The sequence below is a fragment of the Ammospiza caudacuta genome, chromosome 3 (genome assembly GCF_027887145.1).
Source record: "Ammospiza caudacuta isolate bAmmCau1 chromosome 3, bAmmCau1.pri, whole genome shotgun sequence".
Classification (NCBI taxonomy): Eukaryota; Metazoa; Chordata; class Aves; order Passeriformes; family Passerellidae; genus Ammospiza; species Ammospiza caudacuta.
In genome coordinates, this window is record NC_080595.1 from 48,092,273 (window position 1) to 48,327,453 (window position 235,181).

The 235,181-nt window shown below is 39.7% G+C and overlaps 6 protein-coding genes across 8 annotated transcripts; 3 read left to right on the top strand and 3 right to left on the bottom strand.

Moving 5' to 3' along the window:
• Nucleotides 1-29,298: 29,298 nt before the first annotated feature.
• NID1 (nidogen 1) lies at nt 29,299-75,924 on the bottom strand. Of its 2 annotated transcripts, XM_058800759.1 has the most exons (22): nt 75,883-75,924; nt 75,671-75,791; nt 74,854-74,994; nt 65,915-66,214; nt 64,567-64,796; nt 63,496-63,923; nt 62,462-62,611; nt 60,976-61,227; nt 59,651-59,851; nt 57,581-57,826; nt 56,468-56,611; nt 55,268-55,396; nt 52,323-52,466; nt 51,446-51,568; nt 43,504-43,728; nt 42,704-42,876; nt 40,606-40,732; nt 36,585-36,756; nt 35,654-35,811; nt 34,238-34,361; nt 32,926-33,038; nt 29,300-31,480 (listed from the first exon to the last, which is right to left on the bottom strand). In XM_058800759.1, the coding sequence occupies exons 4-22, from the start codon at nt 66,116-66,118 to the stop codon at nt 31,359-31,361; spliced, it is 3,465 nt and encodes a 1,154-aa protein (XP_058656742.1). In that variant the 5' UTR covers nt 66,119-66,214; nt 74,854-74,994; nt 75,671-75,791; nt 75,883-75,924; the 3' UTR covers nt 29,300-31,358. The 2 variants fall into 2 exon arrangements, with proteins under 2 accessions (XP_058656741.1, XP_058656742.1); XM_058800758.1 differs by lacking the exons at nt 74,854-74,994; nt 75,671-75,791; nt 75,883-75,924 and adding an exon at nt 72,656-72,870 and having other exon boundaries at nt 29,299-31,480.
• A 20,766-nt stretch (nt 75,925-96,690) lies between these two features.
• GPR137B (G protein-coupled receptor 137B) lies at nt 96,691-121,936 on the top strand. Its single transcript, XM_058800760.1, has 7 exons — nt 96,691-97,129; nt 105,830-105,879; nt 110,670-110,892; nt 114,712-114,865; nt 116,814-116,938; nt 119,758-119,882; nt 121,363-121,936. The coding sequence occupies exons 1-7, from the start codon at nt 96,761-96,763 to the stop codon at nt 121,472-121,474; spliced, it is 1,158 nt and encodes a 385-aa protein (XP_058656743.1). The 5' UTR covers nt 96,691-96,760; the 3' UTR covers nt 121,475-121,936.
• Nucleotides 121,937-124,021: 2,085 nt separating this feature from the next.
• On the bottom strand, nt 124,022-153,012 carry ERO1B (endoplasmic reticulum oxidoreductase 1 beta). The gene is made up of 16 exons (XM_058802897.1): nt 152,795-153,012; nt 148,275-148,394; nt 145,191-145,274; nt 144,732-144,773; nt 140,579-140,661; nt 138,667-138,740; nt 135,981-136,101; nt 135,844-135,890; nt 134,772-134,783; nt 133,912-133,938; nt 132,388-132,480; nt 131,990-132,236; nt 131,125-131,194; nt 129,892-129,978; nt 128,349-128,482; nt 124,022-127,693 (listed from the first exon to the last, which is right to left on the bottom strand). The coding sequence occupies exons 1-16, from the start codon at nt 152,891-152,893 to the stop codon at nt 127,633-127,635; spliced, it is 1,401 nt and encodes a 466-aa protein (XP_058658880.1). The 5' UTR covers nt 152,894-153,012; the 3' UTR covers nt 124,022-127,632.
• An 8,347-nt stretch (nt 153,013-161,359) lies between these two features.
• EDARADD (EDAR associated via death domain) lies at nt 161,360-178,796 on the top strand. Its single transcript, XM_058802057.1, has 6 exons — nt 161,360-161,466; nt 165,652-165,710; nt 166,899-166,938; nt 169,906-169,994; nt 172,760-172,805; nt 175,297-178,796. Exons 1-6 carry the CDS (start codon nt 161,436-161,438, stop codon nt 175,671-175,673), a joined length of 642 nt encoding a protein of 213 aa, XP_058658040.1. The 5' UTR covers nt 161,360-161,435; the 3' UTR covers nt 175,674-178,796.
• Nucleotides 178,797-184,937: 6,141 nt separating this feature from the next.
• LGALS8 (galectin 8) lies at nt 184,938-199,003 on the top strand. 2 transcript variants are annotated; one of them, XM_058801667.1, is made up of 10 exons: nt 184,938-185,024; nt 186,558-186,767; nt 190,130-190,218; nt 190,759-190,969; nt 191,637-191,753; nt 193,412-193,468; nt 193,547-193,573; nt 194,895-194,983; nt 197,295-197,460; nt 197,916-199,003. In XM_058801667.1, the coding sequence occupies exons 2-10, from the start codon at nt 186,654-186,656 to the stop codon at nt 198,063-198,065; spliced, it is 1,020 nt and encodes a 339-aa protein (XP_058657650.1). In that variant the 5' UTR covers nt 184,938-185,024; nt 186,558-186,653; the 3' UTR covers nt 198,066-199,003. The 2 variants fall into 2 exon arrangements, with proteins under 2 accessions (XP_058657650.1, XP_058657649.1); XM_058801666.1 differs by lacking the exon at nt 193,412-193,468.
• A 1,204-nt stretch (nt 199,004-200,207) lies between these two features.
• HEATR1 (HEAT repeat containing 1) lies at nt 200,208-234,649 on the bottom strand. Its single transcript, XM_058801418.1, has 44 exons — nt 234,508-234,649; nt 232,625-232,841; nt 231,600-231,741; nt 230,958-231,059; nt 229,934-230,074; nt 229,144-229,355; nt 227,879-228,012; nt 227,069-227,177; nt 226,597-226,707; nt 226,093-226,210; nt 224,754-224,861; nt 224,251-224,346; nt 223,140-223,228; nt 222,629-222,840; nt 222,245-222,366; nt 221,442-221,639; nt 220,533-220,716; nt 220,119-220,267; nt 219,258-219,450; nt 218,539-218,711; nt 218,035-218,202; nt 216,957-217,199; nt 216,087-216,218; nt 215,596-215,702; nt 214,407-214,550; nt 213,540-213,658; nt 213,152-213,273; nt 211,566-211,694; nt 210,108-210,338; nt 209,304-209,430; nt 208,837-209,000; nt 208,168-208,214; nt 207,377-207,500; nt 206,461-206,601; nt 205,956-206,245; nt 205,081-205,231; nt 204,392-204,550; nt 203,592-203,726; nt 203,234-203,338; nt 202,972-203,140; nt 202,110-202,264; nt 201,609-201,767; nt 200,813-200,921; nt 200,208-200,438 (listed from the first exon to the last, which is right to left on the bottom strand). The coding sequence occupies exons 1-44, from the start codon at nt 234,647-234,649 to the stop codon at nt 200,350-200,352; spliced, it is 6,471 nt and encodes a 2,156-aa protein (XP_058657401.1). The 3' UTR covers nt 200,208-200,349.
• Nucleotides 234,650-235,181: the final 532 nt, after the last annotated feature.

Sequence of the window (235,181 nt, forward strand, 5' to 3'; positions counted from 1 at the left end):
TCTCTACCTACCCTCAGCTGCCAGACTCCAAAGTAGCACACCAATTGCGAAAGAACATTGACTTTCAAGTTGCAGGCTATGTTTCAAGTCCAAGATGACAAACCACCATAAATGTACTTGTAATTTGCCTTCAAGAGAGGAGGATGTTCTGCCACCGAGCGACTGTACCACATATGGTTCCTGACCCTGTCTCTCTCTCTCAGAGGGAAAGCAGGTGCCTTTTCCATACAGTATGTGTTCCTAGCCATAAAACAGGCGAGGCATTTGTCATTCAGAAAAAAATGATGAAGGTTGAAGTCAAGAAAAGAAAACCCAAGTGATAAAGGTCCAGTTTACATCTAGAAGATGCAGGCAATAAAGTCATGAGTCACCCTTAACAAATTCGTCTGCAATTTTGTGACTAATGCATTAAATTATATAATTCACAAATGTCCAGCCCTTTAGGATTTTACTAAAAGCTATTTGCTGATTTAGAGAAAGAGATAGCAAAATGAAGTGAAAAAGCAGGGCCTTCTGGAGAAAGGGAAGCGATCAGCACTAATGGATTTATTGTGCAAAAGCCCACGTGGTTGAAGAACTGTGCACGTATGCACACATCTGGCTGCTTCGGCTGTCAGTAATCATGAATGCAGCTTGCTGATGCCAAACAAAAATCTGCATAATACAGTAAGTTATCTGTTCATTTTTATAATCTAGATCTCAATATATTAGCCACAACTGTAGCAACAACAGAAAACAAACAGTTAAGTTTTCCAGGAGAAAGTTAAATTTGTACAACGTTAATCAAAGTCCACACCAAACAACTCAGGTAATAGGTTGGCAGAGCTTACCTACTGAAGTCACAGAGGCACTGCTCCAACATTTGCAATGAAAACAGCTGGGATATCCCTGCCAAAACAAAGGAAAAGTCGTTCTCTTTCTGATCCACATCAATGGCCCCTGAATACAGATCAGAAGCGTGTGCACCTTTGTTACTGCATATACTCAGCACATTGCAACACCAACAGCACTTAAAGAAAATGTAACCTCAGAGTCAGAGGTGCATAAGGACCAAATTTCTATCTCAAAACACCAATGAAAACTAAAGTTGTGAGGAGGGCACATGTGGTAAGTGGGTAAGAAATCATCAAATAGTTTCACTTTAGGAGAATAAGCTAAATCTCTTCCCTTCTCTCTTGTTCATTAGCACCCAGTACTTTTCATGTTCTAGGGCTGTTGTCTCAGCCATGTCAATTTGGATTGGTTCACCCCTGGTTTCATAATATTTAATTGTCTTTCATAAAACCCGGCTCTTGCATTTATGTGGTCAGTGAAGAAACTCCACTTCCCCTTTAAAAGTTACTCATATCCTCAGAGTTGCAGATTGAAACACAGAAAATGAAAGTGCTAAAGTCTCAGAAAACAGAAGGCTAAAAAATAAATTAATATTCAGCATTTTCAGAAACATTATGAGTTTTAAAGCAATTTTTTTTAATAGGAAGACTGATTCATGGCTTTTGGGTCTCTGGTATGATAAGCATAATTTTACATAGCCTTCTTCCCATGGCAGTGAAGAGGAGCTAAATAATTCTCAGTGTTCTGAGGCTGGTTAATATCACCCACAATACAGCAGAATTTTACACCAGAAAGATAGCTGATTACACGTATCTATTTTATAAAAAATGAGACTTTACCATAAATATATGATTCCTTAAAGTTCCACTTTGAAGATTTTAACCTTTGGTTAGTGATTCTAAAATATAACACTCTGTCTTTAAAAATCACACTCTTAAAATGCAATTTTGGGAAAGCTGTTGGAAAAAAAATAGTATGTTTCAAAAAATTATGTTAAGAAGGCATCCTGTTTAGCAATTATTAAAAATAATGATTTCCAACTAATTTAAAAAAAATTCTTTACATACTGCACTGTTCTTTCTTGATTATAATCTTACTATCAATAAACCAGGAAATGCTACAGAAAAAAAATAAATAACACACTGTCAATTTTAACAGGGAAATTGTATTTTCAGTTGATTATTTGCAAGGAATGGATTAGAAACCTGTTTTTAAAGGAGAAGTGAGATCATTTTACACAATTCTTGTTCTTCTAAGTAGAGGGACTCTGTGGAGGCATGTCTTGCAAGCGTGCAGCGTCTGGTTCTGATAACAACCCTGGGCACCCACAGAATCTGCCAATTTTAGATCACTGTGGTACATTTAACACAACAGGACACATCAAAGGAGAAGCAGGATATATTCATCTCAGCACAGAGTGGGTAGGTTGAGATGAGTTAAATGAAGCTCTGATTCTATACACGATACATTTAAACTACATGTTGTGCTTTGAATATAAACAAAATCTGCTTTACGCAACATTTATGTAACATTTTTCCTCATTAAGAATTTATTAACAATTTCATCAGCACTGACATCACAAGAAGGAGCAGCAAAGAAACACCCAAGTCCATTTAAAACCATTAATTAGTTGGGCAATCTGATTGTTCATTCAGAGCAGCTGTTGCCTCCTTGGGGTTTCAGTGATCAGCTGTGGAAACAAATGCACACTGGAAAATATTAAAATAAGAGAAAACTGGGTTTTGATTTTTTGTTTGTTTTGTTTGTTTGGTTTTGGTTTTGTTTTTTAAGGAAACAATCACAAACAGTCCTCAAAGGTGGAAAAATTCCATGAAGGCATCAGGTACATAAATCTGCACAGTCAAAATTGAGTTTAGTTTTCCTGAGGAGCATTTAGAATGCTGAAGATGTCTCCTGCTGCTGCACTATTTACTTCCCTAATAAAGACCATGGAGTACTTTTCTGAACCACAGCCATGTGGAGCTTTACTGTATACTGCAACTCTTTGTTTGATTCATAATTATCCGATAGGATTTGCAGCTTTGGCCTCTGCTCCCACTGAAAGCAATGGGAGCCATGTTATTGATTCCAAGGAGGTGCAAGTGTCAGCAGCTTTTCCATCCACAGCAACTACATACATGCAAGAACATGCCTCTTTGGGCTCCAGTTACTTAGAAGTTAAATGTACCAGAAAATAGTGCACCTTTATCTTCTCTTTACTTCCTGTTGCCAGTGAGGGCAGGCACTGACAACACTGACTGCAATTCCCCTTTTTGTCTTAAGGCACCAGCTCCTACATGGCTGCTACCTCTACAGAGAACCAGGAGCTGTTATAGGCCCTGTGCTACTGCCTAGGTTGAGGGGACTTTTGAACCAAGGTGGTTTCAAATCTGAAGTCCTTTGAAGGATAATGACCTTCATTTTCCCTTGTACAGAGGCTGACTCACTCAATTCTTTTGCACACCATGACTGAGTTATAGTGGTAATTTCAACCGAAAACCATTAGCCAGCTAGTGTAAATCTCACAATGTCAATGACATATCTTGCTTTTAATGTAATTTTAGAAGTGGTCTGCTCATGCAGTCTTTGCAGTCATGTCTTAGCTGGTGCAGGATGTATTGATGAGAATAGATTTTTTTCATGTCTGTTCCTGAGGGAAGGTGAGTCACTATAATAAAATCTAAGGCTATCCTTCCCTCCCCTCACATGATCACAATTCCAGGAAATCTTTTTTGTCATGCCTCAGTAGTAACTGCAGATCAACCACTGAAAACCTCTGAAATCCCATCTCTTCAGATAAGGCCATATAGCTGGTCAGTCACATTTTCTTCAAGTGCCCCTAATGAGCAAGGTTAGAATACAGTCAACATATTTAAAAATAAATTAAGTTCCAAAATCACAACCCTTACTACTGAACTAATTTCTGTGACAACTTCCACAGGGAAAATGTGTCCACTTGTTCCTCCTTCATCACAGAGTAGACAGAAAGAACTGTTTCAGCCTTCAAAGGACCAATGACTTGTCCCCAGAGTTATGGACTGCAGCTTTTAAAAGCAAGCTTGTGAAAGATGTTTGCTGATATTACCTAATTTTTTATTTACTAAAATCAGAGGCTTAGAGACCTTGTCGGTTGGTGGCTTTTATGAACTCTTAGTTTTAAATTTCCCCTGATCTTACAGGCTGAAAAATTTTCAACTAGTAATTTTTAATATAAAAATGTTCCTAATTATTTTGAGAATTAAAGTATAAGTGCTGAATATACTATTTTGTTTCTTTTTAAGCAGAGAAATACCCATGAGCACGATTATACATCCTCTTCCTGATTTCTGCCTAATAATGTAAATTGGCTTTGATCTCTCCTAGCTTCTATAGGTAGCTCTGCAGGGGAGGATATTGGGTATTTTTACCAATTCTGTATGAAATCTGTGAGTTTGCTTTCTGCAAAAAAGAAATCAGCTAATTATGATTTTACTGCTTTTTATATTTGCATGAGCTTTCAATTCTGAATTTTCAAATTTACTTGGAATGAAACACCTACTGATACACCTACTGTGTACAAGAAAAACCCACCACCTCCCTTGTAGATCCCTGTCCTGATTCGGAGACTGTCTAGAAAAACTGCCTCATCTTTAGTCCCATTATTTTTCTGTATTACAAAGAGAAAGGAGACCTACTTTTCTTTCAAAAGGGAAATTAATCTTAAATGCATAATACACTGTTGCTACTCTGTTGTGAAGAACTGGAGGTTATTACAGTTTTTTCACATGCTCTGATACAACAGCTTATGTTGCTACCACAATTCTGTTACACGCTCATCAGACTTGGGGTTTGTTTTACAAATACATTTGCTTCCAGTTGCCAGCCTAACCCCTGAAATAGGATATTCTACAAGTGCAAGTTGCAAAGAAAGCAAAGAAAGTTAGCATTTTACTCTCAAGCAAACAAATAATATTAGGCATTAACTAGTGTGAGAAATTTTATCTTGTAAAAAACACTTAGTTGTTCAAAGTAAAAAAGAATAACATGTAATCACAAGAGGGGATGCCATTCTTTGGGATATTGAAGAGAAGGAACTAGACCTATAATTTTTCCAAGAATATTTTCTTCTGACAGTTCCCAGTGACCTTGCTAAGATACTGAGAGGAAACCTACTCAGTAAGAGAGACAAACATTCACTTGAATACTTTAAGTATTCAAGACAAACATATGAATACTTTAATATATCCCCTTGCAGGGATAAATACAACCTCTACTATTTCAACGGAGGGGGAAAAAAAGACAACCACAGAACAGTTTTCAATGAAAGATGTCAAAACGAAACATCTACTCCAGGTATGCAACTCTGTAATGGTGCAAACTCCCACTGAGTTTGTTGTTGACTGGATAGAGGGAAAAAGAAAACAAGGAGGAAAGAGTGAGCACAAGATTTTGTCAACCAGATTTCTAGAAAATTGTTGATGAGGTAGGAAGACCTTTGACTGTGAATTGTGCCTTTAAACCCAGCATGAGGATAATTCTGCTCTCTGTGCACCAGTTAAACAGAAAGTCACTCACTTCATTTCATTTGACTGATTTAGACAGCCTCTGCAGAGAGCAGGAGTTGATCAAATGTGACTCAGTGTGTTTGCCTGCTGCCGTCAGCCCCAGAGGAAAAGTCTCACAGCTGCTGAATTTCCTGGAGCTTCTGAAGAGCTGTGGTTGGTAAAAAGTGGCCAGCCCTAGAAATGAACACAAGATGATTTATTCTGGGATTTCACAAAAGACAGTGCAAGAGAGGGAGTGCAGTCCAGAGGAGCCAGTGGTAAGCAGAGATACAGATGTGCTTGGAATGCTCTTCTGAGAGGTGCAGGAACAGCACAGAATACAGCAGCTCATCTTGCAGCTATCTATGAGTTCCCAGGCTTGTCCTCACAGACCTAGCAGGCAGTGGTTCCATCACTAAAAGATCCAGCTGAAGAGGTTTCCTGCACCAGAGAGTCATCCCTTCCTCTCCTGTAAAAGGTGATGCTGTCACTAGTACAGGTTCTCTCAGACACAGTTCAAGAGTCCAATCACACAACCCATTGAATCAGCTGCAGCAGGGAGGGAGAGAGGAAAATTTTAAGGCAGATTTGTCACCACATGTTTGCAACATGAGGGTACAAACTGAGCTGCTCTGCAGTGCAAATCTGTGCAGCTCTGGAGTCTTACTGCATTGACATTCAGATTTGACAAGCTAACTCAAGATGAGTTCTTGTGGACAGCAGTTTATTTGGATTAGTGCTGTGATGGAAGCAGGCTCTGCAGTGCTCTCGCTGAGCTTTCTTTCTTGAGCATGAAGTACATTGTGGGGACAACACCTATTTTAATAAAGCATAAGATTTCTTCTTTCTCTTCCCATATTCAGTGAAAAGTGCTTGCTTTATCCACAGGCTCTGGACTCCATTTTTATGTACTGTGAACTATTAACTCTTCAGGCTTTAGACATTGCACAACAGCTGATCCTATCAAATGTGTTATGCCCAACAGTCTGAGCACTGTTAAATGAAATTATGAAGGTCTCAGACAAAAAATAATATTTAAATACCTGTGTTACATCATGCTGGTGAACTTTTGGACTTGGACTGATCACTACACATGGAGTTACGCAGAACATTTAAGTAGAATAATAACCTGATTCTGCTCATCAGTCAATTTCTGTGATGCATGGAGAGGTTGCAGCTTTATACTCCTACCTTATAAAAGAATCACTTTGCAAGATGTACTGAAATCAAAGATGTCATATATATTGAGGCAAAAGAGGAAAGTATCATGATATATGACCCATGGCACCATGCATAACTTGACATGCATTGGAAAATGAAGAGCTTCTATGCATAACTCCTGTGAACAGCCCTTGAAATCATGACACTGACTGATTCAATGTACATGAAATCCACCACCAGATCCTAAGAGTTGCCTTCTGTCTCTTTTCAAATGTCAAACCATTAGAAATCAGTGTTCTTCTGTTCTAGTGGAAGCACACAGGGGCTGTAGCTCACAAAAAGAGGAAAGCTTCTTCAAGCCCTCAACCATGCATCATAATATAAATGGAAAAAAAAATTAAAAGGCTGAAAAAATATAAACAAAACCTTGAAATGCTCAGAAGACTTTGCTTTCACAGGTGTGACATGTTATACCTGTAAACATAGCCCCCAGTGCTTAGCCAGACTTCTGTGAGAAGGTGCAGTGACAATGGAGAGGAAGTCCAATGGCTCTAGGCAGGTCATAAGGGCTAAAGGTGCCATTATTTATCTGGTCTTAGGGGCGTCCAAGTTGAGAAGTAGTCATCTAGCTCTGTTTAATCTAATTACTGCATCTAAATTACTGCTTAGATGTTGAATAAATCCTTCCCAGCAAAGAAAAAAATATATTTTTGTGGTTTTTTTTCATACAGAGCAACAAGCTCCTCCAGCTCAGTAGAGTTTGACGAGTAATTTTTTTCTGGCCATGGTATTTCTGTGGTGTGCACATCTGCATGTTGACCATGAAATCGTTTTCTGTCATTGAAGAGCAAAAAGGGGGTAACAGCCCTCTCCTTTTTCACATTTTATCTCTAGTAATGGGCACACAGAGTTGGACTATCTGTGAGCCAGCTTGCTCTCAGCCACAAGAGGAAGCAGAAGGAGCAGTCCAATACTCTAAAGAAGGAACAGAGAAGATATAGATAGTCAACTTCTATGTAGATAGTCAACTTCTCACAGCCACTATAAGCATTTTGTGCCTTGATACAGGCACATGTTGCTGAAGAAATCCCCCAAGACCACTTTTTAAATAAAAACGTGTGAGTTCACAGCTAGTAACTCTTTTCTTCATCTCTTTGTTTGCCCCATACCTGGGTATACCATCACTGACATCTCCTCACTACCTGCAAGTAGATTTGCACACACTTTTAAATTGAGGTTTCAGTTTAATATCATAATAAATGTGAATTTTTAGATTTGAGGCAATGTATGAAAAATCCTGAAACTTTAGCTACTGGCAAAGCATGATACTGCTCAGGAAGGAAGTTTTTCCATAAGGTACTGAGCCAAATTTTTAATGGCATTCATAAATGAAGGAAAGAGTCCTGTGATTCAGCACATCATTATTAAATGCATGTCTGATGGCATAAATGCAGACAGACACGTTATATATATTGTTCAAACTCATGTTTTCAGTTCAATATCATAGTTTTCTCCAAGAAAAAATGAACTCTAAAATATGTGATACCTGCTGCAGACACAAATTATGAATAATTTCAGTTAGCAAAAGTCATCCAAAGACAACAAAAGCCATTCACTGTTTTCCTCCCTAAAGATAATAAACATTCTATTAATATTTGGGACAATACAAGGTAAATGTCTGTTTTCTTCTAAATATTAGAAGGCTATCCAAATCTCTGAAGATTTTTCTTTTAAAGAGGGTGATGACTAAATTCCTGAATTTTTTAAATCACTTTAAAGATTTTATTAGAGACAAACATTTTATTTAGAGACAAAGTCTCTTTTCATAAGTGGCATGACAGTGAGCAGCAACATGACCAACCCACACCCCTGGCAGCAGACTGTAAACAGAAGAAGCTGTTGGCAGTGGCTGACCTGACCTGAGGAGGAAACTTGTGAGTCATGGAGCCTTTGTTCATTTGAAGATTAAGTTTGTACTCTCCGTGAGAAGGATTCTCCCCCATCCTTTGCCTCAGGAGGAAAAATAAAACATGAGCCTGTTGGAGCATGAGCTTGAGAGAGGTCCTCGTGCTAATGGCTGTTTTAAGAAGAAATTATACCATGTGAAAGTGGTTGACTGCAACTTTTTTTTTCATTTTTCTAGAAATTGCTTTTTAGTTCTCAGTTTGACACCCCCATATGCTTTTTGAAACATGGAGATTTAAATTTTTACTCTTGCATTCTACATCTTGATCAATGGCTGCTTGGCTATTTTGCACTGAAAGTTCCCCAGTTCCATTCACACTGAAAATTACAAGTTCAAGTAAAGTATCTAAAGTAAATTATCTAAATCACCACTAAGGTTTAGAAGGCAGAACAGAAGAGCTTTCTGATCCCTCCCAGCCTGTGGGAATTTTGTTCTTTTTGAGAGTTTGCTATCACGCTGGCCTGGGGGTCAGTAGCTCTGATAGACAAAGCCAGCACAAGGGAAATGCTGAATTCCCCAGACTAAGAAGTGGTGAAGTTTTTCACCCTTTCCAGAATTTTACTGTTAAATAAAAGCATTCAGAGTAAGACAGCAAAAAGGAAGTGGCCACTGCAAGTCCCTTCAAAGACAGTCAGTGACTGTGTGTGTAGCCTGCCTAGAGACAAGTCTTTACAACGTGTGTCCTTCCCACAGCAGGAGAGAGTGCTGTGGGATTTACCTGCTGTCAGGTCTTAGGATGGAAATTTAGTAACAGGGGTAATCTTGTTTCTATACAGACAGCAAGTACCTGGTGATAATTCCACAACTGTTAAAGGTTTCCCATTACCCCAAAGCATACATTTTTGGCTTTTTCCCTCTATCACTGGATGACTTCAGAAAGGTTGTGTCGTGGGTAAGCAGATTTTTCTGTACTACCTTTGAAGTCAATTTTAACATTTCCATTTTTCTCTGTGTAGAAAGTACAAATAGTAAATTTCTACTGAAGTGTTTCATCCCCTCCATGTTGAATTTTTAAAAAATAATGCGAGAAGGTGGAAAGACCAAAAGCCCCCCATTGCTTTAGGAGCTAAACCAGTCCTAGTTCCTAATGCTTGGGAGAGAAGATTGTAATAGAAATGAGTTACCCCCCATCTATCTATTGCTTCTTCCCACTGTCAGGGATGGAACAATGGAATAAAGGGGCAACAGGGTTGCACTCAGTATGGCAACACTTAGGAGAGGCTTTGTGAATGCCTCTCCATATTGCCATGTGAATTATGGTTTCACTAACTACTGGTGCAAATCAGTGTCAGTGACATCACAGAGCCCTAAACGATGTCCATCAGGCTGCCTGCTCTCCTGCAGACACACCATCTGTTCCAGCCGAGGGTGCTAGAGGCTCGAGTCAAAGCCTATTGAAGCTACTGGAAAGATTCCCGTGAATCTTTGCCTCTGTGACTCATCCAGAGCTTATACAATGCACAAAATGTCAGCCTCACAAACTGCACTGTGCAAACACAACAGCTAAAACCTAAACAAAACACAGTGAGAGCACTCAGCTCTCTCACACCAACGTATGCCAGGATTTGGCCTGCTAAAACCATCCCAGCTGCAGTCCTGTATAGCAGGAGCACACAGGAGGAGGATGAAACTCTGAACTGCTGCCTGTTACTGAGAGGACTTTAGGAGACAAGAAAAGTCTCTTACAGACAGAGCCAGAGGAATCAATTCTGCCTCTTGAGTGATGCTGCCATCAGAGGGGATGATGTGCCTAAAAGGAAAACATGGGTCACAGTGCCTGAGTAGATCAAACACCACAGGAGAGGTGGGAGGAAGGAATCTCTGAAAGAGCAATAAGGCCAGGCAGAATTCAATGGTAGTGGGTAAAATGGGAGGATGACATAAAAATAGTCAGCTGTTCTTATAGATTTAGCTTGTCTTCTCTAAGTAGGAATGACAGTGTTTTTCTTTCTCAAGATTACATAAAGGCACCCACTTCCCTGCCCAGAGCTTCCACTGAAGTCAGTGTGAGTCATTTGTGCAGGCTGCTGAGAAATACATTCCCAGGAGAGCTAATTATTGCATATATCATAATGAGCTTGCAGAAGAGGCTTTATAAACATCTGCCACTGTTTCATTAGCTCCAGTTGAGGAAACAGAACAACTGTCAGCCTAAATGACATGGCTTGGTATTTTCCACAAATTCCAAAAATAGGGCAGTGAAGGGCAATTCCTGATAACACATTGAGTTTTCAAATTTATTTCAAGTAAAATGGATATTTTAAAAAGCATTCTAATTTTATCTCCAGTCCCCCATCGGAACATGCAATTGTTAGGATCTCTTCTATACTTTATGTACAAGAAAAAGAGACAACCAAAAGGCCCCCCCAAGCCCCGATTTACTCTTGGACCTGCACAAAACAAAACACTCTACCTGTGCTAATTGTTCAGTAGAATTCAATGAGGTAAGAAACATAAAATTTGAATGTATAAATCCAGCAAAACAGAAATGAGGTTTTATTAAGGACAATGCTTATGTGGTTATGAAGTCTGTTGGCCTAAAATTTATGGCTAGAACCTGTCCTGTCTGCAAAGACTTACCTTTATTATACTTACAAACCTATAAAGCATGAGTCTGCTTGTGATTTAGTTAAGATCTTTGAGTGATCACATCCTTTTATTGATAAGTACTGAGCATGAGCCTTATGTATTGCAACTGAGATGTCTGTCCCATCATTAGCTACAGTAGAAGTTCTATGGCAATTCCAAGCATTTAGATCATAGAATAGATGCAAAGTTTGTTCTTGCTTTCTGATTCCAGAAGGAAGAATGAGAGACTGCAGGCAGGAAAAAGTAAAAGGACTTCAGAAATCAGAGAGATGAAAAATGAGGTCAAAATCTCAAGCAGAACACCTAATCCTGAAACTAAACTCTGGGATTTGCAGCAGAATCTTTCTGGATTAGTGGTTCTTTATATGCCTCATACTCAAGAAATCCCTTCTCCTGAGGGACTTTCCTTGGTGGGTGAGAAAAGCAGTTCGCAGGACACTTTCTCCATATGGTTTGTGACATACTGAGGCAATAACACCTCTCACTAGGTGCAGCCTAATGAAAAATAGGGTTCTGATAAAACCTTGCACTCATCTTTATTATCTTGTACCAGACAGCGGCAGTTCAATAAAAATAGTAATTAATAATAAATATTTAGCAAAAAATGAGAAAGGGAATGAGGATTATGTGATTTTTCCCAGGCTGACAATGTTTCTCTTAGCTGATCAGTTTACTGATGAAGGCCTTTCTTGTATATACTCTCCTGATAATTTTTCAGAGGAAGATGCAGCTACACACCTGTCCCCTGTACAGCTTGCCTTTTAGGCAGTGTAGCCTAATGAAGGAGCCCTTATTCAGCAGAGCAAGGCAGCAGAACAGATTGACTGGCTCAACAGCTATTAAAAAAAATGATCAAGCTGATCTACTTAGCTGTCATGAGCTTCAGCATCTGGACAGTTTTTTATCTTTTTAACACTTCATTGACTTTTATAAAGTAACAAAACAATTCAAGAAAGAAATGCAACAAATCTGGAACATGATACATAGAAAGAACAGAAAATAGACTCAAGGACTAAAATGGCTCTGGATGCCATATTTTACTGATAATTGCTTTGGACTGAGCCATATTATCTTGAAAAAACATGGAACTGAACAAAATATACTATTTGCTTTTTGTTTTGTAAGAACTCTCCCTGGAGTCTTTTCTATATTCCTGTATTCTGACTGTGTACCAGTGTAAGTGAGAAGTTACTCCAAAGGAGCCAACCAATATTAACTGGAATAGGAAAAATGAGAATTAAGCTCAAAAAAGCTGTATCTATCCCTAGAACATCTCTAACACAAGAACTTATGGTGCCCTTCCAAACACTCTTCATGGGTGAGAATTCCACTCTACTTCCATTTTGTCACAAACTAAGAATCCAGCAAATACAGAAAGGCATTTTCCCAGTTCCAGGAAGATTGCTAAGTTAGAGCAGGTTTGGGCAAAACTCAGATATGGCTTTCTCCTTTAAATAACATTAGTAGGCCTAAAATGTTCTCGTTTAAAAAAATTCTGGAATAAAAAGTATCATATCATGGAATAAATTTTATCTGTAATAAAATGATACCTGCACTGTGCAGCAGGTATCTGGGACCCTTTGCTATATTTTTTTCTGGTTACCAATCAACATGCCTCGAAATTACTTGGGAAAACTTTGTCATCAGACGTTATCTGGCCACACTGGAAGAACTCCAAATCCTATCAAATATAAACCACAGTCTGCACATAGTATTTTACCCCTGTATTTATAGAACTGGGATATGGAAAGATTTAATCAGGGAAAAAAACCACACTCTTATTATGGCTTGACCAATTTAGAAATGACAAAGTCTATACTCACGCTGCTCAAAGGATTGTCTGACGTGTCCTGTTTAAGGGAGGATGCTGCAAGATGAATTTCCCTTTTTGTGCCAGTCCTTTTAATTATTTTGTTCCCTGCAGTTTGCTTTCTCAGCAGAAAGAATGTAAAGACATAGGACACTCAACTGAGCTGGGCATGCCTGTGATGAAGGATGAAGGGACTGGGTGCCAAAATCTTGTACGCAGTGCAGCACTCTTGGAGAAAACCCTGTGTGAGAGTGCCACGCTGTGAGGCACTGCCTGGGTGAGGCTTTTTCAGGACAAGACACAGCACAGTGGGTCCCCATGTTCAGAAAAAACCTAACTCAAGTTGGAGGGAATGCAGAGAAAGATGCTGGGGATTTAAAACTATCTTATAAGAGGAGACTAAACCAGCTAAGCTTGTTTCATTTTAAAAAGTCTATGAAGGCATATAATTGCTTTTTGTAAAATCACTGGAAAGGGACATGAAGAAGGGGAAAGAAAGGCTTAAGAATGGCATAATGTTGGCACAAGGACACATGGCTGTAAACCAGTCACATACAAATTTAGGCCGGAGTTTGGGGATTATTTCTACTCATCAATAAAGTGATTCACTGGAACAGACTTCCTGTCAGGAACAGTAACTGGAAAAGGCCTAATCAGTTTTAAGATGAAGCTTAATAAATCCTTTAAAAGGATAATATGACAAGGCTGCCTACAATGGTAGACAATTGGATTCAGTTTTGGAAGATTTCTCCAAGTACTAAGCTCCCAGACAATTGCTAAATGCTATATCAAATTTGCTAAAGCCTGTGCAATATAAAGCCTAGAAATATGTACTTAATTCAGCTCTTGGCTTAAAAACATGACTATTTCAAAGTATCATATATAAAAATTATTTTGCATAGAGAAGGAAATTTTATGGCACAATAGTGTAGAGACAATCTTAAAAAACTCTCTGATAGTCTCAATTTGTATCATCTCTCATATCCAAATACTTAGATGATTCTATTACTGTAGTGAAACCTTCCGTCATTATTTTTTGCAAGGTACTAGTAACTACCCTCATTATTTTGCGACTATAATAGAAAACACAGAGGGCTCAATTAATTCATTAATTAATAAAGCATGTTGTAATGCCCAGAACTACTCCATGAGAAAGTTCTTTTGAATCACTATGCTCAGAATTTGGAACCTCTCCCTGAAACACTGGAGTAGGAAAACAGCTAAGCCATCTACCTCAGAGTGACTCAAACCCTGGCTTAAGGACCAGGCATGACCCTCTAGAAGATGTTTTCAAATATTTTGGGGGTTTTTAACCACATTGTCATTCAATTGGCTCAGCTACATCAACAGCCTGACAATCCCTCCTTGATAAAGGAAAATCCTGGGAGACTTTAAAGGCAAAGGCTCTCTAAAGATGGGACAGCATTCTTTACAGCAGCTTCCTGAAAGGCACAGTGGTCAGTCCTGAAAAGGTACCACAATTCCTATCCTAAGGAAGATTTTGGTGTTTCCCCCCCCCCCCCCCCCCATGACTGTAAAAAACAAGAGGGTGATAAACACAAGAAAAATACATTTTGCAGAGATTCAGTGATATCAGATGAGTCACAGACCTGAACCTTCTCCCACAGGTTCCAATGCTCCCCTGTGTTCTGGCTGTGGGCAGGTGCTCCATGCTCTGCCAAGGCTGGGGATACATTGGTAACCCAGGACACTGGCGGCCTTACATGGTAGCTGGTCCCAATGGGCAGCCAGGCAGATGGCCTGACTGTCAGGAGAGTGTGCTAGGAGAAAAATCAACATTTTGGAGTTTGTTGAGCATTTACTGGAATCCATTTTCACAAGTTGCTTTGTTGGAATTTTGTTTCCACAGGGAGCTAGTTAATGAGAGGATCACTAACTAGTCCCAATGTTACCGCTGGCAGTTGCTGGTACAGAGCAAAGTTTTTTTCACAGGTCTGAGTTCTTTTCTGCCTGTTTGAGTCTCCCAGATTGTCAATGTTGAGGTTCATTCGTAATGTCTTTGTTCAAGAAAACTAACAGCAATTGCTGTTAGTTTTTATCCATGTATATTGATATATTGCAATGATAGAAAAGAACTAAACTCTAATTCAGTTCAGCTTTTCAGAAGAGCTTTTGTGAAGCACAGTGCTCTTCAGGGACCCATAAACTGAAGACTGTGTAGGGCTGAGATGCCTTAATGCAGAGTCATCTCAGTAGCAAGATAGCTGCTGAGAGCTCTTAGACAGATTGATAAAATGATAGCAGCTTCCTCAGAACAGCTTTTTTCCAATCACCCACAAAGTCTGTTTGAGACAGTGCCATCACAAGGGCTGCCTCATCAGCATCTTTAGCTAGATTATGGCTTGTCTCTTTGTTCTGCTGCTCTTTTATTTGCAATGGGAAGAAAAAAAATTCCCAGCTGGTTGTTAATCTTTCTTTTGTTCCATATTCTACTTACATTTTACTTTCTGAACCCTCTGTACTTCCTGATGTTACCATTCAAACTCACGATCACCACAGGTTCTGCAGGGAACGTGCAAAGTTACATTCCTTGGCCGTCAAGGAATCACAGCAGAAGCTCTGCGGGTCCAAAGCCTGTCCAGCTTCGCCCTGCTCCGAGCTCAGCCTGGCCGGCCCCGCTGCAGGTTTGGCAGGATCCCAGCTGTGGAAGGCATTGTGTGTCCGTACGCTACCACCTAGTGGTACCTACTGCTCCCGCGCAGGGCCGCGGGACAAATCCCAGACAGCCTGCTGGGCTCCCAAACCTCATCTCACGCTTTCTGGGCAAGTCTGGAGCAAAGGCATCGCTGGGCATCTACCCAGGCACGGCTCCTGCAGCACCTTCGGGCTGACAGCGGTGTTTCCCTAGGCCGCTATGAACAGCAGCATCGATTCTCGCCATTGCTCTTTTATTCAAATTGGCTGTCTGTCCACGGAGAGCTCTGCCCAAACCACCCACCCCTCCTGCAGCACACAGGGCTAAATCTGTGTCTGAGCAGAGACCTTGAAGGACTGCCTCAGTAGAACCCGCTGCTCTCTGGAGCTCAGCTGCCCCTCCCCGGGTTAAGCAGCCAGCTGGGATGTTGATCTGTGAGATGGATCCAAATTTCAAAGTGGCTCTGGTCCTTTTGGGCAAACTACAGCTGTGGCCATCAGCTGCCTAGGCAGACACCCTCTGCCTGCTCTCAGGAGCAGGACCCTTCAGCCACTGTACACAACCAACATAAACCAGCTCAGGGAAAGGAAAGAAGGAAGGAAAAAGCAGACACCAGGGCACAGCTTCAGCTGAAGAAGGGCTCCTTGTTTAACACAGCACCATCAAAGTTGTTCTACCTCTACTCTGATTTTCAGGCCCTGCACTAGAAGGTGTGGAAAACGTATTAGGTTAAAGACACTGTAACATTTTAACCAATACACATTTTTGAAGATTTGAGAATGTTATGTTTTACTCTGATGCTATGCTCGCCCTGAGAAACCAGACAACAGGGAGTGCTTAAAAACACCCCTCAAAACACAGCGATGAAGAACATCCCACAAAAAGTGCTGCTGTAAGACAAAATCTTACATCTGATTCTGCTCCCTGATTTATCAGTGTGAATATGTGTTGTCATCATATTATACAAGTCCCATACCTTCTTGGTGATTTCTCGCAGGTAACTCCTCACAGCACAACCAAACTCCAACTCTCTCCTCACCCAGCTAACCCACTCTTTTGTAGCACTCATCTTCTTTTTGGACACAGCTGTGGCCTATTAAGGGCAGGCCTGTTCCTAATCTTTGGTATTAGTACAGCTGCAACTGCTCAGGTGTGAGGCTACTTTCTGCACTATCTTTATTTTCTTACATTCTATCCCACCACAAATATGCCATTGCAGAGCACTCATACTTCATGCTGAGATGAGGCATGTGAGTACTGACCTTAAATATTTCTCTGACTGAAATTCTCCCTTGGCTTTTTGTTTGCTAGTTAGCAGATTTTTACAGTTGAAAATACAAAAGAAATGTAATTATCCCACCATCTTAAATATGTGGTAAAAACTTGCAATAGTGCAGAACTCTATCTAACCTCAACTTTCTTTGGAAGAAAAGTAGACAATTCTTTGCAAAAAACTCTTGATGTTTTGTTTCAGCTGATTTTGCAATTTAGCAGCTTTTCACCAACAAAGGATCACAGCCCACTAGTTGGGGATTGTAGTGAGGTATGGGATGATTACTGTTTAGCAGTTCTTTATGTAATGTATTTCTAAAACTTCCTGTGGCCTCTCCTACCTATTTCTTGTCCTTGCTCCAAAAACATTCACAAGCTAGTTCTATCCTAGAAGAAGGCTGATTTCCTACTTCTCTTCCTGTACTTTCACACTGCCTCCCAGGTTACCTCAGAAAAACCTCCCTCTTGCAAGTCACCAAACTCACCACTGGTACAATTTAAAAGAACACCGTTCCCTAATGCATCCTGCTAACTCCAACCCAATAACAGAGGTAAGCACCAAAGACAAGGGACACAATTTTTACCTGGTTTCTGTTCATCTGGCCCAGCTCCAGCCTGCTGTTCAGGCTCACCGACTTATCACACATCTTGTTTAAGCCTGTAACCCTCCATGGATGGTGCTGTAATTTTTCTGATGTGTTTATCTTACATGCATAATGGCTAGAATTTAAATCAAACCACATCAAAGTTCCTCATTGCCTTAAGTTTGAGAGCCTTTTTCTAGGCAGCAAAGGTATGCTCACAAAGGCGTTTCCCAATCATTAGTTTAGAGAAGGGCTGTGAAGGGTTCAATAAAATGCAGAAGGACCCAAAAATTTCCCATCTCCTGCTCCTCCATCTTCATGAGTCAGGACTTAGCCCCACAACCTGTATGAGAGGTTGTTCATTCAGGAGTCTCTTGTGTCTAAGTGAGGAACAGAAGACTCACTGAGCAGGCAGCAGAGCTGTGGCTCATGACTGTCCCTACCAATGGAGCAGCCATCATGGGCAGGTCTATGCAGCCTTTATTCTCCTCCTGCACCTCCTCACATAAGACCAAGGCTGCATCTGCCCTGTTTCTGACAATTGGCAATTCTGCAGCCCTTCTCATACTCATGGTCTAAATTTGATCCTGGCAACAAACCCATGGGGTGAGGAGCTCTTATTTTCCCAATTTTAGAGCAAAATAAATGAGCAAGTCACATTTTCTTTCTGTCTCAAAACAGAAAAGGTTTGAATGCAGAGCTTTGTGCTTAAGCTTTGAACGTGGCATGCTCAGCACTCTTTCACACTTGACTTGCATAAGAACTAAGACACATAATATTTCTGAAATTGCCAATTATTTCTTTTCAAGCCTGTAAAAGTTTCACCATGCACAGCTTGCAATTCTGCACACCATTCAAGCAGAAAATGCACCCACAGGAGATCACAGAGCAGAGGAATCAGACAGATCCTTATCCAATCCCCAACAAATGCTGCAAAACTTTAACCCACGTGATGACCCCCTGACCTCTAACTCTAACAGGCACTAACCACCAAACCTTTCTCCTTTCTAACAACTTCTGCTCAGTAGGTGCTAATACTCTCAAATTCAGAGTGGCTACTTTTAATCCATAATTGAAGTATGCTACTCATATTTCATACCTGTGCCTTAAAACTGTTTCCCCAGGGCTGTTAGCTCTAACAAATCACAGCTTCCCACAAATCTGAGTTCTTTCAAATAACAGGGAATGCCAGCAATTGAGCTTCTCAGCCAAAAGCAGCATCAAAGACAACTTTGCTAGAGCTGCACAAAACCAGGCAGCTGCCAGTGAGATTATAAAGGGAGGATGGGTTTAGGGCAAGCTTCCTGATGCTGGGCTGAAAAGACAGAGAGATGGTGGTGGCTGGGTGTGTGAAAACTGGCAGCTGTGTAAGACTGCTGGTGTATCAATACTTCCCAAGAATGTAGAAAAGGTCATTCAAAGTGCTGGCAGCAAGTCTGGGCGCAGTGCTGATGTGGTCCCTGCGTGGTCCCACAAGAACTGGCTGAGGATGGGCTTTCACAGGTGCCTCAGGAAAAAGTGAGGGAGAAGAAAATAAAACATTGGTGCTGCAGATATTTTGTTCCTAGTGCTAATGGGATTGATTAAACCATTTGTGTTTCCTGTGTAAAGGAATGTAAAGCTATGTTTTAAGGGTTGGAATTTTTAAAGTTATGCTTGAGCTATGCTTCATAAAGGTTTTAAATTTACTTCATGAGCTACATAGATCTCAATTTTACTTGTGGTTCTTTTGAGACCCTGGATAAAGCAGGGCTACATCTACTGGGATTTCTCATACAGGACTGCTGATGCAAGATCCCTCATTCCTTCTGCTTTTATGTGCATAACCTGCCTAAAACATTTACTTCAAGACAGAGGTTAGTGTCTCAAAGTTTCTGCACAAAGCCTAAAGCTCTGCTAGAAGTTAAGGGTCTTTTCATAAAAGGGAATGAGATCCAGCTGTGAAGTTTCAAATTTCAGCTCCTCTTCAAACATGGTATTTGGACTGGAGTTCACAGTTCCTAAATTGCACTTCCCTGTTTGGATGCTCTGAATTAGCTGGTCTGTTCTTTAGGACAGCTCTTTTTTGTTCTCAGCAGCTTTGCTATTAAATGCCAATTTAAGGCATTTCCAAGCAGTGACCTTGCCTTTCACTTAGGTCTTGAAGAGAAAAGGATTGTCATAGAATGAAGTCAAGGAAATACATTGCTGACAGGCAACATCTATTTCTGTTGGGAGACAGGTCCAGTGAGAAAGGCATAGACTTTGTATCAGCTTCCTGTGCTTGCAAGAAATACATATTTTAGAGAGGAAAGGGAATGAGTTTCAATTTTACTATTCTTCAGTTTTACCTTATTTTGACAAGTATTTATCCCCGAGACCTTGCAGATCTCAAGAGAAGAAAGTACTAAGTTCTCAGCTTCAGTAACTACTAGCAGTACATAACAACTCAATAATGAAGGCTGAGATTTGTTCTCTATTCTTAAATTAGGCTTTATTATGCTACGAACAAACCAAGACAAGGAATCTACACTATCAGCCAAGAACCTCCACAGCTCATCCATCATGCTCTGCTAGCCAACAGAAAATTAGTTACTCAATACCTTATTTGCAGTGTAGAAGAAGAAGAAAAAAGTAGTATTTTGTTTACAAAAAATGGGCAAATGGTACTAAAGCCTTAACAAATGTTTGCTTGCATAAACCATATCCAAAATAAACACTGAATTGCCTTTTGCTGTTTTAAGACACTGCACTATCCAATAACCTCAGAACAACCAATACATGAAGTTTTAAGCAAATATTAGGTTAAACATGTGTTGCAAATACTAAGCAGTACTTTCCTTGCTGAGTTGTTCTACACACTACACTCAAATAGTTCATGCTTTTAAATCAGAGCTGACAAAAGGAAAGAAACCAAAACCCCACACCAAACCCAACACCCAACTCACACTCAAATAAAAATCCTATGCACACTTAGGAACTAACTGGTTTTAAATGCTATACTGAATTCCACACATTGGACTACTCCTAATCAAGATACTGATTGATTACATGCACTAGCAAATAATTTCAAATTGTAAATACCCTCTTGAGGGCTGTAAATTACTAATAGATTATTTGACAAGAAACTGACATTTAATTTCCTGAGGTTTTGAGTCAGTACAACAAGCAAATTTTTTGTCTGTGGACACAAAGATCTTCAGAAAGAACCTTCAGAGCTCTGTGAGCGTTTGAATAAACCCCAGAGGAGGGATCGACATGATTATAATCAGATTATTTTTGATCTTCTGCCACTAGATGGTGTCTGGTTACCCGAGCTGCAACCACAGCTGCATTAATCAAAAAACAAACTTCAGACTCGCTGAATTCTTGTGCTTACAGCTTTTGCTGATGTTTTGGTTAAGGTATTTTCAAAGGAGGTTTGGCTTTTCAAGTCTTACTTTTGATCTCTGTATGGTCTTTTAAATGGGAAAAGATGAAGTCTTTGATGAGGATTCTTGCATAAGCAGAAACAACAAACTACAGAGCACCTTAACTGAACCAGGGGAATGTGAGCCAGGCTTGAGCAATGCAAAACATCTTTCCTAAAAGTAAGGGGGAGAACAAAAAGGAGAGTAATGCAAAGTCCAGAGGGCAAAAACCAGCACCACTGTCCAACTTAGCAAGCATCAGAGGACCATAAAGGTCAGTTTGAAGAAAAATGAAACCCTTCCTGCATGTGCTGGAAGCTTGGTATTTGTGGTGTTTTACCTCTCCTTTGAGAGGAAAGCTGCAAGAAAAAAAAAGGGTATGAGAGCACGGAAGAAATGTGGGGTCCACACTTGAATGTGTAATGGCAAAGAGCATTATCTGGTTTACCCATGTAATTAAACACAAGGACAGAGAACTGCAATGCTTCCCTCTGCTCCCAGATCTGCTAATAAATAAGGCACCAGGGGACCTCAGTCATTCACGAGCAAGGAAACCACTTTAACTCTTTACTTGCTGAATTAATACACTTCAAAGACTTCATTTAAGCACGACAGAAGTAACAGAAAAGGAGCATTAAAATTCAGCTACGTGGAAAATTGCAGTAAAATGGCTGGAAAAGTGACTCGAGCTGGGTCCTTATCTGTGCAATGCAAGTTTCAAAGTATGGCTTCATGGTGGAAAAGTAACAAATCCCCCTTACTGCCATCAAAATGGGGTGAGTGATTTAAAATTGAGTTTTTAAAAGCGTATTTGAGACTCTGTGATCAGCTTAAGTGTTGAGGGTCTTGGGAGCTACCGGTGCTGTGTGTGAAGGAAGTCTAGTCAGTGATGAAACTCATGAGTTCAGGGATGTTTAGCCATAATTTAAGAGAGCCCTCTTTGAGGTTTTCCTCAGTGATACTGCACATACAAGCACAAAGCAGACTCTTATTCTACAAGAATATTACAAGTCAGTGCACCCACCACAATTTCTTTTCACTGATGTCAGTCAGGTTGCATGTAGTCTCTCCCACACATCTGGAGCTTGTAACTTAGCACACTTGAAACCATTCAACAGCTGCCTGGCAATAAGATTAATTCAAACTAACATTTTCTACAGAATTACTTCAATTTTGTTTTCTTTTTTTTTTTTTTTTTCTCTAAAACACAACAATTACAGTCATTTGAGCACAGTAAGGAGACTGCACAGCAAAGTAATAGGGTTGTGGGATCCAATTACAAGCAGCCTAAAAAAAACCCCAAACCTTCTCTGATGTCCAATCTACCTTCCATTTGAGGCAGCTGCAGCTGGATGCATCTTGGGAGTTCAAGGCAGCACACTGATCCAAGATACAAAGAATAAAACGTTCTCTTGCACAACTCTGGGAAGCTTCTCAAGTCATGAAAACAAACAGAAAACTGTACTTGAAGGCTCTCCCTTTGGAATTAGTGACTTGCTTAACCACCTGAAATGCTGATTCAGAAATTAATGTAATTTAAGTGATACTGGGCAGTTTTGCATTAAGAAAATTATACCTGAACCATGTGCAATGTTATAGCTAACTTGAATATGATAAACTGTAGTTAGATGGCTATTTAGCTGGTTACACTAATACAGTACCTAAAGTTTAAAACATTAGTCATGTTTTACAATTGATGGTATGTATTGGCAGTAAGGAATAAATTCTTTTTATTTTTTTTGCCTGAAGGTATACTGCACTCAGAAGTATTTTGCTGCTGAATATTTCAGCATCTCATGACTGGACTCACTGTCTTCTAAACATTCCATGAGACCAATGGCAACCTAGAGCAGAACAAATGCAGAATCTGAAATACAGAGAGATACAGAATATGAGATCTCATCTCCAGCATAGCCTGAGAACTACAGCAGTAGTTCTTCATTTTCCAAACCCATGATTGTACTTCAGATTTCTATATTAAAATCATTGTTTTGTTCATATTATGCCTTGTTAGTAATTGAAATTAATATTTAATCTAAATGTGTTTCATAAGGCTCCCTTTCCTATGAAAACATTAATCCTGACTTCAACATAATATCAATCATTTCGATGAAGGTCCTTCTTGTCCTACTGATTTAGTCCCCATCCTGCATTTGCAGCACATGTATCTTTGCAGCAAATTCTGAGGGCTGTGCTTTTGAACTTCATGATTCAAGACTGCAGCCTGACAGGTGAACTGCTCACTTGATACCTATGTCGATAGCCATGCTTTTAACCACCTAAATTGTGGAAATTTTCACATCCCACCAGTGAGCTTAAAGCTGCTGATATTGCCTTGTGCCAAATATTTATAAGCAGACAGTAATTTGGCACAGAATGTCTCTTGACACTGAATAACGCTGTTAGCCATCAGTGCTCAGTGAATTGCACAAAAGGAATGAGGAGCAGATCCAGAAGGGGTTTTACTCATCAGAGCTGTGGCATTGAGACCCTCATATTCCCTCCTGTACAGTCAGTCACCACAAGGTCCGAATTTCACCTGGTGCATACGCAGCTCAATAGTTTGACCCTGCCTAGGGCCCAGCAGAACTTCAGAACAAACACCTGTTTGTGTGTCTCACAGCATCCGTCCCAGTGAAGCCCCCTCTAAGTACTCCTGCCTTCCTGTATCCAGAAGCCTTTCAGCTGCAGTTTGACAGAGGGAAGACTCCTGTGTTTGTGTCAGTACTTCTAAAGTTGAAGTTTGGTGGATTGATTCCCCTCTCACATGGGGTATGAATACAGCTCTCATTTTTCAAGGCTTCTCTCCTTTCAGGGGACAGGGGTTGTAGTTCTAAGAATTCAGTCAAGGATCAGCAAATGCCCAAATAGCTATTTTGTGTGCTGGAATAGGGCTCATACAAGACAGAAATGCCAACAGCCATGAAGAATAACATACTTTCAGAATGACCAGGAAAATAAAGGACACCAACTCTCCCAGCTTCCAACACACATACTCCCTAAAGGCAAGCTTGGTGTAAAATCTTCTCACCACCTAAAGGAAGGGCCTAGAACCAAACCCTTTTGGGGAAATGACAAGCAATGGCCACTAGTCCCATTATAGGAATTTCCCATTGGACTTGGGCTGAAGTGGTTCAGGGCTGAAATGCTGCCCAGAGAGGCTGCTGCATCTCCATTTTTGGGGATTTCAGCAGCTGACTAGACAAGGTCCTAAGCGATCTGCTCTTACATGGAAGTTGTACCAGCTTTGAGCTGAAGACTTGACATGCTCCTTACAGAGCTGCCTTACAATCAAAATTTCTCCATGAATTTTCTAATAATGCATATAGTTAACAAACTGGAGAAATAGTATCATGTGTGTTGGTAATTTTATTTGCCTTTTGAAGCCAAGGTTATTGAGGGTCATGTGTATAAAAGCTATGGTTCTAGAAGAAAAAAATATTCTGGATAAAAATCTGTGAAAGAAACTCTTCCTGTGTGTTTAACTGTTGTACATTTGTTGCTTATTAAAATAATGTCTGAAGAAGGGTTTTTTATATAAGAACATGCTCATTCTCCTTTTATGATTCTTCATTAAAGTAAAAACCAAGCTCAAAATGAAAGAAATAAGAATTGCATAACTGCAGGAACATAAATTTGTCACAGCACTGGAGAATGAAAATGAAGCTAAATTTTCTTGCTCCACGAGTAATAGAATAATATTTCAGAACAAATGTGCAGTCTACAGAGGTTTTCAGACCCTAATGTCATTTCTCACAGGCAGTCAATCTAACAGACAAAGTAAGAAACAGATAAGTATGAGTACCACCAAGTTATCCTTGAAAAGCTTGAATTCCAGGGAACACCCAGTGAGGACTGAACTTTCACAGGGAGGACACAAATCCCACAAGAGAAGCAATTTCCTCCTCTCTGTCTTAATCAATGGGTAACATTAAAAACATATTTACTGGCAAATTCCAGGCTCCAGGTGCATAAAATTAATCAGCAAAACATACCAGAGAGATGGGTACCACAGGCAGCTAGGGTAAAGCACATGAAAAACACAGACATCTATCATTACTGAAAGTTTGCCTGCCATGACAGAGCACAGACATGTCTGTCTGGAGGAGATACATCAGGCCAAAGGTTTTTGGCCCAGATCTAAATACACTTTATTTAATAGATACAGGAGACCATATCAGAAGTCATCCTCTGACTTATTAGCTGAGTGTAACAGTACAGAATCTAGCAGACATGTCAGGATTTAGGCTGAAACGCCTATAAAGCAAAACCCATGGGTTCTTCAGGTTAAGATCAAATAAAAATGCCAGTGTACAGGCCTATCAGTACAGAAATCTATCTACAGAAGTCATATAAGCACAGCAATTGATTGCAGTATATCAGCCTTGTACTGTTTTCAAGAAATCAGTGCCATGGTCACATTGTTACTTGGGAAGCAAAATCCTGGCAGGATACTCTGCCTAGAAGAGGATGAAATGTGTGGTTTGCCATCTCTCATATGTGTATGCTTGAAATTACAACAGACCACTAAAGATAAATTATCAATTACAGTGCCATCCCTTAAAAATACACGAGATACATTTTCTCAAATGTTAATCACTAATAAGACTGCCTGTAATTCAACATAGGGGGATAAATCTCATGCTTACAAATGCATCAATGGGGACGTCTGGATTCAAGCTGCTGGATAGGTTTACCAGCTTCTTAGCACACTGATTCTTTGCTGCTGTTTGGTATTAAAGGAGGTACCTGTAACACACTTGCTGTACAGTTAATATGCACAGACAGTCATAGCTAGAGGACCTAGTCCGGTGGGTGTTAGTTGGGAGTACCAACTTGAGAGAGCAGCTGCACCATGAAATGCCAGCAGTGGCTCACCAGGGCTGTGTCAGAAATGAGGGAAGTTATGGTCAGTATCCTGCTCTCCCTATGGTTGGGATCTGGATGGACTATTACTGTCTTCTGGCTTATCTGGTTAGGTGTCTTACCTGCAGAGAACAGAGATGTGAAAAACAACACCTCCTGCTCTTGGGTTTTGCCTTCAAACAGAACAGGGTCTAAAATCAACAGTGCCTGAAGTGCCTGGGATAGTATGGTTCTAGTGGGAAAGGAAGAAACTGGAAAGGTTTCTGAAATCCAGTGTAACACTGTTACTCTGCATCTGAGTTTCCCACCCAGCTGAACTGACTGAAAACCCCAAGTACACAGTACAACCATCAACTTGCTAATTGCTTACCCCACCTCCCAGACTTCTGCATCCACTGCCATAAAACCTTCAGTTGCCTTCCACAACATTTTCCCTTTCACTATAACCTGGGGAAGATTTCCCCAATGCTGCTGTGCAAGTTACTGGGTAAGATCCAGAAGCACCACGTGCCACAGCCCACTGACATCTGTACAGCTGACCAGTTTCCTCATGCCAAAGGCCCTGCACTACACTGCTCCTCTGTGTGCTTCCTGTGTGTTCCAGACATCTCATGGAGTAGGAAACACTGCCTGCTTGGAGTGAGCACCACCACCACAAACCAAATGGATTCTGGTGAATACTGAAGACTCAGAAGCCAAAGGCTGAAACACAGCATATCCTGGTTATTTGTGGGAATGGCAGTTTGTCCCCATTCATCAGCTCCAGAATCCTTCTGGTCAAAAACCCCATTTAGTTACTGCAGTCCCAACTGCTTTGCCACAGAGCAGCAGGAAAGCTCGTTCACTGCATTCCACTGCCAGCTGAGCCTTTCATGTGTCATGCAAAACTCCAGATTCATCAGTATTATCACTATGTACATTTGTAGGATACAATACACTGACCTTTCACCAATTTTACTGTCATGCTGTCCTAAACTTATAAATAAGATAAAGGACAGACTTCAATTAGGCTAGAATTTAAGCAAAGAAAGTGATTCAATCAGCTCATAAACAATCTCCTGCCACACCCCAGCTGGGCACTCAGGTTCTGGAGGCAACATTTCATTCTTACAGACAGGGCAAGCACGGGTCTTCTCGCAACTGTATTCCCTACAGCCATACCTGTTTCACATCCTGTTGGCTTTTTGTTGTTGTTGTGTTTTTTTGTTTGTTTTGGGGCTTTTTGTTTTGTTTTTTGGTTTTTTCCTTCCCAGAAAATTCTCCAAGGAATACATTATTAAATACTACACAAAAGCCCCCAGTTTGTATTTAACCATAGGTTAAACTGATGCATTGTGACACCGCCATGGAGGGACCATTATCCTCTAGTAATCATCTGTCATTCTTAATCATATGCATGCAAGTTAAAAATCTAATATGTTGTGACAAAACTGTGCTAGTGGATAACTGCAGAGTAAACTGTTTATCAGCCTGGAACAACACACTGGTCAGGATGCTGAGCTTCAGAAAGCCACACTGAATTTTCACCATGAGGAAGATTATTTGCAAGTTCAAAAGTGAGTAAAGTTGGGGTTTTCAAACACCCTTCAGATGGAAAGGTAGCCAAACCATCCAATTAAGCCATAAGGAAGCCACTCCTACTTTCAGTAGTTTCACTATTTTGCTACTATTATAAGATTGGTAAACATAATTAATAATCCTATTAGTAAGTATTTTCATGTGTGCTGCAAGATCTGAACAGATGCATTTAAGAAAACATTTAACTTACCTCTGGAATAGCTCTAGGAAGTATTTTGTCTTTTCTTTAAACATTGAAGCAATTGCTCTTCATTCCTGGAAAACCTGGGAATCTACAGATTTTTGTAGCAAAAAACCCCCATGAACTGCAGTTACACAGAATCTTTTCTTCAACTAGAGACTGATATGACTACCAGTCCCAGCCAAGAATAATAATAATAATAACATAATTTTCCATTAACATATATAATATGTTATATATAAGATATATAAACTAATGTTATATTATATATAATATGTTATATATAACATCCATTTCCATTATCTCTTTAACCTCAAACAAAATGTAAAAATATATCTGAAATCGACTTGCTCCTGAGGCAAGTCTAGAACAGTTGAACAAGAACAGTTAAAAAAAGGACAGAGTAGGTGAATTAGACCCAGGTCAGTAGGAGAAAACCCTGTCTTATAGAAAGATAGCATTAACTCTCTGGGGTTAGAAGAAGGAAACTAAAACTTCACATATTCAGCATCCAAAATACTTGTGAACTTTGAAGTGGAAAAACATGATAGACACAGGAAGAATATCCTCAAGTGGATAATGCTAAATATGTCATCAAAAGTTGACATTCTTGGCCAGACTGTGATTAAAATAAGGAACTCAACACCACTGATCATTTTTAGAGGCCAAAGATTTAGCAAGATTCACTGAGAAAGCAAACAGATAGAGGAATAGAGAACTCTGGAGTGCCAACACACAGAGACCACCCAAGCACCAGCAGCACAGCTGGCTATTCAAGGCCAGCCAGTTAACAAAAGGTGTGAAGAAAACTTGAGGGAACTTCAGCAGATGCCCATCCTCAAACAGCTCCGTTGGGGGTTCTCAGCAAAGGCAACCCTTTCTCTGCTGTTAAACACTGCTTTAAAGCTGGGGCTCTCACCCTGGTCCTGGCCTGAGCCGTGCCACAGCCAGGGGCTCCATTGGTTCAGGTCCTGGCCAACTTCCCAGTGTGGCTGTGGGCCTGTCTCACCACAGTGCACTTGGCTGGCGATCACGGATCCTGGTCACTATGCCCAAACCTGATTGTGATCTATGATCCTGACTCATTTTCCCAGCTTGACATCAGACCTACTCTTTCCACTGCAGATTTGCTTGGTGTTCTGGCCCCTGGCTGAACCCAGCTACCCTCACTGGCACTGTCAGCCTCACCTGGGGTACAGTGGGACTGGTCCATGACTGGAAAGGCCACAGCTACTACTGGCCTCCCCTCCCTGAGGGAACAGCTTTGCCCTTGCTGCACACTGGTGTTGAGCTACAACCGTTAAATTTAACAGAAGCATTAGCTGAGAAACAAAACATCATGCTAGAGCTTTTTAAAAGTTCCTCATTTCTAGGGACTGGAATGCTGAAGTTGTGCAGACTTTTAAGTTTTGCAAACTGCCACATCTACACCACTGACATGGATCTGCTGAAGCTTCCCCTCGTTTCGTGCTACTCACTCCCAGATATGATACCTGAGGCTAAAAACTCAGTCCACAGTAATACTGTTTCTCTCTTTGTGCTACAGACTACTCAGACTCTCACACATCAACACTAGAAGTTCTGCTGAGGTATATTTTTCTTGACATCTTCGTCATTGCTGATTGATTTGCATAGAATTAGCTGACTAGCGTTTAGGAAGTTAACAACCATCATAATACAAGAAGAAACATAAATTTAAAAAAGCATAAATCAATGCATAAATTCCATGTGCAGCCCCCAGAACAGATCACCAACAATCTCCTGCTCTAACTCCAAATGCCACCCTTTGGATCCCAGTAGTATTCTCCTTGCAAAGCACCCTATCACCCAGAAATCCAGTACCATTTGAGCATAGGGATAAATTCTACCCCATTTTATTCTTGTCCTTGTTCTATATTTTCACTGTTAAAAGTCTGAAGTATGGGATAACTGAATTATGCTTACTTGACAAAGGTTAACAAGAATTTACAAGCAGCAAAAAGATTCAGCCAAAACAATCTGAATTGAAGGCCCTATATTCTTCAAGCACTCTCATATGTATTTGCTTTGAAGTATCCTACTGCTTCCAGAACACAAAGCCCCAAAAGCAGTTTTTTCCCACTGTGATGCTGCATCTTGGAAGAGAAGTACCATATGAGTTAGCTAAAATCCAGAACACAACAAGAAAATATATTTGAGACGCCACATATCACTTCCTTCTGCAGGCATGATATTATTTTTTATAGAAAATAAAAACCGACCATTTTTATTGACTGTACTGCAGATACCTGTACAGAGTGTAAACTTTAATATTTCACCAGATATGTGAATACTTCTGGAGAAAGAGTTATCAAGCACCTTCATTTCAACAAATTTTTGATATTTACAGTAAGACATACCTGATTAAGTGTATGAATAGAATGAATTATGAGTTATAAAAAGTTATACAAAAAGATCTTTAAAATGTTTATATGCTTTGTTATTTTATGATAAATATACAATTAAGAGGAAGAAGTCACACAGTTAAGACTCAGAACTGGCTCTGTTGAAAACTGTCACCATTGTGTGTGAAGAGGGAGTGAGGAAATGGGGATGTTAGCTTACTGCTCTGATCATGACACACAGTGAAATGTGCTCTGGCAGGAGCCTCACAAGCCCTGTTTTGCTCTGCTACAGGTTGGTTTGCAGGCAAGCTTCCTTCCCAACACAGTGGGGAAACCAAACTTCACTTCCAGATTTATTCTGCTAATTTGACATATAAGTATGCATTTAGATTTTCCCTCTCCAAACTTACTGGTGATGATGAAAACATCAACTTCACTTTGATTTTCAGATCACTGTTTTTGCTGTTACCGAACACTGGCACATAATGGGGCATCAGCATCTTTTTTTCTTTAAAGCACCAAACCAAAGGTGAGCTTTTTGAAAAACAGATTTTAACTGCCATGGTTTCTTATGGTCCCTAAAAAGGCATGGTATGGTTTGCTAAAGAAGAAAGATTGCTAAGATAGAATTCAGAGACCACTTTGAAGCTTATAGGATCAAACACAGAAATACTATTTTAAAACCTCTTAGAAAACAAATGTGACTATCTCTTTAAAACCACTTGTGTCCCAATGAATCAACATCCATTCTTTGATGACCTATCAGCAATTGTTCAAAATATCTAAATTTTGTTCAGTGGATTTTAGGGAACTACTCAGGAATCCACCTCAAACAGAAGAAAGATAAATCGCTTAAAATCTAACAAATATTCAAACTTCAAATATATCCACTAAACTGTGTTGATTATCTATAATAAATCATGTGCTGTAGAAAAGGATCACATGAGCCAGGGTGAGAATTATAATCCTTACAGCACATGGATAAAATACTTCTGTTGTACAGAAGTCAAAAGTTGAGATTCAAGTTTTTGAAGTGGAAGGACTGGTAGTGAGACGGAATGCGGTTGGGCAGTAAATATGTGCTATTGCTGGGTATTCCCCCTCATCTGTTCAACCTTGGGACCTTCTGATTATTTCTCAGCTAGAGATAATCCCAGCCACATATATGATGGGCTAACCATATCACTTCTGCAGAAAACTGCTGCTCACTCCAAGGTACAATTCAGTCTCAGGATTTGAGTAGTTCCATTCTCGTTACTCTGTTCTGTGTTTTGTTACTTCAATTTTGCCAAGAGACACATCCTCCTTGTCTGGGGCAGATGCAACTAAGCCCTCCACATTTACGTTTAAAAGCAAAGAGACAATTTTAAAAGAAATAAGGTGAATTTGGATCCAACCTGGGCAGCTCTGTCTTACTTAACAGCTACAAAAACTGCCTCTGTGTGTGTGTGTCTGCATATGTGCATAGTGGCTTGCTGTCAGCAGCATGGAGCACTTATCTTTAGGGCCTGATTGTGTTGATAGGAGTGAATTGTTTACAGCACATTTCCAAAAGGTGTCTGCTGCTCTAAAGCTTGTTTTAATGCTCAGTTTCTTTCTATGCAATCTACTCCAACTGTGTTGTCAGGGCAGCGGCAAGTGCGGCCTCCTGGGGTAGCCAAGCAGAGGTGAGTACAACCACCATTATTCACCGTACAGTAGTTATGTCCTGGAAAAAAACAGAGATGCAAAACCTTAGAGAAAAGCAAATGCACACCCACAATAAAATCTGAAAAAGACATGCTCACGAATGTTAAGATTTACTGCTACACTAGGGAAACAAGCCATAATGAGATTAGGAGTGGAAGAAAACTTTGCTTTGGGGAGATAAGAGTCACCGTATCCCTTGTGTCAACTTGACATTCACATGAAAGAAAGATCAAGATATCAGAGTGAAAGAGGCAGCATGAATCAAGTGGGCTGTTCCTAAAATACCCTTCATAAACTGGCCATGTGGTCACAGATATTAGAATGAAAAGAAGTGAGTAAATAGAGAAGTGCAATGTGGGGACAAAATCCAAAATGCTACAGAACATCATCCTCAGATACCAATCGTACAAAGACAGAGGAATGATCCATGAAAACAAACACAAATGAATTGGGAGGTTGGGAAAGTGTTAACAATAAAGAGCGAAATGAAAGAGAAGCCAGAGCCAGAAGCAGTGCATTAGAGAGGAAAGGCATCCATCCAGAAAATCACTTGAAACAGACATAAGACAGAGAAAGAAATTACACCAAGATTCTGAATATTATAGGTATTAGCATATTCTCAGAGCACACAATAATGTTAAATTTTACACTCCCTACCAAAATGGATCAGTGAATTAACTAGTAATAACAATATAACTGATTTCTTAATTATGACATATGTATCTATTTTTGAGCTCTGAGCCAAAACCTCCACTAAATTGTTTTTTACTGCATATATTGAGTAATTTGAAGAGAAACTACCCAAAGTAAAAATAGCACAACTCCTATAATTCCAGCCATATTGTAATGCAAAACAGCAAATGCTTTCTCTTGTGATTTGCTGAGACTGCACAGTGATACTTCTTCATAAAAGCCAAGTTATATTTCAAGGGTATCAGTTTCCTCTCTTCCTCTTTTCAATAGCATATCTGGAAAACTCCACATTCAACAGAGCAGAAGGGCCAGCTCAGTCCAGCCACTCTACCACCTGCTGTTTTCTGAACATTCCATTTTGAAAAACACTGGATCTTATTAAGGACATCTGCAAGACCATAATATTTCTGTAGTTTAAACTTAATAAGTGAATAAGGTCCTAGCCATGAATATAGCATTCAATTTAGAAGATGATACATTAGCATTTCTGCCAGGTCAAATGCCCACCTTAATTATACACATCCTTTGACAAAGGGTAGAACAGGCCCCTTCTGCCCCTCCAGTCCTGGTTTCATGTGGGAACTACAACAACTGCTTTTATGGAAAAGAAACTAGGGGTCTTTTCATTTCTTACTAAACAGAAATCTAAGCACTAACCTAAATCTTCACTACCCAAATCAGTTCACAGCTTATAAATGGGAGCTGCTACGAAGCTCATTTATACAGTAAAGTGTTACACAGCTGTAAAAACTCAAGAGTCATCTGGATTACCTCCTGGGCACTGAGCAAAGGCTGTGGTGATTCCGTACAGCCGTGAGCGCTTGTGAGGCTGGAAGTTATCATTTTCTAATGAAATGGTGCGATCCACTGCTACAACAGCATCCCTGCCATGTGCAGAAGAAAATATACAGAAGTGAGATGAAAGTCAATGTATAGGGGAAAACAAAACAACACAAAAAAAAGCCCCCCCAAAAACCAACAAAAACCCCAAACAACCAGTCAAAAAAACAAAACAAAACCAAAAGTGGAGAAAAATCTGAAGTTGCTTCTTTTTTACAATTAGGAAGAGATCCAGAAGTAAAATCCCCCAGGACATCACCTTTCCTGGACAAACCTAGTATGTTATGACCTTCATTCTAGGCAGAAATTTATCAGGGAGACACCTTAATAATTTTGAAGGTATTTCCAGTACAGGACAATGTACCTCTACTGGAGGGATGTGTGTGTTAGTAGTTTTGGCACATTTTTCACATTCTGCTTCTCTGACAAGTATTGTGGTATAGCTGACATTGCAGCTATTAAGCATAAAAATTACAGAAAATTATGTGTTTTAGGTGGAGCCTGATCTCCAGAAGGAATATAGCTAGTGATAAGCAATCCTTCCTAAGTATAAAAGGGCAGTCAAATGACAGACCTGTAGCATTCTGTTCCTCAAGCCTGCTCTAGAATAGAAACTAACATCTGGGAAGTGCTAACTTGGAAATTCTCCCACAGTAGTAGCTACTACTTCTGCAATTGATAGAAGCATTTGGGTGAGTTTTCTGATAAAGCCCATAAACCATTGATATCAAGTACAAATATTTATTTTAAAATGCAGGGACTGGATTTTTTTCCAGAAGTTAAAGTAAACCTCTAAGTCTTGTTCATATGGCAACATTTTAGAGCATTTGCAATAAAGAAAGTGTCATCAAGATAGGAACACTTTTTCCCCCTTAGTTTTGATTGAACATTCATATAATAAAGGGCATAGAAAGCTGAGAGTGATGAAATGTCTGCCCTCTACAATGAAGCTGCTGTAAGAGAAACAAGTTACTGCCCACTCCTTTCCCAAGAATGTTCAGTGTTAAAAGCATTTTCTTCAAGGACAAATCACTATGCTAAAAAGTGAAAACTCAGTTAACTGGCAGCATCAATAGGTCAGTTCTACATATCCACTCCACCCTGCATCAGCTATTGCCAGGAAAGGAACAAAACAGGAATGTGTGAGAGGTCAGGCATGAGAAATGCAGTATATACTTCAGTTTCTACCGGGGAGAAAAAAAAAGATAAAAGTACTCCATAATTTCTTTAGCAGATAACATACCTTCTCCAGTCTGTATAATATAAATTCTTCCCATAGCTTGTAACACCAAAAGGATACTGAATCCCTTCAACAATCTTTCGTCTACCAAGCTGATTAGGGTTCATGCATTCCAGCCTCTTGGTACCTGGATGTAGTGAAACAATTAAGCCTTTGAATCAGAACAAGAGAGCTCTCATCAGGGATGAAAGACAAGCACAAATATGCAAGCATGAACAGGGTGGAAAGTCCTGGAAATCTTTCAGTGTGCTGCTTAGTCAAAGCCTTCCTCCGTGTCACATGTGTGCATGTGCCAAAAACTGAATGGATAAATACTCCAGTGCTAATGCTACTCAGCACACCACTGAAGTTAAAGAAACACAGATGTCCCAGGCAGCCATGGCCAATGCTCACAAGCTGAGATTCCTGTCATGGATTCCAGAATCTTTGGGTTGGTGTGGAGGCTGACAGAAGGCTTTCTCCATTCTGGAGGGATACTTCAACCATTTACTTGGTTCTCCTCCTCCGGAAGACATTTCTGAGACGTTTGGTGAGCATGTTCCTGAAATACTTGTTAGGCTGGACCATGAAGGAGAGACTGCAGGAAGAACATCTAACTCATAGATGCAAATAGGGTGCAAAAAGGTCTACCTGCAAAGCCACTGCAGGCTGGGAACACTGCTAATGAATGTAAACAGTAAACACCTGGAGGTTTTTCCTAAGTAAAGTGTTTCAGAATTAGACAAAAAAGGAGAAGATGCAAATGTGAGAACAAGACTGGAATAGAGAGAAAATAACTAGAGATAGCAGAAGGTTGAAGGTTGGGCAAAGTGTTTTATAGTGAGAAAGAGAGCCTGGCTATTTTAATTCATCCAAAATTTGAAAGGTGACCTGAAGTCTAAAAGCACCTCCACAGGAAGACACCCCTGCCAGAGTCTACAGGGCAAAAGTCAGAAAGATCCCAAAAGATAAAAATTAAATGACAATTAAAAGCACACTTCCCCTCTAATCACTGTCACAAAACTAACAATGGGTTTGTGGCAGAACTTTGATCCCTTGATCTTTTGTGTGCATTGCTTTTTCAAGACTTGCTTCAGTCAAATATAAGCCAGACTTGGCTTCAGGTTACAGGCCTTAGAACAATAGTGCCAGGATGACATTCTGGATGGCAGATTAGATAAATCTGTGGTTTTCCCTAGTCTTAAACTAAGAACTTCTACAAAGCCCCAAGCACTACGTAAAAAAAAAAAAAAAATAGCCACATACAAGACATAGATCTGTTGCATTCCTAGAAAGTTTTGTGATCAGATTTTAAATCCTTCAGCTTGCACACACTCTCATGTGAACAGCAATGAATAAATCATTAAAGCCAGAAGCTATGGCTGTGCATAATTTCAGGATTGACTATTATTACAAAGAAATATTTTAGCCCTCCTTTACCTGCATCTACCCAGCACAGCATTGAGGAATAAGGATCAAATGTCAGTCCATTTGGTAACCCAAGATCATCTTTAACAAGAATTCTTCTATTTGTGCCATCCATGTATGAAGTTTCAATTTTAGGAGCTTCTCTGTTCCAGTCAGTCCAGTACAAGTTTCTTAGGAAGAAGAAAAAGGCTGAAATTAAGACAGGGACTTATCTCAAAAGATTGGTGTAATTAAGAAAGTGCTAAGAACACATAAGTAACATACAGCCCCTAAATCATTTTAATAAATAAGAAGGGCCATATTGCACTTTGATATGGAAGTCAAAAAAGTGCAGTAAAAGCGTAGCAAAAATACTTCCATCAAAAACAAAAGGAGCAAGCACTGACATAGGAAGAAATGCTTTCCTTCCATTGTTTAGCTTATGATCAAAATGCTGGCCAAAAAGATTTAAATTGAAACAGTTCTGAGGACCGCTCAAAATGTACATCCACATTTCGAGTTCTTCATCTCACTTCCCATCATGTCTGCTCAGGCTAAAGCAAGAGTATTTGGCATACATTTGGGACCCATTTGAAACAGTATTTTTCTTTTCAGTGTGCCAAGTAAGCAACAATGGAATCAGAATAGTTTATCCTCAGCAGAGATCCCCAGAGAGGGCCACTAACTCTTTGATGTTTTACTATTAATAGCCATTTTTTAATGGTAGGATGTTTTTCCCTTGGATGTACATTCTGTGCCTAAGAATATGCACGGCCCCTCAATGGCATCTTTGTTGTTTACTCCTTAACACACACACAATTTACTATAAGATGGAAGTCCCTGATGATTGATCTGAACCCAGAGCCTTACTCCAACACTGGGGTTCTGCATGGAACACAGGTCATTAAATAACCAGATAAATAAAATCAAGGTTTGCACATGTTTCTTGACAACACATCCATACCCTCTCACAGGATCCACGACAATTGCTCTGGGGTTCACCAAACCAGTGTCAAAAAGGATGCGACGCTGCCGCCCGTCCAGCCTGGCCACTTCTATTCTATCCAGCTGAGAGTCAGTCCAGAAGATGTTGCGACCTAGATGATCTACAGCTATCCCTTCAGGGCTTCCCAAGTCTGCAGGAGAACAGAGAAAAACATTCCTAGGTATTATATTTATTCCCAATACACTCTGTCAGCCTCAATGCTGCATAAGTATAACCTTTAGAAGAAATAAGTTTTCTTCAGCATTCTGGCTGTGGTCCAACAAAAGCTACTTTATATCAATTGGAAGAGGAACATGCATTTTACCTGGAAGTTTAAATACACAAAACTCTCATAAAGACATAAAATGAGAAGTTCCATGCGGAACAAACTTGCCACACAAAGAAATTGTACTTGGAGGGGCAAACATAGGAGTTTATAACAGAGAAAGGAACAGCAGATACTGTCAAAATCTTACTCTACCATACTTAGAAGGCCATAAAATGGATTTTATAACCCTTAATATTTCTCCTTCCTTAGTACCAGCATACATGACACCCCTCTGACAACTGAATTTATGCTAAGTGATGCAACAATTAAACAAATCACACTCTAAACACTAGAGACAATGTTATTAACTAACTGATGCAATCTAGATCCAGTTCTTTGTTTTTGCAGAGCTATTCTTTTTGGAACACGTTTTAGCACAGTATGAGCACAGTTTTTCTTGAACAGTTAGTTGTTCCAAAAGCAACAGGAAATAGCAGATAATGACCTTACTGCTCTAGCATCAGTAATTTCTAACTTGGATGCAGAAAAAAATTATAAAGCTTAATTCAGCCACTATGAGAAACTACTCTGTTTTTTTCAAGGTTCCATTGAAAAGAGCAGGCAGGCTGTGAGAAATTTAAGGAAGCCAAACACAAGTTAAAAAAAAAAAGTCTATTTTCATTCAATTTCAGCTCCAAAAAAAAGCAAAGAATTTTACATGGTCACTCCCCAAAAGCGGCAAAGCGACCCTTTATACCAGCCAGCTGTTTAAAAAAAAAGCACCTTTCAAATGCTGATCCACACACTGAATGGAATGTAGCCCATTAGCTTTCTTTTAATTCTCAGGTTTATTCACTGACAGGCATTAAACAAACATTATGTGACATAAGCAACCTTTCTGGAGAAAAGGCACTTCGCCCAGAACATCGGAGCCTAGGGCTCTCTAGACTTTGCTACTGTGGTGTTGCTGTGAGTAACAGTTGCACAACAGTTCAAGCATCCTCTGCTCTCCCACTCAAGAGGATTGCACTTTATCTGCACACATGACATTTTAAGTTTATATTAATTGCTGAAGAAGTGGAAAGGAACAAACAAGATGTATCTCACTGTTTCTGACTCACAGCTCATGGCTGGAGGGGAGGGTTGATGGGCAAGAAAGTAAATTTTAATCAGGCATTTCTTTACTCCTCCTGAGGGCTCTTGGGTACACTTTGACTCAGTTATACTGACTTCACATTGTTGGTCTTTATTTCTCTAAGTGCCTCTGTGGAGCTAAACCAGTCAGCTGCAAGAAACCACCTCACATATACTTCAGACCCTCAAATGATCCTACTTCTTTCCTTGCTAATGGCAGAGTCTGCTGAGGGTGGCCACATTTTAAGTACAACAGTCCCCAGTGTCTGGGATCAGAAAATTATTGACTACATGGTAATGGAGGAGCTCCCAGACTCTTTTAGGAAACAGAAGACAGTAGCAGGCAAAAGATTTGCTGTCACTGATTCCCAGGAGCCCCTGCTCCCTGACTAGTTTCCTTGTTTCAATTTCCTTATGTCAGCTATATGTGGGAGATTTAGAGAAGTCTTAAATAAATGTCTCTTCTGTTGGTAGATAATGAGCCAGAAAAAAACTATCCCCCATGGAGAGAGGGGTAAGGGAATATTTCAAAGCTTCATTTATCACCAGTCTTTCCAGAGGCACAAATATGTTCCTGCTAATATTGTCATCAAGCCCTCTGTCCCTGAGGGCAGGTTTTTACAGACATGCACAGCTGATAAGACTTTAAGCAATTACTGCAAAGGAAAGCTCTGCTTCCTAACCTGCTGCCACAGCTGCAGAGCTGAGAAAGCCTCCACAGCTGCAGGGATAAAGGAGAACTGGATGGGGCTCCACAATTAAATAGTGTTTCTGCAAAGCAGCACAACTTGGATCGCAAGAGCTTTATAAAAAACCAACCAAAAATGTAGTACATTCCACAGAAATACACATGAACTGAAGAAAGCAGCTGGAGCTCACAGGAGGATGAAGGCAAAGATCAAAACAAAACAAAAAAAATTCTCATAAGTCTTCTGAGGGGGAGGCATTTTCCTATTTCATGAAATTTGAAAGTTTCAGTTTGGGTCTGCATAGAAGATATGCATTTGAATGCTGAATATCAATACTTTTTGATCTGAATCCTTATTGAAATGTCCATTAACATACAAAAACTAAAGTGCAACACCTCTCCTGGTCTCTTCAGGAAAAGTATCCACATCCTATGCAACCAACAGAATTCATGAGAAAGCTTCATACACACAATATTTTTTTATAGCAGATAAAACTCATGAGGTTTCCATGTGGCATTGAAACATCTTGAATTACCTTAAATAATCAATCAAATTTAGCTGAAAGCCTTCACAAATAATTTTCAACATTTTACACAAGAATTTTAATGCCTACACACGCTCTCATTAGAGAGACATTCATATCCATATAAAATTTTTTGCAATAGTACCTTTCCTCATTTTTAAAAGTGCAGATTCTGAAACAAAAATCATTAAAGCAAAAATCTTTTCCCTGCAGAGTTTCTAAGTTGCACAGGCAAGCACAGGACTGCACTGCAGGTTTGAGTCCCCATCATATTAAATACTTTGGGATGGAAAAAGAAGTCTTACAAAATACCTCAGCCATCAAGTGGTATAGAAATATGAAGCTCCATAACTGCTGGAATGGTTAGGGATGGCCTTAAGCTCTCCCTTTTTCCTTCCTAGGACAATGCTAGGATCCAAGCCACCCCCATCTGTCTGCTGTCCCTAAGAGCCTGTCTGGAATCTCACAAACTGACTATTCCAAAGCACAAAGTCTGGATGTGTAGAGAATCACTGTCTAAAGAAAACTAAATCAAATTTATTGCAGACCTTTATAACTGGCTGATCATTTTTCTAAAATAATTTCATAAGTTTTTTAACAATGTCTGCAAAGAATTCAAAGTAAAGGTGACCTCTTCCAGTACCTTGACTTCACAGGTGTTCTAGGATCTTGAGGACATTAGTTTTTAAAATGTGCCTCCAGCTACTTTTGCTGTTGTTTTTTCTTTATTAAAAAACACCTCCCCCAGCCACTCACTTTGTTCTCCAAACTTGTCCTTGCCCTTAGCTCTTTCCACTCAATAACAGGGTTTAACATCCAAGCTGCATGGGCTTGCACTTAACCCTTCTATGAAAATGAACATGGACTGCAGTGAGCAGCGGTCTTGAAGGAAAGAATGCAAGAACAAGATAAAAACTGGATAAGCCCGAACTCCACAATACCCACTAGTCTAATTCTCAAGTCCTTGAACAACTACAAAGGGTAAAGACCAAACAAGGTGGCTTTACTCACTTTCCACGCTCACTTGAGTAGGAGGCATGGGAAAACCACAGCTGAAATTATTTCTAAGAATTCTTCAGCTGTTTGATCCCCAAGCCAAGGAAGAGAGAGCAGGAGTTCTTTTCAGCCTCCATGCTCACCAGTCCTTTCTCAGCAGAGCAGGCAGCTAACAGGTAGAATACAGGAGAGAAAAATAATACTACATGTCATAAAATCTCAGCTATCCAGCACCTACCTAGCTTGCCAGAACAAAAATCAAAGACACCCTCTGCTGATATTCTATGTTAATGAATAAACACAACTCTTAGCTCAGGCAACACCTAGGAAGTACATATTACTAAATTCAAGTCTAATACTGTTCCTAGAGAAAGAATTTTCTGTGGTTACCTGTTTTGATTATGGTTGTTGGCTCCCCACCATGCAGGCTGGCCCTGCTGATCGAGGGGCCGCTGATGTCTGTCCAATAAACCACCTTGTCCACACAGTCATAAGCAACTCCAATAACAACTCTGTCCTGTTGGAAAACAGACAAATTAGATCAGTTTAGGATAAACAACAGTTACTCAGCAGTATTAACTTATGCTTTTAAGTCTCAAGCCTGAAGAAACAAAATTCTTGAGGAAAGGTGGGAAATGGGGAGGAAAGGGCAAGTAAATAATTGGGCAACATCGCCAAATATGTCAGAAAAATAATTCAAGTTCAAGGTCCCTTTTAACTATCAGACATCATTCACCAATATTTCAAAGAAGCATTGATACACTGAAGAGTTTGTCTGACTTCTACAGATTCACCTGCATACCCATCTAAAAAGTTCACATTGACATTTTACTGTGTCACCCCTTCCTGTACCTTTTTCCTCTCATTATTTCCCTTTAAGGGGGAATAATGACTTCCACAAAATCTGGCTTGCACTAACATCAAAGTCATGCCTTATGGCTATGCTCCCTATGTAGCACCATTTGACTCAAAAAGTTCTGCGAAGTAAGAGTTTAAAATAAAATTTAGCTTTAACAAGTACTACATAAATCATTGTGGTGGAAACAATATTCTAAGTAACAAGAAATATTTATACGCAATTTTGCAGGCAGAAGGAAGGTAGGACTAGAGTTTGAGTTGAGAGTTCAAACTCCCTCCCTCAGGCAAATCAAAGGGACTATCAGGGTAAAGCAACAATTGCACATGGATTCCCAAGTCTGTCACTGTTGCTGCTTTTGTAACACAGCTTCTTAGAAAGATGTTCCAAACCGATGAATTAAAACAGATGCACTTATTCATCACTGTACATAAATTCTGTGGGTTGCAAAGCAGTATAAACACCTCTGGTACCACTTTGCAAATACACAACACAGACAATACAAAGTCAACAGTGCTACTACAGACCTAAAGTTTCTTGTCAATTGAAAGTTTCAAGAAAGAATTGCACCTTATCTCTTGGAAGTTTTTTCCTCAAGATAATTCTAAGTAATTAATTTAAGTTAGATAAAGTAACTAATGAGACTAGGTGACAAGTATTCAGAATGATGTCACATTCAGCCTTATTACACCATTTTTTATACTGCTTTTAATTTTTTTTTATGTTATTGCAGCAGAATTTACATAAGGGACAAAACCTTGATTTTGACCTTACCTCACAGCAATTTATGGTACTATTTAATGAAGTGAATCTGTGCAATTTAGCCAGTATTTGATTTATTAACTACTCGGTATAATATATAAGGAAAAAAAAAAAAAGAGATCAGTATGCCACTTTATATTGCCATTTATTATAAACAAAGCAACACTGGAATGAAAAAAAATCCTAGGCCTTGGGCAAAACAAATGAATGTCATGAAACTGCCAGTGAAAAGGGCGTGCATGTGACACAGGTGGTGGAAAAGAGAGCTTCTCAGCATCAGGAATTCATTTTCTAGGAAAAAAGATCTCAAGATGGTAGTAACAAGCATGGGAAAAAGATCTACCACCCACTGGGCTTACACATGGGGAAGGAAGCAAGAAAAAGAAGAAAGAAAAATATATGTGTAGCCAAGAAGTGGAGAAAACTGACTGAAAAAAGCCAGGAATAGATTAAGACTTAGGAAAAAACTTGGAGGGAGTAGGAATCGAAAAAGGAGCCTCTGCACCTACTGATACTGTAGGTCTCCTAAACTTTTATACCAGAGTCAGAAAGTTAATAGAAGTGTGAATAGACAGTAGTTTATATGAAGGCATGTGCTGCTGGAGGTATGTGAGATTAGATTTTTGTCTTGTCATCTATTGTGAGCCATTCTTTAAAAGGAAATTATTTTTTTCTGTACCTTAGGTTTAAGATTTTTAACTAGTCAGATCAGGAAATTTCAGTATCAAATCAGCAGGATACTGAAATTTTAATGAAGAGTAAAAATTGTGTTTTCAACTCATATTATCGAGGTATGCAGACAAACAGTAGCTTTCATCTTTGTCAGGAAATTTTCTAAAAAATATGGACTTAATATAGTAAATTACTTACTGGAATATGCAAGAGTGCTTTTGCACCATTTTTCTTCATACTGTTTCCCTCTAGTGGGACATGTTCAATTTTACCACTTTGGGCAAAAAGCAAGTGCGTTCCTGGCGGCAGAGGTACCGTGTCTGGTCGAACAGAGGGTCCAACAACAACAGGGGGAGCAGCTGTGCTCAGACCTTGTTAGCAGAGAAGGAAACAGATGGGCAAAAAATCAGTCTGTACAGCACAACAAGGTTCCTTATTATTTGCAGAGACACAATTACAGTCAGACTTCTAAGAAGGAAACAGCCTTATAAGCAGACATTAATAACTATAATCAGATGCAGAAAGCTTCTGAAATTTTCCCCTTGGCTGAAAGAGAAGGAGCAATTGACATAATAGGTCTTTTCATGTTTTCCTCTGTAATTGCTCTTTACTTCAAATGTTTAGAAAAATCTATCTTATTTTGCAGCTGAAGTGAGGAAGATGTAGGAAGGAACATCCTTCATTTCCTGAGGCAAGTAAGCCATTACAGTTCCCAGAGGGCAGAGACTATCTGGGCCTCTCACCATTTCAAGGCAAGGAAGAAGCTAGAAAACCACCTTTTTATTCAGAAGCTTACCACAGCTTCCAGATACTCTGGCTGAAGGAAAAGCGTGTGTTGGGGTCACTGAAGGGCATGAGACATACCACAATGGGACAGCAGAAATGTGCATTGCTCCAAGTCAGTGCCGTATCTCGGGGAAGGACTAAGCCCCACATTTGGGAGACAGCGCATTCAGATGGAGAGATACTCTCAAGAACCAACTGCTTCAGCCACTTACATGGTGGTCGGACTCCTGGACCGCTTCTGGTGCCATCAATCTCATTTCCATCCCTATCCACACACCAGCAATATCCACTGCCAGCATGGCACTGTGTGGGTAGGTAATTCCCATGCTCATCACACTGGGGAATGAAGTGACCAACTCTTACATCCCTTGGGAAGAAAGCACCTCCACTGCCAAGAGCTACTTCTCGTTCATGCTGGCATTTGGTCTTTTCTACTTCTGGGGAAAAAACCAAGAGAACAAAACAAACCCCAGTGAATATTTCTGTTTTAGTTAATAATTACAGTCCATTAACAGTTAGCATACACTGACCAACTACACACAAGAATTCTTACCTCTAGTGGAACATGACACTGTTACAAACCTTGAAGGAATGTGACTTCAGAATAGCTTCAACCAGTCTGCCCTACATAAGTGTGACACATTTGCTTTAAACTTATTTTATCTTTCACTGCCTAGTTAGAAAGAGAACAAACAGGTCCCCTGCATCTTCCTTCATTGAAGGGCCATAAACAGAAGCTGGAAAACACCTTGAAGCAGATGAGCAAGAACATTGTCTGACTTTTGACCCTGCTGTCTACTCACTGGCAATTATCCATAGGCCCTAAAATGTGACTAATTAGACAGACCCTACAGTGGCTGAAGGTTTCTTTGTAATGCTAAAAGTTGAGATTCCCTTCAAAGCCACAAGAGAAAACCACAACATGAGGCAGATGCCAAACTCTCTACAGATCTTAGGATCTTAGGAGATGAAACAATTAATTGCTATGATGTATATTAGGTTTTTAAAGTTTGGTTATGAAGTTTGAGCACTCATTTGATTCTTCTGGATCTAAGAAAGAAATTGGAGGGAAAAGTTGTCCACTCTGTGGTGAAGCACAGAGAAACATACCATACACATAGGCTACATCACATGCATATATATTACTGCAGAGACTACAAAGGAAAAAATGTTTTCAGATGTCAAATCAGGACATTCAGGGATCTGGCTCTTAATGTTTCAATTTTAAAAAATAGTCTGAACTAAAATTTACACCTTCTTATTATATTATCTATCATGCAGTAGGGAAAGTCATCTGGATCAATATATCTTCTAGAAGCCAAAGAACATAATGAAATTAAAAGAACACAATAAAAATAGTATATTTCCTTCTCCAGACAAAGAAATCTGGCTTGGTTTTACCACACACTTGAGATCCCTGGGAGAGAAAGATGTAATTATGGGAGAGTATCCTTTCCCTGTCAATGATTTCTACAGACATTTAGAAATACTTAGCCCAAACTGTCTGCTGAAGTGTCTTTAACACTACAATTCCATTTAATCCTTTACTTGTTTTTACACTGCCAGGATTAGGACAGGATTAGTTTTGTGTGGCTCAGACCAGACTGACCCCAGCTGAGCAAAAAGCTAATCTCATGCATCTACAGACTGTTGTGGTGTAAATCTCTGTTCTGTAAAAAAGAAGGGAGGTTTTTATTGATATTTAAAATAGTTATGCAAGCAAAAGCTTTGGACAAGTTTCATGCACCTGGACATAATTAGAGAAATATAAATGACTGGAGAACAGCTCACTGAACAACTGCAATATTTGGCATCAGTTTTAATGTGGGTGGTGGAGAGCCTTGAATCAACTTACAAAACAAGGCCCTGTGGGAAAGCCTCCATTATCTGTCTCAGATTGTTTTCATGTATTCAGTGTCCTATGCAGTATGCAGGTAAAAAAAATGTTGATTCCAGTAAACAGATGGCTTTGCCACAGGTTTTTTTATTCTAAACTTTCATTAAAGGCAGCGTTCACAGAAGAAAACAGGGGGAACACTGAGTATTGGTAAACTACTCCCCATGCATATTTTTGTCCAGTGCAGAAAAAAAAAAAATCCTAATTTCATTCCTATCAGCTTTGAGAAACACAATTAACTCCTCCTCAGTAGGATATATTAAAAAGGTAGAAACCGTTCCTTTTCTTCTTTGCATTAGAAACGCATAAAAATAGATTATATATCAACAGGTTACCATTTTTTACTCAATATTCTATGTGAATTATGGAAAGGAGGGTGTATACAATCCCAGGTAGGACCCAGTGGTTACACAAAATATATTAGTGTTATCAGCAACTTGAAATACCAATATCTGTTCTAATTTCAAGACAACGTTCACATTAATATCTGCAGATTTTACTCAGGAATTCTGATTGTATTTTTTAAGAGAACTTATCTTGCAGTGATCAAAACCAATCTCACAAATGGTCTGCTTATGCACTTAACAACACTAAAGTCAAGACACTTGTCAAACAAAATAATTTTCAATATTAGCATTGAAAGCATATGGTTGGTTCTTCCTAAAAAACAAATCAATGCTGAATTTTTACTTAAATAAAAATATTTGCAAATACCCTGTTGTCACTCACTTTGAGGAATAAATGTGTATTTTACTACTTTTTTGCTCATGAAAATCCCTTATACTAGTGATCACTTTATTAACAGTATCAAGCACAATAAGTAATCGATGTCAAATAGACATTCTGAAAAGAAAGAAAGCCAGGGTTACCATGTTCATCTACGCTGAGTAAATAATTTTAACCTTTCAACACTATGTTTTGACTCCCTAATAAGAATTTAACCAGTATTAAAACTTATAAATCAGACAAGTGACTAAATTAAAGGATAGTTCAACCAAGCACTTGGAATCCATTCTCCATTTATTTCTTCTCATCTCTGGATCACGGCCAGGATTACTATGTTTACAGCTAAGAGGCACCTAAAGAAATGTGAGTTGAAACCCAATCCAGTGTTGTAGCCTGTGCAACAATGAAGGCACAATAATATTGGATACAGATGACAGTGGGTTGGGATAAATAGTCTACTTACACTGCTTATACTGCCATACCTTTTAGTCAGTGACAGTAGGAGAAGATGCTCTGATTTTGCAAGTTTAAATAGCATTAAATAACTTTCTGAAATTAGTCTAGCTATGACAGAGTTTGAAAGATGATATTGACATGACAAATAAAGCACATTTCCTGCCTTGATGAGCTAACAGCAGAAGTTGGACAAAATGAGTAACAAGAAAGGGCACATATTTAGGTAGCACCAGGGCTACTTCTTAAGCCAGCATCCAGACACAAACCTAAGAGAAAGTAAATTTCCTTCACTAGAGCAGCCTAAATGTTCTTTCTTAGCAAGCCTGCCTTTAATGTAAGTACTGTAGTATTGCATCCAGTCAAGACTCTTTAAAGATACAGAACAATTAGGATTAGGAGAGTTCTCTGATCTCGTGATTGGCATGAAGAAAAAGTCCATTAAATACAACTGGCAGTGCCAAGAGCAAATAACACCTACCTGGTGTAATGGTGCTGTTACACCTACTGCACCTGACTGTAGCAAATGGGAAACAAGCCACACCTGTTTCAGGCTCCATATACAGGGATAATTAGCCCTAATTTTCAGGAGGTTCTTACCATTCTTGAAACCCATATTTGAAATGCAAGGCAAATGATCATGTCAGTGATGATAAAAATAGTTACACCAGGACTAGTTCATTCTGCCAGAGAAGAAACAACCAGTAAAAGCAGGACCTAGGTAATTGTTGGTGATGAAAATAAGCAGAGGGAACATCAGCTTTTCATTAACAGCAGGATCAAGTTACAGTATTTTTCAGTGTATGAATTTAAACATTACCAATCAGCATTTGCTGTAAAATTAAGTAAAACCCCATTCTCTCTACATTTTGCTGCAGTGGATGCTTGACTGCTGAAGGTAATACACCAACCTAACAGCTTTGTGTTTTCCTATGGTGCACTATTTATGCCCACAGGACTGTATGATTTTTGAAACAAAGCACTTAATTTGGCAAATAATTAAAAACTGAAAGAAATAATCTGAGTCAGAAGTCAAGAGTCATGAACTAGTGGTATCTTTGGTAAATTCCCATATTGCTTTAGTATTGCTTGCAAATTTCCCTATTAAGAAATTTAATTCCATCATTTGGATTCCAGAGGAAGATCTACAACCATAGCTGGCATCATTTGTAGATGTGAAACAGGCCACATGAGAAGGACAGGATGTAAATGTAGAGTTATGCTTCTTGGAATAAACTGTGTAGACAAGCCTCTAAAGATAGATTAATCTTTGAAATTACAACCCAAAAAAGCTATCAGTAGATCATAGCTCGGTGGTGTAAGGATTGTGAGAGGGTATAAAAAATAATTCAGCATATACACAGGGAATATACAGGCACAGAGAAGAGTATTAGGATGGGGAGGTGATTTAAGAAATGCTGCATCCAGCTCTGGCAACCACAGTTCAAAAGAACAGTGAGAAATTGAATGAGTATACGGAAGAATGCTCCTAAGACAGAAGCTGTAGAGCAGAACAGAGAGAATTAAGGTGCAATGAAGAATTTATGTACTGTGGAACACAGCACAAGTCAGACTAAATACATAGAATGGTGCATCCTGAACCTCAGCTAAATGATCATTCTTCAGAAGAATCAATTTGTATTTTATGAGTATTAAACTTTTTTTTCAGTTGATTAATGAATTACCAGAAGAAACCTGGAATTTAAAAGTCACTGAAATAGATTATGGATAAAAATGAAAATGTAGTAGCATGAATATGGAAAAATGAGATGAAAAACATACATGTACATATTTCTCACATATGTAAAGAAAGAAACAGAATGGAGAAAAAAGCAAATTAAAGCCATATACAAATACTCAAGGAATTTTTTTAGCCATAGATGATTGCTTTTGTAGCAGCCACATATAAAATTATTTATGGACTTCTCTTAAAAAAAGATGGAAGCTGAATAAAAGGATGAGAAACTGAGATGTATGGACTTCTCTTATTCAAAGACTTATACTGACATTTTTAATTGCTGTCCTCAGATACTGGAGAAAAAAAAATTTAAAAACCCAAATGAAAAAGCTTCCCTTTGTCCCTTCATTTTCCTTTGTAATTCCTCACTTACAGTTTTGCCCTGGTAAGTGTGTTTCTCATGTGAAACCAGTTGCACACAGATGATCAGACAACAGCTCTTAACAGTTCCTAGTTCCAAGAATCCAGGCTTGTTTCTGTTTAGTAAACAGTGTCTGGGGTCTGCAGGGGTAGAAACACTCAGACATCTGGTTTTTTTGAAATGGAAAAATGAAGCGTGAGGAAATAATGAAGTACAGGCTTCCTTAATAGCTGGGAGCAGCAGGACATTCCAGCATCATTAACTCTTTCATTTAACACGCCCGTTCACTCCTACAGACATTCCCATGTCTGTGATTCAAATCCATTTTTCTTGTTAGTCTACTTGTTTCAAGAGTTGCCATTGAGACTTAACAGTAGGTTTCATACAATAATAAAGACACTAAACAAGCAAGTAATTGTACACACGGGTTGGAACTGAGAACAGCAAAAAGAACTGAGTATTTGGATGAATGAAACTTTCCATACTATTTACAACCAGGAAAAACTTCGGTTACTACACTGAAGCTTATTAGATCAAAACCTCAAAACCTTAGTGTGTAAAAAGGGGGAGAAAGGGTCTCTAATTACAGCTGAATACAATACAGCCTTCTCTGCAATCTCCATTCTGAAGCAACTCCAATGCTAGAGTAAACTCAACTACTTTTGTGAGGCTTCAGAAAGTATAGTTTGTTTCTGTCCCTGGCAATGATTAACTGATGGATCTATCCATTCTAGAAGCACTAAAACTTTAGCAACAGATGACACCCCAAGGGCAGCTATTGTTCTATTAACTCTAAGAAGGGAGCAGTCACTAAGTTGTAAACATTGCCATTGCTGCAGACTAGCTCAGCAACACAAATACTTTATACTTCAGTCACAATTCAGCAAAAGTGAGACTTCTTATCTACTCTTTTTTTTTTTTTTTTTTACTGCTCAGAACATTTAATGAGCAGAGATAATTGATACTGTGTTTCTAAAAGCCTGTCTTCTACTGGTAATACAAAACTGTATTAAAAAGAATATCAGTGAGGCATATATGAAGACTAACAAAGCCTGGCAGCTTTGTTAGTCTTCATATTTGTTAGTCTTTGTTAGCAGATCTCCACCCACTAAAACAGTAGAGACAAAATTCTTAAAAATATTTTGTTACTGTTATTAAAATTGTGACATGGAAAAATCCCTATTCAAGACAATTATGTTAAGCACAGAATGTGAAAAAGTGTACACGATAAGTAGGAAATAAAGTAACTACAAAATAATACCATGTGCTTAGCAGTTGAGTAGACACACTAACCACTGCATAAGAAAAGGTGTTAAGAATAACAAAACAACCCTCTACTTAAGCAAATCATCACATACACTCAGAAGAAATTAATTGTGTCCCTGTAATAAAGTTAATTGGTAGATTGCAAATATCAGTCTACCAAACCACCTGTTTCATCTACAAAGGGCATGTGGCAGACATGAAAGCAATGTTTTTGCCTCTACATTTCTGCCTGAAGAACTGGAAGCTTTAAGGTTTGATTTGCTTCAAGCTATTCACATCAAGTTTCTTCTCCAGTAGAAATAATTTTATCAGCTTGATAGTTAGCTAAATATTTTGACACAGGTCATAAACACCAGTTAGTTCCTCATTCATCTAGCACTAAAATGAAAACACACATGGGTAATTGTGCATGAAATGTTAGTTAAAAATTATATTAAAAGATGGACAAAGTGGTGAAAGCTATGCCTCAGAATTAAACATCAGAAATCCTCCTGGAATTTACCTATGATATAAAAATCTACAAGCACTGGGTGATTTCACATAACACGTTACTGTGCACATGGTGAACTGTCATGTAAATATGATTTAAAACTAGAATCATCTTTGTGATGTTCTTTTCTCTCCTCCATACAATCCTTTGTCTTTTGATTTCAAAAGCTGAGCATCCAATTGTGGGGAAAAAAAAGGTCAGAAATTCAGAATTAGGGAGTATAGAGGCTAAATAAAAATATTAAGCCTCAGGTAGTAACATCATGCCACACTGACAAGCACGTTGAAGCAAGCACCTCCACTATTAAAAAATAACAAAACAACCCAACCAAGACACCCAAACCCTTTCTCTCCTTCTGGCTCTAGGATATTCTTGTTTCTCTTGACTGCACAGTTTGAGTTTCAGTCTCTTGAGAAATGCCCACCAGCAAGAATCTTAGAGAAGACAAATTTGGTTTGAATATACTGAGAAGTTAGGGTTTATTTCCTGGCTGAAATATTCACCATCTACAAAACCTGAGTGCTGTCCCATAGGTTTGCCATGCTTTTGAATGAAAGTAATATAACAACACTATCTTGTGCTACAATATTCTTTCCTCTTTTTTTTTTTTTTTTGTAGCACACCTTCAAGATGAGTTTTATACCTCAAGCTTCAAAGTACAATGGAGAAACACAAGTGCGAGGGTAAAGAACTTCCTCCTAAATAGAGAATAATCTGGATAAATATAGAAACAAGTAAGTGCCAGCTGGAAACTGTAGTCTTTCTAGACCACAGGCTGTATGTGGCATGTAGGCATCTAGATCTTACTGCAGACAAGAGCCTCGTGACTTTGGTCTAATTTTTCACTTTTCTCCTGTAAATATTGCATTCATTTGCCAACAATTCCAGATATTTTATGGTAAGCGATTACTGAGTATGCAAACCAAATCACCCCCACAGTCAAACCTTTACACAAGGCAACTTCAAAAGATAGTATCAGCTTGGGGCTGAAAACTGCTGGGGATAGAATAAACAAAGCATAAAATGGGACATTGAACAGGACATCATGAAAAAGTGATAGCAGTCAAGATACAGTTTTGACACAAGCTTGGTAAAGTCCTAAACCTGAAAGACTTGGGAAGAACAAAGTCACTCTGTTTCAGAAGGGAACAAAATTAAGATATATATCCTCCAAATCCCAAATTATATTTCTGGTCCAACTTTCAAGAACTATAGAATTTTACCTCCTAACACACATCGGAAACCATCCCCACGATAACCTGCCTTACAGTGGCAGCTGAAGGACCCGGGAGTGTTGTAGCAGAAAGCATCTGGATGACAGTGGCCCTGTTGACATTCATCTACATCTGTAAAAGAAAAGATCAATCTCAGGTGACTGCTCCTTCTGATGGACAAATCAGAGTGATGAAATTAAGTACAAACCTATCGCATTTTCAGGCTCCTATTTTAGGGTAACTGATTAGACATACAGACAGTTCTTGGGAAATACATCTAGTAGAGAAATGCAAGGGAGATAAAAAAAGGGGGCTGAAGAAGGGGAAGGGGTAGCATGCCTGTATTTTAGTACCTCTATCTCAGCAAATCCCAGGATTCCCCTATCCCAAAGGGTAATAGACATTATTAACTCACACAGTATTTTAGACATACATGTCCATATTTCCCGAAGAAATGACTTAACATAGCAAGAGAAGTAGGATTTGGTTAGCCATGTTTCCAACACGCAATTAGGTAAAGCTCCCCCACTGCACTCAGACTGACATGAAACAGAATGCAATTTTTTTTTAATATATAATCAGAGTATTATGTTTCACCACATTTGTAATTTAAACCAATACAGTGCAAACACTTGCAGCAGACAAAGGTCTGCAGCTGCAGATTCCTGCAGTTGTCTCATCTTGGACCTTCTATGAATCAAACATTGAAGAGTAAATTCAAAAGTGAGAGGAGGAAAAGAGAAATGCTTAATAAAAATTTCTGCCTCAGGAACGCAGACTAAGAAATTTCTTACTTGAGATGACAAGTAGATATAGGACACAGCAAAGAGCAGCCCAGCAGTGCAATGCAGAGTATCAAAGCCCCAGAATAAATGGTGCTACCCACCCTGACAGGCTCGCCCATCTCCGGAGAAGCCTGGGAGGCAGGTGCAGATGTAGGCAGACCCTCCGGTGTACACACACTGGGCACGCTGAGGAATGTCACAGTTGTGTGTGCCCCTCTGGCAGTGGTTTACCTCATGCTCCACAGCTGCAGGTTAAATGTGTTAGAGAGGAGATGAAAATCTGAACTTTCCTTCTCAGTCTAAGCCTCATAGTAAGTTCATACAAGAGAACAACATCTGTGAAAGATTACAGGAGAGAAAGGAAACAAGGAACTGAGGGGTTTTTGCTTGGGGATTGGGACTTCTTCCTTTTTTTTTTCCTCTGAAATCTCCCCTTTCAGTGATGTTAAATCTTATTAATGTCTTACAATGAATTGACTGTCCTCAGCACCTCACAGGTGCTTGCTAATATAGAAAGGGGCAGAAAAACTACCATAGTGACAGATCCCAATATCCATATCAGCTTTGGTTGTGAAAAGGAGTCCTGAATGAAGAAATGTAAGGCATCTCACTGAGCTAACTCACATGTTAGCTAAGTGGCCAGTTCACTGCATTGGGAATTATTTAGATGACCTGCTACACTAACCTAGTACTGACCCAGGGCTGCTGTCACTTGGCAACAAATAGGAGCTGTGACTCACTCAATGGAAGATAAAAACATTTGTCAACTACTGGAGAGATCTGGGACCAGACCTGCAGCTTTTCATAACTTTCTCATGTTCACAGCTGTGGCTCTCAAAGCACTGCACTACTTTGCACATAAACTGTTTTAAGAAATTGCTGGAGCTCTGTCTATGCTTACCTATAACATCAGAGAACAGGGAAGGAAATCATGGTACTGGAAACAGGAAGAGGTAAAATACTACAAAAATTTTGAGCCTGAAAAAAAAAGTGTCCAGTGTGCACATCTAGGAATAGAGTTCCAGCTGCTCAAACAGAGGCTGCTAAAACACTGAGGCTGTCTTTACACAGTTATGACAAGGATTTGAAAAGGGGCCAAGACATGAGTCTACAACGTTCATTTCATCACAGCACACAGATGGAAACTACCACAGTGTCAGCAGGGAAATAAAAATCTTCTATCAGAGCCATATCTGAAAACACTCATTTTGTCTGTTTCTCTGGAGAAAATGACATCATTGTTAGAATCATTAATATCTTTATTTGATGAAGTAAGTTTCAGATTAAAAAGAAATTCATTAAAAACAGTATTATAAATAAATAAGGTAAGAGTTGGAGCTCAAAGGGAGTCTCCAAGTCTTTCTGTTTCTGATCCTACAAAGAGGAGGACAAGATTTATTTACAACTCTCTTATAAAGCTACTTAGTGAATCACACAGCTGGTATGAAAAAAAAGGGCTGGTTCCAAAGGAGCTGAGTCAGAGCTGCTATCCCATAGCAAATTGCAAAAGCACAGAGGGTTGCTGTTACCCCTTTTGGGGTTCATATTCTTGGTAGGTTATAAGACCCTCGACCACGAAAAGATTATCATGACATCTATTTTCAATCAGTTGGGAAACTAGAGTTTATCTTCCCTCTCTTTAGCCTTAAAAATGCAATTTGTTTTTAGTTGAAGGAAGGGATCAAACTGAAATCGTTCAAACTGGGCAAGGAATTACTTAGCACTTGCTAAAAGTGGAACATCAGCTTCATGGGAAACTGGTAGAGTGAAGCTGGTGAGGTCATGGCTGGAGGGAAGAATGTTCCCTTTCAGGTCCAAGTCACAAAACTTCAGTGTTGGACATAACGGAAGGAACATAAAGCTGCTCTTCCACATCTCACCCTATCCCTTCCAGTGGCCTTAGTAGAAGGAGCTGCTTTTTCTGACTGTTCTGTGAGAAAGAGAATTAGGGTGCACTGTGACTTAGGGAACAGACATGAATTGTAATTCATACTGGAGCAGAGAAATTTGGCTTGTGAGAGAGTGTAAAGACTTTGCAGCATGCAAAGTCACAAACTCCAGGAAAGTAATGCATCTCTCTGCTGTAAGATGAAGGCTCCTCACTCTTTGCTGAAGAAGAGTCTTTTCTATAATGAGCAATGACCTGGATGCATTAGCTGATCAAAGGGTAGCTAAACTTCCCCCACAAAGCTGTCACAACAGAAGCAAAAAATCCTCAGCTGTTATCACTTCTTTCCAAAAGAAAAAGGAACTTCCAGCCATACTGGTAGAGTGTGAATAGATTTTTTTGGTACAGAATTACAGATTGCAAAGAAAAATTCTAACAAGAAAAAAAAATCTCCATCCTATCCTGACAGTTGCAGCTCTAGAGGTAGAGTCACTATTCCTTTTTTGTTATTTGTCATTATCTCTCTTCCATATACCATTTGTGGATTCCTTTTTCCAAAAGGAATTTCTACAACTTGAGTGAAAAACAGGGCAAAGAGGAAAAAGAAAATATATCCCTTGTTAGGAGAACCTTAGTCTAGCAAATACAGATTAACTCAGGCTTCCTCCAGAAAAAAAGTTGTTAAATTACAGAAAAATAAACTAGTTTAGGCGACAACTACTGAATTTGATATTTAATGGTCCATTAAAAAAGAGCTAAGAGCCAAATTGCAAATATTTTAACAGTGAAGTGATCTGCAGCTACAACTCTTTTCTATCATGATAAATTATCACTTCAGAATAAGCTGCAATAGCCAAGACACATTGGTTTAGAGCTGTACACTATCTTGTCCAAGGGATGAGTTTGTAACTGAAATCTCATCTGTTAAATTGAACTCTGGATTAGACATAAGCAGCAAAACACAAATCCCCAAAAAGTCCAAAGCACAGCACCTAGAAAACGCAGGAAAACCCGGTAATCATGAGCTGCAGTACAAAGTCCTGAACCCCACTCACGCTAAAGATCAGCATAGATCATGAAGCAGTGTTTTCTATCCCTGTGAGATGGATCACAGCCCAAGGGCTTGTGGGCAGTGCTTTTCAGAAATATGAAACTCACCAACACAAGTCCGCCCATCTGCCGCAAACTGGTATCCCCCAACACACTCGCAGCGGTAGGTTCCCGGCTGGTTGTTGCAGTCTGCATTGCTACCACACAGCCCTGGCTGCTCTGAACACTCATCAATATCTAGGGTGTTGAAAGGATCTCAGTTATTACAAAAATGCATTTAATATGGATGCCAGAAAAACAGAAACTGGGGAACTCTAGGTTAATATCAGTCTCCTGTACTTAGGCCATGGCTTGGACAGACCATGCCTCTTAAGAGATATTAATAACCTGAAAATAAGTTTTGAGGTAACTGTGACCTCAGTTACACTGCACCAAAAAGAAGAAAACAAAGCAGGAGAAGTTCTGTCATGGAGTAAGAAGGGGATACCACAGGAAATTGCAGAAGAAAGAGAAGCCAAAGAAAATGCAACCTTAGGTGAGCAGAAGCAACAATAGCTACTAGCATGAACTCTAGGAAAGGCTTCATTATCCATAGACATCTCTAATCCACTGCTGCCCAGCTCACAGCATCAGAGGACTGGAAGGGACAGAGTGATGCTATCATTTTCACTAGCAAGTTGATTAAAAGGTTAGAGTGGGAGGAGAGTTGTGCTTTGGGTTTTAAAAGCCCTCAAAACTTTTTTAGGTAATAGGGATGCCACGTTTCATTAATGCACGTTTTTCTTGAAAACACATGTTAGTGCTGTGCTTTGATTGCAAGGCAAAAACCAAATACACTAGGAATACAGAGTAGAATGAACTGGGAAATATTAGTCTTTTGGAACAGAAATGGATTTTCAAAGTAGATTGTGAAAAAGCTGATTTCAATGAATTGCACATATCTGTGCTCTGTCTGCATGCGCATTTCCTATTTCTCATCTCTCTTGAGAACTTTTAACCCAGTTGACTCATTTTAACCAGAACTTGCATTACAGTAAAGTTCTCACAACTAAGTTCCCACATATTTTATAAAAAGATGAACTGGGTGGAAAAGATGCTTTGCAAGATAGGAAAACATACTCTTCAAGACAGTCAAACCTGCTTACTTTGATTATTGAGATACATAGCCCAGCAAGCTTCTAACCCTAAAATCAGCCTCTCAGGGCAGTTTATTTTGCTGGAATGGCTAGCCCTGAGGGTCAATATGCTCCAAATAATATAAATTGTACACTAGTTTTCATTTTGCAATGTATTGAAGTGTTTTGATACCGTAACAAACGCTTCCATCTCCGCGGAAGCCGATTGAACATTCGCAGAAAAAACGATTCCCAGTTCCTGGATGGCACATGGCGTTGGTGTCACAGTTATGAGTGCCAGTGTAGCAAGGATTCCGGTTAATATCAGCAGAACCATCTGCCAAGAGAGACCATATTTAGCCCTGATGACTCTGTCCAAGTAATAGCACCCAGTTAAGACCAGAAATGAGGTTCCAGGTTTAATGCGTTTCCAGGTTTAATGTGCTCATAATGCACATTAAACAAGGAAACACATTTTTTGCACCAGGAAGAAAGGGCCTTGCAGGTGATATCTCAGATATGTATTTAATAGCACCTGTATTCCTTGTTACTCGTACAGAGGACTAGTGAGTTAAAAAAGAGCCACAAAAACCTCTCTAAAGAATAAGATAGAAAGAAAATGCATTTTCCAGTCACTGACACAAGACTCAAAACACGATTCCTAACAGCTTGGTTTATTCATTTAATTAGCAGAACTTCATTTTGTAACAAACAAAAGTGAACACAGCCTGGTTTTATACTTATCTGGTGTGCATTTTCAAATAATCTCTTTGCTTTCTTTCTGTTATTAGTGGAAGCTTGGACAGCTCATCTAAAAAATACCTTTCAAAAGCAGCCTACAATTCAAAGACAAATGCTATGTTTCAAGATAAATTATAGAAACTCATCCATGGTAAATCTCATTCCCCTCTTTTGCTCTCTTCTCTCTTTTTGGGGAGACAATGTCCCCCCCTAAAAATGAATAAAGGAACTACAAACTAGGTAAAGATGAACAACACACTCCATGCATCCAAGTGTGAATAGATTCAAGGTGGTGTATTGAGAGTATTTCAAGGAATTAGACATAAACCCCAGTGAATTTCAACAACACGGCATCACTTAAATTCTCTTTCTCAAGTAAATATACAAATTTTCAACAATTCCATTTCTCTCTTTCACTGGTGGATCTGGACTGCTACTAAATAATGAAATTAATTCATGTAACTCATTAACACCCATCTAGGGCAGGCTAAAAAAATTGATGACTGCTCTTAATTGCTTACAAAAGAGAAAAAGCAAAATTTGTATACCTATATAAAATACGTACCACTGATGGGGCCGATGGAATTGCTCATGGCGTATCGCAGGATCTGCTCGTCCCTGTTGTACAGGACAAACACACTGTCCACCGAGAGCTGCTGAGTGGCAGGAGCAGAATGGGGGGTGTCATCATGGATGCATTCATCAAAGGAGATAGTCTGGCGCCACTGGTAGGCACCCGTGTAGGTGGCAGCCACTCCATCCCTTTCTGGCTCTGTCACCGTGTACTCCCTCGAGGACGATGAAGTGATCACTGCGACACGACAGCAAACACACTCATCAGAGCAGAGACCAAAAGCGCCCTGTCAAATGCTATCTGTAGACTTGGGATGCAGTCTGTGTAGTGCAAATGGGAATTTCAAAGGCTAGAAGCTGCAAAAGGGGATGTATTTCCATGCAAAGGAACAAACACTGGAGTATACTTACTCTGTTCTCAGGGCTCACAGTTTTTAGAAATGAGTAATTTGATATATTTTGACATATTTAAAAATTTCAACTTTACTTTGTGGATTTCTAAGTAATGAAAGGAAAATTGAACTCAGCAAACTCAGATTGCTTTAGGTTCCTTTTTAGATCTCCAAGCTAAGGACAGTCATCTCACCAGCCTAAACTACATCCACTTTTTAGTTTATTGTAGGCTACTAGCCTTGGATTTTAACAGAGACCTGAAGAAGCTGCATGTCTGAGAGCTCCTGCATGCTTCATAACAGTTTTCTATACTAGGAAAAATTGTGAACAAAACTCTTCAAAAAGATCTGGGCTTGTGGATCTTCCCACTGTAGGAAAGGTCCTCAGAACACCAGTATTCTTTGTTTGGACACCAGAACACACCTATATCAATCCACTTGGAGCAGCTGGCTAAAGCTGGATTTCTGCTAAGTCCATTAGATATGCCATAGGACAGCAGATTTGCAGCTGTTCGAGTCCTGGTAAATCAAATCCAGCCTGAAGGACATCTCCCTCTGGCCCCTGACTTTACCTCCATGGGAACAGCATTTCTGCCAAGTAGACAACTGTTCTGTAAAGCAGATACTGCCCAAACTCTCAAGTTGTTCAGCACAAAGCAGAAGCTTCCTGCTGCTTCCACTTCCTCCTCCTCCCAGTCCAAAACAAAAGGCAAAGCACAAGCAGGTTCATCACTGGCTACCAAACTCGGATATTAGTGAAAATAAGGCAGTGATGATGTAACCACACTATTTTCTAGCTCTAACAACCAAAAGTGCACCCTTGGAGAAAAGTGCAGTATCTCCAGAATTCATGTGCACCACAGGCTGCTTCATCTGTAATATTTATCTCATTGACAGTTGGACTGGTTGACCAACAGCAACGCTCCAACCTCACTTCTCCACTTTCGGTATTGAAACACCCATCATTTTATCCAGGAAGAGGAAAGCAAAATAAGCAAAACAAGATTGCCCTCTAAATAGTGAATGAAGAATGGTTCTCTTAGGAAACTGTGATAAAGGAATAGAGAGAGAGGACTACTGAAGAGACAATGTAGGAAACTGATAAGGGAATTAAGAGGTAATTTCCAATTGGTTGTTAAAATTCAGCTCAAATAACACTGATAAATGCTTGCCAGAGTCATTGTAACAAAGTTCATGAGAGATATAGTGGTAAACAATGGGTTTAGTCTCATCAAAGATCACAGCTAATGTCACAAAGATCACAGGTAATGTCACTTAATGACATTACCACAAAAAGCTATATGCCAGTACAGGGCTAAAGGGCTGTGGACTTAGAGAAAAAACCTTTACCCCAAGTGTACCCCTTGTACACTGCCATCAACAGCATTAATAAAAGGTCAGCAAAAAGGGAAATCAAGAGTGTTTTGCAAACAACAGTTCAGAGAAAATGAAATCTGTATTTTTTTGATGAAAATATTAGAAATATTTGCATTGTCCCACTCAAAATCCACCTTCTTTTGAAACCTTTTCCTAAGGGACAAAATGCAACTTTCTAAAAGTCAAAGGGTCCTAAATACACTTGTTAAAAAGGTAATAAAAGAATGTTCTTCAGATTGTCTTAATCTCTGCTTCGTGCACTTTCTCATCATTTCATTCTTATGGAACCTTACCAGAACTAGAGGTGTGGTAGAGTTCGGTGTAGGGCTCTATATGGACTGATGCCCCAGATGGGATCTCAGGTATTCTGCCCTCCATTTCTGTGCTGATGGTGAGGTGACCATGTTCATCAATGCCACTGAACTTCTGCTTTACAACCAGCTTCTCATTGTTGCCAAGAAAAGTTACTTCTGTTTGCCGTGTAAACTCACCACCTAAAGAAAGAGAATTGGTTTAACACTAAACTTAATAGAGGTTTCCAATTCCTTCTATTCCAAATATTGCTTCTAATAGATAAAATATAAATTACTACTGTCTGCAAATGTTGATGTAGCACAATTGCTAATGTCTTGTTTTTCTAATGAAATAACTTTCAGAGGCATACTGATAATATACTTGGATACTGCAAGCAAATTTTTTTAAGCACTGCACATAATAAATCATAAATCCTTGCCCTGAGGCATTCTTTTTAATAAAACTAAAAAGAAGTTCTGACTAAGCTAATAGCAGTAGGTTTTATCCTACCATTTAAAAGGACATTTTGGAGAAAATTTCCATTAGGAGTACAGAGAGTTAAAAAAAAAAATCAAAATCGAGTACATCTGTTTGAAAATCAAAACCAAGTGGAATGTATGTTGTAAATTCCAGAACAAGCTTCAAACATACCAAATCCAAGAAAATCCCAAACCAAAAAGTTGTGTTCAACTGAATTCATATTACAAGTCTGTAAAGGATCAAGTTTTCAAGAGAAACACATGTTCCGCTAGGACAGATTGAATCTACAGCTTGAATTCACAGCAGCATAACCAACCAGATTTGGCCTTAATCTCTTATGAAAACCTCGAATTGTGAGCAGGGTTTTCCCTCAAACTAGCTAACAAAGTCATTTGCATGTCATGCAGCAGCTGTTTCTGTAAAGTGCTTCAGACCCTCAGGAGGTCAAGTTACTGTTTCTCTTTTGCTCTGTTGGTACAATCAGAGATTTAACCAGTTAAAGCTCTTGAAGATGTAGGAGAAGCTTTTTATAGTAACTATGTACACTCTAGTAACAATTCCCCCAACAGATTTTTTTAAAAATCACTTTCTTGAAGAGAAACTGTGAAGTCAATCTTCTCTCTAACACACTTAGTTGTTGTACACTGACAGTAAATTAAAAGGGCCACTGTCTATATATTGTAAACAAGAAAAAACAGTGAGAAATTTGATTACAAAAAAACCATTTTGCAGCTCAGAATAGATGTGTGTTTTCACCCTATATTGATTGTAAATACAGATTTCTTTTCTATCAAGATAGAGGAAAGCACAGTAATTTTGAACATTATTTTAATTTAGAAGTTACCAGTAATGCTGAATCCATTTTTATATCCTTGCTGTTCCACAGCAAACATCCATCCGATGATACCTCCAATAGAGGCGAGAGGTAGTAAAGAATACCCCAAAGTCTCTGGGATTGTGCTGATAGCAGTGTAGGCACGCCCTTGGTTCATCACAACATAGGAGTGGAGATCAGTGTTCTCAAACACAACTGGGACAGGGTTGTTTCCTACAAAGATTCTTCCTCTGACCTTGCCGTTGACTCTCTGAGGAGAACCTGGCAAATCAATACAACACATCAGAACCAAATAACAGCATTCTCATACTCTCCAAGGAACATGTCCAGAGTGTTTGCAATGTTCAGTGCTTAGTGTTGAAATAAATAGCAAACAAATACTCAGAGTCCCGACAAGAAATTGCCATGTGCTCACTTGCTTACGTAGACACATGCAAGTGTCTTGTCTTATGTGGACGATTAAATGGTCAAATTTGCCTGAAAAGATGCTCTTTATCCTCGTTGAAAATTCTGTCTGCAAAGATAACTTCATAACACTGTTACAGTGTATCTGGCAATAAGTGGCAGACAAACTCCTTAAGATCACACTTCATATCAATACACACTGAACACAAATTTGTTTATGCCCTATTAAGAGACTAATGGCATTAGGCATTAGAATAATTTACCTGTTATTCTAATCTATTACATTTCTTGGCTCTGAACTACTGGTCATTTTGAAGACTGTCAGTGTTATACAGAAGTAGCTATTTTGGATTGCTAATTTTCTCCTGTTTAAAATTTCCTACATGGAAGTTTTAATTTCATTATCACCAGATCCTTCTTTTCTTTCTACGGAAAGCTTTCAATTCATAAAACTGGATTAAGTATTAGGTTTTGCTTTCCTGGTTTATAAAACACAGTCTTGCAGTATTTGAGTTGCTGAAATGCATCTGTGCTCTGAGCCAAATCACTATGAGGATTACAAGTGTATACATAAGAAATTCCTTTATGGGTTTTACACGGGAACAAAGTTTAAATGGGTATTTAACAGAAATCAGGCAGATCACCCTTTAGTAAAGCAGCTTAAGAATCAAAGAGGAGCCATGCTCTTTGGTTCAATGACCAAAGTTAATTTGTTCATCACTTTGAACTGTCCATTTCTAGAGTGAGGACCATATCAGATTATAACACATTGGAACTTCATTACTAATTCTAGGAAATACCACTGGACACTATGTTTTCTTCTAAATTATGTCAGTTACAGAAGTTTATTTTTTCAAAAGTCACATTAAAATGCATAAAGCCTATAACTGACCACTGAAAATAATTTGCTTCACTCAAAAAATCATTTTAAAAAGTAGAGATCACTGATTCAAATGCCTTTCACTATATCCCAGTGATAAGTCTTTCAAAAAGTTTTTATCAGGTCTTTTCTGGAACTGAATACAGGTCACCTCATTCAAGAGCTCCATACGTAATTGTTGCTTATGTTTCTAAATTTCAAAGCAGTTACCTTCTGCTACACACTGTCTGCCATTTCCTTTGTAGCCAGCAATACAACTGCAACAAAACCCATTGGGATAATCCTTGCAAATAGCGTGAACAGAGCACTGGTGACGGTTGTTAGCACAGGTCTCTTGGACATCTGTGTGGTAGCGAAACACTGTGGAAAATAAGACCAGACATTTATATTTCATGCAGTTACTGTGGTATTCACATATCGCTGGACTAGTTTAAAAGTATCTCTGGGTTCACTTGACCAGATTTTTATTTTCTCTTTAAGGAAAGCAAACTACTGCAATTGGTATTGGTTTACCTTGCAATATGCAGAAAACTACCTACTATTTTGTAGTAAACCTCAGGGCATCAGCTGTTGAATTATTTAGTTGGAAAATTGTTTAATTCTGACTTCAGCAGATCTACATTAACACAGATCAGTTAAAATTCCTGTCAAAGCTAAACACATAATTTTATTTTGTCCTTGTTTCTGAATCAAAACAAAAAGGGGACTTTAGAACAAAACATATCAGTACAGTACCCAGGACCATGCAGCAACTGATGCACCCTATAATCCTAACTGTTTTACCCTGTTATTTAGTGAAGATCACAATTCTCACACCTGCTTCAGGAAAAAATTAACATCTGGGCTGTCAGTCACACTCTTCTGAAATTTCTAAAAATGCTTTATTAGAACTCAGAACTGCTAGTTCCACCCTTCTAAGACTTGAGGCCATGAAATCCTAGCCAAAAAAAATTACAACAGCTTCTATTCCCAACCTTTATTAAATCATCTTATTCAGTAACACATCTGAGAAAGGTCTGTGAGCTTGACTAGGGAACTAGTTTACTAGACTGGCAAAAACTGCATCTGAGGTGACATCCAAATTAACCACCTCAATAAATAACCAAACTTATGATGTGTCCAGATTTTCAGATATTAAGCGAATGCAAAGGAAACATTGGTTTTTTGGTAATTCAATTTCCTTCACATGTCTTTTTTGCAGCCTGTCCAGGTTAGAAGAAGCTCAACTGCACAAAAGACCTTACCTATTCCAGTTTCATCAAATTCTTCCACATCTATGACTTGAGGTGGCTGTGGGGGGAACTGCTGGATGCGAAAGTGGCGAGGTGGAGCTTTTGCTGTCGGGAAATTTTGAGGACTGTAAAAAGACTCAGTTGAAGGTGTTCCTGTTACATCTTGGTATGAAGTCAGAAAGTCTTCTGCAGCGAGCTGAGGAACACTGTATGTGACAAGGTGCTGATCCTCTTCAGTGCTGTCCGTGCTACTTGTGATGTACTGCTGTGTTATTTCAGTGGAACCATAGTCAGACATAAAGGGCTTAGAAGTCATCTCCTGGTCTTCTTCGCTGGGCTCTACGCTCTCCAAAATATTGCTGATGTTGGCAGGCACAATACTGTCAGATGAGCTGCCAATCTCAAACACCCAGATGCCCTGCTTCCCAGCATTGCTGCTTCTGTCAAATAGAAGCACAGGCCAAATAAAACAAGCTGTGTGGTATTTCTAGCCTACACACAATGTTATCCTTCACTGAAAAGTGTCAGGACAAAACTGTCTAATGATCTTACCTACATTACATATTTACCTACAGGTACAGTTTATTCAGCTGTGGAAAACCCCTGACAGTTTGGGTAACACTTTTTTTTCTCCTCAACCAGAGCTCTGTTGAGAATTTCTAACTTTCTTGTCTCCAAGGAGGACGAGATCAGAAGGAGATTTTAGGGCCACCAAGATCTTGCTACCACTTACTAAAACTTTCTAGCTCATTCCCTTTCTTGCTAGTTCACTCTTTCTTTCACAAACACCACTCACAAAAACAACCTGCCCTGGATAGATTATGAAGAGTTGAAGTCTAAGTGGTACTACTTACAGAAGAACTAAGTATACTGGAATTCCTACCAGTAACAATGGGAATATGGACTTTTAACAAATTACACCAAAGTCCTCAACAGGGTGGATATTTATCAGTGGCAGATCTTGTGACTTCTCATGCAATGGCTAATGGGATCTTATTAGTTCTCATTGATTCATGCTACAATTAAGAAAACCATGGAACTCTGATGTTTTCTTGAGGAGTTTAAACAAAGAAAAAAACATACTTGACAAGGTTTCTAATGCTGTCTTCATCTTCAGCAATGACATTGTAGGATCCTGGCTTTTCCCAAAAATAGTAGTTTGTAGAGGCTTGACTAAAGCCAACGATAGCAGGAATATTTTCATTGTCATTCTTGGAGTATGTGCTATAGAACTGCAAGCTATCTTCTGGATAAAGGAAAATAGCATAGGAACTGGAATCAGAAGAGGCTAAGACAGCCTGGAATGTGTTTCTCTGTGGAAAAAAAAAATTAACAAACCTTTACTCACATCAAAATAGTTAAGAAAAAGTAATTTTTTCTTTTTAAATGCAAAATGAAAATCAGAATTTTCATTAAAAAGAAAAAGTTATCAAAAGTAAATCAAATCTGTAGGAAATAGTCAGATAGGCTGCCCAAAGCATAACAATTTTAACTTCTGTAGTGCTATAGGATGCGATTTCATTTCCTTAAAATAACAGAAGTGATGTGCTAGACTAAATAAAAAATTCTGTAAACAGAATGTTTGAAGTTCAAGTTTCATGTTGCTCAAGTAATTTCCCACAGGAACACTCCTGCCTGCTGTAGGAACCACTGGGACAGCACCTCAGACATCAGTTGTTCATTGCTATCAGGGTGCAGTATTGTTACTATAAACACAACGCTTGTGCCAAGTTCAGCAAAAAAAATTAGATGTTGACATAAAAAGATGTGCTAAGTAATGTTCCCCTCAACTTTGATAACTGTAATACAAACTTTATAATCAACTTTGATAATGGTATACAAAGTTACATGTCCTTGCAGGATAGTACCTGCATGGTTTAAAAAGGGGAAAATGATTTGTGAATAATAATAAAAATGACCTTTAGCTGTTTCTTAACCCAATACTAGCTACAAAACATGAGCTTTTGCTAAATGCAATATCATCTATTCAAATGGGTTTAAGATCCTACTAGTCCATACAGTTACCTGATTTTACATAGTTTGGTGTCAAAATTACTAAAGTCTTCTGAAAAACACAAGCCAGCAGGATTATATTTCACAGAGAGAGGTCAGGATATTCTGGTTCAGTTATTACCACAACACATTTAACATTCAAAGTAAGAGTCATTAGGAAACACAACTAAATCAGCTATGTAGTTTCAAGCATTACCTTTTGAATTAATAAAACATTATTAAAATAAATCTCAAGTAAAAGTTGTGGAAACTTCTATTTTGCTGCAGCCTTTCTGACGATGATATACATTATTAGGTCTGCAGAATTAATTTAAACACAGAACTTCAAGTCTTCAAAGCAAAAGGTTAGTGTTACAACACTGTAACACTTTAGCTGAGCGTGTGTCCAACATGACTTAAAGCTCTGATTAACATTCACCTTTTCTTCCAAAGCATGATCTTCTCCTGCTGCCTGGAAAGGAGCCACAAGCTTCCAGGTAACAATAACAACACTGCTGGGATCAAAAGCAGCCTCAGGAAAACCTCTTTTGATATAGTCTGATGCGAGTTGCAAGACATCCGAGGATGAATCTTCTCTGTAGTACACATTTCCATGTCCATCTGTTGTGTCCAGGTCAGCCATAAAAGGAGCAATAGCCCCAAAACTCACTGGGAATTGACCAAGGTATTTTTCTTCACTTGAGGGTTCATTCACTGCAATAATCCCATTAGTGGTAATCTAACAAAAAGATGAAAATTATAACACGAATACTGTTCATACAACTGTCTCCCACACATGTGCTCTAGATCACATTATTATAATTTTAATTCCAACAGAAATTGAATCAAAAGTCAGTTTTGTATTTAAAAAGTCACTGTGGTTTTTTAAGCTTGTGTGTTTTTTATCCCATGCCGGGAGTCCTGAGATTTCAGTTGCCCAAAAACAGAGGTCAACTGTACAGATAGAACAGCCTTTTTTACCTAGATAAAGATTTTAGCTATTTAAATTTCAGACACCTATTGTCTCTTCTAACAGGGACATACATAACCCTCCCACCAATGCTTCAGAAGCTGATAGAATTTCTGAGCCAAGAATCAATTCACACATAAATGCCAACCCAAAAAACTGCTCCATGCTTACGTATTGTAATAGCCTGGGTGAAAGACTTTTGGGAAGACACACAGATTTCTCTTTGCCTGGCCAAGGCTACTTTGGTTTTCACTTCACCACAGCCACCCTCCTAGGAACTTCTCTGCTACTCTGCAAGGATTACAAGCTGCTGCTCCCTCTGAAGACATGCTGTGAGCACAGCTCTTATACCAGAGGCTATAGAGCCTAAGAGACAGAATTTCCACAGCAGATATAGGCCACACTCTAAATTCCTTTACAGCTGAGTGCCCTGACACACTCTGATAGGAAAATGGGTCTAATACTTGAAGGGGGTTGGGGGAAGGAATTTACATATGTAAGTGAAACTCTTGGTCTGCACATGCATAGGTACTGACTCAGGGAGATGGAACCCATCATTGAGATGAGGATTCAGTCAGCCACCTCTGACTAAAACAGAGACAAATACATACATACATAGGTGCTAGGGCACATCCAAGTGTGACAGCCAAACTCCACTGGCAAACCAGAGCTGGCTCTCACACACACACACCAGCAGTGAGCAAGACTGCAGGTGTCAGGCCTTGAGGGTCTGCACAAAGCGCTCACACACAGCTTTTTGTGCCTGGCCCTTCCACCAGCTGTGCTTGGCACTGACTCAGCCCCATACAAATCCACCTCCAAGTCTTGGACTGCCTGCTAACAGGACACACCTGCAGGCAGCCAGGTGCTCACTCTAGAGCTGCTGCGACATACACAAGGGACTCAAAATGGGACAGAGGTCCCAGAACTGTCACTATAAGCTATGAAATTAAAACTGCAATCTCCCACAGAAAGGATTCTTGTAAGTCCAAGAAGAACAAACTGTTGCTGGATCTCTTTGTACAGTCAAGATACTGTCAACATGATAAAATCTTTACAAATCCCTAGAAGTGGGTCAGAACGGCTGCTGACTCAAACTCCAAGGCCACCTAGCCCAGTAGCCTGCCACTTAGAGATTCAGCAAAAGAAGACATGCACATATTTCTCCAGCGTGCCTCCAACTGCATCCACATCCAGGGATTCCCTGTGGTTTGACTGTTTTTCCTCAGTGGATGTCTTTCTCATATTTGTTGAGTCTTCCCTTAACACATACAAACTCTGTGCATCCACAAAATCCATAAAAAGGAACTCCACGAATTTGTGACTCAGGTCTCCTACTTTTGTTTGTTTTCAGTCTGGCTTCCACCTTCATTTGATGGCCCTAATTTTTGTATTGGGACATACAAAAATCCTACCCAGTCTCTCCCACTATGTAATTTCTCCTCCAGAATGAAGGCCCCCAATCTACTCATGCACTCCCTGGCTAAGAGCTGCTCTCTGTCTTGAATCACTCTTTATTGTGATCTCCACATATTTCTTCAACCTTTTCCACTTAATTTGGTAAACAAGGAGGCCAGTGGGAGCCCACACATTCTTCACAGAGAAATTGTGGTCTGTGCAAGCCCAACAAGGATGCTGGCTACTTGCGCCTTGGCAACACCTTTAAAATCTGGACGACCACTGCTGTTACACACAGTAAATCAGAAAAAGTGTAGTATGATCATGATACAGAGCACTCCTCCAGACACAAGAAACACCTGTACCTTGAACTCTCCTTTGGCTATCCAGAGGGTCAGAGCATGTCACAGACCATTGGTCAGTCAGCTTGGTGTATAACTGGATAATGCTTATCACAAACCATTAGCTAAACTTGGCAAATAGTTCCCACAGTAGATCAGAATGTATTTTAAAAGTGGCTCGACATATGCTGACTGTATTTTCTGCAGATGTACAATTTCATTTGTAGCTAGAGTGTAAAATATTAAAAAGTTAAGATCATGTAAAAAAATCGGTGAGTTGGCTTTATGCATGAACAGTATATCTAAGGTATATAAGCAGTAAATAATCTATGCAAACATGTTGGGCAAGCAGGTCATGTTAGAAAGGGGGAGAAGAAGCTGAATGTGAAAATTTTTATACTACTCATTCATGACTTGACAGTGGCCACAGACCCTATAGGTGAGCTATAGATCTGAGGAATAAAAAACTAAAAAGACAGCATGGGTTGCCTAATTATAGACCCTACAACTAGAGTTGGATCTATAAGAGAAATCTAGTCCAGAAAAGTTCCCAGAACTCCTACAACATCTGTACACACTAGAAAAGTCTTCATATTCCTGTAAAGCAAAGCTAAAACATGACCTGAACATAAAAACCCATGAATTATACTATACCACTGGAAGACAGAATGGAGAGTGGTGGACATTACAGCCTGCTTGCTAAGAACTTTTAGCAAAGAGATGCACTCCCTCTTTAAAGTCATAAATTTAGTGGGAGTTTAAAGTTTTCCTTCTGCTTTCTTACATTTTTTTTTTTTTTTTACACAAACAGCCCTGCCCTCTCCTAAATCCTCTTGTGAGAGATGACTGGAGTTTGAGGTATTTTAAACAAATTCCATGGTGTTCATCAGATCTGGTGTGTGTAGATTTTGCAGCTTCATGATCCCCCATTTATGGCAAGGATTAAAATAGCATTAAGAGAAAATACAATCAGGAATAGTTAAGACTGCAGAATAAAGAAGAAGCCAGAAGAAATGGCCCTCCTCTTTTCACCTCTTAGTGACATGCATCTAGCTATATCTTTCCTATTTGCTAAAAAATGTAATGTAAAAAGTAAATTTATTAAGGAAATGCAAACCTCATTTTTAAAGGAAGTTTTTAAGTGACACAGTTCAGCTTTAAGGCAATGTTTCTATAACCCAGAAAACATTTGCAAGCCATCACATGAAAATAAATAAACAAGCTGCTCAATTTGTGCAGAGATTTTTAAAGCAAAAAAAGATATTTGTGAATAATGAAAAAATGTTTTTAGCTTTCAGATTCAACAACACATTTATATTGACAAAGACAGTGAATACTCCTTTAACTTAATCCTATGTTTGTGACCTTGAAAGATGCAGGGTGAAGTGTGAATCCCAAAATAAAGAGAAGTAATTTGGGGTAAGTACTGGGTTCCATCAAAGCATCATTCCTGTCAAAAGGGAAAGGGGGAAAAAAGAGGCCTCAGGTGGGCGTTGTCTAAAGACAAGCTTTAGAGTAGTCTTTCCTTTTAGGGTATAACACTATTTAAATTGACAGGAACTAACATAGATATATTTTTAGCATGTTAAACTTCTGGATTACACACATAGTTAACATACATTTGTGGTTTGTAGCAGAACCAATAATGCACACACACGATTATAGGTCCACCTTGAAAACCAAGTGAGAAGAAGAATTCAAAGTAAGGAGTATTTCTGTTAAAAGAAAAATTGTATCTCCATATGTACAACAAAAAATTTAAAGCTTCTAAAAAATGAGGCACTTTTTCCCTGATCAATGACTAGGCATTTTATGGACTTGACTATTTCTGCATAAAAAAAATGTTTAGAAAATTTGAATTTATTTTTATAATAAAGTGAAGTTACTTAAAGCAACAAAGCTTTCCATACAAACATGACCAACTATTAATTTAGGGAGTTAATAAAAGTAAGGATTAAAAAAATTGAACCAAGCTTGCATTAGAGGTTTCTCAATTCTTTTCTAATGGAGGTAACCCCCAATCCTTCAATTTTTCCGCACCAGTGAGTTTTAGTGTAAACTGAAAAAGCCTTAATAGAAGTGTGCTATTAAAACAAATGGAATAGTACGGGTTAGTGATAGAGTTCAACGCTATAAATCCTACAGACAAAAGCACCATATTGAAGATTACAATATGTGAAAGTCTGTTTCCACTTATATGAAATAAAAGTGCTCTCTTCTGTCTGTGAGAGAAGATTTTGTTGCCAGGGATTTTATGACAACTTGGTACTAAACAATCACTTCACAGAATGCCTTGCATTTCTATTCATGTGTGCAGCCACCTTAAACAACTCAGCTTCTCAACTGTTAAAAAAGGTAGAAAGAGAATCCACATAAAATTTCCACATAAAATTATGTGCACTAAATGTCAATTGTATCAGCTTGATAATATTTACTACCAACTAGCAATACATTGGATACTCCAGCCAAGCAAGATTGTAGAGCTTCATAAATACACATTGCAAATATACAATAAAGACGTGTATTGTGAAAATGCATTAAAAACTGCTCAGTACATTTCCTTAACAGGTATGCTTCTCCTCTCCCTATCCCCATGAAGTCTGTACTGTGCTTCTGTTCTGCAAAGCCTGCACAAAGTTCAGCGCAAGAAAAAGCCTCTGCAGAGTGTATAGACTGATACTGAAATGCCATTCATTAAAACTGCCCATTCTTAGTACTGAGAGATGCTGGCAGAGTCCTGGAAGTGATTTGGAAATAGACACTGCATGGCTATTCTTTCAGGCAAAAACTAATTAGAACTGTTCCGGTTTGAGGGCGGGGCAAGTAACAGGGTCATTAAACTAAAGAAACCTAGACTGGTAAGTCAATTTACTGCTCTTAGAAAACTCTGTCCTGTCTCTGTGGCTTACCTGACATGATACTTGTTATCTTTGCTTCTCTGTGGCTGAATATACAGTCCACTATGTTTCAACAATATTTTTGTGCTTTTAAAAGTGTATTTTTTATGTGGTTTGACTAATCAGTGACCAAATTAGAGTATAGAAGGCAAGACAATGAACTAAGGGTCAAACTGAAGTCTGAACTCCGCCTAATATTTTATCTCAGTCAGCTTCAGTGAACAACACCCATTTTCCACACAAATCCCTCAAAATTTTAGATTTCAGATATGATGTCAGGATTTATCTAAGTAGCGGCAGTATGGACAATGAAAAGGAGTGTAACTTAAGTGTCAGCACTAATATACCTCAGCGTAGCACAAGCAAGTTATAGCTTGAGTGAGTACCCATGAAACAGATTCAAGTGCATGGGAACTACATCAAATTTTGAATGACTGCAATCACATGGAGCTCTAGTTTCCCAAGTGTCTCCATGTAGGTTAATCCACTGAGTTGTCTCTTAGATCCATGATACTAAACCACACTGCTTTATCTGGCCAGGGAGGTGAGATGAGATTTACCAGATGAATACACTAAACACATTGTGCCTTCCCTACCAAAACCTTTCTAAACATGCTACTCAGCATGTTCAATTGCTAGCCTAGGTGGGGCTTAAGGGGAAAGAGGCAACGTTAAAGTGTGCAGTACCCTTGCAGTGTTCAGAAGACATGCTGCCATTTTAAACTGTTCTCCTTATGGCTGCTTTTGAGCAGCTCTGCCCCAGACAATCTGTTTTAAATCAATCCCACCTTCAAATACTGAACACCCTCCATCAGCTATACACATGCACACAGCACTCTGGGATGCAGATCCAGCTGTGAGACACGCACACAAGGCTGAAATGTGCTTGCAGCCCAAAGCCTGCAATTACTATGGATATGGACTTCCTCCTCTTTGATCACTCTTATTGTCTCCACATATTTCCTCAACCTTTTCCACTCTATAAATTTGTAAACAAGAAGGCCACACATATTCTTCACAGAGAAATTATGGCCTGTGCAAGACCATCAAGGACGCTTTAAGAGAATCTAAGCAACGAACACCTGAGAGTGCCCAAGACATTGCAGAACAGAAAGGTCTCCCAGCGCTTAGAGGTGTAAGTCTCCAACAGGTTAGGCTGCTGGTTGGACACCCCATTTCAGTTTTGTGACTCTGGCATGCTGAAACACACAAAGCAGACCACAACGAGGATGTTTCTGCGCTGAACACTCTGTATGAGTGCAGAAAACGCCTGGGGATGGCATTCACTCCGGCTAATCGATTGCATTTTCTTTGCGCTCCTACTATCTGTTGCATTGTCTCCCAGCGGAGGCTGTGCACCTAGAAAAATCTGCCCCGGCCATAGTGTGAGAAGGGAATTAACACGGCCCGATATCTGACTGAACACAACTGGAACAATTAAGCTCTTTGGACCGACCTCTGACCTCGGCACTCACGCAACCCACAAGCACCACCGCGCACCCACCCAAAGCTCCCCGAGGAGTGCCCAGGAGCGGTTCCGAGCCGCGGGCAGCCAAAGGGGGCCCCACACTCACATAGAGGGAGCGCACGGCCGCGCCGTAGAAGTGCAGCGCCGTGCTCAGCTCCAGCGCCGCCGAGCGCACATCGTCCCCGGGCTCCAGCGCGGCATCGCCGCGCTCCTCGCCGTGGGGCAGCAGCTGCAGCGGCTCTGCGGGCAGCGCCAGGACGGGCAGCGCCAGGGCCAGCAGCGCCCAGCGCGGGCAGCTCGGCGGGGCGCGCATCCCGGCGGCTCCCGGCGCCCGCGGCAGCTCCGCTATAAGCGCGGGCAGCGGGGCCGGCGGAGCGGGGGGGCCGCGGCCAATGGCAGCGCGGGGCGGGCGGAGCGGCGGCCCCGGCACCCCGCGGCCGCTCCCACAGCCCGAGCGGGGCTCAGCAGCGGGATCCGCCGCGGGGAGCGCTCCCGACCCGGGGCTTGGCCCGCGGAAGCAGAGCGGGGTCCGGCAGCCCGCCGGGACCGACCCTCGGAGCGCTCCGGGGGCGCGGGGACGCTCGGCCGCACTCGGGATCAGTGTCGCCTGTGGGGCGCGAAACTCGCGGCGCTGAGTCGGCGCGGGGTCGTAGGCATCCGGCAGATGCTTTCAAAGCACCGCGGCTCTCCGCCAGAGCCAGTGGGGTTTCTGCGTTAGCTTGGAAAATGTCTGCTCAAAGTGACTCCAGCAGCCGCAGTACTTCCCAACAGCCAAAGCACCGAGACCAAATACGAAAATCAACATGAAATAAAAATATGAATCCCCATGCTTTCTTCTGAAATAATTATGATACCAGGTGCTCATTGTCAGGGTAAATGAATAAATGAATTGGAACGTGTTTCATAAATTTACACCATCCATGTCAGAATTGCATTTGGTTGTAAAACAAAACTAAAAAACAAGTAAAATAAATCTACAAACAAAAAAAAATTGCTGATGATATGAAATACAGAGAAAAAATATGGTATATGTAAATATTTTACTTCTGACTATGTCTTCTTGTTTTATAGTGTAGTCCTGCTTCCTTGGAACACTCAGAAGCAAGTGAAGAATGGTTATATTTCATATATTTTTCCTAAAGCTACCAAGAGAGGACAGCAGTATTTAGAGATTAAATCTTGGCTAGTAAAGAATATGCTGTGATATGTCCATAGAAGGTTTACAGCAGATAACCATCTAAGAAAGGCAGCTGAAATGTTACCCACATGCTTTTTGCATGGCTTTTTACTTTAAATGCTCACACTTCTTATTTTCCTTGTAAGAAAGTGTGGTTTTGCATTTGGCAAATTGCAACAGCACAAGACATTCCTGAGTAGAGCTATAACCATGCCAACCTAAAGGGGAAACACATCTAGTCACCATTATTACTAACATCTATTTACTAGGGTTCTGTATGTCAGTGAAAACAGTCACTGAGACAAAGTAGCATGCAGGTCCAGGAAGAAGATGAGTCTGCTCTCCTTGAGATACTCGCTGTACTTTCACCTGCAACTTCCTTCCATATTTTCAGAGCCTCTAAGACAGTAACTGGTGGATTCATGGAATCCATGGCTTTATATATCCAGGAATATGTGGCTAACCACTGCCGCAAGAGCAGCCTTTTGGCTGGATCACGTCCATATCTGAGCACAGAGGTACAGACAAAGATGACTCAACATCCAGCTAAGGTATCTTTCTCCTCATCTGACAAATCAATGCTCAGCCACAAGACAACTCTAAGTTCTTATGTTGTTTGTGTGCACTGGCATACCACCAGCTGCCTTCACTACAAAATCATCTTCCTATTACAAACCTGCCCCCCATCATAAGCCCATTTCCAAATTTGCAGAACCAGTTCTTGTGCAACACAGTTCCATAGCAAAGAGAAAGCCTTAATTAACCCCCACGGTAACATATACACATTCACAAGAGAATAATTTCTATTTGGCTTAATGTTTTCCACATCCACATTTACTAAAACAGTGAGACTCAACAAAAGGAAAACATAACCAAAACAAGAAGAAAATTCTGAGGGGGTAACATTTTCCTGTCAAATTTATATGATTTCCTAGTATTATATCCAGAAGTTGAAGGGCAGGGACTACTGAGGATCTAGAAGCTTAGTGTAGTAAATGTGAAATAGATTTGAAGGCTCAAGAGTTAAGTATCTTCATCTGCATGTTTAAAACATGGGGTAATAGCCATGTTAGGGTAAACCCTTTGTCCATTAGTCAGCATATTGAGATTGTTTAGTCTATACTTACCTTAAGAGGATTGCAATGTTTCTGTTGTAATTGCAAGTTTACCTTCTATACAGCTTCCACTGTGAGGAGTTTTAAACACTGTTAGTTCTAAGACAAGTAAATAAACTTCCCGTTGTCCTTTCTAGCATCTTCAGTAAGGACCTAAAAAGGGGATGGAAAAGCACGTTTGCTTATATTGTAATTAATTGCGAGATATTGGTTGGTAACGCCAAACAGAGTGGAGAATGCAAAAGACTCCAGCAAGATTTAAAAACAGAGGGAAAGTATTTAAATGCAAACTTGAATGTTCCAATTGAGAAAGACCTTCCAGAAAGTCTTTCATAGCTGGTAAAAACCAAGAACTCCATACTTCCATTGGATATTAAATCAATATGGCAGCAGTTTACAAAGCAACAGTACTCCCTGAGCAGCCACTGAGAACCTGCACAACAAACCTGGGTTCATTTTGTTACAAGGAGGTGACTTTTTCTGAAGGTGTATAATGACACTGCTTTTCCAGAGATTGCTTGTGAGATCAGAGGTGTCGCAGAAAATTCACCACTGGAAAGAATTCAGACTGAAACCAAAAATAAAGATCAGGGGACAAAAGGAAATTGCTAAAGAACTGAACATATGTACTTGATTAAATTATAATGAGGAGATTTGATTGAGATCATGCTTCAAAGATACATATCATCTTCAACTCAAGTATCTGAAGAGGGGTACTAAACAGATGGAGGAATTAAATGGGTGAGTTTGAAGATTAAAGGTGACTAGGACACTGAAATAACTAAAAGAAATAACTAAAGAAACCATCTATCAGCAAATGCTTCCTTACCATGGGGTCTATTTTCAGATAAATCATAGATGAGGCATAGTGGAAGCAGAATGATAGAAATCTTTGAGAAGTCCACACTAGGTTGATCAGATCACTAAGCAATAGACCTTAAGGAATAATTCTGCATTTAACAACAAATTGAGACAGTCCAACAGATCTGACTTGAGGTTCTATGTTCATACAGTGCTAAAATAGCTCACAGATATACACACATGATGTCATCATATTGCAAAAGTTCCATAACTCCCCGGTGATTTCTCACGAGCAACTCCTCACAGCACTGACTCCTTGTTTCTCACAGCACAGCCAACACACTCCAACTCTCCTCACCCAGCTAACCCACTCTTTTGTAGCACTCATCTTCTTACTGGACACAGCTGTGGCCTATTAAGGGCAGGGCTGTTCCTAGTCTTTGGTATTAGTACAGCTGCAACCCCTCAGGTGTGAGGCTACTTTCTGCACTATATTTTCCTACATTCTATCCGTCCACACATGCACATGTATGTTTGAGCACTTCACTGTCTAAATGTGAGGAGATTTGGAAAAGAGGGTAAAGATATGGAGAAGCCTGACCTTCTCAAGCCCCTCCCCAGGTTTCATTAACAGAGAAAACAGAGCTAGCCTTCCATTTGCTGGCATGACTGGAGTAAGGAAAGTAATGCCCTGGGCCTCCCACGATGATATTCTGCTGTCCAATGACAACAAAGCATTTTAGTGGATGGATCAAAGGACAGAGTAACCATGTGGTCATAAACTGGAGACAACTTAGTATTTGGGATACTGGCAGGAAAGAATAGTACTGAGGTCTGCTGAGAAGGAGCATTTTTTAGAGAGACAAGGTCATGGGAATCAGAGAGTCACAAGCAAAGGCAAAGCTCACAGGAAGATCATGGAGTGCACATCATAAATTTAAATCACTCTGTTTTAGAACTTAATGTTCATTGTTCACTAGAGTGGAACACAATGAGACTCCTTCTGTAACTCTACATGAGCCACAATCACCAGGCAGGGCACATAACTCTTGAGCATCTTCAAAAAAATGCATTTTGTAGCAGAAGTCTCTACAGAAAGAAACTAATTCTGAGGCACTCTTAGATGCTTTTGAGAAGAGGTTCACATGAATGGCTATATTAATTCTTGGCCTCTGCATTAGAGCAGAATATAGCAGCTTGTAGAGTCCCTTCTTTTTCTCTCATGCAGAACTATTGCAGGGCAACAAAAGGGCAGCAATTCTGCAGGACAATCTTCTTGGAAACTCATATCCTGTTCTGGAGAAGAGCTGGGCAAGAACGGGAATGTGTTAACCCTTGGCCAGTGACCTGGTCAGCACAGGAGAGCTATGCTGCTGTAACACAATGGTACACGGCAGCAGCAGATTCCTGGAGCAGGGCAAGGAGAAACAGAAGTTCTTAGACCCTTCTTAGGTCTGGTGCAAGGAGACACTTTGTATTTCTGGGGTTCTCTTAATTTATTTCTATCTCTCATTATTAGAGCTGGTAACTATTTTAATAGGGGACAGAAAAAAACCTCAGAGAAGAAGTAATACTTGTACAGAGTTATGAACACTTTTTTCATCCCAATTTAATATCTAGGAAAAATTAGATGGAAAATGGAACAGAAAAATATCAGCACTGTAAAATGGCTAGACAAAAAAAAAAACAGCCTTACAATCCTCCCACCTGACATGTAGTCATATGTAAAATATGACTTTTTAATATATATATTTTCAAAATATCCTTCTTACATCCTAATGTTTGATCTCTTTCAAGAACAGATTCTCTAATTCAGTAAGAATTCCAGAACTTCTCTGTAGTAAGAGAGAATTGTAACAGGGCCAGAGAATATATAATTAGTCTCCTATTTAAATATTCAGCTCAGCAGTAACTACTACATCTACTTCAACTCTTACTGTTTTGTTATTATCTAAAGGTTTTTGCTTTATGCCATTAAAGTCTCCAAACAGACAATAAAAATTACTTCAGAGTTTTAAAAAATGCAGCGAAGACAGGAAGACAAAATGTACAATCATTTTCTCATACACATAAAAACCAGTTACAATATGTAGGAACATTGTTTTTCAAACAATGGGAATGGGATGTGGAAAACCAGTTTGAATGGGACAGGAAGACAGCTATGGAAAAGGTATCATTTACCACCTATCTTCTCCAAGACTAAGGAAATAATCACTCTGACCCACTGATAATTGTGTCAGATTTTGGAACAGAGATATTACACACAGGTAAAATACATATCCTTGTAGTCTGGCAAAGTATTTAGTATTGTACTAGTATTTAGTACATCTCAAGTTAAACCATTGCTTCAGATTGAATGTGCACCCAAACCAAAGGCAATAATAAATGTTGTGTTCTCTTTTATGTGGCATCCAGATTTTTACTGTGAATTTCAGGTGCAGATGTAACACATAAAAAATAAATCCCCATTGAGTATCAACAGCAAAGCTTCTAGATGACAATCAGAAAGTAAAGAGAGGCCAAGCACAGATCTTGTGGAGGCTGAAAATTCTCTAACAAATGGTTACATCCTCAGCTTTTCTACAAACATTCAGAAAGGCTAGTAAAGTCTGAAACACTGACACAGCCTGTGTTTCCTGTGACAGCCAAGCAACTCTCTCACATCAGCTTCTTGTGTCTGCAGAGCAGCCAGCCAGCCTCACAGAGCCTGGCTCTGCCTGGATTCTCTGCCTGCTAGAATAATATATCTTGCAACAATTGTCATTCAGAAAGAGTATATGATTTCTCAGATGGGTCTAAATGTTCACAACAATTCAGACAAGACAACCTGTTTTCCCCCATGATTATTGAATGATGTTTTTTACAAGGAAAACATCTTATATGTGAAACTGATCTTTCTGGAGTGGAAACCATTGCCCAAGTTTGTGAAATTCACTCAGGAGAATCTATCATTACCTTAAGTGACTGTGAGTAAAACACAGAAATTGACTTTCATTCAGGATAGGTGGTGCAGTGGTGCAACAAAGGCCAACAGTTTTAATTACTGCTTTTTACAAAAGGACAAAATTAGGGAAGAAATATTTAATCAATATAACACCTATTCTCATAAACTGCATAGTCTCAAAATTAGGTTGTGGTTTATCCTTACATGTAGATGTATTTGTGAAAGCCCCGCAGAGAGGAAGAACAAAGTTCCCCCTAATTCCATGCTTGGCTAGATGAACACTAGGTATTCATATTTCCTTTAATGAGGATGCTTGTAAATGTTTTCATTTTTTGTTAAGGTCTACTGGAAAAGAATATTCCTTCATCCAAAAAAGAGGATGTAAACATTTCCTGATGCCTCCTGGTCAGCTGCACAAGGCTGGCTACACCAAAGGCTTTTTGCTTTCTAGAATCCAGTCAGCACACCCCAAAGCTTCTTATAAGTTACTGAAATTTAGCTGCGATAATAAATCATAATTTTCTGAGGGGGGGGGGTGGGGTGAGGGGGTGGATGTGTGTGCTTAAAGGCAAAACTTGCCTGAGAATGGCTGAATCATAACCTTCGACTCCAAGAATATTGTCAACAGGCAAAATTTTGGAGTGACAATTCTGCCAATCACTCCACACAAAATGTTAAAAAATTGATGGATATCAATTCAGTAGTTTCATAGTTTATTTTTTAATTATTTTTCTTCTTTTTTTCTTCTTCATAGGTTTTCCAGTGTCTTGAATTGAAATTTTAGCTATGAGGTGACATAAGTATAATAACTTATTCTTAGATTAGACATGTGTGAATTCAAGAACTGACTGTACATTTTCAACCTGAAGACCTAATTTGTGTGCTTGGGGGCAAGTTATGTTTAAAATGTTGGACACAGAACATGTAGATGGTTGTAACACACCAAACATTTCAATGCTGAAAGAAGATTTTTGCTCCTTTTTTAAACTGTGTAAAGACTGTGAACTTTACCCTGACTTGAAACAGTCCAGATTCAAGAAGACCCAGGAGTAATTCCATGAATTACAGCTATTTATCCTTTCTGACCCAAGGATTTATATTGCTGTTCACTTCACTTGGAATCTGCAGACTAATAGAAGCAATGGCCCACTCACTTCTTCCCAGAGTTTAGTGTTTTAGAGTAGGATGTAACGCTATAGTTTTGCCACAAAGCAACAATAAAACACGGGGATCTGCACTAAAGTCACTCAGCACAGAAACAATTGCATTGCCCTAGGGAAAAAAACAGGCTTGATTTGCAAACCCTGGGATTGATGCAATAACTCATTCACTGGAGAAGTGACAGGGTGAGAGCACGAAAAGTCTTTTCTACAAGAGGTTGCTGGAAACAAGTCCTTATGTATCTACATTCCCAGCTGAGAGAGGGACAGAGGGTGCTCCCTAAGGCCAAGTAGCAAGGACTGGATTGTGTCCAAGCTACTAACCCCAGACCCCACTGGAGTGTCCACCCTGCAGAGCATTTAGCCTTCAACCTCTGCTGGGCTACTGCAGCCCTAAGACACGTCTTTTTTCATTCTTCCCCCTCTCACCCACTCGTGTTCAGTGTGTCTGAAATAAAATGAACCATTACAGAGACCAGCAGTGGTTTAGTTAAAGCACAAAACTAAGGGTGTGTCACATACCAAAGCCTGTGACATGAGGGAATGTGCAGGTATCTGAAGTCGCAAAGCCTCTGAGCTAGCTCTGGAGGATGAGAAAGGACAAGAACAAAGTCTGGTTGCGGATTGTGTCTGCCTTTTGAGTGTGATCCTTGGAGCAAACTGTTGCCAGACCACTCTGTGCTTTGTCATGGGAAGAGCCTTTTGGGGTGGGCAGGAGATCAGCTAGCACTTGGGCAGATATTCAGGTGTTCAGTGCATGAGGGAGATCCTTGGCCATCTCTCATTTAGGAGTACAGAGGTACCTGTGTACCTGCGAAAGAGGTGGGTTTCTAACCTTGTCAAGGGGCAGAGACAGCAGACTGTTACAAAAGAAAGGTAACAGATACATCAAACCAGCAAAAAATGTAAAAGCTACACTAGCAAATGAAAAGTTACCAAAGCCTTTTCAGGCAATTACTGGTTCTTGCTCCACAGGCATTATTGGACCTCCAACTAGACGACCTCACCTGTCCCGCCTTCTCTCCCTTGAGCTCTCTGAATCCATTGTTAACTTCCTTCTCCTTTGCCTTTTCCCCACAAGGGCCTTTAACACTGTACTGGTTATCTGTATCTTAGTTTCCTTCTTTATCTTTTTTCAGAAGAGTCTTTTTATTAACCTTATGGGATCTTAAGGCTGACCTTCTTTATGGCTCATTGACCAGTTCTCATTCCTTGAGTTCTTTCTCAGAGAAACTCATGCCCGTTTCCCTTTAGCTGTAAATCTTTTATGATTCCCTCAAACTTCCTGCATGAAAAACATCTGAATGTTTTCCAGCAGCACAGATCTTTCAAAGTTACTCAGTTGCACAGTTCTGCCAGCATGGGTTGTACTTATTTACGAGTAAGGCCGCTAAACTTGAGGAAATAACTTAGGAAAGAAAAGGTATTATCCAAAACAAAACTGTCTGGTCCTTAATTCTCTATTTTTCTTTGAAATAGATAATAATTGTTGATTATGATTTTATGCATTTAATGCATTTGTGCCTTAAAGTGCTCATCCTATCCAGCAACACATCCATCCTTAGAGCCATTAAATACAATACAAAATTCTCATTTAGACACCCGTTATCAACTTGTCACAGCTTGTATAGTCCAAAAATAATTAGAGAATAAATTGTTGAAAACAAATAATTGGGAAAAATATGTACTACATTGAACAGAAGTTTTAACAAAATTATTGATTTTCTGGTGGATATTAACCTTTTTATCATCTGAGGAGGAAGAATAACTTCTGAAGAATGAGCCACAGCATTTGAACAAACAAGAGCATTGTGCTCTTTCTGAGGGAAATCTGCTGTTCTTGTTTCTTCCATTTAGTAAATAAAATTCAGTTTTTTAAGTACTCAGACCAGGATTTTGTCTTATCCAAAATAATTTTTTTTCCTGTGGCTTATTCCCTGCAATAGTGATAAAACATAAAGCAGATTTTCACACAGCAATCACGATACAATATTCTCAAAATCATGATGTAAGAGTTTCAACAGCATTTTCCATTTGTCTCCACCCTTCCAAATTTCAAGACCTTTTTTTATGATTTAAGAAACATTTATTGTTATTCCACTTTCCAAAGAGAAAAATTCAGGTATCAAAGAAATACAGTTTGTCTACCTGGCAAATCAGAAGACACATAGGAAACTCAGTGAAGGTTTCCTAGCAATCAGAAGCAGCTTTCTAAAGTGGAGCAGATCATGTTTCTACCCAAGAAAATCCAATTTCAGCTAGTTATCCTCTCTATGAGTATGCAGAGTGTGAAGTTGTGCAGTTATTCCTAAAGCTCACAAGCCTCAGAAAAAGCTCACCAACTTGAGATTCTCTGTGGGCTACCACATGGCAAAAATTAATGAAAAAAACATCCCAAAGAAAAATTAGGAGTCAAATTTTTTACAGTGAATATGTAACAAAGGATTCTGTTGCTGGCTGCCAAATTCAGCCCCATTGGGGAGGATATGACTGACAAATTACAGCTTAGTAAGCAGGGAAAGATACAAACACTTATGCAACAATTTTCATTCTGTGTGGTAGAGGAATTATCTGCAAGCTGTTTCTGTTCTCTGTAAATTGTGCCATTACTTTGAAAACAGGATGTATGCTTCAGAGTAAAGTAAAACAAACAGATTAATTCAACAGCATAAAGCCACCCCTGACAGTGCAGTATTGTTCCAACAACCGTCTTCTTCAAGGACAGCAAAATACAAAGGTAGGACAATTAGAGAGGAAATTCTGTTTTGTATGATTCTTGTCTGAATAAAACCTTACCTTTGAAGTTTCCAGAGCATCGTGTCCATTTTGCTTGGCAAACTACAACCAAGACTAAATTAGTTTTCTTCCTTGCTGATGCTTCTTTCCAGGTATTCATCAGCATGCCCTGCATGCTTCATGCTTCTAAGTGTTCTCCAAAACTTGGGAACATTTCTGCCTGAGTATTTGCAACCTTGGGGCTTATATTCAACTGCACATAAGTTACATGTACAGAAGAACTTACAAGTGCATTATCCTTATTATTTCACTGCCATTAATGGTAATAACTTTTCTACTTTCTAAGATTTCTGAACATTCCCTACAGTGTAATACAGTTTTCAGACTGACTTAAACAGCAATCCCTCCAGATTGCTCAGCCTTGCCTGAGGTCAGGACATTTTTCATTTCCAAATAGCCGATCTTCTCTGAACATGCTTTTCCCCTCTTGGTACCAGACATAAATATTTGTTGCATGTGCTGCTTCAGCAGAGTAACAACTCAGTTACTGTCCCAGTATCTGAACCAGCTGCTCTCAGCTGCTCCTGCTGTGGCAGAGCCAGACCCAAGACTAAGAGGAAGCCTGTTGGACTCAGTAATCTTATCCCATACTTTCAGGTCTTTTTTCAATTAAGAAGGAACAACCAGGGAGAATAAAACCTGTATGTCAGAAAGGAGTCAAATGAGAGCAGGATGGTGGGAAATCAAGAGAGAATTTGAGTCTTTCAAGTGAGAGGATACAAATATTAGGCCTGTCACAACTAGCATTTGTTTGTGCAAGTTGCCCCAATGACTTAAAGAAGGGGGCTGGTAATGAAGAAAAGCACAACTTGGGCTATCTAGTCCTGCAGGCAAAGAAGCAAGACGTGGACTGCTGCCTAACCATGTGTGCACTCCCAGCCATGCCAAATGAAAGCCAGGGTCTGCTGATCCTGCTGGTCTTGGCACCCTGCAGGATAAAATGGATCTCTCTAATGGATCAAAGATTTCTCTTACCTCCAGCAGTGCTCGGCTAAGACAAGTGAACTCTCTAAATGAGCATCTGCTGGTTTTAAATAAAAGAGAAATTCTGCCACTCAGTAATAACGAAGGACGCTTGAAGAGATGAAAGGAATAGTCAGGCCGGTCTTGGTAAGAACAAGAAGGGCCCTGGTACTGGTGCAAGGAGCAAAAACTGGGTGAAGTTAGTTCCAACCAAAAAGAGAACAGCACAAGAACAGCACAGATGCTAAAAGGATTAAACACTGTGTTTCGAAGTTATCCCTTGTCGAGCTTGACTCCTGCTTCCTATGTCTAGTAGTTTATTTCTGTCTTCAGACTCTATTCAGTGAGGGTTAAAGACTTGGTGTGGCAGACTTTCACAGCTGGTAAACTGCAGCTATAGCAAAGCAGAAGCTGAAGGCTTCAGCAGCTTTTTCCCTGGCAGAGGTCTCCTACTGTAAAGCCAACCAGTAAAGATTCAAGCATATGCTGTTCAACACGAGTGGGATACAGTACAGGACACTTTTCTCACTGTTATACTTTGCAACCTCCAAAAGGTGACTTTGAAAAGTTGGCATCAAGATTGCTTGTGAACAGCCAAGAATCTACAGTATCACAGGGGAAGTGAAAATTCACCACAAAGGATGCACTATGCAGCCAAAGCCTGGAGGAGACTGAGTGGAAATCTCATTGTGGTCTTCAACATTCTCATGAGGGAAAGAGGAGGGGCAGGGACCAATCTCCTCACTCTGGTGATCAGTGACAGCACTCAAGGAAACAGGATGAAGCTGAGTCAGGGAAGGTTAGGTTACATATCAGGAAAAACTTTTTCACCCATAGGGTGTTTGGCACTGGAAAAGGCTCCCCAAGAAAGTGGTCACAGCACCAGCCTCACACAGTCCAAGAAGCATTTGAGCAACATTCTCGGGAGCACGATGTGATTATTGGGATTTCCTGTGCAGGGCCAGGAGTTGGACTTGATGATCCTGATAGGCCCCTTTCAACTCAGCATGTTCTATGGCTCTATGCTAAAGGATGTAAACCTCTGTTGTGCAGTTCCACAAAGATATTTCAAAATAGAAACAAGCAAACTGAACCCCCTGCCATGACAGACTGAGTGCAGTGGCTGTGCCTGCCAGCGTGTCAAGCCTTACACTTCGAAAGTGAGACAACCACAGCCTACCCCAGCCTTTTGGAGCCCTCTGCTGCAGGCTCCTTCTCTAGGGAAGCTGCTCCCCTCACGCTCCCAACCCCCTGCGGTCACAGACGGTGCTCACCGTCACTCATCATTGACCATTTCACAGATTTTCGGGGCTGTAGTGGGTGGCAGCTCGCACAGGCCGTGCTGGGAGGGAGCCACAGGACCCCACGCTGGCACACGGTACTCCCAGCACAACGCTGCCCTCGGCTTTGTGGTTTTTCCATCGTGCTCGGTGCAGAACAGTAACAGCAGCACCCTCCGCTGGCCCTGCCGTGAAGGCACCCGCAGGGAAGGGGCTGATCGGAGCTGCTGCTAGACCTGTTATGGTAAATCTAGAGAAACACACCTTTTTACTAGACTTATTAATAGGTCATGCCCTCTGTAAGCGGCCCCCAGCTCCCTCCAGTCACTAGGCACACACACGACGTAAAAGCAAGGTCAGGGACTGTAAACCTTATGCACAGAAAGAGCGCTTAATTTTAGTGCTAATTACAAGACTCATAAACAGTGTTATAATATATGAAAATATGTATTCCCTAAACAGACTAATCTTAATTAGAACTTTAGTTAAATTACCAATCTTATTTTGGAGCTTGTAATTAAAAGTTAATATCTTTAATTTTTTAAATTTAATTATTAAAATTATTATAAATTATTGCCATTTATTTTCCTCCAAGATTTCTGGACATTGGATATGTGCAAAATTCAATGAAACAAAATAAAGGCACAACCTATGCCAGTGCACTGAGGAAGGCCTGGTGTCGGTGTGCATGGCAGCTTGCAAAAAATGTCTTTAGAAGTAGTGACTGATTAAGCACATTCAAAATATTTTAACTTGTTCTCTTTTTCTTTTAAGATCACCTTGCAATCACATTAGTGATTTAAAAACATTTATTCTGTGTAATTACAGAAACTCTACTTATATTGAGGTGTCCAATAATAAAACCATAACGGTCCAGGTTGAAAATTATGGTCTACCTAAATCAGTTCATAATCAGGTGACATAATTTGAGGGGGCGGGAGGGATATTTGCTTTCTGTTTAGCATATGTGCATTCATGCAGGGTAGCAGTGGTTCCAAGAGCTGGCTGATATGGATATTTGATTCTGATTACTCTTACACAATTGTGTAACCAAAACCACCTTGACTAAAACTGGGAAAGGTCATTAATATTTCCTTACTGTGACTACATGGATGTGGATATTTATATGGAATTTAAATGGATAGACAGCATTTGAAATACCCTATCCAAGTTCATGTGAGTAGCTAGATACTGAATACATCTGCAGTGACTGGAGTAATTCTTAGCACAAATTTCTGGACACTCTAACCATGTGTAAGAATTCTCATTGGATTAGATCTTTAGCCAGTATATCATAGAAAAATGACTGAGATGTGTATATAAAGTGACTTCAACAAAGATAGGAGTCACATTTTCCAAGACAGAAATGTGTATATAAAGTGACTTCAACAAAGATAGGAGTCATATTTTCTCCCCTTAGTGGGGGGAGAAAATCAACATTAAGTGTCTCTGCCCAAAAAGACAAGTGGTGGCACTGTTAGTAAAGTTACTTACTCCAATTCTGGTGATGTTCAAGCTTTTTTTTAACAAATTGTCAGCGTGTGGGTTCCTAGGAGTTTAAAAATGTACTGATCTAGTATTAGCAAGGCAAATTTTTAATAACTCCTCATAAAATTGCTTAAATGTAAAAAATTTTAAAAATTAGGTTGATGGTAATAGGAGCAAAGAATATGTAATGAAAGCTAACACACTCAGACTGCTAAGTTTATATCAGTGAAATCCCTCTGAAAGGTTAGAATTTGTTACTACTGAGTGTTCAGGATTTTCAATTACTTTGCATATATAGCTATCTATCTCAAAATTTCATAGAAACATTTATATGTCCTTTGTAATCTCAGGTTTTATGGTGAATTTTAAAAGGCTGATATTTTTCCATGTTCTCTGTCTTGCAGGAGAAAGCACAGAAAGCACTTTCGGGGTTTTTTTTCAAAATATATATCATGCCTTCTACCATTTAAATAATTTTTTATATACTGCTATAAGGGTTTTGTAAAGAGGATGCAGTGTGAAAACTAGCTTCATGTTTTCATTTTGCTTTAAATAGAAATTACCTTTTTTTATAAAGTTCTGTAAACTTAATAAATAAAAACTATTTAGATTTGGTCTGTCTTCTGAAAATACTTGGAAGACTGAATTTTTCTTGTGTTACTCACTTACAGAGCCCTGTGGGGGAAACTGACCATGCATCTTTCCTACTGTCTTCTGGCTACCAAATTACACTCTTTTTTAATGCAAACTGTCTGTGACATTAGTATTTTGCTACCCTTAGTTAACAATTATTGAGAAATGTAATAAAACAGATTTGGTACGATTGTAACCAAATTATAACCAAAGCTGCCTGCTGAGAGACAGAGGCTTGCATAGGCTACCTTTGAAGATGCAGTCCTGGATATGAACCAACCTTCCTTTCTTTCTTTCCTTCTTTCTTTCTCTCTTTCTTTCTCTTTCTCTCCTTCATGTCTTTAAATTTTTTTTAGCACAGAACAACAGGACACACAGCAATGTAAAATAAATGGCCAAGTGCCATATACCTTGAAGGACTACAATTTTATACCTGTAGTTCTCAAAACCCCCAATACTTAGCAGGATATATGCTGGGACAAGCAGTCCCAAGAACTGCCAATTACTTTTGTCCCAACTTTTGATTTTAGCTGTCACTGACGCTGTTGGCTGAGGCCTCTTTAGTACATCTCTTGCATTTAAAACTATAGATTATGTTATGCAAATCTGAAAACATTTCATACCAGTTAGTAAAACTCAAATTCAGCTGCTCAATTTCTTTCATTGAGGTAGATTGAAATTCTGTATATTTTTTCTATTCATTAATCACACGGCTATACCACCTTTCCTTAGCTGAGATTGTCATTACTTCTTAAAAAAATATGGGGCAGCAAAATGTGGAAAATAGCCCAAAACCCAGCAGTTTCTGATGAAACATTCTCTGCAATGACATAGTTAAGATGAAGCAAATACAGCTGCATGCAGGAACACACCTCTAAGAACATTTTCATAGCAAACACGATTGAAGTCATTTTACTGCAAAGTTGTCCATTCTATAAAAGGATTGGAAATTTGCCATTGTGATATTCTGTATTTTACTTAAAAATAAACCACAGTCAGCACAGCTGGAGGTGATAGAAGTGTGTCCAGGCCAAATACTGCCTGCTCTCCATCCCAGCTGTTAAATCTCTCCTCTCACAGCATGTACCACTGGATAGTTTCTCACCTCTCCTCTCTCCAGAATTTCTCAGCTCTCCCTGTACTTACAAAGAGATTTGATGCAAACCCTCATTTTACCAAACCTCAGCTCACATATATGTTAAACCTTACTGCCAACCATATCACATTTTAATAACTCTGGCTCTACCTAAAACATTCGTTGTGTTACCATTTTGTCCTCCTAAGTAAGGACCCTGCAGGAAAAACTTTCACTAAGGTAAAACTACAAAACACTTGCAAAGGTGTCCAAAACCTCACAGCAACAACCTTAATTCCATCATGCCCTAATATTTAAGTAGTTAATATCTTGTTACTTAATCCTAAGACATTATAAATTATTACCTAATTATAAATTATATTTAGTAATATATCAAGGATAACATTAATATAGCTATATAATGTGTTTTTCTTTTATAATTATCATTTACTATAAATTTATTGTCAAATATTATTATTAAGAAGTTATAATTGTGGTAGTGCTGGTTTTGGCTGTGATGGAGTACATTTTCTTCTCAGCTGATAGAGTGCTATGTTTTGGATTTAGTACAAAAATTATGATCAATTGTTTGCTGGGGTTAAGCCACAATAATGGCCAAGATGCTTATTTAATATAATAAACTTACATAGACGTAGTTTTATGAAAAGAAATGAAAAAGACAGAGTTTTTGCTATCCACATGATGGTATCATCAAACAATTTGCTTGTGAGAATTTTACAAAAAACCCCAAAGGTTACAAAATGTCACTTACTGTCTCCAAGCAGAATTTCTCTTTCATGTCGTTCCTGTAAAAACATCTGCAACTCTGTTTCTTCAAACGTTCTCCTTTCTCTTTTCTTTATTTTTACTTTTCATTATTTTCTCTTTTTTACACTTTTACCGCTCTACTCCACCCACTAAGGCAATTTTTTTCAGCTGGGCCATTTGAAGTCTAACGCACCCAATGTTCTGCATGATAAAACAAACATAAATTGCTGGCATGATTATTGCACTCATGAAAAGATCATCTTTTATTTTACAGTGTTTGAAACAAATGCAGTTCCGTTTATGGACATACAATACAACCTTGGCGTTTTTCCCCCACTAAAACCAACATTTTTTAAAGCCAGATACTATTTTTTTCACATAAATTTTAATGATGTTAAGGACGAGGAGATAAAGCTCAGTCTATTTCTGCCATTGAGGCACAGTCCACAAGCAAGTAAACCCTGCAGGATAAATCAGGACAATGCTGGTTACTGCTTTGCAACAGGGATAAATAAGGAAAAGCTGCCGGTCGGGACAGGAAACCGCCTGGCTAAATGCAGCTGGCTGGGGGACATGAAGCTGTGTGAGAACCTCTATTCCTCTTCCAGGGGAGCTTTATGGAGAAAACAGGCTGGCACTGCGGAAAAGCAGCTGCCCTCAGCACACGCTGAGCTGGAGGGGAAAGCAAGCAGCTGCAATCTCTGTGTCCATCTCAGGTGGACAGAAGAAGAAGAAGGAGAAGGAAAAAGAGAAAGAAAAAAATAAACTAACTAAACAAAACCCCAAACCAGAAAGCCCCACCCTAACAGAGCCGGAATTCAAGCCCATCGCCGAGCAGCCGATGAAGCTGTTCCCGTCTCTCATTGCCCACGAGGGGGCGCGGTGGCGCCGGCGGGCCGGGAGAGGGCCCCGGGCGGGCCCCGGGCGGGCCGGAGGAGGGCCCCGGGAGGGCCTGGGGAGGGCCCCGGGAGGGCCTGGGGAGGGCCCCGGGAGGGCCCCGGGAGGGCAGTGGCTGCGCCTGCCCCGCTGTGAGGGAAGGGGTGCGCAGGAGGCGCCCCATCGCTCCCCGCATTCCTTGTCCCGCTCCTGAGGCAGGGACTGCCCTCCTGCCGCCACCTCTGGCCCTGTCCCCACGGCTCCGGGCCACACGGAGCGGCTCCCAGAGTGGGGGGCTCTGAGCCAGCCCTCCCTGTCCCTTCCTGTTGGCAGACGGGGACAGAGGGACGGTGGCTTGAGGCGAGAGCCTCCTCCGTAGTGTCCTCACCTCCTCTACGCTGACAGAGATGCCCCTCGGAGCGGGTGGGGACACAGCAGACCTGGGGGCAGCAGATGGCAGCCTGTGGCAGATTAGGTGCCAGCTCTGTCTCGCTCCTCTAATCGGAGCTGGAGGTGCTGCCGGAGTGCTCTGCCCTCAGGTGTGCACTGACAGCTCGGACAAGTCACACATGGGATACGGCATCCAAAGGATCCATGTGCAGGGCAAGGAAGGGCACTGTTGGCTCAATCTGACTTGTCGAAAGTTGAAGCAAATTTGCTTGCAAAAGGTTTGTTTACTACTTGGTTTTAGCCCAGGAAACACAAATGTATCTCGGGTCTTCCCAGATGTGTTTAAGTACAGATTCACTAGTGATCAAAGAAAGCTCATCTTGTAGAAATGCATCTCTGAGCTGTGAATTTGACACGTATCTCAGGAATTCTGTTCTTCTGCTCAGTTACATCACCTCACAGTGGCAGACAAGATCCTTTGCTTCCAGCTACAGTAGCTATCCCTCTCCACCCAGTTTTCATATCCCAGAAAGGCTAGAGTGGAGTCCTTCATCAATGCTCCAAGGACAGCCTTTCTGGCTGTCCACAGGCAGGCCATTTCTGCAGCGGCCACATTCAGAGCACAGCCGTGGTAACGCAGTTTCAGAAACTGAGGGAGCACCAAGCTGCTCAGGCCTGTCTGTGAGCACACTTCCCAACATAACCCTCATCTTCCTCTGAGCTAGCCTGGGTGTCAGCACTAACTGGCATAGATTTAGGACACTGGAGTTAAAAACCCTCTTGAGGCTTTAAACTGAGAAGGCGTAATCAAGATTCTGGACTTTTGCTTCCACAGCTGAATTCTAAGCTGCTTGAATGAACAGATAATCAGAGCTGAATCAGGTGATTTCTAACATGGAGGGGTTTGTTAGCTGTGAGCCAGAGGCTTCATATTGTCTAAGTATCAGAAGCCAAGGGAAGAAAATTAATTAACTCACTTTCCTGGATGTGGCTAAAATAATCCCTTTTCAAATGGACTTTTGTTATTTACCTGTCAAGATTCTTGTGAAAAGAAGAAAGAGGACATGTTACCTGCTAGGAAATGTCACAGGTAGTATGAAATGCCCAGCACTGGGCCAAGTAACCTTTAGCACACAAATCTCCCTTCCTCTTTTACCAGTACACATCTAATCCACATCTTTTTCCCAGCCAGCTCATACACAACTGATGGATCTGTCTAAGGGAATCCCCAGTGAAGGGAAATGCCCAACTGCTTTAGTTCCCTTTTGATGGGTTTTTCCACTGGAGGCTGGGAATGGGTGCAAATGAGTAAGTACAGTGTAAACTGTGAGTCGAGGAAAGCAGAAGAAGGCTAGCAAAGGAGAGGATATATTCTGCTTGAGCTAACAAGGATTCAAAGTGTCTTTCTGGGTTATGGAGACATCCAGGAAACTGAAAGCTGCAAAGAATGATTTAAACAGTGAAAAGCAACAAATCATTTTTGATTCTTTTTAATCTTAGATCTCAGTTTGCTGAGTCTTGCTTTAAATCTCAAGGAACAAGCAACACAGACAGAAATTTCAGGGTGTCCAGGACTTTCTTACCAGTCTAGAATCCAAACTACAACTCCAAGCTTCACACTGCTCCTATTGCATATTGCACAATGGAGAAGTCTGCAGGACAGCCTGAAATCAACATTCAATCAGCCTAATAGAGACAAAGCTCAAAAATGAGACACAGGCACTTGTATCCAGATGCTTCTGTTTTCAGAATTTGTCCCTTTCAATCTTCTATTCACTGAGTAACGTATTTTGGAAAACTTTCTTCTGGTCAAGTATGGGCTGAAATTATGAAACCACACTTTTCTTGCTTTAAAGGTATTTGCATTACTCTGATTAGTTTGTGTGGTGAGCTCCTGCCCTCAAAGCGTAAGTATTACTTTATGTGAAGCCAATGGAAGCTTTGGCTGCCCTAAGGATTATGGGTTAAGGCCCTGAATTTGTACTGTTCTACGCCACTGTATGACCTAAATGAGATTAGAATAATAAATCCTGATTTTTTATGAGGGTTTTATTTAGACATGTTTTGAGTATGAGGTCTGTGTCAGGATTAATAGTGAAATGTAACATGCCCAGGCACAGAGAAAGCCCAGCAATGAAAGGACATTTTTTTCCCTTGAGAAAACTGGTTCCCAGCCCTCTGTTTGGCTTTTAACAGTTACTAAATGTTGAATGGCAGAGAGACGCTGGATCCCAAAGATGGTGACGTAGACCATGACTTGGAGATGAGCCCATTCCAAATGAAGGACAGAAGTATCCCATCAGCAGTATTTTGCAAGCCTAACTACGTATGCTCTGCAATGCAGTAGCAGTGAAAAAGCTTCCAACAAGGTTCTCAGAAACGAAAGACAAACGAGAAATTACAGGTTCAGGATTTATTAGCTAATTCATCCGTCATGTTGAGCAGGCACTGGTTTAGGTGCTTGCCCTGTAGTTAAATCAGATTGCTGAACCCGTCCAAAGAAAATGTCCATTTTTTTCAGCATCCTGGCCACCATGTCTCATCAAGAAATGTGACATCTTGTCATGTAATGCACCACATTGCATTGGCCTAGGTATTAGATGCAGAAGGTGTGTGCTTACACCACATAGTTAAAGTTCTCTGTTCTAATGGTCACATTACACAAGGCTTCAGAGGAATTTGTCTATTCAAAAGATTATTTCAAGTGAAATGAGTGGAGTGCACGGAATTGAGCTCATAATTTTGTGGGTCACAAAATGAAAAAAGAGGAGGTGTAAGTGTTGTGACAAACTTGGGAGAATTAAATAATCATGAATTCCATGGTATCTCTACCCTCTAATTAATACTCCCACTCCCCACCAGATACTTGGCAGATCTTGTTCAGCATCAGATTTCTGTCTGTTTTGGGGTTTTTTTGTGTAGAAATAGGAAGAATTATTTGCTTCAAAATGTTGTTGTTGAGTTTTGTAATCATAGGCCTCATGGGGTGCAGAGCAAAAGAAAATGTTGAACAAGAATACCAGTTTATTTTTGTTTGGTTTGGCAAGAGGCCTGTCTATCTGACAACCTCTACTGGTATGTCTCAGCTGGGGTGGAACTGAATAGAAAGGCCTCACAATTTTGCAGATAACTTTTGGAGAAACCAACTTTTGAGGAAGGACAGACTTTAAGGTCCAGCCATGATACTTTCTTTAGTACTTCAGGTTTGAACCATGAGAGCCTGGTAGTTATAAGAAACACAACCCTTCCAAGAAGTCATGAAGCCTCAAAAGAATTTAAAAACTTGCCCATGTAACTAAGGACAAGTTTTCTGGACTACCATAGTATAAAATAAAATATTAAGATGCTTCCATATCTAACAAGATCTTAAATTACTTTATTTTCTTCCCTTCGCAGAAGTGCATTTTTCTGCAAAACCCTTTCTAAAAGATTTTTAGAACTACACACTAATGAGAGTCTATAGTTGTAGAGTGCTAACAGTCTTGCCAGCAAATTCATTAACTGCAAGTGACATCATAGGTGTGAGCTCAGACCTCTGCACAGGAGCAGGGGCAGCAGTTCAACTTGCAGAACCCAGACACTTTATATAAATTACTTTTGTTCATTTCAAGTCAAATAGCAGTGGGACCGCCTAGATAAGCAACTTTTTGAACACTGGCAGTTCAGTGAAGTTTCTTTCTTTGACCAATGGCTCTTAGAAAGAAAGTAATAACACAAACAGATCATTTGGAATTGCCCAACACCCACAGACAGCAGCAGGGCTGCTGAAGACCAAGAAGTGGCTGAACTTCCTAAGCACTGAAGAGCTGCATGGGAAGATGGGTCCATTAAGAAGTTTCTTAAAATGCTGCAATGCAGAGTTGCGCAACCAACCTTTGCTCACCTATGTCAAGGACACTTGTCTGGGGCACAGTCTGTGAGACCACTGTTTTTGCTGTCCCTTGGCAACACCTAACTGAGGCAGCAGCTTCTTCTTTAGCTGTTTACAACACACAAAGCATGAGCTGGCAATCACATCCAAAGGGCACTAAACCAGCAGACTGTTGAGTGGAAATGGATTCCTGCTCCTCTGTACATTTTATAGAATAGTTCAGGCACGTGGCAGTGCTAAAATCCTAGTGGCTCTTGCTGAAGGAATGCAATGGAAGCCTTTACCCCATGCAGCAGGTTAAAGTCCTACAGCACAAGCTGTGAAGAGCTGTTATAGGTCACTGATAAAAAGCAGTAGAGTGCTTCTGGCCACTCTGGGTTAATGATGGCCACAAGCACAGTCAGAAAGCTTGTGCTGAGAGCAGAGACATGGTGTGTAACCCACTTAATTTGTTATTGCTACTCTGGCCTCTCAATAGTGTATGTGTGCACTGGGGTTGTAAGGACTGACAGACATACAAGGCTAGCCTACCTGTGGAACTAGGAAGGCTAGGAAGTTGTTTTCCTTGTCTGCTAGGAGGAAGTATGTTTCAATATATGGGAGATGTTTCTCCTGATCTGGGAGATGGAGCATTCTGTAGTATGTATTGAAATATCATTTATTGTGTCTTATTTGTTATAAATATTTTACATGTTTTCTAAACTCCTGTTCAGGCCTTTTACCTCCCGCCATCTATTCTTAATGACCATTACAGCCTGAGTACAGACAGCTTCTCTGAAAAACTTGCTTCAGCAACTGTCAGTTTTCTGTATCCTACCCTGGTATTGAGTAAATTTTACTCTTTATTTTACTCTTTTTTCCCTTTCCTTTCCTTTCCTTTCCTTTCCTTTCCTTTCCTTTCCTTTCCTTTCCTTTCCTTTCCTTTCCTTTCCTTTCCTTTCCTTTCCTTTCCTTTCCTTTCCTTTCCTTTCCTTTCCTTTCCTTTCCTTTCCTTTCCTTTCCTTTTTATTTTTTTCCCCCCAGGAATTACGCAGGATCTAGGAGCATGTGCTAGTTCAAAATTAAGTCCAAGTTTATTTGCACTGAAGCCATATAATTCTTTTTCTGCAAGCTCTAACATATCTCTGTAGATGTACAAGATTTTTAGTGCCTAGGCATTTCTTATCCTCTCCCATCTCTCCCATATTCACTCTGTGCTCTGTACATTTCTGTATGTAGTCAAATCAACCATCACCCAGTGCTGAGTATCACCCTGCTTCTCTAAGCTGTTTTTCTGGGATTTTCAAGGCTACCTGCTCATGGTAAGAGTCTTAAAATCATATCTAGAAACTTTTATCAATGACCAGATTTACAGGAGCATTGAGAACCCACAAGTCCTTTTGCAGTCAATGGGACCTGAGTTTACTCAGCACCTTGAAAATCAAACTGCTGAAGTTTCAGTACCTAACCTTGGATTTTAGAACAGAGCTTTAAGGGTTGAGGGTGGCTATTTCTGGGGCAGAATGGGGTTCACTTTGAGATATTTTTAAATAGATATGCAAACTTTTATATATTTTATTCTATTAATAAGCACAATTATGATAACTGTCTTTTTCAACAAAATAGTAGTTTTGAACTCCTCTTAGTGCAAGGCATTAATAATGGAAATCCCTATTTTCATTGATAGTGTCAATTTCTGCATATCATGTACACTGTGTTAGTTCATTACATGGACCCTTCCACTACAGAAATCTTTTTTTCATTTCTCACTAGACATGTGGGGTCTTCCCTGGGGATTGGTCCATGTAATAAGCACTTCTTGCAATCAGCTTACAATAAATGATAGAGAAAAATGTGTCAGTGCTCCAGCCGTAACCAAAGTAGCTTTAAAAATCTTGTTCTTGTACCGTACATGGTGCTCTGCATGACCTAGAGATATATGAAGCATTTTGACCACACTTCAAATGTCTAAACCACTCAGTTTCAGTTCTCAGTTCTCACCCCCATGAGTCAAACCCATCAGCCTGCCATAGCACCTATTAATTTATAGATTTCATCCCAAGGGCATATCTGCACACTTGTGAGAAGGTGTGGCCGGTCAGCTGTTTCCAGAGTGATGGCACAAAAGCAACCAAGAAGAAAAGAACCTGTAACTGCATGTATGCTTTGGTGAATTTAGATGTCTAGGAGGTTTTATTTTGTTCCTATATATGCTAGGTTTGGAAGTCCTGATGTACCTTTTCTCCTATTCTAATGAAGCATCTTATAAGAAAAATAACAAACTGAATATATTAGATTTGCTGTGCCAATTGTGTAACTCTTTATAAACACAAAGCTTTCTGCAATGGCAAGCTGAGCTGTTGCAGCTTAATACAGCAGTTTGAGTTTCAGGAGTACTTGAAAGTGTTTAAAATGATTTCTAACAAAATGCAGCTAAATGAAGTACTTCTTAAACAGGAAACGAAAAAAAAAACCTACAAAGATATTATTGTCTGCCACTGGAAAAGTGTCAGGTACTTGTTTCTTGTAAAAAATAGAACATTACTTAACTAATTTAAAATCCATATAATTTTCCTTAGGAAAAAAATTAGCAGCAAACCGTTCAGAGGCTGGTGGATTTCTTTGTTTCTTAAGGATGGCAAAGATTTGTGCAGAGACATCAGCAAAGAGCAGCTTTCTGAGCTGTTCCCTGCCAATTGCTGACAAAGGCAGTCCTAATGAATCATTCTGAATTGTGATCATGTGCTACCAGCCCACAGTGAGCTGCCAAAGAGGAAGTGCAGCTTGTTTTCTTTCATTTTCTTGATTCCTATGCTGTAGGAAGATGAAAGGAGAAGGAGGAGGAGGCAACAGCGGCAGCCAAACTTAAATAATTCTGACGATTGCCGATATCAAATGGAGGCCCCTGAGTGGGACCCACTGAAAAATGACACCCTTCCGCCGACCCTGACGCCAGCTGTCCCTCCGTATGTGAAGCTGGGCCTGACCATTGTATATACTGTTTTTTATTCACTGCTTTTTGTGTTCATCTACGTTCAGCTCTGGCTGGTCCTTCACTACAGGCACAAGAGGTTCAGTTACCAAACTGTCTTTCTGTTTCTGTGCCTGTTTTGGGCCTCTCTTAGGACAGTGCTCTTTTCATTTTACTTCAAAGACTTTGTCACAGCAAATTCTCTCAGCCCCTTCATCTTCTGGCTTCTTTATTGCTTCCCAGTCTGCCTCCAGTTTTTCACCCTGACCCTGATGAATCTTTACTTCACACAGGTAAGCAACAGATATTTAGTTGATTAAATCTAGCTGAATGGTAAAGCCTTATTATGTGAACATCATGAGAAAAATGTAATTTACAAATGTACCTTGGCAATGCAAAAAGCAAATTTCAGTTGTTTATTTGGGTATTTTAACTTCTGGTCTATATGCCAGTGATCAGTGTTACCATGAAACCAGAGCCTGAAGTGATCACTGCAAGAATATCAATTAACACGTCTACTGTCTATAAAAATAATTCAGAGACCGGAGAAAAAATGTATAGGAGAGCTTGGAATTTGGACACCCAAAATGTCTTTTTATTATTATGCCCTATTATTGTTGTTAGACTTTAAAAACCTCCTGTCTTACCAGACTTGATCTCTGTGTGCAGAATTGTACTGTCTGATTTTGCCAGCAACAAACCCCCAGTCCCAGTTTTTTCATAAGTTGGCTGACGTTTCTCAGTGAGGTTTCTATTATGTGTATAACAATCAAAACTGTTGATGGAATCCTACTGTGGGCCTAAATTCCTGTTAGGATCTCTATTACAAACAGCTTTGACTCTTTTCAGTAACTGCTAAGTGTTGTGCACAGATACACCCTCTATTTCAAGGACTCTCTGATGTAAAGGTAAATTCACTGTATATTGGAGTAAAGGAAACAGTGTCTCCATTTCAGGAAGAGGTCTTTAGAGCGTATCTGTGCCATGGACATCTAAGAAGTCAGATAAGTTAAGCTGCACAGGGCTCCAGGTTGCTGCAGCTAGAATTGCTTGGAAATATTTATGGTGAGCGTGGTGATCTTGCACTTGGCTGAAGGACGGGATGTTGGCATGCTGAGACAAAGAAAGGCTGCTGGGCTTGCCTAAGATCTCACAGGAAACTTGCAGGAGGGCAGATACTGAATTCTTTACCTCCTTATTCCCACTGTAGTGCCTGGAGCAGGATACCAAGCCTGCACTCATGTGGCCCTGATCAAAGTCCACTTTCCCAGTGCAGAAGCAGTTAGTCAGGAGAGCATCAGCCAGCCCTGGAGCACACCAGGCAGTGCTCTGGATGCTTTGGGTGTTGCTGTGTGCCCCACTTGGAACCAGCTGTGTGCTTGGGGCTGGTGCTTCTGTAGTCCCCATGGTGTGTAACAGTGCTCTGTAGTGATGACAGCCTTATCAATTCTGAACAGCCTGACTGGAGACATCAGGCTGCATGCAAGGGCTGCTCTCCCAGAGCTGGAAAAGCAGCAATGGTAAGCATGACAGCTGTAAGAAGATCACTTGAGTTGTAGAGGGTATTAAATACTTAGAACCACATATCCAGTTTTGTGCTTAGGTTTGCTTTCATGGATTCAGTGTCTGAAATGTCTGCTAACTCATCCTGCTCCACTCCCTGGTACTTGAGATATATTAAGGGATTACAGGAACCTTTCATCTGCATACTACTCAAATCCAACTCAGGCATGTGGTTACCTATGCTTTATCCCATAGCTATGGTGAGGGTCATTTGATAACTGTGCTGCTTTGCAGGGTCAAATGTCCATCAGCACACAGTCCAGCCCATCACAGTGCTGGGGCTAAGTCACAGCCTGGGGTCAGACTCTTCCCTCAGACATGCATGTGGGGCTGCTGTGGAAGCCTGGAGGCAAAATGCAGCATCCTGGCTCTTGGCCAAGAGAAGCCTGGGCTGGAGCGAGCACAGGGGGGGCACAGCAGTCTGTGCAGTAGTGTCAGCACTCAGGAGGCTTAGTGCTCCAGGTAACATTCCTTTTGTCTGAAAAAGATCTGAAAAGGCAGCACACAGAATGCAGACATTTGTCCTTTTCACTTATTTTTAGCGTTGTTGTCTGATAGCGTGCAGGAAGTACAAGTCAGTGGTTGGAAACAGAAAAAAAGCTAAGGCTGTTGGTTCTGCCTTTGAGACAGAATTCCTGCTTTGTCATCCTGAGTTCTCCTTATCTTCCTCTGAGCCCCTCTGAGAAAGAGTGGAATAGTTACCCCTCTTGAAAAGCTGCTGTGAGGCTTTTGAAACAGTATTTGCAGGGACTTTCAGGGACTTTCAGAGTTTGTGATGTGTGTCATGGTCTTTAAATACCTTGGGCCACTGTAGACAGACTTAAGAATAGTATTGTTGTTTGCTCTAGAGCTAGTTGCAGTCAGTGAAATTTAATCTCAAGTATCTCCCCAGCTGAAACAAAGGTTTAAGAAATACAAGCACAGCCATTCTATGAATGCATGACAAAATAGGTGCATGTATTTTTAATTCACTGTTATTAATTCTTTACTTCTAACCATTAAAAGGTGGTTTGGCTTGAAATTCAGCATCTTGTATATAATGTACATCTAGCTTTCCACAGTAGACAAGCAAGAACTAGTGTGGAAGGGGTGGAGAGAGAAAATTTTGTTTTCAGTAATGGCTTAAACTTCACAGACCTGTTTAGAAACAGCTTTTATCCTTTTATTCTCTAGAAGACAGGCAAGAAGAGTCTGCAGCTGTGTCTCGTTGCATGAAACCCCTGCTATTTCACTGGTGCTTAGCTAGAGGGAAAGAAGTGATCTGTGTATAGTATAGGTACAGAGCACTGGAAGAGATCCCATGGGATCTCTGGAATTTGTAGGGTTTTATTATCTGCTGTCGAGCACCTACCATTCCTAAATGTAGCACTGCTAGGAAAAATCATAAATGTAGATGTGAGAGGGAAAAAAGTGGTTAAAAAATATTGCAAATCCTCCTGGCCAAACAAAAACTCATTTGGGAAGTGCCAGAGGGCATTTTTCAAATAACAAGCACCTTTGAACTTGATGGAAAGTTAGCCACAACTATTCTCTTTTTTAATAGGTATCCCAAAGCCATAGGGAATTTCAGATGTATTTCATGTGTAGCAGGACAGATGAACCCTGATGACATCAGCACAGCAGAGTTTTGTCCCCAGACCTGAGCATCATCAGCTGCAGCAGAAGAACCTCTAGTGTGTTGGAGCAGGTTGCTAAAGGAGGAGAACTATGAACAAAAGAGAAGTTAGAATCAAAATAGTTTTGACTCAAAATGGTATCTTTGGGTTGAGAGCCAAGTTGAGGGTCCTTTGATACAGTTGTAATGCCCTACTTAGGGCATGTTAGAAAGGGTGCTGCAGATAAGGCTTATAGAATATGTGTTACTCTCAGAGATTCCATACTGGAGAAAATGAATATGATTTTTAATGGAATAAGTAAATGTATTAGAATTTATTAATCCTGTGTCTGTATTGATTTCCTTCTAAAGAAAAATAATAGTGTGATCTATGCTCTCAGGAGGGGAGGCCCTCTGCTACTTGGAGATCATTAAAATAAATCTCAAATGAAGATGAGATCCAGTGGCACTTTTGTAAAACAATAGCACAACGCCAGCAAGTAACAGCTCTGTACCAAGATAGCCCCTGATCCTGATCCACCACATGGGGAGCCAAGGTGTATTTCCACCTCCAGACCAAAAATCTCATAGAGATATTTGCCTCACACATGCAGCTTCCTATGTTTTATTTTCTGATAAATGACATATTTTCCATTTTAAAGGGAAAGAAGTGGAGGATCCCACAGTGAGGCATCCCAGGCTAATGAAAAATGTGAGGATTTCAGGACTTGGATACTCCTTTATTTATGTCCTCAAATCTTCCCTGTCCCTGACAAGGGGACACTGAAATGAGTCCTCAGGCTTTACAGTTAGTGCTGTGAGTAAAAGACTAAAGAGGCTCTGGGAAAAAAAAATAAGTTGCCTTTTCTGGTGCATGTCAGGGGTGGACAGAGAAGCACTTGCTTCACTTTGTCCTGTTTGCTCAGGCTTTGCATTTCCCTGGGGAACAGAAAACAAATGCAGCAGGAGAGAGGCTAGGATGGAGGGTTACAGGCTCAAAGAACAAGGTCAGGGCCAAAGACCGTGAGCTATAAATTTCCCTCAAAATCCCAGGCCTCCCTTGTGGCCAGGCACAGAAAACAGTTGGGTGGGCTCTAGGTTTTGTCATCAGGTTGGGAACTTCTCCAGGAGGGAGGGAAAGTAGTGCTGAGCTAAAGAGCTGTCAGACAGTATGGGTGGAGAAGGCTGGTAGGCAGATTTTACCTCTCCTTCCTCCTCCCTAACCATCTTCCCTTTTCTTTGGCATCTGGATTGAGAAACTTACCCTGCCTCCCAGGCAGTGCTGATAAAATCAGGGACTTTCAAATGAAGAGAAGTTGTACAGAGTAAGGCAGTTCTGAGGGGAGCTGGCCATGCCTGGCAGGGTGAGGTAAAAACAGCACAAGGCTTTCAGAAACTTTTCATGGATTTCAGTGGAACCAGAGTAAATGGTAGCTCTGGGAGGAGAATTAAGAAAATTCCTCATTCTCTAATTACTGAGGATAGCATTTCAAAAGTTCTCACCAGTCAGAGAACAGAGAGGGCTTTTTATTTTGGATATCTCTTTTTAGCAGAAATTAATAACTCATATATTATAAAGCTTATTATTAATTTATAACAATATTTAGATGTATATAGAACTACACAGGAGTCTAACTACATATGGTAAAGCATCAGCAAATATGTTTGCTGTAAAATGTTGCCCTTACTATTGTATCTACAGAAGACAAATTGCAATTGCAGATTGGCTGGCTGTCAGCATCTGACATGAAGGATGAGGTCATTTGACTTAGAAAATAATTTGATAGGAAAGCTGCTCTTGGAAGTTTACTGTGGCTGTCAGCCCCCACAATCATCCCTGTCCTTTTAGGACTATTTTTACCAATTTGTGGAAGACTGAGGATGGTAGTGAGTCACATTGCCCATGTCTGTAGGCCTTACAAGCTGTGTAGAATTTAGAGAGTAGAGGGAAAACCTGCCTGTTTTGGGAAATCTGATCCAAATAAAAGAATGAACATGGAAGAAGGAGAAGAAGGGGAAGGTGGGCCTGGGACTGAAAGATACACAGCTGAAGAAAAGGTACATGTGCTGATGATGAGATTGTGGCATTATTTTCAGGTTTCAAAGGGAAGTTTGCATGGAGTGTGACAGAGGAAGAGAGGGACTGTGATGAAAGGAACTGGGAAGGGAAAATGCATGCTATTGTTCTTATAGGGTTTTTGACGTGAGAAGTGGTAAATAAAGCTGAACTTCGTTCCTGTGCCGAGGGCCAGCTTGAGACATACGCAAGCATTTATCACATATCTGAGGCTTTTTGGTGAGCTGAGCTGTAGCTCCTGTAAAAGTGAATTAATCAGCTAGCATAGGGGAGATTTGTGCCAGTCATCACATCAGTTCAGCTAAATCAGAGCGTGGACACGAAAATTGCTCCAGGGAGATTTTATTTTTCTTTTGCTTTGGGAATATCTGTCTTGGCTTTGACAGCTGTTTCACTGATACCTATAGAGCCAAAGTGGCTCCTGATTAGCTGGAACCCCCATCAGCTACAACAGCCTGGCCCTGTCTGCCTGCTCTGCTGCCCAGCAGCTCTCCAGAGCTGTCTGCAGCCAAGCTGCTGATGGATCCCATGCCATCCCCACTCCTGGGGCCTGGTAACATGTCTCTAAGGTCAGCTGTTTACATCAGTTCGTGCAATGGGAATTTTCTCTGGCTGTATGAAGAGATTTTTGGAGTCCTTTTGAACTGCTGCAGTTTTATATGCCAGACATATACCTCAGGGGAGTGGAGGAGGGAGTGTGAGAATCTCATTTGAGGTTTCCAACCCTTTGTCAGAAACAGAGAGTCAAAACAGGATATTTCTCCTTCAAAGAACAAGCAGAAGGGGAAATACTTTTACGTCTAAAAAGTAACCCTTTAGACATAAGAAAATTAGCAAGGACTTTCACTGCGTTTTCCATGCTCATCTTGGGCCACTCTGAAAGATCGTTTTAAAACAGCCTGCTCTCTGTTTGCTCTTTAGTCTATTCTTAGGAATAGTCTGGTTTGCTCTGGTTTGCTGGAAGACTTACTTAGATGACTCAGATATTGACTGGAAGTTTTCTCAACACTGCTGCGAGGAGGGGCCGTTGAGCAACCAGGCTCTTGAGCTAAATGCTAAAAGCAAAAAGCTGCACCCACACATGTGAGGTATATTGAGATCAGCTCCTGACAACCTTACTCCCACTGAACAATCCTTTATTCTGTGACAATCCCATTGATTACAGCAGGGCTACTCATGAGCTAAAGCCCCATCAGTTTTTAGGCAAAAGTGGCAGAATCTGGCTGCCTGTGCTCCTGCCTAGCAGTGAATTGGTAAGAATTCTCCATGCCTTAAAGTGTAGCTTTCATTCTATATAGCATCCTTTCAGTTTGGTGGGTTTTTTCTTTAGTTTTGGTTTGGGTTTTTTTGGTTTTTTTTGTTTGTTTGTTTGGGGTGGTTTTTTTTTTTTTTTTGTTTTGGTTTTTTTGGTTTTTTTTTCTTTCTTTCTTAATGGTCATTTTGCTCTGAAAATTTCAGAACATGTATCACCTAGGACAGGTTCACCAAATGCAGAACCACAGTAACAGCTGCATTGGTGATCTTGAATCTTGAGATCCCGTTGGATCTGCAGCAGAAGCATCACATTTGGTTTTACCTAAGTTATCCATGGAGATTTTGCTGGGCAGTGGTCTTGGATTGGTTTATGTGACAGTACCTTGTGACTTAAGAGGGATGAGTAGAAAATTTTTGGGGAACCACTGGAGATGGTATTTAGGAACTTGATATTTGCTAGGTTTTGTGAAACCAGAACAACTCATTGCCCGCTGGAAATTGTTTGTCATGTGAAGTTCTTTGCAGAGGCTCTGAACTCTTATGTTCAGTGCAGCTCATGAAAGATGTCATAATTAATGGTAGAATGTGTATAAGTGATACAATAGGTGAGGATTGTGGAATGACCCTAGAGACGAGGATTACTCGTTTAGTTTCATTGAGATCAGGAATCTGCTTCCTCCCTCCCTTCCAGAATAAGCAGGGTACAAAATGTATCTGAGAAGTATTTTCAACCTCATCCCTTCTCTGAAAGTGACAGCTACTCTTTATGCACAGCAGAAGTGCAGAACATTTGCAAGCCCCTTGTACCTTTCCTTTCAAAAGCAAGTAAATAAAACAACCTAAAACTTCTTCCTGAACTCCTGTGAGATTTCGTGATCCAGGAATTTGGAGAATGAATCACAAAACTCCTCATTAAGGGATACTATCAGAGATGTTATCTATTTGAAAACAGTATCAATGGTTGCAGAATATTTTTACAGACTTTTTTCTCCCAAGTTTTCAATTTTATTCTCAGTTTGCTGAAAAACTCAGTGCTCTCTGCTGCTTCAGCTAGTGTTAAGCAAGCTGAAGTATCACAAAAATAATTTCCATGTCAAGGCAGCTGTTTATGGTGAATAGGAGTTAAATGACAAGTTGTTCCAGGAGATCTGGAACAAGTTGAGCCTGATTTTCTCCAGATCTATGTCTCATGATTGACTCTCAGTTGTTCCCATAACTGGAGAATTTTTTACAATATTTTGCTATGCAGACTCTCTCCTGTTAGGTGATGTGTAGAATCATTATGTAGGCTTCTCCTCACAGAGGACATATATTAGATACATTGATAGAGTTCCTTTTTCCCTTTAAGTCATTGATTTTTAGAAGGATGATAAAGGATACTTCAAGCATTTTCCCATCAGTTTTCTGAAGTATTTTAAGATTAGTAGAGGCCAGATAAAGAGACTGACAGGTAGACACATTTCTACAGTCACATTGTGATCATTTAAGTCCTGTTTCCTTGGAAAAGCATAATAATCATAGCAAATATTATGCAAACATAACTAAAGGGCATGCAAAACCAAGGTAAATGGATAAGATAGCAGAACCTGAGGAGAAAATGATTGGGAAACTACCCAGAATAAGTCATACATCATGAGGTTTTTATAATACTTGTAACCAGTGTGCTTTGTTGTTGGTTTAAATGAACATTTGTAAACTAAGTTTTTGTTTTGGAGCATTTGTAAACTAAGTTTTTGTTTGGAAACCATGTTAGCTTATAAAAAAGCAGTGGTACTTTCAAGTGATTTTTTAATAAATAAGATACAAAACATGGTAATATATTTTTGTATAATTTCTGATGATGGTTAAACAACTATGACTGATGGCTCCTAGCTACATTATAGAAAACTTTGTCAGTATTTTATCTTTTCTGGTACAGCAAGCCAGCTGCTGGGCATGAGCTATCCCTCTGTAAAAGCACATATTGTTGTACAGAGAAGAGACAGTCAGCAGAAGCCAATTAATACCTCAGAGTCAAATAATGAGTTTGGCTCTCAATGGTATCTCTTTGGCAATGCAACAAGAATGTGAAAGTATCTATCTAATTTCAGGCCTGGTTACTGTGATAGGCTCTTCATGGGAACATTTGGCCTGGTGTGAACTGGTCTGTGTGAGAGACATGTACTGTCAGGTCATGTAAGAGCCTACAATAGTTTCCCTGCATGGTTGTGCTGGCATTGATCCTTTTGTTAATACTGATATAAAGGACCTTATTCCTAAACCAGAGTAAGGGAAAATAATAGTGTAGGCAGTTTGTGTACAAGTGCATCTGATCACCTGCTGAGTGGTTCTAGTACTTTGCTTAGGGTTTGCCTGTCATGGGCAAGCAACCCATGCAAATCTGTTATGTAATGAAACCTGTCGTGGCATATCTTGTGGCCTGAGAGACAGAATTGCTGTGACTCACACTGTCTTTCTTTGCTGACATGTATACTATGTTTGATGCAATATTTTTTTGTTTTGCAGGTAATTTTCAAAGCTAAGTCAAAATATTCCCCAGAGCTACTGAAATACAGGTAAGAACTTTGCAAGCATTCAATGTGGGAGGGAAGAGCCCTACTGCTTGAGAAACATAGTTTCTAATTTGTGATGCTCATATTTCAGCTATTCATATTTGTATACCAATGTTTGATGATGATGGTTCTGAAGCCACCTTCTTCCTATGACCTTTAGGGGACTGTGTCCTTTCTCAACACAGGGATCATTTTTTAGACAGTCACATATTTCAAAAGCAAATATTTCAAATGCAAGTGGAAAACACCTACCCTGGGGATTTGCGTATTGGTTCTTAACATTTGTATTACCAGGTAAATTCAGATCCAGTGCTGAAGAAGCAGAGTGATGTTTTGTTTTTTTGACAGGAATGAGTGGGAGTGGGTATGTTTTAACCTGTGAGGTCAATGTAATAGAAGTCTTAAAAGTTTTGGGAAGATGACGGACAAATTGTGAAGAGAAAGAGCTAGGGAGAATGGGTTCAATTTCATGATGTGTTTGGTAGCTTATAGATAACCTCCCCTGACTCCACAGAGCTGAGGTTATGGTAGATTTACATTTAGGTGGAGAGATTAATTTGGCATCTTGTTGTGGAGGAGAAGCTGTCAGGATGTATTTGAAGGAACCCCAAAGGGCAGTAATATCCAGAAAGCTTAGGAAGAACTCAATAAATTAATGTTTGTTGTGCCAATGCTTAAAAGCCTCAGTTGGGCAATGCTGTTTAGAAGGAGGAGAGAGAGAGTGGTTGTCTCCATTCTAAAGAAAGAATTTACAATATGAATTCAGGATAATTTAAACTGCAATCTGAATTGTCACTTGCTGACTGTTAGGAGAACAGTACTGTATGAACAGGGCAAATATTATCACTGTCCTTCTCTAGAAATTTGTTATCCTACTGGTTTTTCATACAGCTTGTGAGGCAATCATCTGTACCAAGTGTTTTGGGAACTATGTTTGGGATAAGGGCAGTACAGTGAGAGCAGGCTTGAGGTGGGCTGGGGAGAGCATGGGAAATGCAGAGTGTGATGGCTGATTCAGGAATCTGGACTCCAGGCTGAACTGCAGCTTTGTAACCCCCTTTTGCACTCAGGTTCCTGTGAGAAGAAAATCCAGGAGTATGGGCTGGCAGACAGGCAGAGCACACCCCAGGCAGGTCCCCCAGAGCAGACGAGGCTGCCCCTGATGGGCACACGGGCAAGAGAGACAGAGAGGATTGCTGTGCACAGAGCCAGCTCAGGGTGGTGGAGGGCTGGCTGTGTACAGGTTCCTGCATGGCTTTAGAGGTGAGAGCTAGAAGCTTTGAACCTCATCTCTTAGTGATCCTTGTGGCAAGGCTTTATTCCTGAACACTGCTTGAAAATGTCTTTCTTGAAGCACAGGAGCTCGTGATATTTAGTCAATGCCTGTGAAGTAACTGCATTAGCGACCTGCATGTAGCTTTTGGAGCATTTTGTTCCTAAATACAAATGTACTGTGGCTAGAATTACTCATGCACAGCCTACCCTCCTCATGAGAGCTCCATGTCCACCCTGACTCTTGCCCACTGGATTTCTAATACAAATCACTCTTGGATCTGGCCCAGTTTTTTTCTTTCTTGTTCAGCTCTGTTGGTAAGGGATTTCAATTGTATTTTAACATCTCAATTGCAGCAGGAGTGTGGTTAGTTTGTCTAAGAGAGCTATATTAATAAAGCTGACCTAATTTCCTATCTTACACAGGGCAATTGAAATTATGTAATATGTGCACAACCACAGATGACTTAATTGTAACAAGCTAGTGGAAGAGCACAGACTTACATAGTGGCTTGTGCTGGAAAGGACTTTTAAAGATTATCTAGTCCATCCCATGTCCCATGGGCAGGGACATCTTTCATTAGATCAGGTTGCTTAGATCCTGAGGGAGAGATAAATGATGGAAAGATTAAAGGCCTACAGACTGGTCTGGAATCTGCACTTACTGAATCCGATATTTCTTCATTACTGAATGTTCACTTTTTCATTTTTTCCCTCCATTTTCTTTTTTAAGTGTGAGACCCTATTGCCCAGTATTGCCATTTTTGCAACAGATGATGGCAACATAAATGGGGCAACTGAGAGGTACTGACACAGGTCTCAGAAATCTGAATAATTTCAGATGCCAAAAAAAAAATTCCTATAAATCCTATTGGGGATCCAGAATCTTAAGCAAACTTTATTCAGAACAGCTTTTATAATATTAGTAAAAGAGCTCAAGGTGAAGTCTCTGTCCAATTTCATATTTAAACAGTCCTTCTGCCTGTCTCCCTGGACTTGGGCATGTCTTACTGTCACCAGGTTTTTGGATGAGGCTTACTGTGCTGTGTGTGCGTGTCTTGTTACACACAAGCCTCAAGCACTGCATACAAAATACAGTAATTTCAAACAGATTTTCTTGTTAAATGAGGCAAATCTCACTGCATTTATCTGAGGTTTTGTTTTCAGCTCAAAGAAAAACTTATGGGTGCATTCAGCCTGATAGAGAAGGAACAGAACAGCCTGGTGTGTGTCTTCCCCAGCCAAAGCAGATTACACAAGGCTCCTTTAAAGACCGGTCCCAAAGTGGGGATTAGGCACAATACACCTTTGAACTTTCACTTGCACTTTCACTGATGCAATCTGGAAACACCTCTCCTGCCCTGCTTTTCTGTTTTCTATAAAACTCCATGTGCTTCTTCATGCCTTGTAGGTGCACTTGTAGTTGAATTGTAAAGATACTTTCTGCCTTTAATCTGCTGAGACCCTAAAACCCTTCCCCTAGAAAGACAGTCTGCATCTCTATCAGTGCTTTTCCATAAATTCAGCAACAATGCTTCTATTGCATTGCAAATCAGGCAGCCATTTCCCCAGCCACATCATGTTTAGAAGGGGGCTGGAAGATCCTCCTGTGAGGAGCTGCACAGCTGAGTGGCCACGACAGCTCACCCTGGCACATATGGGAGTGTGTGGGCATGGGAGTGTGAAAGCACCGGGATTTTTTTGTTGTTGTTTTTTAGTTTGGAGGTTTTTTTTTTGCTGAAGTCTGCAAAGGAGGAGCCTGGCCTGAAAGCTTCTCAGCCTTGCTGGTTGCAAGCCAGCTTGATGCTGCATGCCAGCATGCAGGCTGTGCTGCAGCAGAAGGTCCTTCTGGCTAAGGTGAGCAAGAGGAGAGCATGTACTTGCCGTCCCACAAGCAAGGCAGATGTAAGAGTGTGCCCTTCCTCACAAGCCCCCACAAGGGGACTAGAGATGGGACTTTGGGAGGGGAAGGAAAGGAAGACATGTGACCACTATTTAAAGACTTCTGAGCTACTAATAAAAGCTATAAATGTACCACCATTACAGAGAAAACCATGTGAGAGGGGAGCTTCAGGAGTGCAGTGCTTCCTGCATTAGACTATGAGGTTTAAAGGAACTACCTCCAGCTGCTTATCCTAAAAACAGAGCCCTGCCCTGGGAAGTTAAGAATGAGCACAATCTTCCTGCTGAGAGGGAATTTCCGTGCCTGGCAAGGAAAAAACAGCATCCTTGCTCGCTGCCAGATATAGCTGGAAAGAAAGGCACTGATTCACAATCTTGTAGGCTTTCAGTTCTCCCTGTAACACAGTTAAACTATCTCAAAGGTGTATCTCCTCCTTTCCTGCCCTCTGAAAGGAAGCCAGCTATGCTTCAGCTTTGTAACTGCATTGATGCTAACCCAAAAGAATATGAATGTGTGAAAGGAAAAGATCCCCATTGGGTAAAGTATTGTTAAACAATTGGAACCGGATTCCTCGGGGACAGTCTGTATGTTTGTTGTATGCCAAATTCAAAGTTCCCAACAGGCATGAAAAGCTGGGGCCAAAACCTCTTGTTCAGTGACTGCAGATTATGCATCTTATCAGTAATTTTCTTGGTCAGCAATGATAATGAACTAAGCAAATGCTTTAAATGGAAGCATGCTCTTTTTTTTTTTCCTAATGGAAAGCCCCACGGGTTTGTGTAGGCATAAGGAGGAATTACAACCAATAATAAATTTAAAAATTACATACTATGTAATACCTTGATTACATGGTATGCTTATATTCTAAGTATCAGTGCTGGGTAGGTTGGAAAAAAAACAGCTGGATAAAAACAGTCCAACTCCTGGGCTTATGTCTGTCACATTTCAGTTCCACGTCTGCTTCTGTGGTGGTGTAAACACACATTTTTCCTGGCCTAGATGGCAAGATGCCAACCCAGAATCAATATGCATAGTTAAATTTCTTGATGTTTCTTTTAAGAGGTTGACCATGACCAAATTGTTTAGAAAAAGAGACAGAGAAGGAAGCTAGGGAACCAATAACCTGGAGATTTTTTCTGCTGTTAGACACTTCCCTAGTTTGATATCTGATGACAAACATTAACAGTCAGTGATGCTTTACATGGCAGTGGTGGTATAGTAAAACCAGGGTCAAAACCAGTCCATTCCAGGCAGAGGTTTTTTTCTAGGAGTGATTAGGCAGAGGGTTTGTGCTGTGTATGAAGCGCACAGTCTAAGAAGGTGCATGTATTTTTTAAGTAGTTTTTGAGAACTGTGCTGTTCAATTTCTGCAGCAGTCCTCTGTGTTTTGCTGCTTGATATTAGTTGCTTTACTTACAGCTTGTTGTGTAACTGTAAAAACAGGTTTGAAATGGGCTAGGTTAATCTCTCCAGCAATCTGGAGCACTTTGATTTTGGCTCAGGCAGCTGGTTACTCTGTCAGCTGTGGCAGATTTCATTTCCCAGAGTGCAACTTCCAGCTCATGATTGACACTTGCTGAACAATGTTGCTAAAACTGTTTTCTTCTCACTCTCCCAGGTTGCCCCTCTACCTGGCTTCTCTTTTCATAAGTCTCCTCTTCCTATTGGTGAATTTAACATGTGCAGTATTGGTGAGGACACAGAATTCAGAGAGAAAAATCATTGTCTCTGTCCGGGTGGCAATTAATGACACATTGTTTGTGCTGTGTGCTGTTTCACTCTCCATCTGCCTGTATAAGATCTCCAAGATGTCTTTAGCCAACATTTACTTGGAGTCCAAGGTAAGGTACATTTTCAGTTCTTTTCAAGTATCTTCTAAGATACAAGGGCAGTGCAAGGCAAAGCCACAAAGCCTGAGAGATGGAGGCCTTAAACTTCACAGTCTGCGCTTGGCTGGCCATCGTGCTCAGTACATGAATTAAATATTAAATGTTAGCAAGGGAGCTTTTGGTTAAAACCAGTGATCCAAAATATGTGGTTTTGAGACAGATTTTGCATAACTTTTTGGCTGGAGTTTCTCACAGCTCTTTTCAAGCAGACAATGCTTTCTCTGGCTCCCTTGTCTGAAGACCACTTAATTTCAGTACTGCAACGTAGAAGTGGCCTGTACTTCAAAATCCTTCAGCTTGTCAAATCATTGACTAAGTTAACTGTTTAAGGTAGCAGCATGCTGAAGATAAGCCAGACAGAGAAATATGAATCTCCCTTTATATACTTGCATATTCTTGTATATATTCCTATAGATAATGAGAATGTGTTTTAAAAGATAATAGATTATAACTTAGCCAGCTGGGGGAAAGGGTTAAAAGGTGTCTCCTATTATTCTACAGGATGTTCTTTAAAGAAATATTGGTAGGTTTATATCTTTGGACGCATTCAGTGGTCAAGGAGCTGGGTGGCATCATGTAAGCACGCTGTGTTGATTATAAAATCAGTGATGATGTTTTCTATCTATAAATAATGAAACAGGGCTTTCAAAAGTCCTTGCACTTGCAGAAGACAGTTAAATCTTGAATTATCAGTTTAACCAATAACATATTGCTGTTACCACACAAAGCCTTTAAAATCTAAGGTTCAACTGCTATTAAGAAAACCTTACCATAGAATTCCTCTCTACATTTACCTAATCAGATGAAATAAGTTCATTTCCTGTTTAATCAAATCCGGCCATGCTGCACAACAATTAAAAGTTCAGGACTGAATAGAAGATTTAAAAACACAGCTCAGTTTTGTTTCTTTCAAGCCTGTCATTTGCTGACCAAAGGGCACTGGCAATGGATTATTTTTATTAGTAAGAAAAGTTTTTCTTGTGCTGCAAATCAGAGAGGCATAAATCTCTGTAACAAAGCAGTGTTAACCTAAAGGAGGCTTTGGGTCTGTTTTAGTTTGGTTTTGGTTTTGTTGTGTTTTCTACTTCTGTGGGAAACCCAACCTTCCTTACTCCAAACTATTTCACAAAGCCCTAAGGTTCTCTAACATTACTGCAGACAGGAAAGGACAGAAGACTCAGCTGATGAAAGTTTGAATGTGGAAATGGGAATTTAAGAGTGATTTGCTCCTCTCTGCTGACCTGAGATGGGAGTTCCTCTGAGGACTTCCAGCAGGGTTTGACTGCACATAATTTAGGGGTACAGATGACTGAAACTAACTGTGACTAAAACATCCTGGTTTTATCTGCTACTGTTTGGCCAAAAAGCTATCTAGAGAAGAAAAATCCATTCTCTATAGTGATATGACAGAATACTGTTGGAGATAATGCAGTCTCTGTGGCGCATGTAGGAAGGCATCAGTACTGGCAGCCTTTTATTTGCATTTCCCATTTGCTGATACATATCTTCCAACCACATGTGAAAACACATTCATCTCCGTGGCCTGGCATGGGGAACCATCGTGGTGCTCTGTGCCAGGGCTGTGCCAGCACCAAGGAGGTCCTCAGCCCTGCCTTTAGGTGCTGACTTGGGCTGGTTCTCTGCTGGGACACACTACCAGCTTGGGGCTCCCCTTCTTTTCTGCAGGGGTCTGTGACAGAAAAACGATTCCTCTGGATTTACTTTCACTGCTTCTTTCTCCCTTCACCAACCCACTAAATTTATCTGAAGCATTTGAAGTGAATGGAAGCAAAACCAGGACACTTTTTTCTGCTTTTTTGTATTTGGGATGGTAATTTGTTAAATCTCTACACATTTAACTATTAACTGTTAAAGAATGACAGCTATGTAGGGAAATTATACAGGGAAATACCAGCCCCGTTCTGCTCTTTGCTTCTGCTATCTGCAATCTGTAAATGCCACCGAGCTGGGACATGGTATGTGCCAGTCAGCAGCTTCTCTCTGCTCTCTCTCCCTCGGTTTCCATGACAGCACCACTGACTTGTTGGTATCGAAGGAGAACAGAGAAGTGCCTAGCAAACATTTCCTCTTCAAAGCATTTCCTGCTTGCTGGTATTGCCACAGCTTTCACCCCTGCCTGCTATGGATCTGGCTTCAGTTCCTGAGTAGCTGCAGTCTCTTGGCTCACTCCTGACATGGCTGCAGGTTATGGCCTGGTGAACGGTGGTGTTTGCAGGCTGTTATCAGCTGGAATTCAGAGACATTGACTGCAGTGGGTATTTTCAGAGCCTGGCTGTTCACTGAACCAATGTTATTTTACTGGGAAGACAGGCAAGCTTGTTTTCCACAGACTTTTTCAAATACTCCCTGAGCTTCTCTTAACTTATGCTCACTGGGGAGGGCAGACTGAGGAGCTGGGTCAATAAAGCTGCAGGGCTAACACTCAACAGCGTGGGTGAGCAGCACTGCAGCCCTGGTAGTCTCCTGAAGTCCAGGAATTCAGGACATGGTGGCTTGATGACTTCCCCTGATACTACTTTAGTCCTTCTGCTGTGTCTGCTCTGCCAACCACAGTGCTTTGAACCTCTGACCCTCAGCTGCAAACCTGGAAGCAGTGTGTGGGCAGAGGGAATAAGATGTAGACTTTCCAGTCTCCTGCACTGATTTAAAAGGTCCTGTGGCAGGGAAAAGCAGCTTCTCTCTCAGCCTGTCTCTCTCACATAGATGAAAGGAAATCATCCTCCTGGTGTGAGTCTCTGTCAGAGAGGGAGAGGGCAGGGCTAGAGAAGCAAATGACTGCAAGGCAACTTACCTCTAAATGGACACAGCACATTTACCCATCTCTCCTCCTTTAGTTGTGCAAAGCACTATTCCAGAGCCATCAACAAAGAATTTACTTGGAGTTTCTTTCAAAGCCAGTCCCATTTTTGTACGTCTGCTTGCCTCTCTGATCAGACTCACACAGGTCCCTGCAGTCATGGCTCCTGGATTCCTTCCTTCCATGCTTCCTTCCTGCTACAACTCCTGTGCTCATGTCTCAGCCCCTCTCAGTGACCCGGTCCACTTGACATAGTGGCAAGTCAGGCACTTAATCCTCCCACTGGATCAAGGTCTTTCCCCTGCTTTGTCCAGTCTTCTCTCTATGGCTTAGGAACTGTTCCAGTTTCACCCTGCAGTCTCATTCCTCTCCTTGTGCTCAAGCTGCCACTCTGACTGCCCTGCCACGGTCACTCAGCTCATAGGCTGTGCTGCCACTTTGTCTCCTCTGTGTTGACATTAGCTGAGGCAGGATGTTCTGTTCCTGTCTGTGCTGTACTTAAGTGCTGACTGTTATGACCTGCTCTGTACTTGTGAAATTGGTGCAAAGCAAGCAGTTGTAAAAAGATGCAAGGTTGCATCATGCTAGCCAGCATCTGATACAGGATGCTCTTTAGCTAGTGCAGAGCTGAAGGCTGAATTCTGTTGCTCCACCGCATGCCAAGTGTGGGTCTTCTGTGTTTTCACTGCTCTGAAAATAGCACTTGTTCAATAAAATGTAAAAATTAGTCACAGCCCATCTTGCTAAGGGCTGGAACTGCTACTGTTGCCTGGAAACCACTGTGCTGATAAAATACAGGAATATACATAAAATAGGATATGTTAGCCAAAGAAGGAAAGACAAGAAGTCAATTGCATGAGACAGACTAGCATGACAACTCTCGAAGTCCATGCAAAGCAAAGTTATTCTCAGCTTCCCTTATGAATAATAACCTGTGCTTAAATCTCTTCCAGGGCTCATCTGTCTGTCAGGTGACAAGCATAGGAGTGACTGTTATACTACTTTATACCTCACGAGCCTGCTACAACTTGTTCATCTTATCGTTTTCCCAAACCAAGAAAGTCAACTCTTTTGATTACGATTGGTACAACGTGTCAGATCAGGCAAGTATGAAAATATTTGCTAATGAGAAAACCTAATTCTCTAGCTGATGATTGACTTCCTAAATGCTATCACAGGAGGAATAAATATATTCAAACCCTATTTTATTTCTTTTATTCGACGCACTAAGATTGTTTTGCTCCAGAAATACAAATATCTGATCATTTTGGCATAAGGATAAAAATTACAGTTCTGTCCTAAAAGAAAAAAAGTAACCACAAGACAAATAAATTTAAAAATCAATCTTTTGTTTACATTGATTTTGCTGTCAAAAGAAAGAGCACCTTTTCTTAAAACATGTATTGTGTCCACTGTAAGGACTGTAATGTACTTAGAGAATCAGAAAAAAAGTACTTGATTCCACTGAAATGCTCAGCTCTAAGACATCATAACACCTCCCACTACCATCCAAGGCTGTGGGGTTATTTACTTTAATTCTGGAATTAGCATGATAATTTCTGTTGTTTGAGGATAAGGCTATGACTCTTCCCAACCTTTAATTGCAAGCGACAATTTACACTGCAAACTAACAGTAATAAAAATTCTAAAGGAAATAGCAGGAGATTCTTTGTTGAATTCTAATAAATTTCAGTATCTAGCTCCTTTCTTTGCTTTGAAGAGTGTATTTAGGTCCCAGTATTTTTCCAGCTCTGGGCCAGGGTCTGGATCATGTGTATCTTTTATTTTGGTCTCAAAATCCCTTGTCTCCCCTGCAACCAGCAAGCACCTGCAGACCCAGAGCAGTGTTCCCAGCCATGCAAGGACCTTGTATTGCCCAGGTGGCCAAGCAAACCTGCAGCCATTAACAAATTTCTGTTGAGCAATAGGTAAAACTCTAATTAAGAAGTAGGTAAAGAGTAGGATAGGATTGCCCTGAGGACCTTGTTATGAGTAAGTTGAGTAGGGTCTGTCAAGGGACCTTTAATCAACCCTGCTGCAGTGCAGAGAAGAGGACTGCAGGTGTTGCCAGTGGAATTAGAGCACAGAGGTTTAGGCAGAAGGGCATTAGGCTCTGACTTTCTCCTAAATCAAACAATTTCCCTCTTGTTAAGCCGTGAGGAGTTGCTGCTGGTCCTGGTGACCCTTTGCAGGGGACAAACAACTTGTTCTGTCAGTCCTATAGTCTGGAGTAACAGGGGCTGGTATGGCCGGACTTAACTTGGTCCTGTTTGCCCTCTGGAGGCAGAGGTTGTTCACTGGGAGCTCACTGGAATGCTTTTCAGCCCTTGAGTTACTACTACATTTTTTGAACATCTATTCTGGCTTGTGACATTAGGGTTGCATGGATTTTGGGGTAAGTTATTTGAACTATATGTAAAGAGCCTGGAATGAAGGAGTGGGTACTCAATCTGGTACCAGACTCAAAAGACACTTTTAGAATTACAGCCCAATAAATGTACTGTAGCATTGCTCAGGTTACTGGTCAGAAGCACCCTTTTCTCTTCTTTACCAAACACATGAAAGGACAAGATTTGCCCTCTGTAGCTATGGGCAGTGCTGGAGGTCTAGAGAGAAGATCACAGCTAATGCTGCAGTGCCAGCAGTTATTCAGCCTGAGAATGTGCACCAATTTGAACAGACCCAAGCCTTTCATTTTTAAAAGCAATGCCCTTGACCGTTGACTGTTCCTTTACAATTATTTCCAGCAGGAAAGGGATTGGAAAACTAGTTTCTCATCACCTGAATTTTATCACTTCATCAAGTGATTGCTTCCCAGGCTTTTAAGCTGGGAAGACCCCTGCATTAAACTGATATTTCTGAAGGAAAGATAGCAGGAGGAGGAAAGGGAAATCATGTCCCCAAGATAGCATATTGATTTTTTACTATGCCTTTTATCATTAGCCAGATTGATCTGGCTCTACAGAATGGAATTTCTGGCATTGCCTCCTGCACCTTCAAATGAGCTGCCATCTTTATTTTTAAACACTTTACTCTTTTACTTTTCAACAGGCAGATCTGAAATGTCAGCTGGGAGATGCAGGTTACATAGTGTTTGGAGTGATCCTTTTCATCTGGGAGCTCCTGCCTACTTCCTTGGTTGTGTATTTCTTCCGTGTCCGAAACCCTACAAAAGACCTAGTAAGTGGAATTTGTCAGTGTGTTTGCTAGTGTAATATCCAGGTAGGTCTGAGTGGCTCAGCTGCTCAGGGATCTTTTGCTTCTTTATGTTCTGACTTCTCTTTTTCAATGTGTCCTTGGCAGAATAAGAGCAACCAAAACTTCCTGCTTCTTTATGCTAACTCCTCTTCAAAGAAACTCATCAGGTTTATCCAGAAAGAAAGGCCAGGTTCTCAGGCAGGTTATCTAAAAAAATCAGGAAATTTCTGAAGTGTAGGGACAACTTCCCTTTGAGATAATGCAGCATTTTACTGGAATCGGTGGAAAAGGAGTTTGTTATCCAAACTTGGCATCTTTCATCACACAGCAGTGAAAATGCTTGTGTGCTAACAGTTCAACAAGGTTATGAAATAATAGTTGAAGTTTTTCCAAGTCAAAGACCAGTGGCCATAATAAGCACTTGCTGACTTGTTGGCTATTTCAGAGGACCAGAAATTAAGGTGTAAGTTGTAAGGATAATTCTCCATAAATGTCCTTGATATCTAAGTAGTTAATAGATGGACAAGCATTTTTTGTAGCTGTAGGCAATGTCTCCAGGTGAGGTGGTTGACAGGCACACAGGCAATACCAGCCCTCACTAGGATTACTGAGGTAATGTCTCTGTTTCTGTAGGCCAAATTATACCAAAGCTAATATTATTCAAAAGGGATGTAAATGGTAAATACACAAGTAAAAGAAACAACAGAATAACCTAGACAAGGGGATGAGTTTTATCCTCATGTGCACATTTCAGAGACAATGATAAAGCCAAGATGAACAAGGAAGCAGTACCTGACATTGCACTAGAAAACCCGATGGATCCCAGTGCCTATGACAAAACCATCTCAGACTCACTCCTGGTTAGGAGTTAACCAGGACAACTGCAAAGAGAAGAAATGTTTTTAAGTATAGGCCAGAGGTCCTGCTCTTCTAAAAAGTGACCACAGAGAGATCTCATTTAATTTAAAGTGGGCTTAATAAGACTAGACCTGGTGGCCAAGTTTGGATAGTGTGGGGAGATTCAGAGAGAATGAAAATAATGGAAGTAATCTAATCGCTCATTTTGAAAACATGAAGGTTTGGAATCCTAAGTAAACAAGAGCTCAAATGGAGTCAAACAGGCAGCATTCTCTCACAAGAGCATGGCAGTAACATGTATAACATATTTTTGCATTGTAATTTGCAGAAAGCCTTAAATCTCCATTAAGATGCAATTCAGAAGAGGCAATCAGTGATACTGCCTCAGTATCTGCAATTGTATACTGCAATCAGTATCACTTCTTTTATGGATATCTTTTTTTAGTGTAAACAGTATTTGTCACATGGTTTAGGTCATATATAGATTTTTTTTTTCACATAGGACAAATATTTATTGGAAGACCAGAAATAAGTAGAACTGAACAAAAAAATGAAGAGATTGTAGCAAAAGAAAGCTGAACTTCAGTGTGAGGTTGCCACAAGAGGGAGACCAAGAGCCGCAGAATTTTAGGCTAATGCATTCAGTAGGCTGCTACTTGGCTAGAAAGCTCGGGGTTAGAATTAAAGCTAACCCTCCTTTAGTTAAAAAAATCATAACAACAAGTCTGATTAGGTAAAAATCAAAATTATTCTTTAATTTTTAATAAACAATCCTGAGAAATAGTTCTTTGGTTTAATGGTTCATTTGGGACTTCAGAAACAAAAAGTTTGAATAGAGGCATCCTGCATTCAGCATTACTCAAATATTAAATAATTCAGTGAATATTAAACAATTCACTGAAATAATAAGTGTTTATAGCCTGGAATGAGCTGTCTGTTGGCTCTGGTGCTGACACAGGTTTACAGCAGCATGTGGCCCTATGCCTTGTTGTACCTTTAACCATACAAATGTTGAAAATGGGGGCATGACAGAGATGCACTTAATCCTCTTTCCATCTTTGTCAAAGTTATTTAACACATAAAATAAAGGGAGAGATCAAACTGCTCTCCTTTTTAAGGCCAGGGAGAAGATGTCATCCTGGCTTATCCACAGGCACCTCTCTTCCCTGGGGATGGGAGCAGTGGATCAGTGGTTGAGGCTCAGTGGGTTCTTAGATGTCCCTCTGTGCTGTTTCTGAAATCAAACTGATTTCTTGCATCTTGTATGTTTTCTGTTCTGAATCACAGGGAAATGCTTTGTAAATGAAAGTGTTATATGTACACTCCTTTCCCTGTTTTGTCAAAGGACCTGACCTCAGGATTTGACCCTCACAGCACATTTGACCCTCACTGTAGATTAGATACTGAAATTGCTTGGTGAGGGCCTAAGGGACTTCTCACATGTGGGTTCACTAAACAGGATGCCAAGCTTCAACATGATCAGTTCCTGTGGTAAGGGAGGTAAGGCACCAGAAGAGAGTGTTAGCAATGTGGGAGGTAAAAATCAAATCTCTTTAGATGTTTCATACCTTTCCTTCAGCTCCTCAGCTGCTTCCTACTGCTCACTTCAAGTCAGCTGCCTGAAAGCATGAAGTATCCTGGATGGACAGGAATTCAGCAGAAAGGTTGAATGCAGACTGGTGGCTTCAGAAGAAGGTCAGGTGTTAGCTGAGAAATAAGGATAAATAAATAGCTGTTGAGATGAATATCACTATGCTGGCAGACATGAACAGTAAATGCAAAACTATTTCAGTTGTCTTCAGCAAATGCAAAACTGCATGTTTTATTTTGGAAACTGTGAGGTAAGTTGGCAGCAACTTCTTCTGGAAGTCAGGCACCAGGCAATTGATAAACAGCTATTTGATAGATGTTGCAAATACTGACTGAGGTTTCCCTTCCCTCAGGCCAATGCAGGAATGGTCCCAAGCCACGGCTTCAGTCCCAGGTCTTACTTCTTTGACAATCCCCGCAGATACGACAGTGACGATGATCTGGCCTGGAATATTGCACCACAGGGGGCACAGGGCAGGTGAGACACAAGAGCAAACTTCTTGCTGCCCAAAACAGAAACTGGAGGAGCAGGAACTCTGACACACCACAGAAGATGGATGTGAATTGTCTAGCTGCAATTGCTGTGTAAATCCCAACAGGGTGAGGGGAAGCAAAAGGGGAAGCTGAAGTGGACAGGCAGCACTGAGTGACTGTGGGGGTCCAAGGGCACTGTAGACACTATAAAGACACAAGAATGAAAATCGTTACATAATTTAAGAATTGTACCAACGTACTGCTCATTGAAAAACTCAGGTCAGAACTTTGTTTCATCCTCTATTTCTTCCAAGAATGGCTTCAGAAATTCCATTTACTCATTCAAATGTGAAAACAAGACTGCCTAGAAAAACAGCTGTCTCCCTGCTCAGGCAGAGCAGAGAAAAGCTGGACAGCGCAGGCAGCATCTTGTGATGGTTGTAGCGAGAGGCCTTTCAACTTAGGTTGCCCTGTAACATAGCTAAATATCTGGAAGGTGACCTGAAATGAAGTGGCCATCAACATTCCCACATGGTGAAAGATTAGAAAAGTCCATCAAACTGCTGAAATCCCACACAACCCAGAACTGGCACAAAAATTCTGTCTTCTCTGCTCAGGTGTGATGTTTGGGAAAGGATTCCAGTCCAGGAAGGAGCAGTTCACATGAAAAATGGTAGCACCCAATTCAGAGAAGGAAAGGCACTGACAGGACTCTATCCTGCCCTGAAAGGAGTCTGAGTTGTGTTATCCCTTTGTTGTTGCTTTAGCTACACAATGATATGAATATATTAATGTAACCCAGATCTAGTTCTTGTCGCTCATTCAGATGAGACAGTGTAGTCACTGTCTGTGAGCCCAGACCATGGCTCAGTGAAGTTGCACACTCACTATTTACAGTTATCAGTCATCCTATTCCTGCATTAATTATTTTTTCACATAGTAACTAAGCCCATGGAGGATGCTAGAGGTGGTTTTGAGCCAGCCTGGTATCACCCTGTCTTCCACACTGAGCCATCAGGGAGCCAGCCACACTGGTAACACATGCATAGCTCCCACTGGAAGGCAAACCAGCCACATGCATTGGGAGAAAAGACAGCATGGCAGAGCTGCAAACCATGTCCTGGGCTCTGGGACCCAGACACAGGAGGTTTAGATCTCTGACAGGCCCTTGCAGTGCCAGGACTTGGCAGGGATGAGCAGCACCATTTCTGGGATTTTCCAACACCTTCCTGAACAGCAAATCAGAAAGGGGGGGGTCTTCAGGGAGTTGAGAGAATCAGGAAATAGATAATGAACATTTGGGCCAAAATAATTGACAGATTGGAAAAATAAATAGCTGCCTGTACCCCTGGTTGGGGGTTTATTTTATTTTTGCACTTCAGCATGAGAACTATCTCTACATAACTGCATTTCCCCCATGTTCTCTAACTAGATGCTTAAAGAACCAATCTGCCAGTCACTAATTCTTCTATTTTCTTTCTCAGTTTCTCTCCAGACTACTATGACTGGAGCCATCAGAACAACAGCTTCATGGCTTACATAGGATCCCTCCAACAAGATCCAGCACTGGACACAGACCGGCCGAGCCCTATTTAACTTCAATCAAGTACAGCAATCTAGGACATTCCAATGTTACAGCCAATGTTCCGAAAAACAAAGCTTAGCAACTTTTCTTCACCTTTTGGTTTTTAGAAATTTTCCTATGCACACATAAATGAAGAACCTTGCCATGAGCTTTTCATAGTTCAAGGAGAAGTATAAGCTAATGATTTAAACTTTGAAGACTGTTCCAATTAATACCTTGTTCTAAGCCATGGTATTTTGGCTTTGAATAGAGTTGTTAGAAGGTATAATTTAATCATTTTTATGCTCATTTTAAAAGAGCAAATTTCATGAAGTGAAATGGCATAATTATTTTCTAAGTATTTTTATTTTTACACTGTGTATAGTTAGAAATACATGATTACGATCAATATACTGTAAACACATGAATAGATTTTTCAAATGCATGACAGTTGCAATTTTTATGTGCACATAAAAGCCTGTAAGAAAACAATATCAACCCAATTAAATACTTCTTTTCAAGTTACTGCTATGTCCTCAGAGCACACTTTACTCTTTGGATGTCACTGCTTACTCAGTGTGGTGTGATAGTTGGAGGCTAAAAGTTATCTGTACCCTATATTCTTCTAAGAAAGTAAGAAAATTTTATCTTCTCAGCAGCTTTAGGGACAGTCTCATAAGAGTGGAGGTGAGCATCTGCTCCAGCTGGAGCACTGTGAACTGCAAAACAAGCTGAAAATTTGTATGCTTGAAAAAGTAAAGCTATGCAATCATGTCCATCAATCAGATCTACATATATTACATGGAAGAGTCAGTCAAATACCCCACCAGGGAGGGATACATAGAACAGTATAAATAAACAGACTTGTTTATTTATTAAGAACCTGGGAATTGCAGTGTGGGAATAGAGCAAGAGCCAGGAGTACATAAAGCAGTAGAACCTCAAAAGTGCCTTTCTGCATAACAAGCAAGCAGAAAAGTTGTGCTTCAGCCTTTCACCTTCAGGGAATAAATGTAGTGAGCTCTGGGGGGGTAATGGTGGATAAATAAGGTTCCAGGATGTGACGTTGCAGACAGTAAGCCCAAAAGTAATTATTACTAATCTAAAGCAAACAGGAACCCTGACTCTACTTCAGGTCTTGGTATTATGCCCAGTTCTCAGCAGTGAAGAACTCTGCATCCCCAGCATCTCTTTCTCCTTATCTATGTGGAACAAATACTGTAACTCAATCCACATTTTCCCAGGAGAAAAATACACTGCTTCCAGTAATCTTTACTTCTATGAAAGTATTCCATTTTGAGGTGTACTAAAGCATGCCCAAATGGTGGACAGGGCTCATATTTCCCTCATGCTTGATTTCAAGAAGTACAATAGTTGAGAATTCTTGTACACATTTCACAGAGAATACACAGGGTAAAAAAAGAAGGGATGGGGAGTATATCTGATCAGATCTGCTTGAAAGCCAAAGGCAGAGCAGTGCCATACTCCCACATCAAGACTTCCACAGCGTCTTTGGGTTTTGGGGTCTTTGTAGGAAAGCCAAAGCGTGAGCCTTGCCTCCAGCAGAAGTAAAGTATTTGCCCTCCAAAACTTACATTGCATTCTTCACGTATATTCATGGAAGAAAAAAGCCTATTAAAGTATCAGTCAGATTAAAAGAAGTAACCCAGGGTTGGGAGAACTGAAATTTTATTAAACCCTTTGGAGTTCTACAATCATGTTTGTACAAAACTGTCTGAAGACCCAGTGCAAGATAAGCCTGCAGGAATTTCATTTTGTTCACAGCAGTAACAGCTGCACAGTAAAAATGTAAGAGAATTCTGCACTTAGAACAAACTTCAGCCCTATGTCCAGTATGCACACAAAAAAATGGAATGGCAAGTGACTGTAACCAACCATAGTAATGAACTAAATATTCTAAAACACAGGAGATTTGAACAACAATGTGAGAGGTAAGATCTTTAATTTATCATCACCCTTGTAACAGGCACTTACCTAAGCTGGGGATGAAATACCTCTACCAAATTTTCAGTAAGATAATTTGTTAAAAATGCATACATGGAAGGAAAAAAGACACTTATTTTCCTTTTAGGGAAATAATTTCAACATGAAGACCCCCATTGGATGAACAAACCAAAAATAATTCACAAAATTGATTTTATAAGATATTCTGAGAAAGGGACAGAACAGACTTAATTTCTAAATAAGCCTTTTTGTATCTTAAAACAATTGGACTTAAGCATGGGCTACATTTGGCACTATCCGTACAGAAACATATTGTAATTCTACAATGGATTCCTGATGTGTACACACACCACAGTGCAATGTCAACAACAAGAAATACACAGGTTACCCTCATCTTTTGAATGAAATTTAAGTGAGAGTGAAAATCTGCTCATAATTTTAATCTTACATGACTATTACAAAAAAATTATGTAATAGCTACCAAGTGTCATTGCAAGGTAAATGAAAAGCAAAAAATATATTTTCAAATGAAACACCAAAAAATTACATCCACAAAAAGAAGGTATAGCAGAAAATACTTTAATTTGCATTTTGTAGATTCAAACATAGCAAAGATTCAGAAGTGTTTAGATCTCAATAAGCAGTTGCAACACTGATTCTGATTTTAATAAATATTACATTTTAATAGGATAGCTATATGGAGAAATTGTAAAGTGATGAATTGCTGATTGCTACTTTATAAACATGAGCATCAAGATTATTTACAACATATTACAGGTCATTTCCCAGAAAAGCACAAAGCAAGGTCAGATAAAGGCAACCCAACCATCAAACACAACTCAAGAAAATGTGGCACAGTGTATTTCATGCACATACAATGACAGCACAGATCATCAGCTGAAAACTAGGAAAACACTTATTATTCCAGCTTACACAAGTCTCTATATTTCATTGTTTAAAATTTATATTCTGATCTACCTTCTCAGGCACTGAAGAAAAAGTTATTCAGCAACAGTGCCATACTTTTTACCTATATAGTTTGCACCAAGTCTTTTTTCACCATTTCACACAAGTCTCCATGACTTGGGAACAACTAAACATTTTTGTCTTTGTCTTCTCACTACCTCTGGGATTACAATCATTGTGTCATTTGTACAAGAAAATGTACTGCTACTCTGAAATGAATGGCAGACAGTGTTGACAAGCTGATCTCCAACAGGGAGCTGGAATTTAAAATAGTTTACAGATCATGGACGGTGTAACTAACCTTATTCTTTAGTATAAAAAAAGAGCTGTAAATTTTTAAAATTTAATTTAACATATAAAGAACTAAGTCATCCAACTCACACAGCAAAACTTCATAGGCAGCATAGTCACAGAATGTACATCAAATACAGTAAAAAAGATGGTGACAGGAAAATTGTTTCAACTAGATTTCTTACAGGAAAAATCTTACGTCCTATCTCTACAATGACAGTGAAGTAAAATGCCTTCCATATTTGATCATCAAGAGATATGTACCTTCAGGTGCAACAGAACTTACACTTAGACACACAATTTGCTGTTCAGTTGCATTCCTGTGTTCCCATGACACAAAGGAAAAGAAGAAAAGCTTCACATCTCTTTATGTCCTTACCCTACAGTATTTGCCTTGTGCCAACGAGGGCTGCAAGGACCAGGTGTCCAGGATCTGCATGACTGAATCTCTCACCTGTCCCATTAGCAAGTGCATGATTCTGCTTCAGTGTCTGTTGATTTTAGCCAGGCACAGGTGGAAAAAGAAAAAAATAGCAAGTTGCATCCCCAGGAGGAGGCTGGAAGCAATTCACTTTCCCCACACAGGAAGGGGAAAAAAGGAAGAAATGTTTCTGAGACTTAAGTCCTTCCTGGGGCAATGCAGTCATACAGTTTTGGTTTTTATTTTAACTAGAAAATCCTGCCTAAAGCTTTAGGCACTATAATATATAACAATACAGATAAATCCCAGTTATAGGGCACTCCTCACACAAGTGAGCCTACAGTTCTAGCCCTTGCAGGTCTATCCAAAAGGCAAAGAATTAACAGCCAATTAAAAATTACACTCTTTCAATATATACAATTACTCAGAAGATTTGGATATTCTGTGTAACTCATCTACCAAACACAGCTGTTCGCATCTGAGCTACTCACCTAGATTCCCACTTCAATTTAATAGAGAACAATAAATTCTGAGGGTGCAAATACAGAGGCTGGAGGAGGCCAGATGAATCCACCGAGAAACCTCCTGCTCCTCTACCTAACTAGAAAACAAAAGCCTGTGATGACTTGCTCAGACACAGGTGCCCACAGGCCAGAGAGGCTACTCCACAGGCCAGAGAGGCTACTAGGAAAAAACATAACATCCCCAAATTGGCATCAGCTTCTCCTAACACCATGTCAAATTACCTATAGAATTAAACAAACTTCCACTGGGATACCAGTTCACTGCCAATTTGTGCAACTCTCACCAAAACTTCGTAAGGGTGGTTTGTATTTTTTTTTGTTTTTTTTATTTCCCTTTCTATTCCTTTAAATTTCATTTAGCATATCCTAGTTTGACACAAAGGGGTTAACTTTCTTAAGCAACAGCATTTTTTATAAAAGCTAAGTGTCAGCAGAATAGTCTATTTCATTTCCAGTCAGGTAGAAATTTGAAGCTAGTCTGGAAACAAAGGACAGAGTGTATTCCAGACTTCAGAAAATTTCACCTGTAAAGGAACACAGTATGGAAACCAATACAATTACAATCAATTATATAAATATGTCACTCAGTATCTAATAGGGTGGAAAATGTTTAAGAGCACTTAATTTTGTGAAGACTCATTTTTAAAAACAAGAGATGTATCTACACTGCACCAGCACTTCCTACATTCATAACACCTAACTTCATTTTTAAACATGCTGGTTTAAAAGAAATTATTCATTTAAAATTTAAACCAATATTTGGTTGCTACTAATGGTAATGCTGTTTCTGAATTCTGGTTTGACACTCGTAAGTTATCACTGACATTTGTGGACAATGATACATGAGTAATTTCTTATTTTATGAAAGTAATGTTATTAACATACCCGTTTTTTTATGGTGAATATCCTTTAAAAGAAGATACAGTATGGGTTTGCATAGATAGAGTATGTGGCATTAAATGTCAGTATGATTATGAATTTTAAAAAGCATCTTTTTTAAAAGTGACTACAAAAGCAAGTTATTTTTACACTGACCTTTTAACATAGCACTCAAACATAACTCATAAAGAGCAAATTTATTTCCATGGCTCAAAGACCAAGTGTGCTATTTCAACATTTAAGACACTAAAAAGACAACTTTTGGAAACTGAACTTGTGATTACAATTTAGAAAAATAATATGGAGTAAACAGAAATTTGATTGACTGAGGTTTTTCAGCTAGCAGCACTCCACTAACCATTTCCCCTGTCCTGACCTCTACCTCCAAGTAAATGCAGGTAAAAAGGCTGCAGCAAGGGGCTACAGAAAAGTCACTTTCAACTCTGCTGCATCAGAGACAAAGTAATAATTAAAAAAAAAAAAAGGGTGCTGAAAAGCACAAGACAAAGGTAAAAAAATTGGTGTCATCATGATGCAAAGAAGCCCAGCATGAAAAAATTTCTGCTCAGTACATTTGCTATTTTTAAGTAAGTTTCATTATTACAGTAAGAAGCTAAAACTCAGCAAGAGCCTTATTTCCTTTTTGTGGTTAGTTTTTTGGTTGTTATTTTTTTCTTTGTTTGTTTGGAGGTTCCCCCTCCTTACTTTTGACAGTCAGAACTAACATACCAAATCCTCAGAATACACTGAAGTTCAGTACATGGGGAGACACAGAAGTGATTTCCCCCCTTTCCAGACAGGCCAAGTCAGGGTGGAAACATATGGAAACATATGTTTTCATATAAAACAGCTGTCTCAGAAAGACAAGGAAATAAGAAAATTCATGAAGTTTCAGTACAACAGAACTGTGAGCAGAAAACTTACAAAATAAACAGATCAGCATAATTTACACATTTAAAAACTATATATTCCATTCATAAATATATTTTCCAATTAATAACCATTCCTAGTTTAAACATAAATATTCAAGTTGGGATTTGATTTTACTTTTTATCAGTTCATGTGAGTCCTGTAAGGATCAGTTCCTTCTGCTTAATGCAGACATGTAAATGATCTTCACTATTGGGCTGTGCAAAGACCTTCATTACCTAGTTTGTTGTAATAAAACTTTAAAATTCTGCAACTCTTTTATACTTGTGGAAAGCCTGTAAAATAAAAACCATCAAAGTGTTACCAATTCAGCAAAAGAGAAGTACAAATTATCACATTCATTTTCCTTTAGATTTTTCCTCAGACACAATTCTGTTCTCAAAAGGTCTATTGACTCTCCATTTTACATTAACATAATATATGACAGGGATTAAAGTTTATATATATGTTTAATCATTCCGGCTTCATTAAACTTCTAAAAATCCCTAACCACAGGTAATAAATTTTATTACATCTTTTATCAGATTGTTTAAATAGATTGTTTAAACAGGAACAGATTGTTGTATTCAAGATCTGAAGAACTAACATAATGAGCAAAGCATGCTCTATGTAAACTACTTTTAAAGCTGTTAAAATGTTTCATCATTTGAAGGAGATAAATTTGATCAATTTTTTTAAAATGTAAGAGATTTAAGTTTCATCTTGCAGAAGGTAGATTTATGAGACTTGAGACAGGATGAATTAGATCCAAACATAGAATGAAGACTAAGGCTAACACTCAGTTTGAAGGCATTAAGTTTATCACTGTTACTGGTAGTAATTCAGCCTTTCAAAACCTACAGCTATGTGTACAATACTTTCTTTCCACAGAAACTGAGTATTGGCACTGAAGTTTTATATTTTTCTACTATTAAAATTATAATATTTTACCTTCCAAAGGCATTTACAAGAGCAACTATTTCTTGTCGTGTGAGCTGAAAACCTTTTGATGGACTGTTCTCAGGAAGGCTCTGTATTTCTTTCTCAGAAAACAAGATCTTCAGAGCAGTTCCTAAGCCTTGAGTCTATAAGAAAAGTCCAATGTTTTAACATCAGTAAAATCATTCCTTCAATTACTCATAAAACCATAAAAAAATAAAAACACAGTAATCTAGGTAAATTTGAGTACGAATTCTTATATACTGACCCTCAAGCCAAATAACTGTACAAAAACCAGGGCACTAATACAATTGCATGACAGCAATTGTGTACCAGGTTTGCATTTGTTTCCTCAAGTATACTTGCTCTTCATCCTTGTCATCTTCATCTCTTCTTTTCTCATCTCTTTTCTTCTTGGTTATGCATATGAAAATATGTCCATTACACAACTTGCAGTTCCTTCCTGTCCCTCACTTATAGATGCCACAGCTCCTGCAGGAGCACATTTCCCCTTTCCCTTTGAAGTCAAACTAAGTTTTTTTATGGGGTATCACAACACATGCACTTTTTCCACCTTCAATTCTAGTGGCAAACAATGCAGCTTCAATTTCAACCTCTCTTTTCTATGCAGGAATAGAACAGGAGTAGCTTTTCTGGTTTTCACTTTTAGTTGGGCTACATAAGCAACCACTGGCTTTGACAAGAAGTGGTTGAAGCTGGCTGCAAGAGAATTTTATGGGTCAGGAAATTTGGCCTTCTTTAGTTCTTAGTGAGGAGGAACAACAACAATAGATCAGAAGTATCAACTAACCCAGGATAAGCAGAACTCCAGAAATTCAGCAGAGACCAACAAATTTTTGATGCTGCAAACTCTTTGAAAATTGCACTCTGATAAGTTTAATGTAATACAGTAGTACAGTACAACAGGCACTCCAAAATAACTTTTCTCAGTCCAGACTTAGAATTAGTCTTGAGGTTTAAAATACTGTTGTCAGTAAAATAAAAACAGTAGGAGCCAAGAAAATGAAACTGGCTTTCAACTTTCAGCTTTACTGGGCAACTTTGCATCAATTTGCTGCCCCCTGCATAAACTGTGAAAATCTGAATTACTTCTTTTTCTTACTTCTCAGTTTGTGGAGTTAAATATCACACTGGATTCCCTAATAAGTAAGTGCTGTGTTTAAACAAAGGTTTCCCACAAGTGATTCTACAAGGCTCCTCTGATCACTGAATACAGGTAAGATATTGACTGTTAGTAATATCTCACCATGAAGCATCTGCTTTAAAAGTAACTCTTTTAGAACACAAACTCTACCTTTTAGTAAACTACACAGCTGTTGACTAAACAAAATAAACAATTTGAAAAACAATTAAAATGCTTAATGATAAATTATACATATATCAATTTCTAATATATAGGTAAGGATACCAAGGACCGGCCATGTGCAGAAAGCCTGTATGCTAAGGTAAGAGGTGTCCTGCCAGAATGAAATAGATGCTTATCTTGAGACCTGCCCCTGCCAGAACACACAGACCTACACAAAATAAACTGTACCTGCAGCTTGCCCCACAGCCTGCATTTGTCACATCCAACACAGTCCATTATGCGGGAGATGTTCTTGAAATGTAACCTGAATTCTTCCTATCGGTTAAAAACAAAATAAAAAAGCTTAAGATAATGTACATGTTAGCTTTGCAAAAACAGAACCTTAATGAATATAGTACCTTTAGAAATCTAGTACCATTAGAATATCAATTCTCTACCCAAAACTGACCAAACCATTGTTTTATGTAGTCAGGCCATAACAAAGATCCAAGAAAATCCAGAATTTGGTTACCAAGCCACTTCTAACAGTTAATTCTTAAAAAAATCCCCCAAAAATACAGAATATGCAGGGTAATGCCTGGGTTCTACACACTGATTTCCTACCAACTTCCTCCAAATTTTCTGAGGTATAAGTACTGTATCCGTGTCCCATTTTTTTTTTCCATTACTCAAATCCCTTTTGAAGAAACCATCTTTTTGACAAACAAGTTACAATTCACAAAAGATATTTTCAAAACTATGGGTAGATTGTTGCTGTGCAACTTCAGACAGAGCAGGAGCAAGCACAGTGCAGAACTAACCAAGCTGATCTCATTTTTTTAAGGTCCAAAAAACACTAGCTGGGCTGATAAAACACTGCCACTTTTCTAATAGCATTTTCTGTAATGCTGATGACAATCCAAACCACTACTGAAATAAGTAAGTGTTAATAAATATTAAAACAGAACTTCATTACCAACTATGGAATTGCAATTTACACCAGTGGCATGTTAACACCAGAAGCCGATGGGTAGGTACAGCATTCCCATTAGGTTCCCATGTCTAGGAACTATGTTTTCTAATGTTGAACATCATATTTGTGAGACTAAACTGTATATTGTGTTCTATTATATAAGTCATCATTTTGTAAAGCAAACATGACTGGGTGGTTCTTTTTATCCAGATAATTATGAAACAGTTACTTCACTTGAAAATAAGCACCACTGCATTTACTGGTAATACTCATGTGCCCCACCACAGTCCAGATGCCAGACTCAAGGCACAAAGCCAGAGATTTCAGTCTTCTTGGATCAGGACAGCACCTTTAAGTTGATTAAAAGGCCTCATATACAGCTCTAGAAAAGGCAGGGATAAAATCTTACTGTCAGCAGCGTGTTTGTGGTAGGCAGAATAGCTTTCCAAAGTAACACAGCCTAACGCCAAAATAGGTATTTTGGATGTCATTCAGAAAACTAGCTTTACCTTTAGTGATTTGGCTCCTTTTTTATCTCCAGCAAACATGGACTTTTCATCGAAGTGCATATGGAAGGACCTAATAAAGACAAAATGCAATCAAAACAAATGCTAACATAAACTACAGTGCTCAATTAAGCTTGGTAAGCATCTGATGCTATCAGTGTAAGACATTTTTCAGAGTTCCTAGTCCTTGCAGATTAGGCCTTAAAAATACTCAGTGGTATTGGTTTTACTGTGCAATCACTGCAACTTGAAATCTGTTATTCAGAGTTTGTTCAAATTAATACTGAAACTGGCCTAATGTTTGCCTTTCAGCTGATCATTGCCTGGCTACATCTCAATTACCGAGCAAGACCACGATAAGGGACAGCAATGAAACCACACAGCATGTTACCAATCACAAAAAGTAGCAAAAAGGAGAGCAAAGAAACTGAACTTAAGAATATTATGGAATAAATAGAAGGAAGAGGGGATGGCCAAACTATCAGAGGTTAAGTCTGCGATAAAAGCTGAATTACTCAGTGGACCATTAAAAGACTGTATGTACTTCTTTCCTTTTCAAAATAAATCATGTGCATCTTATACTGAAGAATCAGAAAAAGCAACATACAGGAAGTAGCTTAGGGTGTTGAGTTGTTTGGGGTGTTTTGAGTGGTTTTTGTTTGTTTTTAAAGATTGGTATATTCAAACCTCAAAACTATTAATCTGTCCTATCAAATGTACAAATTCCCCTTTAATCCCTCCCATTATTTAAATTTTATTTCTTCATTCTACTCTCCTTCCTGTCCTATCCTACCAAGGAGTCACCTAGTCTCACTTCCAAATATAACTAAAAATTTCAAACTGCTGCTAAAACCCCCTCATGCCTTACTTGGTGTCCCTGAAGATATCTAGCAGGAGAGCTTTAGACTCAGCATCCTCGTGGCCGTTGCCGGTGTAAAGGTCGACAACGGCACGCTCAAAGTACGGAGCGACCTTGGACAGGGCGCGCAGCTCTATCAGGTACAGGAAATACAAGTTCTTCAGCCTCCTTGGTCCTTCTCCCTTCGTTTCAGCAGGGTCAAAGCGGCGAGTGAACTCTTTCACATTTGGTCCCCAGCGGGGCTTCCCCCACGTTTCTACACAGAGGAAGAAAAAGGGGGGGCAGGGGTAGTAAAAGAGACATTTAGAACATAAAATAACTAAGCATACCCCAACAATTTTTAGAAAAAACAAAATGCATATTACAGATATTGTAGAATTCCATTCAGCAATTTCACCTAGACGTACCTTCAAGAAGATAATTTGCACACAGATGCAAGTTGATGCTAGCATGGAGTCCAGAAATGAGTTTATAAAACACTCTTTTCTCAAGGCACAGACCTGTCCAGGAAAAATGACAAACAGATACCAGACTAAATACTGGAAAAAATTCATTACAATTAATATATCCTGACATTTTAATGATGCAAGTCTGCATTGTTGGCTTTCAAGAATTATAATCACAGCATTTGAGTATTGTTAATAAGCCCTTATAGCCATCATAGGAAAAGCTTACCTTCTATTTTTTTATATAAGTAATACTAGTAATGACATTTGACATTTTTGCTTGCTATTTTTGTGTTCTAGTAAACACAGTTAAATAAGGATCTGTTCTACTGGCACAGAAATATAATCTGTTCAATTACACAAAAATAAGATGCCTCCACTGTTTGAGCAATAAATTTGAATTGATGTTGAATTTTTACAGTCTGGAAATCAGAAATATATTGTGACCCATCTTAATTACAATTAGTGCTACCACTGAATTAGAGGAGTGGCCCTAAAGAAAAACACCAAAAGGCCCAGAAAATCTTACAGCACTGGAAAACAGCAAAAATATCTATTTATAGCTGTACTGCAAAGTCACTGAAGAGTTTAATGCACAGGACAAAACCTTGGAAAATATGGCTTGATGAACACAGACTTCCACAGCATAAATGGAAATACAGTGGCATTGAGATGTCAGAATATAATTTATATGTAGAAATTACTTATAATTCCAATTAGAACCAAAGTTAGAGACTACACTTGAAATTTAAGAGTTTGTTCCTCTCAAAGACATGTTTGGGCAACTTTCCTGCCACTCCAGTCTCCACAAATGGAAGCAGGAAGAGCTGATGGTGAAGCCTACCTGGGAGGCTGACATGTGTCCTCAGTTAGACATTATATTTTAAAGGCATGTAAATTTATATGTTTTCCTACCATACCACCAGACAAGTAAAGGCTTAGGAAAGGCAGAATGAACTAATTTTAAAAGTAAGTACATTTGACTTACTTAATTTTCTGCACACCTCCGAAATGGGATTTTGATTGCTACTACTGCAATAATAATTTCCATTTCAACATGAATAAAAAGAAAACTGCTTTGCCTTCTAAACACACAGACTTGGATTATAAACTGGGAACAAAGCCACCAAAATCTTTAATGTTCTTTAAAGCTGTTTCCAAATAATGATTCTTACCAATATTACTACTAATAATGCCTCTGCTTAAATGCCTAAAATAGCCAGAAAATTCAAAGTAACTGACAATGAAGTGAATTCTCCCTTTATGAAAGATAAAAGACTTAAATGTTTAAGGAATATGCTGTCTAAGTAAATGAGAAGATTTTTAAAGACCCTCAAGGTAGGAGGTATTTGAACAACACTTGAAAGCTCTGTACAATTTATGAAAAAGCCTACACTATGAAAAATATTTGAGGAGATTAAAAAAGGGCTACAGTGTTCCTTCTAATGAATACAACACTACATTAACTCATCCAAGAGCCTTTACCTTCTAGCCACGTGTAGAAAGATTCTCCTGTAAATACATAGTACATGGTTAAATGAAGAATATTCATTTTCAACATTACAGCATCTTTATATTACTATGCATACAACATCAGCTGCCATCTAATTTACCATGAAGTTAAATAATTTAGCTATTAAAATGAGAATAGGCACTGAAGCAGCTAACTTGGAGGTTGGTTTAAATCTGTTGGGGACAGAATAGGAGAAATACATGAACAAGCATGCTTAAGCTACTGGTCAGGGCATTCAGCAGTGTATGGAAGCACAAGTTTGATTATTTGCACTGCTGGTGAAAGGCATGATGGCAGAGTGCAATTCTAACAGCCTTCACATTAATCTGCCTAAAGGCTTCCTTTAGACTTAGATCTTTTGCCCAATAGCTTTCGGTCGGCTGAAAAATCTTAAAGTCTGCCTCACTGTAGGCAGATCAAATACTTTCTCCCCACTCTCTCTCAGTATTCCCAAAGTCAAGGGCATTCAAGAAAACACACAAGAAATTGTCCCTCTTCTTTTAAGGGATCTGACATCAGTATCAATGGGCTTCTGGAAGAACTAAAAACATTATTACAACACATATTCTGTTACAAGAATAAGAACCAAGAAGAGAATTGTGTTTTGCTCTTCTCCACTCCTTCCCTTACTCCAAAAGAAAGTATGAGTCCATTAAAAACATTTTCTGATCAATAATCTGCATAAAAAAATAACCTTCCTGTTCTCTTATTCAATAACAGAAACATAACATTCCTGCTCTAACTTGATAACTGTAAAGTGAATAAATCCAAAATCCAAAACTCTCTAAATCTTACTTCATTTCTGCAGGTCAAGGAAAATAAGATAACTTACCATCATCTCCTCCTTAGAGGGGAAAAAAAAAAAGCATAAGCATTAAAAAGATAATTTCCACAGCAAGGCAGTAATGAAACACAGACTTTAATACAAACACCCAAGAAGTGCAAGAAATGTTATTTAATTTATAAAAAATAGGCTATTTCCTTCACTCCATTCCTACTTCTCAAGACCACACAAGACTTGACACATTATAATAATGAAAGTCACTAAGAAATTCAAATCTTAGCAGTGGCTGATTCACATATTCTTAAAAGCTGTACTTTAGCTTCAGAAAAATGGTTAAGAAGCCATAGTCTTTAGATTGCATTGGTCAACAATCAGTCCAGTATTCTTTCCTGAAATTCTGATCTCTGCATTAAATAATTCTCACAATGCTTTTTATTTGTGTGTATCAGCTTTTAGTAATTATAAATATTGAGGTATCTTGATTTTCTAGTGGATGGTGATTTTTTAACTGCATCTATTGTCTCATAGTTAATTTTTAAGGGAAATAATACACACTGACAGAGGAAAGCTGGTTCATTTGAAAGATCCTGTTATAGCTTTCAACTTAAATTTGAAAACAAATTCCAAGTTACTAGAATACTTTTTTAAACAATTTTGCACATAACTGATTCTTTGTAAGTGTCCAGTCCTTCAAATAATGCAATTGTTTGTACACTTGCAATACATTGCACACCATGGATGAGAAATGTACAACCATATTACACCAGAGTAAGCATGAACTGAAGCGACTAAACTAAATGCTTTTTGAAAAAAGAAACAAGAATACAAAAGTCCATTTTGAATGGAAAACTAGTGTGACACTCTGCAAACAGTTTGAGACTTACAATTTAGTTTTCATATCAGCTCACCTGACATTAATGAGCCTATTAATAGGGATAAGTATGTAATAAAGTATCACACGCTTTAGTCTAAATATTAAAAATGGACAGCTTCTCTACAGAAGAAATTTAAAAAGCAGAAAGCACACCTACAGACTGAAGATTGTTATCTGTATTCCTTGTACTGCAACAGTCACTATGTTAAAAGAAGTGCATTGGAAAATAAAACAGGCAGGACCCACCCCTACTAGGCGCCAGTGGATTTAAAGGACGATAGACAGATCGAGGCCTAAAAAATAAGTTAAAAAACACAAAGATCAGTTTTTAGCTAAACTGAGGTACAAGTATAAAAAATAGGCTTCCTCTCCCTCCCAATTACTTGAAGCAGTTTTCTTCATAAATGCTGTTCCATACTCTCCAAGCAGAAGGCCCCTTGTATCCAGTGTAACGTTCTGGATTGAGCAGCAAATCCACATACTGTGCATCTGGGGATCTCTCATCTAAATAGGAAACATTTTGTTACATATGCTAAGTGATCAATTGGTAAAGATTTAAAAAGTCTCACAGAACTAAATATAAACAAGAGGTCTCATATAATACTATTCTGTCTTCCAGTTGGATTTTAAATTCCATGTATGTAAAAATGCAGCAATATACACACTGAATACAAAGCTCAAAAGCACGTAGTATATTCCAAAGTCTCCTGTGTGTCTCTAATTTCTAAAATGTCTGATGATCATCTATGTTGCTTCTTTAAATCTACCATAAACACTTGACATGCACTATATTCCCTTACCCTAGGCTAAAGACATAAACAGTGTTTTGTTTTAAATGGCCTCCAAATTTAGGGTTTGTCTGGCAGTATTTGCTTGGGGGTGTTGTTTTTTATGAAATGGATATAACTGCATACAGTAGGTTCTTAATAGAGACAAGCTCAAAGTAGTACATCTTGAAGCTGCTACATACTGTAAATTTATTAGCTAAATCCATTTTTCCTCCAAACACCCTCGTATACTGGCAGAAAAGTCTCAATCACATTGCCTAACTGTACAAAACTTTCAGCATATTGCAGAACATATCTCTTAGTTACAACAGGAAGCATGTTACTTAAGCAGCCTTTCAACAAGCTATACCCTCATCTCAGAAGTTCACCACAAACTTCAGGTAATTTATCCACAGAAAATTGTGAAACAAGGCTCCCTCTGCTTAAAAACATTGTAGAAACAGAAATTGCTTCAAGCTACAACAATTTCTTACAAGTAAAAAGCAGGAGGAATTCACCACTCTGAAATTCTAGGTCAGGATCAACTCATGCTTAAACAAACCCCACATACAATACAAGCTGAAAGTCCAGAGACTTATTCATAGGAATAGGCCAAGAAGTGCCACGTAGTACTTCCTCAGATACCAAAAAACCCCACAGAAACAGAGAGTGAAACTGCTCTAAAAAAAGAGATGATTCTGCATGAGCAGTTAAGCATTGCTTCAGCAGCAGCAGCAAAAACAAAGAAAGGACACTGATACAAGACAGACAACAACGAGTGCCAAATGAGAGAAAGTCAAATTACAATTTTACTTATTTATTTGACAGTGTGGCTAACCTAAGCAGTTCCTACACTCCCTGATCACTTCAGGGTCCATTTTTCTTCTTGTTATCCACATACTGAGTTTATGTTCTCTGCTGAGCCATGCAACAGAAAGATGGAAAGGTGACCCAGGTTGTTAAGTTTTTTCAGCTAGATCAATTCTCTTATCTAGTTTATGATTAAGCCCAACAGGAAGAGAGGAGAAGAGAGCAAGGGTTTCTGCTTCCTCCCCATGACTCCCAGTAGTTATTCTCTCTCACTCTCCCTGCCCCAGATGACAAACTCACCCGACATGCCAGTTCATCACAACAGCGTGGGAGGTGGCAGGGAGATGGCAACTTACTTTCCCGCTATTTAGGTAAGCCTAATCAGCTTACCATGCAGAAAGATGCACACCAGAGCCAGTGCAAAAAAAAAAAAAAACACACAGGAAGAACACAGCTGGGGACAGCCTCCTCCAGCAGGGCATGATATAAGGAGAGATGGAGGTAGAATCAGGAACTACTTAAGTTAGTATTATTTCTAAAAGAAATGCTCCTCAACTATACCTTTCACAGCTCAGTATTACTAAAACATGCATGTAGACAACTTGAAGATAGTAGAGACAAGAGCAGATAATTCCACACAACAGTTCAGATCTACAGTAATGCTCATCAGCTGTTACAGAAACAGCTCATATAGGAAGTGTTCAGATCAGACACAGCAGAAGTACTGAAAGAGAAGTCCACTGCTAAGTCCACTGCAGCTGCTGCTCTCTCCGATGACACCAAACACAAGCCTAAAGGTAGATGAAAACATCTACTATTATGCCCTAAATATTCCTTGCATAGGAAGCTTTCTAAGGTATTTATTAAAAAGGACTTCAGTAGTCAATCCTGAAGATGGCAATTCCCACACTTACCTGAAAAACACTCCTCTGAACTTTGATTGTTACAAGCAAATAAAAAGACTCACAGACGTGAAGGAGAGGAAAGACAAAATCTAGTATCCTAATGTTTTAACAATAAGAAAGTTCTTTCAAATGAGGATGCAGAAATCATTTGGAAATAGCAAGGCTGGAAGAGGAACAAACTCAATCCAAACATAGTAAAATAGCAACAAAACAATATAGTAGTAAGAAACAACCAGCTGCAAGCCATTTGTCTTATATTTGTGCTAGATGCAATTTTTTTGTGAGAAGCTTTTTAAAAAAGTGTTAGCCCTCTCCCATTTACCACCTTTTTTATTTACATAAATATCTCCTGTTCAATATACTAAAAGGAGGTAACAGTAAATGTGCACAGTGTAGGTTACCAAACACTCCTTGTAAAATTGCAAAAATTTGCACTTTGTGTGTATGATATGATGCTATAACCTGTCACTTGGAACAAAATTTAAAAACTTCGTAAAAATGGCTATTTGTACAGAAAATATGATCTTTTGCATTTTTTATGAGACAGCAAATAAAACAAACACTATGAAAAAGCTTCAACATTTTACCATCAAGTTCACAAAAATGATCCTGTGAATCGTCGTATCTTGCCCAGTCAATGAAAGCCTCCTTACTTTGGTTACTGAGGGGAAAAAAAAAAATTGATCTTAAATTTTTAATAAACAATGTCAATAAGAGCTTCTGAAAGAAATATAACCTACACATAGCCTGGAAGTGGATTCTGAGTCAGTATATCTGAAACTTGAGAATATATGGAGCTATTCCTTGTTAACTGCGATGAGATTCAAGCAGGCATCATCTGTAATACTTTCAAAAGTCAATTTGATGTTGAGACAAAGATTTCACCATTATTTGAACAAACTGCAGTGACTTCTCTTCTTCAGTAAGAGCTTCGTAAAATATGTTCATAGTACATTTTAACACATTTCAAAGTACTACTTCAGCAGCTGTCACTTTGAGGGTGGGGGAGGAAGGAATCACCCTATTTTCATAACCTGTACTTTTAATGAAAGCTACAATTGTTAGTGCCTTACTTTTTACTGGGAGACTAGATGTCTAAATGCCTCTTCTAAGCTAAAGTACTCTATGAATATGATTTGTCCTAAGCCATTTCAATAATAATGGCATTCCACTCACTCTAGCATTTTCAAAGGTACGCTGTACTAGAGAGACAAATAGTTTGAAGCTCCCACACTATGAAACACAAACAGTGCCAAAACCTTCCTTCTGTGACTGTGCAGCACAAAACTGCTGATGCCACACTACTGACAGCAAAATGTAAGCAAAGTTAAGATTGGGAACTCTGCTCTGGGGTTCAGGGAAGTGCCTTGAAATAACAAAAACAACCTATTCTGTTTGATCAAATTAGCACCAGCTCAAAGCTACAAACAGAGGCAATTCTACGAGATAAACTTCTGACCTTCTGCCAAATCACAATAAGAGACATACTTGGCATTAGGTGAGGAAACTCTCTGCTAATTACCAAGAGACAAGATTTGATAACCACAACAAATACAACTTATAAAGGAAACCAACTCAAAACCAAGAGGATAATGCAATGCTAGATAGAGAACGTGGAGGTTTTCCTGCAAAGCACAAACTTGTCCTCCACTTGCAGGATCCATTACCTGCTCTCTTCCAACTTTAATTATCTATCCTATTTCCATAAAGGCATTTTCTCTAGCTCTCCATTTACAGTGTCACATTCTTTTGCCTTACAGAAATGGAACAGAATTAATAATTTCTTACTTCCCCTAAAACACCACATACCTGGCAGAAACTGATTTTTTCATGGCACAAGAAAGAGTTTCAAAATCTTTACCAGGTAGAACTGCTGAAATTTGTGGGCAAAGACATCATATCCCTCCATTAACAGTGAAAATTTGATTTTTCTATTTCTGCTTTTCAGAAGTGAGGAATCCAGTAGAGTGCTATGTTTTCTAGATGCTGTTCCACAGACTTCTGGGCCTAAGGGTAGCACCATCCTGAAGAATTCCTCCCATCCAACCTTGACAGTGCCATGCAATAAGCAAGATCACAGAATTGATCCAAGTTAAAAATAACTTTACCAACAACAAAAGTAGCTCAACTCCCTGATCTGGTTCACTGAATGATCACAAATAGGCACATCAGTGCAACAATGGGACAAAGCAGGACCAAACCCCTTAATCCAACACAGTTGCTGAGAAAAAAGAATAGAGAAAAGGTGGTTTTATTTGCAAGTTTCTTCTGGCTCTTGATGCTGTAAAATATTTCTTTTAAGTAATATCAAAGCATACTTTAAACAACAAAAAAAAGTCTACTTATCATTTAATACCTTTACCTTCAGATGTTCTTGCATCATTTCCCATTTACTTTCTAATGGGAAGAATGAAGAACAAAAACCACCACACCAGACAGAGAAAAAAAAAATGTTCCTTTCTTACTATTTTTGTAGTGTTGATGTAAATCACAGCATACCTTAAGGTACTGTTAACCGCTCCCAGCTTGTTAGCTTGCTCACAGTCTTCCAATTCTTTGGAATTATTTGCTGCTTTTGAATACTGTAAAAAAAGTCATATTTAATATGCAAATGAATTACTGAAATCCTCAAGAACAGGTGTTGTGAAAGGTCTTTCTAAGTTTAGCAGTGAGTTCCCTAGTATTAGGGAAAATCCTCTAATTCTAGAAGCAGTTATGGTTCTGGAACATTTCTTACTTTGATTTTTTTTCACTTAAATTCATTTGGCTGATTTCACTCTGAATTTAACTGCTACAGGGAATTCAGCTAAACATGTCAAAATTTTGTTTTGCCTTTTGATTAAATTGAGTTCTTTTGTTATGAAACCCCCTACATGGAATGTTTCAGATACTTACTTACCATCTTTTTTTTGCAAGTATCATTTCATTTTAGTAGGCATATTTATTACTTTTGGCCATTTTCCCTTCATGTTTCCTTTAATCCAATTCATCAGCCCACTTCAGATGTGAATGGTTCTGGAAGACAAGCTTTTTCAGCTGAACTCAAATTTTGCTTATTTTAAAGACAAAATGGAAATGTATATGCTGAACTTTGATTCTGAAGAAGTTTTCAAAAAGTAATCCACTGAAATACTTACTTTTGGAACACGTCTAAAGAAAACATTTGCAGAATTAAAGATTATATTCCACTATTCTATAATAATATGGTTATGTAAGCAGGTAATTTACATCTGCCAGCATAAAGCTCAGGAAGTTCTTCTACATTTAGGAACATAAAAGGTAGTAACAATGCTATCTTAAAAGATAAACTCAATTTCCTCCTTTGGGGGGTTTTTGGATTGGTGGGAGGGGAGGGTATGTGTATTTTTTCCAGACTAAACCTTACGTCAATTATTAAAACAAATAAATTATAAATTTTAAAAGAAAGAGTAATTTTTTTCTGTGGACAGCTTTGTGGTCAAGATGCCAGAGGCAAAGTACCACCATAATATGTATCACTAAAAAAAAAAAGAAATTTTATTAAAATTGTTCAGATGAGTAAGCAGAATTATTTGCTATTTAAAAATGCATTTGCCTGGACCAACACGAGGAAAAACAGCAGAAGACCTAAGACACAAAGGAGACTAGAAATAACAAATAATTTAAATCTTGTTAGGGGCCTTGCCCATATATGCTTACTCCAGAAGAATTTCTCACTCAATTTTCTTGTATTTGGCAGGCATTCCTCAGCATTGTATGGATTTTAAAAGGAAAAATGGGAACAAGGAATGGCCTTAACCTAGACTGAAACAGATACAGCTGATGAAATAACATACGGAGATGCTGAAGCAAACATTCTGCATGCCTAGAGTTGCAAACCAGTCCCTACCCTGAAGTGAAAAAAGGTTACTGCCAAGATTAGAATCCTAAATTAAAAGTTTCTAACAAAATGAACATTCAGGTCTCAAAACATGTTTCCAGGCTTTCCTATTCGCCAGTGTTTAACAGCAACAGTTGCGGGATCAGTGCTCTGTGACCCCTGACAAGATCAGGACAAAATTACTGTTCTTGCCAACCAGGATCTCCTAAAACCAGTTACTGGAAAAAACAACAGAAAAGAAGGGCAGGAAGTAAATTACGAAGTTGAATGTTGTAACCTGCAGTTACTGTATCCTGTCCTTTGCTTTAAAGATTTATACAGCTTTAATGTCTAGCCACAAAATATGCATTCACCACTCAAATGCAACAGAACTATAGAAAAGGAAATTACTGTGTGCCTCTACAGCACTATTTCAAAATGCTTATGGTGGTGTCAAGAATTAAAAAGACATCCTCTATTGCCAACTGCACTCCTGTGGGGAAGCTTTACAAGTGTAACCTTGGTCTTTGCAGCTAGATGAGCATTCAAAAGAACTGTTGTCTTCATTGCTCAGCAAACAAAAAAAAAATCCCCCACAAAAACCCAAATAAAGCTAGAAGTTTACAAGCTCCTTTACACTAGGAAAGAAAGGCAATGGAAAACTGGACAGAAGCCACAGAAAACCTCTCCACAGGATTCTACTGTGAGTGTATCTATTCAAGAGATCGTAAGTGTCATTATTAAAAAGATGCCTTTGGTTATTTTCAGCTTTCCAAGACCAATACTATCAGGATGAAAGACAGAAACTGGAAATGCATGTGTTCTCGGGGAAAAAACCCACCCTTTTTTAAAATCCAGTACTTTACATATAAGCCATACGGTGTAAGACTTCCCCAAATGGGAAATTAGCACAGGCTAATAGCACAGTACTTGCACAGTCCTTGAAACAAAACATTCATACTAAAATGAATTTGGTATTTCCTTAAAAGGGATATTAAACGAGATTGTAAATTTTTGATTGGCTCGAGGAAAGATCACTTAACTGCACCATAAGAAGTAAGAAAATGGCGTAGGTAAGATTCATGTCCATTCTGATGACAAATTTAATCCAGAAAAGCAGCACATATTAATGTCTTCTACTGCAGATTAAAGGTACAGAATTGCCTAACTTTCAGTACTGTAGCTGGTTTCAACAACCTGCAAGGCAACTCAAAGGAAACCACTGTAGCGAACATACAGCAAATGACAACTTCCCAAAGAATCTATCCAACCTTCTTTATTGTTGTGAAAGCAAAAGGCATCCATTTTTTCACTTCCTAAATCAAATTTGGTATGCTCATGTGAAGTATCCAAAGAACAGCATATTCTTTGGTTACTATTTAACACCTTATTTATGGCTCTCAAGATTAATCAATCAGGAAGCTCAAATTCAGAAAAAACCCTTTCTGAAACCATTTTAAAGTTTACAGTCCCTCTCTTTAGGAGGCATTATGGCATTCCAGGAGTCATTTTCTCTACAACCATGCTTGGAAGATAAAAGAGTCAATGAAAAAGAGAACTGGCAACACATTATTCAGCTAAAACACAACATCTGCTGCCCAGAGATAGTGTCAGCTTTTCGGAAAAACAACTGATGCTTGTGCTGGAATGGCAAACAACTGACATTTAGGCCATGTCAGTGAGAAAGATTTTTCTTCACTGATTACCAGGAACCTTTAAATGAAGAGGCAGTCTTTACTTCAAAGTGAGTTAACAATGTATGTGTAAAAGAAACAAGACTTCTTCCTCTTGAGCTAAAGCTTGGACAGATTTGCCTGCCCTTTTCCAGACAGCAGCACACAAGTCATCAATTCTCAATGAAGTATTCATCTCAGCTATCTCTGATAACCTTTCCTGGGATGAGATATAAACCCAATGCCAACACTCCTGTTCATAAGTCCTTTATGATCTGGTGAACTACACCCAGCCTGCCCTGTGAGGTAGAAAGCACTGGGGACGATGGAGATATGATAGTTAATCAAGAGGTAAGTGCTTACAATACAGTCAAGGCACTCAATGGGAAGATCTCTCATTTGGGCACCATTAACCCATTAACTGCTAAAATCCTCATTCTTGGGCACCCTGTTTCAGATGTGTGGGATTTGTGGGTAGTCCTTCTGCTCTGACCTCTTATCCTATGCATATATTGCCTCTTAACATTTTAGCTTTGCTAAGATCACTTGGTGATCTAGAAAGGATGGCTTAGAGAGACGCAAGCAAAAGCCAACAGCACAGACTGACTGCTCCAGTTTGCACTGGCCACTTTGGCCTAAACTGTCTTTAGACTAATGACCAAATCATCTCTGGACTAATGACCTCTTAAAAACAAGGCATAGCAGAACTCCATGCAATCATTTGGGTTCTTTTAATATTAGATGTTGTGATTACTTATGATTGTTAAAAAAGATTGCGCTGCTACTGCCTCTGTGCATCTTAGCCTGTAGCTTTTTAAAAGGTGACCTGTACTAAGAAATGAAGTAACAATTCTGCATCAGGCATTCTGTGGCCATGCACTGCTGTCCCTTGCCATTCATTGATTCAGTCTGCAGCAGCTCTCCAGCAACCACAGGCTCAAAATGACACAACAGTACCAGCTATGACAGAAACACTACTATACATAAAGGCAGAAAGGTTAAGCCACATACAGGAAATGATCACTTAACTACGTCATCAGTGTGAGAACACTGAAGGTTTACACTAAAAAGTCACATAGCTGTTCTAAATTTAAGATTAAAAAAAAATCAGAAAGAACTTTAAAAATTAAGGAGTACTTACTTTATTAGAGCTCCCAGCCTTAATTCCGACAGGTATTTTGCTCTAGAAACAAAAAATAAATCACAGCTTTTACACTGCTCATAGAAATACTTGATTAAAATCTACAAATTAGGTATCATTCCCATAGAGGTCAAAGCAAACTTGTTTTTTGAAAAATTAACTTGCTCCTTTACATTATCAACATGCTATATGCAAAACAGTGCTAGAGGTTAGAAGAGATTTACTCTTGAAGCTCTCCACTTTCTCCATAAAATGACTAAGACTTTAAAATATTTTGGCTGTATTTATACTTTTGGAATAGAAAATAAATTGGTCACTTTTACTTAAATTTAGGTTCCCACTAAAAAGTATTGCTAGTAGTGCCTGTATCATTAGCTAGTACTATAGTACTAGCCACTGCAAATTAGCAAATTTTTAGCCAAAATCCCTTTTTCTATTATATTATTATTCAATCCATACCTCAGGACAAGGCTCTACATGACAATCTTTGATAGAACAATGGCCATCATCAGCCCAAAATGGGCATGGTCTCTTGAGGTTGACCTAAACATATAAAACCAGAAGTTTACAATCCACACTGACATAAGGCAACCGTAGAAAAAAGCTCTCAGTATCAGGAAATCCTTTAAATTCTTTTACTTAGTCTCTCTAACTACATAAGATGAAGCTTTGTGCAGTAAAACTGTTAATGACAATGGTCTCCAGGGAATGAACACAAACACATAATATATTAAAGCAGAAATTAAATATCTCACTACTAAATTGAAATTTACTAATTTAAATAAGATTTTGGATTTCAAAATCAAACTAAAAACAGATTATTATTTTTAAATGTTAAAGATATTCCTCAGTCAAAAAACCCCTGACAAGACATTTAGCAGATGGTACAACTTCTTAGAAGTGATGACAAATATCTTCTCATTACAGCTCAAACCTTGCAAGCTCAGATACAATAAAAGCAGAGATTTTAGGTTGCCTCCCCCCATTTCCTCTACTGAACACACAAACACCATTCCTAGAAAAAAATAATGCAAAATTATTTTTTGTACTTGTTCACTCATATCTTTTCAAATAAAGCAAGAAATAGTTTTACATTCTACATCACCTTCACAGTAAGGCCCATCGTATAAAACTTTCACCTCCCACCAATTTCCATCAAAAAAGATCAGCTAAAATAGTTAAATTACAGCCTTCTTCAAAGCAAACTCTCACATTAAAAAAATGCTTACACACTGAGGAAGATATAAATAACTAGGCAGTCACTGTTTTTGCACAGAGGAATGCTGTAAATAAAATAAAAAATAATCTGCTGCCTAAACTGCAGATTAATTCAGAAAGAACACATGGGAATGAAGATGTACTAGTCCAAGAATGACTGAAGAGCACTGAAAACCACTACACACACAAACTGAGGTTGTACAGCACTTGTACTTTTATCAAACCAATCGTGTACTGTCTACATAGAACATCCAATCATCTTCAGAGTATGAGGTATTAGGTTTCATTGTTATCACTCACAGTATTATTCAGTCCTTTCACAAATTAAAAGGCATTCTTGATTGTGAGGCTTCCACAGTTGGTGTGTTTTGATGTATAAAATTAGAGACATAAATGTTTACTTCTTTCATTGGGAAGTGTTCTACTATTTAGAAACCACCTAGCACAATTTCTGCAAGACTTCAACAAGTTTTTTCTGGCCTTTAAATAAAAACTACCTCATCCATTCAGTATTAAGGTTTGAGTTATTCTATACCACCACACATCATTGCCAGGGGCAGGGAAAACTACTTTCTTCCAGGGAGAAGGGGTTCTTTCCAGTGGAGAAAATGTGGCAGAAGGAGTCGTCTGATATTGTCTATTGCTTTCACCTCTGTGTGAATCACTTCTTTTCTTATGCCCTCTGTCATTAGTACTGTTGCTATTACTGATCATTTTCTTATCTCACTGCTGTTTCCAGAAAACTCTTCTTATCTCAACCCATGATCTTTACCTTTTGTACCTCCAATTCTCACCTCCATCATGGAGAGTGAGTGGTGCGTGGTTTGGTGGGGAGTACCATTCCTAAACCACAACACCTACCTTCACAATTTCCACATCCATTTATGTGCTTAAAAGCACTTCCATCATTCTGCACAGGGAGATCAAATGAGCCGTTGCTTATTGAAACAGGAAAGGGTGAAGAATGTTCTGACTGACTTACTCTGTTTGTTTGCTCAACACAAATTCTTCCCTGCCACCACTGAAGTACTAAGTGAAGTGTGGTGCTGGGTGGGCTGCACGCAGGCTCTTGGAACTGCTCATCTGTTACAAAGATCAGTATAAAAGATGAGGCAGGACTGCAACACAGCTTTAGAGTATGATCTGCAGAACTGCTGTTGAACATTAGCTCTAAATTTGCAAGATGAAGTTACTGTGTTATGAAGTCTCATATACCTGTTGCTCCTCATCTTTGTTTTCTGTCTTTCTGTTACCTCAGGAGAATCTCATTAACACTACTATGTGATATGTTAGTACTGAAGGTGCACATATCCTGTTTCTCCTGAAAAGTGAATTTAGAAGTATATCATGTAGCAGGAGATTCAAGGTGCAGTTGAATGTACATTACACTGCTTGCTCAAGGTAGAAAAGTTAGAGTCTAGTGCTTTCTTCTCCTTCTGCTCACTCATAACCCCATCTTGCCTGAGTTTAATATTACTCTGACTCCAGATCGGCTAGGTGACTTCTTACATCCTGAGGAGAAAAAACCCCAAAACCAACGAAAAAACCCAACAAAATCAACAAAACCTTACCAACAAAACCCCCTACCAAATGACAAATGGAAATACCCTAACTAAATATCTACCAGGTTAAAGATATGCATTCTTCTGAGAGGTAAAAGTAGCAAAGGGGCAGGATGCTGCCCTAGAGGAGTGTGAGCTCCCTTTTCCAGGGGCAGGCAGCCACCTGATTAGCTCAGTCAAAATGCAACTTCACTTTCAGGTTAAGCCTATCTGAAAACAGACATATCAGGCTTCAAATCTTCATTTGCACATCAGATAGTAACACAGACAAAAAATGCTTCAAGTAATAAAAAGTGATATTACATACTACTTGAAAAAGGAACAGTTTTACCTATTTTTCAAAAGAATAACAAACACTAAAATCAGAAATAAGACAGTAACTTATCAGCAAAGTAATTCATGCCAATATTTCCATTTCAAATTACACACGTTTCTTAGAAGATAAGCACTTCATGCTGTCATAAAATTAGTAAAATATGATCCTTTTCCAGTGCCTTTTGCAAAGACACTATCTTTAAAATTACTACTTATCAATTGAATGAAAGCAGTCATAATTTACTGTCACTGACTCCAGGATGAACATAGCAAACAAGACTTATTACCAACATAACTGTCAGGGACTAAAAAACTGCTTCAACCAAATTAAAAAGTTGTGGGCTTCTAATAGGCAGCTTAACACTGGCAAGTTGATTTGATATGCAATCCTTCCTATATTTTCTGCATTTTATTTAAATTATTCAGAAAAATACCATTCTAAGTGTACCTTGTAATATCTGAAGTAATCACGTTCTTGCAGTTTCTGTATTTTGGGAAAGATCTTGAATGTGTTGAAGTCATCGATGCTTTCTATGTCACATAAACAATCATCTAGGACTCCTGTGAGCTATTGAAAAAATACATTAACATTTATTTTAATATAGAAATAGAATATTAACTGCATAAAAATCTTTTAAAGAGAAAAAGATGGTAATTGAAAGAAATACTAGTGAAATGCAGTTCCATAGCAAATATTTCTCATCACAAAAAGTGATGAGAAACATCACAAAATGTGATGAGAAACTCTAACACATCTCATAAAGAAAAACTGTAGCACTTTGAGCTTAAGCCCACTTCCAAATGCATTGCTAAATCAATGTCAGCAAGATTAATTTCACCCCTGAAATTTGTTAACACTTTCAGCATATAGAACTTTTGAAGAATGAGCAACAAGAATTTCCAAATTACAAATACATGGTATATTAGCGAAGTTCCATATCAACTGTTCTCCTACCAAATGCTCACAAGTCAAATTTTCTAAAAAAAAAACCAACAATCACACACTGTCATCTTATTTTCATATTTCTTCTCAAAGTGTGAAAACACTCCATCTAGTTTCTTTAGAGGCATGGGGAAAAGGAGTGTAAGTTCTTCTGTGCCCAAGAAGTTTGCAATTTCACAAATAAATTCAACAAATAAATAAAGAAAAACCAGGCACAGGGATCTATATTTCAATGCTGTGAATCTATCATGAAACTGAGTATGACTTTTCCAGGCCTCACCCCTCTTCTTGTGCCAGGACAGCAAGCTGTACTGCCACTGCACTAGGTTAGGAGCACCTCTAGGAAAAGCAGCACACAGTGCAAGTGCAGAAGTTCTACTGCCAGCACAGAAAGGGAAGGCAGGACTGTGCATGTAGCAGAGAGGGCAGATCCAACTAACACCACAGAGTAGGCTATGGAAACACTCTCACTGAGACCCTGGTGGTGTATTGAAAGGTGGAATACTGAAAGTGTGATTCTATGCAGAGTTATATAATAAATTTCAATAAATCTAAAATAACTCTCTTAGGCATAGCTTCTTAAACTACTACAGACATGTCTGAAGGCTTCAGACATGTTTAAAAGGGAATGGAACCAAACACTGGTGCATACTGCTTCTGTTCTTCATTGACACCCATTATGGCCTAGAAATTATTTAAAATAGAAATGCCCACACATCTTATATCTTGCATGGGATGAGAAGAACTTCTAACTATTGAAATGTTGTGTGGAAAAGGAGACAAAATATATTTTATGCCTTTTTTTTCTTCCACAGATTTCACACAGATGAGATTATGAAATCATCTAATCTGTTTTATGCATGATAAATCACTCCTGTACTTTACAGAACAGATACCCTTATATAACCAAGCTTGATGTAAAAGAGCCACTAGAAAACAAATTGTAGGCTTATGCTCCTTTATAAAGCATAAAGGAGGCCTGGAAAATGGATTTCCCCCAACTCTCTGTGAGAATAAAGAAGTGAGGATATGGCAATAAAGCACTTAAGTGGAAAATTCACCTTATGTAGATCCTACTTTTCCTGAGGCACTAAATAGGCTGTCACAATTCTGTAGAGCGGATATGGCAATGAAGTAAAGCTAATTTAAGGAAAGATACTTTAAACAATTTTTTTTTTCCTGCTGTTATGCTTGCCTTGTTAATCAAACCTGGGCAAACAACTGTCAAAGAGCCCATGTGTAATTACAGTTTTTTCACAGTCCACACAACTGCCAACTTCAAAGTCAGAAGAAAAAGCTTGTTATTAATGATGCTTACAGAGAGGAAACCCCCATGCACTTTAGTCTATAATAATTTCATTTAAAACTTGAAATTTTCTTATTGATCACACACAGGCAAAATCTGTAAAGGCGCAGCCCTTACAGGTAACACTATACCACAAAGAAACAGCCTAACATTTCATTATAATATAAAAAGGCAAAGAGATAACTCTGAACATTTTACTCAAATATTACTCAACTGTATAAACAGGATAATACACGGAAGTTTTTTTGGACTGAGAAGATAAAGAGTAGGAAACTATTTTGATGACCAGCCTGTAAGACTATCCACTGCTTACAAAAATAATTTTACCATCTATGCAAAATGGAAAATGCTCTTCCAGGGGAAAAATGTCCCAGGTAAATGCAATAGTTACATTCAGTGTCTAATCCTCATGGAAGAATAAAAAGCTGCAGCCAATTTGTTTAACTAAGACCTCAATTCTAAGAACAACTTTGAAAATGCAGTATAGTTTACCTAGATCAATGAAGCTTCAGAAATGAATCCTCAAAAACTACAACTGATCTAGGAAATTATGAAGAGAAAAATTAATTCAGAGTACTAGAGCAAGCAAACTAACTTTTCCATTTTTTTTCCTCACAAGTTTTTCAGAACTGGAACAGTTAGCTCCCTGTATACATAAAATAGCAAAATCAATGTTTCCTTGGAAAGCATGCTCTAAAATTAAACTAAGCTGTATCTATACCAAACCACAAATTATAAAATACTTTAACAGCATGCATGAAACACTAATACTGCACAGCAGTGGAGTCAGTTCACAGCACAGTGATGCAACAGCAACACTGGCTTCAAGTACGCCAGTCAGAGGTTTTTTTAATTAGTCTAAGTGCAGGCTTCAGTGCTCTGACTCACAGAGCAACACTCCAAGAACATGCAGAAAATAGTTTCATTTTAGTCAGCATCTAGATCTTCCAATTAATTTATTTTTTCAAATTGGAGATACCAAAATAAGAACAGTGTACTACACAGTTAAAACTACGTATTGCAAGACCTACTTTGTTATTCACACCATTGTTTTTTAATTGAACTACACTAGTTAACTTAGTCTACAAATATAAAGTCAAACTGTACTCTAAGTTAACACACTTTTACTACAATGGACAATGATCATAGTTTCTTTCATCTGTTAATTTCTTTGAGCTCCAAATAAACTCTAAAAGCATTAGCCTACTATCATCTGTGTTCAAGAAATCATCTGAAATGGTGCAGCTGCTATTTTTTCTACCTTTCCAATATGCTTATCAAAGTACTTCCAGGTGTTGTCAAACCTAGTTTAGTTCTTGAACAGGTATCAGAGCTATACTGGAGAAGTGAAACTTTTAACTTATCTTCTCCAAGATAAATCAACCTTTCAGAAGAAAAGGTCAATGTCCAACCTGCATCAACTTCTCCTTATAAAATCTAGAAAGAAAAACACAGTCAGCACCTTAATATTAAGGAAAAAAAGCTGGATAAATGCATAAAATAATAAGCAATCTATTCATATAAACAAACTTATTAGTGTTATCAGGCTGTTGTACTTTAATTGCTTCGACACTTACAAGACCACCTGGGACACCTTGTTTTGTTCCTCAGACATTTCCCTTTGCCATGGCTGCAGAATGAGAGAACAGCCTCAGGTAACACGACTCCAAGAACTATTGGTTAGCTTGTCATTCCCTGCACAATTCTGAACTCAATATGCTAACAATTTTATGAAACAGCAACAACCAATTTCTCTGCCAAGCATCACAAAAAACCCCATGCCACTTTATTAAGTGCTTCTTTAAGAACTCCATTTCAATTAGCTTTTAGTTATGCTAAAATAGTTACTAAAATAATGTCAATTAGAGAAAACTTCAACTTCCAACAAAAAAAGCTGCAATAAAAGCTCTCTATGCTACTGTCATCACCACCTTTGGTGGCCACTTACAGTACAGCATATTATGCAACACGGAAATTTAGAAAATATAAGAGAAATAATAATCTAGAGGACAAGCTTTGCTCCATGTGGACGGTGTATTCCTCAATAAACTCTCTCCAACATCTTTGGCCCAGCTGAAAGCCTCTCCTACTTGACATCAGCGATCATATCAGTCACAGTGTGGATGAACAGCGAGCTCCTAACTACAGACACACGTCCTCCTAAAGCTGGGAAGGCAGCTTACAGAAGGAAGCACTGCGTGTTCCCATCCTTGCCGATAATGTGGGCAAACAGACGCGACCTAAGCACAAGCCAAGCCCGGGCATTGGCATCACCATTGGAACATATGGCTTCCCACAGACTTCATCAGGGCACCGAACTTTCTGCCGGAAGCCACGGGCATGATCCAGTCCGGAGCTCCCCGACGTATGCCACGGACTGGTGCTACCTCTGGTTCCCAGGCCAACCAACTTCTCCCGGCGACACCGGCCCCGGGCTGGATCCCGGCAAGTGCCAGCCGCAGGGTGTGAAAGGGGAAGGACGTGGGCTGCACACTCCAATAAGACATTCCCGACTTCTCCGCGGGGAGCCGACCCATGACACGGCCCAGAGCTGCCCTCTCCCCTATGACTCCCCGAAGTGACCTCGCCTCCCGCCTCTGCCCTGCTGCCGCTCCGGGAGGGCTCCGCAGCCCTGCCCACAGCCGGCGGGCATCCCTGCCCGGCCACGCTCCCAGCCGTGCCACCCCGCCGCACCGTCCCGCCAGCCGCCGGTTCCCACCTGGGCCTCCGCTGTCAGCACGCAGCCGAGCACCGCCAGCAGCCGCGCCGCCGGCCGTGCCCTCGCCGCCGCGTTCCGCCCGCCGCTGCCGCCGCTCATGCTGCTGCCGCCGCGACTGACGGAGGAGGGGGCAGCCCTCGCCCCGCCGCCGCCGGCACAGGAAGGAGAGGGACGCGCCGCGGGTCGGCGGCGGCAGCGTCTCCTCCCGGCGCGGCCGCTCCTGCGGGCGGCGGGACCCGTCGGGCGGGGGCGCCGCGCTCACCGCGACCTGTCCGCGGCACCGCCGCGCGCGGCCGGGATCCTCTCGCGAAGCCGCGGCGCCGCCGCCGCCACCACCCCGCTCCAGCGCCCGCCGCTCCCGGGCCGCCAGCGCGCGGCACGCCGGGAGACGTAGTTCCCCTGGCCGTCCCGGGGCCGGGCCGGGGCGGGGCGGGGCAGCGGCGCCCAATCGGAGAGGACCACGCGCGCCTCCAAAACAAGTGGCGGCGGCGCGCGAGGGGTCGCCTGGGCGCGTGCGCGCGGTGGCGGGAGGGCCGCGTGAGGAGGGGCGCGCGAGGGGCGGCGGCGGAGCGGCGCCGTGGGAGCTGTGCGAGCTGTGCGGCCCGGCCGGACCCGCATGAACCAGCCGGGCCCAGTAGGTCCCAGCCTGAACTCAGCCCAGGTCACTGTATGGCTGTCCAGCCCAGTATAACCCAGTCCAGGCCAGTATCAACCAGTTTAGCTCAGTATCACGGAATCCCCTGAGTTGGAAGGGATCCACAAGGGTCATCAAGTCCAGCTCCCAGCACTGCACAGCACCATTCCCAAGAGTAGCACCACGTGCCCAAAAGTGTTGTCCAAGCACTTCTGGAACTCTGTCAGGCTTGGTGCTGTGACCACTTCCCTGGGGAGCCTGTTCCAGTGCCCAAGCACCCTCTGAGTGAGGAATCTTGTCCTGACATCCAACCTAAACCTCCCCTGACTCAGCCTCAGGCCATTTCCTTGAGTCCTTTCGCTGGTCGTGAGAATGAAGAGAGCGATATTTATCCCTCTGATTCCCTTTGTGAGGATGCTGAAGACCACCATGAGGTCTCCCCTCACTCTCCTCTTCTCTAGACTGACCAAACCAAGCATGTCCCAGCATATCTCCCTATAAGCCCAGTCTAAACCTGGTCCAATCTGTCCAACCCAGTCCAGACCTGTATAAACCAGTTTGGCCCACTATATCCCAGTGCACTCCAGTATAACCCAGCAGGCTGGGACCAGTGCTACACAGGTGAATTGGGCAGGGCCCCAGGACCCCCTGCCCCATTGTTGGGGCAGCTCAGAACCAATCTTTTGCTACCAACAGTTAAATGTTTATCTGTTAAATGTTTCTTTCCAGAATTGCAAAAAAGTAATATTTCTGCAAAAAACTTGAGTGTTGCACTGGTTTAATGTGCAGGGTTGCTGAAATTAGGATTTTATTTTCAATTCAGATGCTAACTCAGGTTCTTCTTATACCCTTTCATTTGGAGAATACCCCTTTACTGGAGTATGGAGACAAGCTTTAAGTCTAGGGTAACTATGTTAGAGGGCTTAAAAGTTTTTAGACTGACTTTTGTTATTCACTTACAAATTAATTCAAATAATTCAAATTTTCCATTACATTGGTCCTTAAGGAGCCAGTGTGTCACAGATTTTTGCATTGCTGAAAATGTCTCAAAGGGATGCTGTCTAGGAATTACAGAGACCATAAGATGAAGTAGGCAGTAGTTAGTCTGGTTCCAGAGAGATGATGTAAGTGCTCCTTTCTTTCCTCTCTGGGGTACAGGCAGTACAACTGTAATTTGGGAACACACGACTAAATGAGAACCTAGTCCTACTTTCAGCACCAGTGAAACAATACATTAGCTAGATACTTGAGAAGAAATTAGCAGAGCAGCTAATGTTAATGTTTACATTGCCATAGTTTGCTCTCAGTATCAGTATTCCATACTTTATCACAAGTGGTTTGTACTTCTCACAAAGAAACTGTTTCTGTTCAGCAGATTAAGGTGAATTCATTGTATCCGTTTACATTTTGTACCTTTGATTCTGGAAAAAAGTTTTCCATCACGAGTATTTAGAAAAGCCCTAAAACCTTGGAAGAATCAAGCACTGTAACACACTTGGGCCACATAAAGGACTAAAAGTTAGAAGTAAATGATCATGTTTTGAAGTCATAGTGTTCACTGAGTTTTCAGTTCAGAACACTTTATGTTAGTTACAGGGGGTACTTTATTTCTTCACCACTGAAATGCTTGTACCAGAAGTCAGTCGTGGTTTAGCTTTTTACTGCCATATTAGAAGAATAAGGAATTGGCTGTAAAAATATATAATGTATCATTTTAAGAGGCAGTAAAAAAAAATTTCTTTTATAGGATTTTTTGATTTTTTTGTGTAAGTGTTGTCTAAGACAGCGGAGCTGAAGGTAGCTTAATGCACGTTTCTAAATTCTAGGGTATTTTCAATCTTATTTATGTTTTAGTGTAGATTTAAATCTATGAATCCTACTTTGCTAGTGGTATAAAAATGTCTAAAAACCCCCAAACATAAAAATCCTAATATAGGATTTCTGTGTGAAATCAGTTTCAGGAAAGATTTGCAGAAGCAGCAGTGTTACAATTGCAATCAAAACCCAACAGCATATTACAAAGCTGTGAATGTCCACTAAGCCTCTTCCTTTTAAAGAAATTTGTCACAATGTTATAACATTTTAGCAAGGGCTGAGGACAAGCTCTTACTGGAGAGAAGGATAATCACAGTTTACAGGTTACTGGGGTCATGAAGAGTCTGGCCTATATATTTAATTTTTCAGGGTGGTTGTCGTAGGAACAAACATCTGTGATTTCATAATATGCACTGCTGTTACACATGTTGGCAGTTTCGTTTACAAGCACTAATGTTTTCTCTGTATGTGCAAGCAAAGAAAGCCTTGAACACAGGAACTAAAACCATTATTCTTTATTAATAAGAATTAACTAAAGAACATCAGAATCACCTCTTCTTCATGTCTCTGTGATGTTCTCTAGCATAGGTACAGATCTGGGTGCACGAGAGAGAGACAGTCTTTTAGTGGATGCAGCAAATCTGCAATTACCAAACTTGCTCCGGCCTGAAACTGATCAAGTCCTGCAAGTTTTACTGTATTACCTCCAGTGGTGCTCTTTAGCCAGCTCTTACTTGCCAGAATTGAGCTTATGGACTCTGGTTGTAGACAGAAATAATGATCTATAAGCATCAACTGTGGAATCCAAAAACGGATCTTAGAGATTATTATGGACTGATTTAAGTGAACACACATGTTAAAAAAGGGTGGCTTCACATTTCCCATTAGGAGAAACTTGATAAATCTCAGCTGCTTTTTCAAGTTCATGAGCTAGATTTCAGTAATCTGAAATGTGGATTTGTAGGGGGATAGAATATAAGAAAATAAAGATAGTGTAGAAAGTAATCTTACCCCTAAGGAGTTGCAGCTGGGCCAATCATCAGAGATTAGGAACAGGCCTGACTTCAACAGGCCACAGCTGTACCCAGTGAGAAGAAGAGTGCTATAAAAGAGTGGGGTGGCTGGGTGAGAAAGGAAATGGAGTCAGTTGGCTGCTTTGTGAAGAGGAGTCAGTGTTCTGAAGAGATACCCATGAGAAAACGCCAAAAAGGCATGAAACTTTTGCAATAGGAGACAACAGTATGGAACCCCTGCAATAAGATGACAACAGGGTTTTTTATTTTGAAACTTTTTGCCCTTGAAATGTTTGCCTTTATTTATTTTTCTGTATTTATTTTTTGCCTTTATTGATTTTTCCAAATTAACTTCTGAATGTGTCCTTCCTAAACTTAGGAGAGTTAACCAGAGGAATCAATATGTCACAGACTTCTGTTTAAGCCTGGCAAACAGCAGCAGTGGGAGGGCAGTGCCTGTTGAGCAGTGGAACATCTTGTGGTAGTCTAGATTTAAATGATACAGCAAGGCACAGCTGTGGGTGAGAACTTTCAGTAAACCACCTGACACAAGTAGAGAAAGCAGCCAAGGGCACAAGTTCTGTGGTCTGTCAGGCCTTCTGCTGTGAAGAGCTTGTACACTCTGTTCTGTCCTACTCTCAATAGGTCTGATACAAGTTATGCTTCCTTGCAAGTCATGCCTCACTGACATCTTGTTCCCCACCTACTGATGTCTGTCTTAAAACCACAACCCATGCTCATGTTTGCTGGGCGCAAATATCTTTTGAAAAATATCTATGGATGTCTAGGGTTATCTCAGGAGCATGGCCTGCAAATGGCAAAACAATATGTCAAATTCAGTATAGTGGTAAAAAGTGTGATGTTTTAATAAGAAAATACAGCAATATTTTCACAGTGACTATGAAGAAAAAAGCAAGAGTGATAGAATGCAGTAAAAAATAAAGAATAGCAAACTACAGGGAGGAAGTGCATTTTTAGGAAGTTTTTGTAGGTGGTGAAAAACTAACTACAAATAGCTGTAGACCTGTATTCTCATTTCCATGTTTCACATGTGTGTGTGTGTGTGTTACAGGTGGATGTTAACAAAGTGCTTTGTGTGGTCTATAACAGCATGATCTGAGTGAAGAGTAGAAGTAATCTATAGAGTTTTATTGTCATTCCTGTAGCACCATACTTTTTTTTTAAGGAGTGCAAACATAGGAATGAGTCTACTAGCTCTGTCAAACTTCTGAGTACAGTGAATGTGTTGAAAATACATAATCTTATTTTAAAAAACCCCAAGATTTGTGCACTTGCTCTTTCAGTGTGCATGATTATCTGTCAGCAAATCTGACCATGAGGTATAGATCTCATCTAAATTGTACATTTATGGAAACAAGCAGCCAGGCAGGGGGACTGGGCTAATGTCCCTGCAGAGGGATAAGCTGCAGCCTGAAATCAATAGTGTTAGGCTCAGTTTCAGCATGTCAATCTAGGGAAAGCAAGATTTCACTGGTTCTGTGGCGTGTGTTTGACTTGGACACTGCACAGCTCCTGGAGTGGAGGGAACATTTCCATATCATGCAGTCCTGTCAGCCAAACAAATTTCCCACAGGGTTACATAAGATGGTCTGGGTATGTGTCATTTTTTATGTTTTCTCCATATAGTGCTGTTTCTGTCAATGAAATGTCAAAATTGTGATGTTCCTGTAAAAGAACTTTAAAAGAGAAGACCAATATCATTATTGACAAAGAAAGCAGTTTTGACTTTTTAGCTGCTGGTTAATTATCCTTTCTCCAAAGCAGTCTCAGAATGTTCCAGAACTTTTCTAGCAGCAGTCTGAAGCTGTTGACAATTAAAAACTGTCTAGAAGATACTGGGAGAGAAAATGCAGGGAGATTTCTTCCCAAATCTCCTGAAATACAGGAGGGGTGAAGAGTTTATGTTGACATAGAGGTATTTTACTCAATGTGGACTTCCTTAAGTGAAGATATTTGAAGTGTGAAAAGCAAACAGATGAGAAAGAATAAACAAGGTTGCCATGTGATTTTGGCAGGCCCACAGTTACCATGACTATGGACAACCTGTGTGGAGGCATGGGGAATACCACTGATCCCCTGTGTTATAGTAGCATTTGTGATCTGGTACAAAAACTCTCCAAGTGGAAAGGCTACAGAAGATCAACTGGAAAAAATTGGTGGCTTTTCAAATTTTATTATTGGTGATTTGGTTTTTTTTGCGGGGGAGTTGTGTGTGTGGTTTTATTTTTCTTCTTGTTGTGGGGATGTATGAGTTATATTTTTCTGCAGAGGAATATATTGTCCCTGGTTTTGTCTGCACTCTAGTGCTCAGGAGGTGGGAAGCCCCTTGAGACTGTGTTAATTGCTATTTCAAACAATAAATTCTCCAGTGTCTATCTTACCAGACTGTTTGTAGATCTTTGAGAAAAGCCTCTGTCATAAAATATGGCTAGGTTTTTTGATGGGGCCAGGAGGAAAGGAGTGAGAAGAGATTTGCATAGACTTGATTTGTGAAAACTATTTGAAATTACTAATTCTGCATTTGAGGGGAAACTTACAAAAATCTGAACTCTTCCCATTATAATTAGCTATGCTGAATTTAGTAACTTATAGGTTTATATCAAGATAAGGTACAGATAGTACTTAGGTTTAGAAATTTGATGAGAAAATTAATCCAGCATTCTATGGAATGCCATTGCTCAAAGTTATCTCATTCTGGACTTGGCTTTTATGATATGGTTGTGTTTAGTTTTGCCAAAATAAGTGCTGGCTTTCTGCACTGGTCAATTGGCTAAGTAACAAAGATTTCAACAACACTCATTAAAGAATGATACAAGAACAGGCATGCAACAGCCAATTTCATCTGTACTGTTATCAGTACTCTAGAGATACTTGTAAGTAATTGCAGTTTCCTCCTTCAGTACTATGGAAAAACTGTTAAACTATTATTACTAACCTAAGTTTTAAAGCACTAATATATTCTAGACTATTCATTTCTATTATTAAATGTCATTATTTTAAAGAGTTCTCTGTAAATAATTTTTTTAAAAATCTGCTTCAAATTAAAAACCCAATCTAATTTATAGGTATCAATATTTCTATTTTTAAAATACACTATTTTGAGCAATATTACCCAGTTTTGGCTGCTGGCACAAGTGTTGTTCCACTAAAAAAATTTTGTTATTGTTTACTGAAATAATTTTTTAATCCTCATATAGGAAGATATCAGGTTGTAAATTATGGGAAGAGTAAATGCCATCTTGATTGTAAAACCTGACTTAGCCCACAGCACCAGTGTTTTGTAGCCTTCTGTTGTTTACAGCCATCTGTGCAACAATAGTACACTAGGGATATTTTGAAGGAAATCAATGGATACATTTTTATGTAGGTTGTAAATATATTTTCCAAAAGTTTTCATAGTCACTGTGTCCAGTAGTTTTTGAACAGCACACAGAGGCAATAAATACATGGAGGTCCTCAGGATAGACATGGCATTAATTTGATTGAAGGAGAAATTTGACAGGTCTGAGTTAAGAATATTCTTAGCTCTAATATGGCTATGTCATTCCTCACAGTTATAAAAGAGACTCCAATAATTAGTATAGTGTTTGTGAGATCTGTGTAGATAAGAATACACTTGTGCTCCCAGCCTAATTATCCATCACCAGAACCTTTGTGCTGCTAAGGAAATCTAGGGAAACACACAGAATCAGCAGTTTTAGTTCTAATTTGATTTGGTGTTACCTTTTTGAAGTAAGCCCTTATTCTTTGAGAATGAGTTTTTATATGAATGTGGAAGGAAGGAGAGGCAACTGACCCCTTGAACAGTTGGACTTCAATGATAGACCTAAAAAAAAAAATCTTTGTTTTCTGCACATCATGAATTGCAGAAATCTTAGTGATCTGTTAGCTGTATCTTGGAGATTAAGATATATAGAGATATACATATGTTTGTGTGTATGACCCAGTGGTGGAGCCTCCATTTATCTCAGATGAAATTCAGTAAGAAAATAATTGTAAAACATCAATATTACTGATGTTAAGCTAAAAAGAATAACGTGTGGTGGTGCATTCCACATCCCCACCCTGCCCTTTCCACGCTGCAGTGTGAGAAATACTTGTTCATGACAACAGGATGACAGCTACTGTCATCAATTTAAATTGTGGAAATAACAGCAATTTAATCTTTATCACTTTAAAAAATTATTTGGAACATGCACAAGAGATGAAAAATAATCCATGGGAAAGCGCTCAATTTTAATGCTTAATGGACCAAAGGCTACTTATAGTTGTGCCAGTGTAAGCCAGTCGGCTGAACTGGAGCTCTCTCAGCGTAACAGAATCTATCTGTAAATTTACCTCTTTAATAAAATGAGCCAGGTGGTTCACAAAACTGAACTTTCTAATGGCAGATTCAGTTGTGCCGGCTTTTTTTGTTTCTATTGTAGCAATACATAATATCTCTTATTTAGAGTTTGATTTCATGCACAGACCCCATTTAAGAATCCTGTATTACTTTACATCGAAACCATAAATGAGAGAATTTGCCAGAGATTACAGTGGCGTTCCAAAACAATTACATACAAAGATTTGACTTCATCATGGTATTAGATGTGCCTGTAACATAAGAGGATAAACTTTAAATATCTGTGAGAAACCAGTGCGGTTTATGATTGTTGCTCTGCAGTACTTGCTTTTGTAAACTCTCTGTACACGTTGAGCCACCTGCAAATGCACCTTCAGCCCTAATGGAGACCGCCTTTCTCTGTCGGAAGGCGCTGATTTAGGCTCGTAAATGTCCGCAAGAGCAGGACAGGGAGCATTGATTTTATACTGCTGAAGCGGCTCACTCTTAAATCTGAAGTAGCACTACTTGACAAGCGGTACGTGCACTCCGTGTCTGTGGTCTCAGTGAAACACGGCGTTTTCGCTCAGGGGAGCACCTGAGTGAGGGAGGATTTAACCCGACGTATCCGCGGTATTTCCCGCTGGGAAATGCGCGCTCCCGGCAGACGCGCTTCCTACCGCTGCTCGGGACGGCCATGGGTGGGACCGACCTACCCGGCCCCGTCCCTGCCGGCGAGCCCTACCTGCGGCGGGGCGGCGCAGGAAGGGGGCGGCGCGGCGGGGCGGCGGTTCCGGGCACGTCGCGTTCCTCGCCGCGGGAGCGCCGCGCCCCATGGCCGCTCCGCAGGACCCGCTGCCCCCAGGTGAGGCCGGGGCGCCGCGGGGAGCCGGGCGGGCGGGGCGGGGATGCCCCGAGGGGCGGCGGCCGCGGCCGGGGCCCGCGGGGGTCCAGGACGGGCGGTGCGCGGGGGGCGGCCCGTGGCGCCCATCCCGGGCCGGGCGCAGCCGGGGCCGCGGCTTCTGGGAGCCAGGTGAGGAGCGTACAGCCGGCCGGGCTGAAAAGAGTTCTTAAGTTGCTCCCTTCCCCCTCCGCACACGCCAGTTAAGTACGGTAGTAATTTATCATGTGCTCTGCTGATGTGATTTAGTGTAACTTGTCTTGTCAAGCCTGCTCCAGTGTTTAGCGTGTAAGTTAGTTTGCGCTAGTTAACAGCATTTTCAAAGTACCTTTTTAAAAGGTGTTTTCTTAGGAGCCCAGAGCTCGGGTGGTTACAAAGTCCACGTGCATTAACTTACATAGTAATGGTGCAAATGAGTTTTAACACCTCACCTGTGGTGTGCCAGCATCACAGACTTTTCCATGAGCTGTCTGCTCAGACAGGGACAAAGTTTTGAGTAATTGACAGTAAACAAAAATGCACAAGTGCTGATGGACTTGGGCTTTTCAGGGTACTGAATATTCTAGTATAACTTGCCTATTCAGATCTAAATTCATGTGCCCCTAGACAAAGCAACATTTTTTTATTTGGGTTTAGTCAAAGAGTTCATCTCTATGAGCAGCATTAGTATTAGAGTGATGCCTTGTTTAAGTTGTGCTAAGTTAAACTATTAATGTGCATGCCCAGCCTTGGTGTGGAAATGTGCATGGTTGAACTATGTAACTACAGCTGATTTCAGGGGCTTCACTCACTACTGGCGGTGTCAAGGCTGTGTTGCAGAGTAAAACTGTAACAGAGGGAATACTGCCTCTACTCCTTGGTGTTTTGTGAACCCCCTCCTGCTTAAAGGTCAAAATCCTGAGGTCTCTAAAACTTGCTTTCAGACTTCCTTCCAATGCAAGGGTGAAAAGCAGAAAAACTGTTTGCACTGGTAAGTGCAGAGCATTGCATCCCAATTATAGCAGAGGTATTGGGCAGAATGAAAAGGTGGGCAGTGGTACAAGTCTGCTGCTCCTCTTGCAGACTGGTCATACCGGGTGGGCCCTGGCAGAGCTGTGGCAGCTGCTGGGCAGCATGCAGGTGCAGAAATGAACCTCAGGAGCAACCACTGAACCTGATTTGTGTCTGTCCGAGTCAATGTGCACATGCTGACTTATGTCCATCTGAGTCAACTCAATTATGGCTCCCTGCAGAAGGGTGGGGAAGTAAATGTGGTCCAGTGTCTGTATCCTGTTGGGGCGAGTATGGTGGTAGTGATTTTGTGAGGGACCCGGGTAATGTTGTTATGAAGCTGTCTGTCAAAGTAACCATGAAATCAGACAGTCAGTCAGGTGATACCTTCAGTTCCTGTTGGCCTTTCAGCATGCAAAAACTGTGGATGGTTTACATCTGAGATAAACACAGAACTTTCCTCTCTGCTGTTTTGTGCACCTGAGTCCAGCTCTATGACATGAGCTGTGGAATGTTGGGGCAGATGCATGTGGGAAAGAGAGAAAGGACATTCAAATTGCCTTATTCACAATAATACACTAGGTCTGTGGTTTTCAGATTATCTGCCTGGTGAAGACCCAGGTGAATCATCTGCAGCCCAATAGGTGAAGTCTTTAATCTTAGGTGCAAATATTCATATACATACATGCCACTTATAAAAAACCTGGAGACTTGGTAGTAGTCTGCAGCCTAAACAAAACAATGGAAGTTACTATTCTTCAGAAAAAACTATTAAATAAAGGGAAGCAATTGAGGTATAGGAAATTAAATACAATTTAAAAATACTTTTCAGGATCGATGCTAAGCAAGAAAGATGCAGATTCTCATAACTGTGTTTATGTGTGAGACCTAGAAAGCAGGAGTGAGAGGTCCCACTGTTGTACCCCATCACCTCTTGTAAAGATACCCTTGGGTCTATCAAGTCCTTGTTTCAAATGCCTGTTTTCTCTGAGCTTCTCCAGTTTTTTCAGTGCTTCCCACTAGGTTGTGGAAAGTGAGTTACCAGTGTCAAAATGTACCTTGGTGGTCATGGAGATGTAGAGAAGATGGGGACAGCGCCCTTATAAAGCTGCAGTAGCCAGTGAGGTTCACCAAGGCTTGGATGTTCTATGGGGTCTGCCTTCACCTGCCTCAAGGCACCTCTTACATGGGAAAAAGAAAGTTCTGGGGGTTGTTTTGTTGGTTTGGCTGTTTTTTTTTTTTTTTTTTTTTTCTTTTTAAATTCATCTAAGAATCTGTAAGGAGGAGCTGAAAGGCCTCCAGAATAAACCAACAATAAGGTGTATGCTTTGCCACTGGCTTTGAGTAGAAAAACAGTGAGACTAGGAATGTCTGGGCTGGCCTTCTTCCCTAGAGCCCTTCTTTGGCTCCCAGTGCTGCCTCCTTTTTCAGCTTTCCTTTACTGGGTGGGCTTCTATTTGCCCAGCTCCTCTGCAACTTTCCACTGCAATTCCCACTAGGAGCCTCTATTTTTGCCCCTGCCCTCAAGCAATGTCTTATGCCAGCATATTGTATTTTCCCATGTCCCAGCGACTCTCAACTTCTCTGCATTTGAGAGTTTGTGCTGACTGTTGCTATCAAGGCAGGCTTTATCCAGAATATTTTAATTCCATGTTTCTGAAGCAGGTATTTATCATATACCAAAAAAGACATATGACAAGAACACGGAGTTTAGATAGTTTGTTTGTTTTCCTCTTTTGCATATAGCTTCCTAATTTGCAGTGTGAACAATGCTCAATGGCATTTTCATAGGCCTCTGCCTTTTTTGTGCCTTTGAATGTTTACATTCAGTGTGCAAAGACTGTGCTCAGCCCTTGTCATTTACACCTCTGATCATGTGCCACCTGCTTGGACAATGCCTGTGGATTTCCCGGGGGCTGTAGCACTGAAAAAGGCTTGACGTGGAATCTCAGGGACACCCAGGAACTGCTGGTGGTGGGGCTGCCTCACAGAAGCAGGAGGGAGAACAACTCTGTCCTACTGCTGCCTCCTTTGTTATTTTCAGTTTCTTGTGCTGTCCTGCACTGGTTATTGCTTCGTTCTGTTGTATTGAGTGGATTGATAGGAGTGGGTCCCCAAATAAGCAGCTATGTTAAATTAGAGCTCTTTAGAGTAGTGTCTGTGTAACTTCTGTTCTGTTTTGGGGCTCAGTGTTTATAATGTGTGCTTTGTACTTAATTTCTGAGACTCTGTTCTAAATCTACTGCTTTTTATATTCCAAAGAAGGTAATCACCAAATACTGATTACAGTCATGTCTTACTTGTTGCTGCTGAAAACTTAATGTGTACTTGCAGTAAGTGACTATTAGAGTAAGAGTGACAAGAATGAAGATCTTACCATATAATTTAAAATGTTTTTCAATTTTTGAAAACATTCTTATCAACAGAAGAGATTTCTGAAAAATATGGCAGGATGTTAAATTATAGGAATAATTTTGTGAATCTTGTCTTCTGTATGAGATTTATTTCAGATTTTCTGTGCACTTTTGGTCAGTATTCCACTAGTATTTGTCAATTTAGCTGTTGATGCAGAGGGGTTAACATTTCATGATTCACCTACAGCTACTTTGAAGATTCATGTTTTGATTTTCTTGATATTAATATAGTAGATTTTTACTGTTCTATTGTATACAAATAATTATTTTGCTCAAATATTTTTAAATTAGTGTTTTCAATTTTCTGTTGTAATCTGATGTTCAGTCTAGTATTAATTTTTGTTGTAGTGGGTATGTTCGTTTCCTGTTTGAATTATTTCTTTGAGGAAAAAACTTCAAGGCTATCAATAGGAGAACAGAACTCAGCTTTTAGAAAATTTACTGAATTTTAGTATTTATTGCTGACATGTTTTGTGATTTTTTTCACTAGATATAGTTTGAGATTTTAGTTGAAGTCTATCTTTTGTTAGGTTAGAGTTGGGTGTCCTTTATTGCATGTAATTTCTAATGTCTGTGCTAGTAGTTCTGACATTTTCCAGTTTGTCATGTTTTCTTGTGGAAATGTGACATAATGCATGTAATGGCTGTATAGTTGTTTTACCTTGGTCAGACAAAGTAGCAAAATGTGAATTGGCAGAAATACTTTTATGACTATGCAGTGATAAAGTTTTCTTTTTTCCAGCAGATCATGCAGCAAAAGAGCCCGTGGAGGATACAGATCCAAGCACTCTTTCCTTAACAATGGTATGTGTTTCTAGTCTAGTGCAGTTGAAATCATTATAACTCTGTATGGTTATGTGATGCCACAGTGAGAGAAAACATTCAAGGATACTAACTCACACTGTCAGTGTATATACAAGATTTGACTCCACAAAAAGCCTTAATAAATTAATCTGTGCAGTCAAAGTGTAAGTAAAAATACCAACATGTATATCAGCTGAACTGGATGGTATTATCCGTGAAGCTGCCCATGGGATAACCTCCAAAGGCTCTGGCAGTGACATCTCTTCAATTTAAAAAAGTCCCAGCAACTGAGAAAAATTAGTGCTGACTTTCTTCTGTCTCATAGTTTGAACGGATAAAATAACCCACCTAGGGCTTAAAGTTTCAGCACTGCGAAGCTGTTACTACTTCCTGTAGCTGATTCTAATCATGGAAATGTAGGACCCAAGAGTAGTGCCTTAGGCAGGCCCGGCTGAGCCTCGGGAGGGACCAAACCGCGCCCTCTGGTGCTCGCTGGCACACGAGCATCGCTTGTGTCGGGATCTCAAACATCCCAGGCTCCTGCCCAGGTGGGAGTAATATGAAATTCCGTGAAAACTTTTTAAAATGCGGCTTTCTGTAAAAGCCAGACCTACTGTCATGTAAGGGCAAGAGCCATAGGGAAGGAGGTAAATGTCAGATATAATAAGTTATGTCATGCTCTGGAATTAGTAGTTGTCTCCTTAAGCTCAGTAACAACTGCTTCCTATTCCCTCTTAATCAGGTAAGTTTAAAGCAGAAGGGAAAAATATTTCTTTTTCTTTCAATGCAGTAACATTTTATTAAAAGCCTAATCTGCTAAAAGAGAGTTTGAAGTCATGTCTGTTCTTTCTGATATGCATTACCTTTTCAAGATTATCTTGCTACTTCAGTACAAAACTTCTTTCCTAAGCTCTGCTTTTTCACTAGAAATAGCTTTAAAGATACTGTAGCAAAGCAGCAATCTCTATTACTTCAAGTGCTAATCAGCATTGTTAGTAACATCTCAGTTTCCACAGAAGAATGTTGCTGTATTTGATGGTGAACAGATCAACCAGTAGCAACTTGAGAGATACAACAATAATTGTGCACTTACAAAAGCACATAAAGAAAGAGTATATAACTACTCTTTCCCCAGCACAATTGCACTCAAAATAACAAACATCTGTGTTTCTTGCCTTTTTGTAACAGACAGAAAAATATCCTGTCCAAGACACAGGAGTACCTAAAGGTAAGTATTGTGAATTCTGTCTATTCAGCTATCATTGATCTGTTGCTATCTGCAATAAAACCAGTGGTGTTACCCAACAGATTAAAATAGTCATGCTTTTTCTACATATTTGTGCTTTAAATGTAATGCCCTCTTTATTTTTGTGGTCAATTTGGTGTGTTTATCTAACTTTTGAAATTTCCTTCCCAAGTTTAGTTTTGATCTTAAAGTCACTCTAAAAATATCATCAGAAGACCTGGGTTCTTGATCTGTAAGGAAAATACTGTGGTGCCATTGAAAGACAAGGTTCAGACCACAGATAATAGAGACATCATAATGTTGGATGGTGACTTTGAAGGGACTACCAGTGCCTTCATGCTGCTAGAGATAATATCAAGAAATACCTTGTAGGTCTTTGCCTCTGACTGCATTCCCAGCCTTATAACCTGTCAACTCTTCATGCTGTCTTTTACCTTCAGCTGGTTTAATACCATCTACTGGGGAGCCTACTATTCGGTCTACTCTGCACAAGTTCCTGCCTCTCCTTGCTGAAAAAGGAGTGAGGGAGTGCAGGTTCTGAAGAAAAATACATGGATTACACAGACTGAATAGCCTCCTTATGTTTCCTTGATGTGTGGGGTGGATTTTTTTTGTTGTCATCCCAGGCTTGGCCATTGACTTTTGTCCAGGGAATGCCCTGGCAGGGGCTTGCTTGAGGAGCACTCTGCAGGTAGTGTGTTCTCCATCCTGTATTGCACAGCAGGTCTGCAGTGGGACAGCCACAGGAAACGAGGATTGTCACAATGGAAACTTGTGCTGAGGAGTGGGAGCAGTACACCACTGGGGTTAAAGAAAAGCTGGGCATTATTCTGGGGCTTGACAAAGCCAGGCAGAGGAAATGAGTGCTCCTCAGAAGTGCTGCTCAGCAGGGAAGGATCGTGTGGGATGAAGTCATAAACTAGTTTCTGTTTGTTTGCAGGCAGGTGGTTTGGTCCTTCGAAATTCTTTATTTGCACCAAAGCAATTACACTAGCACATTCTTTTCCATGTTCTGCTTTTTATTTCACCTGACGTTAGATCTTCCTCAAAATTAATTAGATAAATTAATAAATTTTAAATTTGCCAGGGCTGTTTAAAGTCCAAAATTAAATGCACCTGATTTAAAAAAGAAAGCTAAGACATAAGTAGAAAGGTCAGCATTTTCTGTAATAAGGAAGTGCACTTGGTTTATAATTATCATTTTTGCTTCCTCTTACTAAGTGTAAGAAGATGTAATTACTAATAGAGCTTAACATTTCCCCTTTGAATGTGATGCAAATACCTCTTAGTATTCTCTTCATTTCTGTAAATTCATAATTTCTCTGAGAATGGTATTTCATAGTTATTTCTATTAAAAAACCAAACTTAGAAGTGTGAGTCTGTCAACTGAAAATTGTAACAGATGTGCTGGTCTGATTCTGTATAAGAAACAATTATGTTTGTTTCAGATTTAATGTTTGAACTGACAGTATATTGGTGAGAGGGGCTGTCTGTATCTTTTATTGGTCAATTAATTAATGGGCTGTTTCGGAGCCATAACTTAAAGTTCTTGGCACCCTTTACTGATTATGAGATAAAATGGTGTTGAGGGAACTTCTTATCTTGCAGAGGTCACCTTAGTGTTTATCATGATTTGATAATAACTCTATTTCCACTCAAATATAGAATAAATCTCACAATTTCACACATATTATTTTCACAGGTTTGATGCTCATGCTTTGCATTTTCAGACAGACTTTATTTTGGGTGGGTTTTTTTTTTTGTTTGGTTTTGGGATTTTGGTGTTTTTGTTTTGAGGTTTTTTTTTTGGTTTTGTTTTTGTTGGTTGTTGTTGTCTCTGGACCTAGAGTCATAAAGAATAATGATGATCCTCTACCAAACATTGACATCACTGGGGATGAAATATCTTCCATCAGTCTTATAAAACCAGAAAAAGAGGAGAGCAGTGATTTTTGGTTTTCTTTTTCTTGCAAGTGTAAGGATGAATTCTTTGATCCAGATCAATTTCTTGAGTGAGTTAAGAAAATATTGTTTCTTTCTGTTATGTGATGATTCATAAAGATAATAGGGGCTCTTCAATGAGATCTTGCTGCTTAACAAACAACAAATGGAAACATACCAGTGCTACAAATGTAGTCACCCCCATGCAGTGTTCTTGGGTGTAAAAACATGTAGACTATAACCCTTTTTAAGCTTGTGTTAATGGTTGGTCAGCACCTGATTTGGGGAATTATGCAAATAGTTTGATGAAGAGGACCTTACTAATAATGCAGAGTGCACAAGGTCCACAAAGGGTTTATGTATCCTTTGTATCCCATTTTGAGGGCTGAAGTGATGCTTGAAAAGTAAGTAGAATTTGTGCTGTACTAGGGAATGCTTTGTCTTTCAGTGGACTCCCAGGGCTGTTGATAAACACACTTTGAAATGGATAATCTCAGTGCTTCAGCAAATTCCTGTATAGTAGGAATCACTAGGATGAGTCCAGTTCACAAAGGGGCAGAATAAAAGATAAATATTTATGCAGTACTTATTTTAACTCTCATTTAAGTGTGATGAGAAAAGCAAAACAAAAATCAGAGTGACTTGTGACATCTTCAGCCTACTTTGTTGTGTTGGTGCAGTTATATTCTGTAGTCAGCCTTCTGAAAGAACAACATGACTCTTGCTTTAAAAATAGTGTGATGTTTGTTTAGAAAACAACTGCTACTCTAGTATCTAATCTCTGCAAGGATTATATTTCTTCTCACAGTCATGGTCTGCATTGCTGTTACAGACTCTGCTGACTTAACATTTTGGGCTTTTAATCTAGCAATTCCCAGCATTTGATCGTGATATGGAGTTATATTTTTTATGTTAGACAACTATACTATAATTTATGTTTGATAACATAAATTACTTACTATTTAAATTTGTGAGTGGAAGACCAGTGTTTCACACTCTTTGCCTTAGATGAGGAATACCTAACAGATCAAGTTACTTTGGAAATTGCATCTGTGAACATCAAGACCCTTACATCAGATTCTGGCCTAATACAACAGGTAAGAAAAATGATACTTGAATGTGAACTAAGTTACTGCTGCTAATTCAGTAAGTATGTTAACAAATAAGTATATTTTCAAACTGTATCTGGAGAGCACAAAATTATTCAGTAAAACAGACCGGAGATTTGCTTTCTTTTCAAGAGTTCAACGAAGGGAGCTTTTGTGGAGAAGAGCAAAAAAAAAAACCAAGAGATTATTTTATGATTAACATGTACTTTTTCATTTAAATAGGTTTTGATCAATGTATAGATGTTCTGAAGAAGAGCCAGCAAAGCGTTAAAGTTTTGTCATGCATGCTGTGCCTCTGATGAAAATACTTCCTGGCGAAAATAAAGCCAGGCAGTGAAGAAGTAAGGAAACCTAGATTTTGTCTTTAGGGAGGCATTAGATGGTTTTTGCTTTGATTTTGGGACACTGCTCTTCCCATAGTTGAAACATTGTCCGCTTTTTGTGACATCTTTCATTGCCATAGGAAGGGCAATGCTGAGTGACTCCCACGCCCCATGGTTATCATCTTTCAAGTGAATGTTTTTGCTGAATTTCAAATTGATTCTCTTTGGGTTGAGCAGAAAACTTGGAGAAGAGAAATGAATGAGCATTTTTCAGCAAGATGAAGAATTAAAAGGAGTTCCTAATGCCAGAGTCCCAGCTGAATTCCATCAGAAACAAACATGGGTTTGGTATGCATTTCACAGATGATGGAGGTAACCATTCCTTCCCATCATCAAGAAGAGAGCTTAGAATCACTATAAAGATAATTCAGTGTATTAGGGTGGTAATGGTTCCACAGAGCTGGAAAACTTTCTGCTTACCTGCAGACTGCACATAAGTTTATGGCTTTGATTAGACCTGTAGAGGATGATTGGATCTTCATTTATTGCAATTACATTACAAGAAAGTTATCTTGAATAAACTTGAGTGCATCTGATATGATAATTTGGATAATGACTGGTCAGTAAAAATATGAATTTTGAGAACATGTGTGGCACAGGTAAGTATTGCTGCTTTTCTTTGTACTATTTGCAGTTATTTTTTATGCCTCATAAGGCATGTATAATGACATAAGGGCACTTAGGCATTGGCTTTCACAGTAAGGTTTGAGCTTCAATGAATTGATAAAGTCTGAGAAATGAGGTTCAGTACAGCAGTTAAGTGAACAGTATCTGCTTTTACTTTTTTTGTTTGGTTTTTGTTTGGTGTGGATTTTTTGTTTTGTTTAGTTTGTTTTTGTTTTTTTAAATTTGCTTATTTATTTCTTTTGAAGTAGGTCTCTGGGGAGGCTGAGCTGTCCTGGGAAGTTCCTCATTCTCCCCAATGAGTTACTCTTCTGGGAATTTGCTCCTTGAGGCTCAGTAATAACATTCTGCCTTTTTAAGGCATTTGTTGGAGTGGAGACAATTACTATAATCAGGAACTGCAGATTTAATTTTTTTAAGTTTGTGTGCTCACATGTTGCCATGAAGGCCAACTTTGTGTTTAAAAAGCGTTGTCCAGATAAAGCTGTTGTGGTAGAAAAGTAAACTGCGGGAAGATAATGGCAGGGCTTATTTAGTTGCAATTGGCATGTGCAGTATTAGATCTCTCTTGAGCAGACAGCAGATGGTTTGATGCTGTTGCATGTGTGGTCTTGCAGCTTTCAGGGAATAAAGAAATACTGAAAACACTATGCAAATTTTTCCTTTCTTAACAAAGTCTGTAAATATTTTGGAGAGAGTTCACCTTCTTTATAATTAGATCATGAATGCATGCAAGTTCACCACGGCAACTGAAATTGCCTGTATTCTATTTTTAGTGGGTTTCTTAGTAAAGAAGGTGTAGCAGGTTGGACTAGAGTATCTTATTACACTATGTTGTTACCGATATATTGACTTTTGTTTGTATGCACAACCTGCAAAATTAAGAAGCCTGCTGTTTCAGAAGAATGACACAATACAAAAAGATCAACAATACTTCATTGCAGCTATCTAAGGGGAAAATCCCCTTCTACTTTCATCTTTAAATCCTCAACAGAAGAAAGTTATTTCACCTGGCTCCACACCTGCATAGTTAAAGTAAGGGCAGCTGCAGCTTCCCCACAGTTCTACAATCAAGGGGCTGTCCTTCCAGTTTTTAGAGGTTGCTAACTAGTAGGATTTAAATGCTACAATGTGTGTTACAGTCTCAGGCTGCTAAGTAATTTCATTATGCTTACTTATCAGACAAAACATCATTGAGGGAATGTTAACACCAAATAGGGGGAGGGTTAGATCTGATCTGCAAAAATATTCACCTCCACCTGTTGTCTGTAAAAGTTTCCTATGTACCTGAAGAAGTTCATAAAAAAAAAAATTCTCCCCTTGGCCTAGATCAACAAAACAATCCCTTACTGCTGCTTGTTACAAAATTCTTGGCTTTTACATTGCAAAACATTTTAAAAATCTTTTAAATCAAACTATATGTATTGTTAAATAACTTTTGGGTGTTTAAGAAAGAGTTAGTCAAAAGATCCAATGCTATAGCATATCATTAATAAAAATGCTGTTGTTTAGTGCATACAACCCACAGGGCAGTTTTTTATGTGCCAAAGCATGGAAATGCTGCCTGAAAAGACTCCAGATTGTTAGCAATTCCTCAAAACTATATGTATATTCCCTGTCTGATTTTACAAGTAGCTTGGGATTCTTGTAAGTAATCTCCTGCCAGTTGTAAATTAGTCAAATACTTATTCTGGTGTTCAATTGCATTGTTTTATTTTTACTTTATATTTGTTTTCCGCTTTGTAGCCAGAAGACAAAGACACACAGAGCCATACTGACGAATCGCTTTCAGGTAATATGTCAACTTTATTGTTCTCCATATTTTATTCCTAGGTTTTATTTGAAAGTGCTGTTTTAAAATCTTCTGTTTGTCATAACAAATAAGTGCCTGGATAATTAGTGCTTATGGAGCTCATTTCCTTACCAGTGTCATTTACAGCTTCCTCTTTGTTCTAAGATGATGGTGATCAATAGTGCCAACCATACAAAATATGCAAGTTGGGCTTTCCAAATACATTTAGTACCTCTTCTTTTGGAAGTGATGTGTAAATAGCTGTCAGGAGAGGGCAGAAGCTGGCAGTAGGCTGTGAGTGCTTATCCCATCATTTGTGTGAGTTCTGCTGGGGAGGGGATGTATGATATACAGTTCTCTTAGTCTAACAGTAAGAAACTGAGAGTTTCCTATTAGTAAGGCAGCTTGTCCTATCAGGTAGCATTAGGATCATGCAGTTAGTTGGGTAGTGCTTGTCAGTGTCTAGCACAGGAGCACCTTAGAAAAGCAGGATTCTTTATGATGCTTTTGATAGTCTTCCAGATGGTATAGCACAAGAAGCAGGTTGGTTTAGTTTTGTTTACTTATATCTCTGCCCTTTTACAGAGATGTTTTCTTTACCCCTTCTTCCCTGTTTCTATTGGAGGAAAATCTTTCCCTGGCAACCCTGCCAGAGTAAATTCAGATAGGGTGCTCTCCTGCCCTGTGAGCCCAGCCAGAAATTTGATTGGATTATACTATATTCATTTTGCCTTGTTTGTATAAGTAAAGGTTGGCATGAATGAAGCAAGAAAGTTTTGTCTCACTTCAGCAAGTTTAGGGTGCACAAGAAGAACAGAAGAGTTAACATACATATTCCTGTAGAGAACAGCTGCAAGGCCTGTGGAACACCTGTGAGCTAAGATGTCACCAGAACAGGTTTCCCTTTAACAGGGAAACATACAAAGGCATAACTTCTATGCCTTTGTATGAAGTTATGTGTCTGCAGTGGTGTTGTTCCTGCATGTCCTAACTTGTTGAAAACTTCAGAAGTTGTCCTTGGCCTGCTAAAAAGCCAATCTGATGAGCAATGTTACAAAATAACAATAGCTTGTTCTTTCTTTAAAAATAAATAGAACATGCATGCAGACATTATATTGTGGAATTTTCACACAATCTGACAATAATTACTGAAAATAAATAATTGATGTTAGAAAAGAGCCACAAAATCCCACAAACAAACAGCCTGAACAGATGCTGTTGTCCTTATGAGTAGGTGGCACTAACTACCAGATTTTTCCTTTGCCAGAGATACAGTTCAGGCCTCTGATACAGCACTTGTAAATTGTGTCACGGTTTTCTGTTGTTTTTAATAAATCTTTTGATTACTATCAGCCCCTTTTTCAGAGTTTCATCTGAAGTAGGACTAGCTACTTCCCCATTTCAAGCTGTGCACTGAGGTTGGAGCACAGAAACCTTATGAAAAGCTTCTAGGCTGTGTCCATTATATACTATTTGAAGATATCAGATTCCCCCTGCTTTCAAAAAGGAGCAGGGAGAGTTAAGGTCGTATCGGCTGCCAAAATGCTCAGACCATGTCCTGATGTGTTGCAGTGTTAAAGGTCTTGGATTAGAGTTTGACTAGAGGTATGACTCAAACTGGTTTCTATGTGGTTTAAAGGGTATTAATGTCTACTACAGTCTGATAGCACCACATTGTTCCCAGTTTTGGGGGAGATGCTGACTATGGTGTGTAGGAGATATCTAAATGGCAATTTTCAGTATTTGATGCAGATTTTAGAACATATCACCACCTTTTTCCACCAACTTGGTATTTTTCTTTTTCTCGCACATGGAGGAGTATGCACTTTATTCCTTTTCTGATGTACCTTTAAAATAGGTTTTGTTGGCAAAACAAGGACAGTTTTTATTGCAAGAGCCCTCAAAAGCAAAGGAACATATCTACTTTTTCATTGTGTTAAAGTACTAGATGTTGGTTGTATTTGGATCTGTCAGCAGAGATTCTCCTGGTGCACGTATTTCATGTTGTTTTTAAGGTAGTACCTCAGAATTGCAAAGCCTTTTCCTTCGCTCTACAACGCAGGTACACAAGATGCACAGAATGCACACATAACCCTGTTGTTGATGTAAGTGGGTATTATGGTAGATTCAAGGAAGAGACTTTGTTCCAGAACAAAAAAAGGGAACTATCCTAGCTCATACACTGCATTGAATCCTGTGTCTTTTCTGTACAAGTATAAATAACTTTTCCAAGTGATGTACTGTCTTCAAAAATTACTGTCTTTTTGATTAAAGCCACACTTGATTAGCGTGTAGTGAAGAGAGAAGTTTTAGAAAGTAATTTAATGAGCCCTTCATGAGAAGAAGCATTGCATATTGCTATTCTGACTTTTTCAGAAGCCGTTCAAAGAAATATAATACTCCTCAACCCTATATGCTTTTAGCTTTTTGTTGCTGGTGATACCACAGCAATAGATCATAATTTCTTCCCATGTAATTATTTTCACTGCAGATCTCAAGAAAACCTGCAAGGAAAATGTCACCTGCTCCTTGTGCTTATTCCGTGCGCCAACCATCAGTGACATGCTCAATGATGAGGACTTGTTGTACACAGTGAGGCTAAAGCTGGATCCCTGCCATCCAACAGTGAAAAACTGGAGAAATTTAGCAAGCAAGTGGGGGATGACTTATGATGAATTGTGTTTCCTTGAACAAAAGCCCCAAAGTCCCACCTTGGAATTCTTGCTACGGAATAGCGACCGGACTGTGCAGCAGCTGATTGATCTCTGTAAATTTTATAAGAGAATTGATGTTGTGAAAGTGCTGCTGAAATGGGTGGAGGAGGAATGGCCCAAGAGAGGGAACAGAACTTACCAGAATGATTTCTAGGTCAAAGTTGTTATTCTGTATGTGTTAAATGCTAGCTACCACTGATACATTGGAAGTTTCCCTTGCAAGAGAGAGAAAGCCTGTACTGAGGGTTTGTATACTGTGTAAGCTTTATCTACTGTATACACAATGTAAGCTTTATGCCCTCAGGGTTGCAAAGACAACCTGCCAAAAGTGGATGAAATCATCCAGGTTGAGTTCTTGAGTCTGCAAATACCTTCAGTTTCTTTGCTGCTGTTCACAGCCTTCCTAAATAGAAAAGGAATGAAAAAGCCTGACTGCTTGTTTTCCTGCAGCACTTGTGAACCATATCAGTTGTGTGCTGTTGGTATTGGGGAAAGCCACAGTTAGAAGGCAAGTTTCTTGGCCTTACTGGTAATTTTCTATGTTCTACCTAGTAGAAGATGAGGTGGAATCTTTTTTTCTTCCTTTTTAGTTGTTTTTTAAGCTTTGTGACACTGTTTTTGGCACAGGAACACCTCAGTGTTCCAGGCAGCAGTTTGGATCTGAATGTTGCAATTAACTGAATATTCAACATCACAGTTGAAAAAATTAAGTCTCTTATGAACAAGAGTAGACATTAAACAATAACAGCTGTTAAACAAAATAATTACTCACATGCTACTACATCATAGTGTATATATTTACTCTAAGAGAAATCATGCAATTCAGAGAGACTTTTCAACCCATAACCTTTAGGGGCAAAAAAAACCCAATTAAAAGGCTCTGTGCTTAAAACTACTTTCCAAAGGTTTAAAGGCAGTGTACACTGTGAGTGCAGGTATCAAATCCCTCTCACTTTGCAGTGTGAGATGATGGCACCACAGGGTATTATTAGTATTGACTGTAACTTCCCTTTTCACAGGCTGTGGTTTTCTTTACAGTTCTGTGGGTTGGCCCACTTTCTGTCCCACACCAAGGCAGTTGCAGTCTTGTGTGAAACTAGCACTGTATATTGATTAGAACCACTCTAATGGAAAATGAACAGCTGAATTCACCTACAGCCCAGGTGGATAGCTATTAAAGCACTTACAGTGGTTTAGACTGATTTTTTTTAAAGGATTCTGATTGTGTGAATTACACTGTTTACATTTTAAATGTTTCAGAATTGGCCTTTCTCCTACCATTCTTCTGACATCTCAGACATGTAATATGTACATAGGTGTATATACCCAAGCACTGGCCAAGCTGTAGGGCAAAACTAGAATGGGGGTGCAGGTTGATACACTGTTTACTTTTCTTGAGTAGAAATAATAAGAATTAGTAGTGAAGCTGAGCGAAGTCTAATGCGGTATGCTGAGTTTCTTACTGTAAGAGTTTGAAAAGGGACCTCTAGTAATACTTTACTATAGACACTGAGTGATATGGTTACAGAGGAGCTAGAAGTAAAGACTAACATTTTCAAGTCAGGCACTTGTTCTGGACTGACATAAAATTAGCTTTATTTTAGTGACTTCAAGAAGCTAAAAGTCTTGTTTCAGGGTAAAGAAATTGACCTAAATTTGAGGTTTGAATTTTTAATTTTTTTTTGGAAAAGACTGGAATTTGTGATGAATTTTTTTAACCATTCCTCAAAAAAAAAAAAAAAAAAAAAAAAAAGCTGCTGCTCTTTAGAACTCTAGTTTTCTAACTGTATTTTAAGGAGAAAATTTTACTGCTCTGTCTTCTTGGGGCTGGAGTTTAAGTGCTTAATGGTTCTCTTCTAAGAGTGGGTGTTTCCCAACAGATGTCTGTCAGCTCATAACTTTTGCAAATAATCTGTCTTGAGTTAGATGCTCTAGACTCAGCTTTGGGGACTATTGCTGTGGCTGGGCTGCCTGCTGTTTCAGGTCCTGCACAGGCATCCACTGCTGCTGTGCAAATAGCTCATAATGCAGCTTGTCCAACATAATTCCCATACCTTGAGCTGACTGCATGCAGGATTTAGGTTCATATGTCTGTGTGTTTGTTATTATAGATCACGACACAGTACAAAAATACATGACTCCATCAAAAGGGTGCAAGAGAGAGATTTATTACAGCAGCGTTGCTTTTATACTTCTTCAAGATGTTTACACCCATCCAACATACACATTCAGTGCTCACTGTTGATAAGAGGAACAAAGTTCCCAGTAGGTGACCAGGGAGCCACATCACTCTGTGAGCCAGTCAGAGGCCATATCTCTTAACTTTCTCTCCTTCATCCTGTGTCCATGGTAACAACCTTGGTGTTCCTTCAGGAGAGATATGGGGCTTCTCCTTATCTTCAGGTGGCCCTTGCTAGCTCACAAGGACAGCACAGAATGTCTTTCCTACATGTGTTAAGTTGTTCTTCTGAGTGATGAGTGCACGCAGCTTTTCCCTCCATAACACACCACAGGTATATCTGTGTGGTATTATAATATGCTGTGCTTTGGTAGATCCAGACCAGCTAGGAGCTGGAATCTTCATCTAAGAATCAGAATGGGAATATGAAATGATGCAGTAGCATTCCTGAATCAAGGTGTTCAACTGAAATACACCCACTTTCCTGATTTCTGGGTAAAACCTGTAAAATTTTGAGGAAACACTGTCTTGTGAAGATGACTTTGATCTCTTGAAGCTCTTCAAAAGTCAATGTCAGATGCAAGAGTTCATGTTGGATGGAAATAAAGCTGCTTCTGAGAGTTCATAGGTGGATTCAGTATAAATTCAGCTTGGAAGATTGAAAATGTTAGCCTTAAACTTCACCACACACTGGATTACTCATAGTTATACTTGAAATACTTTTTTTTCCTCCTTGTATGGCATAAATTGAGATGTACACACTTTTTCTAGTTTTATATCTGTTTACAAGATACTGGTTTTGAGTGTTCAATTTTTTCTTATGTCTTCTGTTATAATGTGTATTATTTTTAGAGGAAATATAGTTGTCAATGTTTGACTTTATTGTATTTGTTTTTATTACAGCTTGGAAAACAGCTGTTTTCCTTCTCAGCAGTCACCTTGGGATTACTGAACTATCAATTAGTTGCTCTGTGTAAAAAATACCTTATAGATGAAATTCATGATGCCTTAAATCACTTATGTTTGCAACACATACTGCTTTGAAGACAGGAAGATGTATTTTTTAAATCTTTTCTGTCTGAAAAATGGATTAATTTTGATAAGATGAACAATGTATTTATCTAGAAACTTGTAGCTGAGTTATTAAGAGAGGTAAGAAACCTGTATGGGGTGAACTTTTCCTGAATTAATAACCAATTTGATATTGAACACTAAAAAGGCTCTACTAGGCTATCAGTTTTGTTCCATGACATCCTTCTCCTATTCCTGTGTAAGACCTGCTCTCCCTTCAGGGATTTCCAGTTTTTTGCCTGCTGTCTCTGTGCCTGCAGGATGATCAGTGGCCTTTGCCACCCATTTTGGTTTCTTTGAAGCTGGCCAAACCACTATATTATTTCATTCCTGCAAGCTTATCTAAGATAAAATGAGCTTAATTACCGTTCTTCAATGACAAAGTTGCGGTGCTATGCTGCAGGAGAACCTAGTTTTCCTGTGAGGACATCTATGGGTATCCCCAGCAAAATGGTGACAGTGTCCAGTTGTCTTACTCTATGCATGCACTTCCCTTGGATCTGTGGAGAGGAGTCCAGGATGGGTTTGGGACTGTCCTTTGGAACGTACCAAAAAGGATAGACATAGTCAGCATGGTCCCAGATGCTTGCTTCAAAATAACTTGTTCAGAAACGAAAAAAATCAAAGGTTATTCCTGAACCAGTACTGAAAAATGGAGAGCTGCAGCTTGGCCTGGGCAGTGCTTTGTGCAACAGACTACGTATTTTTCACTGTCTCAAAAGGCCTCCCACAGTTCTAGGTCAAGCTGTTAGCAAGAGGAAAGAAATGTAAATTCTGCCTTATGGTTCTTTAAGCTAGGGTAGCACTCTTGACTTGTGGCCAGACATAGCTGGAAATTATTTGTCAGACAGAAGAACTGTTTAAACAAGGTCAAAGGAAGTGCATGGCATTTATAATAACTTAAAAAGCAGCCTACTTGTGTAATTTTTGCAGCAGATCATGTTCTTCTGTCCATGAAGGCAAAGCAATTAGTTATTCATAACTACTTTTGAAATATCTTGTAATTTTAAATTTTGGTTCAGTTTTGGATAGAAGGGCAGAGCGCTATTAAATGAGGATGTGAGCTTGTTGCCTCTTTTTATTCTGACAGAAAAGTGTTTTTCCTAGTCCCCAACTTCAGCTAGTCTTGATTCTATGTCTATTGTCAGTTGGCCTTAAGTGGATAGGGAAGGTATGGATCTACTGGTTGAACAGGCTGAATATCAGCAGCACTAAAAGAACTTACTTTGAGAGGTGCAGTCAGTAGTATTTGCCTGTATTTTGGCCACGGACTGGGACTGACTCTGTCCTACAAGAAACTTAACTGACCCCCATGAGGCAAGAATCTGACAGAAACTGATGGCAAAGAGAAGTAGACAGCCTTGGGTAAGGGTTGCTGTACCCTCTGTTAGGGGCAGAGGGGCAGTTAACAGCTGGGCATACTTACTAGCTTGATCTCTGTATTTTGCCTTTGTAAGACAGTGATTCTTGATTTCAAAGGCCGGTCATTTGAGGAAATGTATATTTGTTATTGTGGTAATAATAGAGAGTTGCCCGAGATTCTTAAATGAGAAAGATCAGTGCAAGTAACTTGCATAATAAATGTGTTCTGTGTATCTATGTACAGCAAGGAATGGATACACAACTTTACACATGAATGTGAAATTATTCTTTTTTTATTATGAGTTTGTTTCAAAATTACCCAATATTTAATTTGGGAATGTTTTTTGACTCAAAAAAAAACCCCAAACCCCAAAGTTTTATATTGTTGATGACATTAAAAAAAATTATATAACTAAAAAGTTCTTTAATGGAAAGAGCTATGATAAGAAAGGGGCATGCAAATCCTTACAGTAGTAAAAATATCTTGAGTCTAAGCTGAGGGTTTATTTTTGTCTTTGCACCCAATATATGTGAGCTTCCCCTACTTCATTCACAATCCTGTATTGTGGGTGGTTTTTTTGGTCCTTATTTACTTTTGCCTCTGCTTTCTCTGAAGCAGAGAAGTTCACTGTCTCAAAGGTCTTTTAAGAGCCTGATCGTCTCTAACCATCAGGAAACACCTACCATCTCCTGGTGAGAGGTGATACTACACCCTCACACGCCTCCCTTGAAAATGCAGCAGAGCTGAGGGCAGGTGAGCTCCTCTGTAACTGCAGAGACCCACCAGGGAAATCCAGGAGCAACTGCAAGGAGGATGATGAAGGTGTGAAGGTGAAGTTCTAGGGTTCTTGGGTTTGGTCACAGTCCCCACTTTGGAGAACATCACACAGTCTTTCCTTTGGCACAGATGTGTGATATTTCCTAGTTCTTATGTCCCTAGGTAGGCAGGGATTGAATCACTGTGCAGACTGTGGCCCAAGTGCCTGGGGGTGGGGGTGTGCTGGGTGTGCAGACAGGGCAAGCACAGACACAGGTTTGCTCTCCTAGCTATTGCAATGTAAATGAAGGAGTGATCCTGACTACTTCAGGAAACCTGGAGTGTCATGTCACTGATTTAAGAAAGAAGGGGTGAGTATGTTTTTAGGGTTATATGGCCTATAATTGGCTTTCAAAAGGTCTAGTGACTTCTTGGTATCTTCTTTATCCTTTGGCCCTCGTATCTATTCTGTATCTTGTTTGCTCTTTTGCTTCTCTTCAGCATTTTGCTTTAAAAAGCAGGCATTGCAACAGAATAATAGAATACTTGGTAGTTCCTGAAGCAGCTGTAGCATTTTAAGCTTTTGAATCTTTAAGCCCATTTAAAAAACTATTACTTTTTGTTTCCTGTGATTTGCAACTTTAAACCAAAAGCTGGAAAATCTGAATGATCACTGAAGCTAAATAGTGACATGTCAAGGAAGAGTTATGGAAGGCCACTGATTACCTCATAGATAAGTAAACACTGAGCCAGCTGGGCTGTCGACTGAAATTTTAATGTTGGTGTACCAAGAGGGGGTGACTTATATCCTCCTTGAGCCTAAAGCTTTTCAAAGAAGCTAGGGGAATAATTTCCATCAGAAAATGCTGTAGTGCACAAACAGCTCCACTAAAACTACAGAAGACACGACAATGTCAGTCTTTTGAGATCATGTGAAGTACTTAAGCACAAAATGTCTGCTGAATAGTCCAATGTGCTAGAGGCTTTACCCCTGTGGCCTCTAGTACTGTATAAACTAGGGAAAATTAGTTATTATATACAACAATATAAAAAAAATTAGTCAAGAGTAATTTTCAAAATTAGTCATGAGCAGGTTTCTTAATGGAGACTAGTGTTTATTTATGTCAAGTCTAGGGAATTCCATTATTGATGGAAATTTTATAATTGGAACTGTGCATAAAATACCAGGCCAAGTAAGTGAGTGTGACTATGTATGTTTTCACCTTGACTTTGGACCATGGATTGCTATCCTGAGAGACACAGGTTACAGGCTTGGAATCAAGGACAGGAGAGGGCAGGTAAAATTTCTTAGGGGTAACAGGGTCCTCAGTTAAAGGCCTTATGGCCAAGAATAGCTGCTGTATTTACTTCAGCTGAAATTGGCTGCATCTGTTTGACAAAGCATTTCTGTTTTTCCAGCAAGCAAAATTCTGCCAGAACATGAGAAATCTTTGCTGACAGGATTACACACAGTCCCAGCAATGGCTGAGAGCACATCAAATTTAGAAGAAAAAGCCTGAATTAGGACTTGGACTGTGGAAATAAGGGAAGATTTTGTTATTTGCTGCCAGGACTGCCATTAGTAAATGGTGCTAAAAACAACAGTCACAAGAAATCAGCAGAAGACTGACAGTCTATGAACAAAGGAACAGCACTGTAGCACAAAGATGCTGAAGCTGTAACCCAACTGACTCATTGTCAATGCTGCATCAGGTTTGGGAGCTGAAACAGGGGCTTCCCTGCAAATTTCATAAACTGCCCATGACTCAGCCTAAAATCACATGAATCAAGCTGCTGTTCTGCTTCTGTAAGGAACTGGTGCATAATTCAAATCACTGTATTTCCTCTGGTTTGTTTCTTCCCAAAAGTAGAAGAGCCCTGAGCAAGAAGTAGTAAAGTAGTAAAACTTTACTTTCTGTGGTTCTAGAAACATTTCCACCTATTGCTCTTCCTTTCAGCATCATATTTTTTATTCCAACCTTTCAGCACATTTTCTTTGTTTGACCTGAACTTTCAAACCTACTTTCAGGTTGCAGTCTAATACTGACAATTGAGTGTATTTCAGGTACTTATGTCAGTCTGGTTTTATTAAAGTGTTTTACTCTTTTGACTAGAGTGCCTGGAAAATAGCTTCAAAGAAAAACTAAGTGGTAGTTCAGGCTCAGGACCTTTTATTTGTTCTCTTTTTAAGTAGTGCTGTGGAATTATGTAGAACAGTTGAATAGCAGGCTTTTTGCTAGCACCTGACTACAGATAATAGTTGTCAGTCCTCTCTCACAACCATGCATGATTCTAAGGTACCTTTCCCCAGGCAATCTGCTCTGCTGCTCTTTTATCTGAGTATCTCATTTCTGCAATTCTCAAAAGAAGTGTTATCATACCTTTCTTTGAACGAATCCTTCCAATTTTATATAGCTAAGCTGAGGTACCCATTAAAGCAGCAGTCCTACAGCTATCAGCAGAACTCTAGCAAGTAGATAGATGATTTGAGATGGGGCTTTTGTGTTGGTTAATTGTGGAATAAAAGACTGGATATCATCTAGCTAAGATACTCTAGTGGTCTTTGTGACAAGTGGCTGAATGCCATTCTAAATTCTCTATAGCCACATACACTGCTTTTTGCAAGGCAGAGAAATACTGAATGCCTTTAATTGAATAGGAGATGGTGATTTGAGCTTGTGAGCCTTGTTGCACTCTTTATTTTTGTGCTCATCTTTTCCCCATCCAGCATATTAACAGGGGGAACCTGAAGTAGTGCTGCTCTGAGCAGACTGTTGTTACACATCAGGAGCTGTAAAACTGCAAGGGACTTCATTGGCCTTCCTGCTTACCTTACCAATACTGCCAAAATCCCTCTTAGTGGGGCCTGCAAGGGAACAGGAGGATGGAAGTGCAGCCTTGGGGTGGTGGTTTTAAAGATTGGGTTGGGTATAAGATTTCCAGGTTTTCAGAAACCCAAAGGTTCTGTGGCAGCCAATGACCCAGTGTGAGCTTGGAAACTGTGTTTGGGTCTGGTGACATGAAGATGGTCACAGAAATGACCACAGTCATCGTGGGCCACTGGAGAACCTGGAGAATTGGGCAGAGAGAAACCTAATGAGGTTCAGCAAGGGCCAGTGCAGGGTCCTGCACCTGGGAAGGATAATCCCAAGTACCAGCACAGGCTGAGGGCTGACCTACTAGAGAGCAGCTTGGCAGGGAAGGATCTGGGGGTGTTGGTGGGTGAAAGCTGACCACGAGCCGGCAGTGCCCTTGCAGCCAAGAGGGCCAATGGTGTCCTGGGGTGCCTTGGGAAGCGTGGCCAGCAGGCTGAGGGAGGTGATCCTGCTCCTCGGCTCCACCCTACAGAGGCCACATCTGGAGTGCTGTGTCCAGTTCTGGGCTCCCCAGTACCAGACAAGGAGCTCCTGGAGAGGGTCCAGCGGAAGCCATAAAGACGATTTGGTGACTGGAGTATCTCTTATGAGGAGAGATTGTGAGAGCTGGGCCTGCTTAGACTGGAGAAGGGAAGGCTGAGAGGGGAATCTCATTAATATATAGAAGTATCTCAAAGGTGAGTTCAAGAGGATGGTGCCAAACTGTTTTCAGTGATGCCCAGTGACAGGGTGAGGAGCAATGGCCATAAACTAAACCCCAGGAATATAAGGGAGAACTTCTTTACGTAGAGAGAGGGTGGCAGAGCACTGGGAACAACAACTCCCGTCTGGAGACGTTCAAAACCCATTCTGGCTGCATTCTTGTGTCACCTGCTCGAGGTAACCCTGCCTTCGCAGGGGGATGGGACTTGGTCACCTGAGGGTTGGAAAGGACCTAACAACTCAGCGTGAGATGTGCCTCGTGAGGAGATGGGGCTGCGCTGTAACACGGGCCGTCCAGAGGAAGCACAACACCCAAAGGAAGGAACGGCGCCCAGGGAAAGGAGTGCAATGCACTGCATAAGGTTCAAGACCGGCCCCGCCGGCCGCAGGGGGAGGCGCCGGGGCCAGCAGGCCGCGCCGGGCACGCGCCGCGGTGACGTCACGGCGGTGAGGGCCGGGGCGGGCGCGGGGCCGGGAGCGGCGGAGATGGCGGCGGCGCCGGGCGGGCGCCTCCCGCGGGTGAGCGGGCGCTGCTGATCGCCGCGGTGTGTCCTGCAGGTAAGAGACGGAGCGGAGAACGCGGGGACGCTCCCCCTGCCCGCCCCTGTGCGGGTCGGGGAGAGGGGCTGCTCCCGGCGGGGCTATGGGAAGCCGGAACTGCCTCGGTTCGCTGTAACGCTGAAGTGATTTGCTTGGTCCTGTGTCCTTCCAGTGTTCGGGAGTCTTGGGTTTATAGCGGGGGACGAGGGGGCACCGCCAGTGTTTTGTGCTTTAATTGCTTGCAGATATCCAGACAGCATCTCGCTAATTCTCTTTGCAGAAGCCTTGTTCGCACTCCTACAAAATTTCGCTTTAATTGTAAGGGCTGGCCGGAGTTACCGTCGTGAAGGTAACTCGTGAAGGACACATTTTCTCTGTGTCACAGTGAGAAGCATAATAGCTGCTTATTATTATTATTTTTTGGTCTCTGTGGTTTGCCGTTTGTCTGTGGGAGGTCTTTCCAGCCCCTCAGAATGTGTGAGGTAACAGGGCAGCCAGGAAGCCTCAACTTGCCGCGTTGCAGCTTTGGTGTAGCACGTACCCTGGTAAAGGTTGCTCTGGCAGAAGGATGCAGGAGACCTTTGCAGTTGCATGTCCTGCTTTTGACAAACAGAGCCTGAATTGCAGCTTTCCTTCGTTATTGCGACCTTGTCAATGAAAAAGTAATAGGCAAACAAGAAAACCCCCAACTCATCACTCTGTCATGGTGCCACCTGCGCTGCCAAGATCCTGTGGCAGGATCCTCTCCTGGCAGGATCTGGGTTGCTGTTGCAGGCACAGGAAGTTCACATAGCAGGCTGCTGGGCTGTAGGCTTCATTTTCGTGGGGTCTGCTGTTGGACCGTACAACCACAAAGGCAAAATTATTGTTTGATTTGGTCTTTTATTTTCTTCTTTTAAAAGTGAAATTGATAAAATTGGCCTGCACAGTTTTTTTTCCTTCTTTATAACATTGCTTGCTGTTGTCCATTATAATGTGGCTAGTCTGCTTGTCATCACCACATAGCTTACATGCTACTTTTCTCCAGAATATGCCAGAAAGAATACTTAGTAGTTTCAATTGGGCCCTGAATTTTGGACACTTTGTTAAAGGATTTGCTGAAGAAGTTGCAGTGTAGCTGAGTATACTCACAGACTTTATTTCTTATTAATGTTGTGCATTTAATTGTAATTTTACAAACTCCTGTTATTACTTGGGGAGTTCTGGGAGTGTACGTGTTGGAGGAAGAAATATAAAAGACCTTCTGTGTCTCTTGTTTTTGCCTATTATTTCTTTATGTAAGATAAAGGTGGAAAAGGCAAGGTCACCTGCTAAGGCTTGTCTGCCATTGGAAATCTGGGGATAGCACACTGCTGCTGACACTGTTTACCAGTGGGGCATCTCAGTGCTCTGTGCAAGCCTTTTAATTTCATATTTCAAAACTCCAGCAAATTTACTGGAAAGATGTTTGCATCATTCTTGTGCTCTTTACCTTGGAGGTACTGAGGGTTTCACTTCATGTTGTGTCACCTTTTTTCTCTTTAATTAAAGTTTTTGGGTTTTTTTTCCAAGGGATCACTCCTTTGGTGTTGCCTGATCAGTGAGTTCTTCACGTACGCTCCAGCAGTGGCCACACAGAACTGACAAACTTCAGCTGCAGGAGGGAAGATGACATCCTTAGGTGCACCACAGGAGGAAATGAGTAAACTGACCTTGGATACACCACAGAAAGAATTAGGTGAACTGACCTTGGATACATCACAGGAGACAATCAGCAACCCGGTAACTCCTCTGTCATTTCAACAATGTGTCCCCTGGGAGAGGGGACTTTGCTGTTTTATCTCAACAGTACTGATGTGCACAGTGAGGGATGCTGCTGAGAGCTCTGCATCCCTCAGGTTTGTGAGGGAGAATGTCACGAAGAGCTGATGGTGTTTAGAAATTGTGCTGTAAACAAATGGATAGGACTTCCAAAAGAGGACAGATGTTCTGTTAGCCTTGGAGGATAATCCTGTTTCATGTACAGCTTACATAGATATCTGGCATTTTTGCAGAATATGCTGGAAAGTGAAAGTATGATAAGATGTGTTTTCACTCCTAATTCTCTGTAAACATGGGTGATGCTTGGCAGTTGTCATGAAATGTTTTTTTTTTGTGGTGCCTGTAACTTCAGTCTGAACAACTAAACTTGGAATATTTTTTCATAGTTCATATTTTAATTCATAATAAATCCTATTTTCTGTGGAAGACTTGAGCTGACATGATTCAGCAGTTGCAAAGACTGGATTTGACAGAATTTTGTTTGCCTTGCTCAGAGTCTGGAAACTTTCACTGAAAAAGTTCTGTCATTCTCATGGTCTGTGACAGCAGCCTGACTTTGGCTTACCCTGAAGGGGTGACCTGAAGCTGTGTTTTCTGTTGTGGCTTAAAAAAGGTTGTTCATTTGAACCTGCAGGAAGTAGTATTTTTACCATTCTGTGCTAGACCCCTTTACAAATACTAAAATGTGTGCAGTATTTATGGGGAATGTGCAGTAGCACAGGCCTGCACACTTCCTTGTCTGTTGCAGCTTTTGTCACACTCTTGGGCCCTCAGTGAATCTGATTGTTTATTCCCAGGGTATGGTCACCGCTTGCAAAGTGAATAGAGTAAGGATGAGGGAATAATTTCAACCTCCTTCACAAGAACCCAGCTGGATGGAGGAAGGAAAACTGTATGATGAACTAGAAGGTGGAAGGACTGAAGTGCAAAAGGAGAGGGAGGGTGAAAGTTGGTAGATGGAGATCTTGGTGGGAGAGGAGGTGTGAAGAGAAGGATCAGGAGATGTTTAGGACAAATGAGTAGTGTGAGAGAGAGACTGAGTCCAGCAAAATTGGGTGCCTGCAAGGGGACTGACCAGTATGATGGGTGAAAAGACCTAGCAGGAGAATTCAACTAGAGCTTAGGGGTCAAGAGTCTATTGTGAGAGAAAGAATGAGTATTTGGGATTGGAATATGGAGGCAGAGTTGGGAAGGATTGTGCCAATGACTTTGGGGCAGCCTCCAGAGAAGGCAATGAGTAACCTGCTCTGTCTGACCTTGCTTTGAGCAAGGCATTTTGTTAGAGGGACCAGAGGTGTCTTCCAACCTCAGCCCTTCTGTAGCAGGGCAGGCTGTGAAAATGCCATTGTTTCAGTACATTGTTCCACTAGCAGCAAAACTTCATAACTCTCTTACAGGTTTGAGTCTCAGAGTCTGAGATGTACTTTTTCATTACTGTACTGTTCTCAAGCATGCAGTCCCACGTCTGAGCTTCTGAAGAGTTCATGGGTCACCTTTTCTTTTAAATAAATGGATCCTTTTGAATATAAAGAAGTGCTTTTGCTACAGTTCCATTTCAGGAGTACAGAACTTTGCTTCACTAAAGTGGTCAAGTACCAGTATCCCTGACCTGTGTGTGCTTCTTTGGTTTGTCTTTGGAGAATGAACCAGTAGCTTACTACTTTATTGCAGTAGAGCTACTGCCCCTCAGGAGCAGAGTGTAAAAATGAGAACAATTATTATACACTTTTAATTTTTGATTAATATTATTTCAATAAAAATTACCTTCCAATGTGCAACTTGTATTTTAAGGAAACAAGCCACTGCTAGTAAACACAGGGATTTCACTTTTCTTTCACTTTTAACACTTAATTTCACATTTTGGTCCTCCTCTACTGCACCTGCTAAAGCAAATAGACATGATGAGACTTAACCTGCCAATTTGCTTAAGAAGCAAGTCGTATTTTTTTTTTTCTTGATGCAGAAGATGACTCTGAATTAGGTTTTATGCAGTGGGTGGGTAGCTGAGAAGGAAAGTGGAGAATGGGCAGAAAAGGATGTGTATCTACTGGCAGAAATGATCAACATGGATTTAGACAATTTCTGTTGTCCTGCCTTTTTCTTCACAGATTAGTAAAAATATGTGTCAGCAGACAAATATCCTTATCATATCTGCCTGTTTCATGCAGTGATCTATATATTTTAAAAATAAAAATCTCAACTCGTTGTTTTATGGTCCAATATTCCATTCAAGAGTAGTAATTCCAATGTGTTTGTTATTTTTGTTGTTAAATTACTGGAACTTTTGTTTGCAATTGATGTTCCATTTCAGGAGTATCTTATAAACTACCAAAACCAATCTTGGTAAATTTTTCTTTTGGTTAACCAGAGCAAATGTAACATTTTCTACCATTTACTTCCTTTTTCAATCTGGAGCGCATCACACATGTGATGAGATGCAGACTTACTGCTTTCCTCTTGGGCCAGGCACCTGGGAACTTCCACAGTTTAATGCTGAGGTGCTTCCCATCCCTTCCTGAAATGCTGGATGGTCAGGGTAGGGATTCTGTGAGCATGTCACAGTGAGCTGTGCCGGGGTGTTTGGGGCTTTTATCCTAAATGACTCATCCCTCCCTGTGGCTGAACAACTCTCACTGTGCTGCCATTTTAGTTCAGTGTAACATCCATGTGTTACCTTCTCCAGCTATTGATAAGGAAGAAGAGATAGTGAGGCTTTGAGCCAGACTGCATACTGTAGGCACCATAAAATCCAAGACTCCTGGACAGGGCTGTTTTAGTGCACTTTGCAGTTCTTAGCTCATTAGGATGAGGTATTTTGTTGTGTTTGTGTAGATTTTACTAAGCAAACACTGTGGCATAGTCTCTTCCTGTCATTGTTTTCCCTAATGGAGCAAGAACAAGCAAAAAGGCAGCCCTGTAGTCTGGGGTCAGAGGAGCTGTGGAAATTGCCTTCTGGTACCAGCAAGGGGCTGATAATAGTCAGCCCTTGGGAATGACCTAATTTGAAGTGAATCCTCTTTATGCTCTATGAATAGTGAGGCAATAAAATATTATGACTTCATTTGAGAGCTAAGAATGGAGGATGGAAATTTAAGTTTTATCTGAAAATCTTGATTTTCATAGGGGAAAATATGCCAGGTTTTCCCTTCCTGTTTTGTATTCTTTTATATTAAAAACTAGTTGTGTTTCTTCTAATGCTGTAGAGCATCATATAACTAAGAATTAGAATACTAATTTTTAAATTACTTTGGGGTTTCTTGCCTCCATCACAAAACGGTATTGGAATATTTTTTTCTGCTTTTTTTTGTTCTTCCCTCTTCTAGATCATTCCATATGTTGGGACAATACATGGTGGCCTTGTTCCTGGAGAGCAGATTGTGATACATGGGACTGTTCCTGATGATGCAGACAGGTAGAGGCTCTGTTGTCATATTTTGCAGTGTCACCATGTGAGCAAGAATGTAAAGGGTGAAATGTTTCCAGGGATCCTTCTTAGGATGGCACACAAAGGCTTGATTAAATCCTTTTGGTAGCATTAGATTGAATGCAGGTTTAAAGGGTAATCTGACACTAACAAAATTGGTGACTAAATGTGTTGTGTGTAGGAATTAAGTTAAACTGGGATGGGGAGGTATGGACTAGTGCTTGTGCCCAGTAAGGGAGTTCTGTTCCCTGACCTTATCCAAGGTTCATTTGATATGTTCTGCTGAAGGTAATGGGAACACAGTAAGTGAGGAGCTTACATGATATGAATGATGACCATTAAATAAATTTAAACATTTATATTCACTGCAAGTAGATCATGGGAGAACCTCACACATTGTTTCTTATCCAATGACATTCATTGTGTCTGCCTGTTCTGAGGCTCCACAGTAAAACACAATGTACTGAGCCTTTAGGTGAGTTCTTGAGACACTGAGCTGAATGTGGTTTGTCTCATTTTTGTGATTAGGTTCCAGGTGGATTTACAGTGTGGCAACAGCATAAAGCCTCGAGCTGATGTGGCATTCCATTTCAACCCCCGTTTCAAAAGGTCTGGCTGCATTGTTTGCAACACACTGGAGAGGGAGAAATGGGGCTGGGAGGAGATCACTTATGAGATGCCCTTTGGAAAAGGAAAGTCATTTGAGATTGTCATCATGATTTTAAAGGATAAGTTCCAGGTGAGTCTGGATTGATTCTTATCTGCAGCCATTTTCTGGCCAATAAAGTAGAGGTATCTTGTATAATTGAAATAAATATTGGAGGTCTAGGTGTCTCTGTTACCTAGGTATAGTCTCACTACAGAAAAGTTTAGAGCTTTGCTTTAAAGAGGTGCTAATTAAATCAGACCTTTAATTTTGTACTGCTTCGCTCCAAATTGGATGAGTAGGCAAGGAACTCCCTGCCATAGCTAATGGCTACTCCACCCTTCCCTCTGTATGTGCAGAGGGTTAATGTTGGGATAAAACTGTTCTGTGGCAAGTATAGGACAGTCCTTTTGGAGGTGACATGTGAGGGGTATTTGTCTTGCTCTGTTAGACTGCAATAATATATTCTGTTGTGTTAATAATACCACATTGGTGAATGATTAGGTTAGAAACAAAGGTGTGAAGTGCAAATTTTAGTGTAGGTAAATGAATCTCCCTCATAGTGATGGAAAGAGACTGAATCATAGATGAGCTGAACTTAGTTGATATGATATTTCTAGGACACTCCTAGGAGTGTTTTGTACCAAATTGTTTCTGTACCAAACCAGTGTAAACCAGAGATGTGTGCATACAGTTTGATACATGGCTGATGTAATGTATATTTGATATAGTTTTTCTGTTTGGTTTCCCGTCTCTTTAGGTGGCTGTAAACAAAAAGCACTTGCTGCTCTACAAGCACAGAATTAGCCTTGAAAAAATAGATACTCTTGGAATATATGGCAAAGTGCAGATCAAAGCCGTTGAGTTTGTTTTTAAGGTAAGTTGTATAGATAGCTGACTTGTTTGATTCATTTCCTCTGTCCTGCTAAGCTGCCAAGTGGGATTTATGGTGAAAAGGAAGGAGAAGCAGCTACACAGTCCAACGTTAGTAAGGAGATTTTGGTTTCCCCACATTTCAGCATGTGACTCTCATGAGAATTTGTGCCTTCCTGTTTCAGTATTGTGGTTAGGGGCAAGAATGTGACAAAAGTTTACAGCTTACAAAGTTAACAGGACAAATGGTATAAGAATTGATTGGATACTTAGTCTTCGAGTGGATTAGACTTTCCAAATATTGCAGGGGCTTCAGAATGAGCTCTTGAGTAGTCAGTGCTTCTGAGGGACAAGTGTAGCCATGCTGTAACTTGGCTTTGAAATGCCAAGGTTGGCCACAGCTGGAGCTCCTTGTGCATATAGCCCTGTTTTTCCTGCTTAACTGACTGATTTGTTGACTGAAGTCAGAGGTGTACATTTATGGGGATGAGAAGAAGTATTCTTTCTCAGACTTTGTAGTGGACCAAACTGCAGTGAATTTGAAGTGAAGGCTGTGCTGTGCCTCCTCTCAGCTGCCACCTCTGCTGCTGATAGTAAACTAACACGGAGTTTTTCCCTGGGGAGAAGATACTTTTGTTCTGAAAGAGTTAGATTTTTAGAACAGAAACTGAGGGTGATAAATTCCAGGGAGATTGAGAAGGTGAATGTCTTTTTCCTTTTCTACCATTCACTAAGGTAGCCTACCTACTCCTGTGAAATACTGTGGGTCTCTTCAGCACAATCTTCACTACATTGTGAGTGAAGCTTTTGACTCTTGCTGCCAAATACCAGGTCTGACTCAGGTCAGCAGGCTAATAATTGTTTTGGTAGAAGGCAAAGCTGAGCATAATGAAGTGTAATCTTTAAACATGGGTCTGCTGTGTTTAAAGATCATTTGCAAAGACGGTAAACAGGCCTTCATGGGTCCCATCACTTGGCTTTGGGCACATTGTCAGAATAATATTTCTGCAAAAGCTGTCTGCATCCTAATCTTGGAGGATGACTCCAAGAAGAGCTTGAGGGCAAGCAGGTGCTGTAGGTTGGTTTCTGACCCAAGCACAAAACATACACTTAGTTTAATCTGCTGATGCTGTATGCTTTGTGGAAGATAGGAATGGAGAAAGGCAATTCTTTCCTTTTAGTCTTTGCTTCTAATACACTTTTCTGAGGAGGAAGTTGTAAGTTTGTACTGAAATAAACAACCTGAAGACACAATCTGCTAGGGCTAAGATGGACCTGTCTCTGCCATGGCCGTGTTGCTCATCTGTCCTTCCTGTGAGAAGGGACAGTGATGTACAGGGCTGCTTAGAATCCCAAGAACCCTGCTGTATGGACTTGCCACACTATGAGTAAAAGTCTATGGGTACTCTGTGATCCTGAGGGTTAGACAGTGCTCTGACTGTTAAATAAAGATTCAAATTGTAATGAGGTGATCTTCAGAAATCATCAGAACTTTTCTATAGTTTGTAGGGGTTTGGCTATCTTTTTCATTAACATAGCCCTAGATTTCCATCTTAAAAGTTCACCATTCAAAGCATGATGATCCTTATATTGTTCTAAACCAACTTTATGCTAAAGTTATATGATGTGAGCAGTGACACCTAAATATCTGTCTTTCTGCAGCCTTTACAAGGCTCTCAGCCATCGTCTCTAGGAGTAACAAAGATAAGCACAGAAAATGTACGTATGTTTGTAAAAGGTTGAATGAATCTCCCCATTGTCTGATAAGCTAGATAATATTCTTTTCTTCTCTTATAGGGGGAAATGCCAAGTGGTTCACAATTGGTAAGTGTTCCCTGTAGATTTGTGGCAAATGTAGAATAAAAACCAATGAAAAATACTTCAGTTATTTATGAAAAGACATGCACAAAAGACAAGAAGAAAGGAATTGACAGTCAGCTGGAGAAAGATCATCACTGAGATTTTGTAGAGGGTAATCCTCTGCTGCTAGTACAAGTGAACCTATTGTTAAATCATTTAGAAAAGCCAAAAGATAAACGCAGTATCCATAACCATAAACAAATTAAAAGTGAAGTATCTGAAGTTTTAAAGGACCAAGTCACTTTTTTTTTCAAATAGGCATACTTTGTTTTCTCTGCCTTAGGGAATACCTGCAAGGCAAAAGTATTCTGCAGTCATATTATGTTAACATGTGTGGAACCTGTCTGCCACATCTTCCTCTTGCTGATGCATCTCTGTGTGCACTTTCAGCAGCTGGATGCAAGTGTTGCACCTCAGGGGTGGAACTTGTACCCAGCTAACATGGGGTATAGATGGAGCGAGTGCTCATCTTTATGCAAAAACCTGTGCAGTATCCCCACTGGAGCAAGGACTGCACTCAAACTGAAAATGGGTTGAAGTCAGGAATATATACACATAGAATTTGTGGAGAAAGTGAAGTTGCAGTGAGTGCCATAATTTTAGATGCTTTGTCACTTGACATCCTGCCTTCTCCGGTCTTTTTTTCTAAACCAAGTAACACACAATATTGTAATTTGCAAGTGGTGGACTTCAGCAAAAACATAAAAGTGAAGTGCTTCTCCATTCCCTTCTTTTCCCTGGTGAAAATAACTGCTTACATAATGAAAAGTAAAGACGAATAAAATACTTGCATTATCATTATGAACTGCTGCCAGGAGGACAGAACACTTAGTGACTCTCCTTCTAGTACTTATGTGACCATGGGACAACAACACACCTTAACATGAGTCTTCTTCTTTAAAGCAAAACTGATCCTTCCAGGGATGAGAAGTCAGGTATATGTCTGAGTAATTATGTGATACAAATTTAAACTATTACAGGGAGTTTCATGCTTACTTTTTTCTTTTTTTTTTTCTTTCCCCTTCCTCCCCTCCTTCCACCATTAGTTTGTTTGTTTTGAACCCAAGGTAGTAGTATAAATTAAAACCCAGTACACTGATGTATTTGTCTCAGTATAAGTTTTCCACTGTACTATTAGGATCCTACAATATACTGTAGGAATAACTTTAGCTGTAAGTGCAAATTTGCAATTGTAGGCCAAAATTTCATCATGCCATAGTAAAGCTCAGCTTGTATAAAAAAAATTAAGTCACAGTCAAGATTTTTACTGGGGGTGTACTTCCAGGGTGTTCCTTATTTTGAGAAGCTTGATACTGCACTTCGTCCAGGATGCACAATTGCCATTAAAGGAGAAGTGAAAAAAAACCCAAAGAGGTATGTGTTACTGATGGGCTTTTTTCTGTTATTTAACTGAGGTGCCCTTGAGAATGAGTAGGCCTTTCCATTGCTTTTGTATATCCTTACTCACTTGCAACTTAGCATCTGGAATCACCTGAAACTACAGTGCAGTTTCCTCAGGAACCAGCAGGATTACCGCTTTAGAGAGGACTTGAATGAGCAGCTCCGTTGTGAAAAGTGAAGGTAAAACCTGAGTGTCTTACCTACTAAATCTGTGTCATTCACAAATCTGTATGTTTGTTCAGGGCTTTCCACTGTTCAGGAAGTGTGAGCAGATGTACTGTACAGAGACAGCTTTTATTCTAAAGAGATCCAAGAGTAAGGATGTGTCAGAAATAGGTGAAACATAAGTGAGGCGAGTTGCAGGTCTGCTTAGATGTGCATGTTACAATATTTCTCTGACAAACCTCCTTGGGATAAGCATGAAGGTGCCTAATTGACAACAACTGAGTGATGAAAGTGATTAAGTGAGTGATTAAGAAGGATGGAGTACCTCTCCAGAAAGATAAGGCTTAGAGAATTGGGATTGTTCAGCCTGGGAAAAAAAGTGCTTCAAGAAGACCTAATTGTGGCATTCTGGTACATGAGGGGTGCCTATAAGAAACCTGGAGAGAGACTTTTTAGAAGAGCATGTAGTGACAGAAAAGGGGGAATGGCTTCCAACTGAGACTAGGTTTAGGTTAGAAATGAGGAAGAAATTCATAACTGTGAGGATAGTGAGACATTGAAACAGGGTTTCCAGAGAAATTGTGGATGTCCAATGTCTGGCAATGTTCAAGGTCAGGTTAGATGGAGCCCTGAGCAACCAGGTCTGGTGAAAGTGTCCCTGCTCATGGCAGGGGGATTGAAATGAGATGAGGTTTAAGGTCCCTCCCAACCCAGGGCATTCTGTGATTCCATGAAAGCTGATAGGGGAGTATGAGCAATAATTTTGATGGCAAACTAGGAATGAAGAGTTGCAAAGAACACGTTTTCCAAACATGAAATAAAGCTCAGGGCGTAGGGGAGCATAACTCAGTCAAAATGGAGGTGAGCAAGTGTCTGTACTTCAGCATGCCCTTGAGGGGTAGTTTTGGCTTTGCTAAAACATGCCTAAAAATGAAGCAATTAATGAAAAATGAAAATGATGGGAAGCATGTTTTCACATTTTGTATGTGTATTGCACTCCTGCTTCCTCAGGGCACGTTTCTTACCTGCAGTTGAACAGCATTCAGAGTTCATCCTGGAATCCAGGGTCTGGAGTCCTTATCCACAAAGTTTGGATGGACTTCAGATTGAATAGGATAATTAATACTTACAGAGTAGCATTTCTTTCCCTTCTTTAGCTTGAAAAGTTTATTAGCACTTTTCAAGTGCTGAATGTGTTCAGATGCATGTAAGCATGAAGAGGCTTTTGGCTGTTAAAGCATGCAGGTTGTTTGCTTTTTATGTTTATGCTTTCCAACCTATATATTTATACTGAGTTTATAAGTTATTCATTGTCTTTTGCTCAGTTCACACAGCTTTAGATGTTTCTTTTTCTTGGTGAAAAAGAGAACTTCACAGCTTGGAAGTGTTGCAATATTTCCTATCTGGGCTGAATAAGTCTCAAAAGAGGGCAACAGTCTGACAGCTGGAGCTAATTTGGGTGGGGAGGAAATATTCTTTTTCTTCAAATGTGGTAAGGTCTTTGCCACAGGTTGGAGCATTCATTTGTATTTGAATAACTGTTGCCTCTGATCACCCTTCTCCAGAGCTCCCCTTTAGGAACCCTGTTTGGTGGGCATGTCTGAGATGGCAGAGTATTCACTCAGCCTGGGCACAGCTTTGCTGCCTACAAAGTAATGTTTTGTATGCACGGCATCCTTAAACTTTTCCTTAGAGTCCAACCAGTTTGTTGGCAGAAAGGATATGATATCTTCAGGTAAAGAAAAGCTTCCACACTCCATTGCCTGAGTGAGAGGTGGGGAAGCAGGCAGCTCTGTGTTCCTGTGAGAATGCCGCTTCCTAGTGCAGTATGGGAGCTGCTTTTGGCTCAATAGTTTCTTGCTGAGACATGTACAGAAAGCTGTGAATGGTAAAGTGCATCTAGCAGGGTCATGTCCTACATTTGCTGCCTCCAGCAAAGGTTTCTCTGCAAAGGAGATGAGTGCATGCTGGCTGGCTGCCTGCTTGGATCTGCAGGTGAATCACAGCCCTGGCTCCCAAACTGCCTGAATATTGGTTGAGGACTTGGTAAATGACATTGACTGCTGTTGTCATGTCTGTAAACCCTTGGTACAGTAAACTTTAAAAAAATATCTTACAGCTTTGCAGTCAATCTGAGACCAAGTGACTCAAAGGACATTGCTTTACATCTGAATCCTCGAATAAAAAAGAAAGTTTTTGTAAGAAATTCCTACCTTGATGACAGCTGGGGAGAAGAAGAAAAGGAAGTTGCTAACTTTCCTTTCAGTCCAGAGATGTATTTTGAGGTAAGATTAAGTGAAAGAGCATCAAACTGAAAAAGTCTGCCAAATGGATTAATGTTGGTGCTTAAATGTCCTATTACTAATACAGATTTAAATGAAACTGCTATTCTTGCTTTTCATGTCTTGAAAATACTTCAAATTAAATGGGATCATAGAGAGCAGAGATTTGTCTTTATTTAGTAACAGTTTTCTTTTTAAGTAGTTGCAAAAATTCAACCTGTGCTAAGAGTAAATTTAAATTAAATGGAGTTGGATTTGATGATCCTTATGAGTCCCTTGCAATTTAAGTTATTCTGTGAATTTTATTGATGCCCTATTTTTGTTTTTAAATGTTGCTTTTGCATGAAACATTCTTTTTAACAGAAACACGTCTAGCCCAAGTCTATGCTAGATCATCAGATTGTTTTTCACATCTTACCTGAGCTTAAGTCTTAACTGTTTCTCTTCTTGCTTTCCAGCTGATTATTTTCTGTGATGCCAACCAGTTCAAAGTTGCTGTTAATGGGGTTCACATTCTGGAGTACAAGCATCGTTTTAAACAACTTGAAAAGATCAACATGGTGGAAGTCATAGGAGATGTTCACTTGTGGGATGTAAAGAGCTGCTAGGTTCTTTCAATCAGTACTGAAATAATTTAACCTCTTCTGATGAGAGTGCCTCCTTGTCAAGTACAAATGGGTGCTGACTCATGCTGAGCCTGCCTTTAACCTATCTAGGCTTTGCATTTGCCTCTCTGAGTTAGGCAAGTACCAGAAATGCTAAATGCAAATTTAAATCCTTCTCTAGTCTTCAATTTCCTGGCAAGCTGTTAGTGTTTGCTCAGATAAATCTCCTGCATTACTGAATCTAGCAATATGAAAATGCTGCATCATACTGTGTCCAACAATTGCACTCTGTATGTTATGTTTTACTACCATTTAGCATTCCTCAACACCATACATTCAATATTGTGAAGTAGAAATGAGACTGAAATAGAATCCAAAGATAGTTATCCACGTCAAAAAGGGATGTTTATAATTTATTTAATACAGAACTATGGATTATAATTTTTTATGTTTTAATTTATGTTAGACCAATAACCTTTACAGTGAGGCTGGACTAAGCAAACCCTTACTTGACCCCTTACTTCTGGCAAAAGGCAAGAAGTTTGACCTTACCTCTTAGCCTGCTGCTGTGATAGCCCATTCTCTGACATCTGTGTTATGGTTATGTCACCTCCTGCTTACAAGGGCCCAAGATTTCTAGCTTTTAGTTTTCCAAAGTAAAACACCAGAAAGGGATTTAGCTGGTTTCAATTCGACATGAACTTTGCAAAGCTTGTTTGATCTGAAGTGGCTCCTAACTGGGTTAAGAATCCTTGGAGTCTGAAGTAGATGTTTGTGGGTTTCATTTTTAGAATATGTCTGAATCCAGGTAGTCCAAGTAGTTTCAGCTGAGATGGCACTTGACTACTCAGCAGTGGACCAGAGAAGGAATCCTTTTTCAGTCTTGTATTAAAATACTATCTATTTGAAATAAACTGTTTCTATTCAGTTTTCCGTACAAATGCCAGTTCTTTTATATCCTTTTTAAAAATAAGTTACTATTGGTTGTCAATACACGCCCAAAAGATGTCCCTGTATGTCTTAAGACTGTTAATAACAAAGCAATTTCAAGAATAAGATGTATACTAAAAGACTTTAAATGAGCAAATTTAATGTATAAAAAGCATCAATTAAAACATATGTGAACTCTGCTTTTCTCCAAGTGTAGCTAAGTAGCTATGATCCCTTTTTGGTCTATTATCTTGTTTTGTTATTGTCTTACCAGTATCTCTAAGTTGGCAAAGTGACCCTGACTGAAGAACCATTTCTGCATCAAGGAATTAGCAATGCAGAGCAGTTAGCCTGAGCAGGCACTGGGGCTGGGCTGTGGCTGTGCTGGGGTGGCCCTCAGGACAATGTGGTTCTGTGCTGTGCTGCACAGACCCCTTGGCTGCAGGATGAACTCACTGGAACAGGGGAGCTGGTAGGCAGCTCGCTATGGCAGTAACACCACTTGTGTGTCCTTGCCTTTACCTGAGAGTTCAGCAGATGTTCTAATGGGAATGTCCTTTTTGACAGCAGACACAATGAAGTTTTAAGAAAATCCTGTAAGAGCTTGATGTAATCTTCCCACATATGGGATCTACATGTCATGCTGCACCCGGGACAGAGGCGCATTCCCAGCACCCAATGGGATGTAACATTATCCTCTGTATAGTGTCAGTTCTACCCTGTTGCATTTTAAACCCTATTTTACAGAGTCTGAGTGCCTTTTTTAGTACCAGTTTAATGAACCAGCACCTCATGGTGCAAAACAAGTAGTAATTTTTTGGGTAAATCCATTATCATAGCAAGCAATTTATTCTTGAACTTCAGCTAATTAGTAGCAGTCTTTAAAGACTGTAAAACAGATTTTGTTTCCACATGAATCATAGTTTCTTGGAAGTTATTTTTCAGTATCTTCAGTAGGTATACTTTTTACTTCCCTACAGATGATAGAGAAAACCAGATTTTCAGGACTGCAGTGCATTGGTCTAGTGAGGACCATGATTGGAGCGTGACAGCCCCTCCACTGGGACAGTAACTGTATGCCCTGAGCACAGTGGAATTCAGTAAGTCTCACATGTTGTCATTCAGGATTTGTTCATAGCCTGTGCCAGTTTCCCACTGTTAAGTATAGAGCAGTTAAGGAAAAGTCATAAGGAAAATTCCTAGTCCATCCAGAAATTATAAAGCCAGATTCTTAAAATATTTTATTAAAAAGTTAAAATCTTGTCTCTGATAAAAACTTTATGACAGTTTGCCTGTAACACCTGAATGTGTAAAGCTTACACAATTCAGACAACATTTGAAAATTAAGGGCATAAAATTAGAAGTAGCTTTGGAGTGGTTCTCCCAAAATGACTTCCAGCTGTTGAATTGTCTTCTGACATTGCTGTTCAACTTCTTCACATTCATCTAGAAAAAGAAATTGAGCAGGAATTAAGTAGAGCAGTGATTACAAGGCTACCCAAGGAAGGCTTCACCATCAAGGTTAGAACCATCCTCAAACACCATATATGAAATTATTACTCAGAAATATTTTGTCACTGAACTAGGCAACTCTCTACTAACAAATCTCAAACTTGCACATGGGGAGATGTGCAAAGGCTACAACACTGAAGAAGCCACCATAATTTAACTGAACTTCATGAGTGTTTACCATCATCCATTTTGGTTTGCATTTTGCACAGTATAAGCTACCATATACAAATTCATAAGATGTATAGCAGTTAAAACAACGAGCCTGTCTGAATCCGAAATGAGTCACTAATGCCAGTTTAGAACATTACCTTCCATAAGCTCAGCTAAGAATGGAATAGATTCTGGTAGCAGGACCAGGTAGTTCTCCTTCAGTTTTTGTGCAACTTCTATCAAAGCAAGCAGGGCAGCAAATCGGACCTAAACCAAAACAATTATATAAGGAAACAAACATTACAGTATAGTTCCCTGTTTTCCCCTGCCCTAACCTTCCTTCCATTCATTGTAAGGTTATAATCTTTCATTACTGAAGGGAACTAGTTTTAAGCTAATTTAAATACTAACATCTGGGTTAACATAATGGCAAATACAAAAGAGGTTGTAAGAAGCAAGTAATGTTGGAAGTTATTTGATATAATGGACTTTAACTTTCTGTCACAATGCCACTTCCACTCTATCAGGGCTTAGCTCAGCACTGTGAAAAACCAAGTACACTCCCTTGATATCTGTAACCTGTCAATAGGAGAGTCTTGATAAAACTCTATGAACAGGTCTGAGAGCTGATAACTGTTTTCCTGTTACCCCTCTAAAGTGCCCCTATCTTTGTACACAAACAAATATCTCTTATTCCAACAGATACCAAATCTTAAAAAAAGCCCAAACCCCACAACATGAAAGACATGGAATATTAACTGCTTACAGCTAGAGCAGAAGAGCTTGTTGCACCCATCTCTACAACTTGGGAATACTGTTGTACAGCACCAGTATTTTAGTTTAGGCTACTATTTCAGCAATGACTTGGTTAATTCTGACTTCTGATTTTGGGAGCACTGTTCCCATTTTCTAGCATGACAAAGAAAACCAAATCAAATTCTGATGGCTCCCAACCTTAGGAGAACTGTGCCTTGTCTTCAGCAGGATCTGGTAGTTCAGTGGTTTCCAAAGAGAATCATCTGCCATTGCCACTGAAAACTGAGCTATGCAGGGTATCAAGTGTGCGGTCACTCTTTCCTGGAACTTCTCATCTCCTCCAAGCACATTTTCTAGCTGTGGAAATAAAACAGATCCAGGCTCAGATAAACCAGCCAAAAACAATTCTAGCTTTGGCTTTCAGGTACTCAAGAATTAAGTTAAAGCTCATCAGTGGGAGTGCACTGCTCTGCAAGAGCTCAGTAAACATGCATGAACCTTACAGAATGAAGAAATTAAAAAAGGATACAAAAAGTCAGTAATTCAGAGCCTTAGGCAAAGAAATCAATTCTGTCTATGGCCCAAAAATGATGAACTAATGCATCCTTTTTTGTTAAGGGAGAGGACTGACATCTGATTTCTTTTGTTAACTATGGGAAAAAAATCAGCTATGAATTGTTTCTATGGATTTGTCAATACCTGATCGACCAGAGGCTGCATCAAGGTTTCTGCTCTTTCTTTACTCAAGAACTTCTGCGTGTCAAACAGGAAGAGCTTGTGCAGACAGTCCATGGTGAACTGCAACAGTAGACAGCTCTTTTCTGTGTTATTGTCTGAGTCAAAGAAAGCTTCATCTACACATGAGCCAAGGAGAAGAAAAAAAAAATATCATTGACAGAATCAAAACACAAAACTTCCCACAAAACTGCAGGACAGAAACATTGCTAGTCTGTCAATGTAGCTACGGGATGTACTACATAGCAATTATGTACTCATCACTCAGAACAATCAAGTGGATGTGATACATTATCTGGCGTTGAGCTACTTCCCCAGCAGGTGTGCTACTGATGGAAATAAAAGAGAATAGCCACTGGCTACAGAAGTGCTTGGCCATACCTGTGGATATGGAGAATTTCTTCAGGTCACAACTGGGATGGGCAAAATTTCCCACAGAAAATAATAACATCTATTTTTGCCCAAGAAAGCAGAGGAGTCTAGATACACCAGGCAGCATATAAGAGAAGTCAATGAATGAAAAAGGAAAAAGTAAAAAGAGAAACCCTCTTTCTACACAATTTCATACTCAGGGAAGCTCACGGGAGCTGACACAGAAAATTTTCATTTGGTCACAACATTGTAATAGCAGCCCCACGCCTATGGATGAAAAATGTCCTTTGGTTCCATCAGAGAAAGATTTCTCATTTACCACAGGAAGAAAAAGGAGAGAAATGAATTATGGGTGCTGTGAAATAAATCCCGTAAGACTAAAATTTCTGCAATTAAAATTAGCCTCTCAGCAATCAAGACTAAGCCTTTCTGTAGCCAGTAATTGACAACTTACCAGTTTTAGAAATGTTGACCTGGTTCAGCGTCTCAGCAAACGGCTTCACTAAGTGACCAGCAAAGAGGGTGAAGAGCCCCTTGAGCTTGTCTGCAATGCAGTCTGCTATTCGATGGAATGTCAGCAGCCTGTCTCGTAGGGCAGCCTCTGTTTTGGACCAATCAAAGAGCTGAAAGTGAAAGGCAGATTAGCTGTTTCCTGTGTCTGTCCACTGGAAAACACAAACATGCTGATGCAGATGAATTACATTTAGACTTCTTACCTTGAAGAAGAGGGGCCTGAAAGACGCTTCGGAAAGTTTCATAACCATACTGATTAGACAGTCAATAATGTAAGCTTCTATCTTACCAACTTCCTCTAAATCATCCTAGAAAAATCAGAAAACATAATTCTAAGTCTGAAATGTAAGAATTTGAGCTTTCAAAGCACATTTTAATTTTTTTCTATTTCAGACTAAAAACTACCATGTTTTCCACCATAAAACCAATGTGGAACAGAATATCTGATACCCAGAATTTCAGAGCACGTGTACAATGGAATCTGCTAATCTTTTCTTAAACAAGTGATGCAATTGGCATGTAGAGAGGTGAAGCTGCTGCTCATCCTCCCAATCGAGCTACCTCGGCATGCTCTGTTCGGAAGTCCAAGACTTTCATGAAAAATGCTGTCAGTTCAGCCTGATGGGAAATCAGGTGCTCCTTCTCCATCCCAGTAATGTGCTCCTTCAAAATGTTCATAAGGGGACCCAGGCAGTTCTGCCAAAACAAAAGCAAAGCAATGCAAAGGCAACTGTGATATTGACAGTAATTGAAAAACATAACTAGGGAATTGGATTTATGTACTTCATGCATTTACCCACTGAAATACTGTTGATAAAATAAATAAGCTTTTTCTTTGTACTTTTTGGGGCTTAAGTTAGTAGGATTCCTGAAAAGCATTTTGTCTACCCTCTGCCATACTGGAGAAAATTCTCACTCACTCACGTTCCTAGCACATAAATGAAGTCCTTTATGAATGGGATGATCTCCAAAGCATTCATCATCTAACATGCAAAGGACATTAAACTGGTAGATCTCTTCCAGATCTACCTTTCCTGAATCACTGCAGCAGTACAAAAAACTCCAGAGATAATAATATAAAGACTATGGCAGATTTGGCTGGCATGGAGTTAGTTCTCTTCAGAGCAGCTCACATGGAGCTGTGCTTTAGATCTGTGACCAAAGCAATGCTGATTACACAGCGGTGTTTTAGTTATTGCTGAACAGTGCTTGTGAGACTTCCTTTGTTTCTCACTCTTCAGCCACAGCGAGGAGGATGGTGACAGCCACAGTGCCAGGAGGAGACACAGCTGAACCAAATTTTGGCTCTTCGTTTCTTCTCCATCTTTATGACAGTACTGAAGGATGAAGAAAGCCCTTACCTTGCGGGTATGCAGCACTTCACTGTAACACTTGGTGACCGCAGGCAGGAGCATGCGGGGAGCCAGCCTCGTCGCTAGGATGGATTTCAGTGCTGCTACACGGACACTGATCTGGGAAGTGGGACCGAACTCGGACACAATCTTTTCCAAGCGGACAACCTGTGAGGAATTCCAACAAAAGTTAGGCCTACTTAGCAACTTCAGATTTTATTTTATAGTAGTTGTGTGCTTCAAATGTCAGACAGGAATTTTGCTGTTTGCACCACTTGGAACACCTTATGCTAAGGTCTGTGTACAAAGCCTCACTGTCTTCAGAAGACAAACACTGAAAAATGCCTATGTCAGCAGCAGAGGGTTAGAATGACTCCCACAAGAGTGTCAGATACACATTTGAGGAGACTGAATATTACAGAATGATTCTTTGTGATTCACCTCCCTTTACAAAGAGGAAAAATATAACCTGAGGGAGGAGAAGGAGATGCTTTTAGGTTCTGTGTCTGAGTTACCTGCAAAAGAAGGTGAGTAGAAGAGTGGTTATGAGCTTTCACAAAGTTGGCACACACTCCTACTTCAGTTTCAGAGATAAGAAAGTAATGCCTGGGATTACTGGATACTAAAAAAGTAATTCTTCTGGGATCTGGGCAGGTCCTGTCCCCCCTTTACACACCTGTAGGAGTCACAGAGCTCACCTGCAACAAGCACTCCAAAAGGTAAGGACTAAGGAAGTGTGGCAGTGTTTCTGCAACCTTTAGCAGAGCAGTGATGGCACTCAGCAGGTAAATCTCATTGGAGACCAGCTCCTTCTTACTTTTTAAAGTCTTCAAGAGTGCTGGCATCAGCCTGTGAATAACCACACATAAACAGAGAAAGGTGAAATAACTGACCATTTGGAGGTATGTTTCCAATCCAATAAATCCATCTGTTAAGCCTGCAGGGACAATTTTCAGAAGAATTTTTACATGTGTATTCAAGAAAGCTCAGTATTCTAGGCTCACTGTCATATTTTATTTTTAAGCTAATGAAGGATATTAAATTTAGAGTCACAGAATGGTCTGGTCAGATGAAATCTTTAAAGATCATCTAGACCAACACCTGTCACTCTATCAGGTTACTCAAAGCCCAGTCTTTAGTTTAAAGATTTAATGACAATAAGAGACTTGTATTTGTAAAGAAATGAAACAGTTTTACAAGGAACAAGTTAGATACTTGGATTCTTCTTGGATAGGGAGGATAAAATAATGTAGCATGAAGGGTTTTCAACTGTTTTTAAATGCAATCTGTTCTACAGAAAAAATACCAAGAATGGTCTGATTTTTCTAAAGCCATAGATGTTGCCTCTCTAGCAGCAGACTCCATAAGGAACTCTACTGTGCATTATAAAAGTCTTGCAATTTTTCCTATTCTATTACCACAAAGCACCTTCAAGCACTAGAAATACTTTTAATCTTGTCTGCCCAAAACACACACAGGGGCAGACTGCTTTCATCAGCATTCCTTCAGTAATGCATTTTGGTATAACTAACTCCTGCTGCAGCTGGTTCTGTTAAGAAGAACCCAACAGTACCTTGGAAGCTGAGGTATTGCTTGGGCTTTCAGCGTACAGGTGACCTCAGCTATACACAGCAAAGCACTTCCCATCACATTTTTTTCTTCCTTCTCTGAAGAAATGAGATCAATGGCTGTTTTCAGAACAGGCACAAATGGCGCTGGATTTTCTGTGCCAAAACCTTTGCAGAGCAGCTTGAGGCTGAACAAAGCAGTCTGCCTGTTGATGGCTTGCTCCTCCTCTTCCTCCTTTCTTCTGCACTTGACAATGGCAATGAGCTCAGGAACCAGCTCTAAGAGCTGCAGGATCTGAGAGGACAGGAGAACACACATATCAGATATTCAGTGAGAAACTCAGGACCTGCAAGGTAGCTGTGGGCAGGCAGCCTTTGTGTCATTGCTCAGGAGCCCTTGCCAGGCTTGGCACTGGTATAAGCCATCTTTACAGGGGGTCAGGCACTTGCACATGAATCTCTCTCTGGGTACTTTTGCTAAAGGAACTGGGTTTAACCCCTTTGCCTCACCTGGCTCTTCTGCCACTTGGTGCGCTGCTGCACCTTGTTGTTCAGGAGGTCCATGGCCTTGCGTCTCACTGACGGCAGCTGATTCATCATCAGCCCCCCAATCACAGGGATGAAGGTTTCTGTTGGCAGTAAGGCATTGACCTACAAGAAAACAAACAAACAGTACCATAAATGCTTTTGCATGCACTGTGACATGGCAGCCTCCTGATAAGACTCTCTTCAACTTCATGGGTTTCAAGAACAAAGAAGAGGGGACAAGCCAGCAATGCTGTATCCGAGGCATGCAAAACAACAAAGCAGGTTCCAGCTTTGTTGTGTTCACTGGCTGCTAAGCAGCCATTATCCACTAGCTCTGAGATTTTCTCAGCAAGTCCTTTTGTCCACCCTTGTGAGCTCTATCCCTCTTTACCCAAAATAATTCTGCCAATGCCCTCTCCATGTACATAATGAAAACTGGAATATGCTTTACAGGTAAAAAAAATTCCAACAAGATAGCCACTCAAATTCTACAAATACATTTCTAATCAGAAAAAATAGTAAGAGGGAAAGTGTAAGGATTTAATTTCATGTAGAAATATGCAACAGCATTAGCTAAATGATTTTATGAGTTAACAGTGAGAAATGCTGCCAAGAGCCAATTTTCTCTACCAGACATAGTGAAATGACTGCTTACAGCCAGAAGAACATTAACCTAAAGGCAACAAGCATTCCTGATTTTTGTTCTGCTTGTCCTAAGAAGCTGTTAGCTGTAGTTATTCAGGTTGTTAGCTGAGTTTAAACACTGATGTACCAGGCTGCAGACCATCCAATGAAATATAGTACTAATGCAACAGGAAACCCTACAAAGTTTATAATCATATCAACAAGCAAAAGCAGCAATGCTCCAGTGCTAACCACGGGGGCTAGTGAGACTTACTTTATCCAGCATATCATAGCACTTGCTAAGCAGAACCCTCCAGAATTTGGCTGTTGGCTTGTCCACATTTCCTTCCACTGAAGATGCCACAGTGTTTATGTACTGAAGAACTTCTTCTAACAGCCTAGACAGAAAGGAAGTAACTTTCAGCAAGTTACAACGAGACTAAAGAAGTCTATTGTTATTACTGGAAAGCATAAAATCTTACAAGGCAACAAAAATACAAGGAAATGAAACAGAAAAATTTAAAAATGAGCATTCATGGAACACAGCATTTAAATAAATCTTACACCCTTTTTCTCTTGGAACAAACATACAAGCTAGGCCTCTGCAAAAGAAACCCTCAATCTCCCTATCACTGGCTTTTACAGCACAATGGCTACAACTGTGATCTTTGATTACACCGATACAGAGGCACCTGTGAACAATGATCCTTTTTTTTTTTTACCAATGAACCAATATATTTTGCTAAAAATCTCAAATTCCTTTGGTGATTCAGACATGAATAGCCTGAGAGTTATGGCCAAGCATGTAAATAACCTCTATCAAAAATACAGAAAAAGAGTAGATATTGGGTAGAGTAATCTTTCAGAAATAAAAAGTTTCACATTCCATTAAAAGAAAAAAATAAAACAAAAACAAGTAATGTGCACATAACAAATACTTCTTGTTGCAGAGGACATTTAAAAAGTATCATTAGAGTAAAAGATATTCTAATGGCACTACACCTAAAGATATTCCTGGGTTGCACTAAAAGTTAAAAATAGGAGTAGGGCGTATTTAAAGCATACCTCTGTTCCAACTCCTGCAGCACTTCTGGTTCTTCATATTCAACTATCTGGTTTAAAAAGCAAGAATGAAAATATGAAACTCTCCTCCTATCATTAAACTAAAATGCCAGAATACACTAATTTGGTTTTTCTGAATCAAATGTCCACTAACATGGTAATTATGAGTCCCTACATTTGTATTTAAGCCATCATTCTAGAAGGAAATTTGAGAACCTTAGGCAATGCAGTCACATTAGCAAATGCAGTTCATGCTGGTGGATGATTTTCAGCTGAAAAACTGGGTCTACCTGCTAGAGTCAGAGCCTGAAATTCATAACATTTTGTCTTTACAATTAACAGCATGAATCCCACACTGAATTTGGAGTTACACAGGCTGTGAGTGAAATCCCAAGCTCCATTAAGCCAGTGGGAATACACTGGAACCAGAATTTCACTTGGTTACCTATGCATCAGTCACATAAATGGAGACTGTCTGGAAAAGCCTTATTAAAATAAATAACATTACTGAGAGGTTTCAAAACTGTGCCAATAAAGGTGTCAGCACGATACACTGGACAGTGCCCCCACTTTGAACATAAAGTCATACTAAAAAGTAAATTACACCTCAGCTATTACAATATGGCACAATCACTTACTGTGATCAGTCTAGAAGCAAACTGCCATTATTACCTTTTTCACAAAACTCTGAGAAGAAAGAAGCTGTGACATGAAGGAGACTGACAAGAATTTGAAATGCCGGAGTTGTTTGTCGGAGTGAGATTCCACATTAAAGAGCTGCCCCTCCTGACTTTTTGGCTTTGTCTTACACGTTAACTTCTTTGTCCCAGGATCATCTGTTGAAGACATTGACAAAACAAATTTGCACCCAAAAATAAAAGATATTTCATTTTGGATCACAGAAACAAAGTAAAATTACAGTTGTTCAAAGTCCCATCCAGCCTGGCCCTGAACGCTGATGAGGATGGGGCACCCACCATCTCCCTAAGACACTTGTTCCAGTGCTTCAGCACTCCCAGAGTAAAAGTTTCTTCCTTTTATCTAGTCTGAATCAATCCCTTTTTAATTTAAAACCACTACCCCTTGTCTCTTAAATTAGGAAGATTTACATGCATTTGCTGTCTCTGCTTTGTGGTTACCTTCTTTATTCTCTGGCAGCTCTGTCAGATACTGGATTATCTTCATCACGCTCTGGAACTGAGAACGTACGTTAAATTCGCAGCAGATGGAAATCCAAAATTCAGTGTCTGCTTCCAGAACAGCATCCTGTTAATGGTTCAGGAAAAAAAAAAAGAAATATTTCAAGGATTAAGAAAGAATATTTCTATCAATACTAATAAAAATACTCAAAAACGCCTCAGTGAGTTTGTGAAAATGCCATGCTGAGCCAGACACTTCCAGGATTAACACCAGTGGTAAAAGCAGCAAGCCCTTGGAGAGAACAAAGCTCCAGAGGGTAGAGAGAGAGATTAAACTGCTGCAGCAAAGACTATCTTCTGACCAATGTTCCTGTAATAATTCTGTTTCCCCCATAAACTATGCTTTCACCTAATCTCAGGGGCTGCCTACACAAAAATTTATTAGGGTTTTCATCTTAGTCTGTAGAGAAAGACCAGTATCATGTTTCACAAACACAACTGAAGGGAAAAAACCCAACTTCCTTACTACTGAAGCACTACATAATTAGATTATCAGCTCTTCAGATCAAGGATTGCTATACAATCTGATCTAATCTATTGTTCAGGCCCCAGGACATTGCACTATTGAATGTACAGTACAAGTCACAGCCAACATCACCATCACGTTCTGCTGTAGCACAAATCCAGAGCTCAACTGCCTTTTCCAGCATGACCTGGGGCTTATTAGGAACCTCCCTAAAGGCAAGACCATGAAGAATAGAGATCAGGCTCTCAGGGAAAAAGCTGACCCCTTAGCCTGCTAACCTTGTCTGTGCTTGGCGTCGCTGTCACAGTTTTGGTCACGTACTGCTCAAAGAGCAGCACCAGGAGAACCCAGAGGAATTTGTCTCCTCCCACCGTAGTGATCAGCTGGGACAGGATGGGCAGGCGCCGGTGCTCCGGCACGTGGGGCAGGGCATCCACAAACACTCGAATGATCTTGATCACCACCTCCTCCACGCTTCCCGAGGACTCTGACAAGTCACTGTCTTCAGCCTGGGCACAAACACAGCAGTTCAGACACGTTACTGCAGCAGGGTACAAGGCCTTTCTTGCAACTTCAGAAAATAAGAGAAAGCACTAAGTGCCAGATAGCAGCACTGCCAAATGCATAACCTCAAGGAAAACCTAAGTGCTCCCAAGTAAAGTTTGTAATCATACAGCTCCTTTGCAGTGTTAAAGGAAGATGCTTCAAATAAAATTTAAAAAGGAAGAAAAAAAGAACAAAAATGAGAAAAACTCTACTTGGCATCAGCTGAAACAAACAAGACATTATCAAGAGAAAGCAAAGCCACATCCTTCAGAAAACTTTTGAGTTAGGGTCTTACATTCAAGGGCCTAGGAAAAATAATATACACAGGCTAAAGAGTCTCAAGTAGCATTAGTCTCTTCCCACATGTAATAATCGTGTACAACAAATAATTTGTCACAGAAACTTGTGCGAGCTGCTAGGAAAGATTTTAAAGAAAAAAAATAAAAAAATTTAATTTCTCTTTCTTTTTATATAATAGAGAACTATAACTGATGAGGATATATAAGGATGAAAAATGTGTACAGATATAATTATTTATAGTCTGGGAAACCCTCAGCCCATTATTGAAAACATTTTCTTCCTCAATTCATTTTCACATGACATTATACATCATGTTTTATGTTTAAATCTAATTATGATCCAGAATCAAGATTTCTTTGGTGCAAGTGAAATCTGAATGAAGAAAATGTTGATTTGAAAAACAAGGATCTATTTTTGTTTTGGTTGATAACCATTTATCTAAGAGGTCCAGGCAAAATCAAGAAAAGCCCCACAAACACCAGCAGGAAGAATAAAAGCACTTCCACTTCTTTCAAACCACATCTACTATTCTTATGACCATGACATATTATAGGACTAATAACCAGATTCTTCTTCCAATGGTTCCTCTACTGAACTTGCCTGCTATTTTTATGACAAAAAGCTTGAACTTAAAGTGTGTTTCAGGACCTCTCAACATACAGTTGTGGTAATTTTGGCTAAACCATTTATAAAGTGTAGAAACTCAAGACTGAAAAGAAGCAGCAGTCTGATGAACTTGGTCAGAGACAGAGGCGTCTGAATTACATTATATTACATACAATTTAATGTCTATCAAAATAATCCTAGAGTAGTTGACAACTGATTCTACCACCAATATTCTAAATAAAGTTACTTAATTAATAATCTTTCCATTAAGAAGACAAATGTACCTGTATAAGAGCAGGAATAACCATCTGCACTGTCTTGTTAATTACTTGGAAAGTGTAGGTGTCATCCAGACGCAGGACATTTGCTCCCATGAATGTAAAAATGGGCATAATGTTGTGAAGAACTTTATCCTGGAAAAGAATAGATGAAATTAGTTCATGCTGCTGTCCATATTGTACCTTGAGGCATTTCCCATTCCTACAAATGACACTAGATTCCTATTAAAAAACCCCAAAAAATCACAAGAGAATCATTATTATATTTCAAAATCTCCTTAAATGAGTTTTAAATGCATATTGTCCCTTAATGCTATTTATTGTGTGACTGGTAGATTTCTAAACATTATTTAGAAACCAAGGCACACATCCAAGCAACTAATTAGAGAGTGGAAATTGAGAATTTAGTGTGATAAAACACCTTGTATCCTTCAGTGCCAGGTGAAGACAAGTAAAACCAGCTATGAGGAAATCTGCAGAAACACAAAATGTGGTTGTGGCACAGATTACAGTGATTTTCCCACCCACTTTTTTTTTGTATCTGTAAAACATCTGCAATATCCACAATCGTACAGTGTAAACTAACCATACTAATCTCAATTTTTGGCTTTTTGGGGCCTAGACTGTAACCATAGTAACCAATTTTAAGAAGGCTGTATTAGAGGTGTCACCTAGCTCAAAAGTTAGTTTCCTACATTTTGCCAGGACTTAGAGCAATAAATTATGGGCATATTTTTCATTTAGTTTTAGTGATTGGAAGAAGTGCTTTAGATTTTAAAAGTGAGATTAAATGAATACAACATGTTTGCTTCTATTCTGACCTTGAAAAATTTTTAAGAGCCAATACTAATGTAAAACAAATGCCTGGTTCTCTAACAGGAGATGGCAGTAAGATGGAAACAAAACCCCCAAACAATAAAACTACAAAGTCCTCCAGAAATTTATGAAAAATATCACAGCTTTATCTTTAGGAAAACATGCTACCTTTCCAAACATGTGGAGAATATATTGAGGTGAATATAAAGATGCAAGCTGAGTTTGATACACCTGGGTACATTTTGCTGGTTTAGAATTTCAAAGCAAAAGTATCTTAGAGCAGTGTGCAGTCAAATTTCAGTCCATACAAGAAAAGGCCTGTTTCTTGGTCAATTAAAATCAAAACAACCCAGTTCTATTATCAACTACAATTTCATTTTTCAGTGTTGTACAAGATAGGAACTTGTAAGAATGCATGTGCTAACAGACCAGGTATTTTCCCTTTTTATATAAAAAAGCAGGAAAAAGAAGAAACAAGACATGAGAACTATGACCACAGTAGAAAGGTCAGGCAGGGCTGGTGTCAGAAAACTGCTTCCATTTCTGTTGCATTTCACTGTGAGCCACAAATGGCCGGTAACCAAAGCATCAAGACAGACGTTTGTTTTTAACTAAAATGGAATAGAAAGCCCTAAAAGAGCAGGGACCCTGTCCATTTGCCTCTGGCTCCTTTTCAGCAAGTTTTTCCCCACAGAACAGATCTGTATGTTCTTCACTCTACCCAATATTTGGAAGCCAACAAAAGAGCCGACGCATAAATTCCAGGTGTTACTTACAGGAAATATTCCAGCAACAGCACCAAGGAGCAGCAGAGCATGGTGGTGTGTCTGGGGCATTTTAGAATACCTGATGCACCGAACTATCAGTTCCACACTGAATTTTTCTTTGTCCAGGATATCTGCAGGTAAAAATACTCACTTATTAATACATCAGTGGCCAGCCATGTAGGAGCAAACAGTACACTCAAGCACTGTTTTTAGTGTGCAAACCATAACTAATGCATCTACAAAAAACGATTAGGAAGGTAAACTTGTTTACCCTCATAGAGAAATCCCTCTCTCCTCAACAAAACAATGTAGACTAAGGAAGAAAACCAAGTTGAGACCATTGTTTTAATGCTGAGCTGTGAGAGAATTACTAAGAGATGAGTCTGGTGATTTTTACCTGCTGGGACCTTGCTACCATCTGATGACAATTTCTGACAGATGTTCAGCAGGCAGCTGAGGATCAGCTGCTTTGTATATTCCATATTTTCTTCTTTTGATGCCGCGCGTTCCAGACACCTATACATTCATGGAAAAAAAGAGATGCAAAAATAAGTAACCAAACTGCACATTAAGACACAAATAAGAAACTGCAATTTTAATCCCACATAAATTCTACATGGAGGCTTCCAAAAAGTCTTTGCCAAAAGTTTTGGCAAAGTTTCTTCGCCAAAAATATCTGGTTTTTTGTCTTTAAATGCATCAACTGATCTAATAAAAGACACATATATCAAAGCACTGCCAAAAACTTAAGTAACACCTGGACTATAATTGTTAGTCTATGTACAAGCAAGTCATAAGGAAAGAAAGACAAACACCCAATCTATATAAATTTACCCTAAGTGCCTGGATATAGGGCTGGCAGGAAAAACAACCATTTCCTTAGGTTACACTGGACTAAGACTGTTTCACAATGTATTGGGCGGAATTTCAAAGCTTAGAGAATTATAAAACTTTGCTGAAGATAAGAGTCCTGCCAATTATCCCAGTTTTAGCATAGGTGTCATCCTTCTTGGAAATCCCAAGCCCTCTGCCCAATACAGTTTTCACAGAAGAGAAGCTATGCATCAGGTAAAAATCTTACTGTTTCAAAGGGAAAAAAATCATAACTTCCTATTCCCCTCCTCCTCCTGACTGGCCTAAAAGAAGTTCAGTTGAAAAAGGCAAGCTAAGCTACAAAACATGGCAAAAAGCACAGACCCAGTAGCCCACATTTCCATGTTTAGGGTGTCTGCTGCAGCAGAGAGGGGTCCAGGCTCTGTTTTACCTGCTCAGAAGGTTGAAAAGTGCAGGTACCAATGCCTGCGGATGCCGAAGCTTCTTCTTATGCTGCAGTAACTCCAGAATAAGCATCACCCTCTGCCAGCTAGAGTGCTTTGTTGCTGGTGCCAATTCTGCACCTTGAGGCCTTCTAAAAAGACAGGACAAACAATCATGGATTGTCAAAGCAATGCTACAGTGCTTCAGGAAACACACACACACCCCCAAGTAAAAAAAGACAATTCTTCTTTCACATAGTATTGTATGTCCTTGACTGCTGCTCCCTGGAGGGGTGGCAGTGTGTGGGCTTTTGACTGAAGCAGCAACACATTTTAAACAAACAGCAAAAAAATTTCAGACTGAACTTGAAAAAACAAGTGTTTATTGGAAACAATTCTGGAAGTGGGGAGGAAAACCAAAAAATCTGTTGCCAGGTAACTGTCTAAATGATGACCTGCTTGCCATCCAGGAAACTTACTTCTCTGGAAATACTAGTGGTTAACACACTGACTATGCAGGCAATGGAGGAGAATGTATGAGTATGTCTGTTTGTAAATTGTGACAGGTACAGTTTACAGATGGGTCAATCTAATAGGTGATAATTATTCAAAATGGTCAAGTGAAGGAAAATTAAAAAAGCTATTCCAGGTCAAATCAGGAAAATTAACTCAACATCCTTTTTCAATATGGCTGAAAGAATGTTTAAAGAGAGTAAGTACAGTGAACAAAACAGTTCCCCATGAGAATGGAGAGAAGAAACAGGACAAAGATTTAAAAATTAGTGGTTATATTACCACCTTACTGGAAACAAAATACTGTTTTTCAGTCAATTAACAAATATTCTGATGAACATCTGTTAGGTTTCAGCCAACTGTATGTAATTTGTCCATGCATCTATATTTTACACTAACCTTACCATTAACAAAAATTAATCTTGTTCAACTGTGCCATGATTCTATAACAGCAAATGTCAACATTAAATATACTGGATTTTAAAATATATTTTGACTGTATTTCCATGAGCTCTCAAACAGTGACATGAGTTGGTTTCCCCATGCCAAAAGTAGCTTGGATTTATTTTACTGTGAAAAGAAGAAATAGTTTCTTGGGTTTTCAGTACAAGCTATGCAATGTATTAAGACAAGTGGTATTTTCAAACTGCATGGATAATACTTGTGGGTTTCTAGTTACTTTACCTCAGTTGCTGCATTTTCTGCCTTCTAGTCTGTTGAACAGTGGCCAGATTTTGGGTTTTCTCAGGAGGCTCCAGTTCTTTGACAATCTGCTCAGCACACACTGTAATCTGAAACAAAACAATAACAATGCAAGCACCAATGAACAATTTGTCACATAACATATCTGTGCCCTGCTTTTTTTAAAAACACATTTCTTTCATGCACATATGGGTGTATAATCCACATATTCCTGTCATATTCCCAGAATAGAAGTGACTTCTGCTGCATTCATTCACTTAGTGTAGTAAGTCACTGATAGATGGCTTTTAAAGAAACACCTTTTGAAAGCAGTCATTTAACAAAATTTTCATGCTATTAACACTATTCTCTGACAAAAAGCTTCCCATTCCTTTCCCACTATAAATGATATAAACAACAAGTGTTACTGAATGTAGGTGACACAAAATCACACTGCAACGGGTTGAAACATATTTCTGGAGGTTGCCACTTACCCCTTTAAACACACTGCTGATTGTCTGGGCACAAAGTGGGTTCTTACAGTCTAAGAGTAAGTCAAACAATACTTTTAGTAGCTTCTGTTGCACCATCCCATCTGACACAGCTGCAAAGAATGGCTTAGTAATCTACAAAAGGGGAAAAAAAGATGCAGAGAGGTTTACTTTAAGAGGGTAGCAAAATTGCAAGGTGTTGAATTAATATATGTTGGATTCTGTATGACATACCCCATCATGGAGTACTGCAAAAAACTGCATATTAACTACATGCTTGTATATATCCAGGCAAAAAGATGTAGATCACAGGCACATGAAATATCCAACAGACAAACTGATTTCTGAAATTTTTCACACAACTGACTGGTGTGGGGAACAAACTTGCTGTTGCCAGCCTTTGGGAAGGACATGCCTACACCTGGCCAGTACAGGCCTGAATCTGTAGCTTCCTTCAAATTAAACTATTTCTCACCTACTGTATTTTGTTGACAATTTTTCCTCAGATGAAAAAGATTAAGTAAAGCTCTTGTCTGACTGACAAAAGCCTAAAACCTGTGGCACAGCAGCATCTAAAATGATATAGGAACTCATCTGCAAGCAAATACAGTATTACTATTTTGTGCTTGTTAAAATGCAAAACGTAGAGCAAGCAGCAATATCTCCTTCTGATAATTTTAAGAGTTCAAGTTTTGTAGCCTGTTTAGATGTTTCAGAGACAGTATGGAGACACTGAAATCTTGTAGTAAAAAAAAAGACAGGTCAAAAGCTATGGACTCCTCTACACTGAAAGAGCCCTTGTATATCCAATCTCAAACACTGCTAGCTGCTTTAAGCATAAAAATAAATAAAAGGTATTTCATAAAGCCATACCTGCCCAAGTGCTGTGATCTGAAATGGTGGAATTTCTTCATATATTTTCTTGGCAGCATGCAGACTTTTGATAAATAAATCCAGACTCTTCTGATTCTTGCACAGGAGGGTGGCTGAATATTCATTAAACTTTCCAAGGATTAGATGCAGGAGAATGACTTCATCTTTAAACATTGCCTCAGCATTGTGAGAGACCTTCTCTAGCAGACGCTCTAGTACAGGCAAGAGGTGAGAGAGAACCATCTGCAAACAGAGAAAATGCATAACAGGAAGTTTATCCATTCTCAGTTTAACAACTTTCCAGTAGCACAGCTTCATTTTACTGCAGCATCTTGGACCACACTGCACACAGTATTTTAGGCAGCAGCTGTTCAATTGGAAAAATACAAGGTATAATATGAGATTACCCCAAGTACTTGCTCATCTGCTCCTTAGCTATTTTCATTTGCAGAACAGTATTTCATAATTTCAAAGTACAGAAACAAGGTAATTTTTCCACCCATTTATGATTGCTGTTTTCCACAAAACCCATATGTGATGCAAAACAACTAACACCCTCTATGCAGTTCATAATCTTTTCAAGACACATACAACTGAACAGGACATAAAAATTCAAATTTAATTCATTTTTTCAACTTTGAAGTCATATTTTCCATCACTTGGAGAATTCTGAAAATGCTAGATAAGACTAGGTTAATATATATAAAAGAAATTCACAGTCACTACTTGATACCTTGCAATTCTGTACAGGAAACTCAATGTTCACTTACCAAAGTAACACATTTCTTCTGCAGCAATCTCTTCTGAAACAGTATTTTTTAGTAATATCAAGGGAATTTCTTTAAAAACTCCAATGCAAAATTCTGCAGCCATTACATTCCAGAAGGAGCATGCAAACGTTTTATGTTTCATTAAACCATACTTTGCAGCTTCACTGCATATTACTGGAGGTGTCAACTTAATACCTAATAATCTAATACATTGTGGAATTATTTAACAGCATTATTTCTAAATTATATGTGATTTCAGCATTTCACTCAAATGCAGAATCCATAAAAACTCAAAAGGCAGCACTTACTTCACCATGGATTTCATGAAGAATTTTCATTAAGTTTCTTGCAATATATGATGGGAAAATACGGTTCTGTACACAATCAAGTATGTTTTCCAAAGCTTCCAACAATTTTTTTTTCTGGGATTTCTGTTTTGACTGTGTCTCAAGATCCTCAAATAGAGTTCCCATAATCTGGTTCATTAGCAAAGTGAAAATTAAGTTATTTTCTTGCAATAAAAATGCCTTAAAAGAACAATTATTTGATGCTTTCATAACACTGTCATCTATATATAAGCAGAGTTCTTCATCTGGAAATAAACCACTGTTAATGCCTCTTAGGTTCTCAGCCCTCTGCATGTAATAAATCACCTAAATGTTTTTATAGTTCCTAAAACAATTATAAGTCAGTCCACTATTGGATACAAAGACAAACAACTTTCCTGGTTAACTTGATTTCTTTTCTGTGAGACAGAAGCTCACAGCAGCAGACAAAACTTGTATTAATAGACACCTTAATTAAAAAAATACCTGTGCTATGTATGTAGGGTCAGATACAATCTCTTCTGTCTTTTGCTCCAAATGCTGAAGGACAGGATGAAACAGAGACTCTTTTATTCCTCCCAAGGAATGGAGGCAGTTGAGAGCAGCCCTTCGAACTTCACTCACAGGACTAGCCAAGTTAATTAGCAAAGATATCACCACTGCAAGAACAATGAGGGAAGGAGGAAAAGAACAGAGTAAAGTGAGTGGTGAAAATTTTACTGCAGCTGTCCCTGAAGAGGCATCAACATTACTTTGTAATTAAGAAGTTGTCTCTTTTCACTGTAAGCCTCTAAGGTACACAAAACCAATACGAGTCTCACAGATTCATGACTCTGAGCTTCATCACAGTCCTTATACTCATGTTTAAGCTCAGAGCTCATATATTGCTAGTGACTGTCACACCCTGAGACTGCACAGACAGTAATGTCCTGTAACTGACTCCTTCAGCACAGCCCTGTGCTACTTTAACACTTATAAAATCAAAAAAAAAAGTGGCTTCAGTTACTTCAAGCTTGGACTTACAACTGCACCAGTGAATCAGCAAGAGAACTGTCTCAGCCCAGTGAGGCTGAACATAAATAACCTGAGATACCCTTCATGGTATAAAATATTGTAAAATTGTACAGAATTAAAAAGTACAGTGATTGAGTGCTAAGATGAGAGACAGACAGACCAACAGACAGACAGATAGAATTTTACTCTACCTGGAGATGATGGTGATAGCAGTTGTTTCTTGTTCTGGTCTGCTTGTGATTCAAGCAGTGCATAGCCAATATACAGAGCCTGAGTCTGTAGCATTGCACTGACTTCATAGTTCAGTTGATTTGAAAGGTTATAATTGTAAGTCCATAAAATGGAAAGGAATTTGAAGAGAAGCTCTGAATTTTCTAGATGCTCCTTAAATTTAACACGATGGAAAAGAAAAAAAAAGAAAAAAGCACTTGTTTAATTTATTTGGCAAACTGCTACTGAAAACATTTGATAAACCACCCCACCCACTTCAAAGGAGTACTTTGTCTCAGAAAGAGAACTTTGTCTCAGAACAACAGAGAAACAGTGTCTTTTGGGAAGAAAAAGTTATTGAGTAAATGCTGCATGTATACACAAGGCCAGATGTTATTTACATATGCATGTGAAAAACCATGAAATTATGTAATAAGGAAACACAAAAGTTCTCCTAGAAGTTTTCCTTCCAGTTTCTGTATTTAAACACTAACAAATTTTACAAATCAACTCTTTGTCTTGCTACCAGTTAGAACCAAAACTTTTTCCTCAAACTTTAGGCTCTTGATCTTGTCCTGCGAATCAGTGTTGTTTTCATCTTTGCCTCCAATAGTACATTTATGTTTTGTTTTTTAACTTTAGTTTTCCATTATTACATTTCATTAGGGCTAAGTAACCCAGCTGAAGCTTACACTTCCATCTCCTCACAGTACTTGAATGCCACAAGCAGTGTTGCATGACCTGTTGACCATTTTTCTCAGTTTTCCTTAAAAGTAATGCAACCATGAAATAGTTTCATGACTCTGACTCATAATTCAGAGCACCAAATGCAAAAATAATACCTTGAATAAGAGATTCATCAATGCTCTGTACTGAAGAGCATCTCTTCCCTCACTAGCTCCACTGACAAGCAGGTCAAACAGCCCCAAAATGATGTGCAGGTAGTCTTGGCTATCTTGCTTCAGAGATTCAGGATTCCACCAGTATTTCTCTAAAAAATACAGGTTATAATTAAGACACAGCAGGTGCATAGGAACACCCTCAGAAACCAGGAGAGAACAGATATCTCTAGTTAAAAGAGGACAATACATTTGTTTGATTTCATGTTCACAAGTAAGCAATCTTTACAGATGTCAGTAACAAAGGACAAGGTTAGGGAAGCAACATTTCCATGATTCCAACAACTTCTGAAGGGAAAAAAAACCCAACTTTCCTTTTTCACTGGTGTGAGTAACAGGCAAAACCTTAACACCTACCTTTTACAAAGGCCATGGGAATTTTTAGGCCTTTAATGAAGTTTTTCAATAAGAACAGAACCATAGCTGACTCTTCTGCATGAGCAGTCTCATCACTTTTGAGCTTTTCTATATAGGCAATTAACAAGTCCTCAGGCACCAAAGTGTCCTCTACTGTTTCAACAGACCAGCTTAGGGGAGTTTCCTGCAAATGAAAATAGATTTTAATGTATTCTGTCACAATTCCATGCAAAAGAAACCAGAAATTTAGCATTAAAATTCAGCAACATTTCATTTCCAACCTCCAAAGAGGTATCCTTATGGAGTGAATTACATTTCTGATTTTACATTGAAACTTGCATCTGCAGTTTTAAAACCTATGCCAGCTCTTTCTACCATAATTAGAGTGTACATAAATGAAGTAACAGAAGAGTAAACTATCAGTCTCTTTAAAATACCTCTTCAAAGGGATTGGGAATTGCAACATTTTTGACAGTCAGTTTAACACTTTCATCTAGCTCTGTTCCAGAAAAGCAATCCATGTTTCAGATACTTGCGTATACAAAAAAACCATTAATGGAATAACCTGAGGTCAGAATAAATAATTACCATGTGCCACTATGTGTGTATATGAGGGGATGTACACACAGAAACACAACCTGCTCACATGGGTTTCTTACAGAAAAAAACCCTAGAGCTGTTTCTCAACAAAATAGGTCAAGAAAACTCCAATGGAAACACACATAAAATATCAGAGTAATTCTTAATGGCACTATTGCCAAGTGTGTGTTTTTGCTCTGAGAAGAAACGAAGGTGAGATTTTTCACTGAGAGTTTCTGAACTTGGTCTTCAGTAAAAACAATTTAAAAACCTTCTTAATACTGTTTTCAGTACAAAGAAAATGCCCTCTCCAGACTGTTTACATCTTACCTCTGCAGGTTCACAACTTCTGAGATTCTTAATTTTTTTATCCAAGAAGCGGAAGACTCTGATAGCCACTGGAAGATAATTTTCCTTTCTCTGTGCATTGCAGCAGCGCTGAACAAGCACTGCACCAATTATATGAGTAGTTACTTTCCGTCTCACACTGTCAGATTCTGTTTCAGCAACGAGTATCAGGTCATCAATCTTAGAAAAAAACAGTGTTGGACAACAAAAATCAGTAAAACAGTGGGAGTTCCCTATGACTAAACTGAACATGTAAATGAAAAATGGTGTAATACTATTTAGTTTCTACCACAGGTAAAAAGTGACTGTCTGCTGTAATTGTACTCTTTGAAACCCTGCAATGCACAAACATCAGTTTCTATGAACTACCCACAGGTACACCTGCTTACTCTCTAAAATTTTTTTTTACTAAAGTAAAAATTCCTCAAATTTAGTTACACTAATCATTTGTCAAAAAAGGTAATCAGTTCTTTTCCTTAAGTTAAGGAAGAAATTGGTTTTACATGGATGGTATTATGGTTTGGTATTTTATATATATATATATATATATATATATATATATATATATGTAACTTGTATATAAATACATAAATACATACAGACATAAATAGATATAATTTTTATATATACATGTATTTGCCTAGCAGCTTGATGATAGCATACTAGTGCCTAGAGCAGCCATGCAAAGCTCTTCAATATCACATTTGTTTAATTACCTGAAAAGTAATCAGTCACCACCTGAAAAGTAAAACTTCTCCAAGGTTAGGCTGACATGGTACACTTACCATTTGCAATAGTAAGGAAGGGTCCTCTGATGTCAAATTTCCAGAAAGCAGACGAATCATTTTCTCATTGGCCACTCCAACCAACTCTGCAGACTCAGCAGATTTAATTGCCTCTTCAAGAGCTACTCCAAGGGGGAAAAAAAATAAAATCAATAATCTAGATATAAAATTCATGTGGCTCAATAATATTTAGAATGAGTCAGAAACGTACTAAACAATTTCTACCTCTTTTCAAAGAGTTTTTTTCAAAATCCATTCAGTTACAGCATGATAGCCTGATAGTGACAGCCTGCGTCCTTCAGTATGTGTTTAGGTTCAATAAGGAGGAGGTCCTAACTTGCCACAAGTTTTCTCTTATCAAATCAGTTACAAGGAACACTTTACCTTCTGGCCAGCCTTTCAGTAAAGGATGTAAAGAGCAGAGATCAGACTGTGACAAACAAACAGCCATTTTCCAGTCTGCAGATTTTGCATTTGCATTAGTGATTATCATAAAAGGTAACAACTGCATTACTGCTGCATCTAGCAGTTCTTTCTTCTCTTTTAAAATCTCCTCTTTGACTAAAATTTTTACTGTTTGCTCCAAAACCTTGTACCTGAAAGAGAACAAAACATGTTGAAAATACATTACTCAAGCACATCAGCAACATTTCTTTGATTTGTTCTCTATTTTCCATGGTGATTTTCTGTATCTAAACAGCTGTAACAACAAATAAGGAATTAATGGGAAATGGTATGGAAATAATTGGACATCTCTCTTGTAACTCAGCATAGACATAGCATAACAAAAAGCATTTGCAGAGAAACACAGTTTTTAAAGTACTCTTATAGTTTCTTTAAAAAAAAGAATTTGTACAGAAAGAATGTAGACTGAAAAAAAAAGGCACAAACATACCACTTTCCATCCTTTGAAAGATCAGCTTTCTGGAAAATGTTCAAAAGACTTGATACTATTACTTCTGGATTGACTTGTTCTCTGAAAATCTGAATGATAATCAAGAAAAATGAATGAAAATTCAACAATATACAAAACAGTTGACCACATCATAATGGAAAATGCATCTGCTATACCAAGTGGGAAGAGAGATCAAATATGACTAACTGTATTCCTGCTGATGTTCATGAAATGAAAATACTATCAGGTGAAAAGAAGAAATAAGGCTGCCCAGTATGCCCTCTTGATAGCTAAAGTATGGAGAATTTATTGAATGTGGAAATGTTTGGTAAAATTGATAAATGACATACAAACTATATTACAATTAAATAAGAATTGTTTTTACTTTACATTGTATCTGGATCACAAAAATGTAAGGCACATTAACAAAAGAAACTAAAGTTTAAAGGAGCCCTTACGTGCTTCTATTCCTATTTACTGGTGATCAAGAATGAATGAACACATAAGACCAATTCCACTACTACTAATAATATTCTCCACTACTACTAGCAGAAGCCATGAAGAGAGACTGTTACTCTAGCTGGAAACAATCAGTACAATGCATACCAGAGTCCTATCCAGTAAACCTGAGCTGGAGCTCAGGACTTTGCCACTATCAACTGACCAAATGACTCGCATATGGAAAAACTCAGCCGAGCTCCTCTCACTGGAGCAAAGTCTTGTGACTGCACCACTTTCCATCCAAAAGACAGATAGTGTGGCTTGCCTTTTTATAGAAAAACATACAGAATAAGCAGGAAGCGTGCCTCAAAATAATAATCAAAGATTTAAGTATGCTTCAGTAGCTACATTCAAAAAAAAGAAAAATAAAATAGATAAATTCACTTTAACTGCCTACCCCTAGGTAAGGATCAGGGAGCAGAGATTTGGGGGGAATTTGTGAGATGGCAAACAACACAAGCCTCCTGTATTTGTGCTGCTTCATCCTGTTAAAGGATAGAAGTCATGCAACAGGAACACAAGGATAAGAAAGGCAACTACACAGAATACATTTCAGACACACACACATTGGAGAGCAGGTAAAATCTCGCATGCCAAAAAACACACTTACCTCCAAAGAACTGAGAGCAGACATCACAACATCTCTGTTGTCATCCTTGAGCCGTCCAAAAATTGCTTCTTCTATGAAAGCCTGATCAAAACCTTCCTGAAAAAATAAAGGAAACAGAGTCAAAAGGAAAATAAATCATTTGTCTGTCGAGCAATTTACAGGCTTTTAATATCTGAATTCTAGTGTAAGAGAAGTGGTAATATCACCTAAATTAAACCTCACAGGCAGACTAACTTTCAATAACAAAAGAAAGAAAACTAGAAATATTAACTAACTTGGATTTTATGAGAATGTGAGCAGCTTAATAAACAAGAACTATATCCAGACTCCAGAACAGGGGGAAATGGTGACAGAAGCCTACTGAAAACACCATGAAAAGCAGTAAGGATGACGTAGGCACAGTCTCACATACCACTCCTCTTCAACTGCTAAGTTTGGCAAACAGCTTTTTGAAGACATTCCATGTTAAATCAGTTCTGTAAGTGAGAGGTTCAGACACAAACCTTTGAAGTTTCAATAGCATCTTTCAAATGCTGAAGAGCCAGGACCCGCACAGCAGGCTGAGGATGATTCAAACTAAGCAGAAGGGAGGTATCAGAGACTTCCAGAAACTGAAATACAAATTTCACAGTGACCCCGGTGCATGTTAAAAATATTTTAAATACACATAAGTATAATGGGAGACATTTCTTGTATCAGAAGAAAACCTGCATGATCAAGACCTAGAAAGTTAAACTACAGTATAATGATATTGTGTAACTGTTTTAAATTATTAAATTTCTTCACTGTTGCAGACAGTTTTTGGAAGATAGCTTGAAAAGTACAATAAGTCACAGACACCATTATGTCCTAGAAAAGCATTACACTTATCTAAGGATTCTGAGAAAGCTCTAGTGACAATGTCAGTGTGACAGAGCACAGACAGAAACTGCTAAAGAGGCATCCCTGCCAGTCCAATTGCCTGCACTTATCTCAGGAACCTTAAAAGCTGGAAGAGAGCCATATGCCTTTGTTCTGCACGCCTTGTGTTTCTGTTAATCCACTTGTTACTCAGGCACAGAATCTGTGCCTTTGTTAAATCAGTACAAAAATACTGTGTGTGCTTCTTTCTGTAGTTTGTCATGTTTGCTTTCAGTCCTTCAATCATTGCAAACAACAGCCATAATACTAACCAGCTCTTCTAATAAATTCCTTGGCCAGATCTGTTGTAGCAATGGTTATTCTGTGTTAGGCTGAGTTTCAATTGCTCTTCAGAAATGGCACAGGAAGAACTCTGAGGTCACTCTGTCCTTCCCTGTTACCGACTGCAAACATTCATAAAATCAGTGCAAGGAAAAGGACCAAGCTATCTTCTCTCAACAGTGATTAAGTTGTTTCTCAGCTTTCCCAAAACACACTTTGCCACTGACAAGATCCTTGAGGCCTTGCTGGGTACCACTGTGTTGTCACTATTGACCCTAGAGTGTATGTAGTGGCCATGTGTCTAAGGAAAAAAATTATTGGTAGCAATTGGAGCAGGTGGAAACATATAAATTCTAACCAGGGAAAAAATCTCACTCTTAAAAGTCCTTATGAAAAAAAACTTAAAAGACATGATAGCTTTTGTTTAACCACAATTTTGACCAAGCTCCCTCCCCCCAAATATTTAATGAAGTTAGGATCCTTTACTTTGGTATTAGGTTGTTTTTTTTTCTTGTTGTTGTTGTTGTTTTGTTTTTTTTTTTTTTTTTGTAGGAATGGTAGATAGTTTGTTCATAAGGAGTAATAGAGAGCAGAACTATATTAAAAATCAGCCTTCTGACAGTATAACCATTTAAGAGCTAGGATCATAATCCTACCTACCTTGTACTTGCCACAGCTTAATGAAAGAGAAATAAATTGATGAAAAAGATTTTGGTCAGCCTCATTTGTGCAATCTTCCAGGTGCTTCTCCAACACAGAGTCTAAGGCTTTAGGATACCTGCCAAAAGGCAAAACCATCAATATATTCTGCAGAGGATTATAGAAAAACATGTATTTACAGGAGAAATACAGGGAAAACCAAGGAAACTGAAGGATTTGCAGACCACTAGGAGACATAATGAGCAGGGAAGGTCATGCTACAAAGTAAAGAGCTGTACAAAGCCAGTAGGTCTGTGTCCAGGTATTACAGTGATAACAAAATATGTAGGGACAATCAGTAAAACAAAATTTGGACAGAGATTAGGAGTCAGTTATTCCTTTTGTATCTATTTCAGCAAGACTACTTGTAGTAGTACAAGTACTTACTATACCCAATAATCCAAGATCATAGCTGATATCACCACTCTACAGACTGTGGGTCTGTCACAGAAAAATGGAACTTACTTTCTCTCGAGAAGTCTGATGAGAGGAAGGATCTTTTGATTGAGTGCAGCCATTTTGGTGGGATTAGATTCAACCTCTGTGCCACAGGAGATAAACTCTTCAAGAAACTTGCTAAAATTACAAACAAAAGGAAAAGCCACCATGTTTTGGAGAGTATATTTTCATTACTGTTATAAAGCACAGTGCTTAACAGATTAGGATTAATATACATTATTTACTGCAAGTACAGATTTGCTGCTGGCTTCAAGTTTCCCTCTGTCCCACAACTATTCCCACAAATGCTAAATGAATGACTCTTCTGGGTTACTGAATGTTTAAATTTCAAAATCCACATCTGGATTTAACTTATGAACTCATAAAAACATATAATATAATGCTGATATAATGCTAATGCCATTGTCAGGAATTATTTATTATTAAATGAGAAGTGACTGCACTACTGCATAGGAAAAACAAACTGAAGTCAACTCACGAAGCCAACAGGGAATCTAAATCCTTTTCCAGCGGTATACTCTCAAGAATAGCTTGAAGATGCTTGATATAAATGTCATTTTCTGTCTCCTCGGATTCTTCTTGCTCCTCTAAGAACAATCATAGAAGATGAACAATAGTTAGAGAACAGTCTCCTCATACTGATAAAGCAAACAGCTTCTGCAGCATCATCCTCTGCTGAACCAAGCACACAGCTTGAAGACCACAGTGCTCATCCAGCACTAACTCTCTGTGATCCATTAGCAATGCTTTATACCAATGTCATTAAAATGCCAAAGCCTGGATTGCTGCCAATAAACTCAAGGATGCTTTGGCATGTTCCAGATCTGCTGCTAAGAGCTGTGCCAGCAACTCTCTAGAGCATTCCTTGGTGTGAATCTGGACCTTTTGAACAAAACAGCTTCCCCAGTCATGATTCAGCATTACAAAGCCACAGTGCAAACAGATTCTCTAGCACAGACACAGGCTACAAGTGCATGCCAGCCAGCCTTGCTGCCCCAGACTGTTCCCAGGCACATTTAATCACTGGGTAAACACAGCTGTCCCTAATTAACCACATATGGAGTACATGCCATCTACCCAAGATTTCATAGTATTACAATACACCTCTAAGAAGAAAAAAAAAGAAAGAAGGAAAAGAAAAAAAAAGCAAACATACAAAAGCTCAATCAGGTCTTCACAGGTACTGGCACAGTTTCAATGGAAGAAGCAATTACACAGCTATGACATCTACCACAGTTATCCATCCTAAGGCTGATCCAAGTTTTACAAAGAACCTGTGCTAACTTACCTGTATCACTTTTCATGATGGTGTGAACAAGGTGAGGCAACAGGTAGCGGAGGAGAGGAGAGATATCATAGCCTGCTGACAGGCCTTGCAAAAGTGTTACCAGTTCTGGGCTTTTGCACAGATAAATAAATGGCCTGCACAATTAAAAGGGAGAAAAAAAAAAGTGTGTATGCTGATCTGGGTTACAAACACTTTCAAAACTATGCAGATTTCACGAGGATTCAATTTTCAGCATCAGGTAACAGCCCCATTGTAAACAAACACTGAAAAAATTCAAAGGGCTCCACTTAATGCCAGATGTTTACTGGCAAATTTAATATCCAAGAAGAAAAGAGGGTACTGCCAGCCATGTTGAGCACAGCTGCTACAAAGGCACAGTGAATCCACCTATGTTTTTTACAAAGCTGGTAGTAAAAGGAAAAATACTTGTATGAATTACAGAAGATATCCTCACTGCAAGGAGCATATCTATCCCTCAGAAGCAGCTAAATGGATGAGAAGTAATTGTGCAATGACAGATCTTCTGAGGAGAAGCCATTTCATTTCCCTTTTGGCTCACACAAAGCCTCACCTTGTCTCCTTTTACGCCCACCTGGCTGGATGCTGCATAACACATCAACCCCACACCTGCTCTTTTGACAAACAATCCATGACAGTGTTTAAGCATCTGGCAAGTAATCACTCTATATATCCCTCAGAAGATTCTTTCTATTGGAATACTCCTCTCTGCCAGCAAGCAGATTCCTTGTAGCATGTGGGACTATGTTCAAATGCATGTTACCAGCAGAAGCCAACTGTCCCAGAGCAGAGCAGACAGATGGATGGGAATCCACCACACAAGCCTCCAGGAGAACACCTCACCTGAAGTGAGACCAAACAAGGGGTGGTAGAGAAACACTTATCCTTCAGGTGTTAAACTACACCAACTCAAAGCCCTTCCACTGAAGGGGCAGAACCTCTTTGCACTTTCCAGAAAACCTCTTACTTGACAGGGTTCAGTTTTGCACACTGGCATCAATCCCTTACTAAGAGAAGTAGCAGAGGCACCAAGAGATGACCAGCTCACACCACTGACACTCCTCTGCTGCAGTGAGCATACAAATTTTCAAAGTAAGCCAAAGGAACTTGTAAGCCCTCTGAAATGTCAACTACCGAACTTCTGACAGGGAGGTATCCCTTTAATGCTGAGGATATAAAAATTGCAAATTATCAAAGCACAGTTTGGAATTTTAGAAAGTGGGAAAATCTGATTCATGTAGACTTACTTTTTCCCAAGTTTATCTCCTTTCTGAGTTTGCAGAAGTAGGTTCAAGCAAGCCAGCCCATCCCTGATTAATGAGGGCATTTTAAATAGTGTCTTGCTTATCTGCACCATCAAGGAATGCACCAAGGAAGTCTCCACTGTCACTTTTACTGTCATCTGGCAGATGATCATGTATGTTGCAGCTCTGTAATCCTGTACAGAAGACTTCAAGCCCTAGAAAAAGAGACAAAGGCGAATTTTTAACACAGAATAACACAAACGAGTACATTAACATAAAAATAATTTTTATTCTAACATCCACAGAATCCTACTATGCTCTTTTCCATGTGTTAATGTTTAAGGTATTTATAAAATCAACTTCCAAGAAGAAAAAGCTGTCGTGCAGGATCCACAGACAAAGAAGACACATTTATTAACTACTGCTTTGTTTGTTGACAAAGCAACAACCATGGACAAGAAAGGATATTAGAGCAGGCTATCTACCCTGACACAACTCCCTCATGGTTTAGTGTGATAAATTTCAAAGCAAAGACACTCTTCAATCTGTGTATCCATTTCTCACAGCTCCATTCCTCATGCAGAGTAGAAAACAGTTCTTAAAGTGCTCATCTGAGGTGTGAAAAAACATTATTTCCCATGGACCCTCACCTGCCTGAGGTTTCAAATCAGGCTGAGTGGTACAGTATGCACCACACAGGATGTTCCTCCTGGAGGTTATTTGTGTGAGGTTATGTGCATCTGCAGAACACAGTGCACTTCATAACACAGGAGGGAAATAGAGCTTCACCCACCTTTTGGACATAAGGAAGCAGCAGAGAGACCATAGTGTCTGTTATCTTCTCTGCAGCTCCAAGAGCTGACACAATGGTGGAAGCATAAAACACAAGGAGAACTCTCAGTTGAGCTGAGTTGCCGGGACACTCTGAAAAGACCTGGATCACAAAAAAAAAAATCAGTTGTTCAGACATAGGGCAAGTGGAAATGCACACATGGCTTCCCTCAAGCCACCAAAATCTTAGAACTCCAGCCTGCAAGCTCCAGCAGCTCCTGCTGGCACAACTGAAGTCATCTCCTCTCATAGCAGCAACCCTCACCAGAGGTTACTGCTCCTCCTCACAGGCAGGGCAGACGGAAATGGGTGCCAGTGTGATTAATCAGAGTAAGGCAGCCAAAATCACCTGTGATCCTGGTGCACTGCTCAAGACTCAGAGCTGGACAGCCAAGAAGCTAAATGGTGCTATGTTTAACACCTCTTTCTACACCTGTGAATACTCTGTTACTGTGTCTGCTTTGCTTAGTTTGACAGCACATGCATCCCAGTTCTCTAAATAACTGTATCTGTGATACATCTTACCCTTCTGAGACTACAGAACTAGCTCTCTATTTGACATTAACTGAAAAAACAAAATAAAACTGCCCACCTTCTAACATTCTCAATTTCAAATTCTCATTAATATTTGAAGATGTGTATTTAAAAGACCTATGAAAACCCCCAGAAGAGACATGGAAATTCAGAGCACAGTTAAAGACTCATGGCAGGAATGAGTTTATGGAAGAAATTAAGACAATGAAGTACCCTGAGGCAACACAGTAAATAATACAGTATGGCCAAATTGCTTTGTCATGGCTCGTTGGTTCTCAGTCACATCCCTATACGAACTTCTGACAGACTGTCATCTTCACAAATTATAATAAAAGAAATCCTCATACTGTTTACTGATGAATGAGTTCAAAATACTAAGAAATAGCACATTACTATAAAAACCCAGGGAAAACAAAGTGACAACAAACAGTGCTCTAGAATAAATGAACAACCTTCACAGATCTTGCCACCAGCCTGCAGATGAAATCCATGAAATCCAGGTCTTTGTAGCAGTGTGTAATGACAGTACCCCTTGCCAGAGGGACTCCAGGTTTCTTTATACAGTGGAAAAAAAAGTAAAGTTAGAACATTCAGAGAAAAGTGAAGCACAAAAAGTAAAAATTACTATAATCTCCAAATTAATCCTACTGATCAGTTAACACCATTGAAACTGAAATAAATAATGGATTGCCACACACTGTTAGAATGTTTTGTGTCTACATTAAGACAGATGATGAAGAGAATAACATTTAACCTACATGGAAATAAACCTAAATTTAAGCAATTTATGTATCTTCCTAGCAGTAGCAAATACTCACACCTTAAAAGCCTGCTTTAACTTAGGCAAAAAAAAAGAGTAATTACAGTCAAAGCTTTTTAATATCAACTTCACCTTTAAAGAAAGATAGCAGAAACAACATGTGGGCATCCAGGCTCCATTCCTGTAATTAAACCTTTCAGTACAGTTCTACAACTAACCACATAAATTGTTGGACCATATTCATAAGCAGAGTAGAAGGGTCAAGAAAAAATTAAATTAAAGATTATTAAAGTCCCTCAAGGTCCTTCTATCTTGCATCTCTTAACTACTTTACCCGTATTGGATCCATCCAATGCCACTTATGAGTTGGGCTTTTTATATCTAAGAGTTGAATAACTCTCACAAATACATTAGTCTCATGATATGGCAGAACACAACCAATCAAACTGTCTTGATTGTAGAGATGAATGTGAAATCTAAAGAAAAGAACATACATATGTAGTTTTAAAATATCTGGAAGCCAAAAAGGAAAAAAGACCCCTCCATGTTCTTCTCAGAATACCTTGTTACTTGCTTTTAAGCAAGACCTGACATGGTTTTCACACTGACTCAGATCTATGGTCCACCTACAGTCCAGAAACTCAAGGTGGCCTGTATGTGCTACAAGAAAGAAACAGTGCTAGCATATTTTTTCCCCTCACTATCAACAATTTTAGGTCCCTGTACAACTAAAAATTACCTTAATTTCTTCTGCACAGGCTTCAATAGTAAATCAGATGTTACAAAAATCTAATATGAATCTCTCAGTACAATACATGTATAGAAAAAATGTGATTCAGAGAAGTATGTTTCAGGAAAATCACACATTCTTTCATGATAAGAAGTACTGCACTTTCTGCATTTGGATAGGTTAATTTATATAAATAAATATAACATCACAAAATACTTCATTGTTTTTTTCTTCACACCAAAACCTTGAAATAAGAATAGTGAGGGTTCATGGTTCAGTGTTAATATTGAAACTTGGCTATTTTACAAAGCCCACCTCTAAAAGCACAATATAGAAGTGCCTCTCTGTGTGCTCTGTAAGATACTTAGGGCTGGGCAACTTTGGTGAAATTGCTTTTATAGAAAGTACCATGCCAGATCAAAATAATCACAGAAATTTATCAAAAGACAAAAATCTAATTAGCAAAGAAGAGCATCTGGCCCCATAAGGACTAAGTCTAAATGCAATTAACATTCTATCCTATTTTCAGAAAGCTGAAGTAAAATTATTCAAAATTTTTCTCACTGGGGAGAAATAAATCTTGCATTTCTAGCCTTATCTATTGACATGTAGGATATTCAGTGGATTACCTCTGAATCAGCCATTCAAGGCACTTCTGGGCTGGCTTAAGCATGAAGTAGGGGGACAGGTGAATGAGGAACAATGAAATATTCTTATCCAGCTGCTGATTTACTGCTTTAGTCTGAACACTGCGTTCAAGGCCTTTGGCTGTGGAACTAAACAAACTGGACTGGAACTCTTCAAATGAAGGATCAATGCCCATCAGCTCTTCTAAGCCAGTGCACCCTGTGGGGGGAAAAAATAAAAAAAAATGGGAGGAATGCTGTTAATACAATAGTTTTTGTTCTCCACTTACTTCCTCACTGGCACATCCAACTGTTTTGCTATACTGGTACATGTCAACCTCACCAAGCAAACTAAAAGAGGCCTAAGACCAAAACCTTTGATATACTTGGAACTACTTCTCAACTGACAAAGAAAAACAACATTAGCAACTATCAGCAGAGAGCTCTTGCAGCAGTGAAGGCCAGCAGCATGCTGGGTTGTGCTGTCCCTGAGAGCATGGCCAGAAGGCCGAGGGAGGGGGGAACTGCCCCTTCCATTTGTGAGCTGCAGCTGGAGCCCTGTGTGCAGTTTTGAGATCATCAGTAGAAGAAAAACATTTCTGGATGTGAGTTCAGCAGAGGAATGCTGAGATGGTCTAGGGGCTGGAAAACAACATAAAAGGAAAAGGAGGAACAGCTCAGCCTGGAGAAGAGACAGTGAAAAGGAAATCTTCCACTGTCTGCAGCTACCTAACAGGATATGGTGTGGGTTATCAAGGAGATGGAGCCACTCTTCTCAGAGATGCACAGTGGAAGGATGGGAGGACAGCAGATGCAAGCTGGAACACAGGAAACACAAACCCAATGTATAGATTTTATCTTTTTCTAATGGTGGAATGATCAGATAGTGGATCAGAGGTGCAATATTGGATAAGAGACCATAAAAACTCCATCCTCAAACTCAGCCAAGCAGTTCTAGAGTAACTATTTAAGAAAGCAAAAAAACACACTGTGCTGCATCAAAGATATGTTACTTAAAACGGAAACATGATACCAATCTGCCTGGTTTTAGAAAACAGCTTTCTTATTTAACAGTATTACATGCCTGGATAAAAATTTATATAAAAATGGAAAGGGATAGAGCATAAAGAATTTGAAGTGTGCCAACACGGCAAAGGCTACTGCCACTTCACATTATTTGTGACCGTAATGTTACCCAAGAGCAGAGCATCAGCAGGTTTCCATGAAACAAGAATTCATGTCAGAAGGCACATTGGGAGATTTCCAGTCCCAGGCTCTGCTCAAAGCAGGGTTAAAAGGGTCTCCAAAATTGGACTAGGTTGTTCAGGGCATTATTCTGTCAAAGTTTTCAAAAAAGTCACTTTTTATCTTTTCCCAACCACAATCTCCCTAGACAATCGTGTTAAATGCTTGACTGCTCTCACACTGAAAAAGCTTTTCCTTCTATCCAGTTTTAACTCCTATTTTTCCAACTTATTCCCACTGTCTCCTGTCTTCCAGCCATGCATGCCTGGTGCATCTTCTGGGAATATCCTCAAAGGCAATGGCAGGGTCCTATGAGACCCATCCAAAGCCTTCTCTTCTCCAGACTGACTGAGACCAGAGATATTCCTCTCATCAACTTTCCCTTATTGGGCAAATTCTCCAGTCCTTGAGCATCTTGGTGATCCCTGACTCTTCCCCATGACCTTACCCTCAATTGCCCAGAAACGTGCTTGTAGAGGAACTGGTTTTTCCAAGGACTGGAGTGATGCTGACCAGCCAGTAGCTTCTTCAACTATTCTTTTGGCCTTTTTTGAATACGGGTTTGCCTCTCATATTCATCTTCCTCCATCTGTTTTTTGGAGTGTTTTTAAAGCCAGCGCCATCTAAGCAGCCAAACTCACCGATGGCAAAGAACGTGTCCCTGTCAATAGTCGCGGCTTCCTTGCAGGTGAAGAGCAGCGATGCCACCTCGCTGCGGTCCAGGAGGCTGGGATCGGTCTGGGGAAGCGCCAGCCGCTTCAGCTGCTCCGCCAGGGACGTCATGGCTCCGAGTTTCGGGGAAAGGAACCTCCGGAGAAAACTGGAGGGAGAAAACCACAGCAGGCCCGCAGATGGAGCAGCCGCATGCAACCAGCCGCCTCTCCCGGCCCCGCTGCCGCTCGGGCGCGCACGTGTGGCGCGGGGAGGAAGGGGGCAGAGCCCGGCGGTGACACGCGTCCCTGTCCCTGTCCCTGTCCCTGTGCCTGTCCCGATCCCGGCCCCGGTCCCCGGCACCGACCTGGCTCCCGCCGCTCCCGCCGGGCCCACGTGGGCTGCGCGCGCCGCTCACCCGGAAGCGGCTGCTCCCGAGGCTCGGGAAGTTCCCGCCCCGGCGGCGAGGGACGGGCCCGGCCCGGCCCCGGCAGCGCCCGGCGGGCGGCCCGGCCGGAAAGGGGCCGGAGCCGCCGGGCGAGAGCTGCGGGACGCGAGGCAGCCCCGTGTCCTGTGGGCCGTGGCACCCTGGCCTGTGTCAGGAATAGTGCGGCCAGAAGGAGTTGGGAAAGGATCAGATCCTGTGTCCAGCTCTGTGCCCTGC

What these genes read in the sequence shown, in the direction of transcription:
- EDARADD (XM_058802057.1), top strand. Translation starts at nt 161,436, where the DNA reads ATGGCCGCTCCGCAGGACCCGCTGCCCCCAG. An exon ending in ATTCTGGCCTAATACAACAG is followed by an intron (nt 169,995 to 172,759) that starts GTAAGAAAAATG and finishes TCCGCTTTGTAG; the next exon opens with CCAGAAGACAAAGACACACA. An exon ending in TACTGACGAATCGCTTTCAG is followed by an intron (nt 172,806 to 175,296) that starts GTAATATGTCAA and finishes TTTTCACTGCAG; the next exon opens with ATCTCAAGAAAACCTGCAAG.
- GPR137B (XM_058800760.1), top strand. Translation starts at nt 96,761, where the DNA reads ATGGAGGCCCCTGAGTGGGACCCACTGAAAAATGACACCCTTCCGCCG. An exon ending in CAACGTGTCAGATCAGGCAA is followed by an intron (nt 114,866 to 116,813) that starts GTATGAAAATAT and finishes TTCAACAGGCAG; the next exon opens with ATCTGAAATGTCAGCTGGGA. An exon ending in GAAACCCTACAAAAGACCTA is followed by an intron (nt 116,939 to 119,757) that starts GTAAGTGGAATT and finishes CCCTTCCCTCAG; the next exon opens with GCCAATGCAGGAATGGTCCC.
- HEATR1 (XM_058801418.1), bottom strand. Translation starts at nt 234,649, where the DNA reads ATGACGTCCCTGGCGGAGCAGCTGAAGCGGCTGGCGCTTCCCCAGACC. An exon ending in GGAGATAAACTTGGGAAAAA is followed by an intron (nt 228,013 to 229,143) that starts GTAAGTCTACAT and finishes TTAATTGTGCAG; the next exon opens with GCCATTTATTTATCTGTGCA. An exon ending in ATGCTATTGAAACTTCAAAG is followed by an intron (nt 224,347 to 224,753) that starts GTTTGTGTCTGA and finishes TTATTTTTTCAG; the next exon opens with GAAGGTTTTGATCAGGCTTT.
- ERO1B (XM_058802897.1), bottom strand. Translation starts at nt 152,893, where the DNA reads ATGAGCGGCGGCAGCGGCGGGCGGAACGCGGCGGCGAGGGCACGGCCG. An exon ending in TATGAAGAAAACTGCTTCAA is followed by an intron (nt 135,891 to 135,980) that starts GTAATTGGGAGG and finishes CTTATTTTTTAG; the next exon opens with GCCTCGATCTGTCTATCGTC. An exon ending in GATATCTTCAGGGACACCAA is followed by an intron (nt 131,195 to 131,989) that starts GTAAGGCATGAG and finishes TGTCTTTATTAG; the next exon opens with GTCCTTCCATATGCACTTCG.
- NID1 (XM_058800758.1), bottom strand. Translation starts at nt 72,862, where the DNA reads ATGCGCGCCCCGCCGAGCTGCCCGCGCTGGGCGCTGCTGGCCCTGGCG. An exon ending in TTCCATCGGCCCCATCAGTG is followed by an intron (nt 56,612 to 57,580) that starts GTACGTATTTTA and finishes CTCTCTTGGCAG; the next exon opens with ATGGTTCTGCTGATATTAAC. An exon ending in TTTCCGATGTGTGTTAGGAG is followed by an intron (nt 43,729 to 51,445) that starts GTAAAATTCTAT and finishes TTTTTTCCCCAG; the next exon opens with AAGTAGAAAAGACCAAATGC.
- LGALS8 (XM_058801667.1), top strand. Translation starts at nt 186,654, where the DNA reads ATGACATCCTTAGGTGCACCACAGGAGGAAATGAGTAAACTGACCTTG. An exon ending in AGGAGACAATCAGCAACCCG is followed by an intron (nt 186,768 to 190,129) that starts GTAACTCCTCTG and finishes TCCCTCTTCTAG; the next exon opens with ATCATTCCATATGTTGGGAC. An exon ending in CAAAGATAAGCACAGAAAAT is followed by an intron (nt 193,469 to 193,546) that starts GTACGTATGTTT and finishes CTTCTCTTATAG; the next exon opens with GGGGAAATGCCAAGTGGTTC.